Source organism: Eulemur rufifrons, chromosome 7 (assembly GCF_041146395.1).
Source record: "Eulemur rufifrons isolate Redbay chromosome 7, OSU_ERuf_1, whole genome shotgun sequence".
NCBI lineage: Eukaryota > Metazoa > Chordata > Mammalia > Primates > Lemuridae > Eulemur > Eulemur rufifrons.
The window spans coordinates 100,824,769-101,047,500 of record NC_090989.1 but is presented as its reverse complement, the minus strand read 5'-3'; the positions used below and the strand labels follow the sequence as shown (position 1 = coordinate 101,047,500).

General features: G+C 36.6%; 5 protein-coding genes and 1 non-coding gene across 10 annotated transcripts in view; 4 read left to right on the top strand and 2 right to left on the bottom strand.

The window, feature by feature from the left end:
- Positions 1-70,694, top strand: part of RSRC1 (arginine and serine rich coiled-coil 1) — a 401,178-nt gene extending 330,484 nt beyond the window's left edge. Inside the window, exons 8-10 of the mRNA XM_069472003.1 lie at positions 62,971-63,077; positions 69,478-69,630; positions 70,503-70,694. Coding sequence (XP_069328104.1) covers positions 62,971-63,077; positions 69,478-69,630; positions 70,503-70,595 — 353 coding nt within the window. The 3' untranslated portion in view covers positions 70,596-70,694. The remainder of the gene's footprint in view (positions 1-62,970; positions 63,078-69,477; positions 69,631-70,502) is intronic.
- Positions 70,695-91,042: 20,348 nt separating this feature from the next.
- On the top strand, positions 91,043-129,436 carry MLF1 (myeloid leukemia factor 1). 3 transcript variants are annotated; one of them, XM_069473036.1, is made up of 8 exons: positions 91,043-91,158; positions 112,556-112,703; positions 118,067-118,111; positions 122,476-122,559; positions 123,672-123,800; positions 125,435-125,594; positions 127,388-127,526; positions 129,058-129,436. In XM_069473036.1, the coding sequence occupies exons 1-8, from the start codon at positions 91,112-91,114 to the stop codon at positions 129,161-129,163; spliced, it is 858 nt and encodes a 285-aa protein (XP_069329137.1). In that variant the 5' UTR covers positions 91,043-91,111; the 3' UTR covers positions 129,164-129,436. The 3 variants fall into 3 exon arrangements, with proteins under 3 accessions (XP_069329137.1, XP_069329138.1, XP_069329139.1); XM_069473037.1 differs by lacking the exon at positions 118,067-118,111; XM_069473038.1 differs by lacking the exons at positions 91,043-91,158; positions 112,556-112,703; positions 118,067-118,111 and adding an exon at positions 118,410-118,444.
- A 5,158-nt stretch (positions 129,437-134,594) lies between these two features.
- Positions 134,595-134,700, top strand: LOC138388866 (U6 spliceosomal RNA). The gene has a single exon (XR_011234342.1). It is a non-coding gene; the product is annotated as a U6 spliceosomal RNA (small nuclear RNA).
- A 2,913-nt stretch (positions 134,701-137,613) lies between these two features.
- GFM1 (G elongation factor mitochondrial 1) lies at positions 137,614-186,765 on the top strand. Of its 3 annotated transcripts, XM_069473033.1 has the most exons (18): positions 137,614-137,795; positions 138,977-139,129; positions 140,722-140,854; positions 141,647-141,851; positions 143,952-144,068; positions 147,695-147,845; positions 151,851-152,008; positions 152,600-152,681; positions 155,996-156,133; positions 157,657-157,758; positions 159,403-159,459; positions 161,311-161,448; positions 162,626-162,708; positions 177,167-177,329; positions 179,042-179,186; positions 184,508-184,668; positions 185,418-185,471; positions 185,607-186,765. In XM_069473033.1, exons 1-18 carry the CDS (start codon positions 137,706-137,708, stop codon positions 185,736-185,738), a joined length of 2,262 nt encoding a protein of 753 aa, XP_069329134.1. In that variant the 5' UTR covers positions 137,614-137,705; the 3' UTR covers positions 185,739-186,765. The 3 variants fall into 3 exon arrangements, with proteins under 3 accessions (XP_069329134.1, XP_069329135.1, XP_069329136.1); XM_069473034.1 differs by lacking the exon at positions 143,952-144,068; XM_069473035.1 differs by lacking the exons at positions 140,722-140,854; positions 141,647-141,851; positions 143,952-144,068 and having other exon boundaries at positions 147,699-147,845.
- On the bottom strand, positions 162,739-170,224 carry LXN (latexin). The gene is made up of 6 exons (XM_069473032.1): positions 169,870-170,224; positions 168,432-168,494; positions 167,135-167,312; positions 166,701-166,837; positions 163,343-163,405; positions 162,739-163,072 (listed from the first exon to the last, which is right to left on the bottom strand). The coding sequence occupies exons 1-6, from the start codon at positions 169,996-169,998 to the stop codon at positions 162,974-162,976; spliced, it is 669 nt and encodes a 222-aa protein (XP_069329133.1). The 5' UTR covers positions 169,999-170,224; the 3' UTR covers positions 162,739-162,973.
- A 3,271-nt stretch (positions 186,766-190,036) lies between the features above and the next one.
- RARRES1 (retinoic acid receptor responder 1) lies at positions 190,037-221,651 on the bottom strand. The gene is made up of 6 exons (XM_069473031.1): positions 221,227-221,651; positions 205,548-205,610; positions 202,318-202,501; positions 197,198-197,334; positions 190,856-190,918; positions 190,037-190,771 (listed from the first exon to the last, which is right to left on the bottom strand). The coding sequence occupies exons 1-6, from the start codon at positions 221,494-221,496 to the stop codon at positions 190,655-190,657; spliced, it is 834 nt and encodes a 277-aa protein (XP_069329132.1). The 5' UTR covers positions 221,497-221,651; the 3' UTR covers positions 190,037-190,654.
- Positions 221,652-222,732: the final 1,081 nt, after the last annotated feature.

The window sequence follows — 222,732 nt, the reverse complement described above, 5'->3', positions numbered from 1 at the left end:
TGAATGAATAACCAGTTTCCCTTCATTCTTTTAAACCTACTTAAGTAGCTTATCTTGAGCTTACAATGGATTCCAAATAATCTCATTGAAAGTATAACCCAACTTTGTTATGTCCCGAATCACAGCCATGTAAAATGAAACCAAGGAATGTCAAAATACTATCAATATTTGCTAATATGAATTTATCTTACATGAGCTCACTGAATTTTCTGTGTATCCAAAAACATAAAAAGATTATTATTGCAGATGTTGAATGAGAAAGGAAGCAGAATAAAAAAGTTTAATACTATGCATTTTCCTATAATATAATCCAGAACTAGAAAAAAAGTGGGAAATTGTAAACCTTCACTTTAAGTATTCAGTTGATTTTTACTAAAAGATGTAACCTTCCTATAACTCAATTAAAGTGGGAAGAGTTAGCAAATGGCTCAAGAAAGGGGGCCCATCATCAAATACTAGCTGTATTCACTAAGTGGAAAATCATCTGAGCTATATAAGGACCACGAAAAGCACTCTAAATGGGGTACCACTGTTTAAAGGGTAGAAGGTAAAGTAGTTGTCCTGGACAAGTTTTGGTGTGTTGCCTGACTTTTATCTTGGATACAATACTTGCAAACATAATTATGTTGAAGAACAATTCTACTGGTAAAATAACCTATATGACACAAATTTCAAAAGATAAAAGGTGTGTTTTTCATTCAGTAAGTTTGCTTTACTTATTTTTTATAGGTAAAAGTAAATTACTTGCTAGATTCTTTGTTGTTCTTGTTGCTTGCTTTCAAAATTTTTTCTTGTGGGTTGTCTAGATACTTGAATGCTATCAAATTAACCTTTCCCTGAAAATGATTAATGTATAAAATACATTTATTTTATTTCACATAATTAGTCGAGCTCCAAATTGAAACCTGATATACATCAGTATGCATGTGTGTATGTATTTCCATATCTGAAAGAATAATAATCCTTTATTTTCAACCTATAAGACACTAGTAATTCACTCTGTCACATCATTTATACAATTCATCTCTTAATTTTTCAGCATGCTGATATGCAGTACAGGGTTGAAAGCATTGTGAAATGTAGATAAATATTGTCTACCCAGTTCCCTTTGTCTACTCTCTGTTATCTCAAAATAGCTATTGTATTAGCATTACAATCTGTGCCGTGCAAATTCATTCTATTATGTAATCCGTTCCTTTGAGTGTTCTTAAATCAATAACATAATTATGTTTGCAAGTATTGTATCCAAGATAAAAGTCAGGCAACACACCAAAACTTGTCCAGGACAACTACTTTACCTTCCACCCTTTAAACAGTGGTACCCCATTTAGAGTGCTTTTCGTGGTCCTTATATAGCTCAGATGATTTTCCACTTAGTGAATACAGCTAGTATTTGATGATGGGCCCCCTTTCTTGAGCCATTTGCTAACTTTTCCCACTTTAATTGAGTTATAGGAAGGTTACATCTTTTAGTAAAAATCAACTGAATACTTAAAGTGAAGGTTTACAATTTCCCACTTTTTTTCTAGTTCTGGATTATATTATAGGAAAATGCATAGTATTAAACCTTTTTATTCTGCTTTCTTTCTCATTCCTTGACTTAGTAAATACTTGACTTTCTCTTTTTCTCTGTATGTGTTTGAAAATGTCCTAACTATACTTTTAAAATATATAATTAAAAATCATTTCAACTTCTTCCTTTGATTTGTTCTGTTATTGAATGCGTTAGCATAACTATTTAGGTTTTCTGTGTATTTTTATATTTAACTTAGCAGATATTTAAGGGTGCTAATTATGTTATAAATCCATTTGTAAGCATAACAGTCTTTATTTGCATTTGACTCCTCTCTAATATAAAATTCTTATTTGTGGTATAAGTATAGTAGTTCTTGAATTCTTTTTCCCTTGTGTTTATTCAAAACAGCTCTACCCATCTGTTCTTTTACTTCAAATATTTTTGTTTCCAAAAGTGTTAGGCAATCCATTCTAAATTATTCATGGAAGTGGTGGACAGTGGAAATATGAACATAATATGAGGCAGTTCAAGTGAAAACTTAGAGCAATCCTCAAATCTCATTTGTTTAAGTTGAAATTCATCAAATCTTTTGCCACAGCTGATTGACAAGAAGTAAAATAGATTGGCTTTAATTTCATATTTTATATTTATAATCCTTTGGTGAAGGTGAGGTAAAGAGTACTAGTAAATGAAAGGCAAAGTAGGTGCCAGGCAATTTTCTGAGTACTTAACGTATTTTAACTCTCTTAATACTCATGAAGTCTATGAGGTTTGTGCCGTTATTCCTGTACTATAGGAACGATAGGAAACTAAGGCACAGTGCTTAATAGCTTGCTCTATAGCTGATAAGTGGTAAAGCCAGGATACAAACTCAGGCAGTCTGACTCCAATATACATTTCCCCTCTTTAAACAGCCTGCATAAATCACAACTCTTACAATCAGTGTTCAAAAATAATATGATTTCATTCTTTCTTCCTCTATCTCTTACCTTCCTCTCTGGATCCTGCCCTTCAGCTCTTAAGCATTTGTTTACTATAAAATTTTCTGTCCTCACTTAGATCTATACCTGTATTAGGTTGGCTCACTTGGGTTTTGGGACACCCAGCAGGTGAGGTGCACCAGACAGAGGCACATTTTGTCATCATGTCTATGTCCTCTTCCCCTAATCTCTATCTGCTTTTCTCCCTAGAGACTAGCTGGGCTGTGTCAGATACTCATAATGTCCCTGCCACACCTAACCTTCAGAGCCTGGGCCAGACCTAACATCTGGTTTCTCAGGTCCCTTTCATTGAGGTTGTGCCTGTCCCAGAGTTTTGTGGTTCCTAGCATAAAACACACTTAGCACCAGGTCTCTCAGAGAGAGAACTGTTATAATCCCTTTTTCCTCCACTGTGGTTTGTTGCCTAAGACCCAGGGAAGAAGATGAATGTGTGGGGTTCTGAAGCATACCCTTTATAAGAAAGTTGGAGTGAAGTTGAAGGGAGAAGTTAGCAGGTACACAGATATCATTTAGGAGTCACTGTTTATTCAGTTGGCATGTTGATCTAAGTAGGTCAGACAGAAGTAAGAGGATTGTCCTTTCTGGCCCACTTCCTGAATTGGCTGCTCATTGTAACATGCAATGTTATTTCGTTCTTAGATTTAAACATTCACAATTGCTCCCCTCAACTTTGTCTTACTTTATTACATTCTTCCATTATAAGATTTAAAATATTGCTTTAGGAAATTTGTGTTATATATGTGTGAGATTTAATAGTTCTACATCTTTCATAATGTAGTATTTAAAAATATATTAAGTGCTCATATGGTAATAACATTCGTCAGGTGTTGGGCAGATGGGAGCGGGGAGGGGGGATGGGTATATTCACACCTAATGGGTGCAGTGTGCACCGTCTGGGGGATGAACACGCTTCAAGCTCTGACTAGGGTGGGGCAAAGGCAATATATGTAACCTAAACATTTGTACCCCTGTAATATGCAGAAATAAAAAGAAAAAAATAATCAAAAAATATATATGTCTGTATAATCTTTTAACACATTAGCTCTAATGTTAGAATGCTATTTTCTTTAAGAAGAAAATTAATCTGTTTTGCCTGAATGCATTGCTTTATTGTATATTTTTCCTCAAGTTCTTATTTAGTCAAAAAAAAAATTAACTCAAGAACACTCAGTGATTTATCCTAGCCATCTGTCTTATTTCCCTCAGCAATGATTTGTCCTTTATAATCCCCTTGATTCCATGTCTGCAAGAACTTGATTGCTAAATATTTTTAACCTTTCCTTTGTATATCGTTTTATCTATGTCATATTACATAGCATCAACTATTTGTTTCTCAGTTTCAATGCTTCCGGTAAATGTGTGCTAATTCATTTTTAACTTTTTAACAAAGAAGGAATTCTCTCTTGTTTTCCTAATAGCTCAGTAATAACTGTTTTTGTTTCCTATGTATTCAGCTGTATTCTTTATGGATTTAGAAGCCAGTTTATATCCATTTTATTTACTTTCAGTAAAATGTTCATGAAATACAGATGGACTGATACCTATTTAACCATTATTAGGCCTCTGGGGGCCGACTGTCATGTATTTCCTTAATGATTTAAATATATTCTATTCTCTACAAACACAAATTTCAAGACCAACTTGAAGGTACAGGTTTTCTCTTCAATCAGCTATTTCCAGTATAAATTAAACATTGGGAAGCTGACATACATAGTGAATGTCCACAGGTGTGCAGTCCTGGGAGTAGCCGAGGGGAAGCTAGTGCAATCTAAGGAGTGAACTGTGCTCTAGTGGAAATAGCCTTAGCTTCCTCTAGCTAACAATAGTGATGATATACCACTGGCTAGAGAGGGAGAGATAAGGGTAATGAGATCCAGGCAGTTCCTTCCTCTCTCTTCAAGGTAATGGTGTCTCACTCTAATTTCAGAGTAAAGAATTCTGCTTGTGACAGACAACACTAATTGATTTAATACTCTTATAGTTTGTTTTTTGTTGTTGTTGTTGTTGTTGTTGTTTTTAAAGAGACAGGGTCCTGCTCTGTCACCCAGGCTGAAGTGCAATGGCCTAATCATAGGTCACTGTAACCTTGAACTGCAACTCCTGGGCTCAAGCAATCCTCCTACCTCAGCCTCCAGAGTAGCTGGGACTACAGGCATACACCACCATGCGCAGCTAATTTTTTTTATTTTTTGTGGAAGGGGGTGTCTCACTATTGTTGCCCAGGCTGGTCTCAAACTCGTGGCCTCAAGCAATCCTTCTGCCTCAGCCTCCCAAAGTGCTGTGATTACAGACATGAGCCACCACACCCAGCTAATACTTTTATAATTATGAGTAACACACAACTCAGATGCTTGCCATGTCTTTCTTTGTACTGTTAGTGAACTAGCAGAATTTGCTATGAGTTTAGAAGTTAGGATGACTCAGACTTTCCAAGGCTATAAAAGACTACTGCAAAGACATTGGAAATGGTAAGAATTGTTGGAATGAGAGGAAAGGAGAGGATCTCATGGTCTTGTTGAATCCTATTCAACTGAGGTAGCCATTATTGCTGGTGATTTGGATCAAGCCCTGCTGTAGTGCTGCTGACCTCAGCAGAGTAAACACCATAGTAATAATATAGATGCTCACTGGGCTTCAGAGCCAAAATATACTAAGAAATTAGGGTTGTTTATGTAAAAAAACAAAATATTTATATAAACAAAGAGTAAGTCTCTCTGCAATCCATTATTAAATAAGCATAAAAAGAAAAATGAAAAAGAAAAATGTTATGTGACAGCAACATTCTAAGTACCTTAGTAATTTTTATTGTATTTAGTGTATACCCAGTCTTTGTTCCTACCTGCCATATCATAAATGATTTTTTGAGATCAAGTTGGTTTTTAAATCCAGGTTGTTTTATAATTCTGAGCTAAGATTGCTTTCTATTCATTATCTTTTTGGGAACTTTCCAGTCAGAAGTGCCATTGACCAGCACCTACCTTGAGGATTAAAAATAACAAGTCTTCTCTTTATAAAATAGCTTGAAATAGCCTCTTGTTAAAGAAAAAAACAAACTCCTCTCTGTATCCTTTTAACTTCTCTCTAGAGCATCATTTTTTTAAATATACAACATACAAGAGACATATTATAATTTGCAACCCAGTTCACATAAGCATATGTACACATAACACAAAAAAATTTACAAAACAATATTTAAAACATTTGATTTCTTTTCTAATTCTATTGCATCTTAAAACAAAATAAAAACAACCCACTAATGGGCCATCATCCTCAGTGTTTAAGATACTGCTCTAGAATAGATTACTCCTGCATTTTTCTCCCTTACCCAAATCACTCTCATACCTTAAATATAAAAGCCTGAGAAAATGTCCCATTTTCACCTATGATTATAGTTAGAGATAGTAAATTACTACATGTTGTTGGAGTTTTTTAAGGCAAGACTTTAAGATAAGTCAATATATTGTCCTAATAAAGCAATTCAAAATTAGAAGCAACTAAATTTTTTTTAAATTGGCATTCTGTTTGAACTCAATGAATAATTGTTAACTGATTATAGATCATTTCCTTGGAAGTAACTGAACTTACCGAGGACATTAAGTGTTCTTACTTAGGATATAATTATCTGTTAAGTCTCTATTAATGTAAAATTTTCAACTTTTAAGTGGTATTAATATATTATATGTGTAGGTCATATATTCCTTCACATCTTTGGTTGCAGTTTATTAAGCTAGGTCAGAAATATCTTCCCTTTTAGCACTATTTTGCAACACAAATCACTAACCACTAATGGAATTCATATTAATGTGAATTTGATAACTGAGCCAAATCTGGCTTTATGATGATTTAGAATATAGGCATACCTCAGAGATACTGTGGGTCCAGTTACAGACCACTACAGTAAAGTGAATATTGCAATAAAGCCAGTCACACTAATTTTCCAGTCACCCAGTACATATATAAGTTATGTTTGCACTATACTAAAGTCTATTAAGTGTGCAATAGCATTATAACTAAAAAATGCACATATCTTAATTAAAAAATACTTTATTGCTAAAAAATATTAATGATCATCTGAGACTTCAGTTAAGTCATAATCTTTTTGCTGGTAGAGGGCTTTTACCTCAATGTTGATGGCTGCTGACTGATCAGGGTAGTGGTTGCTGAAGGCTGGGGTGTCTGTAGCAATTTCAAATAAGACAACAGTGAAGTTTGCCACATCAATTAACTCCTCCTTTCATGAAAGATTTCTCTGTACATGCAATGCTCTTGGATAGCATTTTATCCACAGCAGAACTTCTTTCAGTATTGGAGCCAATCCTCTCAAACCCTGCCATTGCTTTATCAACTAGGTTTATGAAGTATTCACCACATCTGCAGTTTCGTGGAAATGGCCTGAATTCACCTAATTATGTGCTATAAGACAACCTATACTCAAATATTTATGTGCATACCAATTTAAAGACACAAATTTAAAAATAATATAATCTCAGAAATGAAAATCCAAATTTAGAAAAAGTAGAATTTTTAAAAGAAAAAAATTTTTAAAAATTGATTTTTTTTTTCCTAGTCAGGTTGTTTAAAATCTATGTCCTCTGTGGAAAGGTCATTCCAGTAATATGATAACAACAACAATAATAATAGTTGTTACCCAGCTATTACAGTTGGTAAAGCCAATATTTGAGCATAGTTCCAGAGCCCAAGATCTTTCTGTGTGTTTTTCTATTTTTAATTTTTAAATTTTTTTAATTTCAGCATATTACAGGATCTTGACCATGATTCTATATTCTCTTCCATTGTGCTGTCCTACAGAGATATCTCTATTGAAACTGATTTCATGGCCTCCTCCCTTTAAGAACAGTTTACATCTATCTGTATATTTTTAGAGATGGGAAGTGCAAAGATCATAAGATTTAAATTGCCAGATTTTAATCTAAGTGCTTTTTTTAAACTGGAGAATTGATATACTATTTGGAATCTATTTTGAAAATGTGTTTCTTACGACTGTGTATCCTGCATTTTGTTTTGTCTAAAGGCGTCCTTTTTAAATACAATTACATTTTAAATAAAAATAATATGAAACTATTTTGTAGAAAATGTCAGCAACATAGGAAAAGTATAAAGAAAGAACTATACATAATCCTACCACCGAGAGAGAAAGCTGTTAACATTTTCATGTAGCCTCCTGATGTTTTTTACTTTCTTTCTTTTTTGTGTTACAGTGTTGAGATCATACAGTACATATGTAATGTCAGTTTAACTTATCAACTATTTATTGTAAGAGATGAGAGGAAAGAGATCTCATGATGCAAAGGAAGCCACATTCTCTAGGCCTCCAAAGTTTGGGACAATAAAAAGTTGCAGTGAAGTGTGAACACACCTTACCTCTCTTTCACCCCACAAATTCATCTGACTCTTGTCAATCCTCAAATACATATAATCTTTTATTCTGCATTTTTCACTAGTTATGTAATATATATGCCATGTAGAAGCAACTATATTTCTTTAAGTTGGCATCCTGGATGAACTCAACAAATAATTCTTAACTGATTATAGATCATTTCCATGGTAATACCTGTGAACTAGAGATCATTAATTCTTCTTACTTAATTCTCTCATATTATTAAGAGCTTTCTGAAAACATTTTAATGGTTGTGTAATATCCCTTTTTTCTAGATACATAATGACTTAAGCATTCTCTATTACTGGATATTTAGATTGTCAGCAGCATATTTTGTCAGGGATATATAGTTCAGTAACAGGAAGCAGTTGAGGTGTTGGAGCTGATACACTCATGGTACTACAGTATGTAGTACCAGTACTACATATGTGTAAAGTCATTCCATTTGTTTATAAAGAGGATCCCTGCGTAATCTTACAGAATTTGAATTTCCAAAGCCATAAGCCATGATGGAAAGAGAGACAATTAGGACAGAGAGGAATTCATAGTAGCTCCTGCTTTTATTTGCATAGTATTTTATAAGTTTTATGAACCTTCACCAATATAGGTTATTGAACTTACTCTTGTTAATTCTGCAAGGTAAGGAGTATTAATCCTCCTTTACAATTGAGGAAATTAATGTTTAGTATAAACAGCAAAACATAATTCTTTCTAATGGATGATATTTGCTTTCGTATAAGGTTCAGTAACTGACTCTCTTACAGTGGAGGATTCTTTGGTTGTTGTTTATATCTTTAAAATTTGGTTAGTTAATAAAACAGGGTGAAAATAACACTCTAAAGTAGATTCACTCAAGTCTAGAATTTAATGCTTTCCAGTATTTCATCAACCATCAAATTGCCCAGTTTAACTGTTGATTTTTACTTTTGAAAACCTTTAGAACTATCCTTTAGATATAAGTTACAGAGAAAATAGGTTATTTTTCCAAAGCAGTACTAATTCATTAATTTGGACACAATTTTACTACAAGTAACATTTTTTTCCTTTAATTGGTTCATATTTTTGTCAAGAAAACATTAGGTCTGTGTTTTGAATGATAATTTATTTTCCATACATAGATTTTACTTAGAAATCCTTCACTAGAACATGTATACTGTTTCTTGGCTTCCTTTAGCCTTATTGATATAAAATAAAGTGTGACAAAACTTTCTGAATTGCTCTTAGTTCTTCAAAGTCAATTTATGTACTCCAGGAGTGGTAAAACATTCAAAAAGGCCTCACATATAATCAAATGGTTTGGGCACAGCAAGTATCAAAACTGATGTTGTTCAAGTTGTATTGAAAACACAGACCAGAAAAAAAATAAATTCAATTACATACACACAAACTCCACTTGTAGAAGTCAGTTGGATAATGCTTATTAAAAGAAAGCTTATTTGAGTGGTTTTCTCAGTGTTTATTTTTTCATAAAAAGTAAATTATTTAGTGCTTCATTTTGCAGCCTTAATGCAAATTTAATCTACCACGAGAAACTACTTCACATCCAATAAGATGACTATAATCAAAAAGATTTGTACACAAATGTTCATAGCCATATTATTCACAATAGGCAAAATGTGGAAACAATCAAAATATCTATCAAGTGGTAAATGGATAAACAATATGCAGTAAATCCATCTAATAGAATATTTTTCAGCAATAAAAAGGAATGAACTACTAATACATACGACAACATGAATGTGCCTGAAAAACCTTATTCTAGGTTAAAGCCATGCTATCTATTGTATGATTCCATTCATATGAAATGTCCTGAAAAGGCAAATGTCCAGAAATCATATTATTGATTGGCTGACGGTAGGAACAGGGAATGCTTGTTAAAAGAGATATTTTGCAGGTGATGAAAATGTTCTAAAATTGGACTGTGGTAATGGTGGCTAAAAATCATCAAACTGTACACTTAAAAGGGGTTAATTTTATTTATTTATTTTTTTGGAGACAGAGTCTCGCTCTGTTGCCTGGGCTAGAATGAGTGCCGTGGCGTCAGCCTAGCTCACAGCAACCTCAGACTCCTGGGTTTAAGCAATCCTCCTGCCTCAGCCTCCCGAGTAGCTGGGACTACAGGCATGCGCCACCATGCCCGGCTAATTTTTTTTTTCTATATATATTTTTAGTTGGCCAGATAATTTCTTTCTATTTTTAGTAGAAACAGGGTCTCATTCTTGCTGAGGCTGGTCTTGAACTCCTGACCTCAAACGATCCACCCACCTCGGCCTCCCAGAGTGCTAGGATTACAGGCGTGAGCCACCGTGCCCAGCCAGGGGTTAATTTTATAATATGTAAAGTATACTTCAATAAAGCTACCTTTAAAATAATGATATAAACTAAAAAGAGCTCCTCCAAAAATACCCTTCAGTCTTTCAAATATCAACTTTCTTGAGGTTAAACTTTCTAATTCAAATCCAAGTCTAAAACAAGAGCAGCAGCCTTAACAAGCCATCTTTTTCCTCCATCCTTTCCCCTTGAGCTTCTAGTGTTTCTCATGCCATCACAAGTCACCTGGGAAGTTTTTAAAATGAAGATTCCAATGGGAAGAGAAAGATAATGAATAAATCATTATAAACGGGCATATCTCATTTTATTGTGCTTTACTTTGTTGTGCATTGCAGATACTGTGCTTTTTACATATTTAATATTTGTGGCAACTCTGCGTGGAGCAAGTCAACCAATGCCAGGTGCCATTTTTCCAAAATCATGTGCTCACTTCATGTCTGTGTGTCACGTTTTGGTAATTATTGCAATATTTCAAACATTTTCATTATTATTATATCTGTTATGGTGACCTGTGATCAGAGATCTTGGATGTTACTATTGCAATTGTTTTGAGGCATCACAGACTGTGCCCATATAAGATGTTAAACTTCATTGATAAACTTGTGTGTGTTCTGACTGCTCCACTAACTGGCTGTTCCCCTGTCTCTTTCCCTCTCTTTGGGCCTCCCTATTCCCTGGGACACAACAATATTTAACATAGGCCAATTAATAACCCTACAATGGCCTCTAAGTGTTCATGTGGAAAGGAAGAGGGGCATATCTCTCACTCTAAATCAAAAGCTAGAAATAATTAAGCTGAGTGAGGAAGGCATATCAAAAGCCGAGATGGGCTGAAAGCCAGGCCGCTTGCCCCAAAGAGTTAGCCAAGTTGTGAATGCAAAGAAAAAGTTCTTGAAGGAAATTAAAAGTGCTACTCCAGTGAATATGTGAATAGTAAGAAAATAAAACAGGCTTTTTGCTGATAGGGAGAAATTTTGAGAAATTTTGAGAAGATCAAACAACCTATAACATTCTTTAAGTCAAAGCCTAATCTGGAGCAAGGACCTAACACTCTTCAATTCTCTGAAGGCTAAAAGAAGTGAGAAAGCTACCAAAGAAAAGTTTGAAGCTAGCAGAGATTGGTTTATGAGGTTTAAGGAAAGAAGCTGCCTTTGTAACAAAAGTGCAAGGCAAAGTAGCAAGTGATCCAGACAGTTAAGATAATTGATGAAGGTGGCTACACTAAATGACAGATACTCAATGTAGATGAAATGAAGAAGATAGGACTGTTATAGCTAGAGAGAAGAAATCAACGCCTTGTGTCAAAGCTTCAACGGACAGGCTGACTCTCTTGTTAGGGGATAATGCAGCTGGTGACTTTAAGGTGAAGCCAATGCTCAGTTACCATTCTGAAAATCCTAGGGCCCTTAAGAATTATGCTAAATCTACACTGCCTGTGCTTTATAAATGGAACAACAAAGCCTGGATGACAGCACATCTGTACATCATGGTTTACTGAATATTTTAAGCCCACTGTTGAGACCTACTGCCCAGAAAAAAAGATTCCTTTCAAAATATTACTGCTCATTGATAATACACCTAGTCATCCAAGAGCTCTGATGGAGGTGTACAAAGAGATTAATGTTGTTTTCATTCCTATTAAAACAACATCCATTCTGCAGCACATAGATCAAGGAATAATTTTGACTTTCAAGTCTTATAATTTAAGAAATATATTTTGTAAGGCCATAGCTGCCATAGATAGTGATTCCTCAGATGGATCTGGGCAAAGTCAATTGAAAACTTTCTGGAAAGGACTCACCATTCTAGATGCCACTAAGAACATCTGTGATTCATGGAAGTCAAATAGCAACATTAACAAGAGTTTGGAAGAAGTTGATTTCAACCCTCGTGCATGACTTTGAGGGCCTTAAGACCTCACTGGAGGAAGTAACTGCAGATGTGGTGAAAAGAGCAAGAGAACTAGAGTTAGAAGTAGAGCCTGAAGATGTAACTGAATGGCTGCATCTCATGATCAAACTTGAACAGATGAGGAGTTGCTGCTTATGGATGAGCAAAGAAAGTGGTTTCTTGAGATGGAATCCACTCCTGTTGAAGACACTGTGAACATTGTTGAAATGACAACAAAGGATTTGGAATACTTCATAAACCTAGTTGATAAAGCAATGGCAGAGTTTGAGAGGATTGGCTCCAATACTGAAAGAAGTTCTGCTGTGGATAAAATGCTATCCAAGAGCATTGCATGTACAGAGAAATCTTTCATGAAAGGAGGAGTTAATTGATGTGGCAAACTTCACTGTTGTCTTATTTGAAATTGCTACAGACACCCCAGCCTTCAGCAACCACTACCCTGATCAGTCAGCAGCCATCAACAAGGCAAGACCCTCTACCAGCAAAAAAAAAATTACCACTCACTGAAGGCTCAGATGATTAACATTATTTAGCAACAAACTATTTTTTAATTAAGATATGTACATTTTTTAGACATAATGCTATTGCACACTTTATAGACCACAGTATAGTATAAACATAACCTTTATATACACTGGGAAACCAGAAAATTAGTGTGACTGGCTTTATTGCAATATTTACTTTATTATGATTGTCTGGAACCAAACTCACACTCTCTCCAAGGTATGCCTATAATATATGAAGTGATGATGGGTGACAGGGAAAATAATGGATTATGATGAAGGTGTAAGTTAAGGGATGGATGTTTTTTATATAGGATCTTCAAGAAAGGCCTATAATGGGATGACCTTTGAGTAGTCCTGAAATAAGAATATGGACACCTTTCAAAGTTACACTGTCTTGGTTTCCTCTTTTTCTTTATAATTCGCACTCCTGTAAATCCATATTCTTAAAATTTGAATTATTTAATATTGTATGTGTTTGAGAATTCTTCAAAATAAGAGATCTATAAGATGCAAATGGTATAATTATAATCTCTTACTAGCAGTAGTGAATTTGTGTTACTTAGCACATTATCACTCTAACCACTTTGGCATTTTTACAAAAATTAGGATTTTTTTCTAGAATATCAAAATCATTTTACATTATTACCAAGTTCTATCCCACACCTATAAGCTTATTTTAAAAAGTAGAAATTTCCTTTGGAGAGGTAGCAGTGAATAAGAAAAGAGCCTAATTTACTAAACTAGAAAAATTGAACTCTCAGACATAGTGAATTGAGACTGTCTTAAACATCGTGCAAAAACACGATTTAGACTACTATTCTTCCTCTCTTCCCAAGTTCTTAAGTTATAATCTACTTGTTTTGATGTTCATCTGTACTATCTACAGAGTATGTGTGTATACATACAATTTATGTATATTGTGCATACTATATATACTATATACATAATGCATAGAATATATATAGGTATGTTACCTACTGTAAATTATTTTTTATTGGTAAGACCAGTGTTGTGTATCTACAGAGATAGGATATCATTTGTATAACCTTGCTCTCTCCCTTCCCACCAGTTATTTCTTTTTCAGGAATAACTTAGACTAATAAGGTAAAAACTTGGAAAAATATCTGAAGTAGTCAAGAAAGACTAGTTAATGATTGTGAATTAGGAATTTCATCAGTTTTGTTACAGAAATTCTTTATTTTCTTTTCAAGTTAATATATAAAATTCTCAGTAATAGTTTATCAATCAAGTGTTTACTGAGAGAATCTAGGGAAAGGGGTTGAAAATGGAGAGTGCTATTTGTGTTCATTAATATATACAAGGTTGTTGACTAAAGATAAAAGGGAAGAATTAAGCAGAAGAAACCAGTTAACAAAAAGAACACAGAAATTTGTGGAAGATGTCAACTTCAAATGGTATTTTATCATTATGGATTAATTTTTATATGTGTCTTTAGTTTTGGAATTTACAAATTTTAATAGACTTTTAAAATTGGAATAATGAGATCATATCATATAAAACAAGTAATTGCCTTATGGGCACAGTCTTCAGATGTTCTTGAGTGCTTTTAAATATCGTAGTATATGGATTCCAGGCTTCACCCCAGTCCAAAAGAATCAGGATGAGCCCAGTGATTGTTATTCAATCTGCCAACACCAAGCCATAGATTAGCATTTTCGAACCACTGCTCTGTACCATTCATTTTGTAGCTAATAATATGAGATGGTATATTATATTTTTGGCAAAGGAGATTGGCTTTAACACATTCAAGTTATTGTCATCTCCTTCAATGCAGTCAGTTTTCAAGACATACAATAAACTAAGCCTTGTGGCTTTATAGCATCACCGAATTTTGTTTTTGTTTTTACTTTATTAAAAACCATTTAACCTAACTTGATAGTCCACCTTGTTCACCAGATATGACTCCAAATGTCTAAAAATGCTGACAAATATTACCCACCTTCCAAGAATTGAGTGTTTGAACATATTTAAATTACAGTAGTCCCCTTTTATCTGCAGTTTCTCTTTCCATGGTTTCAGTTATCCATGGTACAGTACAAGAAGATATTTTTGAGAGAGAAAGAAAGAGAGAAGGACTACATTCACATAACTTTTATTATAGCATATAGTTACAATTATTCTATTCTCTTATTAGTTATTGTAATCTCTCTTCCTAGTTTATAAATTGAACTTTGTCATAGGTATGTATATATAGGAAAAAACATACACAGTTTAGTACTATCTGTGGTTTCAGGCATCCACTTGGGGTCTTGGAATGTATCCCCTGCAGATAATGGGGAACTACTATATTCAAAAAATTATGTGGTAGTCTATGAAAATCACATTGTGGGCACGTGGTAGGCTATGAAATCAAAGTGTTAAAGCAGTATCTACATCATTTGAATAAGTTATGTTTGAGGGAAAACACTTAAGTGTTTTGGTTTGTTTATTTAAAATCTATCAGATTAGTTTAAGTCTCATCTCCTTAACTGAATTATTATTATACTTGCATGCAGAAACCATGACTTTCATACTTCTTTGTAATCTCAGTGTTGGCACAGTACCTTACTCAGAATAGTTATTCTTAATATTTGATGATAATATTTTTCCACTAATGATGTCTCTACACTGAACTAACAAGCCTTTTTTTACCTGTTACATTTTTTGATAAACAGCACAGACTCGTTTGGGCAGTGATGTTTGTAATATTGCTCCTAGCTATTAAATGGCTAATTTAACTGATCCATCGTACCCTTAACATTGACCTTATTACTAACAGATTTTTGAGACAATAGATATTAAATACAATTCCAGAAATTTTGATTACCCCTCATTTTCTCTTCATCTTTAAAATTACAGATCTTGCTTCCAAGCTTTCAGTATTTTTATTCAGAAGAATGTTTTCCTTAGCAAAAGTCAAGGGTAACCATTTAGCAGCTTGAAGTCCATCTTTCACATGCATTTGCTGAAGTGTTCACCTTTGGAACTAGGCATATTTCCCATAGCATACAAAACTGCATATGCATAGGCGAGAAAGGATTAGAAATCATACAATAGGAAATGAGAGTCTTTTCCCCTAAAAATTAAAGTTCTCCATCTGTTAATATATCAAGATGTAGTAAAACTCTATAGTTTAAAGAAATCTTTGCTATTTTAGAAGTTTTGGAATCAATTATTTTGGAAGCATAGTGATATATATTAATAAAAATTATTCTGGATTTCTTTCAAAAGAATAAAAAGCCCTAAAGTTCAGAAGCTCAGCCAAATGTGCATTTTAAAAGTTTTATTCTGGGCCAGGCGCGGTGGCTCACGCCTGTAATCCTAGCACTCTGGGAGGCCGAGGTGGGTGGATCGTTCGAGGTCAGGAGTTCGAGACCAGCCTGAGCAAGAGCGAGACCCTGTCTCTACTAAAAATAGAAAGAAATTATCTGGCCAACTAAAAATATATATAGAAAAAATTAACCGGGCATGGTGGCACATGCCTGTAGTCCCAGCTACTCGGGAGGCTGAGGCAGTAGGATCGCTTAAGCCCAGGAGTTTGAGGTTGCTGTGAGCTAGGCTGACGCCACAGCACTCACTCTAGCCCGGGCAATAGAGCGAGACTCTGTCTCAAAAAAAAAAAAAAAAAAAAGTTTTATTCTTTTTCTAGAGTTATTAATTTACTCTTTATCTGGTCATTTAACTAACCTATAATACAATATATTTAAGGTCAAAAAGATAATTTTGAAGACGTTTCATATATTGAAAAGCCTTTGAAGATATTTGAAGGAAAACTTTTTTTTTGGCTTGAAGTGCACTGAATGAGAAAGTTATTTTTTTCTAATTTTTATATTATAGTCTCTCAGATGCAAATTAGGTAAATTATAGACACCATAGCCTGCTTCCCAGTAACTAACATTTGGACATACCTGCAGTATCCTGAAACCATATTCAATTGTGCATTTTATATGATCTTGGCTATGATTTATTTAACCTTGAATGTGACTGTTACACTTGAAGAATACTATTAATACCTTAATTCCACTTCCACTGCAAAATAAACAAAAATTTTGTGCACTTCTCTCTTAGGTTGTATTTAAGGTTTGTGACTGATTATATAGAGTATTATCGGTATGCCTTTAAACATGGTTTAATTTACTATGATGAAGTGACTACCCAGAGGTGTTGTAATCTGCATACTCCAGAGCATACCATCACAGATATAGTCACCTACAACCACATGAATCTCTAGGGAAAGGGAATTGAGACCCTTGAAACTGCTAATCTGAATCTAATTCAACAGAATTAAGATTTTCAAACAAGAATTTAGAAGGAAGGACAGCTCTGATCTCTCAGTAATGGCCTGCAGAAGCAGAAGAACTACCTTGCTATTTTAGGAAAGAGGTGCTTAAGCTTTATTCTGGTGGGCTGATTTGTGGGTTGCTAGGAATTAGTGTCATTTATATTGTCCTCTGCTCAGCCTCAGAGAAACCTTTTTCTAATTTCTTGATCACCATAGATTGTTCTTTGTTTAACATACATCTAAGTCATGTTAGGTATCAGGTAAAACCTTCTTATTGTTTCCCACCACTTCCTAATCCCCATCAAGCTACAGTGGGTCTGCGGTCCCCAACCCGTGGGCCGCAGATCTGCAGATCTGTACCAGTCCATGGCCTGTTAGAAACTAGGCTGCACAGCAGGAAGTGAGTGGCAGTGAGCAAGCAAAGCTTCGTGTATATTTACAGCCGCTCCCCATCACTCACACATCACTGCCTGAGTTCTACCTTGCCCTCCCCCATCCCTGCCCGTCTGTGGAACAATTATCTTCCATGAAACTGGTCTCTGGTGCCAAAAAGTTGGGGCCTATATCATAGATACTCACTGAATAAACTTTAATAATTTTCTAGTATAATCCTCTTATCTCACAAATTGGGAAACTGAGTCACAAATTGGTTATTTATACAAATCACACAAGAGAATAGAAACTATATCACATGATTGGGGATTTCCTGTGAGTTTGGAATTCAATTTGATCAATCGCATTGAATTTTTTGTTTGTTTGTTTTTATTTTTGTTTTTCTATTATATCCGCTGAATTGAAGTTGCCAGTGACTGAAAGAGTTAGAGCAAAGTAGCCCACCGATCTGCTTTGTCACAAACTAAAGAAAGATAAGAATCAAGCAAAAGAAAGTAATAAAATAAAACTAATTGAGATTATTTTAAATGTGAATCTATATACAAACAAATGTTGAAAATCTCTTGAAAGTATGGACAGTGTCCTGCTTTTCTTTCTATACATCTTTGCATTTTATAATTGGATCAACTCCCCTGCTTTTTATCATTTAAATGATGATAATAATATATGCTATACTAGAATGTAAGCTACAAGAGAGCAGAGACCATTCCTGTATGTTGACTTTGGTATGCCCAGCACCCAGCACAGGGCAATTAGTATGATAATTAAAAAATGAAAAATGATAATTCCCTAAGGAATTCTAAAAACCCAGAGAATAAAGAGTTCCTTTTTAAAATGTGGAATTGGATCTTATCAATCTAGAAAGGCAGTTTAATAAAATCACTTAGTCTTATATTTCCTTTTTATAATCTGAATGTACTTTGTTTTTGTCTTCAGTTTTATTTAAATTATTAAACTCTTTTTCAATAGTGAATTCACAAATTAGTTTGATAAAATTTATATTTACAAAGACAAAGCTACCACTCAGCAGAGGAAAAAACAGACAGATTGGTATAGTTGCTGAGGTCTTATCCAAATAGTGAATTAAAACAATACTAAATTGAATATTATAAAATCAAAATTACTTGCATTTAAGTCTAATAATCTGTTTTGCCTTTGTAATATAAGTCTTAATCCAGCAAATATTATTCTTCAGTTTTCGATTGTAATATTTATAATCAAATCTGTGACATTATTAATATAAAGAAGTTGAGTTTTCAGCTCTTAGTTTTCAGCTCTTTCTGTTTAATTATTCTTTTCTTACTTAACCTTAAGAAGCAATCTGTTCTCCTAAAACAGCCCTTGGATTTTTCAACAGATGGAAGTTTATCTTAGATCAAAACAAAGCTTCTGTTTCAATGTAGTCCTGCCTTAAGGCAGGAGAATGGACTAGGAGACTTCTTAAAGTCTGTTCCACATCCCTATGTTTTGTTTGCAAATCTCACTGCTTTTTAGTGAGCTAAAATAGATGGAACCTCCAGTACCATAAAAGAAGATAGAAATTACACACTGTCCTCATCAGCTCTCATGCTTTGTAATTCATTTTCACCTTTATTAATGAAAAGGTAGGTCTTAGAAGAAGATAGTAAACAATGTAATAATTTATTATTTCCCAACCCATGAAAAAAAGTTCTTATTTCTCCACTTTATAGTTATGATGTCCCTACATTATTTTTATTGTAATTGTATTGCCAAATCAGGTGTGAGATTAGATGTTGGATGTTACATGTAATCTGCACAAAAATCAAATTATTTAACCTCTAAGCCCACAATACCCCCTCCTGCTAGTTTGCTGTTAAATATTCAGTATTTTCTTGTCATGAATACAAATAGAGGACAAATTAGAATCTACAGACAGCTGACCTGAGCTTCAGATTAGAGACTGGGGGGCTTGTGCTATTTTAAATGTTTTAATTATCATAGTCCCAGTAGCCAGTTGAAGGACACACATAAAATCATTTTTAACAAAAGAAAAAGAAAAAGAAAAAGCTCATCCTCCTTCCTCCTCTTAATGTGAATGTTTGAGTATGATTACATTTGCACTTCCATTGGAACTATGCTAATTTACTGCATTAAATTAGGCCTATTAGTAGTAGTAATTTTTATAACCACTAAACATTTTCAGTTGGTGTATGTTTGCCTTTTCGGAATTATGATCATTTTATTTCATAGACAATAGATCTTTTGTGTTTACATGTAAAGCCTAATTTAAACAACAGATCTGGTAGTTCACATTGAATATGATGAAAATATATGGGAATAATGGACTAATTTATATATGATAGCATGTATTTGCATTAGCAAAGAAGAGAGAATCCAAATAAAATCAGCTAGAAAGATCATTCCAGGAATTAAAAATATTTAATGTGTGATAGGTTGAGATTTATTTTTAAATATTGATGCTTAATTGAAAACTTGTAATTTAGAGTTGAAGAAAAGGTTATGAAGTAATCAGAATGTTCTATTGGCTGACTAAATAAAAATGTTTATAGGCATTTATAGAGCAAGGAAATACACTTAATTTTTAAAAAGACAGAAATTTAAGTTTTTTATGTTAAAGTAACTTTACATTAGTATTTATTCTCAAGATTATATTATTCTGATGCCTGCAGTCTTGAATTTGCATTTTTTGTTTCTTGTATATGTTAGTGTAATGTTGATTTGATTAGTTATGCCTGACTAGTAAGCAGTGAAACATTTTTGTATACTCTTGGGAAATAAATTTGGCAGAAAATCAGCATGAGTAGATTTAATTATCACTCTGAGACCTTTTCCTTTTCTAGCTTAGTGATCCTGAAACTCCATGTGTCTCACCGAAATCTGTGTGGATGCTAAGCTTCGCTTCCCAATTTGTTCCTCCACGCAATGATAAGCCAAGCAATTACTGGTTTATTGATTTTTCATCATGGCAAATTTAAAGTTGATTTTTTCCTGAAAAGGCAGGGGTGATTAAGTGTTTCCCCTCGGTTTAGTACAAGAGAGCTATGTGGCATAATCTAATATCCTGAGGTCAACCTCTGCAGGCAGATAATACGGTGTCTTGGCCACGTGTTAAAGAGAGAAATCAGGGCTACAAATGTGATAGGATATATGTGGAGACAGTTTAATTTGCTCCATTTATATGAACAAGTCATGTGGCACATGCTTGGAAAACATCATTTTGAATGGGCTTAGAAGTGAAGCCCACGTGGGCAGAAAGAATGAGTGAGTACAAACAAGAAAGATGTTATTGCTTGTTAAGGGAATTTCACTATCATTTTTAAATGAAAATAAGTAAACTATTAGCATATAGGAGTTAAATCCACATATGCCATTGTGAAGATTTGCTGGTCTGTAAAATGCAAAACTAACCTGTCATGTAAGAAAATTATGATTAAGCTGAGCATTACCAGTTTTAAAAATATATACATTCTAATCTCTTCATGCAGTATATTTTTGTGCTTTTCAAAGGTAGAAAATTTTAAATCAAATATTCAATGCTTGATTCCAAGATACCTTTAACAATTTTTGGAAATAATATATTTCATAAAAGTTACTAATTACTAATTATAAACAGGAGTATAAAGAGATAGACATAATTGTGGAGAGCTTTAAACCTACGAATGATGAGAAAGCTCAATAACTTGCTTGAATATTTACCATAATTCTTATATAAAATGGAAGCATTCTAGTTTTAGCTTTTCTGGTTATAGCAAGCAAATATATTTGCTAGAACATAAAATAGAAGATTTCTCTATATGGTAGTTTTTCTTAATCTAGTATTACATGAAAGCTAAATATTTAACAAAATGTTTAACACATTTAACCTGGTCTTAAATCTACAGTCTGTTTTCCAACTAATTTTATTATTTTTCATTATGGTTCCTCAACATTTACTCATTAGCAGTCCACATTATTCTACCTTTATCAATATTATTCAGAAAGATTCTAATTGTTTTCTTCTGGTAACCTAAAACTGGAGATTGTAGGCTATTTCGTGTATCTTACTAAAAAGTTAACCTGGATGTGTCATCAATCGTTATCTGAAGTTAATTGTATGTTGTTCTTTTGGTGAACTATTGATATGATTCCATGTTTTTAATATTCAAATGCTTTTATTTCTAAAAAAAAATTTAAATGCCTTTGAAACAATGTTGCTATAATCAAATATTTTATCATGTACACAAAGCCAAACTTAGTTCTGATTTTGACATAATAAATCTTTTAAAATCTAACACAAAGGATATAAAATGAATACATTAAGATCATTAATGCCATCTATTCTCTCACTAAGCACCAAGGCAGTGTACAAAAACCAGAGTTCTGCCTTCAATCAAGTCTTTTCCTGTGAATTCAAACCCATGTGGCTAGAATTAGATTGCACTTTACATTCAAGAATCTCTCTTCCACTTAGTTCTTCAATGTTTGAGTTCTGAAGTTTTGTGGTTTTAATTTTTCTCACATCTGACAGTAACTATCTGGCTACTTTTTTGAAATTGGTGAATCTACCATCTTTATATTTAGAAAGATTTATGAATTATTTTTAGCTATGTCATAAATTTTTGTGAGCATACCATTTTCCAATACAGATTGACTTTCATAAATTAGATGGTTGTGATTTTTACTGACTTAAATTTTTTTATTTAAAGATATTTTTCTCTAAAGCAATAAAATTTACAGCAAAAATTCTAATTTTAGTTGCAAAGAGTCTTCTGTCTGGGTTCATATGAAGTCCATATGCATATAAAATATTCATATAGTACTTAAAGAATTTATCCAGGACACAATCTTAAAGGCTTATTTATAAGCATCAAAGAAAAAATTAATTTTTTCGTTTCATCAAAAGTGCTTGACTATTTAGCAGCCATACTGATTATCATTTCTCTAGGTATTTAGCAGAACTATACCACATCCTTATCCCTTCCCCACAACCACTACAGATATTTTCAGACTAAGAGAATGCAAATACAGTGTATTACTCTTTTAAATGTCCATTCTTCTACCAGCCTTCAAGTAAGTGTTAGTTGATCTAATGACTAATTGATAAATCACATTCTAATGTCCCTTACCTGACTTCTAGTGTTGACTGAGCAGCAGTGACCTCTTACAGTTAATGGTTGTTCAAAGGGAGAGGTCAATATGGAAACTGGATCACTGCCTTGCCATTTCATTCACCTCCTTCTGTTAGCAGAACCCCATATCTGTTCCAGGCACAGTGTTAAATGCTAGGGCGATGAAGATAAATTAGGCAAGCTTTTTGTTCTAAAAATGTTTGCAGCCTATTAGAAAGGGTATATCATGTGCATAAATAAGTATAAAACAAGGTAGAAATAAGCTCCAATAAAGAAATGCAGGTAGACTGCTTGTGAGAAGGGAGAGATTACTTGCAGCTGAGAGAATTGGGGAATGCCTCGAGGAAATTGCTTACATTTTTCAAATCTGTCAGTGTGAACAAGCCTGGAGTAAACATATAGGTGGTGGGGGTGGTGAGAGAACATTTTTTAAGTTTATACCAAATGCCTTTACTAGTGCTAGTACCTAAAAGTAGGTTACCTAATTTTAGCTCCATAACAACTCTGTGAATTCTTCTTATTTTATAAATAAAGAAACTGGACAAGTTAAGTGACTTACTCAAGGTCCTACAGCTAGTAAACAGTAGAGCTGGCACTTGAAAATCCTTGTCCTAACTTTACATTCAGAGCTCTTTTTCCTATGTTACAACTAACACAGCAGTTGGACCTGGTGCTACACAAACCTGGCAAACATCAAAATCTCCTGAGGGTGGTTTTTAAAATATCTAGATTTCACAACCTTATATTTTTCATAATTTGAGGGAGTCAGCCCAAGAACCTCTACAGGTTCATAAAGTTTCTCAGGGGATTCTAATTTTCAGTCAGCACGGCTGCACAGATAAGCGTTTGGAAACAACTGCTCTCAGCAGTTGAGCTGGCCAATTACAAACGATTTACCACATACTATGAGAATGAATATATAGTCATGCGTTCATATTTAATTATATACTTTTTTAACCAGTGATTGATTATTTAGATATCCCCTTTATAATTCTGAAAGTGCCATGATTTTCAATCAAAATATTTGTGGATTCTTGAAAAATAGAAAATCATATTTCTTTGATACTAAGGCACACTTTTTTTTTTTACATTTTTTAACATCTCTGAAATCAGAATGCATTTTAGAATTAATGCCATCTTAAACTCACTGTCAGCCAGACAGCAAATGTGATTCTTGATGTCATTTTCTGTTCATTGACAAACTTAGTTCTTGTTCCTGGCCACATGAAGGGTCAACTAAGCCCAACTAGCTATCAAGAAAACATTTAATAACCACTTGAGGAAGGAATATGACCCCCCCTCCCCCCCGATTGTGGTCCAGAAACCTTCCACTGACACTTTCTGATGAAATCAAGAAAGTGCCTGCATAAAACTTGCTAAATGGGTGTCAGTAACTTGGAAGAAAACCCCAGAGACAATACTGGAACACCCTTTTAAGGCTGCCTCACAAATACTCTTGATGATAAAAAGAACATTATTCTGAGCAAAAACATGGACACCAACAACACTAAGTTGAAAGATTCGGAAGAGTCATATTCTGAATGTGAAGAAGTTTGAGAAATACACCAGGAAGTTTGTTTCTTTTATCTTTGTCTTTTTATATATGTGCAGGAATGATATATAATTTTTAAAAATCTGTTTTACATCTGAAAGAACTCTTAGAATAAGTATAAAAAATTCTCAATGATAGGAAAGTATGTGCCACAGAAGCTGTGAATTGACAGCTGTTTCTGACTGGTATGTGAAAGAATTGTGTATTACAATTAATGACATCTTAGATTTGACGAAATATGATATTAGTACCTGTATCACGTTATTTTATTGTACTGCTTTATCTTTTAGTTTCTCTGTTGTGACCTGCTATCCATATTCAGGTCAGATAAGCAATTCCTTGTGATTTTGAGTGACAAGAGAATATTTCCATCCAATGTTGAGCATATTGGAAGTTTTAGACATTGAAGAGGAGCTTTTTAGATATTAGGGTATATCAAGATATTATTAGAAACTTTAAAAACTCCAGCAAAATGTCCTGTAAGAAATAAAATTCCCCGATAATTTTTTAAATAAAATTAATTTTCCTTTTGACAGGTGAAAGAGACCATTCCCACTTTAGCCTCTACTGTTAAATGAGTATCTTATTTCTAACCAAGTTAAGCCAGGAGATGAGTCCTTTTGTTTAACACTTCTTAAAGTAAAAGTTAACATCCTGCCTTATCTAATTGCTATCAAAGACATTAGCCTATTTGGCTCTAGCATGATTCAATTGTATGAGGTCATGCAGCCTAGCTGTAATAACTTAAAGTGCTTCACTTGGTGATAAGAAAATATATTAAAATGCTCTCAGGTTTATTAGTTATTGCCTAAGGTCATCCTTTATGGTCAGTCCATTTACTGAAGTTTGTTGTAATAGCACTAACCTGAACTCACATTTTAAAGTCTTTCAATATAAGAAACAAGGTAAGTTTTAAGAAATTATGCTTGCATTTTAATCCACTTAAAGAAAAATTGATTATTTTCATTTTCACTACTTGGTAGAGAGAGGAGTTAGAAATAGATTTATCATCTTGTCACTAAAGCATACATAAAAGATTTTTTCTTCAGCCTTAATTTTGAAGCAAAACCTGCTGTATAAATGGGAAGGCTTTGATTTAATTTTATTTTTACTTTGATTTTAAATCCTTCTCTATACTTTCATAAATAACCAAATGAGAGCAAGTCCCTCCAAGTCCACCCTTTGTATTCCTCATGAGCATGTGTTGCTTCATTAGGCTGGCTCAACCACCTGGTGTGGAATCTTTAGTCTCAGGAGACTCTCTCAACATCTGGCATTAGCTGTGATCTTTGTATATGTATGTTTAATCTTTTTATTGACATTTTATAAGGAAAAAGAATGTGGGACAAACTAAGAAGGTGGATAAAATAATACCAAATAAAGCTATAGTGGGTCTGATATGCCAGAGTATTTTATGTTATATAGAAGAAACAAATCAATAAATAGAAGATTGATGAGTGTTTCAAAGTAATTTATTTTAGAATTTAGTGTGATATATATAATGTAAAAAATATATTTATTTTATGTGAAATATTATTGGTGAGTTATTAACGTAAGGTCAAACTCCAGTTATCCTTAAAGAGAAATTATATATTTAATTCTATTATTAAATGAACTGTTGTAGCTTTTTAGTATCATTTTTAATAGATTAAAATTTAGTATGATTTATAGTAAAACAGGAAAAAAGATTGGTATCTTATTAACCTTCTGAAAGATAATGTAGTTGAGTTTCTGAACTAGCAAATATTGAGATAATGTATAAAAGTGATTTCTTATCACAGAAAAACATTATCCATTATGTCCTGGAGAAAAGTAAAGGGAGTTATTGAGTAACTATAACTGAGCTAGTTACAGTGAAAACAAAAGTACTATGGATTATTTTTATATGAAAATCTCTTTTTTACTACCTTAAAATTTTTTAAATAAGAATTTTTAAAAAGCCAAATTATTTCTATTTTAGTTCTTTAAATTATCCTGTGTGTTTAAAATGAAGCAAAACTGGCACCCTATGCAGAAAATGAAAGTGTGTAGTGATGTGAGATATTATTCCTTTGTTTGTATATTTGCAGATATAGTCATTCCATGTAGTAGTATTTAGTGTTTTTTAAAGCAAATTAAGGATGAATTATCATATAAGGCATAGCTGTCCTTTGTATCTACTTAATTTAGATAAAGTAGTAGACTTCATAATGTATGTATTTACTCAGTTATGGGACAATTTTGAGAACATATGTAATAGATCTATAGGTAAATGGAGAGAAATTTCTGCTTGGAGCCCAAGAGATGGAGACTGACTCTGATCTTAATCTGCTGACCTGCTGAGTGATCTTGATTAGTGTTCACATTATACACGTACAGCTAAGATTGGGAAGAGCGTGCAGCTATTAAATGCATTGCTATTATAACTTAATGGGACAAAGATTAACAGCAGCTTTGAACACTAATGTAATATAACAGGTTCACTAAGTGCAATCTTAGCAGTTGAAGACAAACCTTTCTAATAATTTGTGGGAGGAGTGGAGACATCATTTATTATTCTGATATTTAAGTGAAGTCGTTACACTAAATTATATAAAACTTTTGCTTTTCAATTATCTTTTGATGCCCTATTTTGAGGTCAACTGAAACTGGTAATTTTATCATAGCTTTCCTAGTTATGTGGTTTATATGATAGATACCTCATTTTCTGTTGTCTACTAGGATATAACCCAGAAGAAGGAGGTATAAAAGAACTAAAATAATAGCTATAGCAGCACATTCACTAAAAACTTCTTTGCACATTTAAGACCATTTTTAATGTGGCAGACGTAAAAATGAGAAGTGTTCTTAATATAGGTCCCTACTGACCAGAAATGATTTATAGTGCCCTATTTATGGAATGGTATAAACTTAAACTGACTTTCATAGCCAGATAATTCAGTCCTTTCCAGAATTATCCAGGAGTATTGGAGTGCCAGGGTTTTTTTGCGGGGGGAGGCGGGGTTGGGTCTTTTTTTTTTTTTTTTTTTACCTGAGTAGGTATGGCTCTTCAGATCCCAAATGAAGAATGTTAAGGCTTTCAATATAATTGGCCTTGTTAAAATTGTATGTTTTAACTGATTGGTAATCCTTAATGGGGGACTTTAACTGAAATTGTTAGTTAAATTAAGTTAACCATTTTTGAATGTTTAACAATTTAACATTTTTGGACAAGTATTGTCAAATTATATGCTGAAATAAAGTAAAGATAACTCAGTATAGTTTTTATATATGATCACAGAACATACCAACAGTGAAAACCTTTAGTACTTTTGAAACCTGGTGGTATTGGTTGAAACATTCTGAGTAGAATGTTCTTATGTTCTTTATCCAGAGGTTTGCCTTCTTGCCTAGAATATGAAAAGGAGGATAATATTTTGAAGAGAATTTTTCGGGTCTTGGTAGCACTTTTAATGAAGATTTTTTTAAACCTCTAAGTTGTATATACTTAATATAAACTTCTCCTAAGTGTTAAGTAATAACCTAAGACTGTTTTTAAAGCCATAATATATTTTCAGTCAAATAGTACTTCCATTCTAAGATTGGAAAATTCTGAACAAATCTAGCTAAAGCTAATATTAGCCTGTTTTAATTACATAATGCTCCCTGGATAGCTGCAGATGGTGTAGGAAATTGATCTAAACATGTTCTGCTCCAGGATTCCTCAAAGAGGCTGGAAAAGTGAAGAAGTTCTCCTGTTATGTTCCTCCCCAGCCCTTCCCCAGAAAGGAAGTGCCAGTAGATTCTGGTTAATTCAAGTTTATCCTGTCTTCTGTTCTCAGATACTTTTCAAGTTAACATTTTATTTCTTTTCTCAGTGCCATTTTAGTTTTTCTTTTTCTTATTAAAACTAAGTCAGAAAATGTTAGAGCTATAAGGAATCTTAAAAAATGATATCTAGTTCAATTTTCTGGTTACTGTTTTGACTCTACAACTAAGAATTCATTTTCCCCCATCTGCTTCCTACCCCCATCTTACTCTGACCTCCCTCCCCCAACACACACAACCTTTGCCAGAAGAAATGTGTTGAGTGGAGCAGAAAAAGCAAAACCAGGGGAGAAAAGTGTTTCTAAGATTATGGTGTGGAGAAAGAAACTCTAAATGTCATCTGGCTTGGGAAAGTGGGTATTTCTGTCAGTGAAACTTGTTCTGAAAGGACAAGTAGAAGCCTAACTACAGCAACAGACATAAAAAGGCAGTCTTATTATTTTATGTTAATTTACTCAGTGGTTCCTGACCTGACTCCAAGGGTTTTACAATAGTGTACACCTTCATTTATCTTCAGTAGTATGAGAGAATTTGGGAAAGCAGATTGAAGTTGAGGAATAAAAATAAAATGCTAAGCCCCCCACCTGCTGAACAGACCCCCTTCTTGGCCAAGGGGACCTCGGAAAAACCTTAAAACTGAGTCCTTGGCCATGACAGGATAGGAGGTCAGACACACCTCCTTATACCTCTTCCCTCATTAAGCACCAGCATTCTTTCCTGAGGAATGGCCACCAACCATGGAATGGTTCTAACCAGACTACGTAGCATGAGTAGTAAGGGTTTTTATGTCCTCTGCTTCTCCTTTTGATGTCAGAAGGTTGAAAACCCCACCCTGGGATCATGCTAAGGCTGCCATTTTTTGTACAATATATGCGACCTATGGGCATGAAGCTCAATTGCACATGCGCATGTTTCTTCTTTTATAAATATTCATGATTCCTTCTATAGCTTGTTAAATATGTATATTTGGCCACCCTGCTTAGCATAAATTCCTGTTCCCATTGTCCATTGAAGTACATGCTCTAGGATTCTGCCCTACGGTTTTGCTTCCCAGCCTGTCAGAATGGTCACCCTGCAGGCTGCAACCCTTTATGAGAAATAAAGAGCTTCTTTCCAAATTTATGAACCTCATCATTTTCTTCAATTGGCAAAGTAAAGTGAGATTTGTTAAATCCCTTTTAACAAATACAGCAAGAAGTCCTAATCATCACTTACTGAGTTGAGGGGGTAGGTCATTGTTCACAACCAAGCAATTGTTGAGTACCTTGCATTAGAGGCACAATAAACTTTCATTCTTCTAGTGGAAGCCTTTGAGGTAGCTTTAGTCAAGTCTTCCTATTCATGCTTTGAAGTTTAGCCTTTTAATTTGTTTTCTGTTGGAGAGTGAGAAGGGAATAAAGAGAAGAGAGAATAGGAAATATTTTTTGTCCCCTACCTCCCTTTTAGAGTTGCTTCAAAAACAACTCTTTTTTTTTTTTTTTTAAAGGGATGCTTCGTACATGGACCAAATTCAAGAAAATAGATTTTTTGATGTACTGTTCAAAACCAGGGACAAATTAAATTTAACAGACTGTAGTTGAGCAAAGAACAATTCACCAGTTGGGCAGCTCTCAGAACCAGAAGAGGTTCAGGACAGCTCCATTCCATAAAGTGGGAAGGCAGCATTTATGAACAGAAGATGGAAGTGAGGTACAGAAGCAGCTTGATTGGTTACAGCTCAGTGTTTGCCTCTGTTGAACATGGTCTGATCAGTTGGCCACCTGTGACTGAAGCTCGGCTACTGTGATTGGCTGAGACTAAGCTCTTTGTTAGAAAAGCATTCTCTCCTATGTTAGGCTTTCAGTTAGGTTATATACTAAGTTAGGTTGCAATTAGTTACGTAAGGACTCAACTATGAAGGCATGCTCAGGCCACATTTAGTTTAATTTGATGTATCCAAAGAAGTCAAAAATATTAAGAAAGATTTAAGACTAGGATAAAAATCATACCTGAGACAGATTGCAAAACTAAAAGTGGAAGAGGGTGGCTTAAAAATTTTTAAGCAATGAAATTTGTGAAATTATTTTATCACTTCAACATTATAATATAGTCACAAGTCACTTAATGATGGAGATACATTCTGAGAAACGTGTCCTTAGGTGATTTCATCATTGTGCAAACCTCATAGTGTACTTCCAAAAACCTAGATGGTATAGGCTACGATACTCCTAGGTTACATGGTAGAGCCTATTGCTTCTAGGCTACAAACCTGTATAGCATGTTACCGTATTGAATATTGTAGGCAGCTGTAATGCAATGGCAAGTATTTATGTCTCTAAACATAGAAAAGATATCATAAACTTACAGAATGACAGATAAAAAATGGTCTACCTCTATAGGGCACTTACCATAAATGGGACATGCAGAACCCTAAGTTGCTCTGGATGAGTCAGTAATAAGTGGTGAGTGAATGTGAAGGCCTAGGACATTAGTGTACACTACTGTAGACTTTACAAACTCTATACAGTTAGGCTACACTAAATTAATAAAAAACATTTGTCTTTCTTCAGTAAGAAATTAACCTTAGCTTACTGTAACTTTTTTACTTTATAAATTTTAAATTAAATTAAATTTTTAAAAATATTTGACTTTTGTAATAGCACTTAGCTTAAAACACAAACACATACAACTGTACAGAAATATTTTCTTTTTTTGTATTCTTATTCTATAAGCTTGTTTCTATTTTTAAAAATTTTTATTTTTTAACTTTTTAAAGTTTTTTATTAAAACTAAGATAGAAACACACACGTTAGCCTAGGCCTACACGAGTTCCAGATCATGAATATTACTGGCTTCCACCTCCATACCTTGTCCCACTGAAAGGTCTTCAGGGGCAAAAACATGCCTTTGATAACAATGCCTTCTGAAATATCTCTTAAAAGACCTGCCTAAGTCTGTTTCACAGTTAACTTTGTTTTTTCACAAGTAAAAGGAGTACAGTCTAACATAACAATAAAAAAATATAGTATAGTAAATACATAAACCAGTAACACAGTCGTTTATTATCATTATCAAGTGTCTTGTACTGTACATAATTGTATGTCCTAGACTTTTGTATGACCAGCAGCACAGTTGGTTTGTAACACCAACATCACCACAAACACCTGAGTGATGCATGGCTCTAGAATGTTAGGATGCTATGGTGTCACTAGGAGATAGGAATTTTTCAGCTCCATTATAATCCTATGCGACCACCTTCATATATGTGGTCTGTCATTAACCAAAACATTGTTGTTGTACAGCACATTACTCATGTGTTTTCTTCATATAAAGCAATATCTGTATATAGTGTGAATTATTCATGCAACATTGGTTCCTGATTATGCACACACTGCCCTCAGTCTCTCAGAAAGCTCAGTAATAGAAATGTGTTTTAATGACAGCTAAAGTCAGGGGTCAGTAAACTAAGGTTAACCAACCAAATCCAGCCTACCACCTGATTTTGTGAATAAAGTACCATTGGAACAAAAGCCACACTCATTTGTTTACATATTGTCTTCAGCTTCTCGTGTGCTACAACAGCAGAATCAGGTAGTTGTGACAGAGACTATATGGCCTACAAAGCCTAAAATATTTACTGCCTTGCCCTTGACAGAAAAAGTTTGCTGACCCGTAACTTAAATCAATCATAAGAAAATAATTCTAATACCAATGTTACAAATATAATTACACACACACATCAGCACACAGATATGTTATGTAGATAAAAGTATACATAAAAGAAAAATTATTTTGGGAATTATCTGTTCTTTTGTGGTATCTTTTGTGTGCCCTTATACTCCTGTTGCCTAGCTTTTTTTGCCCTGGATATTAAATATTAGTATAACATTCCTGGTAATATATAACTAGAATTGGAGCTTAAAATTTATTTTATGAATACTCTTCCTCTGAATAAGAATTTAACTTTGATTTTATGTATTTGTCACATTTTTGCATACTTGGGAGTTCGGGTTTCTATTTAAACAGGATAGATGAGTGATTTTCAAACTGTAGTGTGCCTCAGAATCACCTGGAGACTAATCGTGCCATTCCCAGAGTTTCTGACTCAGTGGGTCAGGGATGGGGACTGATGATTGCGTTTCTAACAAGTACCCAGGAGATACTGGTGCTATTAGTCTGGAGACCACACTTTGAGAACCACTAGAATAGACCTTGAAGATAGTAAAAGGGTAGCAGGGACCCATGAAAGTATTCGCTGAAATACCCTGAGTCTTCTGAAATTCTACCAACCTTCCCAGAGAGTGTCTTGTGGCATTATGGACAATAATTCTGCTTTACAAGAAGTGGTAAAAACTGCCCTCATCTACAGTGGCCTAGCTCATGGAATTTACAAAGCTGCCAAAGCCTTAGACAAGTGCCAAGCCCACCTTTATGTGTTTGTATCCAACTATAGTGAGCTTATGTATGTCAAGTTGGTGGAGGCCCTTTGTGCTGGATAACCAAATCAACCTAATTAAGATTGATGACAACAAGAAACTAGGCCTCAGTAAAGTTGACAGAGAGAGAAAACCCCGTAAAAGTGGTTGGTTGCAGAATCTCTGGCCATGTCATTTAACCTCACTGAAATCAGTAAGTTCTTTAAGGAAAAATGAAGAAAGCTATGCTTACCTCACAGGGATTTTATAAGAACTAACCATATGAAAGCACTTCGTAAAGTTTATGTAAATATTAGTTGGAGGCTATTTTGTACAAATATTTTGTATTTAAATACAAAGGTTTGATTGTGGAAGAAAATAGAGTGTTCCTGTTATGAAATGATTTCACCGTTAAGATAAAGGAAACCTTTAAAGTTGTTAGTGGATAGAGGTGATCAACACTGTCTTCACTGAGTTATTAAGTGCATTGGATTCATTTGTTAGGTATTTCATTTAAATTCTGAGGTTTGGACTTTAAATTTCCATTAATTTGGACTTTTAGGCTTTTGAGGTTTTCATTTATCAAAATTGTTAGCTCTTGGGTATTACTAACACAAATATTGATGTGTAGCTTTGGCCTGTTAGCTGTCAATGGAAATCAGAAAATCAATAAACTTAATAGCTGTTCATTACACAGTTGATGCATTTGCAGGACTATGTTGAGTACTGTCAGTGAGTAATCAATTCAGTAAAAAACTATTACCAGATCACTGCCAAAATTTTTTATAATACACTAATTTATGACTTTGTATAGCTACTCCAGCACTTTTTATGAAGCATTCTTTTATCTTGTGGGATACTGCTTATAATTGTGATGTTTCCACCTAGGTGGAAGCACCTATCACCCTGGAGGTATTCCTAGATTAGCCCTCTCTTAACATAAGCAGAGCTCAAGCTCTTAGGCCAGCTTGCACCCTAGAATTAACTCAGCCAGTTTACACTTACTGAGTCCGTACCATGGGCTAAATACTATAGGAGTACATATATCTGTGCCCTTCTTTATTATATTATCTAGTGGATGAGAAAATGTATAAAACTATAGTGTAGGGAGAATAAAATAAATGCTATATTGGGGATTCAAAGAAACAATTCTAATCAATAGAGCTTTGGGAAGCCTTCATAGGGAATGGCATTTGAGCTGAATTTTGTAGGAGTAAAATTCGTCTTGTGAAGACTAGATGATAGGCATTCCAGTCTGAGGGAAGAACTTGAAAGGAAGTATTGTATGCTATAGAATTGCACAGAAAGGTTTCTAATGAGACCTGTAGGTTCAAGAGAGAAGGTAAATTTCAAGCTGTTGGTTAAAGAATAAATAAAAGTTATATAGACAAAAGTGAGAGAGAATAGGAGCGTTCCAGGTAAAGGGAGCAGCATTTGTGAAACCTATAGACAAGAGAATATGGTTCCTCAAATAATCATGAGTTGGATGAAGTTTAGCATGGCTGAAACCAAGTGATCCATGTAGGGAAACAATGTGCATCAAGTATAGGGGCCTTATGAAGCAGAAATGTATAAATCCTCCCTTAAAAAACAAAGAAATTTGTTAGGGCTATTGGGGAAGTGCTATAGGTCAGGAGATCAATTTAGGAATAGACTTTTTAGGAAAGACCTCAAAAGCACTTTTGCTTTTATAAAAGTGAGTAAAAGTAGACAAATGGGATTGAATCAAGCTATAAAAGCTTTTGTACAGCTAAGGAAACAATCAACAAAGTTGAAGAAACAACCTACAGGATGGGAGAAAATATTTGCAAACTATCCATCCAACAAGGGATTATTAACCAGAATGTATAAATAACTCAAACAATTCAATAGCAAAAAAAAGAAAACAATAGTTGGATTTTAAAATGGGCAAAAGACCTGAATAGACATTTCTCAAAAGAAGACAAATGGCCAAAAAGTATATAAAAATATGCTCAACATCACTAATCATCAGAGAAATGCAAATCAAAACCATAATGAGGTATCATTGCACCCAGTTAAATGGCTGTTATCAAAAAGACAAAAAGTAACAGATGCTTCAAGAATGCAGAGAAAGGGGAACAGTGGTACACTGTTGGTAGGAACTAGTAAAGTAGCACAGCCACTATGGAAAACAGTATGACCAATCCTTAAAAACTAAAAATAGAACTGCCATATGATCCAGCAATCCAGTTGCTTGTTATATATCCAGAAGAAATAAAATTAGTGTATCAAAGAGAGACCTGCACTCCATGTTTATTGCAGCACTTCATAACAGCCAAGACACAGGATCAACCTAAGTGTCCACTGACAGATGAATGGATAAAGAAAATGTGGTATGTATACAACAGAATATTATTCAACCACATAAAAAAAGAATGAATCCTCTCACTTGTAGCAACATGTATGGAACTAGAGGTCATTATGTTAAGTGAAATAAGCCAGGCACAGAAAGACAAATGTCGTATGTTCTCACTCGTATCTGGGAGCTAAAAAAAAGTGGATCTCACGGAGGTGGAGAGGGGAATGGAGGCTGGGAAGGGAGGAGTATAAGGGGAATGAAAAGAAGTTGGTTAATGGTTACAAACGTACAGTTAGCTAGAAGGAATAAGTTATAGTATTCAATGGTACATAGGGAAAATGTAGTTAACAGTAATTTACTATATATTAATATTTCAAGATAGCTAGAAGAGAAGAATTATTATGTTCCCAACACAAAGAAAAGATAAGTGTTTGAGGTGTTGAATATCCCAATCACCCTTATTTGATCAATACACATTATATACATGTATAAAAATATCACATGTACCCCCAAAATATGTACAACTAGTATATATCAATAAATTTTTTTTTCATTTGTTAGGGCTACAAATTTTCCCACAGAGCAGGTGATACTATGAATGTTGATCTTTAAAAAAACCACAAGTAGCAGCATCTTGAAAGTCCATAAATGAGAAATGTTGCTTGATGAAAGTAAGATGGCCTTTTTGTGTGTATGAAATGTGACAATTCTTATTTTATAGCATGATTAGGATTGTTCTTTATTGACAGAAAAAAAGAGGAGGGAAAATTTCAAGAGTGCTTGAGTTTCCAAATTTTCACGAAAACGTTTTAATAAGAATTGTTATAATATCTAAGTTTTTAATCCAGAGCATTAAAGACTTTTGTGGATTTGGGGTTTGCTTTTTTAAAAAATATTAGTCTTTCTGTGAGAAGAATTAAATTGGTGTGGACCTTGCTTCTGAGAGCTGTAGCCAACTTCAAGGCTATGATAACGACACTATGCATGGCCCCAGTCATCTGACACCCTGTCACAAGGCCAAAGATCTTTCCTGTCTCTCTCTGTCCTTTTTGTCTTTCTTCTCTGTTTCTCACTTTTATCTTTTTATTTCTTCTTCCTGTGTTTCATGCCTTTTTTGTATATATCTCTTTATGTCACATTTTCCTCTCTCTCTTTCTATATTTATTTTCTAGCCCCTATGTTTTTCTTAGCTATCTACAATATATAACTAAAGTCTGTTTTATATGTATTATAATTAATGAATGTTACCTTGTTTCCATCTTCTTCTTTCAAAATGCACATACAGTATTCCCTTCTTATCCGTGGTTTTGCTCTCTGTGATTTCAGTTACCCACAGTCATCTGTGGTCCAAAAATATTAAATGAAAAATTCCAGAAATAAACAATTTATAAGTTTTAAATTGTGAGCCATTGTGAGTAACGTGATGAAATCTCACACCATCACACCCCGTCTTGCTGTGATGTGAATCATCCCTTTTTCTAGCATATTCATGTTGGGTACCCAACTCGTTCAATCACTTAGTAGCCTTCTCCATTATCAAATTATCACAGTATCTCATCACGTAGGCATTTTATCATCTCACATCATCACAAAAAGAAGTAGTATGAGTATAGTACAATAAATTTTTTTTTTAGAGACAGGGTCTCACTCTGTTGCCCAGGCTGGTCTCAAACTCCTGGGCTCAAGAGATCCTCCTGCCTCAGCCTCCCAAGTAGCTGGGACTACAGACACATGCCACCACACCCACCACAATAAGATATTTTGAGAGAGAGACCACATTCACATAACTTCTATTACAGTATATTATTATAATTGTTCTGTTTTATTATGATTTATTGTTAATCTCTTACTGTACCTAATTTATAAATTAAGCTTTATTATAGGCATATATGTATAGGAAAAAATGTAGTATATAGAGAATTTGGTACCATCCATGGTTTCAGACATCCACTGGGGGTCTTAGAACGTATACCTCGTGGATAAGGGAGGACCATTGTAACTCATGGATAAGAGAGAACTACTGTAAATGGGATATGTACTCTTCTCTCCAGATATGTTCTGTTGTTTATATATAAACATATATGATTTGCTTACTTCTGTGTTCTATTTTTTTGAATTGGAATATTTCCCTAGAGTCTCTATGACATAGATTATTAAAATAATCTGGGAAGGTTTCATGAAGGAGGTAACCATAGTGACAGCCTACTATTGGATTTTCACCTCCGTAACATTTTTTCAGTAGAAGCATCATCTGTGAAATAACATCCACTTCAGGGATGTTTGCCCGGCTGCCCTGTTCTCACCACAGGCATTACTACCTCATTACTCCACACCACACTCGCTCCCTTTTCATAATGCATCAAGAAGACTATTCATTTTGCAAAATTAGAGTGAGAATATAATAATCTGCTATCAATGCACAACACTAAAAACAAAAGAACTATTTATTTGAAATGTTTTTCATTTTGTATGACATCTTTGATACCACCAAATAATTGGCATGCTTTTCAGATTCTTTAAAGTACTCAAGGAAAAATGATTCTCATTATTCTATGACATAAGATTCATTGATTTTTTTTCTTTATTTCAAAATATTAAGGGCATACAAATGTTTTGTTACATGGATACCTTGTATAGTGCTTAAGTCAAGGCTTTTGGTGTGCTGGTCACCGGAACAGTGTTCATTGTACCTAATTTAGGTAAGTCTTTATGCCTCAACCTGCATTGTACCCTCCCCCCTTCTTGGTTTCTGATGTGCCTATGTATGCCCATCTCTTTGTGCCCATGTGTACCCATCATTTAGCTCCCACTTATTAGTAAGAACATATGGTGTTTGGTTTTCCATTGCTGAGATACTTCTCCAGTTCCATCCAAGTTGATGGAAACAACATTATTTCATTCCTTATTATGTCTGAGAAGTACTCCATGGTATATGTAATATACCATAATTATATATACCATATTTTTTTATCCACTTGTGAATTGATGGGCACTTAGGTTGGTTCCACCTCTTTGTGAATATGAATTGTGCTGTTGTAAACATTCGAGTGCAGATGTCTTTTTGATAAAATGACTTCTTTACCTTTGGGTAGATAGCCAGCAATGGGATTGCTGGATTGAATGGTAGGTCTACATTTATTACCTTGAGTAATCTCCATACTGTTTTCCATAGAGATTATACTAATTTGCAGTCCCACCAAGAGTGGATAAGTGTTCCTTTCTCTCTGCATCCATGCCACCATCTATTGTTTTTTGACTATTTAATAATGGCCATTCTGATAGGGGTAAAGTGGTATCTCATTATGGTTTTAATTTGCATTTCCCTGATGATTAATGATTTTGAGGATTTTTTTCATATGTTTCTTGGCCATCTGTCTATCTTCTTTTGAAAACTTCTGTCTTTTGCCCACTTTTTGATGGGGCTGGTTTTTTTTGTTTGTTTGTTTTGTTTTGTTTTGGGTTTTTTTTTGTTTATTTTTTGCTGATTTGTTTGAGTTCTTTGTAGATTCTGATATAAGTCCTTTGTTGGCTGTATAGCTTGGCAATATTTTCTCTCATTCTGTAGGTTGTCTATTTAGTCTGTTAATTATTTCTTTTGCTGTGCAGAAGCTTTTTATTTAATTAAGTCCCATTTATTTCTTTTTGTTGTTGCTTTATTTGCTTTTGGGGTCTGCTTCATAAATTCTTTGCCTAGGCCAATGTGTAGAAGAGTTTTTCCTATATTTTCTTCTAGAATTGTTATGGTTTCATACCTTACATTTAAGTCTTTTGTCCATCTTGAATTAATTTTTGTATATGGCAAGAGGTAGTGGTCCTGTTTCATTCTTCTGCATGTGGCTATTCAGTTTCCCCAGCACCATTTATTGAAAAGGGCTTCCATTCCCCAGTATATGTTTTTATTTGCTTTGTCGAAGATCAGTTGGTCATAGGTATATGGTTTTATTTCTGGATTCTCTACTGTGTTCTATGGGCCTCTGGTCTCTACTTTTATAGCAGTACCATGCTGTTTTGGTTACTATAGCCTTGTAGTATAATTTGAAGTCAGGTAATATGATGCCTCCAGATTTGTTCTTTTTGCTTAGGATTGCTTTGGCTATTCAGGCTCTTTGTTAGTTCCAAATGAAGCCTAGGATTATTTTTTCTAGGCCTATAAAATAAGACATGAGTATTTTGATGAGAATTACATTCAATCTGTAAATCACTTTGGGCAGTGTGGACACTTTAGCAATGTTGAATCTGCCAATCCATGAACAAGGGATGTTTTTCCATTTGTTCGTGTCATCTACAATTTCTTTCATCAGTGTTTTATAGTTCTCCTTGCAGAGATCTTTCACATCCTTGGTTAAGTATATTTCTAGGTACTTTAGTTTCTTTGTAGCTATTGTGAATGGTAGTGAGTCCTTGATTTGACTCTCAGCTTGACTGTTAATTAATATATAGAAATGCTACTGATTTGTGTGCATTGATTTGTAACCTAAAGCTTCGTTGCATTGATCTATCAATTTTAAGAGTCTTTTGGCAGAGTCTTTAGAGACACAAGATTATAGTTTGACCTCCTCTTTCCCAAATTGGATGCCCTTTATTACTTTCTCTTGCCTGATTGCTCTGGCTAGGACCTCCAATAATATTTGAATAGAAGTGGTGACATTGGGTACCCTTGTCTTGTTCTGGTTCTTTTTTTTTTTTTTTTTTTTTTTTTTTTTTGAGGCAGAGTCTCACTCTGTCACCCTAGCTAGAGTGCAGTCTTGTCATCATTGCTCACTGCAACCTCAAACTGCTGGACTCAAGCAATCCTCCTGCCTCAGCTTCCCGAGTAGCTGGGACTACAGACATGTATCACCATGCCTGGCTATTTTTTTCTATTTTTTTGTAGAGATGGGGTCTTGCTCTTGCTCAGGCTGGTCCTAAACTCCTGACCTCAAGCGATCCTCGCACCTTGGCCTCACAGAGTGCTAGGATTACAGGCTTGAGCCACTGGACCCAACCTTGTTCTGGTTCTTAAGGGGAATCTTTCAACTTGTCCCCATTTAGTATGATGTTGGCTGTGGATATCATATATGGCTTCTATAATTTTGAGGTATGTTCTGTCTATGCCTAGTTTGTTAAGATTTTTTATCAGGAAAGGGGGCTAGATTTTATTGAATGCTTTTTCTGCATCATTAAGATGATTGTATGGTCTTTGTTTTTGCTTCTATTTATGTGGTGATTCATGTTTATGGACATGTATATGTTGAACCATTCTTGCATCACTAGGATGAAACCCACTTGATCATGGTGAGTTATCTTTTGGATGTGTTGTTGAATTTGGTTTGCTAGTATTTTGCTGAAGATTTTTTATCTATGTTCATAAGGGATATTGGTCTGTAGTTTTCTTTTTTTTGTTGTGTCCCTTCCTGGTTTTGGTACCAAGGTGATACTGGCTTTATAAAATGAATTAGGGAGCATTCCCTCCTTCTCGATGTTATGGAATAATTTCTATAGGATAAGCACCAGTTTTTCTTTGTAGGTCTGGTAGAATTTAGCTATGAATCCATCTGGTGTGAGACTATTTTTTGTTGGGAAATTTTTTTTTATTACTGCTTCAATCTCATTGCTTGTTATTGGTATTTTCAGGATCTCTGTTTCTACCTGATTCGGGCTTAGGAGGCTGTGTTTTTCCAGAAATTTATCCATTTCCTCTAGGTTTTCTAGTTTGTTTGCATAGAGGTTTTCTTAGTATTCATGGATAATACTTTGTATTTCTGTGGTATCAGTTGTAATGTCTCCTTTTTCATTTCTTTTGTTTCATTTGTTATTTATTTTTTGTTTTGTTTTGTTTTGTTTTTTGAGACAGAGTTTTACTCTGTCTCCCTGGGTAGAGTATGGTGGCATCATCATAGCTCACTGCAACCTCAAACTCTTGTGCTCAAGTGATCCTCCTGCCTCAGCCTCCTGAGTAGCTGGGACTACATGCATGTGTCACAACATCAGCTAATTTTTCTTTTTTCTTTTCTTTTTTTTTTTTTTTTTTTTTTGTAGAGACAGGGTCTCATTCTTATTCAGGCTGGTCTTTAACTCCTGAGCTCAAGCAGTCCTCCCACCTCAACCTCCCAGAATGCTAGGATTATAGGCATGAGCCATCACACCTGGCCACACCTTATTATTTCTGATTGAGCTATTTGAGTTCCTTCTCTTCTATTTCTGATTAATCTGGCTAGTGGTCTATCAATTTTGTTTATCTTTTCAAGGAACTAATTTTTTGTTTCATTGATCCTTTGTATTGTTGTTTGTTTGTTTGTTTCCATTTCATTTAGTTATGCTCTGATCTTTGTTATTTCTTTTCTTCTGCTGGCTTTGGGTTTGGTTTGTTCTTCTTTTTCTAGTTACTTGTGATATGACATTAGGTTTTTAATTTGTAATCTTTTTGGTTGTTTTTTTTTTTTATGTAGGCATTTAAGGCTATGAATTTTCCCCCTTGTACTGCTTTCACTGTGTCCCATAGATTTTGAAAGTTTGAGTCCTCTTTGTCATTCAGTTTGAGGAATCTTTTGATTTCCATCTTAATTTCCTTATTGACCCAATCAGTAGCCGGTTGTTTAAGTTTCATGACTTTGTGTAGATGTGAGTGTTTCTCTTGCAATTGATTTCTCATTTTATTCCACTGTGGTCTGAGAAGATACATGGTATGATTTTGATAGTTTTGAACTTACTGACACTTGTTTGGTGGCCTAAGGTTTGATGAGTCTTAAAAAATGTCCCAGGTGCTGATGAGAAGAATGTATTTTCAGTAGTTTGGGGGAAGAATAATATTCTGTAAATGTCTGTTAGATCCATTTGTTCTAGAGTCCCATTTAAGTGCAGTGTTTCTTTATTCATTTTCTGCTTTGATGATCTGTCCAGTTCTGTCAATGGGGTGTTGAAGTCCCTGGTTATTAAGATGCTACAGTTTATTTATTTGCTTAGATCCTGTAGATTTGCTTTGTGAATCTGGGGGCTCCTGTGTTAGATGCATATATATTTAGAATTATTATACCTTCTTGTTGAATTGTTCCCTTTATCATTATATAATGACTATCTTTGTCTTTTTTACCATTTTTGATTTAAAGTCTTTTTGTCTGATATGAGAATGGCTACACCTGCTAGCTTTTGGTTTCCATTTGCGTGAAACATTTTTTTCATCCCTTTACCTTGAGTCTGTGTGAGTCCTTGTGGTTTAGATATGTTTCTTGGAGACAGCAAATAATTGGGTTGTGTTTTTTAATCCATTCAGCCAGTCTGTGTCTTTTAAGTGGTGCATTCAGACCATTCATGTTACGTGTTAGTATTGATATATGGGTGCTGTTCTGTTCATTTTCTTGAATGATACTTTATTGTTTTGTTTTCTCTCTTGTGCTATTGTTTTGTAAGAGCTTTTAGCTTTAACTTTTGGATACTTTTACACTGGTGGGTATCTATTATGCTGTCCCATGTATAATGCATTTTTGAGCATTTCATGTAGAGCAGGTTTGATAGTGACAAAGTGCTTTAGTGTTTGCTTGTCTTAAAAAGTCTTTATTTCTCCATCATTTGTGAAACTTAGTCTCCATCATTTATGAAACTTAGTTTTGCAGGATACAAATTCTTGGCTGGCAGCTGTACTGTGAAAAATACTAAAAATGGGGCCCCAATCCCCTCTGATTTATAAGGTCTCTCCTGAGAAGTCTGCTGTTAGCCTGATGGATTTTCCTTTGTAGTTTAGTCATTGCTTTCGTCTTACAGCTTGTAGGATTTTTCTCCTTCATTTTGGCTTAGGCCAGGTTGATGATTATGTGTCTCGGAGATGTCCTGTTTGCTATGAATCTTCCCGGTGTTCAATGACAATCTTGTATATGGATATCCAAATCTCTAGCAATACCACAGAAGTAATTCTTCTGTAATTCCCTTGAATAGGTTTTCAGGCTTTTTGCTTTTTCTTCTTCTCTCTCTAGAATACCTATTAATATAATTTGTATATTGGTTCATTTCACATAGTACAATATTTTTTTAAATGATTGTTCATTCTTCTTTCTTCTTTTTCCTGCATCTTTGACTGACTGGGTTAGTTTGAAAGCCTTGTCTTCAAGCTCTGGGATTCTTTCTTATGCTTGGTCTGGCCTGTTGTTGAAACTTTCAGTGGTATTTTGAACTTCCTTAAGTGACTGTTTCATTTAAGTTTTGTTTAATCCTTTCTTATGTTATCTATCTCTTTAGTGAATTTTTCATATTTTTCATTCATGTCCTGTAAAATTTTTTTGGCTTCCTTTGTGTTGGTTTTCAATGTTGTCTTCCAATTGCATTCATCTTGTTTGCCATCCATATTCTGAATTCTATTCCTGAAATTTTGGCAATTTCTTTTTGATATGGTCCATTGCTGTGGATCTGTTGTGATCCTTTGGGGGTGTCAAACTACCTTGTTTTTTTCATATTGCAAGAATTCTTTCGCTGGTTTCTTCTCATCTGAGACCTCTTCTTCCAGCTCAGGGCTGATAGGTTTGTGGAGCACCTGTTCTCCTTTGCTGGGAACTCTCCTACTTAGTGAGAAGGAGTAAAGACCCCTAAATAGCACTCTTGTGTCCTACTCCGGAGAATTAACCTGGCAGGAGAGGGGTGCATGCACTGAGAACTTGTAATTCAGCTGTTCTCCTGCATCATCCCATTCCCCTGTGTTGTCACAGACCAAGCGGTGCTGGAGGATATTCGTTTCTACTGGTAGATTGGTCCCTTGCCACTGTTGGAAGCCCAGGCAGGGTGCTGGGTGAGTCTTTCTCCACAAAGGCAGGCAACATGACCTTGACCAGCACCTGGGCATGTCGCAGGACTTTGGCCAGTGCCTGGCTGAGTAGCAAGACCTTGGCAGGTGCTTGAGCAGTTTGCAGGACCTTCGTGGCACCTGGGTGCATTGCGGGACTGCAGGTAGTGGTGGGGCTGGTTGCAGGACCTTGGCAGGTAACTTGGGAGGCACCTGCACATATTGCAGGACCTTGATGGCACCTGGGCAGGTTTCAGGACCTTGGCAGGTACCCAGATGGGTCAGGGGGTCTTGGCCAGTGTCTGTGCAAGTCATGGGTCCTTGGCAGGTACTTGGTCATGTCACAGAACTGCAGCTGGCAGCAGGTCAGGTTGTGGGACCTTGGTGGGTGCCTGTGTATGGTCCTGGGCCTTTGGGGATGCCTGGACAGGTTGGAGGGCCTTGGCCGGCACCCGGGCAGGTCACGGGTCCACTGGTGGCAGGGTGGCTCCTCCGGTCTCAGTGGCTGAGCCACCCACAGCCACAGCTGAAACCCCATAAGGAGTTTGGGTGGCTAGGACTCTCCCTCCACCCAGTTCCAACTGTGGCAGCTGCTGCAGTGCTACTCAGGTGGCAGTGGCAGCACTGATGGTGAGATGGCGGGGGCAGATGCTGAGGGCTGGTGGGTACCTACTCTGCTCGGATCTATGGGAGGCAACCCGTGAGGAGGTTTGGAGGCTTGCACCCATTCACAGTGCGCATAAGAGCACCTGCCCTCCACACTCCCTCCCTAACCTGACAGGGTAGTAGGGAAGAGGCTGCAGTGGAGCCAACCCCTCTGCAGACTAGGGGCTCTGGGTCTGAGAGTGCAGATGGCATCTGTTGCAGCAACCTAGGACCAGAAGTTGGCGGGACCCCACTATGCCTACTCTCTGGTGCAATGCTGCCATGCAGTCTCCAAGCAGCTCCCTGACCAGTTTGGAGGTCTGTATGATCAGGGAGCCCCCTGGCAACTCAGGTTGCGTTGTCCACTGGGGGAGTGCAGAGCCCTGGGAATCTCTTCCCTGACCCTTCCCCATATGTGGACACTTCCCCCAGGTGCCTTCTGATCTTTCTGAGTGGGTCACCCCACCTCTCTCGCCCCCATTTTGGGTGTCTCCAGTCGCTTCTCTGTTGGTTCACCATGCTGTCACTGAGACTGTCCATCCACGGGTAAACCTCTACCCACAACCTTTGATTCTCTCCTTGAGAACGGTGAGTCCAGGATGCTTCTATTCTGCCACCTTGGCCCTGCTCCCAGAATTGACTCTATTATATGACATTGACACTCTGTCCCAGCAGTATGTTGTAGTAGATAAAACATGGCCTTGGAACCTGAGACATCTGTCTTCAAATCCCAGCTCTGCCACTTACTAGCTGAGTAGACATGTCAAACTACACATCTATACTATTGTTTTTCTCCAAGAGGCTCACTGTCCCAAGCCAGTTATGTCATATCTTCTTTCTCAAAGTTACTAAACCTTTTGTCTGCTTATGCTCAACTGATGACCTACCTCATTCCTTTATTGACAAAATAGAATCCATGAGACAGGAACATTCTCATCTTCACCCCCAGCCACATCTATTAGCCAAGTGGAATTTGCTCCTATCCTTTACTTCCTTACTCTTATATTAAGAGTATTGCAATTTCCTCCAATGCTGTTCTGAGGCCTCTCTTATCAAGCACTTCCCTTCTTTGATGATATCCTTTCTCTCCAGCATCATTTGTTCTTTTTCCCATTTTCTATATCATTCCGTAACAGGAAACAATCATGCCCTGAGATTTCCATCTTAAAATAACTCTCTTGAACCCACAATCACCATCCCATTTTATTTCCTGTGATCTCAGCAATACATTTAATTTGATTTTTAAAAATATTTTATTCAGCATTACTTCTTGTTGTGGAAGTATCATTTAGAAGTATCAGCAGAAATATTTAAACAATCTTATATGTCCTCCATGATCTAGGAAACAGAAGTCTTCATTTAACCACCACCCTCTCCAATGTGACTGACCACATTACTCCATTAAAACTCCTTTTGTCAAAATGGCCATACTTTCTGATTTGCCAGATCTAATGGAATTTTTCTCATCATATGCAAACTCTTCACAGCATACAACTCAACTGATAACACTGGGTTTTGGAAACACTGCCTTACTCGGTTTATGTGACATAATACTTAATCTTGTTTTAGTACCAGCCCTGGCCAGTCCTATCTCCTTTTCTTCTACCCAATCTCCAAGTGTTGTTTGCTGGAACTCAGTTCTTTTCTATGTCTATATTTTTCTTCTCAGGTAATATTATCATTTTTCATTGATGTAAATGCCTTATATATGCTTATTACTTCAAAATTTGTATCTTCAGCACAGACTCTCTCTTCTGAACTCCAGACTTGGAGACTTTTTAACATATATGCATCTCAAAGCCATCATCTTCAAAACTGAACTGTTAATTCCACCCATAAGTCTTCCTCATCTTAATGAGTGAACCATCATTTATCTAGCTGCTTGATCCGTAAACTTGAAAATCAGCCTTTATTCTTATATTTCTCTTGCTCATTGCAAAATGTCCGTTGGTTCTGCATCCAAAATATATCTCTATCTCCTCTGCTAATTCTGGTCTGGGTATTCATCATCTCTTGCCTGGACTCCTTTAATTGCCTCACAGTTAACTGGTTTCTCTACTCTGTAGTGCTAGAGAGTGACCAGTCTCCCTGAAAAGCTGGTTTTTAAACTGAATCTAAATAACAAGACAGAACTTGCCATCCAAAGAGCATTCTAGATGGAGGTAACAGCTTCTGTAAAGATTCTAAGTTAAAAATAAGCTTAGAATGCTAAAGAACCATGAAGAAGGCTGGTGTGGCTGGGGCAAGGGTTAGAGATTTGAGTGAAGGGTTTAGAGGAGCCAGATTACATAGGGCTTTTTCAGTGAGAGTATGGAGTTTGAATTTTATTCTAAATGTGATAAGAAACCAATGAAAAAGCAATAGTTTGAATTTAGGGTGAGAGAGAAAAATTGGGGACGTGGTATATAAGTCTGGAGTTTGGGAAAGATTTTAAGACTAAAGGTAAAGATTTGAGGGTTACCAGCCTATGGAAGGTATTTATAATTATTTTTTTTTTTTTTTTTTTTTTTTTTTTTGAGACAGAGTCTCACTTTGTTGCCCGGGCTAGAGTGAGTGCCGTGGCGTCAGCCTAGCTCACAGCAACCTCAAACTCCTGGGCTTAAGCAATCCTCCTGCCTCAGCCTCCCGAGTAGCTGGGACTACAGACATGCACCACCATGCCCGGCTAATTTTTTCTCTATATATTTTTAGTTGGCCATATAATTTCTTTCTATTTTTAGTAGAGACGGGGTCTCGCTCTTGCTCAGGCTGGTCTCGAACTCCTGACCTTGAGCGATCCACCCGCCTCGGCCTCCCAGAGTGCTAGGATTACAGGCGTGAGCCACCGCGCCCGGCCAGGTATTTATAATTATATGTTACCTAGAGAGAAAATAGATAAAGAAGTAAAAGTGGCCTGAGCCTTGGGGTACTTACTCTAACATTTAGAGGAGCCATTATAGAAAAATGAGGAATTGTAACCAGTGAGGAGAAAGAAAACCAGAAGTGTATGAAGGCATGGATGTCAAACGAAAGGGAGATTCAAGAATGAGGAAGTGGTCACTTCTATTGAATCATGGGTTGGAGAAGAAATGGAAATAGAATGCTTCTCTTATAAAGGCCATCATTGAGTAGTATCAGGGACAATACAAACGTAGCTTTTAAGTACTCTCTAAAAATTCTTGTAAGAGATAAACAAGTATCTTCCATTTTCCGAAAAATTTAAAGGAGAAAGAGAGTCTTCAAGTTTCCTTCCCTAAGAAAGGAATGCCGTATTCTTTAGCCACAGTAGCCTGTGTTCAGCCCGTCATTCAACAATCCTTACTGAATTCCTTATGAATGTTTAGTATGATCCAAACACTGTTCTTTCCAGACTTTCAGACATATTGTTTGGATACCTAATTTATGCTGACTTGTCTCATTTCTATTTTGTAGCAAAATTTCAGGATGGTCCATAACTTTTTGGACAAGATCAGGTTTTCTTAGAACACTTACAGCTTTTGTAGTGTCTCTGACTAGATGGACAGAAAGAAATAAATATGTTCTCCTAGCAGTCAGCACATGGAGGAACAAGTAAACTCATCTTGTTTAGAAGAATTCTGCCTGCAGTCATCACTTTGAACAAAGATTTTTTGCAGTCAAGGATTATTGTTTGAGGTAGTAACTAGCTTTATGAATGTGTTTACTATACAAAATTTTGAGAAAGGGGCAGCAGGGAGACACTGAAACTTATCTTTTAAATCCATTTTCTGAGTATTTTGGTTAAATGGCTTTCTGATGTGTTGGACAGTAATTGCTTCCAGGGAATTGTTTTACTGTCTGACTAATCACTGTCTCATTGCTTCTGGATTATTGACCTCTTATGTCCATCTGGCTGCCAGGATCAAGCCCTGAGTCAGCCTGTAAAAACTCTTCTTGAAATGTTTGAAATTAATTGTGAATTTGCAGTGGTTTCATTTTCAAAGGTTTATTTTTAGTGCTAACATTGTTATATGATAGTTTTGTGAGTATTAAATGAGTTTAAGTAGGCCTAGAAGTGTGTTATGCATGTATATGTATGTGTGTATATATGATTTGTGTTTATAATCAATCTTAGCATTTTGGGGTTGTGATTAAAATGGCATGCTTATCCAACATAACTAGTATTAGTATTCCTTGGTTATTTGGTTGCAGATGCTACAAGCTGGCAAATATACCATGCGTGGTTTATAAATTTCTTCACTTTTACAGACCCATTGTAAATTTTCTGCCCAAATTTCAAACACTACAGAGTGATTGCCAATAGCACTACCATCTCCCCAATCTCAAAGATTACATACCTTTAGTACACCAGTCACCTATTGGTGGTCGATGTGAATCCATAAGAATTACGATGTGCAGAGTATTAATAGATTCCTCAGAAACCATGTTGCATGGTTAGAGGTTATACCCTAGAGCCACTGTCCTCCTGCACTAGTCACTGGCAGATCTCCATATGAAGCTCAAGACTTCACATGTTGTAAGTGTTCTGTTTGCCATCTCCTCACTTTCCTTTCTTGTACCACCCTCTTTGTTCACCTCTTCAGAACCCCTTGTCCTACCTTATTCCCAGGGTTTAGCACCCACACAGTCCTGATCTTCCTGTCCGTTCCTCGTCCTGCATTTTTCCTTTGTCCAAATTCATCAATTCTACTGGGTCCTGCTCTTGTACAGAATAATAAACTCACCTCTGCTAAAGTGCTACTTTTATCCAGAGATTGTATTAGCATTTTAGTACACACTGTATCTTAATTCAGAAGAAAGGACAGAAATTAAATGGGAAGACTTGCCTAAGAAAATATAATTAGTTGTAAAGTTAGAACTTAGAGCACTAATTTTCAGTCACTTTGTCTGTAAAGAGAGGTGGACTTTCCTATTATATTGCAACTTTATGACTTAAGGTATTGTGTTTTTCATGAAAAACACTGTTATTAATAGTAGAATCAAATTAATGATTAATATTATTACTTTGTTCCTATAGCTGATTTCCCTCACAGTTGCTGAGGAGTAAGCTAAAATATGTATCTGATTTCCCATTTGTTCATTCCTCTTTTTCTTTGTTTATTCTCTACCCTGCTTCTTATCATATTTGAATGGCTCTCTATATATATCAGTTTAATCTAGCAAATCTGAGGATTGGTATGATTTACTTTATTGATATCTTAACATATTGGAAATAGGTTAAAATGTGAGAACTTTTCTCCATTTTTTAAAGAGTATGATCATTATTGATGTGAGATTTCCAACAGAAAGATTTTCTACCCTTTTTTCTTAAAGTAGAATTTTTTAAATGAAATTATTGGGCTATCTCAGCAGAATATTTTAATTGAAAATATACATATATATAGCTATGCATACAATTCATAGCTCTGACTTACTCTCATGTAATTTTTATAACATTGTCAAACAGATTTCAGGCCTGTCCAAAGTCAGCAACAATAATAAATTAAACCATACAATAATCATATTCCTTGATATACCTTGACCAACTGTATTTCAATGTACAAAACCCTCACAGGGCCCAGCCTATTTTAATAATAAAGATAATGTGGTATTTAGAGTTTGTTTTGATTAAAAGCCAAGAAACTTATTTCTGTTTCTTTGAGGGAAAAAGTGAAATGAGGAAAAAGTATTGTCAGAATGACTGATCAGGTAGAGAGGAGATTATAATTACAGATTTCAGAGTATAGTTTGGGATGTATATATGTTGCTTCTTAAATGATAGCTTGAGGAATGGAGATTATTCATCCATTTAATTTGGGATCTCCATGGTTGAGTTTTGTTCCCTGGACAGTTAGATTTTCCCCTTGTCATTCAAACTCTTAAATATATGTACTCACCCTTGGTTCTTTAAAGTCGCTGAAAAGTTGCCTTCTGTATTAGTCAATCATCCTTTATTTTCCCTTTTGATTTTTCTGTCATCAGTGACACCTGAGTACTTTTCCAGACTATATTCATTGACCAAAAAAGAAAACAAAAAAAAACTTGGCATCAACATGTTTTAGTCATTTAGACCATTATCTTCTTATGTGGCAATTTTTTGGTAGAGTTCACATTAGTGTGGCTCAATTTTTGGCTCTAAAATCAGAAGAAATAAAGATTTGCAATAGCAGTATCTATTTGTGATAAATAACATTTTTATAACTTGATCAGTTCCCAAAATCTATTTTTTAAGTTGATTTAAGTAATAGGCAATGGTTTTCTTAAGTGTTGTGCCTATCAGACTAATATTTAGAAAGTCTCTAATTTTAGTAATCATTTATATTTCAACTTATTCCCAAAATTGAATTTCATTATATATAATACTTTACATACTAAATTCAACATAAAGTGGTAGGAGCAAAGTTTCTACTAAGAATCAGTTTTATATGAAATGAAAATAACTTTGAATAATCACAGCAATTTTTAAAAAAATCAAAGTTGGATAACTTACACTACCTGGTATCAAGACTTACTATATAAAATTACAGTAATCAAGACAATAGATTACTGTAAGGGTGGACATATAGATAAATGGAACAGGTTAGAGAGACCAGAAATTGACCCTCATATATATGGTCAATTAATTTTCAAGAAAACTATCAAGGTAATTCAGTCAGGAAAGTCTTCTCAACAAATGGTGCTGAAAAACTGGATATCCTTATGTGGGGGGAAAAGAAAACATTGACCCATCACACATAATTAGCTTGAGTCAGCAGAGTTGTACAGCAGAAGCATTCTAAGCCCATAAGAATTAGCTTGAAATGTATTTTATAAACCTAAATAGAAAGGCTAAAACTATAAAACCTCTAGAAGAAAATATAGGAGAAAATTTTTGCAGCCTTGAGTTAGGCAAAAATTTCTTGGATATGACACAAAACCTACAAACTTTTTAAATTAAAAAGTTTTGCCCTTTGTAAGACACCATTAAGAAACAAAAAGGCAAGTCACAGAATGGGAGAAAATATTGGTAATACATATTAACAAAGGATATATATTCAGTATATATAAAAATCTCCTGTGATACAATAAGACAAACAACCAATTAAAAAATGGACAAAAGATTTAAGCACACACCTCAGAAAAGAATGAATAGCCTAATTATATGGAAAAAATATGTCATTAGTCATCAGGGAAGTATAAATTAAAATAGCAATGGGATATTACAATACACCAATTAGAATGGCTACAATTTAAAGTCTGATAATGACAAATGTTAGTAAAGGTGCAGAACAACCAATGGTCTTACACACTGCTGCTGGGAATATAAAATAGAAATACAACCACTTTGGAAAACAGTTTGGCAGTTTCTTATAAAATTAAACATATACCTACCATACAACCCAGCCATTCCAATATTAGGGTGATATTCACTATCCAAGAGAAATGAAAACATATATCCAGACAAAGACTTGTACATGAATGTTACAGCAACCTTATTCTCAGAAGCCAAAACTGGAAACAACCCAAATGTGGATCAACAGGTGAATGGGTTAAAAAATTGCAGATATTCATATAATAGAATTTTACCAGCATTAAAGGAACAAACTACAGATGCACCCAACAACATGAATTTATCTTAAAAACATTGTGCTGAGTGAAAGACATCAGATATGAAAGAATATACTATTTATATGAAATTCTAGAAAATGCAGGCTAAAGTGACAGAAAGCATATCTGTGATTGTCTGGGATCAGGGTAAAGAAAGAGATTGACTGCAGACAAGCAAGAGAAAATTTTTGGTGGCAATGGAAATGTTCTATGTCTTGATTGCTATGGTGGTCACACAGGTTTAACATTTGTCAAAACTTACGAAATTATAAACTTTAATGAGTACAGTTATTATAGATAAATTATACTTCAGTAAAGCTAATTTTAAGTATTTAGTGCTTTCTTTAACCCTTATGATTTTATATGCTGCCTCTCATTAACAGTATAACAAAATACGCTGCTTTTAGGAGAGAGAAATTAATATCTTCTCCCATCTGCTACCATCCTCCCTAGCCCATCTCTGTTTAAAAGATCAAAATTGTATATAAAAGTGTTAAGTACGTAAAATAAGCACATACAATCATGACTATTAATCATGTAAGGTGCTCAGGGATGCAAAGCCTAAGGAGCCACCTAATGCAATGCGAAGCATATAGAATTTGAAGTACAAAGACTTGGTTTCATGTTCCAACTCTAGCTCTTATGGTACGTCTTAAACTTAAAAATGGGGGTATTATTTATTACCAAAAATAATAACTTTTTAGGATCAAATGAAAGATGTGAAGGCACTTTGCAGTCACCACAAATCCCTGTCCTGTCTAGTCATAACTATTTGCAAATAAAAGTTCTAAATAAGGATTAGTTCCATTTTGCCCATGGACTGTGAGAGGGCAAAAACTATGTTACTTTCAGCTAGAAATCTCCAACATCTACGTAGCACCTGGCATAAGTATATGTTGAATTCTTAATAATTAATTTCAATTCCTATTTCTGAACCCCAGTATTTTTGTCAGTATGTTCAGAGAAATTAAGGCACATGGGACCACAGACTATTTTCTCTAAGCTTATGAGCCCAAAAACAATATGCTTATAAGAAGAGGTATCAGAACTCATAACTTTATACAGACTAATATTCAAATACAAATATGTTAGGTATCTATTTGCTTCTGGCATCATAAAGGAACGGATCTCATAAGACTTGGGCCTAGGCTGTTTACTTTTCCTGGCATAACAAGTCCTCTGGTTCAGTGAATCAAGTCCTTGTAGAATTCAGCCTCACTGCTTCTAATCCATGTAGGGCTTTCTATTAAAGATGAAAACTAATAAAGAAGTAGCCATGAGAAGAAATATAAGATTAAATCCAGCCAACCTTCTCTATACCTTGAGAAGTTGATAGTTCAGAACTTTTGTTTTTTGGCAGAAGACTCCTGAATATACTCCACACTTCCTTTTTTTTTTTTTTTTTTTTTTTTATTTCAGCTCATTATGGGGGTACAAAAGTTCAGGTTATATATATTGCCCATGTCCCCCCACCCCCCAAGTCTGAGCTTCAAGTGTGTCCATTCCCTAGACAGTGCACATCGCACTCATCATGTAGGTATGCACCCATCCCCTCCCCCCACCCCATCCCCCCCAGTCAGAACTTCAAGCGTGTCCATTCCCCAGGCAGTGCGCATCGCACTCATCAAGTAGGTATACACCCATCCCTTCCCCCCAGCCCCCACCTCTGTCCGATACCCAATTGGTGTTACCCCAGTCCCATGGTAGCAGGGGGAGGCTGCAGCTGTGTAACACAATGGTGACTGGGCTGGCATCAGCATCAGCACTGGTAGTTTTTTCCCAATAAGTTTTATTTCATTAACCTTAATGCCACACATGGACACCTTCTCTAGATAGTGGGTGGCCAGACATAAAAACTTGCAAACAAAGGCAAGGACATTACTAGGATGGTGCAAGAAGAGAGTTGAAGATTTGTTTTTATCTCTTTTGCACCTAGGAATGAGCATAGCCAGTGCTTTGGGGGGAATATAAGGAGACTACATCTTGTTACCTTCTATGGAGTAGAGAACTAAGTGGATATGTTGACTCTCGATTCAATATTTATTTCTGAAAAATCTGTCTTTTCATTTTACTCTCATCCTCTAATAAACTGATGCATCCACTTTTCAAAATATAAGATTCTGGAGTTATCATATGTACTTATAAGCATATTTTTGGATTAATGGTTCTGTCTTCCTATACTCTTCATTTCCATCTCATTGATTCTCAAGTTTCAACACAATTTTTTTTAAATAAAGATTTAAACATGAGACAATAATCCTAGGTAAAAAAACTAAAGGATTTTGAAATTTCAAAACTATTCATACTATTTTTAGTAGTTCTACTCTTACAAATATTTATAATATTCAGTTCCTATTAATATTCCTATTTTTCTCTCTAATTTGTTATAAGCAGTATAACTTTAATACAATAATGTATTACATATTTATTATGAGAAATCACAGCAGTATCTTTATATTTGAACCTAAACTTCAATATGAATTTGTAGATCTTATTTTTATATTAATGTCTATATTTTGTAATATATGTGGTATATATATGTTTATTATAGATACATTTGACTACATTTATATATTCACTGAGATTTATATAGAGGCATTAAAAAAACAGGCATAGTCAGTCATGGATATTCGTTATATATAAAGGTTATTGGGGATGCAAAGATATAAAAGATAGAAGAAGCTAGTAATTGCCTTTAAGATCAGAGCACAAAGCATTAGTTTGGATTTTACAAGGCCAGCCAGCAACAAAAGAGCAGTAATTTATGAGCTCAGCGTAAAAGAATAGCATAATTGCATTAAAAATTAATGCTAATGAACACTAAAATGGGGAAGGTGGTTATGATGAAAGTTTGTATTCATCTTCTCTGGTTTGAATGATGGCTAGTGGCTTGATTAATGGCTTAATTTCTATCAATTAGCGGGGAAAAATCTCCTGCGAGACAAGGGTAAATTGAGCATTGAATTACATATCTTGCTTTTGTGTGCTAAGAAAAAAGAGCTGCGTATCTCTGATATTAGCCACAGTGACAAATGTGGTGTGCCCGGCGATGTCTGCATTAGCTCTCCTGACAGGCGAGTTGTGTGTGGTTATGGGGTGTTTGGAGATGGCTGGCAGACAGCATTCACCGCGAGTTCCTTAGAAACATCCAACTCTTCCATCTACAGAATTTTAATTAGAGTCAATAAGGATTCTAGAATTAAAATGGACAGCAAACGGCAACTACAGAGTCTATATTCTGACCTATTAATCTGGTATACCTCAAATTATATGCCTTTTCTCTACCCTGTTAAAATAAGAACACTTACAGTACCTTTAGTTTTGCTGGAATTATTATTTCTTGCCACTCCATTAAAGTGGATTTAACTACCCATGTTGACTACATTTGCAATAAGCATAAGGCAATAGTCTGTGTTGTTGGACTACATGGTGGTTGTTGGTTTTCACAGAAACCATTCTAGTTTTTGGTAACAATTGCTGCACAGTAAATAAAAAACAACTCTAAAGTGACAATTTCCTACTTAGATTGTTAGCAAGCTTGAAGGGAAAAATGCTAGGTTTTGTAGAAACTATTTTTTTATTCATTTATAAATGTTTTTAGAATGTGATATATATAATTCTCTAAAAACTATTTTCAAATATGAAAGATTTTGAAAATATGTCTGTAATCTAGCTCAAGATAATACCAGAGGAATAAGATAATATAAATGATATCTCCTCTACAAATTGTCTTTTACTGAATGAATAAACATTAAAATGCAAAATCAGAACAATACCAAGAGCACTTATTATTTCAGTAAATAGATGGGATGGGAGAAAAAATGTGTTGCTTGGTAGGAGTGGGTAGAGAATTTATTTGGGAAATAAGTAAATAAATACAATGGATCACAATTCAGGATCCCAGCTCCACCACCATCTAGCCATGTGACCTTGGCCAGGTTATTTATCAGCCTCAGTTTTTCATCTCTACAATGAAAATAACAGTATTATCTCTCAGAGTAGTTAAATGAGGTAATCCATGTGAAGCACTCAGGGCAGTGCCTTAAATGTAAGTTTCTGTTGTTGCTATTACTACTTCTGCTACCAGAATAGCTCATCTGACCTTTTAAACACTAATTTAAATGAAAAATTAGCCTCTATGACCTTCCCCACTGGAAAGGTATTACAAATATTGACGATCAAAACAAAGATTTCTGCGGATATGCAGACATTAGACTAAAACACGTCTGCTTTAAAACATGGTTTCTATCACATAACTACCATTTTGGGTAGTTCATGTTATAAGACATTCATTTGTTAGGAAGTGACAGAACCTCCCATCTTTTTACTCACTGGAGCCTGGGTAACCAACCATGTGTCAGCAAAATACTGCTTCCCACCCACAGCATTCAGTGAGTCCGAGTGGGCTCTGGTGTCCTGGGTGATAACATTCAGCTGGGCTTTGTGTGTCTTCTCAGAGATATGCACAGGCCTGTCCTCCACTGCTTCCATTCCCTGTCCCCTCTTCTGATCATTTTCACAGTCCTGCCACACCTCAGGTATACCACAAGATGTGTGCACTAAAGCCAGTTACTACCTCTGGCAGGACTCCAAAATGTTGCCAACTTTGAACCATACTGTCAGAAATGTAGAGGTTTACATACAAACTTTTTAGCCAACTTACATGTCTTTAGTACTAGTATTAAATTAACACTTTTGAAGTGTTACTAGTAACAGTTCATTTATTAAGTGCTTTTAAAGCTTCCTTAGCCCTATGCTGAGCACAGGTGTCGTCTCCCAGATTGTCATGGCTTGCTCCTTCACATCTTTCTTGTCGAAGTATCACATGTCAGGGAGTTCTTCCCTGGTTACTCCATCTGAAATAGTTTCCCTTGCTTCTTCCTAGCCCCTTACCCTTCTCTATTTTCTTTGATATTATAGTTTATTTACTTTTTTATTATTCATCTCCCCCATTAAAACTCAAGCCTCATAAGGGAAGAAACTCTTATTTTGTATTCATTGTTCCACACTAATATGGAACAATGCTGGTACATTGAATGTGCTCAAATATTTGAAAAGAGGAGGAGAGGGAGGGAAGAAAGAACGGAGGGTGGTAGTCTCCCAATCATCTTATGATGTTTAGGCTTTTATTATCCCCATGTCACAGATGAGAAAACTTAAGCCAAAACAGCTTGAGCCACTTGTCCAAAGCCATACAGCTAGTAAGTAGCTGAGACAGGGTTTAACCCAGACAGCCTGAACCCAGAGCCCTTAAAACTAACCACTTAAAGACTTTTAATTTTTTAAGTTACAAAAACTGATTATAATTTGACATTTCCCCCATGAATTTTATTTTTTAACAGTTATCTTAATGCCCTTTGATTTTCAGTTATTCAACAAATGTTCATTGACTACTTACTAAATAATAGAGCAGACTCCACTAAGTTCTGGAGGTAACACAAAGAAGTATGTCCCCTGTAGCTGGGGAGATGAAGCTTTTACTCACGAAGAGATTAAAATCAGTGCAAGGCAGCATATGCTAAGAGCCAAATGAATTATGGAAGAGGCCCCTTTTCTCACAGGTGGCAAGGGAAGGCATCGTCAAAAGGTGGGCATTAGGCATGGTCTTACATACAGGAAGGACTCAGAAAAGGTGAGAGCATTCCAGGTGAGAGGAGCTGAATGAAGCAGTCAGTGTGGATTTTGTTTTTAATAAAGCCGAGCCCAATTCACTTGCACTTATTGAAATATTTAAAGGAAATATTTAATAGAAATTCTTCACTGGTACAGTCACATTAAAGTTATTCCTGATATGGTAAGCAGTTTAATATAAGGTGAGTTTGTCTTGGATCCCATCCAAGGGGGTTGTTATTAGAGACACTTTAAGGAGCCTCATTGACATATATAACTTGATACTATGCCATAAGCTTCCAGAAGACTAAATAGGCAAGCCCTATTCCACTTAAGAAGTTTTCTCATTTTAAAAATTATTTCTGGATATCAGTCCTGGAAATTTTTCCCAGGGATTTTGGTCTTATGAACAACCTAAAAACATTGAATTTGGAAAGATTTCTTCTAATGAATGCTTTGCATGCATTTTAAAGGAAACATTTAAAATGTACTGTTTTGAAAGGGAAAAAATACTATGTTTGGTTAAAATTTGTCTTGATGAGAAATTGCCTGAAAAGCTTTAGAATCCCAAGTACAGGATGATTTGTTTGTTTACAAATATTATTGAATAGCCAGCTTTACCATACAAGCTTGTTTGCTTTTTTATTTGCTATTTTCATTCTTGTAAAGCATTACCTTTCAAAGGTTGAGTTTTTTAGTATCTATCTTGCACCATAAAAAGGAATTTCATGGATGTTTCCATTCTTAATTAAAATTTGAGTCAATTTAATATGCAAATAAGATAATTTTTTGTATTCATGTATTTGTAACAATACATTAGTTTATAATTTTTTTCCTGGAAGAGCAATATAAGTAACTTAGTAACTGTGGGGCCAACTGACCCAAATTCTTTGTAACATAAAATGCATTTTAACTTTGGAGAAATTCATAAAACATTAATATTCAAAATCAATCAGTTGAAGTTGCCAGTTATCCTGTGAGCACATCTTGGGCAATAGTGCCATCTGCTGTTCACAGCCTGGCATTGCTATTAGAGAAGATTGGTTTATGTTTGTAATCTATTAAACGTAAATGCAATATAGACTAAAATTATCCTTTATTTTGTTTAGCAAAGCCCATCACTTCAAAATTTGGAGGGTTTTTATTATCTTTTCAAATGAAAGGTTTATATTGGACCATGTCATCTTTATTTACTAATTTTAAATTTGTATACCATTTCATAATATTTTAAAAGAAAACTCTGTAAATGTTATAATATGTGATGTTGGTTCTAATATAACTTGAAGTAGCAGGAGGGCCTAAATTTTATAACATAACACCAACAATAACTAAGAAAATATTTGACTTTAATTTTTCATCACAAAAGGAACAAAACGATTTTCCATACAGTGAGTTAGTATTGATTTTTGTGCTATGTAGTGACTTGGCTTTCTGGTTCCATTATTTTTCATTTTACTATGAAATATATATCCCTTCAACTGACATCTGACTAACAATATATGGAAGTCATTTTATTTACCAGTAATGTGTTTATTTAAAAAAATTGTCAAGTGCTAATGGATTTTTTCATGTTTACCATGTTAATGTTTTAAAATATCCTATTATTTTGATTCTCCCAGTAATTTTATTATTTGTCTTTATTTTTACCTCTTGGCACTGCATATAAACAATAACTAGTTTTAAGTCACATTTTTTCCAATCTTAAAATTAATACAGGATATTTAAATGACAAGTTGATATGAGTAACTTAAATTGAATTGAAAACAATGTGATATATGTTATTCATGTATTTTATTCTGCTTCCTAAAATGACAGGGTTATACACAAAACATACATTTGTGGACACTGATATCAGAATTTTGAATATGATGTAATTTAAAACGTTTTTATGTTTCTTTTCAGACAGCATAGAGCTAAGCTAGTATAAAGCTGAAAATGTAAATCTCCTATGAATCTTTCAAATTTTAATTTAAATATCACTCTCACAACCCATAAAGCTGAAAATGTAAATCTCCTATGAATCTTTCAAATTTTAATTTAAATATCACTCTCACAACCCATAAAATGGTTCTCACATTGAAAGATAAAAGCTGTGTCGCTTTATTTTCCTATTGTAAGTAAAGCAAACTGGCTTTCTCCTATCTGCCTGTCACTTTGTTAGTTCTGAAGATAATGTTCTGTTTTTCTCCAGTCTTTCTCCCTTCTTTCCTTTATAATTTCTCCAATGGTATTTTGTTAAGTATATTGGTCCTTTAGCAGGCTTCTATGTAATACTTTTATTTGTATTAGGAGCTGTTTGTATTTCCAAATTTAAAGCTACAAATACAACAAGCTTTAAACATCAAGTAACTGTGAGTTCACCTCTGACATTTAATACTAATGATGTGCTTTGCAAATCCAAATGAGAGAATATGTTAGAGAAAAAAAAAAAACCAAAGAGTCCAACAATTGATACATATGAGACATCATCCTGAAGTCATAAATAATGTATTTTGGTTGGGAAATAATCCTACTGAAACTAATTAAGACCTGTACAAATAAATGTTGTTTTCATATGTACATTAAAGTTGGATCACCTGGAATGGTACCCATTGTGACTTTTCTCTGCCCTATTAACACTATTATACATGTAATTAATTTAAAAATTATTCACTGGTATGGGATGTGTTAATAATTAGCTATGCAAAGAATCTTCTTTCATTTCACATGTTCAATTAGTAGTACGTTAAAGCTTTTATTCTAAAGCATGTGGAACTATCTGCTCTTCCATGACACTCTGATAGTGCTTGCTTTTATGTAGGAAAATGTATTCTTCCAAAAATGGGAGTGTTGGCTGTGATGGCTGCTACTTCCAAACATTCCATGCATGATTTCTCACATGAGAAAAGACTGGTTACAGCTGTCAGGCGAACATCTTTGGAAGAGCGATCTTTCCTATAAATAAACTGGTGGTCACACAAGACTATGTAATTATAAATTGTGATGAGCCAAAAGTTGAGCCAAAGATTTTGTCAGACAATACCAATTTTATTGAATTTATGAAACCAAATTTCTCTTCATGTTTTTTGTATTTATCTCTACAGCAACATTTAAAGTTTTCAGGTTAGAGCTACTGGGATATAAAAATTATTTTGATACATGTAACTCCACTTTGTTGTCAAACCATTTTTGTAGTTGTTTCTTAGAAAATAAATCTAGCTATTATCTATGAAGTCTCCAAATTTTTAAGTTCCGTAGCTGAGTATAAAATGGCTCCTAATTCAACTATATATTCATATCAGCTTAAAGCAAGAGTTTATACAGCAAGGGTGTGAACCATAATGTTAAATTTTTTCTGCCTAGCTAGCATGTGAAACTGCTAAAATACAAAAATACATAATACAAAAATATGAAATGACACATGCATTAGCTGTTTATTAAAGTACTGTTAAAGCAAAAAACTAGAAATAACTCAATTAACCATTAATAGAGCATTAGTGAAAAAAATTACCATAAAGCTACAAAATAGAGTATGATGCAATTATAAAATAGAATAAAGAACTCTCTAAGCTGCTATGGAGTGATAGTGAAGACATATTAAGTAAAGAAAAGGTACTATACATAGGAATATGTTATGTGCTAAATTTGTGTAAGCAAGAAGAGAATATGCACTCTTATATTTTTGGAAATAAACAATGGAAGGATAAACCCAAACCCAATAAAAATGGTAACCTATGGACTGGGGGAGAACTAGGGGCATAGGATAGGAAAGGAAGCCTCCTTGTTATTAATAGTAATATTTGTCTTGTTATTTTGAAACTAATAGATACTCACATATTAGAAAAACCAAATATGTACTTTGATCATATCATTAAGGCCTAAGATTTTTAGAGTAAAAGAAACAATGTGCAAATATAAAAGACTTTAAAAATCATACAATCTTTAATTTGGTTGGTAGTATCAGCATGAACTCATTAATTTTTTGTTTCTAAAAATATGTATTTAATATCCCACACACTGAAAAGTTTCAGAAACAATGACAATCCAGTAACAGTGAATTCCACTGGTGCCCAAATTGTTGTCTGTAAATATCATTGCCCCACTAAAAGGAGTCTGGGCTGTTTGGAGAAATATCTAATTTCAGTTCTGGGACAAGAGCTGTACAAGATAATGCTGGAACATCTTATCATATCTTAAGTACTAGGGATCATGTCAAAAGGATGCAGGAGCCAACTTGAAGAGACTCCCACTACCCAAAGGTGAAAAAATTTAAGCATCAAAATAGAAAAATTACTACCATGGACTGAAGTACATTAAATATATAAATATTCATGAATTCATAATGGCCATCTTTGGTCACCTTTGAACCAAAATTGATAAAGAGAAAGAATCAAACATTTATTGTAACTTTCCTCTACAGGCTACATTTCACAGTCGCCAAATGGTCAATGAGGAAACATTCTTCATTATAGCAGGATCAGAGCTAATAAATACAGGAATAATTATAGAATTAGAAAATCACCATTTTATAACCTTTAATGGTATAAAGGATCTAAGCAACAAACGATGTTGATAAATTACTTGAATGAAAGATTGATGAAGAACTTTGTAAAGGGGTCAGGCTAACTCACTGTGGACCCACCTAGCAATCTTAACATCACTAAAAGCAGGAGAAGTGCATCCCGATGTGATGTGATAGGAATTGCACAGAACCACCTATGGCATATTCTTGACCAAAAAAAATTAAACCTAACTATAATCAAGCCTCTCGGTCTAATTACTGTTTTACACAAAATATGGGTGATAGAGGAACATGTTAAATGACACCATGAGGATACAATCAGCTGGATCTGGAATGTGGAAATTTTTACAGGATAAATGATTCAAGATCTTCAATTAATAAATGGCAGTGAAAGAGAAGAGTGATGGATTGTAAGTGATAAGAAAGAGACTTAAGATACTTATCAATCACGAGCAATGTGTGGACCTTGTTTGGATCCTTTTTCAAACAAACCAACTATAGGAAGACAGACTTTTTTTAGACAATCAGTAAAAATTAAACATGAACTATGTGAATGAAAGGAGTTATCAATAATATTTTTAGGTGTGAAAATGGTATTGTAGTTAAGTTGTTTTTTTCTAATTGTTATCTGTTGGAGATGCGTACTAAAATACTTAGGGGCAACATAGTATGATCTGAGATTTACTTTTTTTTTTTTTTTTTTTGAGACTGGGTCTCACTGTGTCAAATGGGCTAGAGCGCAGTGGCATTATCGTCATCATAGTTCACAGCAACCTCAAGCTCGTGGGCTCAAGCAGTCCTCCTGCCTCAGCCTTCCGAGTAGCTGGAACTACAGGCATGTGCCACCGCACCCCGCTAATTTTTCTATTTTTTGTAAAGATGATGTCTCACTCTTGCTCAGGCTGGTCTCGAACTCCAGGCCTCAAGTGATCCTATGTATCCACTGCCCAAAGTGCTGGGATTACAGGCATGAGCCACTGCACCCAGCCTGGAATTTATTTTTATATACTCTAAGTCCACCCAGAAAAATTGAGGTGGGGATAGATAGATTGAATATAATAAGAATAATAGAAAGTGAATGATTGTAGAAGCTGAGTGATGAGTACAGGAGGATTCACTGTGATCTTACTCCTTTTATTAATATATGAATTTTCATAATAAAATGTTAAATAAAAGTTTAAAAGAGGCCTCCCACCAGATTAGCACAGATTAGCTAGGATCATTATAGCAGTGCCTTCTCAGCAATGGTTTAGGTTTGGGGTAAGAGTCTTATTTTGTAGGAATGTTACATTTATGGATCTCAAGGGGAAAAAGTTTCTTGCTATAGCTTATCTATAATGTCCTTTAATCCAGTTAAATATCATATTAGTAACATTTCTTCATAGAAAGAAAGAACATTGTTTAGGTATAGTGCTGTTAACAAGCCTACACCAAAATACACTGACATTATACCCTCTTTTTTAGACCAAGCCACCCTGGTAGAACAAGTAAAAAGAGTAAAAGAAATCGAAGCTATTGAAAGTGATTCTTTTGTTCAGCAGTCATTCAGATCAAGTAAAGAAGTCAAAAAGGTAAGTTTTCATCCAGGAATTATGAATAAACTTTTGGTTCCAACTGAAGAGATGCTTTATTAATGGATTTTACTTAAATGTAAGTGCTGCTTCTAATAGATGAAAGAGAGCAAGAAAGTGTCAGACATGTTATTGAGAGAGAGAATTAATCAGTGAGAATTACCTCAAAGTTAACTTGTATATAAAAAATGTACTGTAAAAATGTATCTGATGTCATTTTTTATTTTAAAATTCACCGAGAAGACAAATTAAGATGTCAACATGATGGTTCTTTAACAATAATATGCATTTCATGAACATATACAGTTTTCTTGTCAATTGTATACATCTACTTTTTGAAGTGACTTGCTAGAGAAAAGTTAGAAAAGAGCTTTAATGATAAAACTAATATCTCCATTCTTTACCCAGATGGTTATCACTTATTCAACTCTAGTAAAAGGAGCTTTGATTGACGTTTTAGTTCTGTTGAATATTTCATGTATTCTTTCATTTATTAGTAGGCCTACTTTTAGGAATTATGTCCCTTGGGTAGGAAAAGTTATTCTAGAAAATACAGGTATTTAATAACCTTCATATAACAAAGACTTGGTTATAGTTATCACTTATTCTAAAATACTGTACATCTGTAAATGTATTCATGGCTGTATAATATCCTGCTGATGTAGCCTGCTGAATGTATCATAATTCACTTATTTTCCCACTGATATTAGATATTTAAGTAGTTGTAAGTTCAGAGATGTTACATACATGTTTATTATCTTCTTAAAAAATTTTTTCAAGATGGAGTTATTTGTTAAAGGTTAACATTGTTTATTTTAACAGATTCCCAAAGTCACTCTTCAAAAACATTGTACCAAGTCAAATTCCACCTAAAAGTGCAAGGAGATATCTGCCTCTCCTTCTGTAGTTAACACCAAATCCTATCAGACTTTTTCATGTTTACTGACCTAATAGGTGAAAATGGATCTGTTGTTTCCATTAGCACTTCTTTTCTTATTAGTGAGATAAAAGTCTTTTCAATTACCATGTACTTTAAAAAATAAGTCATTCAGGAAAAATGTATTGAGCCTATGCTACATGCCAGGCACAGGACTAGATATGCCTTGGATAATCCACGGTCCCTGCATTGTCATTTTGTTGATTTCTTTTGACGATTTATAGTTTGCTACCACAAAGCCTAAAAAAGTAAAGCTGTGAAATGGACATTTATAAATACAATTGCCTATTTTATTTAATATCTTACTCCTATATATTGTAAGGCCATTCATATATCCTAATAGAATTACTGTAACTTATTTTAAAATTCAGTTTCCTAATATTTGTTTTCTGAAATTCACCCTGACTTCTCAGTTTTCCTTGGACTCTCTGATGATAAACTAATACTTTCTTTCTGTGGAAATGCTTATTCCTCCATAGTCAATACACTGGGTTTTCTTTTAAACAACTTTTTCCCATTTGGTACTAATTATTAATATTTCTCTTTAAACTTATTTTTAATTAAATGCCTCTCCTCCAAAAAAGAATGCGTTGAAAGGTAGGAAGTGGTGCCAGCAGGAGAATTTGCTAAAAAGCCTCAGGAGATGGCATTTACCCTGGCGAATGTACAATAATCTAAAGTCTTAGCCCTCTATCACTGTACTTTTATTAGTCACTACACTTTGAAATGATCAGAAGAGCAGTGATGGACTAACAATGAATAAATTCACACTCTACTGAAATATCAAACAGAAGGACAGTTTATTACTTTAGAAAGTGATATCCCTTTTTAGATTCTAAAATGTCTGTGTCTGCAATATAAGGTAAGGATTCAGGATGCCCAAGAAGCTGAATTATTTATCAGGAGATTACTTAGCAAAGGGAGGTAAATTATCTTGAGGACGATTTCATCCAGATCATGGAGAAATATGATGGATTATCCCTAATACATAGCAAGGATTGAAGGATAAATTACCCATGACCCTAGTTTCAACATTTTTTTCTCCTGAACAGTTCTTCATACTTTGGTATAAAGTTCGTGTCTCTGAAAAAGACCTTTTTGTGCTAGTCACCCCTTCAGTTGGTACAGTCTTTCTTTAGCTGTGTTAATTCTACTAATTAAGCGAGGGAGCTGTTACCAGAAAAGTGGCTATTACCAATGACATGCTAGGCACTATATCTCCTGCAACACATATTGATTTAGCTAGTTTAATTCTCTGAAATTATATTTCTCTTGTCTGAATAGAGAATCTGATAGCCCCTGATAGATCATTAACTTTAGAAACTAAGATACAGCTTATTTTCAAACTGTTATGCAAACTAAGCTTAGTGTCAGTTATTCAACCCTAATATTATTATGTCTTGCACATACCCACTTGTGTTCAAAAGGAGAGTAAATAACTCTATGCAATATGGTCTTTTGTTCTTACACTTGGAAGTACATTTTAAAAAGTATTTAATAATTTTTCCAAACCTCACCACCAGGTGGCAGTGCTACTCAAAGCCAGATGTTTGATAGTGGCCATGTTGAGATTTTGTTTACCTCTTATAGTTTTCTTCACTTAAATAAAGAAGCAATTAGTGGTTCTTTCCACAAATTTTTAAATTACTCATTATTAAATAATTGCTTCCACGTGCTTATCCTAACCTGAGAGCTTCACCTTATTAAATGAGTGTAAGTACTTCTTAAAGAAAATATTAGTATACTATGTAGTAAAAAACAGAATGAGATTACTTGGTTTATATAATGGAATATTTTCTGTGCTACCTGAAGAAGTGGGATCCACATCTTTGGCAACGAGAATAATAGTACTCCGCATCTTTTCAAGGCAGTTAAACGTGCGCAGCCAATCCCCTACTAAGCCCTATCACAGAATTGCTGCAATACACAGAATAACATGCTCATGCAGTCTCTGTAAGGCAATATAGACTACCAAAAATCCATGTCCTCACCCTCTTGAATTAGCATACTTCCCACTTTCCCCTATGCAGAATATTGGACTTTACTGTTAACTGTCTTCAGTTTTATAAAGGGTCAATAGAATATCACTTAGGGCCGTGAGCCTTCTATGCTCAGTGTGTGGGAGACATACAAATGTTTGAGACCTGAGAGAAAAAATGTTGGCTTCAAAATGTTAATATAAGAAGAAAGCTGCCAAATCGAATTTAATAAATATCTTTAAATGTCTATAAAAATTAGCATTATGATTAACATTAATTGTTAGATTTGATATTCATGAATATCTCCACGCTTGACAATAATTTGTAGAATAGATTTCTCTTACTTTGCAAGAATTCCTGAACACATATGACAACTGCCCAGATATCTAGCCTTCAAGGCCCATTTGTCTGCAAGAGTATAAATCTCTCCTATGGATGCAGACCAGCTTCTGTTAGCATAAAAATTAAAAATTAGAGTATTTTTAGTTTAATAAAATATTTTACATGCCTTAAGAAAAGTGCATCTTCACATCATCACCTCTGAAATAGCTCAGAATTTGTCTCTTCTCAACTCTCCACGGCCACCACCCTCATCAATGTCATCTCACTCTTTAGCTATTGTGGTAGCCGACTCATTGTTCTTCTTGTTTTTCATTTTGCATTTCTGTGGTCTAGGACCCACACAGCTGCCAGAAAAATCTTTTTCAAGAACTAATTAGGGCCGGGCGCGGTGGCTCACGCCTGTAATCCTAGCTCTCTGGGAGGCCGAGGTGGGCGGATCGTTTGAGCTCAGGAGTTCGAGACCAGCCTGAGCAAGAGCGAGACCCCATCTCTACTAAAAATAGAAAGAAATTATATGGACAGCTAAAAATATATATAGAAAAAATTAGCCGGGCATGGTGGTGCATGCCTGTAGTCCCAGCAACTCGGGAGGCTGAGACAGGAGGATCGCTTGAGCTCAGGAGTTTGAGGTTGCTGTGAGCTAGGCTGACGCCACGGCACTCACTCTAGCCTGGGCAACAGAGTGAGACTCTGTCTCAAAAAAAAAAAAAAAAAAAAAAAGAACTAATTAGATTTCTACCACCTAACATCACACAATAGCTGGTACCAAACTTACCTTCCCACCATAGACAACTATAGAATTTGACAAGATATGTGAGGCATTGTGTTCAAGCGTAGAACAATAGGCAGTGCAGGATCCTTGAGAGAAGGGAAACAAAAGGCCAGCGCAGCAATTACCCTGGCTTTCTGCCTGGGAGCACTTTCTGGCTATGGGGCTGGGAGGTAATACCCAAGCAGAGTGGTGGTATGGCTCAGTTAAGGAAGAAATGACTCAAGTTCTGGGCTGCAATGTCCAGCTGCCCCTTTTGCTTACTGTATACCAGCTCCTCTGGCCTTATTTCTGATCTTCAAAATACACCAAGCTCTTCTCTCCTAGGATCTTTGTAACTCATGGTTCCTCTGGCCGAAGTAGTCTTCTTTTTCCTCTTCACATGCCCAGCTCCTTCTCATTCTTCAGGTCATAAATTTCACCTCCTGCGAGATGCTGTCCCTAGCCACCCAATGTAAAGTAGATGTTTCCCCTCCCTGATCTTTTCCCCTCCCTGATCCCCATCATTCTGTATATCAGCACTTTATTCATTCCTTTATGTCACATGCTACTGAGTACCCAGTGCTTAGCAAGTAGTAGTGCTCAATAAATACTGGTTATATAGGTGGATCTCCAATTCTAAAACAAATTAATCTAAGAAACAATTAACCAATTCTTACATATCTTATTCCCTAGACATTTTCCCAATGATATCTGTTTTGTGCTTCATTCAGAGAGGCGGATATTCAGAAGTAGATAAGTCAAAAGAAAATGGAAATTGAAAAACAATAGGTATAGAACGAATATCTGTACAAAAAGACTACATAGTAGAATTCATCTCCCATTCATCTATTTTTTATTGTTTTACCTTTTAATTTCAGCTTCTTATCTAATCCATTTTATATTATCCCTGCAACCCTGCTGCTAATCAGTCACTTCCCTGGCCACCTTCTTTCTCAGGGAAGAAGATATTGAAATTTACCTGAGTAAGCACTAAGTAAATTTTACTGATTAAGGAGCCTTCAAGGCAGGAATAATGAATGATTTATTAGTCTTTGGTCACCAACACTTAGTACGTTGCATGGCACATGGTGAATACTCAGTAAATGTGGGGAAAATTGAGTGTCTTCAGTTTGCAAGATGGTATAAGAAATCCTAGAGTTTTATTTTTTGCCAAAGATATGATGTGCCGGCCGGGCGCGGTGGCTCACGCCTGTAATCCTAGCACTCTGGGAGGCCGAGGTGGGCGGATCGTTTGAGCTCAGGAGTTCGAGACCAGCCTGAGCAAGAGCGAGACCCCATCTCTACTAAAAATAGAAAGAAATTATATGGACAGCTAAAAATATATATAGAAAAAATTAGCCGGGCATGGTGGTGCATGCCTGTAGTCCCAGCTACTCGGGAGGCTGAGACAGGAGGATCACTTGAGCTCAGGAGTTTGAGGTTGCTGTGAGCTAGGCTGACGCCATGGCACTCACTCTAGCCTGGGCAACAGAGTGAGACTCTGTCTCAGAAAAAAAAAAAAAAGATATGACGTGCCTTTTTTTTAAACTTTTATTTTTTAAATGTTTTGAGTAACCTTAAAAGATAACCTTTGAATCCATCAACTGATGAATGGGTAAATAAAATGTGGTAAATATCATACAATTGAACATTATTTGGAAATAAAGAATGTGAAGTACTGATACATACTACAACACGGATGACCCTTAAAAACATTATGCTAAGTAAAAAAAATAGTCATAAAAGACCACATATTGTACAATTCCTTTTGTAGGAAATGTCCAGAATAGGCAAATCCATACAGAAAGTAGATTAGTGGTTGCCTAGGAAGGTTGGGAGAAATGGGAGTGATTGCTAATGGGTATGGAGTTTTGGAGAGGATGATAAAAATGTTCTAAAGCTGGTTCTGGTAATAGTTGCACAACTTTGTGGATATGCTAAAAGCCATTGAATTATATACTTTAAATGGGTAAATTGTATGGTATGTGAATTCTATCTCAATAAGGCTATTATTTTAAAAAAAAAAAATAAGGTAACCTTTGAATTCACTTTTTATACCTAAAGAGGCCAACTAAATCCTAGAGATTTGTTGCAAGCTTATTTTGATTAATAGAATTTTGATATATGAAATACATATATTTCAATAGTATAGACTCATAAGCAGCAATACCTTAAGAAAAATGTGTTGATCATAAGAAATGATAAACATTTCTCCAACTTTTTGTATTTGTTTGTTGTAGAAATAATTATTTCTCATTCAGTATTGAAGGTTCTTTTTGAGATGGGTATCATCTCAAAGGAAACTAACTGAACAATTATTATTCAAAATCAGAAATATTATTAATGCAAAATTCTAATTTTGTTAAAATTAACATGTGTTGTGTCTTTCAGTCAGTGGAACCTAGTGAAGTGAAACATGCAACTTCAGCATCAGGACCAGCAGCAGCAGTTGCTGATTCACCCAGTATTGAGAAAGAAATAGATGCTAGCAGCATCCCCACTGCTATCAAGTACCAAGATGACAATTCTCTGGCCCATCCAAATGTAAGATCCTTAAACCTTAAGAATGTCCATTGTCATCACCTAAGAGCACATTTAGGAATGACATTAATCGGGTGTCGGGCAGATGTGGGTGGGGGGCAAGGGAGGGATGTATACACACATAATGAGTGCGATGCGCACCATCTAGGGATGGACACACTTGAAGCTCTGACTCGGGGTGGGGGAGGGGAAGCAAGGGCAATATACGTAACCTAAACTTTTGTACTTCCATAATGTGCTGACAAAAAAAAAAAAAAGAATGTCCATTGAAGTCTAGTTAACTGAAATTAATTCAAACTTTTGCCCTTTTGTGCTGACACCAAGAAGACCATTGGAGGAAACAGCTTCATGTGTTCCTACTTGCCAAAAAGAGGCAGCTGGCCCTGTTACATATATTTGAATCCAGTATGGTCCAACACATATTGCCTGACTTCTAGAAGTATTTCTGTGGTTAAGAAAAATAGGCAAAGAGAAGAGTTTTTTAAAAAATCTGGGACTAAAAGTTCTAATTCTGGCTTAGCTCTAGCTTGTTCATTGACTCTGAACACATCACTAACATCATATTTTGCTGTCTTCTGTGAAATGGTGTAATTCCACAGTCTCAGAAAAGTTGTAGGAAATTAACTTCACACAAATACAAGGTGCAAAACAATTAACCAATGGTGCTGATGCTAGTTAGCCCTTTTACTCTAAGACTTTTCTGAGCATTATTAATTCCAAATAGAAGGTCTTTAATCAAGAAGACATCAAAAGTTAAACCGTATCCAAATCTTGTACTGAGAGATGCATTCTATAAAGGTAATTTGTATCATATTAGGTCAGATCTAAGTTAACGGCAGACAGTAACATTTTTCCTTTTTCTTTTCTTATTCCAGTTATTTGTTGAGAAAGCTGAGGCTGAAGAAAAGTGGTTCAAGAGGTTAATTGCACTCCGACAAGAAAGACTAATGGGCAGTCCTGTAGCCTAAGAAATATGCATGTGGTTGAGAGTAACATTGGAAATTTAGGTTTTTAAATCCCAATATTAACTTTTTACTCATAAAAAGGATTTAGTTGATTATATTAAAAGGTAATCTCATTTCATTCTTCTCTCATATAGGCTTGAATATTCGTTGATTTGAACTAAATCATACATTGTAAATAAAATTAGTATAAAATTTAAGAATGCATGGAAATGTTATACTGTTAATAAAGCTAATCATTAAAAAGTCAGTATTAAAATAAATGGTACACAGTAGTGTTTCTTAGTGCAATTAAAAAAATGTCATGTAGTCATTTAAAGACACAATTTTGAGTAATCATGCATATATAAGAATCAAATTATATGTTGTAAATATGAAATTTCATCTTCCATGTACTATGAAACCATTTTTAAATCTTTTATTTCACCTTACTGCAAATTTTTAGGCACAGTGAAAAGCACCCTAAACAGTCTAAGCAGAATGTGCATGTTAAACTTAAAGGAATAACATGTTTATTGAAAAAATTTCTTGAAACTTAAGTTGAGATGGACTTCCACTGAGATGGTTGCTCCTTTGAAACATGTTAGCAAATCCCAGCTCATTCGTTTAGAAATCACATGTTCCTGGTAGATCTAACTAGTTGGCCAAATACCCATGATGGGGAAATCATTTCTGAGGAAAGTGGTAAGAGCCCCCACTTGAGTCTTACTTAACCAACTACTATTCCCTGTGGAGAAAGCCCGCTAATTGTTGTTTTGGTAGAGCTATCTACCATTGTAGAATCCCTTGCTCTAGTAGCTAAATGACAACCAACTATGCATTCCATACCAGACATGTCAGAGATAAGGACTTTTAGGCCTTGCTTTATAAAACTAGTTTTTAACAGCTGACATGAATATTTCCCTTTGCTATTTTGTTCTGTTGTCCAGTCTCACTCTAATTTATTATAGTATCTATGAAGACTGTAGCTCAGAACACAAGATAAGCATGAAAAGCCCTCAAGACAGGATTAGCAACATATGGGTCATTTTAATGTCATCTTTTTTATATTTCTACAACAGCTAAAATTCTAACCTCTGTTGAAAATGAAAAATATAAAGAACTTACACTAAATTGCAAATGGTCTGGAAAAAAGACTGATGATGAAATATTGTTTTTATACGTACATGTTTTCCTGTTCCAAATAAATGCTGATGTTCTTTTTTTTTAGCTATAAATAAAAGTGCCCAATATTTACTCAGGTTTGTGTGGTTTTTAATACAGATATACCAAATTTTAGTGACTTAAAGGGATTATAGTTTCTCAAATATTTTATATTTCATTCTTTGCATAACTTATAAACTATAAAAGTACTGTCACCTCTTGGAAAGTATATTTTAGTAGTCTGCGCAAGAATATGTGTTGTCATTTGGGCCACTCGTGACTCTCCAGAGAACCTGGGCTAGGTAGTTTTCTCAATATGCTTGATCTTCCTTATCTATGAAAAGTGAAGGCCGGGCATGGTGGCTCACGCCTGTAATCCTAGCACTCTGGGAGGCCGAGGCAGGAGGATCATTTGAGCTCAGGAGTTTGAGACCAGACTGAGCAAGAGTGAGACCCTGTCTGTACTAAAAAAAAAAAAAAAAAATAGAAAGAAATTAGCTGGACAACTAAAAATATATAGAAAAAATTAGCTGGGCCTGATGGCACATGCCCGTAGTCCCAGCTACTCGGGAGGCTGAGGCAGAAGGATAGCTTGAGCCCAGGAGTTTGCGGTTGCTGTGAGCTAGGCTGACACCACGGCACTCTAGCCCAGGCAACAGAGTGAGACTCTGTCTCAAAAAAAAAAAAAGAAAGAAAAAGTGAAAATATGGGCTACTTTAATTATATTTAAAACTCGTATTCATCTGCTGCAAGTATCCCAAATACAGAAGCTTGAACTGCAATATATTTGTATTTTAAAGCTAAATTTTTCATAGAGAATAGAAAATCAAGTTTTTTTTAAGTGAACTAAACTATGATCTCTGCAGGAACTCAATGACTACTTCCCTCCTTCCTGATTTTCAACATGATTCACTTTGATATATCATTAACTTTGTTTACCTGCATTCCTATCAAAGACCACAATATTACCACACAAGCCAAATCAAATTTAATGAGAAAGACTTCATAGAACACTATCAAACATATTGCCATACTCAAGCTAGGTGATGCATCCTGGCCTTCTTTAATATCCTAATATAATGAATGTATAAAACAGAACAATCCCTTTCATGTCACTTGATTAATGATAATAATTTGGACTTACCTGAGACCTTAAATGTTTTTTGAAACATTGATTTCTTGCAAAATGATGGATACTAATAATGTAAGTTGTATTTTCATTTCTGACTACTGAATGCATTCTCAGGGAAAATGAAATAAAACTATTGTTTCTGGCACTCCCTAGTTATGAGGAGGCAGATACCTAAAGATACGAGGACAGAACACTTTGAGGTATTCACGTACTTTGCTTCAGCATCCCAACATGTGAAATGAGGATACTAATAGCAGACCTGCTTGCTTTGATTTTTCATTAAAATGGCATAAACGAAAGCCCTTCATAGAAAAGTATACTATTTATGCCAAGGGAACATTTTGACACAATAGACAACTTAATGAAATATGGAACCAATAGTTGCATAAGTAATGATTTGAAAAGCTACACTCCAACTTCAGTGTTTTTCTTATGTGTGTTCTTGAACTGCCAAGGTCAGTAGTCCCCATCCCAGCTTTGTCCTCAGCCTTCCCTGATCTGCCAACGCTGTAAGAAACCTTACTTGCTCTGTGGTTAGTGACCTACTATCTGCTAACTTGGGGAGTCTCGGGTCTTCTGCACAGTCAGATTTACCCATTTATTCATTAACATTGTTTTGAGTACCTAGTTCATGCTGGGCACACTTGGGGAATCCACGGGGGAATCTAATGGGGATTCTGCCTTCAAGAGGCTTAGTTAGGAAGCCCAGACATGTAAATGATGTAGGAGATACAGTACTTAGTGACATAGGAGAGGACTTGGTTGCAAAGATTACAGAAATTACTCTGAGTTAGAAAATTAAGGAAGACTTCATGGAAGAAATCACAACTGAACTAAGATTTGAAGAAGGCAGCTGGAGCCACAGGAATTCAAAGTCACCCACTTGCATGTTCTGAAAGCTACTCTAGAAGGCTGGCAACTGCTACAGTTCCAACCTAAGAACAGAGTCCCTCTCATAAAGACCCAAGTGACCCTGCTCACTCAATCTTATCAAAAATCCAGGCAAAGTTTTGGGTTCCTGGTAATCCTCTGACTCTCTCTGACCATTTTTTTTTTTTTTTCATTTGGTGGAAAATCACCTGAATAAGACAAGTCTTCATTTGGCCACAAGCTTTAACAATTTTGCATTAGTGCCACTTGTCAACCAAGATGACATGAGGTTCTGCAGTGATAGCTGAAAAGAGACTTTCTATGCCTCTAAGAAGGAACTACATCTGCCAGTAAGGACTTGCACAGCCAAGTGGACCACTGTGTGTTCCCTGATACTCTGTTTTCCTACCCTGTACGATTATTAGAGGAAGCATTGTTTTGGAGCTAAAAAATGCAATTCATTTGCCTGTGGTTAGGTCCCTTCCCAAATTTTCCTTTGGTTTGGCCATTAAGTGAAAAATCTTTAAGTGAGCAAATAAAATAGTAACAAAAACTAGAAATGAGACAAGACAGGACATTTTTGGCCACTAAACTGTAGATGAGTTAATCTGGAATGTTTGCACCCATGTTAATTCTTCCTTTCCTCCTTTCCATTCCCCAAAATTCCATGTGAATATTACAAGAGATTTTAAACCAGCTCTTGACCATTACTCCACTGCTACAATGCTTGGATTTGATGACTTTTATTTATTTATTTTTTATTGAAGCATATAATGGGGGTGACTTTTATGCCATCCTGTAAGCCTTACTGTTTGGAACTCCATTATAGAATAATAGAAAAGTTAGTCCTCTTGATAAGAAAACATCTAAGTCTTTACAGTAGAGCAGGAATAAAAATGAATGTAAGAAAGAACACTTTGTAAATTCTGTAATCATCATAACCTTTTATCATAGGGATGGACATTGATTAATATATTCAGCTCTATTTGGTGGAGTTTTTTCTAAATCAAAGAAAACGAAGCCATAATATATTTCCAAGTTATTTTTGCTATCCTTGTATCCCCAGAATCTGGCCCATTGCCTGACACAGAGAAGGTCTCAATAAATATTTTCTAATGAAGGAAGAATTGATTTGCTCATCTCTAATGGGAAATCTATTTAGCAGTCTTGTTATTTAAATTGCTCGAGCTATTTGGAGCCAGTGAAAAATAAATAAATTTGGTTTATCTGATTTATATCCCCAAATGTCTCAGCTGACAGAGGCCTTTGGATGTCGTGGGGAAGTACAGAGTGTGTGGTGCCTTCTCTGTTGCATCAGGGACTAACAACAGTGGGGCTAGAGTTTGAGCAGGGATCTTGTTAATGCTACATTGCCCAGACTTTTTTTCTCGTCTAACTTTTTCATTGTATAACTATTTCAAATGCTGTTGATGTGGTCATTCAAGGTCCACCGACCAGCTCCTATGATTGCTCTCCTTCCAAAGCTATAGGTCAGTTTTCAAAAATAAAAGCTACCAATATGGTAAGACAACACTTTAAACTCAACAATGTAACTGTTTTATTTTTAGGTCTGGAGAAGGACTGGCAAAATGATCCTGCTACAGTTCTCAAAGAGTGATGAACTGAACTGACCCTCTCTTCCTAGCATCTTGTAACATGTTACTAAGGCTTACATCTCACAGTATGAAAAACTTAATATAGTAAGGCTTCCTTTATAATCTTTTAAAAAATGAACTGCTAAAATCCCATGTCTTGGGTAAAATCCAAGGCTGCAGTCTATTGCCTATACATGTTCTATAAAAATTATGTTATTAGTATAAACTTAAAATGGAATCGAAAAACAATTGAGAAATAAATGTTTTCCAAATACCAGTGCAATGGATTGAATGACCATATTAAAGATTAGGTAGATTTTTAAAACTAATTCTACAACTAGATCATTTATTTAGCCATATTGTACCTTTTCTCTTTCCTTTTTCTGCTATAGTAAATGTAATTAATGTGGAGAAGATAAGTAATATGATGACTAGTTTATTAGCAATTTGAAAAAAATGGTTTTCCTCAAAATGCTATGTATTTGAATCAGCTGCAGTCTAATTATGTGAGGTAAAATAGGTCATCCAAAATCATAATCTCTGATAAATATATTTTTCTTCATGTTTGAAATGTCTTGTAAAAGAAATTTTGTATATACCTAGCATAGAGCATAAGTTAGCACCCCAAGCCCTCTGTTATTTAATAGCTGCTCCATCAAAAACACTTGAACCTTCAAGGAGAAATTCATTTTCACCTTAATACTTGTTCTCCTGCAACCATACTTGTGTTTTGAAGGTCATGTGACTCATTTTCAGCAAAGGTGCTCAGAGAATTTTAACATACCTTCTTTATAATTAACAATAAGAGAAGGCAACAGTGATTAGTAAATAGGTTATTGTTCACCCCAGCCTAGAAAATGCCAAAGGCTCAATTTCTATTTGGGATTTTTAACTTGAAGTTCCAATTTTTAACTATTTTTATCTTGCTGTAATAACTGTGCATTATGATTTCCAGGAGACATTGTTCAATTAATTTCTAATTCCCTTGGAAAGGTACTTATACAGACCTTGGAAATCTTTGAAAGTAAGAGTTATAAAAATATTCCACTTTTTCTCTTATTTTTTGAAAAACCTATTTTGGAATTACACAATCTATGGCAGCAATATCTGTTTACTAACAATGCCAGCATAGATTTGAAATATATTTTTACATTGGGAGATTAAAAAAAAAAAACAAGCAATCTAAAGTTTAAATGTCATCAATGGGGATTTAAGTATTGGATTCCAGTTTAAATATGGAATTTGTAAATGAAATATGATTGGCCACCATCTTACTAAACTAATTATCTTTCTGCTAAGTACTTCAAAATTATCTCAATATTCATTTATACATTTTTTCTAAAAATTATATAACTTAAGTATTCCAACTAGCAAATGGCCACACATAATTTATTAAATCTGCTCATTTGCTAGCCTTGTATAGAGGAAAAAGCCTGATGAAAGGATACATAAAATGAAATATCCTGAATTAAGCTTTTTCTTAAGTGATATCTTCCACATTTTTGTGATTCGGATTTTAATTGAAAAATACTAAAAAACACAAAAGGAAAGGCAGGTCATCCGTACACAACCAGCTCTGGAATGTAGAGATAGTCTCTCCTGTCCTGCTGCTGCTTGTATCTCTCCTGGCAAGGTGACCATTCCCAACAATTCCTCCCAACTCTGCACTGTGCCTAAATAAATATAGCTGTATAAAGATATTTACACATGGGCTTGCTTTTTACCAATATGAAAACATATTGGGAACCAGGAGAAAATTATTGGTCTGAAGTTACGTTTTTCCTCATTCTTTTTAATGGCTGCCTAGATTCCTAAATAAGGAATGGCTGGGCCATAGGGTATGCATCTTTCACATTTAAACCAGTAAACAATAAATGAACAGTAACAATGAATAAACTTTCAAATTGGATGATTTCATGCAAATGAAGATTCTATCAGTCTCTTCTTCAAATCATTTAAGAACAAAAAAGTCATTTTGTAATTAGGATAAATTGTATGTATGCTAGTACTCTCCATCTTGCCTTCAGAACCACTCTTCACTCTTCTTTTCCCTGCAGTGTCCCAGGAGGCTGACCCTTACACACTGCACCACCCAGTTTCCCTTGCCCTCTGGCTGCTGGTTGCATTCAGCATGTAGGAGGCAGTAACAGGAAATCAAAGGGAAGGAGGAGAGAGAACTGGGTATCTGTACCCCTGCCGGGCATGTTTGTGTGGCTGCTTTCCAAAGGCCTCTTCTTGTAGTGTAGCCCCTCTTGAGGATACAGCTCTCACTGTATCTCACTTACATTAACAGCTCCTGCCTCATGCCTCTTCAGACCCAGGGGCTGAAACAGTTTTCTGTAGCTACTACTCCCTAATTGATCCCTTAACCCTGCCCACATCTTTGTATATAATGACTTCATTAACTTTGAGTGTGTCATCTGTCTCCTGCTGGGACCAAAGCTGATTAAATTATCTTCGAGAGCAGTGAATCATTTAGGATTAATTAAGTACATCGATTAGCTTTGGTTTCATAAACAGTAACACAACAGCAACAACAAACAGTGGTTTAAATAAGAAAAACGTTTATTTCTCCCTCAAGTGAAAAACATTGAAAAGTAGATATCATGGCTCCGTATGTCAGGGACCCAGGCTCTTGTTAAACAGTTCTTGGTAGGTGGCTTTCACCATGTGGTTCAAGATAGCTGCTGAAGCTCCAGCCACTCTGCCCACATTCCAGGCAGCATGAAGGATGCACTCCCTCCCTTTTAAGGAGATTCAGAAGTTAAAATTAAAGGAGACCTGTAAATTTACACTTCATGGACTAGAGAACTTAGTCAACTAACTGCTCTACTATTGTATGAGAGATTTCGAAATGCAGTATTTAAGTTCATCCATAGCAGAAAATATCCTGATAATTATAAATCATAAGAAAATATGTCCTTAAAAAAATAGTAAAATCCTGAAAAAGAACCTAGCTACATAGCACATCTACCCATTCAAATTCCATTAACTCATGGAGTACTACTGGGTGGCATAATCCCTTTCCCAGTTCCAAGGCTACTAAACAAGCACCCTTTTCATGAAGTTATATTAAACAGTAACAGCAACAGTTTTATATACAAACATTTCAAACACGAAGTGAGTGAGTGACATTTAGACCCTGAGAATTCCTAATTACCATTGCTCCTCATCTCTATTCCAGGCCAACACTGGTCAGTTAAGAGTTCTCTGAAGCTAGCTGTATCCCATTTAGAGAGATCTGGCATGGATGTTTCGGCTTGACTTCATGTCATAATGGTATGATCTCTTGAGGTGAGGGTCCGGGGAAAGGAGGCACCAAATCATCAATTTAACCCTGGTGTCTGATCACCTTCTTGCCAATCTGAGTAGTTTCTATGTCTTCATGTAACTGAACATTTATTCCTTTTTTTTTTTTTTTTTTTGTTGAGACAGAGTCTCACTTTGTTGCCCAGGCTAGAGTGAGTGCCGTGGCGTCAGCCTAGCTCACAGCAACCTCAAACTCCTGGGCTTAAGCGATCCTACTGCCTCAGCCTCCCGAGTAGCTGGGACTACAGGCATGCGCCACTATGCCCGGCTAATTTTTTCTATATAGATTTTTAGGTGTCCATATAATGTCTTTCTATTTTTAGTAGAGACGAGGTCTCGCTCAGGCAGGTCTCGAACTCCTGACCTTGAGCAATCCACCCGCCTCGGCCTCCCAGAGTGCTAGGATTACAGGCGTGAGCCACCGCGCCCGGCCTGAACATTTATTCCTTTAAAGAAAAAAAAAAAGACCCTTTCATACATCTTATATTTTAAACACAAGGAAAATGCTTAATTCCATTCTAATTCTACATTTACCAACCAATCTTTGATCTATGATTTCTGTCTCCACCAGCAGAGTCTTCCTGTCAACAAATTTTTTAATTTACTAAGGATTGAATTAAGCAGGTGCATGAACTCATGTAAATGAAGCAATAAATTTGAATTTTTTCAGCCTGCACTTGGTCCTGAAGAGCCAGTGGGGAACCTGCAGCCTCAAGGTCACATGTGGCCCTCCACATCCCCAAGTGTGGCCCCTCGACAGAATCCAAACTTCACAGAGCAAATCCTTTTAATAAAGGGATTTTTTTATTAAAGGGATCCTTTATTAAAATGATTTGTTCTGTAAAATTTGAATAAAGAGATTTGTTCTCTGAAGTTTGGATTCAGTAAAAAGGCCACACTCAAGGATCCAGAAGGCCACATGTGGCCACCAGGCTGCAGGTTCCCCACCGGTGAAGGGAAATGAGAGGCATAGTCTGGCTCTCTCTGTTCTTAGGAGAGAAGGTTGAAAAGGGTCAGCTGATGCTCTACTCTTCCCTGGCCAACTTATCAAACTAGCAGATGAGCTAGAAATTAGGGGCAGAAACCCCAGTTAGTAATAGCTGTACATTTACCTGGAGCATCCTCTTGCTTGTATTTCTGGGAACCAAATGGATCATCAGGAAGCAGGTAGACAGAAAGTGGGTCCAAAAAGGTAGATAGATGAGAATCCCAACTCCAACATTAAGCCACAAGTAAAAATATGTAGTAGAGTATTTGTTACCCTCTGTGATGATTTTAAAACATGTCTTCAAATTCTTTTTCCTTTGAGAGGTGGAGATCTATGTCCCCTTACTTGAATCTGGATCAATCTCAGTGACTTGCTCATACCAACAAAATGTGTTGGAAGTGTCACAACATAACTTCCAAAGCTAGTTCAGGAAAGGACTTATGACTAATTCTCTTGAGATACTCACCCCTGGATCCCTGAACTGCCATATAAGATGACCAACCACCCTGGGGCTGCCACGTTGTAAGAAAACCCAAGCACTGTGCAAAGTCCACATGTTGGAGTTCTGGCTAACAGTTCCAGCTGAATTTCTAGCCAACAACCAGCATAAACCACCAGACGTGTGAGTGAAGACTCCTCTAGCCATACAGTCTTCTCAGCTGAAGCCATAGAGGTAAACCATCTTTACTTCCCTGTCTAGATTTCTTACCCACAGAATCTGTGAGCATAATAAAATGGCTCTTTTATACCACAAAGTTTTGGGGTGGTTTGCTACACAGCAACAGTAAGCAAAACACCAACTCTATTGAGTCATTGAAAATCTAGTTGTACTACGTACTGATAAATATTGATGTTTATTTGAAGGTCTGCTTAAAGCTGAGCAATTTCTACCATTTGTAGGGAAGCTCCATGGCATGGTGCTGTGAAAATGAACTATAGAGTTAAACCACAATTTTGAGGCCGGGTCAGTGGCTCACATCTGTAATCTTAGCACTCCGGGAGGCTGAGGCGGGAGGATCACTTGAGGCCAGAAGTTCAAGATCAACCTGAACAACACAGTGAGATCCCTCCTCTACAAAAAAATAGAAAAATTAGCTGAGTTTGTTTGCGCAAGGCTGTGGTCTTAGCTGCTTGGGAGGCTGGGGCAAGAGAATCGCTTGAGCCCAGGAGTTTGAGGTGCAGTGAGCTCTGATGATGCCACTACACTCTAGCCCAGGCAACAAAGCGAGACACTGTCTCAAGAACAAAAAATCCATCAATTTTGGCAAGTTACCTCCTGAGCCTCCATTTTATGATCTAGTAAACAGGAGCAGTAATTTCTATCATGCAGAGTTCCTGTGTGGATCAGAGCTGATGTGTATAAAACACTTAGTACAATGCCTAGCAAAGAAGCAGGACTAAGAAAAAATAGTTAAAAATAGCAATACTATAATTTTCTTATGTTCCCTCTCATTTTGCTTCTCAGGTAAATTTACTTTATTCTCTTATGAGTGATTTCCTTATGCTATGGACGGATATATTTATAAGAGTATTTGGGTTTAATAATAAATATAATTAGAAAATGAGAGTGCCATGAAAAACAAATAGAGAGTTATTTAGTGCCTTTAGCTGGAAATCGGCATGTCCTACAAAGCTGACTGCCATGAGTAAGATTGAATGAACCATGATCATGAAAATGGCAGAGAATTAAGAAAGAAAATTAATTCCCAAAGGAAATCACTGTAGATCTCATTATTTCAGGAATAACCTACCTTAGGACTTTAATTAAAAATAATATTTATTCAAAATAAATGAGTGCTGGCAGGTTTCTGTAGAATCCATAATCTTGGTTATGCTAAATCTTCTTGTATTAAGGCAGAAATCATTAATCTCATTTGAGATGCCCTCCAGTCTGACAGCCCTTATAGCGCTGGGGCAATTTCTTGCAGAAGCCTTTTTATCTTCACAAAAGAGTTATAACTTATGCAGATACCTAATGTAAAAAGGTCTGGGCAATTAGAGACATCACTCTGAGATCTACACTGGCACTTTATCATGTTAGCAAGCATCTCATAATGAATTTGTTCTCAAAAGGAGGCCCATATCTCAACATTACCATCAAATTAACAATGGTTATTTTACTGTTTTATTTATTTATTCCTACTAGTCCTTGTTCCAGAAAAGCATCAGGTGTTTTATCAAAATTAATAGAATGTGACCAGATAAAATAAAAATTTCAACAAGTCAATGGAGAATATGCAAAAAAAGAAAGAACCAGAGTAGTAAAGGTAAAACGTTAGAAGGAATAAGGTTAATATTCAAAATGCATACTGTAAAGTTTGGTAAAATCGTAGACTTTCAAGTTTTCCAGCTGATTTTTGGGTCATATTTCAAGTCTTATATAATGATTAACCTTGAGAATTTTGTTTTGTGCCTATTCTGATTATTTTTGAATAAGTTACTAATAGATACACACTGGGTTAAATAGTGCCCTCTCCCAAAATGCATGTCCACCTGTAAACTGTTGAATGTGACCTTATTTGGAAGTAGTATCTTTGCAGATGTGATCAGGTTAAAATGAGGTCATACTGGGTCAGAGTGGGTCCTAAATCCAGTGATTGGTGTCTTTATAAGAAGGAGGTTTGGATTCAGGGATACATGGGAGAGAAGGCCATGTGACGATGGAGGCAGAGATTGGAGTGATACAGGGGCAAATTAGGGAACGCTGGAAACTGTCAGCAGCCATGAGAAGCTAGGAAGAGGCAAAGAAAGATTCTTCTCTAGACTCTTCAGAGGAAACATAACTTGATGGCACATTTTCAACCTTCAGAACTGTGAGAGAATAAATTTGTGTTGTTTTAGGTCACCAGGTTATGGTACTTTTTTACCGCAGCCCTAAGAAACTAAAAAACACCTAAACATTCTTTTTCCTAAGAACCTAGAGTACATATTCAGTACAAATATAAAGGTTTGGAGGAGAAAAAATAAGGCAAGAGAAATAATTCCCTAAAAATGTTGCCTAGTAAGCTTTTAACACCTATGACTCCCCTGGCTGGGTGGTAACAAAACAAGTAATATGTAAACAAATGACTAATATTAAGAGAAAAAAAAAATCTTAGAAGCAACCAACCCCATTGAGTTTAACAAATTGTTTTTACACAGATACATGAGGCTTTTGATATTTTATTACATGCATTATTAGAGTCTATTTTTGCCAAACCTATACAGGGAGGATGGTCTTCAATAAATAAAAAATTGAAAGACAAGCATTTTAGAGCAGAGGCCAAGAGGATTTTGATCTACTTTAAGACTGAGACTGAAGAGAATTAAAAAGGTAATATGATACCCAGAACTTGATAAACATGTACTAAACTTTTGCAGCCCAGGTGAAAAATTAGTGTGTAATCTAAATACACTGCAGAAATAAAACTACTGCCTCATGGCCCTGAACTTTTAAAAGATGAACCTTCAGTGATGTTGTTAGTAAGTGGTGTCCACTCACAAAGGCCTCCTGCTAGGAGTCAGGGTGCTTCGCTTCTCAGCTCTCACAACACGAGACCTGCTATCACATAGTTTTGAGTGATATTTGGAAGATAATATATAGATGTTACTGGGCTTCTGTGTCTCTTTCATGCCATGAAAACTCTAAGTAACTAGATCACAGGCTTGCAGCTTGTGGGCTAGTTTCAGCCTAGAGATTTGTTTTGTTTGGCCTGCTCAGGTATTTTGTTTTTAATTAATTGTGAACTCAGAAAAATTGGGAGATTTCATGTAAATTTCCATATTAGCAGTAGGCATGCATTTCCATAGGGCGGGCATCTGGAGCTGAGCAGCAGCACACGCTTTGCTAGAGTTAAGCCCCCTACAGCACCCACTGTGCCCACCACTCCAAGTCCCCGAGGATACCCAGCATGGGGATAAGAGTGGGGCTTCTCTGGCTGGCTGTATGACCTTGCACAAATGGTTCCTCTTCTCTGAACTTTAGCTTCCTCTTGTGTAAAATGGGCATAATCATAGTGTTTATCTCATTAGATTATTTGGGGGATTAAGGCAGTTAAAATTTGTAAAGCACTTAGAGCATTGCATGGCACACAGTACTAACTCAGTAAATGCTAGTTGTTGTTATTTTGATTATTATTAATTCTTATTCTTGTTATCTTACCTAGCCCACCTCCCTCACATTTTTATTTGCTTAGTCCCCACTGGTGCTTGCATTCTTGACTCAGCTCTAGGTAAAGCCCCACCTTCAATTGGAGGTAGAGGAGATAGCCAGTCCCTATGTGTTAGGCAGTGGGTTGTACCCAGTGCACTGATTTAGAGCCAAGATTCTACAGCCAAACAACCAGGGTTCCAATACCAACTCTGCCACTTCCCAGCAATGTGGACTTACGCAAATTACTTAACTCTCCAAAGCCTATGTTCACATCTGTGAAATAGTCATGGAACTGCTGTGAATCAATGTGCCTACTACATAGTAGGTTTAGCTTTTATAGTTAAGAACACATAGCAGACAACAGCATCCTCCTGCCCACCAGCAACCTCAGGCCTCAGCCAGCTTCGTTTCTCCCAACAGGCTGCCAGTGCCATTCAGCAGTATGAGCTTGGCTGGAGGCTCTGTCCCAAGAGATTTCTAGGTCTGATGGAAATAGTAATATGAATTAGGAGGAAATCAGCTTGGAACCGCTCATTCTTAACTCTCCATCTCCTTTTTATCTTGTAACCCCAAAACATATTCCAAAAATAGTGTTAACATCTGCATTGGCCTTGTAATGACTATTGTGTCCTTTCCAGCTTCTGGAAATAAAAACAATTCTTTTAAGATTATTTCAACCATTTCAAATAGTAAAGGTATCTTAGCATATGACAAAGGGATGAAGGCTTTCCAGGTCCTTAATATTTTCCAAAATAATTCCCTTGTCCCTTGGACAGACTTAGATTGCCTTGGCTGTGGGGCCTTTACCCACAGCTTGAACTCTCTCCAAATCTTATCAAGGTTTTAAAAATAACTCTAAAATAACAGTTTAGACAGCCACATTAAACCATTCCTGAGAACAGATGACCTCAACAGTATTTCCTGAGGAATACTTTCTACTATTCAACTTGTTTTAGCCTCTATAACTCTAAGATTTTTCATTTTTAAAAGAAGCAACAAAGTGTTTCTTCTACACACAAAAGACAGTAGCAAATATCAAAGTGTTGACCCAATAGAAAAATCTTCCTTATGAAATTATTGTCTGCAGAAAAAAAATTTCAGAATCTCAATAATGATAAAGATTCAAGAATAGCCGAATGTTAAGTTGATTTTTGTTTTTGTTTTTTTTTTATTTCAGCATATTATGGGAGTACAAATGTTTAGGTTACATATATTGCCTTTGCCCCGCCGGAGTCAGAGCTTCAAGCGTGTCCATGCCCCAGACGGTGCATACCACACCCATTAGGTGTTATATACCCAACCCCCTCCTCCATTCTCCTAGTGCCCATCAATACATGAGTGGATTAATAAAATATAGTATATGTATACCATGGAGTTCTACTCAGCCACAAAAAACAACGGTGCTATAGCACCTCTTGTATTATCCTATATAGAGCTGGAGTCCATTCTACAAAGTGAAGTATCACAAGAATGTTGTTAATTTTTAAAACTAATCAAGAAATGAACAAGCATGGTCACAGCAGCTTTATTTTTAAAAGCAAAACAAAAGAAAGCAAAAGAAAAATTCAAAAATCCATCGGCAGTAGATGGATAAATTACTTGTGGTAAATTCTTACACTAGAATACTACACAGCAACAAAAAAGAATAAACCATGGCACATACAACAACATGGGTGAATTTTGCAGACATAATGTTAAGTGAAAGAAGCAAATCTTATAATACTGGTTATTTTCAAGGGATATTAATGGGGAAGAAGCACAGGGGAATGTTCTGGGGTATTGGAAAGGCTTTATAAACTGGGTGGTGTTTACATAGGTTTACACGTATGTGAAAATTTCTTGTGCTATACACTTAAGAGGAGTGGACTTTACCATGTTTAAATTATACCTCAATAAATAAGTAAAATAAAAAACTAATCAGGCTTTGGACATGAACTGTCATTCCTCAATTACAGAAGGCTTCATTATGGGGTGTGTGATTGTCACCAATAAAACATTAGTATAACATATTTGTATTTAATATTGCCATTGGAGTAATTGCCTATGTTTTATTCTTTGGATAATAGTTTCATTGTTGTTGTTTTTCAGGAAAATTCAAAAACTTCTTTATGTTTTTAAACCAAACAAAGCTTGGTTGTGTTAAAGCTTAGACAGTCCTGACAGCTTCACATTTATTTAATTCCACACCATCAAGTCCTTTTCCATTGTCATGAGAGTTGGCTATGGGTGTAGTGAGAAGAAAATGGCCTTTGAAATGATCATCTCTAGATAAGAATCCCTATTCTACCAATCCCTGCAAGAAGACCACATCTAGACAAACCACACCAGCTAGAAATCACGTCACCTCCCTGAACCTCTGTGTTCTCATCTGCAAAATGGAGATGATGTCTTCATTACAGAGTTATTATGAGAATTAGTTGGGATAAAGTTTATAAAACTCTTGGTAGATACTTTTTAAGTGGGAACTATTACCAAACAGAAGTGAGCATTTATCTAAATCATTATTCTAAGAATATCTTAAGTATCCTCAAAGCCTCAAAGATTTACATCAAAGAAATGCAGGAAAGGTCAAAACTTTTGTCTATATTTATTGTATTAACATCAGTATAATCTTTGACTCAGCCCTGACCCCAACAGTAGGTCTTGACTTCCTCTGCAGCTTATTTTGGCATCCTCACCCACTCTGGGCATCCCTCACTTGAACAGAGCATTTCTCCTCTCCTGCAAACACCTTTAGTACCACATGAACGAATGCTTAGACAGCACTCCAGGGCCTGGAGCTTCAGCTTCTGTCCCCAAGAGCCTGCCTATAGCATCTGTCCACAAAGATCTCTTGCTACCAACCATCCCCCTCCGCGCCCCCCCCCCCACTGAATGTGATATTTACTCAATAGTTTTCAAAATAAAATATGACTTGGCGGGGCGTGGTGGCTCACGCCTGTAATCCTAGCACTCTGGGAGGCCAAGGCAGGAGGATCGCTCAAGGTCAAGAGTTGGAGACCAGCCTGAGCAAGACAAAGACCCAAGTCTCTACTGAAAATAGAAAAGAAATTAGCTGGACAACTAAAAATATATAGAAAATATTAGCCGGGCATGGTGGCACATGCCTGTAGTCCCAGCTACTCAGGAGGCTGAGGCAGGAGGATCGCTTGAGCCCAGGAGTTTAAGGCTACAGTGAGCTATCATGATGCCACGGCACTCTAGCCAGGGCAACAGAGGGAGACTCTGTCTCAAAAAAAAAAAGTAATACACATAAATTGAAAGAAAAAAATTTTATATTATTCTTAAATAATCACACTAACAGATATGTGCCAGTCTAGCACAGCATAACTTTTTAAACTTTGGAAACAGATTGAAAGCTGCTACCAGCATTTCTTGTTCTACATTGAGTTTCAGGAGTTATTTCCTTTTCATCACAGCAACTTTAAAAAAACCCAGCTTTCCAATGATATGACATAATCTAAAGCAATGTTGCAGTCTAATATTTAAATATATAAACTACCCTAGCTAGTATGTTGTACAATGTCCAAGAGATCTTAAGTTTCTCTGTTTCTCTCAAAATTTGTCCCATGACCGCTTGTGAGTTTACTGTGGCATCTCATTCCCAGAGCACCTCTGTGCACTAAGACAAAGGGATTAGGACAATGAACCCCTAGACACATTGAAATTAACTATGGTAAAGGCATTTATAATGGCCTAATACACATAGCTCTGAGAAGCTATAATGAAGTCAAAAGTCCATCACTCAAGAGCCTGTTTATTTCCTCTTGGGCACTTGAGATAATGTCTTCAGAAACATTTTGAAAATTCTGAGGCATTCTGACAACAGTATTTGCAGAATTAGCTGGTGAAAAAGCTGTCCTCTAGAATGTAAGTTTCAAGAGGCCAGGGAGTTTTATATCCTCAATGCCTAGAATACCTTCTCTATATAATTGGTCCTTAGTAAATATTTAATGAATTAACGGATAAAAGAGAAATGGACTAATTTACATTTTGGACTCTTGTTGTTTTTCACAGAGTTGCAGAGTTGGCTTGGGTTTCATGCTTTTCTCTGGATGTCTTTGATTTGCTCGGTATCCTTCCAAATGCAACCTAAGCCATAGTGTGGTTAGAGATTATATATGTAAAAGTGCCTACCACATAGGTGTGCTCAGTAAGTAGTTCATTTAATCTTTTTTTTATAGGGAGCTAAAGTATGATGGTGGTGAGAAAATAGGCTTTCGAGTAGGACAAATCTGGGTTTGAATTTAGTAGACAATTATAAAATTTCTCTGAGTCTCAGTTCTTTTAATATGTAATGCAGGAATAAACATCTTATTATATATGATTGCTGTAAGGGTTAAATAATGCACTAGTACAATGCTTGAAACATAGGAAGTATTAAAGAAAACTATTATCCTAATAGGTAATTTTCACTTTACTTGGCTCATCTCATTCCTCTCTCTGAAGGTGAGTTTCAAGGCATATAAATAAAACTGTACATATGTACCTCAGGCACATGCTACCTTAGGACCTTTGTGCTGGCCTGGAATGCTCTTCCATTACATGCCCACTTCCTTCCTATGAGTCTTTGCTCAAATTTACCTTCTTAGTGAGGCCAAAATGGAACTTCCTATTTATAATTGCACACCTCTATACTCCTAACCATGATCAGTTTTTTTCCTTAACACTTATCATCTTTTAACATACTATTTTCTATGTTGTATATTTCAGTCTGCCCTTACAAGAACATAAACTCCAGGAGGGAAGAGATTTTTGTCTGTTTTGTTCACTGATACCTAAGGATGTAGATCAGTGCCCAACACAGGATAGGCACTCAATAAATATTTGTAAAATTGAATTGACTTGATTTATATTTCCACTGAATTTTATACTTTTTAGTTTGGATCCGTTTAATTTGTCAGCATGATTTTAAAAAATGATTACCTATTTTTGCCCTCTTTTAAGTGTGACCCATCACCCACATTCCATGCAACCAGTGCTCACTGGGGAGAGCTCCAGGCACCCAGCCTGGTTCAATTACTAGCTGTGTGAACCTTGGTAATTTACTTAGCCTCTCTGTGTCTCAGTTGCATCACCTATACATGGGAGTAGAAGCCTGCTCTACTCCATAAAACTGTTGTGCGGATGCAATGAGGTAATATACATGAAGTGCCTACAACAGCACCCAGCACACATCCAATAAATATTAGCTATTATATTATGATTATATTTACAGCTAATTCCAGGACCCTCTCCCCTCAGTTCTGTTATGTATCTTTATTGCTCCCTTGCTGGGGTATTCATTCTCTCCTGATCCACCCCTTCTTGCATTTCCCACCTCTTATCCAACAGTTCTGAAACTGATGTCAAGGTCTTTTCAGCTCCAACTTTCCTCTTTTCTTCACTAACATTTTTTTTTTCCTTTGCATTTTCCATTTGACATTAGGCCCAAACTGCTTTCAGAAGCTTCAAGTAACTCCCTGACTAATCTGTGCCTGGACTAAAGCTTTCATGTTTTAACAATGTGATACTAAGAAAAATTCCCATGGAAACAAGAGAGAAAAATTTCTCACAAGTTTATTTGGCCTTAATCTAGAACTATTTTAATACTACCTTTTATCACATAACTTACTCCATTTCATTCTAAGTTTTATTTTGTTTTGCTTTGTCTCTAAAGTGTGGTTTCTTGTGCTTATACAATTTTAAAAAGAAAGTAATTTCAGGTCTTGTAAAACAATTTGGTTTGCCTTGAAATTGATTTAGAAATTCCTTAATATGTATATGCTTTCTGAGCTTCATTCTGAGGCCAGGGGAAAAGAAAATATCCTATTCCCCGGGTAGGTTGTGCCATCTTATCTTGGGCTGTGAAGTCTGCCCTACCTCATGCCACCAGTCTCAGGGAAAGGAAGCTGCCAGAGAACTTGGCTAAAGGTGGGGAGTAAAAGGTCCAAAGGATTAAATTTCTGGCTCCCAAAATAACCCTGAGTACGCCTGCCACCTCCAAATCAGGCCCTGCACGCTTTTCATGGTGGCAGAGTGCCACCTCTCTGGCCTGATATCAGGGGGCCCTGATGAGCCACGGATGCCTCTCTATCTCCACAGGACAGCCCCCTAGAGAGGCTGGAGAACCCACTGAATTAACTGTGGACATGCAAAATGCATTTTCTCTTTTCTTACTCCCTCATAATTTTTATTCTTTAATCTCCTCTCTTCTGTCTTCTCCACCCGTCTCCAGGCTACTGGAAGGCTCCACAATAGTGTTTTCCAAAATTCAGTAATTTGAGTACCACTGTCATGATATTCCCCTCAGCCCCATCATATCCAAATCCCACCTGTACTATTTCTTTGTTAGGTCACTTTTTCACTTAAAAATTTTAAAGTCTAGCTATTAATGTATAGCACTGCTTCAAGTTTAAAACCAGTTTCCTTACCATAAATAGAAGGCTCCCTTATAAATATAATGAAAACAAAAATATATAGTAATGGAATTTTAGTGGGATATGGCTTCTTGCTGCAGGCCTTTTGCTTGAATCCTGCTGTTAGGTTAAGGAATGCTGGAGAGGTGTTAAAGACTTATCAGCATCAAAGTGAGACTTGATCTTTGAAATACAGACATGGAAAGAGGATCCAAAAGAAAACTTTTTTCATTTATTTTGTAATGCCATGTCTACATACGGCCTAAGCATTTCCCCCTTTGGGAAACATTACTTTGATTTTTAGACTCACAAAGGTAAATAAATTTGCTGGAATCTGATAGGCTTCATCCCATTCCTTCAAGAACTGACTATACTATTTGCTAACTGTACTCAAAAACTTTTTGCACATTTTTTCTCATTATTTGCTCACAGCTTTTGACCAACTACCAGAGAATGTTTTGGATACAGGACTAATTCCTGTGGATCACGGAATGTGACCGACGAATGGGACTTGGTATGTCATCTGGTCCAAATCTTGACCCATCTCCATTTTCCCTGAAAGGTTCGGTGCCGAGGGCGATTTGCCCAAGGTCACAAAGAGAGTGGTCTAATATTTTGGTTCCTGCAGCCCAGAGAATAAGCTATCCCGTTCCTCAGGAGGCTCGGTGAAAGGTTGCCTGGCCGGCAGAAGGCCAAACTTCTCGCCTCCACCGTGTTGATCGCGGTTGCCATGGCAGCGGCTTATTGTTCTCCGCCTCGTCTTGGTGACGTCAGGGGACCAGTGTCCAATGGGAAAGCAGCCCGTCGTCACGCACCGCCTTTCCCGGCGGGCACCGCCTTCGCGGCCGCGAGGAGGCGTCGCCAGTGCGGCTGAGGTAGGCTCGGCTGGCGGCCGGGGCGAGTTACATCGTTTTCCAATCTGTCCGCGTCCGCCGCCGCCCAGGACAGAAACAGAATGTTCAGGATGCTGGGCAGCAGCTTTGAGGATGATCCTTTCTTCTCGTGAGTGTCGAGGGCCAGGGGCCCGCGGTCGCGCGGGAATTCAGGAGTCTTGAAGGGGGGGCCATGGGAAGGGAAAAGAGCGACTTGAAGCGGGCGAGAGGGAATTCAGGGTGACTACAGGGGCCGGTTTGCGGGAGAGAAGAACTTGGGGGCTTGCGAGGGAAAAGAGGGGAGGATTTGAGGACGATGTGGGGGCGTGAGGTGGAAAGAGGTCTGGGCGGCCTCCCTCAGACACACACGGGCAGTGCCGGTTGCTCTCAACTGGCCCAAATGCGGGTCCCCCCCCCCCCCCATGCTGCGAGGGCTTTGCAGGTGAGGGTAACTGCCATCTCAGTGGAAGTTCTAGTGAGAACTGTGCTCAAAGGACCCTTTCCACACCAGTTTAAATTCTGAATCGGGGCGGGAATATATTATAGGGTGGCAATTCCTTGAGAAAGGAAACATTTTTAAAACAGCATTTTTCATGCCCTGTGAGAGCATAACAAAGAAAGAGAGTTGCGCGCTCTCAAAGTGGTTAGAAGTTGCCAAGTGCACTGTTCTCGTTGCTCGCTTTGTTACAAAGCTAGCCTTGTTTGTGAAGGGACTCCTCTTTCTGTCAAAAGTAGAAATAGGGCGGTGAAGCAGATACGGGTGCATTTAATACCTCAGGTAAACAAGTGCCATTACCCTGTGAAAGGTTCCCAGTGAAATAATGTGATACCCTAGGAAGAAGGCATTCAGAAATTAGTTGCACTCTAATCTAGTTTTCTGTTTTGTTTTGTTTTTTTAATTCTTCCTTTGGCCATTATATAAAGATAATAACATACTCTAGTTGGATCCCTAAGACAGGAAGATACTTTTTTGCCCAAGGGTTTTGCCAGTTAGAATTTTGACTTGGTGTCTAGTTCATTTGATCCCTGTGCAACATGGAAACATTTTTAAAAAGGTTTTAAAATGTTCACAGTTTGCTTCATGGATTTTTTTATGTTTTTAAGGAAAAATGGTATATTGGCTTAAATGTGTCAGTACTAATTTAAAACAAAATAACATTAAAGTAATAATTGAAAAGATAAGCAGTAGAAAATGAAATGATTAATATAGAAAATTAAAATTAATTTTTTTCTAAAGGTTATTTATTATAATTAAGGACTATATGGACTCAGGAAAACTTATGCCACTTTTAACTTGTCAATATCATTTTAAGAAGTTTAAAATATTGTATTATTATGATTTTCTCTTTTAAAAGCCTCTGAGAGATATACCCATAGATTTCGTTGAGCTGTTTTAAGTGGTTCTTATGTAAATGTGATGTCAATACAATGGGTAATGATTAAGATTGTGATAGACAATTTTAGAGTTGTATTATATCCTTGATTATACCAAAAGGAGCAATGGCCTTAACTAAACCGTGAATGTGTAATTAGTATCGTCTTTAAAATGTCTAGCAGAAGTGTAATTTAAACTCTTGGGTGACTCTTTCTGAGCAAGGCAATGAACCCAAGAGTCAGGGTCAGAAATAGTAACAGACCACAAATAGTAGGCATACATCAAAGAACACTCTTCCCCTGTGCTCAGGACGAAAAGGACCATCAGTTTCACGTCAATCGGTCTTTCAGTCATCACTAGCTGTAGCCTTCTTCAAATGCAGGCAGCCATATTATAAAAATTTAAGGTAAAGTGATTGCAGTGAACTTCATAATCTGATTCATGCTTATAATTTTTTGACAATTATATTTAAACACACTTTTGGGGGTAAGGGACAAAGAGAATGTGAGTTTATATTTATTTCAGGTAATTTGTTATTTGACCCACTGCTTTTACCACAACCTTCAAACAAAGTGGGTATCCATTTCTTCAGTCAAACATCAGGAATTCATAAAGGTGACAAACTCCTTATTAAATCATCCACTGACCTTAGGAACACAGAAGGGAAGTAGAACACATAGCTCATACCCACCATCTTTTATATAAATATTGTCCCTGTTGATAACACTGTGTCTGATCATTGGGCTATTTTAGCATAGAAAGTAGTCAATAAATATTGTTTAATGATTATCTGGTATCCTTTATTCTCTGTCTTGTCAATCTGATGTTTTTGATTGCTGAAAATAATTATCATTTGCATTCAACAAATGCCATTACTGATATTGGCATTTTCTAATTAGAACATTACTATTTTAAAAATAATCCATTAGTTCACAATCAAGGATAGTCAATATAAGCAAACTCTACTGATTTACTGATTATTCAGAAGTGGACACACAAAAATATATACTTCTTGGATGTAAAATTAGAATTACTAAATAATGTGAGACTGATAATATACTGTGGTTAAACTGTTAAATACTTAAAAGATTTGAGTAAAAAAATTAAAATCTGTAGTTTTGAATTCAAATATATTCAATCTCAATATTTACCTTCTTATAACAGTGCATCTTAAATTTTTCATCATAAAATTAAAGGTAAATGTTAAAAGTGATATTTTAAAATTTGATGTTTTATTTACATACTTGGCATTTTTTAATGTTGGTATCTTACCATGTTTCAGCACTGAAATTATTTCAGTGAAAATTTGCCTTACGGTATATTCTGATACACTTTCTTAAATAATACTTGTAACTTGCTTAAAAACAACTTCCTGGCATGTAGTTTTCTCTCAAGAATACTATTTTTCCCTCACATTTGTATTAGCTTAAGAATAGGTATTAATACACGGTTAAGTAGATAAGTATAGACAGGAAGATCAATTTGATGTTAAAATGGTTTTGGTATCTATCCTATACCCTAACGAACATTGATTATTTAGTATAAAAGTTTATATATATTTAGTATGATAGAGAATTTTCTATTTGGAACAGAAACAAGAACTTTGAATCTTCTGAGCTACAGATGTATATTTCTGATCAAGCAAGTCTCCAAAGAATAATATTAAATATGTTACCACTTACCAGCTATTAGAGATTAAAGGCTCAGAAGCAGACTGACAAATCTGTCAGCCTTATTTTTAATCATAAATTATTGTTATCTTTTCTTTAAACCACCGAACTCTTCACATAAGCATCATATGTTTGATGACCAGTCTTTGGTTAAAGTACCCCCAGCATGCATTCATAGGATATTACTTCTTCCATCTCTTTACTCTCAGCAGGAGCAAAAACTTAAATATTTATAATTTGTTTTTAAAAATTGTTAGAAATATTTGTTTACTTGGTATTTTGGAGGTAGTTGGATTTATTAAAGGATACTTCTTTGACCTATGCACAGACTGAGTTGAAAGTGAATGTATTCCAGGTACAAGACATGCATTGACTATTTTCTTGATTGAGAACATTCTCATAGCAGGAAATAAAATAAAATCACCTTATTATATAAGCTTTTGTAAACAATGTTCAAGGTTACTTACATTTTTGTTTCAGACATGCAGTCTGAGGTAATCTTCACCAAAATGTCATAGTTTGGTTCTAATTAGTATTCTGCCCCATAGACCTCTCACTATTTTCAAGGTCCCACTTTATGTTTTATGTTAGGACCCTGAATAGCAACTGATTTTTAGCACCTACTGTGATTGTTCTCAGAAATATTTAAATATAGAAATTTCTTATAAGTGAATTTTAGAGATTTCAACATTATATTTGATAGAATGAGGCACGATAAACCGTGAGCTGAATTTCTAAGATACATTATTCATTTGGAACATTCTTTGGTTCATTAGATAAAAACCGTTGAATTAGGAACTGAGGAGCACGACATGACTATGGCATAGTTTGTGGGTCAAGGAATGCCATTTGGTAGCATTTACCACATAATAATGCCTAGTTCTATCAATGAATCTTATATAATAAATACTCATGAAAAAGGAGGGAGGTATTTATAGAATGGCAAGGGGGATAGTCATTCCTACAACTCTCTTGATATCAAAGTTTTCTGCCACATCAACATTTTAAATTATGTTTCTAGACAGTGGAAAAATAGAATTGCCTTGTGGAAATGTAATTTATTTTTCAAATATTTCTTAAGTTTCTACTATAGGCCCAACCCTGTGGGCTCTCTTTTAAATTAGTAGAAGTCACGGCCCCTGCCCTTAAGATCCATTTTTAATGTTACATGCATTATTTCTAGTATCAAAACTTGGATCATCTGATCTGTTTTCATATGAACAAGAGAGCCATAACAATCTGTTTTTGCAGCTATTAAGTATAATGGAAAAGGAATCTATAGTCTTATACAGACCAAAGACAATTGTAACTTGGGCAAAGTATGTAAGTACAGAGAGGACACACTTAAAAATAGGAACTTGGCCAGACATGGTGGCTCACGCCTCTAATCCTAGCACTTTGGGAGGCTGAAGCGGGAGGATTGCTTGAGGCCAGGAATTCAAGACCACACTGAGCAAGAGGGAGGCCCCTTCACTACAAAAAAATAGAAAAATTAGCTGGGTGTAGTGGCACGTGCCTATAGTCCCAGCTACTCGGAAGGCTGAGGCAGGAAGATCATTTGAACTCAGGAGTTTGATGTCACTGCACTCTGGCTTGGATGACAGAGTGAGACCCTGTCTCAAAAACAAACAAAACAAAACAAAAACCCAGGAACTTATTCTGAAGGGAAACGTTACCAGCCCTTTAGAAAAACAAACCAAAAAACAAACAAACAAAAAAACCCTTTTGTGTTGAAATCATTCCCAAGAGACCCAGAATCAGTCTAAGAGTTAAGACATAAACACTTTTGTGGGGGAAGTGGGCAACAATTTATTTTTCCTATCTTGTGATATACTCTGAAGGTAAATAATGTGGAGTAGAGAAAGTACATTTGGAACCCCATTTCATTCAGTTTGGTGGTTGTTTGAGTCAACAGTGCTGAAAGATGTATTGTCATTGTAATAGTATAAGTAAATTTTTCCTGATTTAAATGAAAATGCATCCTCTTGGAAAATGTGAAAACTATAGAAAATTTGGTAAAGGACATAATGCAACCCATTATTCTGGTGTATTTTGTTTCTGTTATCCACATATGAATTTTTTTCCAAAATTGGGACTAAACTTTATGGTTTAATATTGTTTTTCCTCAAAATATACCTAAATATTCTGTGTTTTTTCTCATAATATATCATGAGCATTTTCCTAGTCTTTAAGTTATTTTTAAAGTGTGACTTTAGAGTCCACAAAATATTGCATCCTGTGGATGTACAAAAAAACATTTTTCACATAAATCTTTAACCACATTTCAGATTATTACTTTTGACTGTTTTGTGTATATGAAATGGCTAGTTTGTGGGGTATGAACTTTTTAAAGCTGTGATTCTTCAAGTTTGTTTTCCTAGAAGAATGAAACATTTTCAAAAGAGAACAATATGAAAGCTTAAAAAATATAAAAACTATTAAGTTTTTATTTGAGAAAACAAGCCATAGCTTATATTCATTTTAAAAGTATTGAAACAACTCTTGGTTACCACACAGGTTTTTTGAGGGCTTTGATAAGAGTGAATTCAAATTAAACAAGAGAAATCTTAAAGTCTTATCTCTAAGCAGCTGCTGTTCTGGCTAGGCATGAATTAAACTCACTAGAAGGTCCAGCCAGATTTCTTTCTTTTTTTTTTTTTTTTTTTTTTGAGACAGAGTCTCACTCTGTTGCCCAGGCTAGAGTGAGTGCCGTGGCGTTAGCCTAGCTCACAGCAACCTCAAACTCCTGAGCTCAAGCGATCCTCCTGTCTCAGCCTCCCTAGTAGCTGGGACTACAGGCATGCACCACCATGCCCGGCTAATTTTTTTTTTCTATATATATTTTTAGCTGTCCATATAATTTCTTTCTATTTTTAGTAGAGATGGGGTCTTGCTCTTGCTCAGGCTGGTCTCGAACTTCTGAGCTCAAACGATCCGCCCACCTCGGCCTCCCAGAGTGCTAGGATTACAGGCGTGAGCCACCGCGCCCGGCCCAGCCAGATTTCTTACTGAATGGTTCAGACAGGTGCAAATGCTAGAATATAGGTTCACTTTTGTCTTAATGCTTTTTCCAAAAGGTAGTCTTTTGTTCATATCACTCAAAAAATAAAAAAGTTGTTTTTTAGTATTTGCTGTACATATGGATAACCTACCTCTACTTAACTAAAGAAAATTCTAGGCAACATTTTAAATGGCCCACATTTAGTTGATTAATTTTTAGCCTGATTATAATGCAATGAGAAATATAAATCCCACTAAATTTTGTTTCTGTAGGAAAGTAATAGCAGTTTAACACTCACATATTCACAGAACAAAAGCTAGTATTCCCTGAAGTATTTTCTTCATTGCAGTCAAATCTCATCCACATGTCTAAAGGAAAAGTTGACTGGTTTTGTTGGTAACTGTATGTTAATAAGAACAAACATTTTAATTTCCACACTTGTAACTATGCTCTAAGCTCTAAATGTACAATGATATGGAGCTCTAAGCAAAAGGACTGCTTTTGAAACATCAAATGGCATGAAATCTTTTAACCCCATGCAGTTCTATTTATTTTTATTATGAAATATTTCATAAATGCTACAAAGATATAACAATACTCCAGAATAATATGGTTTTTGAGATGAGAATTAGAAAGAAATTGTTACTTAGACAACTCATTTATGTGTCTTAAAACTACTTGAAATTCTTTTTCCTCAAATAAAGAGTGGGGAGATACATACATTAAATATTGATTCCTTAATTTTAAAGTAGCTTTTAGTCTTCAGATCTTGATTTGGGAAAGCATAAAACAACTCCCTTTCTGCCCTCTTGAGCTACTGAGTGTGTGCTATCAATCCATTTAATTTGTAAATTGCCATATAGTGCTAGTTGCCTATATTAATAGTGCAACTATAGAATAGTGATTCTCAAATGTTTAACAGGTAGAAAATCTAGAAACAGTAGTCTGTTAAATTCTCTATGCCCCTCACTCCTATTAATAAGACAAACATGGGGATTTGCTTTTGGAAGTTCCAAGACGGTGGATGATAAAAACTGCCAGCCAGAGTGTCTCTGCAAGAAAGACAGATTTTAGAAGAAAGTGAAAAAAAATAAACAGGCAGACAAACATAGATTGAATGAGGGTTGGAAGGAAGGGTACCTGAAAATGCAGGAGACCCCATGGGAAGAAGTTGTGGAGCTCCACAGGAAGATGAACTGGAAGGAGAAAGGCCCCCAAAAGGCTTGAAGACCAGTGACCAGGGTAGGTGGAGCAGTTCAAGTTCCCCTCCCTTACATCTTGGACTGCTGGTGGGCTCCTGAGTGGTTGGAGAGACCTGCCAATACCATCCCAGAGATGGCTGCCAGCAGTGAGTGATGAGGCTCTTGCAGACAGGGCATCAGGCTTCCAGCTGCCTCAGGGCACCTTCCAGCCCGCAGACCTCAGCTGATTGGCAGGCACCATATTGCTTCATTCTCCCCTTCCCCTTCCCTCCCTGCAGCCACTGAGAGAGGCAATTTAGCCACCACCCGGAGGTATGTGAAGGGAAGGGGACCTTTCCTTTTGGGGCCCTCAGCGGACTGGGGGTTAACTCAGACTGTGAGCTCCCTACCTGGCAGCCCTCCCAGGTGCTGCTTCCTTGGTGACTTCAGGAGAGCAGGGCAAATCCTAAGGCGGAGACACATTGATCCAGCTTGGGTAACCCATGGGTGACTTGAGACCAGCACTCTTCTCCCTGGCAGGTTCAAGGATTGATCTCTGGGGCCCAGGGGACAGGCCTGCTGACCAGATTCCATACACCCTGGTCTCCCCTGGTCTCCAGTGCATTGCCCCAGGGCACAGAAAGGATATTTTTCAATGAGCCTACTGAGATATGTGTGCCTTGGGAGGCAGATCAGCATGCTTGAAGGGCAACCCTCCTCCTACTCCCATGGGAAGGCCCAGCTCAGGCTGGGACCCTGGGCAGGGAACCTCCCAGCCCCCATCACAGACAAGGAGAGATCCACTGGCTTGAGGTCCTGCCTGCTGGCAGAGGCCCGGGAGAAACTCTAGAATAGAGAAGGGTGGAAAAGAGTGAGGCCTGATTGAGATTGCAGGTCTCAGCCCCATCCCCACATGCAGACTTTTCAGCTAAGTGAGGCCATTTCAGCCCCTCCCTGACAGCTTTGCCCAGAAGCAAAGAACAGGCCTTTGACCCCTGCTAATAGCATTTGTGATGCTTGAGGGCAGGCTCTCCCCACCCAGCTCCACCGAGACTCACTTCCCCACCTTCCTCCACTGAGGTGGAGAATAAGACACACCTGGAAGTTCCCAGGGCCCCACCCACTACCTGAGGCAATAGAATGCCTCTCCAGAGGAACAAGAACTAGTTACAGGACCCAAAAGCAACACTGCAGCCTGCTCCTTTCAGCAAGCACCACCTACTGACAGGGAGGTCATTCTGCACACCCTTTAAGTGCATCTCCTGACTCATCATACAGGGTGTGGTCGAAACTCACCTACTGGCTCAGAGACTAAATGGGGTGTGTCATTATTCTAATGAAAATCTAAAGATAAGAAGCCAATCCAGATGGGAAGGAATCAGAGAAAGAATTCTGAAAGTATGAAGAATCAAATGGAAAGTACACCCCCAAAGGGGAGCACCAGCTCTCTAGCAATGGACATCAACCAAATTCAGAACACTAAAATGACAGAAGAATTTCCAACATGGATTGTAAAACAACTCAATAATATGCAAGAGAAAATGAATAACTAACACAAAGAAACCACAAAAAAAAATTCCAGGACTTCGAAGAAAAGTTCACTAAAGAAATTGAAATATCAAAGAAAAATCAAACCGAATTTCTGGAAATGAAGAATTTATTCAAGGAATTATAAAACATATTGGAAAGCCTCAAGAACAGGGTAGATCAAACAGAAGAAAGAATCTCAGGGATTGAAGATAACACTTTTCAATTAAATAAGTCAGTCACAGAGATAGAGCAGAGAAATAAGAGAAAAGAGCAAAGCCTACAAGAAATGTGGGATTATGTGAAGAGGCATAACAGGAGAATCATAGGCATCCCTGAGGGTGAGGAAGAAAATACACAAGGGTTGAATAAACTATTTGAGGATATAATAGAGGAAAATTTCCCAGGCCTTGCTGAAAATCTAGATATCTAGGTACAAGAAGCTCAAAGGACTCCTGGGAGAGTCATGCAAACAGGAAGACACCATGACACACTGTCATCAGACTGACCAAAATAGTCACCAAAGAGGCCCTCCTACAGCTGTAAGGCAAAAGAAGCAGGTAACCTACAAAGGAAAACCCATCAGAATAATAGCAGACTTCTCAACTGAGACCTTACAAGCAAGAAGAGACTGGGGCTGCATTCTCACTCTTCTCAGACAGAAAATGCCCAGCCTAGAATCTTATACCCTGCAAAACTAAGTTTTGTATACGAAGGAGAAATAAAGACCTTCTCAGACAAACAAAGACTGAGGGAATTCATCAAGACAAGACCTGCCCTCCCGGAAGTACTCAAAACAGTGTTACACACGGATCAGCACAATAAACACTCACGAATGTAAAATCATCCAAAAGCTAAAGGTCAAAGGCCAGATACCACAATGGCTCAATAGAGAAAACAAAGCAACAAAGTTCAATTCAACAGGATGAACAGAAATTTGCCCCGCTTATCAATTCTCTCAATAAATGTGAATGGCTTGAAATGCCCACTAAAGAGACATAGGCTGGCCGAATGGATAAATATACACAAGCCAAGTATCTGCTGTCTTCAGGAAACACATCTAACCCACAAGGATGCATTCAGACTCAAGGTGAAGGGATGGAAAACAATATTTAAAGCAAATGGAAGTCAAAAGAAAGTTGGCATGGTGGTTCTGATTTCAGATAACTTAGTCTTCAAATCAACAAAAGCAATGAAAGAGGGTCACTGCATAATATGAAGGGTACAATTCAACAAGAAGACATAACACTTCTAAATATTTATGCACCTAACTCAGGTGCACCCAGATTCATAAAGCAAATCCTACTTGATCTAAACAAAATGATAAACAGCAACACCATAATAGCCGTAGACTTCAGCACCCCTCTGCTAGAACAGGACAGATCCTCCAAACAGAAAATAAACAAAGTAACAATAGACTTAAATAGAACCCTAGAACAAATGGGCCTGACTGACATTTACAGAACATTCTACCCAGAAACCACTGAATATACATTTTTCTCATCAGCTCATGGAACATTCTCTAAGATTGACCATATCCTAGGCCACAGAGCATTTCTCAAAAAATTAAAAATATAGAAATTATATCATGCATTTTCTCAGGCCACAGTGGAATAAAATTAGAAATCAACTCATAGAAACTCTCATCTCTACACAAAGTCATGGAAACTAAACAACCTTCTGCTGAATGATTATTCCATTAAGGAGGAAATCAAGATGGAAGTCAAAAGATTCTTTGAACTAAATGACAAAGGAGACACAAGTTTTCAAAATCTGTGGGACACAGCTAAAGCAGTCCTGAGAGGAATATTTGTATCCATACATGTCTACATCCAAGAGATCACAAATAAACAATCTAATGTATCATCTCAAAGAACTGGTAAAGGATGAGCGAACTGACCCCAAGCCCAGCAGAAGAAAAGAAATAACAAAGATCAGAGCAGAGCTAAATAAAATTGATAATAAAAAAAACTATATGGAAGATTAATAAAATAAAAAGTTTGTTCTTTGAAAAAATAAAATTGACACGCCTCAGGCTAGATTAACGAGAAACAGAAAAGAAAGAACTCTAATAAGCTCCATCAGGAATGAAAAAGGAGATATTACAACTGATGCCACGGAAATACAAAATATCATCTATGAATATTTTAAAAACCTATATGCACATAAACTGAAAAATATGGAGGAAATCGACAAATTCTTAGAAACATACAGCCTCCCTAGGCTCAGTCAAGAAGAAATAGAATTACTAAACAGACCAATATCAAGTACCGAAATTGAAACAGCAATAAAAAACTTTCCTAAAAAGAAAAGTCCCAGACCAGATGGTTTCACACCTGAATTTTACCACAGATACAAACAAGAACTGGTGCCTATCCTGCAGAAATTATTCCACAACATTGAGAAAGATGGAATCCTCCTCAACACATTTTATGAAGCCAACATCACCCTGATACCAAAACCAGGAAAGGATGCAACAAAAATAGAAAACTACAGAACAATATCCCTAATGAATATAAATGCAAAAATTCTCAACAAAATCCTAGCAAAACGAATTCAGGTGCTTATCAAAAAAAATAATCCATCATGACCAAGTGGGCTTCATCCCAGAGATGTAGGGATGGTTCAACATATACAAATCTATAAGTATAATTCACCACATAAATAGAAGCAAACACAAAGACCATATGATCCTCTCAATACATGCAGAGGAAGCATTTGACAAAATTCAACACCGTTTTATGATAAGAATGCTTAAGAAGATAGGCATAGATGGGACGTATGTAAAAATGATACAAGCCATATATTACAAACCCACAGCAAGGATCATACTGAATGAGGAAAAATTGAAAGCATTCCCACTTAGAACTGGAACCAGACAAGGTTGCCCTTTATCACCGCTTCTATACAACATAGTGCTGGCAGTCCTAGCCAGAGCAGTCAGACAAGAAAAGGAAATCAAGGGCATCCAAATGGGGAAAGAAGAGGTCAAGCTATCACTCGTTGTTGACGGTATGATCTTATATCTAGAAAACCTCAAAGATTCTGCCATGAGACTACTGAAATTGATAAACAAATTCAGCAAAGTCTCAGGTAACAAAATCAATGTATAAAATCAGAAGCATTCCTATACGCCAACAACAGTCAAACTGAGAACTAAATGAAAGACTCAATACCCTTCACGATAGCAACAAAGCAAGTAAAATACCTAGGAATACATTTAACTAAGGAGGTAAAAGACCTCTACAGGGAGAACGATGAAACACTGTGAAAGGCAATAGCAGAGGATGTAAACAGGTGGAAAACCATACCATGCTCATGGGTTGGCAGAATCAACATTGTTAAAATGTCTCTGCTACCCAAAGTGATCTATAGAGTCAATGCAACTTTTATTAAAATAACAACATCATTTTTCACAGATACAGAAAAAAATAATTCTGTGCTTTATATGGAACCAAAGAAGACCCTGTATAGCAAAAACAATCTTAAGCAAAATGAACAAATTGGGAGGCATTGATTTACCAGATTTCAAGCTATGCTACAAGGCTATAGTAACTAAAACAGCATGGTGGTACTGACACAAGAACAGAGAAGTAAACCAATGGAACAGAACTGAGAACCCAGATATAAAACCATCCTCATATAGCCATCTGATCTTTGACAAAGCAGACAGAAACATACACTGGGAAAAAGAAACCTTATTCAATAAATGGTGCTGGGAAAACTTGATAGCCACATGTAGAAGACTGAAATAGGATCTGCACCTCTCACAAAAATCAACTCAGTGGATAACAGAGTTAAACCTACAGTGTGAAACTATAAGAATTCTAGAAAAAAATGTTGGAAAAACTCTTATAGACATTGGCTTAGGCAAAGAATTTATGAGGAAGACCTCAAAGGCAATCACAGCAACAGCAAAAATAAATAAATGGGACCTGATCAAATTAAAAAGCTTCTACACAGCCAAGGAAACTATCACGAGAGCAAACAGACAACCTACAGAATGGGAGAAAATATTCTCATGTGAGAAAATACACATCCCATAAAGGGCTGATAACTAGAATCTATATAGAACTCAGGAAAATCAGGAATAAAAAATCAAACAACCCTATCAAAAAGTGGGCAAAGGACACGGACAGAAACTTTTCAAAAGAAGATAGACTAATGGCTAACAAATATATGAAAAAATGCTCAACATCTCTAATGATCAGTGAAATGCAAATCGAAACCAAAATGAGATATCACTTATCCCCAGTGAGAATGGCCTTTATTAAAAAGTCCGGAAACAATAAATGTTGGTGTGGATGCGGAGAGATAGGAACACTCGTATACACTGCTGGTGGGACTGCAAACTAGTACAACCTCTGTGGAAAGCAATATGGAGATACCTGAAAGAGATACAAGTAGAACTACCATTTGATCCAGCAATCCCATTACTGGACATCTACCTAAAAGAATAAAAGACATTCTATAAAAAAGACATCTGCACTAGAATCTTTATAGCAGCACAATTCACAATTACAAAGATGTGGAAACAATCCAAGTGCCCATCAATCCATGAGTGGATCAATAAAATGTGGTATGTGTATACCATGGAGTTCTATTCAGCCACAAAAAACAATGATGATATAACACCTCTTGTATTATCCTGGATAGAGCTGGAGCCCATTCTGCTAAGTGAAGTATCACAAGAATGGGAAAACAAGCACCACATGCACTCACCATCAAATTGGTATTAACTGATCAATACTTAAGTGCACATATAGTAGTAACATTCATCAGGTGTTGGGGAGGTAGGAGGGGGGATGGGTTTGTTCACGTCTAATGGGTGCAGTGTGCACCATCTGGGGGATGGACATGCTTGAAGCTCTGACTTGGGTGGGACGAAGGCAATATATATAACCTACACATTTGTATGTCTATAATATGCTGAAATAAAAGAAAAGTTTGACAAGGAAGGAATAGATAGAAATAAGGTAATAGGAAATACCCAAAGAACAATTTCTAGAACTAATGAAAGGCTGAAATCCTTGGAACCCAGATTAAAATGGCAATTTTTAAAATCTACACTTAGACCCATGATAATGTAATTTTAGTACATTAAAAATAAGAAAAGAATGATAAAGCTTCCAACGAGTTTAGATTTCTTAGAAAGAATGAGAACCAAATTGTCATCAGAACTCTCTTCAGCAACACTAGATGCAGGAAGGTGGTGGAGCAATATCCTCAAAATACTGAGGGTAAATAATGTAGATTTATATGCCCAAGTAAGCCATTTGAGTTTGAGTGTGAAATACAGAAATTTAAGCATAAGATACTAAAGAGTTTACTGTGCTCAAATTACTAAATGTTAGAATCCTGGAAGGAAACGATAAGATGTAAGAGCCAAACCAACCTCAACTTTTCTTGATAGTGAGAGATTGAACTAGAGCACTATCTGCCCTGTTCTTTCAGTAGAATAATTGTTCACCCTTTCCCTCCCTTGGAGTTAGCATGGGACAGATAAAAACCCAACTATACCTGAAGTTTTGAACTTGAATAACTCACAGAATGATTACTATGTCTTTCATAGAAATAGAGACATAAAGAGGAAAAGCAGGTTAATTTTAAAAGACAGTGTTGGAAATAATGAGGTTTAAAGAGTTATTAAAGGATAAATAGACAAATTATTTGATTTTAGCTTTATCATTATTTATAATTTATACTCCCAGTACTTTAGAAAGTATGCCAACTTCCTGGCCAATAGGAAGTTGAAAATTGGCTTTAGACCTCCAAAAGTTGGGGCTCTGTCCCCACTGCTTGGCACCATGCCTTTTACATAGGTATTGACTGAATATTTCTTAAATAAATGAGACTGTTTGCATCAAAATAAGTGGAAATTGAACAAGGGGGCCCTGCTAAATGGTTAGATTAGTATTTATTCATTTTAGGCCCTTGGAATATCTGCATCAGGATTACTTGAAGTGCTTGCTAGAATACAGATTACTGGGGCCATGCTCCAAATATACTCAGTCAAAATTCTGGGTGTATGTCTCAAGAATCTGTCATTTTAGTAAGTGCCTCTGATGATTTTTGAGCATTTTCAAGTTAAATAGTCCTTGGAGGACAGGGAAAAGAATACTGGAAAAAGGATAAAGCCTGGAGAAAGTATGTCTGGGGGACAGTGCTTTTCAATATTTAATGTCATTCACATTTAGAAGATAATTTGCACGTGAACCCTGAAGTACAAGACAGAGAGACTGATGGACTTGGAGTTAACCAGCTCCAGGATCTTTGGCATCCCCAAGGCTGAGAGTATTAACTTTTTGAGACACCAGCAACATATCTGTGATACCGAAAAGCTCTGTAAAGGGTGTGAAGGAAAAGGAACTATCAAACAAGAATTAAGGAGAAGTGTATTAATCAAGTTCATAACAGTGCATTGCTTCAAAGTTAAAGATGTTTCATGCCGCTGAAATTTAAGGAGGAAGAGAAATGACCTTTGGGTTTCAGTATTTGGAAGGTCAGTGGAATCCTTGCAGTTTTAATGCACAGGTGAAGGGAAAGAAAAAGGCATCTTCACCTCTCTCTGACTCTTACATCCTTCTTCCAGATTGAATGGTTCTTGGATTAAATTGAGTTGTCCTGCAAAATCCAGGCTGGTCTCCTTATTTTAAGGATAGCTGAATAACAACCTTAATTTCATTTGTAACCTTAATTCCCCCTTGCCATGTAACATAACATAGTCACAGGTTCTGACGATTAGGATGTGGAGGTTTTCAGGGGCACCATTATTCTGTCTACCAAACGTATGTGCATAAAAAATAACATTATTTAAATCAATTTTGAGAAAAACCATCCAGCTGTTCTTTCCCAGTCTGCATAAAGTAGTTCCAGAAGATTGAAATGCTGTAAAATACAGTTTGTAATTATTAACCTGGCACTAGCATACTGAATATGTCTATGAATGATGATTAAGAGAATAATAAAGAACATAAGCTTGAATTATGACAAGCCACAAAGAGATCCTGAAAGCATCAGCTCCTAATGAAGTATCCACCTCAATGGCAGCATTTTCTCTATACTAATGGCCTGAATTGCAACTACTAATATTATTTCTTGTTATAATTCAAGGGGATTTACAAGGTCCTGAGACTACTAAAAGATTACAAAGTTAAAAATTAAATAAGCAGCATTTATGAAATCTATGCCAACTAAAACTGTTTTAATCTAGCAAAAAAGGCTTCTAATACAATTTCTCTCCCTTTTCCTCAAAACTCTTTCCCTATATTCTTCAAGCTATTATCTTCCTTCCTTTAGCCCTTAAAACTTTTCAAATAGTCATGTATACGTGCCCTTTACTTCCTGTAGCTCATTCACTTATTTTTCCACAAAGTAAAAAAAGAGTAAATTGTGTTGATTATTCTAATGTACCTTCTGAATTTCCTATCTAAAAGTTAAAAGCCTTCCATTTTTATTTTGTATCACCTAACATCTGATATTTATTTGTGGCATGCTGCAAAATGTTCTGATATTATTAAACTTAATTTCAGTTAGGAATATTATAAACTTGATTATATATGGTCTCTAGTAAGCTAATGAATTTACTAATTTATATGTGTTGTAGACAGCTACTAGGGTGGCCTCCAATGATAACTACTCCCTGATATTGATATCCTTACATTATCTCTTCCCCTGAACATGGACAGGACATACTAACGTGTTTCTAATAAATACTAAATGCAACAGAAGTGGTAGGATTTCACTTCTAAAATTATACCTTTTAAATTTTGTTTTTAATTTTTATAGATTTTAGGGGTACACGTGCAGTTTTGTTAAATGAATGTATTGCACAGTGGTGAAGTCTGAGCTTTTAGGTAGCCATCACCTAAATAGTGTACATTATACCCATTAAATAATTTGCCATCCCTCACCCCCCTTCCACTCTTCTACTCTTCTGAGTCTTTAATTTCTATTCCACTTTCTTATATCCATGAGTACACATTTTTTAGTTCCTGCTTAACAGGAGAGAACATAAGGTATTTGACTTTCTGTTTCTGAGTTATGTCACTTAAAGATAATGGCCTCTAATTCCATCCTTTTTGCTTCAAAATACACTATGTCATTCTTTTTTATGGCTGAGTAGTATTCCATGGGGGGGAGGTGTGTGTATACATAGTATGTGTATATATATTTTTATATACATATATACACACACACAAAAAAATATTTCCTTTATCCAGTCATCCATAGATGGACACTTAGGTCAATTCCATTTCTTTGCTATTGTGAATAGTGTTGCAATAAATATATGAGTGCAGGTATCTCTTTGATATAATGATTTCTTTTCCTTTGGGTAGAAATTATATTTTAGAAAGACCTTGGCTTCTGTCTTTGGTGTTCTGTCATGCATGATGGCTCACTCTGGGCAAAACAGCTACCATGATGTGAGGCAACCCTGTGGAGAGGTCCACATGAGTGAGGCTAGAAGCAGATTTTTGAGACCAGCCAAAGGCCACGGGAATGAACTTGGGAAGTGGATTCTCCCATCAGACAAGACTTGAGATGACCCTAGCCTTAACTGACAACTTTATTGTAGCCTACCAAGAGGCTCTGAGTCAGAACTACCCAGCTAAACTACTCCTGATTCTGAATCAACAGAAATTGTGACATAATAAATGTTTGTTGTTTTAACCTGTTACAGCAACAATAGATAACTAATACATGTTACATCCCCAATGTAACACATTTAAAATTGTCCTCATCCTAAGTCATCAATTTTGTTAGTTTCATCTAAAGATAGAGGAAAATGAATACAAATCTACAAAAATAAGTATTTCATAGGTCTAGTTCTGCATCATAAGAAAAAGTTCTATAGATGTTTACAAAATTTGGAGACTGTGTTTGGGATGACCTGATTTATAAGTTTCTATAACATGAATAAACCTCAATTGAGAGTGGAGGTTCTCAAACATACAGGCAGTCTTTATCTAGAGCAGCTGAAACAAAGGTACAAGAAGCCCATAGAACTGTGGATCAGGAGATATATGTCCCATGTATTAAAATACTTGAGTCAGAGAAAACCAACTGTGGTTTAAATATGAGTTCCCTCACCCCCTAAATCAGAATTCACTAAGGAAGAAGTTCAGAACTTCAGGCATTGATGGCAATGGAGATGCTTCTCTATGTAGCAAACACCAAGGTGAGTAGAGCCTTTAATTTAGAATAGTTATCAATTTTCCCAAGAAATGGTGGGGAAATCATCTGATATATAGGATGGTTCCAATTCAGTAAACATTTATAATGTGTACTTGTCAAGCACAGAGGTTGTTAATATGAGTGAATAAAAATTAAATTTCTGGGCCAGGTGCGGTGGCTCACGCCTGTAATCCTAGCACTCTGGGAGGCCGAGGAGGGCAGATCATTTGAGCTCAGGAGTTCGAGACCAGCCTGGGCAACAGCGAGACCCTGTCTCTATTAAAAAAAAAAAAAAAATAGAAAGAAATTAGCTGGACAACTTAAAATATATAGAAAAAATTAGCCGGGCATGGTGGTGCATGCCTGTAGTCCCAGCTACTCAGGAGGCTGCGGCAGTAGGATTGCTTGAGCCCAGGAGTTTGAGGTTGCTGTGAGCTAGGCAGATGCCATAGCACTCTAGCCCAGGCAACAGAGTGAGACTCTGTCTCAAGAAAAATCAAAAAAGGTTAAGTTTCTGGTATAGAAGAATGTATAGTTTAACAGAGAAGTGAGACTTGTATGTTTTAAAATTAAGATTATAAAACTTATATTATTTTCCTATTTTTGGTAAATTACCACAAATTTAGTGACTTAAAACATCACAAATTTATATTACAGTGGCATTCAGAAGTCCAAAATGGGTCTCCCTGAGCTAAAATAAGGTGTTGACAGGGCTTCATTCCTTCTGGAGATTGTAGAAGAGAATGTTTCCTTGTTTTTTCTAGCTTCTAGAGGCTGCTTGTGTTCCTTGGCTTTTGGCCTCTTCCTCCATTTTCAAGGCCAGCAGCATTGCATCTTCTGATTATGACACTACTGTCTTCTTATAAGGACCCATATTATTACACTCAGCCCAGTGGGATAACCCAGGATAATCTTTCCCATATCAAGATCCTTAACTTAACTTAATCACGTTGCCAAAATGTGATAAAAACTGAAAACCTAATGAAGGTTCATGGCTGTGTGGCTGAATCAATTGATATTAAGAAAATGAAAAAGCAAGTTAAGACTGGGAAAAAAGTACAAGACATACATCTGATAAAAGACTTGTGTCCAGAATAGTTAAAGAACTCTAACAACTCAATAACAAGAGACAACTTGATTTTTTAAATGGGAAAAATATTTGAATAGACACTTTATCAGAAGATATATGAATGACAAATAATACAAAAGAAAATCACAGTGAGGTATTATTACACCACTACTCAAATGACTAAAATTAAGAAGACTGACTATTTCACATTTCAGCAAGAATAGAGTACAACTGGAACTCTAAGTTCAGTTTTTATAAAGTTAATACACTCTTACCATACAACCCAGCAGTCCAACCCTTAGGTGTTTACTCAAGAGAAATGAAACTATGTATACACAAAGACTGTTGTACATGAATATTCATAGCAGCTTTATTCTTAATAGCCAAAAAGTAGAAACAGTTTTGTGATTATATTGTGACATAATCATATACATACAATGGACTTAGCAATAAAACAAAATGAACCGATAAATGGGACAACATGGACGGATCACAGAAGCATTATGATAAAGGAAAGAAGTTAGACAAAAAGACAATATATTGTATGATTCCATTATATGAAATTCTGGAAAAGGCAAAACTGTAGTGACGAAAAGCCTTTTAGTGGTAACTAGGGTTAGGAGAAGGTAATTATCTGCAAAGGGGAAGAGGTAACTTTTTGGAATGATGGAGATGTTCTACATCTTAATTGTAGTGGTGGTTATGACTGTATTTTTCAAAATTCATCTATACTATATAATTAAAATGGGTAAATTGCATTGTACATAAATCATACCTAAATAAAACTGAATTAAAACACCTCTACACACACAAGCACAAATCCAGTTTAGTAGTTTGCTAATCTTAAAGCAATGGAACATAAAGCAATTCACTTTGTGTTTTAACTTCGAAGGTAATATATGAATAAATCTGAGCTCTTTAGGAATAGGTTTATATATGCTAGTACTATGAAATTCAAAGGAAAATCTCTTTCTGCCTGGGATTACTGGAAGAAGACAGAATTTTTGAGCTTCCTCTTGATGACATCAGAGAATTGGAATTAGATTAGAAGAGCGAAAGGGTGACTGACCTAAATGCCACAGGAAAGTAAGTCCCAACTCTGGGAATCATTTGAAGTCCAACTGGGGTCCTTGGCTTCAGGCAAGAAAGAATTCAGGAGTGAGCCAACAGTGTAAAGTGAAAGTAAGTTTTATTTAGGAAGTATAGAAAATATACTCCACAGACAGAATAGAGGCTAGTTCTCCCTTCGGAGGAGAACAGCATCCATGGTCCCTTTAGTTCCACTATTTAAGCAATGGCTTAACTATAGGCTGAACAAGGGGAGGAATATTCATATTATTTCTTGGAAAGGGGCAGTGTTTTCCTAGAATTAGTGTAACACCCCCCCTTTTGAATAAATGTGGTCAATCCGGAGCTATCATGGCTATCTACAGTAAGTAAATTAGATTGGAGGACTGGGGCGGTTGGGGGGGGGTGGTTAAACAAGAATCTGCATTGCTAACCAGCTCACTGGTTAGTTGGTAATCTCAAAAAAAATTGAGAAACACTGCTTTAAGATTTAGCAGATATTTTTGCTGTGTGCTGATTCTAGTATTTAGAGATCTTGGAAACCAAAGTTAGCCTCATAGAAGTTATCTGTAGCTTTGTCTTGGTTTATTAAAAAATGTTATATCTTTACTGTGTTTTAATGTAGCTATAATTCTCAATGCTTATATTTCATAAATAAGAGTTTAAAAAAAAAAAAAACAAGCCAGCATTCTTTATTAATTAGTCCTCTCTAGAATTTATATTGTTGACTGCTCAAAGCGGCCTCTATTTGTAGCAATATTTTTCAGGTTCGTTTCTTTGCCATTTCCCTTAGCTTAAGGTACCTAAGACATGTTACCTTGTGTTTACCATTGCTGTACAGTATGGAGTAAATAAAGGTGTATGTTTATTATTAAATGTAAGTGAATTATAGTGGATATCAAATAAAAGAACAGGTTTTCATAAATTGTATTTATAAACAGACTTGTTGACTTAAGATGAGATTACGTCCCAGTAAACCCATTTTAAATTGAAAATATCGTACATCAAAATGCATTTAGTACACCTAACCTGCTGAACATCATAGCTTACCCTAGCCTGTCTTAAATGTGCTCAGAAAACATACATTAGCCTACAGTTGGGAAAAATCATGTAACACAAAGCCTATTTTATAATAAAGTATTGAATATCTCATGGAATTTATTGAATACTGTACTGAAAGTGAAAAACAGAATGGTTTGTATGAGTATTCAAAGTACAGTTTCTACTGAATGCATATTGCTTTCATACTATCATAAAGCAGAAAAATCTTAAGTTGAGCCATCATAAATTGGGGACCATCTGATAATGGGTCTAATGGATAATTGTCTTCTCTGAAACTCTTCTTTAGTCTCTTAACAAGCATGTTAACCCCAAATCATTCTTTGTAGTATTTAGCTGCCTATTTATTATTTAAATTCCAACACTTAATCTTACATGTATTTTTATGTATTTTCAACAGTGATTCTTTTCTTGCACACCGAGAAAGTATACAACAGATGATGAGAAATTTTTCTGAACCTTTTGGAAGAGACTTGCTCAGTATCTCTGATGGTAGAGGGAGAGTTCGTAATCATACAAGACATAATGATGATGAAGATTCCTTGACTGTAAGTTCGTTTTTAGAAAGACAATTAGTGAGAAGGTCCTGTAGGAATTTGAAGAAAATGATTATGGAAGTATATATTTATGATGATAGAATATCACTATACTTGTATTATAGATATAACTATTATATAAAAGGGGGGACCTATTGGAAAGCTGAATCCTTGAACAATGAATTGTTAGCCGTATACAATTCCACTGTATGCTACCAAAACATTCAGAACCATATTATAAGCCAAACTTAAACCATTATTTTTCATATATATGTGTGTGTGTGTGTCTGTGTGTGTGTGTGTGTGTATATATATATCACTTTATAACTTCTTCCTTGTCTAAAATTAGGTTAGGCAAGGAAATAACTGTCCTGTCCCATACATTTTTTTTTAATACTTTAAAATAGTATCAGAAGCTACAGTTTAATGAATTATATTTATTGGACCAGGAAACACTAATCTTTTGCATGGTTATCTTGGATCTTCAAAGCTTAGGTTAACCTTTAATTGTATCTCAAAAGCCTTGCACAACTGTAGTCTATTTACATAAGTCTTGTCTGAGAGCAAAGCTGAGAGGTTACAACTGAAACATACTCAACTTAAAAAAAAAAACCCAGGATATTTATGTATCTTAACCATTTTCTTTTTTGCCTCTTTTATTTATTTCTGTTGCTTTTTCGGCCTCAAGAATGGCAATTCTAAGATAACAAATCTGCAGGGATTTCTATAAAGGTGAATCTCTACAACTGAAACATAGATATTTGGAACTCAGTAAACATTGAATTGGTCAATTGAGGAACTTCCAGAATCTTCAAGAAAAAATTTTTATATTTTCTGTTTGAGTAAGCTTAAATAGAGCAAAATATTTCAGATAGTGCTAAGGAGTTTGATGAATAAAATTACCTTTCCATTTAAAGTAAAAGTAATCTTCACATTCTTTTTCATACATATTATTCCCAAGCAGCATATTGACATCCCAACTATTTTTCTTTTAATTAGTGAATAGTGGTATCATTATATATACTTTTAGTACTTATCAGTTTCCATAAAAGTTTAAAATTAATATCAGAGTAAAAATGTCAAAGAGGGCAAAAAAAAAAATAACTTGTGATATTCCGAAATTATATCTTTTATGTAAGCATTAAAATATTTTGTATATTTGCTGTAACTATAGCAAGGAAAGAGTAGGGCTACATATAGCTCTTTGTATTTATGTGTATAAATGGTCTATTCATAGTTTTTATGGAGGAAGCAAGAAGTGACAATTTTATTCCCTTTCTTGTAAGCATAGAAAGGAGACCTGTTTATAATTCAGCTGAAAATTTTTTATTGAAGATGTCTATACCCATCAGCTATAACTCTGCTGGTCATCCATTGGAAGCAGAAATAAATGTTTCTTGTATTTAAAACACTCGTATTTAAAACACTGAATGTTTAACAAGAGCAGGAATAGGAGATATATAACTAAAAAGGTAAAGTTCTGTGAAACTGTAGTTTGTAAGATTCATAATTTACAACTGTTTGCACTTTAGCATGCTTCATATTATATTTGTCTTGCCAAAGTGCCTTTAAAATAAGTGTTGGGGGAAAAGAAGAAAATTTACAGCTCAAGTAATATGGTTGCATAAATGTGATGATTAAATAAGAAAAGCCTCGTAGGAAAACAATTCCAAATATAAAGGAAAGCCAAGACCAACATTTGAATGAAGAACTAAAATAATTGCAACCTTTTTGTGATAGCCAGGCTGCTATAACAAAATACCTTGAACTGGGTAGCCTATAAACAACAGAAAGTTATTTATCACAGTTCTGGAGGCTAGGAAGTCTAAGATTAATGTGCTGGCAGATTCACTGTCTGGTGAGGTTTTGCTTTCTGCTTCGTAGAGGGTATCCTTACATGATGAAAGGGGCAAATAAGCTCCCTCAGACTTTATTTATAAACCACTAATCTCATGCAAGAGGGCCGAACCCTCATGACCTAATCATCTCCTAAAGGCCCCACCTATTAATACTACAGATACTCCTGAACTTATGATGGGGTTACATCTCGATAAATCCATCATAAGTTAAAAATATCTTCCCTCAAAAATGCATTTAATACACCTAACCTACCAAACATCATAGCTTAGTCTACCCTATCTTAAACATGCTCAGAACACATACATTAGCCTATAGTTGGGCAAAATCATCTAACACAAATCCTATTTTATAATAAAGTGATGAATATCCCATGTAATTCATTGAATACTGTACTGAAAGTGAAAAACAAAATGGTTGTATGAGTACTCAACGTGTATTTTCTATTGAATGTGTATCACTTTCATACTATCATAAAATCAAAAAAAAGTTGGGGACTGTTTATATTACATTTTATTATGTTACTGTTTATATTATATTTGGGATTAGGCTTCAACATATGAATGTGGGGGGATGGATCCTTGTATTTAGACGATAGTGCTTGTCTAATTTATAGTGGCAGAAATTAGCTTTTGTCTATGATTATTAATCATTTATTAGCATCGTCTAAAGTCTATAGGCTAGCATCCAATAAAACTTTCTAGAAAGTGGAAATGTTCTGAATGTGAATTGTCTAGTAGCCACTAGCCACATGTCTACTGAGCCCTTGAAAGGTGCCTATTGCTACTAAAACTAAATTTTAAATTTTATTTAATTTTAATTATTTTAAATTCAATTTTAAATGCCACATGTGGCTAGTGACTACTTTAATGGACAGCACGATGATAGTCATTCAAATAGATTCCAAATCAGTTAGCTTTTTCTTAAACAATGGTAAGTAAAGAGTGCTAATCATCTATGTGGGAACCTATCATCTTATTTCTCATTTTGTAATCTCTCTTTAAACATTTTTTCCAAGAAAAACTGCAGTATTCATCTACCTACTAAAAGTAAATGGTAAAAAAAAAAAAGTAAATGATAATTTAGACCAACACATTTCATAAAACATAAGTCTCATGGCTTTTTAAATGGTACCGTTGCTCGGTAATATTTACTTGCCTCTTGCATCTAAAATCAAGTGATATACATTTTTTTTTATTACATTGTATCAATTATCTTAGAAAGCTAACATCAATATATTTTTTTTCTTGTTCAAACTATGAAAATCTTTTGCTAATCAAGAGCACTGAGCATTGTTGAAGGGCAGTGGTAATTTTTTAAATACAGGAATTTCATCCTATTACACTGGGTTTTCAAGGGAACATTCAGCCTTTTAGCCAAAACTCATTTTTTTACCTGTATATTTGTAATTCATACTGGGGAGATAAGGCTCTCCTTTTCCCTAGGGTGTGGTATATTTGACAAGTTTGTTTCTAAATATGAAGGACTTATGTAATAGCAAAAATAAATTTAAAAAAAAAGCAACAACAACAAAAACCTGTATCCCAGCTTTTCCCACTGACTTTTCTAACAGTCAGTGTTTTATAACAAGAAGTGAATGTGGGAACAGAAATTAGAAATTGATTGCAGAAAATGGAAAAGACTGCTTGCTGCTAATAAGTTTGAAAAGAGCAGAATCAACAAGATAATAGGCTTTTGAGCATGGTAACTCTGAGTTTATCTGAAATTTTAATAAAAATTGATATAAAACTTTATTTTTACAAAGTAAGGTTTTAAAATGAGTGTTTTGATTAAATAGTGAGCTGTGCTTAGGCTTTTAAGCATAGTAGATGAAAATTCGTATTTCATATAGATACCTTGGTAATTTTTTATTTTTGGTCAATTTCTGGATAGTTGTCATCTTTATCAGCCATATTATAAGGGAAAACAAAGACTCATAGTAGAAATAGAAACAAACTGTGCCATTTCCTTGTGTGTATATTATTAGCATTTTAATCCATGATTTCTTTATAGGGATATTTTTAATAGAAGCTAGTTGTTCATTTTGTAAGGATTAGTTTTGTTTAAAATTAGATTATTTAGTCTATAAATTTATTTAACTAGGTACCTTTTAACTCAAGCTTATGACATTTAGACTGAGTGATGGTGCCAGACCAATCTAAAATCTGTTCTTTCTTTAAGTAAAAAGAAATAGAAATAGAAATTCTATTGGTGCATCTAAAACACTTTGGAGACTACTAGGTATACATTATAAGTATATATCATCTGATATCATTTATTATAAAATTTAATAGAGGCACAGTTTTCTCTATTTTCAACATAACTTACACAGGGAGGAAATAATCTATCACTGAATTTTATACTGATAAATTATTATATTATGTATATTGTATATAGTATATTATCATCTATTATGGTAAAACTTTATCATTGAATGGTAAAACTTTATACCTTTTACTCAGAAATTCAAAATTTATCTTCAACATTTAAAACTTCCAAGTAGTGAAAGTTTTTAGTTTGTATATACCTAAAACTTTGTTTTTTTTCATCTGTATCTGTTGAAGAATATGATTTGTGAACTATTAATTTTGATTATTTTGTCTATTATACTTAACATTGTTTTGTCTATCAAAGATACTAAATATTTTTAAATCTATGTGATCATTTCTGAAGTCTACATTAATTTCTTATTCCATAACTGGTCCTTAGGAGGTATTAAATTTTTTTCTCAATATCTCTACTGATCTTTTGGAATTTTATTAATGTATATAAAATTCTTATTTTTAATCATTTACAGGAAAAATTAACTGTTCTTTAAAAAATATTGAATTGATCAGGCTCAGTGGCTCACACTTATAATTCCGGCACTTTGGAAGCCAAGACAGAAGGATCACCTGTGCCCAGGAGTTTGGGACTACCCTCAGCAGCAACATAGTGAAATCCTGTCTCTACAAAAAATAAAAAAATTAACTGGGCATCGTGGCATGCTCCTGTAGTCCGAGCTACTCAGGAGACTGAGACAAGGGGATCACTTGAGCCCTGGAGTTCAAGCCTGTAGTTAGTGAGCTGTCCTTGCACCACTGCACTCCAGCCTGGGCAACAGAGTAACACCTTGTCTCTAAAAAAAATTAAAAAAATAAAAAAGGAATAGTTGAGCAAAGGAAAGATGATTTAATCATTGTAACTTATTTTTTAATTAATTTTGGCATGGGTTTGCATTTCCTTTGAGAAATATTTATCTTAATCCATAGCAAATATTTTTTCTTTCAGCTGCCTTTAATAAATACTAGAGTAGTCATATTTTCAAGTGATACATGGCCTCCCTACTTGCTACCAGGCTCCTATCAGGGCCTACAATAAATAATCATATAACTTAAAATATATATGTTGAATTCTTTTTGATTAAAAGGTTTTGTAATTTTTTAGCTCTCAGCTATGTGGTTATGCAATGCATTTCTTTCTTTTCCAGGCATTAGTATATAATAAATATTAAAATTAATTGAATATTATTTTCCTAGGCAACGAGTTGTTCTCTTGTACCTTTTGGCAGTTTTGGTGGTATGGTTCGTATCATGAGATACAAACAATTTTTGCAATATTTTCTAACAAATATTTATTTTTCATTAACTCCAGCAGACTGAATTGGCATCCAGTCTCACTAACTTTCATAATGGCTTTTTAGTATTTGTACTGAAAACCTCTGTTTTATGTATTAAGTTTATCTCAGAATGTTTTAGCATGTGTTTTCTAAAGTAAGTCATGTCAACATATATAAAATCATTCTTGAAAAATGAAAAGTAGATTTTAATAGATGAATATTTTCTTGATTTACAAAAGGGGTCATCATAGTTGTGTTTGAAAGTTGGAGACTTCCACATTCTTATGATAACTTAAAGGTAAAACAGTACAAAACTATAGGTAGATAAGCACAACATTTGGGAAAGCTCAGCTTGGCTGCTTTCTTTGTTGACAATTTGTCCATGCTGCTTTTCCTTGCTCATACACTTGAATCTCTACTCTGCAACCAGCATTTCTTCCATCCCCATTTCTTTGGGTTTTGGTACTGTGTCCATGATGCTAGTTTCTAACACACCAAAAGCATTCTGAGAAGTAGCAGAGAATAGCATGAATCTGAAACATTTATATTTACATTCTCATGAAAAGATTTTTTTAAATTCTTTTTTGCTACATTTGAACCATTCATTGCCCTGAAGTTTGTCTTACAAGTATAATATTTATCCCTACTGACCAGAGTTTTTACTGGGACAAATGACCAAAAAAAGAAAAAAAGCAATTATAACACAGAGTTGTCAGTAAAATGATCAGGAAGTTCTGCATGCTGTGGGAGCAAAGATAGAAAAAAGCACTTAATCCAGACCTTTTGAGGTGGAGTGGGGCGGGGGTGAATCAGAGAAGACTTCACGAACCTTAAGGATTAGTAGGAGTTAGCCAGAAAAATCAGGAGAAGAAAGGAAGAGTATTCAGCACAGAGAAAACAACATGTGCAACGACCTGGCATCTAGGGAGCTAAAAGATGTTTAGGATGTTTAGAGTATGAGTTGAATGATAGATATAGATGAAGATAAGGTGGTAACCAGAGACTTTTAGGCCTTAGTAAGAGCAGGGGAAGCAGTTGATGGACTTTCATCACAGTGGTAATGAGTCAGATTCTCATTTTTAAAAGATCATTATTGCCTGCAGGGGAGAAAAAGATTAGAAGGGACCACCATGGAGGCAGGGAGGCCAGGAGGCTGTTGAAGCATCCTGAGCCATAGTATTAGTGATGGCCTCTACTTGATAATGGCTGTAGTAATAATGAAATTATTTCATTTGAGAAAGAGTTAAAGAGATGAATGGATAGAACTCGGTGATTGATGTGGTTGAAGGAGCAGTAGAGAGGGAGAAGAGAAGTATTCCACCCATTTTTATGGCATGAGGAATTAGGTAGATGGAAATGCCACTGAACTAAGGCATTGAGTCATCACAGATTCAAGAGTGGGAGTTGTCAAAACTATCATTTTGAGTGTTTTGCATTTGAGGCATCTGTGAGTTGTACAGGTAGATTTGTCTTGTAAACAGTTTGTATATATGAATTTGAGCTGAGCTAGAGATAATTTGTTCATTCATTCAGCAAATAAAGCACTCTTAGGTGCCAGAAATTATTTTCTAAGATTTGAGTATATAGTAGTAAATAAGACAGAGAAGATAGCTCTGCCCCCACAGAGATTATTTTTATAAAGTAAGAAGACAGATAATAAACAACAAAATAATTTCACATATCATAGTACTCTGAAGAAGTTGAAACAGGGTAATGATATAGAGGCAGGTGGGAGGCAGGGATTACACAGATGACCAGCAACAGCTTTTTTCAGGAGGTGATACCTGAATGATGAGAAGGAACTAACTATGCTAAAAGTCAGGAAGAAACATTGAAGGCAGAGAGAGGAGCATGTGTACAAAATTCCTGAAGTCCTTAGAGGCCTAATGGAGTGTCTCAACTCCAGTTTGTACCCCTACTTTTTCTTACTTCAGAGTGTTGGGCCACCCCAGAGCAAGTACAGATATATCTTTTGGTGGTTAATTGGACAGTGAATTGAGAAAAGGGCAGAATATACCCAAATGTCTTATCTTTTCCTCCCTCTCCTTTCCTCCTTCTTTGGGCTAACCTTTCCATCTCTCATGAATTATGTTTGATACAGGCCCTGATTCTCAGCCTAGTGTTGAAACAAAATATTCAGAATATTTTCTGAATTGTCTTTGAATCTCTGAAATGCAGGTTAATTCTACTTCAGTCCTTTTTGTACCCAAAGATATATTGGTATGTCCTAAATGTGCCTTTGTTGTTCCCTACAATATTAAGTACAGATTCTAAGGAGGAATTTGGTTTTCCTTTCTCATCTATTTCCCATTATTACTATCAGTAAAAACCCGCTAGAAGGTAAAGACACAAGCAAGCCTTTGATAATTCCTTATTTAGACCCAGCTTAGCACATGGCAGAGCAATCTCCAGGAGGACTGAAATACCAGCATTGAACCACAGTGCCTTGAGATTCAGAACTCCTCTTGTGAGGAGTTTCCTAAATTAAGCAACTCCCTTTGTTTTATAATAGTAGGCAACTCATTAGGTGCCACACTAGAATATGTGCTTTACTATTATTTTCTGGTGAGTGTTCCAGTGATAAAACCTAAAATACATAGCAGATTTTTCTAGACCAAGGTTTCTCAACCTCAGCACTACTAACATTTTAGGCAGGATAATTCTTTGTTTTGGGGGGCTGTCCTATGCATTGTAGGATGTTTAGTAGTATCCCTGGCCTCCACCCACTACATGTTAGTCATACACCCTCTTCATTTGTAACAACCCAAAATGACATTTTTGCCAAATGTCCCCTGAGGATCAGAAACAATCTTGGTTGAGAAATCATTGTTCTAGAGGAATTCTTAACTGTTCTTCTGAAGAAGCATGCCTCATGTTTAAGGTTACGGCCTACTGATCCTTCAGTAGGCAGCAAATTGAAGGCCTGTTTCTAAAGGGGATTGACCTCTATCACCTGGACCCTACTGATGAGAGGAGGGCTGGCTATCTGAGGGGTAACTTCTGTCAGCCATGTGGTATTGGTGGAGGTGACGCTGGCATCTTTTTCCCAAGTTTTATTTATTTGCATGGTGGGGTATTACGGGGAGTTAGCTACGCTTCCAGCAAAAAATCAGGTCCCTCGGGCAGGGGTCGTCACAAAGGGTGAAAAAATAGTAAGAAATAGAAATAAAAATAATACAGAGGCAAAAATATAGTTTATAAAGAATTGATTTATGAAGATAGATAAAGGAGGGTACTCAGAGAGCTACACAACTTTCCCGTCAATCGTGAAGCCTAGATTGAAGTTTTACATCAGCATTTATAGGCACAGGTACAGTGATTGGTTGCCAGGGGTAACAGATTTACATAATAACAGGTAGTTTGGTTTAGGTCCAAAGTCTCCCAAAAGGCTTCTACAGATCCCTTAATTAACTCTATCTGTGTGAACAAATGGTTACAAAATCTTTTTAGGACAAACTTCTAAGTTTTGAGATAAAGCTATCACTTTAGCAAAAACAGAGACATCGTGGCTCTGTATTGTGTATTAGGATAGAATTTTCAGAAGTCAAGCAAGAGCTGTCCCTTATGCTAATTACTTTAACCACGTGGGTCCGTCTCGGGGCGGCATGTCTTTATTGATCAGCTCCCATCCCATGGCTCCACGTCCCATCCCGTGGCTCCATGCAAAACCTGCTTTGTAATTCAAAGCGGATGAGAACCACAGGCTTGAAACTGCAGCGTCACCTTGGAATGCAGCTGCTACTGACCATTGAGATGCCTTGTGAGGCAAGGCAGCTTTTGATATGCGAACTAACATGTTCACATTTTCCTTCAGGGCAAAGCCTTGCAAAACTCCTGAAATCATTTCTGTCTCTAAAAATATAGGGGGCATTTCCATAAATCAATATTTCTTAGGCTCAACAGGGTATTGAGGTGCAAGAAGGAAAAATTTGAAGACTATCCTATGCTAGAGTTGTTCTAGTCTAGAATACATCACTCAGTATTTAATATTAACCAAATTATGTTTTGAAAAAGCTGATGAATGATATATGTGTAATTATAGGTAGCTGCATGTATATGTGTATATATACACCTGTATATATATGTATTTGTAGTGTTACAATTCCCTAATCATTTCTATGTTGGCTGTTTGGGATTTTGCATATGCTTCAATTTTCTCTTTAACAAATCACTTTCATTGTATGGTCCTTATATTATCTGCCTGGTTGATTACTACATGAGATCTTATTAAATGAATTGAAAAAAAATTTTTCAGCTGTTTTGGGAAGATTTATTTGCTTCTTTTGTGTTGTACTTGTAGTTAATAACATACTTCCTAATATCCTGTAGCGTACAGATGTCAACCCTTTTCAGGCAATGGACCGAATGATGTTAAATATGAGAAACAGTATGCAGGAATTACAAAGAAACTTTGTAAGTACTAAAAATAATGTGTTGAGAACATTGTTTTGAGTTATTGGTATACTCTATCTTATAGTGGCTTTCAAAGCATTCTTTAAAGCACAGTTCACAGTGGTTATAAAATATATCTTACATGATTAACCCAATAAACGATACTTGTCTACTTTTTAAATATACCTGAAACAAAAGTTTTGTTAAAAAAATGATCATACTACTTACAGCGTGTGCTGATATTTTCTATTTTATTTCATATTTTAAAAATCCTGGTTACAACACACTAAATTGATTTTATAACTTGTGAGTTTGAAAAAATAATATTAGTTAACTTTCAAAATTACAAAAAATTCAACCTTAAAAACATTTATTCTACTGAAAGTCACTATTGAAAATGAGCATTTTATATGGATTTGAATATTTTTATTATTTATAACCTGTCTGCTTAAAAGGATTTGTAGTATCTAAGGAATTAAGTTTTTAGTGTTAAAAAAAAACTCTGAAAAACAAATTTCAGAAATGATGTTTAGATAGTGAATTAGATCCATATAGTCCAAATACAAACTAGTACTAATGTAACATTCTTACTTTTCTACTCATAATATTAACATCAAAAATGAATCACTTGATTCTGAGGACAACCTATATCATTCTTATCAACCAATTTGGATTCTATGATAATTTCAGAATGCCCAAATCTATCTGGAGCATTACTGATTTTAGTAATGTAGCAATCTGGTACAGGAGGTATGAAACTTCTTGATGTATGTTTAATTGGCTCTGCATTGTCAATATTGCACACAAGCGTCAACCACTAACTATAGAAGTATCACAGGTTTCATGGTACAGCACCTTTATTGAAATCTAAGCTACAAGGATCCAAAGACTTAAGGATCTCTGACTGAATCATTTATTAGTCTTTACAATGATAGTGGGAATTAGTACCTAGAATAGAATGATCTCAATAGAATGAAGTTAGGACCTTGCTGGAGGTGCCGTTTGGATACACCATATTGGTAGTCTGGTATCCTTAGTAGAACTTACAGCTAGTGTTGTTACTTACTTAAACTCTTTAGCATTAATTCTTTGTATATGACTAGACTCTGAATTTACAATTTGTTTACCTCTAGGGTCACCTTTCAGTGGATCCAAATGGACATTCATTTTGTTCTTCCTCAGTTATGACTTATTCCAAAGTGGGAGATGAACCACCAAAGGTTTTCCAGGCCTCAACTCAAACCCGTAGAGCTCCAGGAGGAGTCAGTATTTTCTAAGCATTCTTAGAGCTTTATAAAGTGGTGGGAAGACAGACTGTATTTATAAAATTTTAATTATTAAAATTTTATCTGGTACAGGGCAGTAGGAGGCAGGGGAGGGAGGCATGGGTTTGGGGCAGATAAGGCAGTGCTCAATGTGAAAACCATTAAAGCTCAACTCTTTTTATTTAGTTTATGGCAATTTTTTTGCCCTCCCACGAGGATGCCTTTTTTCATGTAAATATCTATTGATTTTTATTACCTTTACGTGTTAACAAGGTAAATAAACACTAAAAGAAGCCTTTGTCTATTTTTAAGTTTGAAGTAAATTAGTTTTTTAATTCATGAAATGTTTCAAATGTACAGGAAGGATATACAGAATAATATAAGGAATACCCATATTCCTGCCACCCAGTTTAGTCATATCATAACATTTTTCTCTGTAGGCTCCAGGTTGTCTCTTTTTTTTGTTTTCTTTTTAAGCAAAAATGCTATGGATGCAGTTGAAGCTTCCAGTGCACTCCTCTGAGGTCCCTCTTTTATTTTCTCCCTAGAGATAACCATTTTCCTATATCTAGAGTTTATTACTTTTATGCATGTTTTTATAATTTTTTTACTATTAATAATATGCATCATAAAAATATTATGGATTATTTTGAAGGTTTCTAAACCTTATACAAATGGTATCATATAGCATGTGTCCTTTACAATTTGCCTTTACTCAGTAATATGCTCTGAGATTTATTCAAGTTGGTATGTGTGGCCCTAGTTTATTTAACTTATGTGTAGTATCCAAAATACGTATATACCATGATTTTTTATTCATTTTCTATTGATATGTAGGTGTGTCTAATTTTCTCACTAAAGTCATCCTCATATATGTCTTCTTGTGCAAAGGATCTAGGATGGTATTGCTGGGTTGAAGGATACGTGTGCATTCATTTTTACCTAGAAATTAGCAAGTTACTATACCACAGTGAGTGAAACCGTTGGCTTCCACAAACTGTGGTATGAGAGTTTCCATTTCTCTATTCCTTGTTAGTAAAATTTTTGGTTTACCAGTCTAATGAGTGTGAAGTAGTTCATTCTTTAGTTCTCACGTATAAAGACACACTTTTTAATGAAGCTTTTGCCACAATTCTGTTAATGTCATCTTGGACATTTTAATTTTAACTTGCTAAAAGTGACAAAGTCTTACATGTAAACAGAATATAATTGTAGATTTCCCACAGCAAATCTTTTTTTCTAGTCTTTGGTTATCATAAATCCTAATGATACTTCCATAGAGTTGATAGGTGGGAACCATGAGATTCTAGCCCATCAGCATAACTGATGAATAATTAATTGCCCTTATTTGTAGGCAGGTCATTTTATATAATTTTTATTCTTTGTTTTAATATTTGATTACAATTTGGAAAAAGTTTAGATTGTATTGGTTCTATTTGTCCTAGACATTTTCATTTTAGATAGCTCAGGAAATATCAAAGACTTACTACCATAATTTTACTGCAAGTTGATAGTAGAATTGAGTACACATTATTTTTAGCACAGATCTAAGACTTCACCTCAATAGGTAAATAGGCCCTGAGGAATTTAGAATTATATCCATTCTATGTTTATTTAAAATATTTTTATAGGTAAAGGAAACCAGGAAAGCAATGAGAGATTCTGACAGTGGACTAGAAAAAATGGCTGTTGGTCATCATATCCATGACCGAGCTCATGTCATTAAAAAGTCAAAGAACAACAAGACTGGAGATGAAGAGGTAAATCAAGAGTTCATCAATATGAATGAAAGTAAGTTATCAAAAGAAATAGTGTTCTTTCTTATAAAGTTAAAGCTATACTTATAGAACTTGATTACTATTTTTTATAGAAACATGTCATAAGATGTAGTTTCTGAATAATATGTGTAGGGAATACCTTGTCAAAATAATAAAATTGTGGTTTCATCATTTCATAGATTTGTTTTGGTAGTAATTTTTGGCATTGTGGAATATCATTTATTTTTATTGTTTGATATTTGGAAAATGGAATCTTTTGAATTATTTAGTAATGCTATCAATAGGCAAAATGAGTTTTAAAATATTTTTTCAGATTATGAAGGAAGTATATTTGAAAAGTATGAAGACAAAAATAAAAATCATCTATAATCCAACCCAAAATAACTACTATTAGTGTTTTAGTGTATTTCTTCCTAATAGTTTTATGTATATATTATTAACATACATACTTCTTTAAAATTAGTATTTTACTATCTATGTAGTTTATATTGTGCTTATTTTAATTCACCATTATAATTGTAAACAGTCACCTAATATGTGTTTTTTCAAAAACACTCTAAGCTGTTACCTAAAATTTTTATTGTAAATAGGTCATAATTTATTTACACCTTCTGCATTGTTGGATACTTGGATTTTATATATATAAGATTTTAATTTCTAGTATGTGTTAGATAATATATCATATCAAGTAATTGTTTTCATTTTCTAGATTTTATATTGATTCTTCAATGCATTTAAGCCCTTCTAGTGTCATAACTCTCTTCGAACTCCTGGTCTCAAGCAATCCTCCCACCTTTGCCTCCCAAAGTGCTAGGTTTAAGGTGTGAGCCACCATGCCTGGCCAACTCTTCTCATTATAGTTTTTAATTACCTTAAAATATATTAACAAATTTAATCAATAAACTTAGATTAGTTCACTGATTTTATTTTAATCAATATTGATAACCTTTTATATTTTATTTATTAATTTAATAATGAAAATTATATTAGAACTTAATTATATTCATCTCCTATTTTCAGAAAGGATTTTGAATAATGTTTTGTCATAGTAAAGGGTTTAAATTATTGTAGCATTTTAGAAAAAGAAATTCTATTAAGATTGGAGTTTGATAAAATTATTTATATGCTATGGAAAATTATTTATATGAGATGGAAGCCATGATATCTTGAACTTTAATTGTAATCTTTATAATTTTATTATATTTAAACATATATTGAGTACTTCACAATAATTAACATGTTGAAGAAAAATGTAGCAAAGGAACACACTATTATAAAAGCAATCTGAAACAACAAGTACTATCATCTATTTGTTGTTATTATGGAAGTTAGAGTGCTTGCTTCCTAACAACATGAATTGACAGTCTAGCTGAGTAAACTGTCTTAAGAAATTGACAACAGAAGCTAGTGAGGTCAAGTTAGATAGGAATATGGTGAGATGAATAGAAGTGGTAGCCACAGAAGTGCCCAAGTATATAGGAACAGCATGTTCACTGTGAGATGACCCAAGAAGAAAGACTGTAAGTCATTGGGTCAATTGGTCCATTAGATAGAATAATATGATATCCAGGCAGGTAAAAAACCAGACCATCAATATTCAGGTCATCAATAGAAACAGGAGAAGAACAAACAGGAAAAGAAATATTACCTTATTCAAAGACCTTTATATTTGAAGCAACTTCCTGCCTCTATCTTGAGGTTGGACTGATGAAAACGCCAGGCTTGAATGAAGTGTGTGGGGAGCAAGGCAGTTACTAACCATTGATACCTTAATGCTTATTCCCATTATTTCACTATGTAATGTAGGTGATGCTCATGCTTTTGATGATGAGTGGCAAAATGAGGTTTTGAAGTACAAACCAGGAGGACGATGGCACAATCTAGAAAACCCGAGAATGCGGAGTGTTGGTCATGAGAATTCAGGATCCCGAGAACTTAAAAGAAGGTAAAATTTATTTCTAAAATTATGTATTTTTTTTAAGAAAAATTAGAAGAAAATTTATGTAATTTTACTTTTGTTATCAGGAAGTTTTGATGAACATCAAGGTTGTATCCACAGTATCTTTTGTGAAAGATGTAATAATTTTATATTAAATCTGAGCATTCCACACATTTAAATTTGTGTCTAAAACCAATAATATTTTAGGATTGTATGGTTAGTAATTCACTAGGAAACTATGCTTCAGAAGGTAGAGGCCAAAATCCTCTTAAGGAAAAGTGATACAATATAATGTAGTTATTCTTGTAAAACAGATTCTAATTTGGATATAGATATAGCTTCTATATTTCACACCAGGTAAAGACAGTTGTGTCTACAGATACGATAAGGGGAGATGAGCTACATTTGAAAGGCTTAAAAACTTTCTTAACAAGTCAAAATTCATCATTTAATAGTAAATGAAAATTTAGACATTTGTATAATATGTAACAGTACGTGAAATACCATATTTCATGTGTATTGGATATTTTGGAAACATTATGCAAAAACTTCAGCTTCCCCTAGAATTCCTTTATGGAATAGCTGTGAAATATAAATGTGCTAAAACCACATATGAAAAATTATAGAGATTTTATACATTTAGTACATATTCTTGAGTTACAATTTAATTTGGTTCTCTGGGGAAAAAATTGAAAACAATACCTAATTCCTATTGAAATTACATCAAGAAAGAGGCCTCATGAGGCCTTAAAACAGAAATCTGTTCTAGGCTATAAGAGAGTGGAGGATTGCTGCAGGAGGTGGAAGGCTTCACAGAACCAGCGGTGGACAAGTGGGTATCAAGTAAATCAGAAGCCTTTTGCAGAATTTCATATGCTAGCATCTTCTTCTTTAAAATACTTGTTTAGGAATTTAGAGCCCTAATATATTCTATTGAATGGCTTGGAAACTTGCTCTCATGTTAATTTTAGATATTTGTCTCACTTTGGGAAATGTATTGATAAAAAGCCTAACAGTGCTAAGTTTGAATATGAAGTCCAGGTCCAAGTTAGAGAAAGTATATGTTCTCTATGGATGACCTATAAATCTATGGCCCTAATGGTGGCATTTTCTCTTAACTAGCCGCTGTCCAAGAGCATTTTCTGAAACAATTTTATGCAATGATGAAAATGTTATGTATCTGTGCTGTCCAATATGGTAATCACTAGTCACATGTGACTATTGATTCACACTTGATATGTGGCTGGTACAACTAAGGACTGAATTAGTTTGTTTTAATTAATTTAAATATAAATGTGGCTAGTGGCTACCATATTAGACAGCATGGTTTAAACTAAATAGTTAAATCTATCTCAGATAAAAAGCTGTTGCTCTCTTACACATTCAGTGAAGTAATCTGCCTTGTTTTTCAAAGCTGTTAAGGAACTTTTAGGATAAAATTCTTTTTATATTATAGTGGTCATTAACATGTTTATATTGATTTAGAATCCATTGACCATTTAAAAATGGTATTAATGTTCATATGTATATTTCTCAGGGAGAAACTTCACCAAAGTCCAGCCATTGACAGTGGAAGAAGATCAAAAGTTTTTGTGGACAAACTCAACATCAAAGGCTCACCTGTGAAAATCAACAAAAAATAAATAGCCATGCATTTGATTTGTTTAGTTTTGGTTATTTCAACAGAGAAAGTAATGGTGCTGGGTACTACACATAAGACCAATCTCTTGTTGTTAAATCAATACTGTACTTTGTAACTTTCTTCTGATATTTGAAAGTTCATGGAAGTCTGCTAACTTTATATTATCCCTACTTTAGTAATAAAACTTTGATTTTCAACAATGTGAGCAAATCATTAAATATTCTATAAAAGTCTTCACTTTAAAGCATACTAATTTTTAAAGCTGATATGCTGATTTTGTTTTCCCAATTATTTTTGTATTGGCTGTGTATTCTTTTATACTTAATCAAGATTGATTGTAGAGCTAGTTCTATTATTTATAATTAGTTATAAGAAACTGAAATGTTAAAAAAAGTCTCAATTTTCACTAACATGGAGTAATGTTATTAATAATAAAGGTTTAAATAATTTATCTTAAATTTTATAATGTGTTATATAGCCAGCTAGCTTAAAGCTTTAAAAATAATGAAGAAAACTATATTGGTACTGTTTTATGAGAAATTAGTTATTATTTTGATAAAAGGCAAGAATAATCAAATAGTTCATTTTCAAAGAAAAATATTTTAACCTGCTAATGTATAATACATAAGTTTTCTTGATGTAGTTTCTTTATACAGTGTATTCTTTTTTTGTTCTATATTACATTCTTAACATTCATTGGACTTTATATTGACCTTTCTATTTAACTTCTTGAGGTAGTATATTTCCACTCTCCTTTTCCACAAACAGCTTAATCTATCTTCAAGTTTAAGTTAGCATTCTAAAGTTGGAGAGTCCTTGGAGAAACTCTGCTCAGCCTTTTTGTGACATTTAGAAAAAATACATTTGGTATTCTGCAAAAGATGGATTGTTTCAAAATTTATTAGACAGGTGATGTGTGTTTTTGAGCAAGGTACTTAATAATTCACTTGTTCCCATTTTAATTATACCATTAGAAAATTCAGCTTTACCTTTTTTATTCTAGAATTCAAGCATTAATCTGTTTTTATAAAAGTTAGTATATAAGAATATATAATCTTAACTCTTATATCTGTTGTTTAAGACACTATTTCGATCAAGGAAAAGAACCAGACAATCTATTATCACTCTACAATCTTAAGTATTTTCTTTTTTAAGTTTAGAAGTGAAATTATATGACTATGCTCACTCTTCTCTAATTTTCTACATTATATTCCTGTTAATTTTACTATTTTTGCATTTTGTGCCTTTAATTAGTCACTAAAATAAGATGCAAATGTGTTAATTCATTTTTATTACTGAAGTTAGTTGAGCATGTATCAGTTTAAATTTTCCTTTTACACATACTTCAGTATACTACTCACATACTATAACATTGGAAAATTGTCATAAGTCATAATTTTGAATAATATTTTTGCATAAATTAACTTGGAGACTTTATAATTATTCTACTTTTGCCTAAATCATTACACTGATAACTTGAATCATTATATTTAAATCTGAAAATACATTTTCATAAATTGTTGTGCTTAAAATGGTATAGCTCCTATACATTGTATAGCAGTTAGAGAATTCACACTTTTTTCTTCAGAATTTGTTTACCAGGGAAATCAAATAAAAATTGAAATGTATTTCTCCTTATGCCACAATGCTTCCTTATGGGATACTTATAAAGAATATGACATATAGAGATCAAGTGTCAGATGGTAAACCTGCATGTGGTCTCAGCTATATATGATATTTTCATGGCCCTGCTTGGGCCCAAAAAAGATACTCCTATGGGAAGTTGCTCTTAGAGATAAAGACAACAAAATCAGGTAGTCGAACACATTCACACAAGTTTTCAAGTAAGAGACTTAAGGCTTGCTAATAAGATTTATTATTATGCTATAGGACCATAATTATCTTGTTTTTTTACATAAATCATTTTTAACCTTTGACATTTGAAATTAATATAAACTGATCTTCCTCTCTAATTCATTCCCTTTTTAACATTCACTCATTTTTGTTTAGTGTAAATCATATGCTAAATGTAAAATGTTTCAAAAAAACATAAAAATTACTTCAGTAAAATTTGATTCGAGTTAACATTTGTTTAGAACTTACTTAATTTATATGCATTGAATGCCAGCTTAAATTGCTGAAAGTAACTGAGGTAGATACCTACATGATGAGTGCGATGTGCACTGTCTAGGGAATGAACACACTTGAAGCTCAGACTTGGGGGGATGGGGAGGCATGGGCAATATATATAACCTGAACTTTTGTACCCCCATAATGAGCTGAAATAAAAAAATAAATAAACAAAATAAATTAAAAAATAAATAAAGATAATGCCCTTGCCTCTGTGCTCAGTGAAGAGAGAGAGAGGACCCCAGATGGCATACTTGAGTCTTACTCTGGAAGATTGGCCATGTAGGAGAGGGGCGGATGCACTGTGAGCCTTTAACACTGTTGCTATTCTGTGTCTCCCCATTCTGCTGTGGATATCACAGGTGGTGGGTGTGCATGGCATTTGCGCTTGCTTTGCCCAGGTCTGTTGGTTTTGAGGCCCAGAGAGATGAAGAATGCTCTCAATTCATGTGGATACTTAGCAGTATTCATTCATGCATTAAATAACTGTTTATTGAGTACGCCTATGTAATAGGCACTGTTCTAGATGCTGGGCATATCATGGCAAGTAAAATGGACAAGGACCCTGGCCCTGGATTTTATAGTTCATATTAATAGCAGGAAAAGTGGCAATAACAAGTCAAGTAAACAATATTGTATATAGGAAAAATTTCTATTGTGAAAATAAAATGGTATGTGTTTATGTGGGGGAGGAGCAGTGACATTAGGGTGGATGGTCAGGGAAGGCCTTTATGGGGAGATGGTCATTTAGTGGGACCTAAATAAGAACCAGCCAAATAAAGGGCTTTGCACACAGCAGCTGCAAAGACCAGGTAGAAAGGGGCTTGATGAGTCTGAGGAACAGGAAGGAGGCCATGGTTTGTGAGGGAAAGAGCAATATAAGGTGAAGCCAGAGAGTTCATGTAGAGACAGGTAACTCATGGTAAGGAGTTGGAATCTCATTTTACAAGTCATATGAGGCTGTAGGAGGATTTTAAGCAGAAGAGCTGGGACTAGAAACCAAAAAACTTCTCTAGCAAATTAAGTGAGAAATTCAAAATTTCTCAGATTTGAAAACTGCCCTGACGTTCATCAGGCTGGAATAACAAGCATTGACAAAGCCAGGTGCAAAGTATCAGGAAACTATATTTCTCCTAATACACACTGCAGATGTGTCATAATAATTCCCCTTTTTTGAGTGATTACTACTTTCTTAATCACTGAGAAACTTTGCTCTGAGAAATCATAAACTATCATAAATTTGTTTTTTTGAAATCACCTTAGTAGAACTGGAACATCCCACTTTTTTTTGCCTGGAGAATCTAAGTCACTTTGACATAGAAAAGCAGGCTTGATATATACAACTCAAGTGGGAGCTCTGCTATGCTTTGGATCAAAAACCCCATTTAAATGTCGCCTAAACTCCACTCTTGCCCCAAATCCTAGAATAATGTAAACTTTTCCTTCATTTAAACTCCCACAGTTCCTCTGGTGTATGGTCTCCCTCATTGCACTGGGCCTACACACCTGACTTTGTAGAAGTACAGGTTTATCCTTGGTGGTCTTAGGTTGTTTGGGCTAGGATAATTTCGGGATTCTACCAAGGTTTAGCCAAGATCTTCGCTGCCTGGATTGAGAACTTCAATTTGGTAATAATGCACATATCTGAGACCCCTTGAGTCCCCTTTGTTCCCAGTTATGTGGATTTTGCAGCAAATCTGGATTCTGGACTCTGGCCCCGGTGTTCTGCTTATTATCATCTCCTGGGGTTTGGGGGTTCTGATCAGACTTTGGTGTTCTCTGGCAACTTTGTCATTAATCACTGTCTCCTGTCTTCTATCTGCTTGCCCATCATCTTATATTTGTCAGTGAAAACTTTCCTCAGTCTTGTCTGTGTATGACAAGTTTGCTTCGGGAGATACCTTCTCTCTCTCATGCATGCTGTGGCCGCTCCATGTTCCTTAGGTCAGCATTCAGGTCGTTTAGCCTTAGGGTTAAACCTTGACACACTCATAACAATGTTCTTATATTTGACAGAATGTCAGCCAGGTTTTCCTGGGTGTGTCAGATAATAAACTTGTACTATCTCCTGGCATAACTTTACCAAGGAATGAGTGAACTTTGGGGAACTCTGATATGAGGAAGACAGTTCATCTGAGAGGCACTTTAGAAGAACACCAAAAATCAAAAAACAATCAAAACTTTAGGAGGAGAATGTTCGTCTTATTTGTCTAACAGAGATCACTTTGTTCAATGTAGAAGACTGCCCATCTTTTATTACCATAATTCAGGGCGTTTTAACTGCATGGCTTATGGCTTATGTTTAAACTTTTTTCTTCTCTCCTTGAAGAAGAATTGTAATTAGCCTTTTGCGGTGATAATTTCATATTTGTCTAAAGCTGACTCTAGCTCATCTTTTACCCTGTTTGTCTCCCTATCTTTTCTTCCACTTGAAACATTCTAAAGATGAATTCATCAGAAAAAATTATTCTGCCATATTTGTAATCCAAGAATATATAGTCCACATAAACAGTGAAAAATATCCAAGAGAAAAAAGTCATTAACTACTTGATTCCTTCATTAGCTTTAAACAATGTAGGCAAATTAATTTAAGTAATAGCCTTTGTTATTATGGTTATTGGAAGCAAGTTTTCAAGATAAAAGAGGAGCTTTTAAATATAATTTAATGATTATGAATATAAGGTTTATAAATTATATTTTATAAAAAGATTTATGAAATATATCTGATAAATAAATGAATTTGGGCAAATTGTAATGAATTAATATTTATTTAAAGTCAATATATGTCTTCTTCCAGGTTTTATTATATAAAACTAAGGTTAATAAAATATCCTAGTTTATATATAACTAAGGTTGAACTTTTCATGATTTAAACTTTCTAAATTTCCTATGTTCATCTTATAGGTCAAATAAGTTATTTACTCCACCAAGTGTGTAAGATTACAATATGTAAAATGGTGTTTAATTAAAAAAATTGTAATATGGATGTCTTCTAAAGGGGTTTGGATCTTATAAAATCATTATGCTACTACTAATTATAGGGACCAAATGTGTTAACTAAAATTGTAATTTTTCAGATCCTTAGTTAACATTTCAAGACCTTAGATGATATTAAATTAGTTCTTGCTTACTTGACAATTTCTCAGTAATAAATGATACAAAGTCTTGGTTACTAAAGATAATTTCAGTTTACTTTAATTCTCATACATTACAAAATGACTATGAATTAACAGAATGTGCAAATGCTTTGGATGATATTAATATTATATATGTGTTATTCTGCCACCTTGAAACTTACAGATGTGCTTGCTTTGGTAGCACATATACGAAAATTGGAAAGATACAGAGATTATTAGCCTGGTCTTTGTGCAAAGATGATATACAAATCATGAAGCATTCTATATTTTAATTGTATATTTTCAAACACTGTCACTAAGGCTTATAACAATGTTTTGGTCAGTGACAGGCAGTAGTGGTCCCATAAGATTATAGTACTGTATTTTTACTGTACGTTTTCTATGTTTAGATATGCTTAGATACACAAATATTTACTATTGTGTTACAGTTGCCTACGCTATTCGGCATAGTAACATGCTATTCAGGTTTGGAACCTAGGAACAACAGGCTATATCATACACCCTATGTGTGTAGTAGGCTATACCACCTAGATTTGTGTAAGTACATTCTATGATTGTTTGCATTACAAAATTGCCTAATGACACATTTCTCAGAACATATCCCCATTGTTAAGCAATGCATGATTGTAGTTAGAAGAGAAGATTTTGAATGTTCCTAACACAAAGAAATAATAAATGTTTGAGGTGATGGATATATCAATTACCCTGATTTGATCATTACCCATTGTGTATATATATCAAAATATACACTGTACCCCATAAATATGTACCATTATTTATGTCAACTAAAAAATTTAAAAACTTATAAAAGTAATCTAAAATGTATACTCATAAAAATTTAGCTAGACATTTCTTCGTTTTTGGTCTTACAGTTTTCTGTTTGGCAAAAACAAAAGTTCATTACTTTGGTTAAAAGTGATTAATTAAAATAATTAAGGATATGCTTGGTATAATAATTATAGAAAAACAAATATATACACACACAAGATAATGAATAGAAATCTTTACTTAAGGAAACTATTAGTTTATTAAAATGGTGATTTCAATATAGTAGCTATACTTTTATATTTAATATAGTGACAAGATTATGAGTATATTAAATATAAATTTAAAAATTAAAGTAAAAAATCTTAATTTTATTATCCATTTACATATTTATTTATTCAATTATGTATTTTTAAACAAATACATATAAAGACATATAATAATTTTTTACAAGTCTCTAGGCCACGTGCCATGGCTCATGCTTGTAATCCCAGCACTTTGGGAGGCTGAGGTGAGAGGCTCCCTTGAGGTCAGGAGTTTCAGATCAGCCAGCACAATATAGCAAGACCCCATCTCTACCAAAAAAGCTATTTAAGAAAGTATATTTAATGTTAGTGAATTTCTTCATCAAAGCAGTTTACAAATCCTTTATCACAAATTACTACATGGATGATATATAATAAGTAAATTTGAAATTCATCCTTGAGCTGATTTTTTTCTTGTCCCTTGTAATTTACTGGGATTTCTATTTATTTGATCTCATTCATTCATTCATTTAACAAATATTTATTGAACACCTAGTACATTTAATCACATGCAATAAACAAACAAAAGCACTATCTTTGTGAAACTTATGTTTTCATTGAGAGTTAAATGATAAACAGATACATATTTAAAATGTCTGGATATATCTAAGAAGTGCTCTGAAGTAAAATTAAGCAGGTGAGAAGAAAGGGGGAAGGGCCTTGCTGTTTTAGAAGGGCTGAACAGAAGAAAGTGAGGGAAAGAGCCATGCTGATATCTGGGGAAGAGCAAAGCTCTAGTCCCAGGGTGGGGAAACTCTTCATGTTGGAAGGCGGCATTAATTTAGCTGTAATCAAATAAGGCTGCATTCAAGAAATTTCAATTAGATATACTTAAAAATGTACATTACTTTGTAAAAATCTAACTGCTATGTACTTAATTTCAAAAAATGAAAACTATTTGTTTTAAAGTTAACTGACCCTTTAATGACTTTATTGTTCCTGCTTTTTGTTGGAAAGCATTTGAATATTTGATTGCAGCATGGAGGTCCACAGTTTCAGTTGATCTCTAGACAGGTATCAGTCATTTGTGACCTTAGCGGTGTCTTGATTTGGGGTAGGTAGGAGAATGTAGATTTGCAGCAATAAGTGGTTGAAAAGCAAAAAAGCATTTTTGGGGGCATGTTGCTGAAGGCATGGGTATTCTACTGCATTTTTCCATATTTCAATTGGATCTTTCTTAGCATCAAACAATGACTTTAAAATGTCATCTACTAGAGAGCTCAATCAATTCCATCTCTAGCTCTTTAGGTGCCCTGGTGATATCAACTAGGTGAAGCTGAAATGCTAATTTGAGTGTGATGTCATTGTATTCCCCAATTAATCAGCCTATAATAGCTGCATGTTCTTCCAATGATTCTCATATATCATCCTGCTCATCAATGACCTTTGCTAACTGGGGGAAATGTTCATCCAAAATTTCCTTTTGAAAAAGAAATGTTTTGAAAAAAGATAGCTTTTCTTTGAAATGCTTGGATTTTTTGCCACATATCATATATAAACTTAGTTTTACCTTGCAAAGAAATATTCAAGTCATTTTGATTTGATATAGCACACAGAAATGCTGCATTCCTATAGAAATTTTCTTTCAATAATTCACATCTCTGATTCTCTTCATAAAATTTAACTCTGTTCTCACAGAGATAAAATTTTGGCTAACACCTGTCCCTGCGATAGACCATTCACTATTATTTTTCCATGTTCTTTTTTAGGCAATTCTAAAGATAATTTTTTTCATATTTGTAATATTAACGTAGACAACATTTTGGCATTTTTTTCACTTAAATTCTGTTGTAAACATTTCTCCACATTGCTATATAGGTCAAACAACCATGTTAACAACCATGCATCTTTATATAGCGATAATGTTAAAAAAAGAAAAAAAAAAAACAAAGACCAAAAAAACCCCTTCCCCGCCCATACAGCATTGCCAACTTACTGGGAGCAAACACTTAATTAGCTCCGCAAGGCGATTGCACTTTTTCTTCCACGCCGGCAGATGGCGTACAGGTAGCGGAGGCAGTCAGTGCTCGGCGCTTTGGGACAGAAGTTCCTCTCTTTTTCCTTCCGCACTTCTCTCTTGTGTCCTTTGCCCCGGAAGTGCTCTTCCGGCACTGGCTGCGGCGTGACCTGGAACGCTCCTGGCTGCGGCGCCGGCGGCTGAGAAGACCCGGAGGTGCGGGAGTTTCACGCCTGTTCTGCGCTTGCCATGAGGCTGCTGGGAGCCGCTGCCGCCGCGGCTCTGGGGCGCAGGCCGCTCCCTCAGGTCCCTGCAGCCGTAGGCTGGCAGGGGAAGCAGGTACTGGTGCCGACGAGGCCGAATCAGGGACTGTTCCCGGGACCTTGCAGTCCCTTTAGGGCCATGAAGGCAGTGACTTTCCGTCCTTCCCTGAGACCTCCTGACTGACAGCTCCGAGTTCGAGCGGTCGTGCCTCAGTGCTGAAAAGCCCAGTGGCACCTACAAATAAGCTCGTTATTCTTGAGCATCGTCTCGGTGACCTAGGAAGTTGGACGAGCCCCCGAGTTATGGTTAAGCCTCTCATTGATGGATACCTTAAAGAGGAGATACGACTTGAGTGAATGTCAGACAGCTGAAAAATTAGGGTGGCCGGGACTCAAACCCCAAACACCTGACTCATTTATCCAGTGCTCTTTTCACTACAGCATGTCCTTGGGCCGACTGCCCCCTTTCTCAGACGGCCCTGGGTTAGCTTGATTTGGCGCTCCTCTTCCCGATACTTTTCATGGGTCTTGTTTCTCTTTGGGGGGTATAAAAAATGAAAGTTTGAAAATGCTTTTGGGGCAGGGTGGTGGTGGTGCTCTGAGTGAGGTAGGGTTAGGTAGATGTTAAGCCTTTTCTGACATGCACATCTTGTTTGTTTTTGGACGTGCAGACCTGTAGGCCGGGGTTTATAATGTAATTTAGCTCCATAAAATGCGGATTCAACCCCCAGAGTAAAATTTTTTTAAAAAAAGATACTTGATGAATTGTTTTTGTTTAGAAGGAATTGGAAATCTTTTGGGGCTGTCATGGAGCTTTTGGCATCACCGCATAGAGCATATAAGTTCTCAAACATCTTTGTTAGCTGTGAACTACATACAATAAAGGAGAAGGGAAAGAAAGTAAAATTTAAGCTAGAACATGTATTTTCTATTACAGTAGTTTTGGGAGCTAGCTTTCTGATTTTATCAACCCCAGTGTGTATTTTCAAACCTGTAATATTTGGCAAAAGGGTCTGTGTCATTTGATTTTAATTACATTTAATTGACTAATTTTAAAGAGCATATCCTTTCTGTCTTCTTTTGTAGTCCCTCCTTTGGTTACAGGAGTTGCAGGTTTAAACATTTTCCCTTCTGCCTTTCCAGGCTATCTTTATGTCCACTGAAATTCCTTGAAGGAAAGACGTCCATCATACCCTTTTTTTTCTGTTGTTACCGATTATAAAAAGTGTTTTGAATTGAGCTCTCTTATTTTTTCAGGTTAATTGGAAGTTCTGCCGATGGTGTTCATCAGGGGTAATTCCTAGTGAAAAAATACGAAATATTGGAATCTCAGCTCACATTGATTCTGGGAAAACCACATTAACAGAACGAGTCCTTTACTACACTGGCAGAATTGCAAAGATGCATGAGGTATATGGTTGATGCTTGATTGTAGATTAAATAGAGCTTGATTTTAATTGTTTTGTAGTTAGGATTTAATAAACTTTACAAAACCCGAAAGGTTAGAACAATGGTAACCATGGATGTTTAACCAAAGTCACATGCACAAAGGGGATAGCTCAAGTTGGCTGGAAGTGTTCTGAGTAATATATCTAGAGACCATCACTGTGACTTTCCTGAGCAGAATGTCTTTTAAGAATGTTAAATCAAAATGATGTACCCTTAAGCAGCCATTAAAATGGTTTTTACATAATTTTTAATGATATGCAGAAATGTTTATAATGTTAAGTGGAAAAATGGGTTTAAAATGATATGTAGTATGAGCATCATGATTTAAAAAATATATCAGAAAAAAAAGTGTTTAAAAAAGGCTTGAAACTCCTGAATATATTACGATATCATTGACTAACTTAACTCCAGTTTATAGTATTTCTTCAGAAAAGGTTATCTTGTTAAATCGTATACTTTAAAAGCTGAATCCTTTTTACCTAGGCATCAAATCCACATGCATCAGAGCTGGGAAAGATCCGTTCTCTGAATGTCTGCTTATGGACTAACGCAAGACTGCTGGGCAGGAATAATATAGAAGGTGTGAGGGTGGTTTTAAGACCAGAGTGATTGTTACACCATTTGCTGAGGACAGTGATGTAAAAAGGGTTTGACATTTATTATAGGGCACAACCTCTACAGATGCTTCTGATTTATGATGGGGTTATGTACAATAAATATACAATATACTTAAATACAATATCTGATGTATATATACTTATATACAATAAACTTATTGTAAATCAAAAATAAGCCAGGCGTGGTGGTTCACGCCTGTAATACTAGCACTCTGGGAGGCCTAGTCAGGAGCATAACTTGAGCTCAGAAGTTCAAGATCAGCTTGAGCAAGAGCAAAACCCTGTCTCTACTAAAAATAGAAAAATTAACTGGGTGCAGTGGCACGGGTCTGTAGCCCCAGCTACTCAGGAAGATGAGGCAGGAGGATTGCTTGAGCCTAGGAGTTTGAGGTTGCAGTGAGCTATCATGATGCACTCTAGCTAGGGCAACACAGCAAGACTTTGTCTCAGAAAACTTCCAAAAAACAAACAAAAAAAACCCAGTAAGTTCAAAATCTATTTAATATACCTAACCTACCAAACATCAGCTTAGCCTGCCCTAACTTGAATGTGCTCAGAACATTTACATTAGCCTACAGTTGGGCAAAATCATCTAACAAAAGGCCTATTTTATAATAAAGTGTTGAATAATATCTCATGTAATGTATTGAATACTGCACTGAAAGTGAAAAACAGAATGATTGATGGATACTTGAAGTATGATTTTCCACTGAATGTGTATTGCTTTTGTACCATGGTAAAGTTGAAAAATCATTAAGTTGAACCACTAAGTCAGGGGACCATCTGTTATCAGTTGTCTACTTTATGAGATAATATGGCTTAACAATTAGGCTTATGTGAAAATTGCATAAGTTAACTAGTTGTGTTCTGGTTCCATTTCAGTAAATACTTTTTGGAATCAGGGACAGATATCTGAATTGCTATGCTTGTGTTTAGGTGAAAGGTAAAGATGGAGTTGGTGCTGTTATGGATTCCATGGAACTAGAAAGACAAAGAGGAATCACTATTCAGTCAGCAGCCACTTACACCATGTGGAAAGATGTCAATATCAACATTATAGATACTCCTGGTGAGTTGAGTTCTTGATTTTATTACACCTTTTGGCAAAAGCACCTTTGGTTCTTTCTTTTACTATATGACCCAATTAATTTTTTTTTTTTTTTTTTTTTGAGACAGCGTCTCACTCTGTTGCCCAGGCTAGAGTGCCGTGGCATCAGCCTCGCTCACAGCAACCTCAAACTCCTGGGCTCAAGCGATCCTCCTGCCTCAGCCTCCCAAGTAGCTGGGACTACAGGCATGTGCCACCATGCCCGGCTAACTTTTTCTGTATATATTTTTAGTTGTCCATATAATTTCTTTCTATTTTTAGTAGAGATGGGGTCTCGCTCTTGCTCAGGCTGATCTTGAACTCCTGAGCTCAAACGATCCACCTGCCTCGGCCTCCCAGAGTGCTAGGATTACAGGTGTGAGCCACCACGCCCGGCCTAATTTTTGAGTATCAAATAAATACTTAAAAGTGTAACACTGAATGCCTATCAGAGAAGACTGACTTGGGACTCCATGCACTTTATTCTTACATGGTTTCCTTTAGAAATAGTGCAAATAAGTTGTCAGTAGAAAGGTTTTTGTCTTTTACATATTCCAGATGATTCCAGAGGTGCCTGTGCCTAGCATCTTCTTGAAGTGATCTTATTGTGCCCTGGACCTTATGGTAGGTGAATGGTATTGGTGAGCTCAGGAATCTACATTTTAATTAGAAGACTTATGTAATCAGCAGAGATAACAAAAACTTTTAATAGTGCATATATTAAAAATTCAAACTGCTCTTTAAGACCCTCCCATGCTTCTTTGTCTCATTTAGGGCATGTGGACTTCACAATAGAAGTTGAAAGGGCCCTGAGAGTGTTGGATGGCGCAGTCCTTGTTCTCTGTGCAGTTGGAGGGGTGCAGTGCCAGACCATGACTGTTAATCGTCAGATGAAGCGCTACAATGTTCCATTTCTAACTTTCATTAACAAATTGGACCGAATGGGCTCCAACCCTGCTAGAGCCCTGCAGCAAATGAGGTACAGAGCTTTAGAAAGAACAGAGAAGGTGTGATCTGGACAGCAAACCTTATATCCAGAAGGACGATAATTCAGTGTCATTAAACTTTACCCTAACATTTTTTCTTTTTTAAAATTTCTTTATGTGAATGAAATAAATGGAACACTGAGTTCAGTGGTTTGGTTTGTGGTATGATCTCATCAACTACCTTCTCTGTAAAATGGGGACATACGGCTTAAATTCTAGTGAGGTTGAAGATGAATTCAGAATTTATAGTGTTTTGATATAATTAGAAAAGTTATAATCTAGAGTAGATTCTAAAAATACTTTGCATTTTACTTAGATAAACCTAAAGGTTCCTCTTAGGTTTTAACTTTTATTTGAGGGATTTTAATTAATGTCTTTAGGTAATGTGCCATAGAGATGAAATTCTCTTGCTTTCACATGGTAATATGCTTACTAGGAGAAGAGTAACACTTCCTTTCTGTACCAGATAGAATCCAGTGATATTTATAGTATTTTACATTTTACACAATACTATATATTTCTCATAGCCTTTAAAAAGAGTCAGCATTTCACATTGTACCTTTTGTAGATATGCAAATGTAGCTGTAGAGTTCATACTCAAGTTTCACATGACACAGCTGACGAATATAGGTGGCAAAGTTTGTGGTACTGAATAAGCTAAGAGTGATGTGTCTCATGACAAAATCTGATAGAAGTGATGTATTTGAGGATATGGAAGTGAAATTTTTCATTTTTGAGCATTTAATATTTTCTTGGTAAAACTATTTTCACTTTTTGTCCTTATTACTCAAGCTCGGCAATAGATGGACTCATTTCACCAAGTCTTTTTCTGAATTCCAAGAAAATTTTCTTTTAACAATTCTATTTATTTACTTATTTATTTTAAAAATTTTAATTTTAATTTTTTTTTTTTTAATTGTAGAGACAGGGTCTCGCTTTGTTGCTCAGGCTGGTCTCGAACTCCTGAGCTCAAGTGATCCTCCTGCCTTGGCCTCCCAAAGTTCTGGTATTATAGAAGTGAGCCACTGCGCCTGGCCGCTTTTAGCATTTATTTGGTTACTTTGGTTCTTTATTTTCTCCACTCCCATTTATTTGTTTTCTCATTTTGTAACTCCCATTAAATAGGTTTTGGAACTTCTGGATCTGGCCTTCATATCTCAACTTTCCTATCATAGTTTTCATACTTTATGTCTCCTCATTTTGCACTGGGTTAGGTGAGAATTCTTGAGGTTAAGCTTCCAACTCACTAATTTGATATTCGTTTGTGTCCCTTCTGTTATTTAGTCTGTCCTTTACATAAAGAAATTTGTCAGCAATTATGTAGTTAATTTTCATAAACTTTCTCTTTTATTGCAATATCTATACTAATAGAAGTAATTACTTTTCAAATCTTTACATTTTATTTTCTTTCCTCTAGTAACTCTCTTCTTAAAGTTTAGTATTATTTCTTGTGTTCACACTTCTCTTTCAAGCTATTATTTTTCTTCAAATATTTGGTGATGTGTAGATTTCTATACATAGTTACAGGTAGGGGTCTAGAGTCTAGAATAAACAATGGTAGCTAGAACATGTTTCTTCTCCAGTGAGAATTCCTGCCAGTGAGTGCAGTTTTTATTCAGTGTTTGAGCCTGGCTAGGGAGGCAGGCTAATGGTGAGTGTCTGATGTTAACACCCACTGTAAGAGTTTTGCCATAAGAACTCCCTCTTCAGAAAACTGTACTCAGCTTTGCTATAGTCAGTTGATCTAAGAATGAGAGGTGGGCTTGGCCAGCCCACTATTTTTTAATATCCTGGCCAGGCACCCATTACCTGTTCTTCCCCTTTCTTTTTTTGATCCAATGTATTCTGGAGATCTGATGGGAAAACACTTATGTTTGGAGTTCTTTTTGTTGCCTAAATGGGGTTGTGGCTTCCTGAGCTCCTTGAGTTTGGTTGTATGTTCTCAACTGCTTTATATCTTCTGGTCTGACCCACTGATAACACCCTTCTCAGTTCTACAACATCTGCTACTGATTTATTTTTATGTTTATTTTGTCATTTCAAAGGAGTTGGGGAGACGAAAAGAGGTAAACAAGTGTATTTTTATTTTTCAGATCTAAGCTAAATCATAATGCAGCATTTGCACAGATACCCATTGGGTTGGAGGGTAATTTTAAAGGTGTTATAGATCTCATTGAGGAACGAGCCATCTATTTTGATGGAGACTTTGGGTAAGTGTTAAATATATGCTATTCAAATTTTATATTTTAAAAAGCATCAAAGAGAAGGAAAGGATAGGTTCATTAGACATTCAGTATCTTTTTGAAGTGTGTCTGGAATAATATTTTCTAAGATGATTTTGTTTTAATGCCTTTAATCCCAGTTGTTCCTCATTTTGCTTAGTATTCATTCTAAGAGAGAATATGTTACTTTTTGGGTAATCAATCACATTATGGCATGTACTGTGTGGTAGCAGGAGGCCTTCAGTTTGGGCTGTTAATGTGGTATCTCTTTTTCCTCTTGTTCATTTATTTGTTTATTTCATTCATTCTGCAGACTTTTGTAGAGCAGCTGCTAGGTCCTGGGTATTGTGATAAAAATTGGGAAGAAAATAGGGATCAAAAATATTTGCTCAACTTACTTCACAGTATTACATAGATAAAAAGATTAATATGTGAAAACAGTTAAAATTGTACAAATGTGATTTGGGAAATGCAAGAAGCAAATTGGTAACTTTTTGACATGGTATATGGTCAGTCAACTTTTGAGTGACCTTTGCATACAAAGTACTATAATTGCCCAGTGGCTATTAAACCTTAGATTTCATAAAAATCACCTGGAAAGCTTGTTAAAACACATATTTCTGGGCCTACCTCCAGAGATTCTGATTCAGGCGATCTGGGGCAGGGCCTGTAGTTTTCATTTCTGATAAGTTCCCGGGTGGTGCTGATTTTGCAAAGTCTGCAGACCACACTTTGAGTGACACTGATCTAGACAATGTGGGGAGTCACAGATGACTCTTTCTTCTCAGGAGTAACCCCTGTAACCTGGTAATTTCTCCACAGGCACTTCCTGAAGGGTTTCCTTCCTCAGGGGATTGGGATTGCAAGTCTGGCTGGTGGGTGAATGGCACTGTGATCAGTGAACTGTAGAACTGGTCCTCATCATCTGTCTTGTAGGCAGGAAAAGGATGGAGGCTGTCCAGTGGATAAGGTGTTTCTGTCATTTTTTGTGTGACGACCAAGTAATGACAGCAGAGCTTATCTACCACTCCTTAGAATGTAAGGCCCAGGAGGGCAGAGGTTTTTTTTTTTGCTTTATTCACTGCTATGTCCCAGCCCCTAGAACTGCCTGGTATAGAATAGAGACTCAAAAAATATTTGTATTAGTAACTAAATTCACTTTCCCAGAATTACTGGAGCATATGTTTCTGTTGTTTAAATTAGAGGGTCTTAAACTTTGCAAAACCATGAATGGAGCTTAATGTACATACCTCCTTCCCCAGCTCTAGACCACTGGGCATGTATATTTGGAAAGGACGCCACAGATGATTCTGAAACAAAGGCTAGGAGCTAGAGACCTTGCCAGGAAGGATGAAATCTGAAGGCTGTGAAGAGCATTCTTTAGGATATTAAGAATTTTTTTTTTTTTTTTTTTTTGACTCTTTGGAATTGGCTTCTTTTGCGTTTTTTTAATTTAGGGGTATGTTTTCTGAAAAGCTTATTATTTTTTGACATGAATTTCCGTTTTTAAAGAAATGTTTTGAAAAACTTTCAGACTGATTTCTTAAGATATCAGGTATCTCCATTTCTCTATTGTATATATTTTATTTGTGACTCTTACCTGTTTAGTCCCTGGAGGGGTGGAGAACTGGTGTCAGGGTTGAAGAGTCTGTCATATTTAGTTACCTTTTTTTAAAAATTACAAATTAGTATATTTTGTGTTAAAAATTGTAGGATTGGGTTTGTTGTTAATGGAAGGGAATAAAGTAAGGTATCTAATCATCCTTATTAGAGATTATGATGTTCTGATTAATAAGATTATAGCTAATAGAATTTTCAAGAGCTCAGACGGGTTGGCTTTGAATCTTAGCTCTTTTATTTATTAGTAGTACAACCTTGGGCAGGTTACTTTGCCTGTTTAAGTTAGCTTTGTGATCTGAAAATGTAGGTATTATAATAGAAGCTATTTCATATGATGTAAAGATTAAATAAATAACTTGTCAAATATTTAGTGCTTGCTGCATTATAAGTATTCAATAAATGGGTGCTCTTATTACTTTGTATGCCTGCCAATTTTCAAATAATTAGAATATAGTAAAGATAATCCTTGGCCGGGCGCGGTGGCTCACGCCTGTAATCCTAGCACTCTGGGAGGCCAAGGCGGGTGGATCGCTCGAGGTCAGGAGTTCGAGACCAGCCTGAGCAAGAGTGAGACCCCGTCTCTACTAAAAATAGAAAGAAATTATATGGACAACTAAAATATATATATACAAAAAATGAGCCGGGCATGGTGGCGCATGCCTGTAGTCCCAGCTACTCGGGAGGCTGAGGCAGTAGGATCGCTTAAGCCCAGGAGTTTGAGGTTGCTGTGAGCTAGACTGACGCCACGGCACTCACTCTAGCCCGGGCAAGAGAGTGAGACTCTGTCTCAAAAAAAAAAAAAAGATAATCCTATAACTACACTGAAAAGAATTTTAAACCTTGATTTAGTTGACACTGTGTCACGTTATTGTTTGAACTTATAAATATATTTCAGTGTATACAGAATAAGGATAAACCAGTTTATATTAAATGGGGAAGAATTTTGTATTAGATTTACTGTTTTTTGTTTTTTGTTTTTTTTTTTTTTTTAAGACAGAGTCTCACTCTGTTGCCCAGGCTAGAGTGAGTGCCGTGGCGTCAGCCTAGCTCACAGCAACCTCAAACTCCTGGGGTCAAGTGATCCTCCTGTCTCAGCCTCCCGAGTAGCTGGGACTACAGGCATGCACCACCATGCCCGGCTAATTTTTTCTATATATATATTTTAGCTGTCCATATAGTTTCTTTTATATTTTTAGTAGAGATGGGGTCTCGCTCTTGCTCAGGCTGGTCTCGAACTCCTGAGCTCAAACGATCCGCCCACCTCGGCCTCCCAGAGTGCTAGGATTACAGGCGTGAGCCACCGCGCCCGGCCTAGATTTACTGTTGTCTTCTGTAAACCTTGATATGTAGAAAAATAGAATGTAATGTCTTAAAAAACTGAGGAATTTTTTTCTAATTTTAGTGGACTGTTTTGAATCTTGAACTCTTCCATTTACTAGTAATACAACCTTGAGTAAGCTACTTTGCCTGTTTAAGTATTTTTGCCCACTATTCTGTCCTCATTTCATTTTTATTTTTATTTTTTTTTAGAGATGGGGTCTGGCTCTGTTACCTAGGCTGGAGTGCAATGGCATGATCACAGCTCACTGAACCTTGAGCTCCTGGGCTCCAGTGATCCTCCCACGCCTGCCTGCCATGTAGCTGGGATTACAGGCATGCACCACCATGCCTGGCTATTAATAATCTTTAAAAAAATTTTTTTATTTTTGTAGAGACAAGGTCTCGCCATGTTGGCCAGGCTGGTCTCAAACTCCTGGCTTAAGCTCTACTCTCACCTCAGCTTCCCAGAGTGCCGAGATTACAGGCATGAGCTATGGAGCCTGGCCTGCATTTTAAAGAGATATATTAGTTACTTGCCATTTGAATGCAAATATATCAGAGCTCTTTCTTACCTGAAAGAAAAAAAAAATTCAGCCATTAGTCATATCTTTTTCATTGGTGCTTTTTATGTCTAATTGAATATCCTTATAGTACCAAAATATTTCTTTTCTTAGTCAGATTGTTCGATATGGTGAAATTCCAGCTGAATTGAGGGCAGTGGCAGCTGACCATCGGCAGGAACTAATTGAATGTGTTGCTAATTCAGATGAGCAGCTTGGTGAGATGTTCTTAGAAGAAAAAATCCCCTCAATTTCTGATTTAAAAGTAAGTGCTCCCGAAGTAAGTCTTACATTAACAAGAAAAAAGAGTTGTTTGTATATCTTAAAATGAGAGTACTCGTTTTTTTTCCTAGAAAAAAGATACTTAAACAGTCAACCTCTCAGATATATCCTTATTAAAAAGTAAAAAGATAAATATAGAAAACAATAATAAGACAGGTTAGGAGAAGAGGCTGCTAAATGTTTGCAGACTAAATGTTAGTTCTTACACTGTTGTAATGTTTGGAAACATTACATAAAGCCTTACAAAGTCCGTCACTTGATCCTTCAACTATTTAAAAATAAAGAGAAGATCCTTGCCCAAGACTGATAATCATTTTTTAATAGACATTTCTCAAAGAAGATATAAAAATGGCCGATAAGCATATGAAAAGATGCTCAGCATCGTTAATTATTAGGGAAAGCAAACCAAAACCACAATGAGGTACCACTTCACACTCATTAGGATGGCTATTATTTAAAAGAAAAACCCCCAAAACCAAAAGAAAAAAAACCCTAGAAAATAATAAATGTTGGTGAGGATGTAGAGAAATTAGAACCCTCATGCACTGCTGGTGGGATGTAAAATATCTCAGCCACTGTGGGATACTGTGTTGCAGTTCCTCAAAAAGTTAAATAGCATAATTATATGATTCAGCAATTATCTGGGGATATATCCAAAAAGAAAGAAGGATCTCAAATAGTTGTACACCAGTGTTCATAGTAGCACTATTCACAATGGCCAAAAAGTAGACACACCCAAATGTCCTTCAGTGGATGAATGGATACATAAAATGTATATATGAGAGGACTTCAGAAATTTCGTGGAAAAATGGAATTAAGATAAAAATAAAAAATTTAAACTTTATTGCTCAACATAAGCTCTGTCAAGTTTAAGACACTTTTGTGATCAATGATACCAGCCATTTAGTCCATCCCTAAAGAACTGAAGGTCCTGGGGAAATAACCATGTCAGTGTGGTCTTTTTTACATTATTAAAGAAAAATGAGTACCCTTTAAAGATTTTTTTTAAGATTAGGAAACAAAAAGAAGTCAGCAGTAGGCAAATCAGGACTAAGGTGGATGCCTAATGATTTCCCATTGAAACTCTCACAAAATTGCCCTTGTTTGTTGAGAGGAATGAGCAGGAGCATTGTCATGGTGGAGGGTGACTCTCTGGTGAAGCTTTCCTGGGAGTTTTTCTGTTAAGGCTTTACCTAACTTACTCAAAACACTCTCATGATAAGCCGATGTTATTGTTCTTTGGCCTTCCAGAAAGTCAACAAGCAAAATGCCCTGTGCATCTCAAAAAACTGTTGCCATTACCTTTCCACTTGATAGGTCTGCTTTCTTTTGCTTTAGCTCTACCACTTCCATATCTTGGTAGACATTGCTTTGGTTGTGCTTTGTCTTCAGGATCATACTGGTAAAGCCATGTTTCATCTCACATTTTCAAAGAAATGCTTCAGGATCTCGATCCCACTTGTTTAAAATTTCCATTATACGTTCCGCTCTTGTCTGCAGCTGATCTGAATGCAGTGGTTTTGGCACCCATTGAGTGGAAAGTTTGCCTGACTTTAATTTTTCAATCACAATTGTGTAAGCCGAACCCATTGAGATACCTATGGTGTTGGCTACTGTTTGTGCTGTTAATCATGCCTCTTCAGTTAGGGCATGAACAAAATGAGTTTTTTCCTCAAAATATTGATACAAATAGTCCATTGCTGTGAGCTTCATCTTCAACATCGTCTCATCTTCTTAAAATAAATTATCCATTTGTAAACTGCTGATTTCTTTGGGGCATTGTCCCCAGAAACATTTTATTTGATTTCACTGTTCTTTTACCCAGGCTTCACCATAAACTTGATGTTCATTCTTCAATTTTAGCAGAATTCATATTGCTCTGATAGGGGATCTTAGTGCTTCAGACTAGATCCTGTTCAGCCATGTTATAACGAGTTAATATGAGTTTATTTTGGTGCAATAAATTTTGAGATCCATACATAGATTTTTTTCATAATACTTTTTGAAGACCCCATGTACATATAGTAAACTGGGACCATATCTTGTAACTTGAGTCCTTTAGCATTCACAAAGGCCTTAGCACCTCAGCTCCCTAATGAGTAGGGAACACCATGTAGGAAGAGTTATAGGTCTGGCCCTAAAGTCAAGCATTTATGTATCCTGGGAAGCACATTAGATAGGTCTTTAATCTACTAAAGGCAGTGTGTCAGGGCTGTCCAAGAACACTCCCAGGTTCAATGAAATTCACTAGGAGAACTCCCAGGACTCAGCACATAGTCATACTTATGGCTATGATTTTGTACGGTGACAGGGTGTACAGCAAAAGCAGCAAAGGGAAAAGGTATTTGAGGTGAAGTCCAGAGGAAACCATGTGTAAGCTTCCCAGAGTCCTCTCCCAATGGAGTCATGCAGGACTGCTTAATTCCTCCAGCAAGGAGTTGTGACAGCACCTGTGAAATATCATCTACCAGGGAAGCTCATTAGAGATTCAGTGCCCAAGGGTTTTACTGGGGTCTGGTCACATAGACACCCTCTGCCCAGCCTGTACCCAAATTCCAGACTCCCAGAGGAAAGCAAGTGTTTGGTATACACTGCATTGTTTGTACAAACAGCAGAGGCACAGCAGACTGTTTTTATCAGCTCTGGCAATGATGGGGATCCCTCTGAAGTCCAAATTCCTAGACATCATCCAAGGGCCAACCTTGCAAGCAGACCTTTCTAAGGAAAGTTTCAGTCCTGCTGTATTTACTTTTTTCTGCACAGGGTACATGGGTATACTTTAGTTTCCATATTATGGTTGGATGTATTATTAGGGGCCATGGAAAGGCAATAACTTTCAAGTATGAAAGCGATTCTTACAAAAACCAGGGAAATTTCAGAAAACTGATGTTTTTGTTAGGATGGTATAGTATTAATTTCTCATTTTTTTGTAATTATCCACCTCCCTTGTGTGTTTCTCTGTTCTATGGATGTAAAGTAAGTGCGGTAAGATTACTATGTCTTTACTTGCATATTAGGGAGAAGCGGAAGGTCAAATATGTGACCAAGTGGCTTATGGTAGCCTAAGTGGTTAGTGACCTAGCCATTTCTGGTTCCTAGCAACAGCAAAAAGCAAGTTTTTAAGGTAGTTTCAAACAGTAATTGCTTACTTCCCATGCATATTTTTCCCTTTTTGTACACCCCCTTTTTCATGTTCAGCTGTTATCCTACTTTTCATTGTGGTGATGTTTAGAAGTTGCAACTATAAATGTTTTGCTTTCAGCTTTTTAGGTAACTAGTTTCCTGTTTTTACATGAGGACTGAGAAATAATTGTATGCCTCCTTTTCATATATCTGCAGTGACAGGTTGTGGCCACAGCACCATTGTTGGTCTCTTCCAGCTGCTAGAGCTAAAGCTCCACTATGCATTTTCTGAGGCCTGCTCAGCCAGCATGACACATCGATGGAGCTTGCACTAAGGGTTGGGGCAGAACCTAGAGATTGTTATTTTAGAACCTGTTACTATCATGACCCTTAATTCATGATTGTTATGTATAGTTTGGATTCCTATTGTGTATGTTCTTTAAACAAAAAAGAAAGAAAAAAGTGAATGTTTTTAAATAGAGGATACATTCATATGGCTTAAACATTTAAAAGGCATACAATGGTGCGCAGTAAAAATCCTCCTATCCTTTTTCTGCCTTCTATGTCTTCTATGTGCTTTTTTTTTTTTTTTTTTTTTGCCAAATTGAAAATTAGAATTCACTGATTCTAAGAGTGTTGAAAGCAGTTGTACAGTAAATCACTTCCTAGCCCTCAGAAGGGAAGTGATTTTTTTTTTTCTTTTTTTCGTTGTATTTTGACCTTAACTTATTGGGGACTTGATTTTAGTCTTTACTACAGCCAGCACTCCAAAGGGTATCAGTTCATTTTATTCATTTGTTGGTTTGTAATTGTCCTGAAGCACAGCATGTAATTTTAACTGTCATTAAATTTTTTTCTTTTGTAGCTTGCAATCCGAAGAGCTACTCTCAATAGATCATTTACTCCTGTGTTTTTGGGAAGTGCCCTGAAGAACAAAGGAGTTCAGCCTCTCTTAGATGCTGTTTTAGAGTATCTCCCAAATCCATCTGAAGTCCAGAATTATGCTATTCTCAATCAGGAGGAGTAAGTCTTGGAAATTGAATCTTAGTTATGCAGAAATACTTTAACACTTATGCACTATGAAGGAATTTAAGGATAGTTCTAGTTATGTTAGTGATCTTCTTTTTGTAATTTATACAAGTTAAATCACCATTTTTATATTTGTAATAATGTTGACATACAAAAAATATGTATTATACCAGTTCCCATATCATATTCTGTTTGTGAGTTAGAAGTATGATTTGTTTTACCATCTCAAGGTTTATGTCATTAGAAAATTTTCTCATTTGGGACCAGCTGTTTTCAGTCATACTATTTAAAAAAAGCTTTAAGAAACAAACTTTTTTAAAAGCTCTCCCTGATTATTTTTCTTTCCTTTCCCTGTCGGACCATTGCTACATTTTTTAGTCTACTCTGGTCCTGTCACTGGGCAGTAACTAAGCCCTAACAACTTACTTATTGATCTCTTTCAGTGAGATTTTACTTATGTGTAAGGCCAGAAATGTTTAATCCATATGTTCTTTTTCTCAGATAATACTCTTTGATGAAACAAATTGACATAAAAGAAATATCAAATATTATGTCTTATAGATTTATATTTCTTTTATTTTTAAGTTCAAAAGAGAAAACCAAAATCTTAATGAATTCCAAAAGAGATAATTCCCACCCATTTGTAGGCCTGGCTTTTAAACTGGAGGTAAGTTCTTTCTAATATATTTAACTGCTATCTGTAGAAAATTTTCTTTTAGGCTTTTATTCCTATTATAAAATGACTCTGTGACCCTTATGAAAGACTTGGAAAATAGGAAAAGTAGAAAGAACTGATAAAGAATTTCCAAAGCCCTGACACTCAGATGATAGTTCTTTAAGTGCATTTCTTTCTAGTTTTAAAGTATAAAATTTCTTTGCAGTTTTACAGTATAAATTTTTACATAAATCATCCTACCTGTGTTCTTTTTGTTTAACATTTCAGTAGATATGGTCCATGTTTCTATAAATAGTTCAAACATTGTAAATGATAGCATAATATTCCACCAAGTAGATATACCAAAATTTGCTTAAAATTTTCTAATCGTTAGACATTTATGTTATTTCCAGGTTTTCACTGTTATAAGTAACATTGGGTCCACGTCTAGAAATTTGTCCTAAGGAACTAATGAGGGATATTGAATTAATGTTAGCTTCAGTTCTTATTTTTGCTTATAAAATTGAAATCTTACAAACAATTGAAAATGCCTAGGAATTACAGTTCGATTAAATACAATGAGGTACATTCTTACAGTGGAACATTATTCAGACTTTAAAAATTATGTTGAGATGCCTATTTTTTGACATGGAAATATGTGATTTTTAAAAACTAAACATGTTATTTTAGAATGGTTTACAGAAAATTTATGAAGATAGTACAGAGAATTCCTGTATATCCTGCAGTTTCCTCTATTGTTACTATCCATTGTCACAACTAGTGGACCAATACTGTTTGTTATTATGAACTAAAATTCATACTTTATTTGAATTTCTTTAGTTTTTGCCTGTCCTCTTTCTGTCTTAGTGTCACATTATATTTAGTCATCATGTCTCCTTGGGCTCCTCTAGACTTTTAACAGTTTCTCAGACTTTTCCTTGTTTCTCATGATCTTGACATTTTTGAGAAGTATTGGTCAAGTGTTTTGTAGATTGTCCCTCAATTTGGGTTTATCTGATGTTTTTCTCAAGATTATATTGGGGTCATGTATTTTTAGGATGACTGCAGAGGGAAAACATCATGCTTATCACATCATATCAAGGGTACAGTCTATCAACATGTCTTATCACCGTTAATGTTAACTTTGATCACCTGGCTGAGGTAGTATTTTTCAGATTTCTCTGATGTAAAATTTCTGTACTTTTCATAGTGTGCTTTACAGAAGAAAGTCACTATGCTCAGCCCACACTTAAGGGGTGGGGAATTGTGTTCCACATAATCTACATAAATTATTTGGAATTCTTCTGTATGGGAAATTTGTCTTTTCTCCTCTATTTATTCAGTCAAGCATTTATTTATATCATGATGGACTCATGGATATTTATTTTGTACTTTGAGTTATAATCCAGTAGCACATTATTTATTTGGTTTTTCAGATTTGCCAGGTTTGGCCATTGGGAGCTCTTCCGGTTGGCTTCTGTGACTTTTTGACATTTTCTAATGTTTTGCTTTTTTGAATAATTCCTTATTTTCTGGCACTATAAGATGCTGCAGGCATATCTTCTATATTCTGTGCCCCAGCCCTAGAATCAGCCATTTCTTCAAGTAGTCTTGGTTTCTTTTTATGGAAGATGGTATTAGAAACCAAGATTTGGGCATTGCATATGCTTTTTGTTTGGGTGTTGTTGCTTCTGTCATAACATTTTAAATGGGAAAAATGGTGGATAAATTGGAAGTATTAAGAGTGGTTATTTGGGGGGTAGGATTATATTTTGGGGGCTTTTTCCTACTCAAAGAAAAATTTTACAATACACTTATAACATCTAAAATGAAAAAAACTAATTTTAAATTAAAAAATAGAAATAAGATTGTAGTAAAAATCTTTATGCATAAAGCTTTTAAAAATATGTATTTAAGAATATTTTCTTAGGATTCCCAGAATAGAGATGATTAAGTTACAGGCACAGAATGTTTTAGTATTTGTGATAGCTTATATTGCCAGATTGCTTTCATATTCTTAAAATTAATGTTTTAGATGAGATATTGAATATCAGAATTATTTAAAAATCATTAATTTAATAAATGAAAAATCATATTGTAACATTTCATCATCTTTCCTTAATTTCTAATGACAGAGAACATTTTCCATATATTTATTATGCACTTGTATTTCCTGTTTTGTAATTGTACTTTTAATTTTTTTTGTCTTTTTTTATATTAGGGTCAAAGTGTTTTACTTATTTGGACCAGCTTTTCACTAATAAAGTTGATTTTTAAAATAATCAGCACTTTAAAATTTATATAGTTAAATATATCAGTGTTTTTATTTAGTCATTCTTTAATTTTTAACCTTAGAAGCCTTCTTCATTGTATATATTTTGCCAATACTTTTGTTTCTTCTACCTTTTTATCATTTTTTTCCTTATCATTAATTCAACTGGAATTTGTTTTGGTGTGTGCTGTAAGGTGTGGTCTAAATGTATCTCTTCTGCCACCACATAGAAAATCAGTTGTCCAGTTACTATTAATAGTTTATGAACAATCCTATTCTTATTTTTCCATTGATTTGCCATGTCTCCTTTATCTATTGACAAGTGTATTTTACACTTTAGATATTTATACTATATGGGCTATTCAGTCTAATTTGTGCTGGTTCTGTACTTTTTAAGTTTCAAGCATTTTATATGTTTTTATATAAGTTAGGGTTAGTTTCTTCTCATTACTATAGTTTTTGAAAAATTTCCATTTAACCCATTTATTCCTCTGAATGAATTTTAAAAGTGCTAATCAAATGTTTACAATTTTCTGTTGGGATTTTGATTGCTATTGTATTAAACCTATAAGTTAACATGGTAAGAATTGATAATTTTAAAAATGTTAATATATTAATTGGTCAGTGTTTAGTATGTTCAGTTACTTCACAGAACTCTTATTTGTATAGTATCTAATGGTATTTTTGTTGTCTTTTCAATGATTATACTTTATTTTTGTTTGATATCTTATTGTATTAAATCGAACTTATGAAATAGTATCAGAAGGCAAAAAGATACTTCCTTATTATGTGAATAGTTTAAAAATTTTTTCTAATAACTTTTATTTCAGAGAAAGCAGAAGTATCTTGGATTGTGATAGCAAAGGAATTGATGAACAACCACCATTTAGTTTACCTTACCTATGTTCAAAGCTAGTATTAATATTAGTTTATGACAACAAACTGAAACATGTACATAAGATGGACTACCATAACTGGGAGGGAATATTTGGAGGTAGTTGTGAAGTTTTCCTTTTAATTTATGTTTCTGCCCTTACCCAATCTTGACTTCTAGGCAGGTCGATTTGGACAGTTAACTTATGTCCGCAGTTATCAGGGAGAGCTGAAAAAGGGTGACACCATCTATAACACGAGGTCAAGAAAGAAAGTGCGGCTACAACGGCTGGTTCGCATGCATGCCGACATGATGGAGGCAAGTACAGAATCATTGTGAGATCAGAAAGTCCTCTAAATGTGAGTGAAGTAGATCTACCTTCCAGATACCCTGAGCTGTACTCAAAAATCACTTCTGGTTGAACATATGTGTTTTCGTAGCTTCTTCCTTTTTACTTAGGTTTGTTACAGCTCTGATCTAGCACTTTGCTATAGGCTAAATTAACAAATGTTAAGAACTCATTTTATACCGCTGGTTGAGTGTCGGCTGTATTTCCTCAATGGCCAAGGTTAAGGAAAGAGAACATTAGTCCCGTAAGACTCAGAACACAAGATTCAGCACTTTCCTCAAGAGCTATCATTACAAAGAGTGTAACAGGCATTTAGTACAGTGGAACTATGGTTCTTAAGGGTAAGAGAGTAATAAATTCACACATAATTTCCCACATTTGATGAATGGATTTACTTTATGAAATATGGCAGGCATGAAAGCCCTATTTAACCCTAGAGCTTTTATTCCTATTGTAGAATCCCCTGAAGGGGCATATTGATACCAGAATCCACCTGAAAATTTAAAATCTCTCAAGGTCTAGTCTGGGAGATAAACTTTGACTTATGGCTTGAATTCTTGAATTGGCTCTGTATTTGCCATACCCTTCTGTAGTCCTTAGTTAGGATTAGGCTTTGGCAGGAATACCAAGTACATGAGGTTCTCTCCTACTCCTACCCTTTCTCAGTCCAGCTCTATATTCCTGGAGAAATTTATCAGTCTAAACAAAATCTTATGAATGTTTTGGTAGCCTTAACTTTTGTCTGTCCTAAAAGATGAATTGACAGTCTCAAAATTGGACAGCATTGCTGTTTTGTGAGATAGGCAACAGGGGGCAGGCTAGAGGGCTTAGTGATTTTCACAGCTGTTTCATGGGCCAGCAGGTAGGAGATATGAACAGCTGTGTAACCATTAAAGAAAGAGCTCACTCAAAGCCACAGCTGTTATAAATGAACTGTCAATATAAAAGGACAAAAACTAGGAAGCTTGGAGGCACTAATGCTTTGTTCTTGGATTTCCTGTGTTTTCTTGACTGCTTGCATCTGTGAGAAATTAAAATTATTTTTAGTACACTGGACTCCATTCTTCTTCCTTTGTTTTTAGAACTTACTTTGCAGTTTTTCCTGGTATATCTTTGTCATACACAATCTCATTGTCTAACTGTGGCAGCATATATGGTACACGCTTTTTAATTCCATAGAAATAATTTCAGAACTGTGAAGTACCGTGTTTTGTGAGTACTGTAGATCCTTCAAGTAATGATGTCATAGCTCTGAGCTTTTTATTTAAAGTAAAATCTTATCTATTGAGATTTGGTTTAAATAAAGACTCTGAGATATGTCTTGGCCTAGTTGATTGTTGTTGCATTAGTTCTGGCTAATTCATTCTCTGCAGAATTCATGGTGAGAGATTCTGCCATGTTTGTTTATGTACATTATAATTATTGTGCAATGACTAGTTACCATGCCTTTATTTGTATTACTTGCCAATATCATTTGGTATTATTTATTTAGGATGTTGAGGAAGTACATGCTGGAGACATCTGTGCATTGTTTGGCATTGACTGTGCTAGTGGAGATACATTCACAAACAAAGATAATAGTGGCCTTTCTATGGTAAGCCATTTAATTTCAAAGCTATTTATCACTTGAATTTCAAAAGTCTATGTTTTCATGTAGTACATTTAATACTTTAGAAAAATGACCACAGGAGTTTTCATTGATTACCATAGGCATCAAGTTGGTTTTGGCTCTTTGAATGTTGGTTGTAGCTTTTTGACTATCAAATAGACAAGTGTTTTATGTAAGCTAACTTAATCTGGTTTTTCATAGTAAAATCATTCCATGATCCTCCAAGTTTAGAGTGGAGGAAAATCTCCAGCAGATAATACCTGAACTGTGTAGCTCTGACTCCTCCACCTGAGATCTGCTTCCCCACTGTGGGTTTCTTTCTGTTAATAATTGTTGCCACTACGATCAAGCTAGTTCCATCAGAATGCTACTTTTTTATTAACTCAGTAGCCAGAGAGTGAACCATTCCCTCAATCCCCTAGAGAATTAAAACAGGCTGCAATATTTATACTAGACTTGGCGATGACAGAAGATAACCATTCTCAGAAGCCAAGATGCAACTAGATTGTCTGACTTACTGCATTCAGTCTGCCCTTTGAAACTCAGAGGTCCCTTTTCATCACTGAGGGATCCTGAGGGAAGATTGTGCTCAGATAGTTCCTGCCTGTGAATTCCCTTCACTCACCCCGCTTTTGTGTCTGCTCTCCTATATTATGACCATTTGTTCATGAGGGTAGTCTCTCTCCTGAAGTCAGTAAAAAAGAGGATGAGTACATGGGGGATAGGCAATTTCCAGTGGTTCATTTTCATAAGTACTGTCCCAGCTGTAACAGGTGAGCACTGTAATAGTTCCCTCTATCAAGTGATGAATTCATAATTTTACAATTTAGTTTTTTTGTATAAAATATTCTCTAATGTCTGTGGTTTTACATGTTGATTTAAGGCACTACAAAAAATCATAAAGAAGTATATACAATTTTTGTTTGGGACCTAAATAAGAGGAATGTTCTCTACGTATTATTAATAATGACTTCTCTAAATACTTGTCATTCGCAATGTGAAGTGATTTGTGGTTGTAGGAAGTGCTCATTGAGGCTTTGAAGCAAACAGGCCTTGGTTAGGTTCTCACCTTTGCCCCATACTACCTACTGGCCCTCAGCCAAGTTATTTTATCTTCCTTCCAAGCCTTTAGTGACTTTATTTGTAAAATAGGGATAATAATACCTGCATGTCAGAGTTCTGATTAAGTGAGGTACCATGGGTATAAAGAATTTGGTGCCTTTTCTCTGTTTCCCTTATCAGTGATTGTGGTATATTTTGATTTAAAAAAGTAACTTATCAGAAGATTGCAACAGCAAATGTAGCCATTAGGCAGTAAGAAAGAAACCCACATCTCGATATTTGAATTCATTATAATTATGTTAAACAATAGGTAAATAAATATAAAAATTATTTTATTTTCGGGAGAAGGAGATCATGTAAGTGGAGAGCTTTATTTATTTATTAATATGTTATAGTAAGACACTTATTTAATGCAAAAAAGGCCAAGGTATATATTGTCAAGCCTAAAGACATTGGCTAGTGTTTGTCTTTTGTTTTGTTGTAAAGTAGCACATTAAAATTAACCCATCCCTGACCCATACAGTACTGTTTTTGAATTCTTCTCTGTTCTTTTAAAAAATATTTTAGGAGTCAATTCATGTTCCTGATCCTGTCATTTCAATAGCAATGAAGCCTTCGAACAAGGTAGGAGTTTGATTTAAACCTCAGTGTACCACAATAAAGACTTGAGCTTTTTTTCATCTGTCTCTGCAAAGCATGTGGTATCTTGTGATAACCAGCAGTCTTATGGTTTCTATTTCCTCTTTTGGTATTGAGGGTACCTTTTAAAATTTACCAATCTGTTCCTAATAATAACTCCTCAGTATATTTGAAGAAATTAAAAGTATCAAAATATTCATCAGACTGTACTTTATAATTCTACTATTAATATATATCATTGGCTTCGGAGTGGTAAATGTAACTTCCTGGATTCAGATCATAAATTATTAGAAAAGAGGAAACAAGGGCATTTGCCCTAAGTTATAGGAAAACCCTACTGGAAAGTACTTTAGGAAGTATAGATTAATTAATAATAGGGATAGATTAATTGCCTCATGGATTATGATATAGCTCTAGATTATGTGGTAGTTATGAAGTAAATGTCTGAGTATAAAACATAGAAAGCCCTTAAATAAGACTTTTTCTTACTTTCAAATATAATTTGGTTTTTAAAAATAATTTTATATTTTTATAGTTTTATAATTGGGTTTGATCTCATTTAGCTTTTTACAAAGCCCAAATTGCCTGAATAGGTTTTGCATTTGTATTGTTTGCCATTGGAATTAGTCTGATCTTAAACCATAACTGTTCTTAAGTTGCCTTGGGATTCATAACAATCATGTTAATATGGAATGTTGAAATTCACTTATTCATACATTGAGTGAACATTTTATGATCTCTTATCATCTGGGAACTATCGTTTATAGAACATATTCTGACGAATTGTCATCTGGAGATACATCATTAACAGCTGCTACTACATCTATTCTGAGAACCTTGAGATTTTCCAGACTCAGGTTGTTGGCAGAATTCAGTTCCTGGTGGTTGTACTGGGGTCCTCATTTCCTTGCTGACTGTCACGTGAGAGCTATTCCTAGTTTCTAGAGGTTGCCCACCTTTCTTGGCTTGTGGCCCGCTTCCTCCCATCTTCAATGCCAACAACAGCTAGTTGAGTTCCTCTCATGCTTCACATACCTCCTGCCTCTTTCATCGAATCTCTCCGACCTACCCTTCTGCCTTCCTCTTCCATTTTTAAAGGCCCATGTGATTACATTGGACCCACCCGAACAATTCATGACAATCTCCCCATCTCAAGGTCTGTAACGTTAATTACATTTTCAAAGTCCCCTTTACTATGGAAGGTAACATATTCACAAGTTTGAGGGGATTAGGGTATCTTTGGAGGGTCATTACTCTGCTTACCATGTGGAATTACATTTAAGGAGAATAAAGATACATCATACCATATTCAGGCAGATTGTTTTGAAAGGGAGAAGTCTCAATATGTTGTTTGCCTTATTGATCCTTGAATCTACAATAGAGTCTTGGTAAACATTGCTGATTCCTTTGATTATGTATATGTACAGGATTTTTAAAATGTAACAGATTCCACGTTCTATTTTTGGGCAGTTTTCCACAAAAGGACAGTTTGTCAATGTGATAGGAAAGAGAATTAAGTCTTGGACTCTTTTTTTTTTTTTTTTTTAAATTATTATTATTTATTTTCTTGAAGCATGGTAGATGGCTTAAGGTCTTGGACTCTTGTATTCTATCTTGGTGTGGAAAAAAAATTCTATTTGGTTAGCTATTCCCTGATTCTTGGCTGTGTGTGGTACCCAAGCTCACATTTTTTAAAAAAAGGTTTGGAGTAGAACTAGATGTGGATCATTTTTATTTCTTAACTGCTGATGTATTTGATTTCATTCAGTAAAGTTCTTTCAAAAATCCCATTGCTTATCATGCTTAGTAGAACATAATGACTTTCTTCTTTTAAAGAATGATCTGGAAAAATTTTCAAAAGGTATTGGCAGGTTTACAAGAGAAGATCCCACATTCAAAGTTCACTTTGACACTGAAAGCAAAGAGACAATTGTGTCTGGAATGGGAGAATTACACCTGGAAATCTATGCTCAGGTAATGAATAATAAGGAAGTTGCACTGAATTCAATTTATTACTGTCTACATTTTGTTAAGAGTAAAAGTTAATAATTTTCAATCTAATGGCTGTAAACTAACAGTGGTTCTTCAGGCTTCACTCTAATTTGTATCCAGATAATAGTGTACTGTTCCCTGTATTATGTGTTTTTGGTCTCTAAATCCTTTTTTTTTTTTGAGACAGAGTCTCGCTTTGTTGCCCGGGCTAGAGTGAGTGCCGTGGCATCAGCCTAGCTCACAGCAACTTCAAACTCCTGGGCTTAAGCGATCCTACCGCCTCAGCCTCCCGAGTAGCTGGGACTACAGGCATGCGCCACCATGCCCGGCTAATTTCTTTTTCTATATATATTTTAGTTGGCCAGATAATTTCTTTCTATTTTTAGTAGAGACGGGGGTCTCGCTCTTGCTCAGGCTGGTCTCGAACTCCTGACCTTGAGCGATCCACCTGCCTCGGCCTCCCAAAGTGCTAGGATTACAGGCGTGAGCCACCGCGCCCGGCTCTAAATCTTTTTATTTGTAAAATGTTGTGGATTCCTAGACTCAAGGCTTAGGAGATTTGCCGCAAGACCGTCCATCCATCCATCTCCAGGTCATGGTTAATTGGGTCAAGTAAACCCTGGTTCCAGCCTTAGGGAGACAACCTACAATTGTACCCACTCTTCAGGCCATTTCTTCTCAAGTCAGTACTTGAAGATCATTGTAAAACAGATAAAAGAAAAGATAGGTGGGGCCTGTACTTTCCCAGGAAAGGTCTTGTATATGTATATGAATGAAAACAAAAGATATATGATTAGAAATTGTGGTGTGATCATATCTTTGAAATTGAGATAGAAAATCCTACCAATAGATTTATATATTATTCCAGTGAATATGTAATAATAAGGAACAATGTTGAAGTTTTAGTGGATAGATTAATTGAAGTTAAGTATAAATTAATTAGTGTAAATTAGAATTCATTTATATAAAATCTGTAAAAGAAGTTTGTATTTAAGTATCATAAATCCTTTTAAGAATACCAAAATGATTTAAAATTTATTATCTATTATATTTAAATGAATGCTACTAAGGTGTATAAGATGCTTAAGATTTTTTTCTTTCAGTTTATTTTTTTTTTAAGTTAAATATATGAAAAAATTATCTCCTCTACTCTTTTTAGAGGATGGAAAAAGAATATGGCTGTCCTTGTATCACAGGAAAGCCAAAAGTTGCCTTTCGAGAGACCATTACTGCCGCCGTTCCGTAAGTATGCAACATAATTAAACGTTATGAGCTGAAATTGAAGCTTTTTATTATGGGATATACATAGCATTATTGGTACTATAAAGATGTTTTCATGTAGTGACAATGTATTGTGGAATCTGTATAGTTCTATACTATAATCAAGACATTTACACAAAGTGACACTTTAGGATTTGTTTAGCTCCTTAAGCTAGAAACCAATGAAGACTGGCATACACATCATTAATAGGCATGTTTACACTTCATCCCACTTTTAGGGTTTTGTTTATTTCAGTTGTACTTCCTTTGGCAGACGGCTATTATGTTTTACTTTGGTACCATATTGTGGATGCCAGAGAACTTGCATTTGCCAGGGAATAATCTCCTGCAAATAAAGAAAATTAATGCCATGATAATATTCAGAAAACATTTAAGAAAACATAGTTGGGTTTATATTTTGTTAGAGACAAAACAGTCTTCATAAAGAATGGCATAAAACAAGTTAAATTACCGTAAGTATAATGTACATCAACCTGGTACCTATCTGAATTTACATGAATTCTGATTTAGAGTCACAATTGATAAAGCAGACTGTGGCTATAAAGGGAGTCTCAGTTTACAAAGTGGCATCAAGTAAAGGTAAATGATACTTTACCTGAGATGCTATGTCATGAAGTAAAATGGTGTAGTCTAATTCAATAAAGTCATCATTTCTTTGCTGTGAAAAAAAATAAAAACCTGATGTTTAAAATATAATGTCGTTGGCAAAAATGTCATTTTAGTTTTAAAAATCAGCTTAGATTAGTAGATGATTATATTAACATTTCCATTTAGGTAAAAATAAAAACTGAATATCATAATTTATTTCAATTTAACCTGATAGGAAAACTGTTCTCTTATAAAGTAAGTGTTCTTTCAAGCTACATTTTAAAAATCATGAAGTTATATATATATTTTTTTTGGTGCTTTAAAATTTTTATTTTTCATTTTATTTATATAAAACTTCTGATTTCACAGGAATTATTGGTTAGAACAAAGGTAAATTTATTTAAGTAAAACAGAGATGATTTAAAAATATTAAATAAATGTTGAGTGTAAGTACTATATAGTAGTTTAATGAAGGTTGTACTGAAATGATTGAGATATGATTTTATATTTGTTACTCTAAAACTTGTTCACCCATTTTTAGTTTCCAAGTTGTGATAGCTACTTATGAGCATTACAGTGTGTAGCTTGTTATTTAAGAATCCTTAATGTTTCCATTGTTCAGAAAAGCATCATTTAAGGCAGCGGTCCCCAACCTTTTTGGTACCAGGGACCAGTTTCATGAAAGACAATTTTTCCACAGACAGGGTAGGGGAGCTCAGGCAGTGATGCCAGCGATGGGGACCAGCTGTAAAAACAGATGAAGCTCTGTTTTCTCACCTCTTAAGTTTCATGGAAGACAATTTTTCCACATACAGGGGAGCTGGGGGTGGTGGTGGCAGAGCTCCACAGCCTGGGGGTTGGGGACTGCAGATTTAAGGGATAAACCATAGCAATGTATATTATAAAACCAATTTTGTAATTGAAATTCTCTTTTAGAAAACTGAAAATAGTAAAGTATAATGAATATAGTTATCTGATTTTGTAGTTAAAGTTTTGATCTGTACTGTTTATTGCTTTGGGAATAAAAAGTGTTTATACCATCAGCTACACAGAAATACTGCATCTGCAGTTTAAAACCATCATCATTGGAGCTGTGCTGTGCTTACACAAGGCTTGTTAAGGCTTACAATCAATGTACTGAGATGTGCCCTGCATGCCAAGGGGCAGCACAATCTCCTGTGGTTCCTTTGGTTAACAGTGATTATTGACCCCAGGGTCAAATAAAAGCATACTATTCTCTCTTTATAGTACCTTGAAAAAATCTTTTCTTTGAATATATCAACAAAGAATGTCCTTAAAAGATAACATAAAAATCAGTAAGGGTGCTTACATGTTGTATCTTAATAGGTAAAGATTCATAATATATGTTGCTTGAAGTAGTATTTATATCCTTCTGTTGAGATTTTCATGAATGCTTTAAAGTCATAATTTGGTGAAGAATTACAGGAGTTTCTTTTCATAAAACTTCTAGCACTGTCTTATACATATTTTGCTAAAAACATGACTTGAAAAATAGTAATCATGATTTTTAGGGCCTCTGTACCTGGACTCAATTGTTCGAGACCTTTATAACCTTAAAGGGATGTTGTAACCAAGGTTGATGTCTATGAAAATGCATTAGAAAAAAAGGCTTGCTCTGTTTATTAAAATGTTGTTATATTTATGTAAGGTTTTTGGCATCACCCTCTTGGGTATTGTCATTGAGTATCCTGCCCTCTGGTGCCCATAGGTATCTAATAAGTGGTGACAAAAGCCTGTGGAGAAAAGGTGCTTCAGTTGGCCTTGCATTTTGTTACTTGCAAGCTGAAACAAGTCAGCTAGAAAATCCTTTTTCCTCATGGAGCTAACTAAAACTGTTGTGGTTTCTTTGCACTCTATTTTTCTTGATTTCTGTTAGATACTACGGTAATTTTTTCTTCTTTTTAACTTCTTAATAAAGCTAAAATAAAATATTCTTATCTCTTTAAGGTCTAGAAAAATGCATTTCTAAGTAGTCATCACATCAGATTTAAGAAAGCAAAGCTGGCAACAAGTAAGATACGAGGTTGTAAATTATGATTAAATGGGTTATAAGAGAAAATTATATACAGTAAGCTAAGGAATGAGTAGTAAAACTATTTTAGAGACAATACAGCAAGCTTCACAAAGATGGAGATGCTACTATTTTTCTTCAGGCTGATACCTGGGGAAAAAATGCAAGCATGTCTCTTAAGTAGCTGTGACGCCACCACTTCAGTAGAGGAAAGCAGAGAGAGTTTCAGTATGGCATGTCTATAGTAATTTCAACACAAAAGTTAGGATACTAAAGGAAATAATCTGTATTAAACTGTGCACAAAAACTGAATGCGAAATTATATCTCAAGACTTTACTCTCTTCAAAGTTTAGCTTTGCTTGTGACTGCCATAAAAAGTGGCCCCGATGACCTTCATAATAGCAGATTAAAGATGAGGAGAGTCATTACAAGTATAGCTGTCCCTTGGTATCCATGGGGGAATGGTTCCAGGACCTTCCTTGGATAACAAATCCACGGATGCTCAAGTCCCTTACATGAAATGGTGTAGTATTTGCATATAACCCACTCACATCCTCTCATATACCTTAAATCATCTCTAGATTACTTAAAATACCTAATACAATGTAAATGCTTTGAAAATAGTTATTATGCTTTATTGTTTAGGGAATAATGACAAGAAGAAAAGGTCTGTACATGTGTTCAGTACAAATCCAACAATCCATTTTTTTTTAACCCCAAAATTTTCAGTCCAAGTTTGGTTGAATCCATGGATGTGGATGGGGCACGGAGGGCAGACTATATATAGTATACCTGGGATTCTGTCTTGCCTCAACTAATAAGGGATTCTGTCTTGCGTCAACTAATAAAACTCTTCCAAACCTTTTTGCCCTAGAAGATGGTTTGAGTAAAGCATCATAGTTAAATCTCACTCAGCTAACAACCATGGTGCTTTATGAAAGTGCAATTTACATGCTACTTATCAATAGAAAGTTGAAATCCTTGGCTTTGTCTTGCTATTGTCATATTTTCTTGTCAGTATGTGCCCAGGGAATGCAAACTAAGCCAGCATAGTTCTTAGAAAGGCAAGTTTGAGGCAAAGGAGGCCCATGGTTTGTATCTCTTAGCCAAACCAAGCAACTTTTTGGACCGGTTGCTGTTTTTTTTTGACTCTTCCTTACAACTCTCCACCTTCTCTCATCCTGATTTTAACTGGCCCCTCCTCTGAAATACCAGGTTTGCTATTTTAAATACAAAATGACTGTAGGGGCACTATTAAAAATTATGAATTATATAACACTTTCAATAAATATTAGCCCCATTAATAAAGTGTGTTTTACAGAAATTACTTACCACTTGCTTGACAGTTTGAATTTTTACCATGTTATACCATGTGTTTTCAGTAGAGTTCTGCCATATTATATAACCACAGGCAACCCAGGCTAAATGTCGAACTGGCTTCATTTCTGGAGGTACATTTCCAAAACTGTCTGGTGGGGGAAACATTTATATGATAAATTATTTTATATATACAGTATTAGCCTTTTAAAAAAATCTAAATTCCAAGTCATGTCTTAGTTTCCTTCAGATGTGTGCAGACAATAATTAAGCCATGGATCTATAAAGTTCTGAAGCCTCTTTTTTTGTTGGATTAGATTGGAAATGACTATTTTTGCAAAAGCCAGTATATTTCCACCATATTAATAGTTAGCATCTAACAGTGTTGACCATAAATAATTGGGATTGATTTTAAAGTTGGAAAAAATTTCCATGCCATATTTATGTACCTGGAATATTTTGTGCATCTAGTGGTTCCTTCATGGACTTGAGTCTTTGATAAAATGTGTTATCTTCTTCATCTGGGTTCTTTCCAATATCTCCTTCAAATGTGAAGTTGACTTCTGGTGCAGTTTCTTGTCCCATTGGAGGGTAAAGTACTTCAGCAGTGCAGTTCACTGTAACTTGCTATTGGAAACATTTTGCAAAAAGATCCTTACATATAGAAGGTCATCCATTATTATTATTCTTTGAGATATGATTTAAAGCATTGGCCCCTAATGGTATTGTTTTAGATTTGACATTAGAGCACCTATTTCAGAGGTATCTAATTGGGCCCAGCCTATTAATTTTCTATCAGTAACAATATGAGTACCCTAAAATAGATAACATACCATATAAGGTCTCATAATCCTGTAAATTCTAATCTTTAACTTTGAATATATTTCATTATTAATGGGGTGTCCATTTACAAGGCCAGATTTTAGTCTGACTTTATATACCAACTCAAGATCTGATTACTTTGAAGTTTTTCCATCACTCTTACTGCCTGCCCCTGAAATAACAGACATTTTTTTTTCTAACATATACAGCAATCTGTATTTAGATATAAAATTAGAAGATTCTGGCATTAGGGTATGCTTTGTAAAGGTGACTGTCTAGCATTTCACATGCCTTTTAATGAATCTCCTTATGTTAACCTGTATCTCTTCTGAATTATGCTCAAAACAAAAAGGGCAAGCTTTTTAAAATGCAAGATGGTTATGGTACAGATTGTAGTTCCCTCCTTTTAGGTTTGTCTCATTAATAATTTGAAAGGTGTATAATTGTTTAAAACTTCTCTGCCTCATTACTGAAAGATCCTTATCTGAAAGTTGGTATCAGTTGACCATTCTATTACTCATAAATATCTAAAAGCACTTTCTTTTTTTAAATACTCAATCAAAAACAGAATGAGAAAGGCAGGCATAAGAAAGTGATCATGATAGGAGAGTAAATTACTTCACTTGTTTATATTAGGCATAAGTTCAGAGTGCCTTCTGAGTAACTTTTTAAGGGAATTTATTATTTGAACTGAAGTATATAGTTCAATAGAAATAATTCATGTATTTTGGAATACATAAAGATAGTAAAAACTGACCCCTGTAAGCTTTGCCTACATGTTCAGTATTTTTTAGAAGCAGGGATTTCACAAAAACTCAAAAAAAAAAAAAAAAAGTGAAACTAATCCTATGGATTTAATCAGCAAAGATGATCTGGAATATTTAGTATCAAATTGCATTTAATAATAAAGGACATTTCACTTACTTTGTGGATAATTTCTTCCACAGAAAATTTAAGGTGATACTTATGCCCTCTTCCTGGAATATCCTGAAATTAAGAAAATACGGTAGAGATTAGTAAATATAATAATTCATATATTTGCATTGTTAGAAGAATCCATTGTTGGTTGGGAGGGTTGGCTGGTGGGGGCAAATGAGGAAAGCCTTAGATCTGGAAAAAGGCATGTCACCACGTATGTAACATCTATTTAATAATTTAGCAAGACCTCTATCAAGTTTATTTTGGAAGGCAGCTATGCTCACCACTATACCACCAACGCAGCTTGGCAATCAAGTTTATTTTGGATGAGAACAAAAGGATGGGATAAAAGAATACCAATAAAATGGGCATAACTTACTTTGAATCATCAAAAGATTTCAACTTCTGAATCAGTGATCCTAAATTCTCTACCTAAGAAATTTTGAAACAGCTTTTAATTCTAAAGATGACAAATATGCTACACCTCTGAAAAGATTTTTCATAGTCCAGTGTACCCTCCAGATAGTGTTTAATGAATGTGGATTCCATTTTGAGGCAGATTACTGCAAAGCGGTTAGAGACTTAATGTATTTAAGTACTGTTTTTACTTGTATATTAGTGGACCTACAAAATGATACTTTAACAAATTTTATAAGAGACAAACATTTTCACTTTTAAATCAAGATATAGATTGAAAATTTATGTCTAACTATTAATCTGTTATCTGGTGCAGTTTTAAAATAAGATCTACTCTCTGTCAGCTCTTAAAGACTGTTAGCAGTTAAAATTATGTCAGATAAATATGGGACAATCTCAAATCCAGTAGACCTTACTAAAATGGAAACGAATCTAGTTGGTGATTGCTGAGGCCTTAAACATTAAATTCAAGCCTTCAGCCTAAGGAGCACATCATTTAAAGCAGTCATGTAGCAGTGGTGTTTGGGTGGTTAAAGCCCAGCGTCAGCCCACAATGCTTTTATTCTGTGACTATGTCAGTTTCTCTTGCTATTTGTTTCCCTCTTCTTTTTGGTGAAAGGTTCTAATAAGGATTGGTCTTAAAATATAGGCAATAGAGAGTTGTTTGGAAGACAGAGTTTTTGTTGGTCCAGATTGGAATAGCAGATTGTTTCGAATGGTTCCTACAGGTTTCACTTGAGGAAAGGGAAAGTGCCGCCCTTTATACTTATTTTCCCGTTTCCTTGTAACAGTGCGTAAAACTGTCCTTTTCTCTGCCTTAAGATGAAAACAACAAACAGTCCCAGGCTGTCTCCACAGATACGAGTGGAGACTCTCCCCCCAGAAATGTTAACTTACCTAGACCACACACCAGTAGCCGTCCCAAAACGGGGTGGGGAGGGAGCGCATAGCGGCAACACACCAAGAGAGGCTGAGAACTTGGGCGAGTGGAGGGAGCACGAGCCCCGGGCCCCGCTGCTGGACTCACCTCCATGCTAGCTTGTTTGACCGTCTGCACCAGAAACACCTTGTGGGGCGTCCCTTGCTGGTAGTTGATGCAGTTTGCCGCCACCGCGGCCGCCCTGGACGCTGGGTAGTGGGTTGGCGGGATTTCCATTCTTGGTGAGTAGTGACCGCCGGGTTGCTCAGGCTTAACAGACCAGTACCGGATCGCTGCCCGTCCTGCTTGCTGCGGGTCGCCGGGTCGCCAAAGTGGAAAAGTCTGCACGCCTAGCTTGGGCTGGGCGTTGGCGGAATCCGAGCTCCTTCCCTCCCGGTCTTCCTTCCCACTCCGGAAGCTGTGGCTCCCTTCCTTCCCGCTCTGATCTCTGCCTCCAGGCTCCCAGGGCCTGCTACTCCTGTGGCCCCGCCCCGCTACTTGCTGCCTTACCAGGCGAGTTCCTACTGGTAGAGAGGCCGGCCTCCAGTCAGTCGCCAGAGGGTGGAAGTGTGGGAGGGCTATATTGGCTGAGACTTCATCTTTCCTTTCGTTAACCTTTACCAGTAGTGCAGGAGTTTTCTGGCCATTACCTTTATAGGACTTTTCTGAGGCTTCCAGTTTCCTGTCCATGTTAATACAGTCTGGTGGTTTTGCTTGCAGACTGGAGCACAACCTCCTAGTACACCACACACACTGTCCCTGACAGGGCAAGATGCAGAATGTGCTCCTGGTAGGGTTTCCATTCCTTCTTTCCCTTTCCCACTGGAGAGTACAGGAACAGGATTGCTCATCCCCAGATTTCTGTGGGATTTGAATCAGTTCTGCTCTGCTCAAATCAGAGTATGAGAGACTGAAAACTTATAGTATTAAATTGGGGGATTATGTAATTTGGATCAGAAGAAATAAAAAATGAACCTGCACCCCTTTCCTCCTTTGCCTGATCTTAGAAGGATGAGATTTTGATATAACACCATGCTTCCAACTTGAATCACTTTGAATCTTTAAGGGTTAATACTTAAAAACTGAACTTATGCAAAGCACTACTTCTGCTGTGTGGTCTACAGTAGGCCTTCTTGGTGGTCTTAGGTTGTTGGGGCTAGGATAACTTGGAGATTCTACCAGGGTTTGGCCAAGACCTTTGCTGCCTGGATTGGGACCTTCAATTTGATAATAATGCGCATACCTGAGACCTCTTGAGGCCCCTTTGTTCCCACTTATGTGGATTTTGCAGCAAATCTGGATTCTGGACTTTGGCCCCAGTGTTCTGCTTATTATTATCTCCTGAGGTTTGGGGGTTCTGATCAGACTTTGGTGTTCTCTGGCAACTTTGTTGTTAAACACCGTCTCCTGTCTTCTGTCTGCTTGCCCATCATCTTACATTATTTGTCAGTGAAAACTTTCCTCAGTCTTGTCTGTGTATGACAAGTTTGCTTTGGGAGATACTTTCTGTCTCTCTCATGCATGTCGTGGCCTCTCCATGTTCCTTAGGTCAGCATTCAGGTCGTTTAGCCTTAGGGTTAAACCTTGACACACTCATAACAATGTTCTTATATTTGACAGAACGTCAGCCAACTTTTTCTGGGTTTGTCAGATAATAAACTTGTACTATCTCCTGGCATAACTTTACCAAGGAATGAGTGAACTTTGGGGAACTCTGATATGAGTAAGACAGTTCATTTGAGAGGCACTTTAGAAGAACAACACCAAAAATCAAAAAACAAAACTTCAGGAGGAGAATGTTTGTCTTATTTGTCTAACAGAGATCACTTAGCTCAATGTAGAAGACTGCCCACCTTTTATTCCCATACTTTAGGGCTTTTTAACTGCATGGCTTATGTTTAAACTTTTTCCTCTCTCCTTGAAGAAGAATTATAACTAACCTTTCGCAGTGATAATTCCATATTTGTCTAAAGCTTGCTTCTAGCTCATCTTTTATCCTGTTTCTCTGTCTTTTTCTTCCACTTGAAACATTTTAAAGGTGGATTCATCAGAAAAAGTTATTGTCATTATATGTGCAATCCAAGAATACTTAGTGCAAATAGGCAAAAATATCTAAGAGACAAAAGTCATTAACCATTTGTGCTTCTTTAGCTTTAAACAATGTAGACAAATGAATTTAAATAATAGCCTTTGTTATTATGGTTATTGGAAGCAAGTTTTCAAGATAAAAGAGGAGCTTTTGAATATGATTTAATGATTATCAATATAAGGTTTATAAATTGTATTTCATAAAAAGGTTTATAAAATATTTCAGATATATAGATGAATTTAGGCAAGGTGTAATGAATATTTATTTAAGTCAATTATATGTCTTAAACATGTTTTATTATATAAAATTAATGCTGATAAAAATATCCTAATTTACATAAAACTGAGATTGAACTTTTTATGACTTAAACTTTCTAAATTTCCTATATTTACTTTATGGGTTAAATAAGTTATTGACTCCACTAGTTATGTAAGATTACCAAATATAAAACAGTGTTTAACTAAAAAAAATTATAATACAGATGTTTTTTAAAGGAGTTTGGATCTTATAAAATTATTATGCTACTACTAATTATAAGGACCAAAAGTATCAACTAAAATTGTAATTTTTCACATCCTCAGTTAACTTTTCAAGATCTTACATAATGTTAAATTAGTTCTTGGTTACTTGGCAATTTCTAAGTAATAGATGATACAGAGCTTTGGTTACTAAATGTAGTTTTAATTTACCGTTATTGTTATATATTATAAAATGACTATGAATTAACAGAATGTGTAAATACTTTGTTGATATTATATATGTATTATTTTTTCACCCTAAAATACTGGTAATCTAAAATTTGTGCTCATAAAGCTTTAGCTAGACATTTATTAGTTTTCTGTCTTCTAGTTTTCTCTTTGGAGAAAGCAAAAGTTGATTGCTTTTGTTAAAAGTGATGATTAATAAAAAGAGTTAAGAATATACTTGGTGTAATAACTACAGAAAAACATGAATATATACATACAGGATAATGAATATTAATTTTTAGTTAAGGAAACTGTTAAAATGGTAATTTCAATGTAGTAGATATACTGTTTTATTTAATATACTGAGGCTATCAATATGTTAAATATAAAATTTAAAATTAAAAACTTTATGTAATTATATATTTAATTAATGTATTTTTAAACAAATACAGCATGCCTCATTTTCTTCTGCTTTACTTTATTGCACTGTGCAGATAGTGCATTTTTATAAAGGGTTTGTGGCAACCCTTTGTAGGGCAAATCTGTCTGCTCCATTTTTCCAGCAGCATGTGCTCAGTGTCTGTCACATTTTGGCAATTTTCAAAATACAGTATTTCAAAACTTTATTATCTGTTATGGTGATCTGTGATTTTTTTGGAGACAGATCTTGCTCTGTTGCTCAGGCTCAAGTGCAGTGGCATTATCATAGCTCACTGCAACCTCAAATTTCTGGGCTCAAGTGATCCTCCTGCCTCAATCTCCCCAGTAGCTGGAACTACCTACAGGTGCATGCCACCATGCACAGCTAATTTTTTTTTTTTTTTTACTTTTTGTAGAGATGGGGTCTTGCTCTTGTTGCCCAGGCTGGTTGCAAACTCCTGGCCTCAAGCGATCCTCCTGCCTCAGCCTTCCAAAGTGCTTGGGTTACCAGCATGACCACACCAGGCCAATTAATGATCTTTGATGTTACCAATGTAGTTGTTTTGACACACAAACCCTGTACAGCGGTTCCCAACCTTTCTGACAACAGGGACAGTTTTCGTGGAAGACAGTTCTTCCATGGAGGGGGGAAAGGGTGGCCCTTGCCACCTGGCACCACCTTAGATCATAAATAAGGCATTGGATTCTCACGGGGAATCTCACAAGCTGGATCCCTTGCATGTGCAGTTTGCAGTGGGGGTCACGCTCCTATGAGGGTCTGATGCTTTCACTGATCTGACAGGGGAGGGGTGGGGGTAATGCCAGCGATGGGGAGTGCCTGAGGTGGGGCTTTAATAGCTCATCGCTGTCCTCTTGCTGTGCAGCCTGGTTGCTGGCAGCCTTGGACCGGGTTGTTGGTATTAGGTGGCCAAGTGTTGGGGACTGCAGCTGTATAAGATAATGAACTTCATTTATAAAAATTGTGTGTGTTCTGACTGCTCCAACTACTGGCTGTCCCCAATCTCTTTTCCTCTGCTTGGGCATACTTATTCCCTGAGACACAACAATATTGAAATTAGGCTAAATAATAACCCTACAATGGCCTCTAAGTGTTCAAGGTAAAGGAAGATTCATATGTCTCTCACTTTAAGTCAAAACTTGGAAATTAGTTAACCTTAATGAGGAAAGCATGTCAAAAGCTGAGAAAAGCGGAAGGTTAGGCCTCTTACACCAAACAGGAAGCCAAATTGGGAATGCAAAGAGAAAGTTTTTGAAGGAAATTAAAAATGCTACAATGAATATACAAATGATAAGAGAGCAAAACAGCCTTATTTCGGTTATGGAAAAAATTTGAGGGGTCTGGATAGAAAATCAAACTCGCCCTGAAACCAAAGCCTAATCCAGTGCACTCACTCTCTTCAGTTCTATTAAGGCTGAGAAAGCTGCAGAAGAAAAGACTGAAGCTAGCAGAGGTGGGTTCATGAGATTTAAGAAATCATCTTCATAACATAAAAGTGCAAGGTGAGGCAGCAAGTACTGATGTAGAAGCTGCAGCAAGTTATCTAGAAGATCTAGCTAAGATAATTGATGAAGGTGGTGATGCTAAACAACAGATTTTCAATGTGATTTTCAATCAGCCTTACATGAGAAGATTCCATTTAGGACTTTAATAGCTAGAGAGGAGAACTCAATGCCTGGCTTAAGAGCTTCAAAGAACAAGCTGACTCTCCTGTTAGGTGCTAATGCGGCTGGTGGCTTTAAGTTGAAGCCAGTGTACATTTACCATTCTGAAAATCCTAGGGCCCTTAAGAATTATGCTAAATCTACTCTGCCTATACTCTGTAAATGGAAAAACAAAGCCTGGATGACAAATTATTATGGGTCTCTGGGATTAGGTAAATCATATTATAAGTTTATGTAACTATATGACATAAAATCAAGTAAAAATACTTATGGCTTTCAACTTTGGTATAACTATAAAGCCAAAGCAAATCTACAAATTAAGAGATAAATAGCAATACCAACCCAATTCTAATTAACATTAATTTTAACGTGATAGATGATATTTAGCCAAAACAAAATTGCCTTTCACAACATGGCAGTGGTCTGACCACAGAGGTTCTTTTACCTTCAGCCTATTTAGCTGCCTGCTAAGGTGTCTTAGTTCTTCCTCCTCTTCATCTAAACTACTGCAAAATCTGTCTTGTTGCAGTGCCATCTAACAGCTTTTGAAGTGAATGCATCATTTGTAGATTAAATTATTTTATTTTTTAAAAAATTTTAATTGATGATAAAATAGCACCTACTTTGTGGATTTGTAGTAAAAAAAACAAGTACGAACAATCTATATAAACTACATAGCACAAGCCTGGCATTAAGTGTTCTATTATTTGGCAGCTTCTCCATTATAAATTCAGACATAGTCCCTGAAACTGTATGGAATTACAAGTTTGTGAGGTGGTCTTCCAGAGCAATACTGTCCAGTAGAACCTTGTACAGTGAGGGAAATGTTCTATATCTGTGCTGTCTGGTATGGTAAATACTGTCCACGTTTGGCTCTTTAGTGCTTGGAATGTGCCTAGTACAACTGAGGAACTGAAATTTTAATTTTAATTAATTTATATAGCCATGATTGGTGACTACTGTATGGACGGCACAGATCTAGGGTCTGTTTGTGTAAATATTATATAATTTTCAAGCTGAAAATAAAATTTAAAATGTCTCCTAGAGAACTTTGTGTATGCCTGAGAATATGTCAGTGCACTACAGTTTTGGAAACCCCTTTAGTAATTCTGTGATGATTTGGCAGGTATTTCCCCTCTTCTTTCTTTCTCTTAGTTCTGATAACTGCTTTTTCCCCCTCCCAGGAAAATTAACCTTTCACCATTTTGTTTTTCCCTGCCCATCCTGAAGTTCTTGACCACTGGAAGATTATTTAAAAGCAGTTAATCAGGCACATTCACACTTAGGCTCTTTAGAACATCTGCCTATTCTAAGCTAGCATCTCCTACCAATATTGATATTTACTATTTACTTCTTCCAAACCACTCACAGATCTGTCTGCAGGAACATGCAGTCATTAATGTCTGTTTCCCTGTAGTTATCTGCAAGTAATTTTGAAAACAGTAGGTCTCTTCTAAGTTACGGTCTTGAGGATGATTTCAGTTTAAAGGAAATAGTAGATATTCATGAAATATTATTTCTAATGAAACAGTAGCCTGCGTTTACATGTTTAATATTTATGTAAAGTGCTTATTCAATCCTATTTATGTTGTCATTAGTGGTTTCAAGTAAACACTGGCCTGTGTCTGTATGTGTTTTTGAATGGCTTACTTACGTTAGTCTTAGTCACTAACATTTTGCCATTAATTATTTTTAGGTGTTAATTGTTACACCTGCAACTCCCTTTTCTTGTATTGCCTGAGTCTATAATGCCCAAGTGGGCTGGGCACGTGGCTCTTGCCTGTAATCCTAGCACTCTGGGAGGCCAAGGTAGGAGGATTGCTTGAGGCCAGGAGTTTGAGACCAGCCCGAACAAGAGACCCATGTCTGCAAAAAATAGAACAATTAGCAGGGCATGGTGGCATATGTCTGTAGTCCCAGCTACTTGGGAGGTGTAGGCAGGAGAATTGCTTGAGTCCAGGAGTTTGAGGTTGCAGTAAGCTGTGATGATGCCACTGTACTCTAGCCCAGGCATCAGAGCGAGACCCTGTCTCAAAAATAAATAAATAAGAAATATAATGTCCAAGTGGTAAAATCAAGTAGGAACTGTCTGAATAAATTAACTGTAGCCATCAAAACTCTTATTTTCAACTAAGTGTCCTTGATTACAGAGATTTAAGAAGAAAACACTGTATTCAGGGAAATGGGTAAACTCTTTGGAATGTAGATTATTAGAATAAGAACCTTAGACTGATCTTTTTTTTTTAATTACTTGATTTTCACTTTTTTGTGAAATTCAGAATTGCCATAATTACAAAACATGGATTACTTTGGTGGTGTACCCAGCCTTAGTCCCAAATAAGAACAGAGAGGATTCTTTAAAATAAATTTTGCAATAAAATTTTATAGCAAGATCATCATATTCAAAGGAAAAAATAAAAATGATTAAATATGTGGGTTTTTTTTCTTTTAAATTAATCAGAGTTATTTAATTTTGCTAATTACATGATACTTTGTTGGTTTTTTTTCCCTCCTAAATCACTTTTAGGTTTGAGTTTACACATAAAAGACAATCAGGCGGTGCAGGCCAGTTTGGAAAAGTGATAGGTGTACTGGAGCCTCTGGACCCAGAGAACTACACTAAGTTGGAGTTTTCAGATGAAACATTCGGATCAAATGTTCCAAAGCAGTTTGTGCCTGCTGTAGAAAAGGTAAATTTTAAAAAAGCTTTTTTTTGTATTTTTATTTATTAAAAACAGTTTATTAGATATCAGATCATACCTTATCTTCCATCACATTATCTGTCATCGTTCATTTTAGTTACAGTCCTGCTTCTAGATCTGACTGTTAAGCTTTCCATCTGATTTAGAATCTCCAGTTCGTTAAGCACAAGAGCTATAAATACATGCTATGACAATGATGGGAAATCATTCTATTTCTTTTTTTTTTCCTTAGAGCCTGAGGTTTCCTTTGTGCCCGTTTGATCATTCTATTTCTTAATCATAGTTAGCATATTTCTCTTGATAAATTGAAACTATTGCATTAATTGTGATGAGCAATTAAAATTTTAATAGTCCTTAAGGATTTATGAAAGTTTTATGTGTACTGTTGTAGTAGAATGATCATTAAGATTCCCAACACCTGGGTGTTGCTGTCGTCTCTGCTGTTGATTAATGTGCTCTTTGGTAAATCAATGTTCAAAACCAGTTTCTTTATTTGTAAACTGCGATTAAAATACTTAAACCTGTATGTCTCACAGAGTTGAGGATCAAATAAGACTTACGTGACATTTCCTGAGGAATTTGGAATGCTTTGCACATATAAGGGGTTAGTGTTTTGTTTGCTTCCCAGGTCACTTGCTCTATGGTGTTATAAACCTTTAGTTTATTCTTATAGATTATTGTTTTTTTTTTTTTTAACCTTTTAACTTAGAAATCCCTATTGACAGGTTATAATTTTGGTTTCAGTGCTGATAGCATTTTTTGTTATTAATCTATTCCATTCATTATACTCTTATTTTAAAACAATAATTTTGTCATTTACACACTTTTAAATATCTTATATCCTACAACATTAATGTAGGTCAAGGAGAGTTTAGATATTTTTCAGCATGCATAATTTACAGTTTTGAAATGCCAAGAAATATATTATACTGTCTATACACCCATGTCATTATGTTGCCAGGAAACACTAACTTGAATTGTAGGAGATCTACGAAATATTTGTTAATTTGGCACAATTGTAATGATAAGAAAAGAAAAAAAATATTTTTAAGTGACTGAATTAAAAAGAATTGTAAACTTATCGACTGTAAATATATGTAGTTGATTGTATATCAGTTATACCTCAGTGAAGCTGTTTTTTTAATTGCATTTAGAAAAATGAAAATTACTTTTTAATTTTAATTCTTACTGACAGTGCATAACACCGGAGCTATAATGTAGTGATCTGCCAATGAGGCAGAGCAGTTGTATGTTCATAGTAGGAGCCCAAGACACAGCTATGATGAACACCAGTTTTGATGAGTGTTTTCTTTTAGGGACTTCCTTAGTTTTGCTTTTTCTCTGTCTCCTCATTGTAAAATTAAGATCATCCTGTGTCTTTACTGGGTTATGAGAGTTAAGTAATTCTTGAAGATGAGGTTATGAGAAAATGTTGTTAGCACTATTAGCATTGCTTTCAAACTAGCTCACACCTTTAAGTATTAATAATATGCTTTTCTAAGAGGTTGCTCATCTAGATGCCACAATAATGAAACTTAAATAGTAAAGATGTTAAATTTTTTTTAAAAAATTCTTTTTTGAGGGGTGAAATACAGCATACATAAAAACATTACACTGGTGAACAGAAAAATGTTTGCAGGTTCTTGTTAATGCATCTGTAAATAAAATCCACTCCATAAGTTGTGTTTATTCATTAACAGGGGTTTTTAGATGCCTGTGAGAAGGGCCCTCTCTCTGGTCACAAGCTCTCTGGGCTCCGGTTTGTCCTGCAGGATGGGGCGCACCACATGGTTGATTCCAATGAAATCTCTTTCATCCGAGCAGGAGAAGGTGCACTTAAACAAGGTATGCTGTGTCCTAGTGTTACCGATGCATCCCGAATCCCTCACTTCTTCTCACTATCGAAGAATGAAAGCAAGTGACAAAGAATGTGTTGTAAGCAGAGAGAAGGAGTTTATTGGACCGAAAGTGCACTGGAGGGTTAAGAGCAGACACAAGTCCCAGCGGATTGTGGCTTCAGGGTTTCTGTGTCATCCTTTCTTCTCCCATCTGCTCTCTCCTCCTTTGTGAAGTTGTCTCTTCCCCTTTTTTTCTTGACGAGTGGTCTGGTGGCTGCGGAGTTTTTCACCTTATAATGGTTAGGCCCAGATGTGTCATGGGGCTCAAAGTCCATTGAGGGGTGGGGAGGACAATACGGAATGTCATATAATGTGCCCTGTGTTGTTTTTTGTGACACTTGTGGTTACCTTTATCTTGTTATTGTTACGGTATGTTCTCTTACTCAGCATCCCGTTTTTTTCACACTGCCCGTTCAGCACTTCCTCTGCTCATGTCTTACTTTCCTGCCTACGCTAACACTAGTACCCATCGTTTTGGTGCGTCTGTTTTCGGTGATAGACCATGACAGCCTCAGAAGGCAGTACTATTTTTAGTCTTCACCCAGAGCACTGGACCTCACACCAGACAATATGGCAGGTAGTGAACAAATATTAATAGAATTGAAGTGAGGGTAGATTACTGTGTTCTCTTTCTTGAAAAGTTAAAAGCCTACCCTGTACTCCTAATTTATCTTTTTTTTTTCATATGTTTAAATTCATAGATAATCCGTAAGTTCTATTTTTAATAGAGATGATAGAAATGGTCAGAATTCTGAGAAATATTTTAAAGATATGTTAACTGCAGTCATGCTATTTTTAGTGACTTTTTCAAATGTCAAGACATCCATAAATTTGTAAGTAATTTTTTCATGTATATGGCATTGTAAGTTTTTAGGCATTTTGAGAGTAGCAAAGTATTTTGAAAGAATTCAGTAAACCTTATTCACAATGCAGACTTTTTGCTAAACTGCTAAAATTGTCAACCTTTTCCACATAGAATATGTGTATTTAAACCCAATGAACTAGAACCCTCAGCAGTTGCAAACATATCTGATTCTTTGCTTTTAAGAGAAAAAAAGCCAGTCACAATGTAGCAGTTTGATATCAGGGTTATTCAACAAAGGATCTTCAAAGTTGTGACCTGAAACCAGAAAATTCATTCTCTTTGTCATCTCTTCCATATCCTTTGTGTGGAGGTTCATTAGTAATGTCCATAAATATGTTTACACAAGTTATGATTCACAAAACATTTCAGAAATATTGTCATCAAAGAGGGTTAAAATGGACAATAGAAAATTAAATTAGTCATAATATTTCCTGAGCACTCTGTGAATCAGGGTCTTATTGATTCTCTATTTTGAACTTTGTATTGCCTTTGGTTGCAGTTTGCATCTGTGATCAGTTGTGGGGCAGTGGTTCAATAAGGTTTCCTTAACCAGGTTGCTGATTGCTTATTTTACTTAAACTAATGGGAGCCGTTAGTAATTTATGTTTTAGTTTCTCAGCTGTGAAAGAGAAAGAGAATTCTCCATTTCCTTTATGTCAGTTTTCCATTAAAAATGCAGTTGAAATTTATGATGTAGAAATCTTTTCACAATCTGAAGATTGTGTTAATAGGAAATAAGAAAATAAAATAAAAAAATGAGACTTTATTAGGCATGACTCAGAGTAAAAGACTTTTAAGTGTTTGCCACTTTTTGCAGCTGAGCATTGAAAGACAGAAAGAAAAAAAGTGTTTACCACTTCAATTTTATGCTGACAAATTAGTTATAATCACTTGATATACTTTTTAGAAGTACAATTAAAACAAATTAGAAAGTACCAATTGTTCTGTGCTGGTTCTTGACTGGAAATTGGTAGGTTTCCTGGAGATAGAGGTTACATAAAGCCAGGTAATTGATATGGTTATCAATTGACAAAGATCCTCATTCTTTTTAACTGCCTCTGTATTTAAATGTAAATAAATATAGATGTGTATGCCCATAATACACATACATATCTGTGAAAAATGTCTATATCTATAAAAACTAAACAGTTAAATATGTACCATTTAATTTTTTATTGTTTAGGCATAGTATAAATATTAAGTATGATTAATTGCCTGGTAGACGTGCAAAGGAAAAGCACTAGGTTATAATTGAATAGAGAAGTTTTATTTTTGCAAAATATACATGTGCAGACAAGTAGGGTGCTAGTATGAAAAATAAATTCTTCTGTTTGCTGTTTCTTCTGATTCTTATTTCTCCATGATCGAAAGACAAAAATCTTTGAAACATCACATTGTACCCCATAAACATATACAATTATTATTTATCAATTAAAAATAAAATAAAACTTTAAAAAATCAGATTTGGAGTAAAAACAAAAATTAGCTTTTCCAATCCTAAGGGGGGAAGAAAACACAAAAATGTAAAAGTCACATGAAAGGAAGTTCTTGCCAAACTCAGTAAGAAAATCAACTTTTTATATATATATACCTCCACTGAATGTCGTATGAGAGTTTCATGGCCAAAATGTTGGCAAATGAGCTTAGCATAAAGATAGCTTATATTTATAAGATATAATTATTATAATATTATAGTATGTTATATAGATATATGTTACATATTACCAGAATCAGAAGAAACATAGTTAAAATCTCATGTATTCTTCATTTAAGAAAATGAAAACTGGAACTAATTTGAGCCAAATTTTAAACTTTGTCCATAAGATTAATCAGTGATATAATGTAGAACTGAAATGTGAAACTAAATGTTCTGTTTGGTCATTTTCACCAAACTATGACTGTGACCATTGCTATCCTTTTCTGTGGCCAGTTATTAGTGAGGGCACCATGCTTGGTCTCCCCAGAAATATCGAATGTATAGTTACCCTGCAAGAGAAATAAGAGCCTAGCTAGAGTTACATTTTAAGTTCATTTAACTCAACAGTGCCCTTTTTTTGATGATCTGTCCCATTATGTGCTGGGTTTTTGAGTTTGAATCATGGCTCTCCTCTTTACTTACTTTGTAGAAACATGCAGGTCATCTGAACTTTCCCCAGGCTGTTTGGTGATAATAATTCTACAAATACTATATGAGAATGTGCTTGAAAACACCTGCACATATATATATATTTGGACATAGTGAATGCTAATCCCTTTTCTTGGTATATTAATTTTGACCTGGCACTGTGCCATGCCACCCATTCCTGAGCTATTTTGTCTCATAGTGGTTATATTTAATAACATTTATTGATTGCTTATGTATTATGCTGAGTACATGAATTACCATATTTTCACAGTGACCTTATAGCTGAGAAAGTTGAAGCTCACAGCAATTAATTGAATGACCCAGGGTTACTTGCTGGCTAGTGGTCCAGCTAAAAGTTAAAGCCAGACCAGAGTGATAGCTCACACAGCCTCTTTAGCATCTGGCCTGGTGATGTCTATGTTATTCCTAGTGGGCTGAAATATAAACATTACCATCTCTACCCACTGCCTTGGCTTAAAAGGTCCTATGCCAATGTAAGTATTTTCATTTCTTGCCTTGAGGAGCTACAGACCACACTGATCTGCTTGAGGAAAAATTGCTTTTAGGACTTGGCTGCTATGTGGCTGCTGAAAGATGACACTGAGTTAGCTCTGGAGTCTTGTCACTTGCGATAGGGTTAGAGGAAGGCGTGTGTAAGGGTAAGGTTCATTTGGAAGTGAGTCAGGAGGTGGATTTAAGAAGAAAGGGAGTTAAAAGGAAGGGAGCAGAGTGAGGGAATATGAAACAAGAACTAGACAGGCATCTTCTACAATTGAATGACAGGCCCTGCGTACTTGGCTTTTTCCTTCCCTTTGTAAAATAGGACCCCAGTCTAGCTGTTTTACATTACTCATCTGTTGAGAACACTAGATAATGTGTAACTAAATCTGGATATGTCTGCTCACGTATCTCCTTCAGGGTGCCTTTTTTCATATTAATTACATTTCTTCAGAGCCAAGGAAGCTCTGCTGTTGTGGTAACCCAAGAAATAGAGCTGTTTCTACAGTTTAGGATTGTTAGTCTGATTTAAATGTCCATGTAGGATTCTATAGGGCTTAGCCAATGAATCATAAGTTCAGTTATTTCTCTTTCAGAAAAAAATTAGGACTAATGAGTCAAGGGTTGGTGTGAGCTAGGATATTATTTTAATTAAAAAATATTTCTAAGAAATGCAAGTATATTAAATTGCTGTTTTCATTATTACACTGAAGCTGATAGTATCTTTAGAAGAAGTGCTTTAGTGAATACAAGAATGATTGTTAATTAGTTATAAACATATTGATGCTTCTGCGAAAATTATGACTGTTTAAAAACAAAATATTATCTTTGTCATCTCTTCTGTGTTTTGCTTAAACCAAAATAAAATTAGCCAATCTGAGGCTGAAGTAGTATTCTGCACTATCACAACTTCCAAATTAAGTATGAATGTTTGAAGCTTTATTATATTCTCTCCATATTGTTACATTTAAATATTAGTCAGCATGTGTAATAGTAAGAAGTGTCTGGTTATGTATTAAGTGGGATAAAAAATAAATACAGACATATACATTGAGTTTTAGTACTTAAATGCCCAAATCAAGTCCAATATCTTTATTTTGCATGTGAAGAAACTTGAGACCTAGACAAACTCTGCTTTTCCGAAAGGCATATAACTTCTTAGAGGCAGAGCAGAAACTAGAAACTTGGTCTTCTAATTCGCAATCACATCTGAAATTGTTCAGCCTAGGAACGGCCAGATAGATCTCACGCATGACTTGTCTCTGAGTATATGAAGGGTGCCCTCCCATCTCTTTCCTGTGATAAAAGTTATTTTCTTACATTAATAGTTAAAAATAATTATCTGCCAGGGACCAACCAGAAAGAATAGGTTAACCTTGGTCAAAGACTTAACAATCATTGTCATGGCTCTTGAAGATTTTCAGAGAGAATAAGTAACTAAACTGGATAATTTAGATGGTAAAGGACTTGATCAAATGTTGTGTCAAATTTTAAGACACTTTTTAATATTATTTTCTGCAGTTTAATGAGTTCTAAGGATAAAAATATGGTAATGGAAGTACTAATACTATAATTAAATATCTTACTGGAATTTCCATTTAGAAGAGTGACTGTTACTGCTACTAGAAAAATAAGTCCAGATAAATTATTTGAACCTTATCGTTTGTGTGTGTACCTTTGGAAGAAAACCATATATTTTCCTTTCATGTATCTGGATAGAAAAGAGTTCCAGTTTGTCAGTTTGTTTTAAAGACTAATAAACTTTTTTTTTTTAACCTAGCCTTGGCAAATGCAACATTATGTATTCTTGAACCTGTTATGTCTGTGGAAGTTACAGCCCCAAATGAATTTCAGGGACCAGTAATTGCAGGAATTAACCGGCGCCATGGGGTAATCACGGGGCAAGATGGAGCTGAAGACTATTTTACACTGTATGCAGATGTAAGTACTATTGGTCATTGACAATCTTGCTTTGATTAACCACAGAAGGAAATCAGAATTAGCTTTTGTTTTTGCAGATTGTAGAGCAGATTGACACATTTCTCTGTTGAATTTGTGGCTTGTATATGTGTGGCAATTTCTGTAATTTGCTGTTAGAGTAATGCAAGTGTGAAAGCTAAAAATGAGATTCATTTTATCTTGGCCTTTTGTGAATGTCATTTTCTTAGATGTATAGTTATATTTCTTTCTCATTTTAGCTTTATTCACATAGCTGCTTTTTATTATGTGATCTCTAATTTATTGGGGTAATATTTAATTTCTTTGCCTGTACTTTTCTTGACTTAAATCTCAGGGGAGAAGGTGTTTATCATTATATAAGGCCTCCTGGAAGGTACTACCAAAGCACATCAGTAATGTGTCCAAAGGAAAGTTGTATTAACATTTTCACAGAAGAAACATTTTTGAATGCTTGAGCTGGGGCCAGAGAGCAGAGTGGAGATGAGGAGGGAAGGCCATCTGTAAAATTAAAGATTTTGTTTCTAGTTGCAACTGTCAAATAATTTTTAAATAGGGTTTCTCACTTGGAATAAAACAAAAATGTTTCTCTTTGACTTTTAATCCTTTTAATATTGAATAGAATATTGAGTAGAAACCTAAATCTAGAGGAATTAAATGGCTAAGATGTCTATGTATTTTTCTCAAATTTTTTCAATAAGCAATGCTGAAATATCTATTGTGTTTGTTTTCAGGTCCCTCTAAATGATATGTTTGGTTATTCTACTGAACTTAGGTCATGCACAGAGGTAAGCCAGTGTTTAAATATTACTACAATGCACTTCAAAAGACCACTTACAAAACGATCAAATTTGTGAAATCCTGACTTTGTATGACTTGATAGTTACAAAAAAAAAATTTTTTTTTTTTGTTTTAACTCCTAGGGAAAGGGAGAATACACAATGGAGTATTGCAGATATCAGCCATGTTTACCATCCACACAAGAGGATCTCATTAATAAGTATTTGGAAGCTACAGGTCAACTTCCTGTGAAAAAAGGAAAAGCCAAGAACTAACTTTCCTCACTTTGAGTTGACCTTAACTGAATCTGCAAGGTTTAGATACTTTGATGGATTCCAGTAGAATAAATTCAGCCTGCCCTTCCTGTTCACATTCAGGAGCTTCTATTATATTTGAAGATAATTCTATATATATATAGCTCAGCTCTATTGATTGGTTTTATAGTTCATTGAAGAACCTCAAATAAACTATGATTATTACTGAAATATAGTTAATATTTATTTAAGGGGGAATACAGTAATTTCATTTATAATTCTAATGTATATAAACTTCCTTTTCAAATTTTTTATTGTGAGATTTTTCAACATACAGAAAAGCTGAAAAAACAGTACAAGAATGGCCATATACCTTCCATCTAGATTCAACAACAAACAACTTTGTTAATCATTTATCATATAATTTGTTTTGTCATATTTACTTTACCTGTTTGCCTATTGTCTATGTCTCATACCTCTATATTTAAAAAATTTTTCAAATTATTAGTTTGAAGACTTGAAAATGAATTGTGCACATCATGACACTTCTTGGAGTGTGATTAATGGGCAGGCTTTGCTGTTTAAGAGTGGATTCCATATGATCTTAATTGAGAGCAATTTTCAGATTCTTCATTAGGATATTAAAATATTAGCTAAATTTCCGTCTTTTATATATGGCTGATTGCTTCAATTTGTGGCTTTTGCAAACTTGTAACTGCCTCTGTTTTAGGAATATAAATATCACTTTCTTGCAGTCCTTTATGAAGTAAAAAATGGACACTTGCATATGCTATTCTTGTTTGTGTTCATCTTGATGTTTCTGCAACCCTAAATAATAAAATATAATTTATGGAGTTGTGGCGCAGTTAGTTTCAGTCACCTAGTAAATGCTGGTCAAATTTTAGTCTATTAGAATTTATCGTATATTATACTCATTGAGATTGTGAAAGAACAAAGGTTAAGCTTTTATTTCCAGAGTGATTTGGGCTTTCCCTGACAGTTCTATCAGAATTGCTTTATCCAAAAATCATTTTATGCCATAGATGTATCATAGTCCTTCCCGTTACTAAATAGAAATAAAATAATTGCTATAAAATTTTTTTGGCTTTCTTGATTTATAGATTTGGCTTTATAAGTTTAAGTTTCTGGGGGGAAGAAGATTTTTTAAAAGTATTAAGAACATGTTTTCAAGACATTTGCCAGATCCTTTAAATGTATATTATTTCTCACAACCCTGTGAGAATAAATACTATAATTATGCCCATTTTGTAATAGAGGAAGCAAAGGCACAGAGAAGATAAATTAAACTTAAGCTGTGACATCTTTTCTAAGACCACACAGCTTAAGTTTCAAATTGATACTTTCAGTTATAATTATTCACCAAGTGCATTTCCCTTATGAATGTCTATTGCTACAATAGCATCAAGCCTGAAAAATTGTGGTGGTTGTGATATTTCATCAGCATCTTGTGCCATTCACAATAACTTTGAATATTGTTCCTAATGAGGAAATACATTTATGTACCTTCATTAAATTTATCATCATTCCTCTGGCTATTAAGAATGATCAGAAATACTGGAACTAAGATGGATAAATTTGGACTTGTTTGTAATCTGTTAAACATTCTGGTTATAAAGTTATAGTATCAGAAAAGGTCCTAGATATCTAATCAAACACCAGCATTTCATAGGCAATGATGTGGCCCAGCTGGTGGGACTAACAAGAATAGGATCACATATGGACAAATCCAGGACCAGAACCCACATCTCTTGCTAACTCATTAGTGTAGTTACAGTTGGTAGAGACCACATACCAACTAAAGTCTGTAGCATGGAAAAAATTAATGAGAATATTTATAAGTGAGGACTTTTTAATACTATTGTGAAGGATAATTGTTGACTAATTTACAGAAAGACAGTATTACGTACTTGTGTTAGAGAATAGTAGCAGCACTAGGTAGTATTGCACTGATGTTCAACCATTGCTGCACTTTAAAAATCACTTGGGGAGCTTTAGAAAGAAATAGCTAGGCCCACCCTCAGATATTCAGATTCTTTGAATGGACTAAGGTAAATTTGTCAGGTGATTCTGGTATGTAGTCAAAGTTAAAGACCGCTGAAGTATTGCCTATACTTAGGCCCAAGACATGAAATGAAAGATTTGTGAAATTCAGATGTGTCATATTATTAATATTCTTTTGTGTGATATTAGAGTTTGGGCTATTGTTTCTTCATTTGATAACTTTACCTTTTTTTTAAAGAGATGGAGTCTTGTTATGTGGCTCTGGCTGGTCTTGAGCTCCTAGGCTGAAGCAATCCTCCTGCCTCAGCCTCTGGAATAGCTGGGACTACAGGTGCATGCAACTACCATGCCTGCCTTGGTAACTATCTTAAAAAAAAAAAAAAAATAGTCTATTTTTCTGTTTTCTGTTATTCTTTTCCTCTCTGCTCACTCTCAGATTGTGTGGTTTATAAAAATCACTAAAATTTAATCAAGTCTGAAGTTTAGCATTTTTCATATTCTATACGAGTCTTAAAATTGGCAGCCACCTGGTAGACGTAAATTGTAACATGTTGGATCCCTTTGTAGAAGATAGCTATTTGCATTACTAATTGCAATTATATATTCAACTATAAATTGTTGAATTGGAGCTCTAGTTGCTGCTTTCAAATAAATATCAAGTTAATGCATCATTGAAATAAGTTAATTGTAACTTATTTATCCATTCAGGTAATGCCAGGCAGCATGTTAGGTGATTGTAGTATTTAGAAAGTTAGGAAAAGTCACAGAGCGGTTAGAATTTTCTAAGCTAAGAGAGATTGATATAAAAACTAAGATGTCATGAAGGACTAAAATTCAAGTGCAAATATAGACAATTCCAACTGAGTTTCAAAAGACCTTGTTTAACTTCTAACAATTCATAATTTAGGTAGGAAAAAAATGAAACTGAGTAGAATAAAACAGAATACAGACAAAATCCCTGATATTATTTTGTATGTCTTAAAATTCTGAAAGTTCTAAAGAGGTTATGAAAATGATTATGATGAATATAATTGTCATTGCCTCAGAGTGATTCAGAAGAACTTAGACTCTTAATAAAAAGAAGGCTTAGGGAATTTAGAATTTTTTATTTTATGCTAAGGCACATGAAGTAATTTTTCTGTTGTTAGCTAGTGAAATCAATGTTACTAAAACCAAGTCAGCAATTTTAGAGTTCGTGCTAGAAAGGATGTTCTTGTGATATTGAGAAATTTTTATTTGCTGTAACTTTTATGGGTTTTATAAATTTATAAACTAGGTAATTGTGTTTGTATACAATTTTTTTGTATAGAATTCCCCTTCATAATCTCTTATACTGAAATAGATCTGTTAAAGGATTACTTTAGAATCCTTACCTGGTTTAATTAAGGTCACATTTGTGAGCCTAATCTCACTAATGAAAAATGCCTTTATGAAGATGGAGACTTAAAGCTAAGACTCTAGAAAGCTGAAACACCAAGTAAAGGCTCCTTTTTAGTCCTTAATGTGATATGAAAAGATCGATTAAAGATCACAGGACATTGAATATGCTATTATAATGCTCTTAGGCCCTTTTTTGGAAGATCACTTAGGGAGTCCACTGCTTGATTCTGGCATGATTTAATCATTGCAGGTTGTTTCCTTTAAATGATTATTTGCATTGCTTCAGAATACAGACAACTCTTTAAATCAAGTGGATGTTGGGAAGATAAATGCAAAGGGTAGGGTTTTAAATAGAAAAATATATAACTAGAGCTGCTTATTTTTATTTTGTATGAGTCCATGCCTTTAAAATTTTCCTCTTTAGTATAAACTTTTCCAATTATCTAACAGTACAGACTTAAAAGTAATATTTTTATATATTTTAGGGCTGATGCTTCCTAATCAATTACTGGCCATGAAACCTGGCTAACGGTTTTTAGACACTGATATGAGTGTTCCATTAAATGATACTAATTTTGAGAGGCAGATGATGGCAACATTTCCTGGATCAATTCTTCCTGCCTTGAGGAGGTACTCCACTGAATTTGATTATGGTACATACTGTGTTTGCTTTTATAAATTACTTAGGCCAACACTGGGTCCAAGTTGTCTTTATAAATGAAAATTGTAAATATTTAATATACTTGCAGTTACATCAGTGTTCCTTTTAACGCGTGCTTGCAGACAGCTTTATCTGGTAAGATATACTCTATTATTTGTAAAATTTGAATTAAGCAGTATTAAAATTTCATTTAATTCCAGTTTAGCACCCCAAATTTTTCCTATGTATACAAATCTCTACAAACACATTTAACACATTATTTAGAAATGTAAGCATTTATTTAAAAGATACCAACTTAAAAAGGAATACTTGGAATACTTGCTTGAAATCATAAAATACAGCAAAATTCCTTTTAAATAGTTAATATTTTTCCTACAGTTTACTTTCATTGAAAATATATTATCTTTGTTTACATACTCAGTAGAAGCAATTTAGCAACATAAAATAACCACAATATGTTCAAAATATGAGAAATGTAGATTCAGAGATGAGGCCATTATTTTTTGCTTTGTTTTTTTAAATACTTACTGATCCAGTGGCAGCATTGCTAATTGACTGGATTTTACATTTTAGGGCTGAAACCCTGGGGAAACTGCCGGGGACTGTTTAGCACTGAGTAGAGTTCGGTGTGCGTGTGCTCCCAGGGTTAAAAACTAAAGCAGACTAATTGAAAAACAAACAAACAAACCCAACATGTTTTAATTTTGTAGTATTTACTTGTCATCATAGGCTTTCCCAAGTTATTAGAATGCCTATACCTTAGCTGTTTTACTAATATAATGATTTAGTCTAGTATAGTGATTTTGTTTAGAATTTAGTATAAGCAGATCACTTTTTCTTTTTAGAAGTGATTAAGCTCTGTAGGTGCCACAGCCTATCCTTCTTCAGTTCCAGAGGCTTCTTCTGGTGTCTGTAGCTCTTGACAGTGGTACTTCACTTTAAGTGGTTTGCCAGGGTACCAGACCAAGTGAATACGACAAGGAATTATTTCCTAGGAAATAAGAGTTATAAAGTACTATAATCTGCAAAAACTTATGGTAAAAAAAAATTCTACATACAATTAATTGTATTTTACCTGTGTTGAGAATTCATGAAGTAGAACAGTATAATCAAAATCAATTTCATCATCATCAGTTTTCTGGAGGAAGAAAAAAGTATAATATATACAGTGAATTTATATTAGCTTATTATATTAGAAGGCTTATGTCATGTACATTCTTGTTTCAGATGGGTACTTTGACTCTTGCTGCCTTTTAGATTTCAGCCTCACTTTCTTTGGTAGTATTCTACATCGAGATATAGAAGTAATGGATCCTTATTTTTGTCTTGTCACTGAGTTATATGAAAATCTGGTTGAATGTCTTTGTATCACTTTTTCTCTTTAATATTTATGGTTTTTGAGGGAGGCCGAGGTCTGTGGGGATAGGTAGAATCTTTTAACAGCCTGAGGGATCTAGACACTATACATGTACCTTAAACTGGTATGTTAGCCCTTATATATTAATACCAGGCAGTAAGAAAAGGGGAAGGGCAACCGGTATTTCTACAATACCTCCCACGGGCCAGGTTCTGTTAGGCACTTTATACATGTTCTCACGTAATTCTGACTATCTTAGAATAGTATGTAGTATGATCCTGGTTTTACAGTAGAGGTAACGAGGTTATAGCTTGTAACAAATGGGAGTTCAAACCCAGATCTGCTGACTCCAACACCCACATTCTTCATATATACTACATGAAGCTCTGCCATACTGTTGCTAAAACCAGTGCATTGTATATATTTTGGTAGGCAGTCATCTTCACCTCTTTTATTCATTTTATTTCTATAAATTTTACTAGTGACTAAACCAATTTCCTATTTTTTTGACACTTCCTTTTTTTTTTTTTCTTGCAAGTATGTAGCTGTTTACTAGTAAAAATGGAAGAAGGGAAATTAAAAAAAAAAAACCTCAATTTGGATTATAATTTTAGTTTTCTCCTCTCAGGTTTTTATAAAGACTACTAAGGAATATGAAAAGGCAAAAAAAAAAAAAATATTTGATATAGATGGAGATTTTTACAAGCCATGAAATTTCCGTTAGGTGAGGAGGGTCCTGAAGGGAGAACATACAAGAAAGGGCCTAGATAAGTCAGGAATTGACTGTTTTTTCTATTATGTCTTCTTTGCATTATTGGGTAGGTTTCCCTCCTGCCTCACAGTATACCCATGAATGCTCAAAGCAAATGTCGGAGGTATAAGCTGCAAAGTCAGAGAATTCTTGAGAGCAAATTCTCTTAAAGGACTAGTTACCGAAGGTTCCAGTGGTCAGTCTGGCACTGTTAGTTTTGGGAGTGTAGTTAGCTTTGTTTGACCCTCATTTGGTGACTATCTTGATCTTGGAAGGAAATGGTAATCTATCCCAAGATGTTCCACACCAGCTGGCTGCTTAGTGCTGTGATTATTATCTCAGACTTTTGTACTATCTGCACTATTGCTCAAACTCCTGACCTCAAGGAATCCTCCTGCTTTGGCCTCCCAAAGTGCTAGGATTATAGGAGTGAGCCACCACACCTGGCCATCTGCACTATTTCTCAAAGCCTGACTGTTTACCATGTGTTTTTGTAATTTAAAACTTGGTTTTACTTTTAAACTTAAAGCTTTTTTTTTTTTTTTAGAACAATGCCTTCTTACTCTGCTTTTTTTTTTTTATAGATAGGTAAATATTTATTTAAGAGTTTGAAACCATTGCTTCAAGTGAATTGACTTAAATTATCTAAGTTACGGCTTGCTTTCATCCCAGGCATAAAGTGTTACCTCTTTTGCACTTTTATTCTTTCATGAGTAATACAATGAATACTTATAAACATGTCTTTTTTATTAAATTAGGTATATTTGTAGTAATATTTATTTGTTATGTACAATTATTTTCTAAGGGTTAAAAAATCTAAATGATTTAACCTTATGATTAGGGAATGCAGCCTTCAGTTAGGAAATTTATTGCATTTAATATTTTGTGTCTGATTTGGTGGTAGAGTTACTTAAGACATATGTTCTGCTCAGAATCTATTAGGTGATAAGACATTTAATACTTGAGTAAAATAGTTTATGAAATGTTCAAAAAGTCATGAGTTTAAAAGAATTGCAGTCATTTTTTAAAAGTAATCTTTCTTAAATGTCTAAGATATTGGGAAACATTAATGATACTTTATCTGGCTAAAGTCTGATGACACTACTAGAATTGCTACAGTTACCTGAAACACAAGACTTATCTTGACATATTCCTTAAAATCTGAATTGTTCCTCTTCACTTCAACTATGTAGCCCTGATTTAAGTGATATTTTATGAAGATTTTCTTTTTTTTTTTCATGTTTTAAAATACTTCTTTTTTTTTATCATTAATAACAATTTAATTTTACAGAATCAAAGAGTCTAACAGTATATCTTGTTAGATACAGTATGTCCTCATAATGTATACATTATTTCTTGTACAATGATATGAAATAATATGGGAAATATTCATGATAAAATATTAAGTGAACAATGCAAGTTAAAAACAACAGTTTCATATTTTTTTCCCCACCCCCCCTTTCCCGAGTCAGCACCTTCAAGTGTTACCACTCCCCAAACGGTGCGCAATGCACTCATTGTGTAGGCATACCCCCATCCCCTCCCCCACCCCCACCTCAGTCTGATGTCCAATTGGTGTCGTTCCCAGATTTGTATTTAGGTGATGATCAGGGAAACCAATTTTCTGGTGAGTACATGTGATGCTTGTTTTTCCATTCTTGGGATACTTCACTTAATATAATGGGTTCCAACTCTCTCCAGGAGAACCATAGAGATGTCGTATCTTCATCATTCATTATAGCTGAGTAATATTCCATGGTATACATATACCACAGCCTACTAATCCAATCATGTATTGATGGGCATTTGGGTTGTTTCCACCTTACTCTGCTTTTGAAGACAGCATTTCTTAAGGAAATCATGGCAGTCTCCAGATTTGAGTCAAAAAAGGAGGCAGAACTTAAAACAAATGATGAGATGACTCCAACTCCATTTGACAAACTATTTTTGCTAAAAATACAGTGATACTCATTTTTTAATACAAAAATTTGAATCATGATAACACTTGGAAACTCTATATTTGATTAAGAACTTCCTCATTAAAGTTATTGAAACACACCCTTACATTTCTGATTTTATAGATTCTTTCTCCTCCAGGAGGAAGCATCCTTAAACCAAATCAAAAAGCACAGCTTATTAAAGAACTGCAGAAGAGGGCATTGCACATCCCAACCTGGCAAAATATTCCAGGATTAGACTGCCCCCAACCAAGTCAAGCTCTACCAAGAAGTCATTATTTTTAATATTCAGAAATAATCTTTTTGGCTTCTATTCAAATCATCATGAATGTCAAATCCTTGTAGTCTAAATAGATGATGATATAGTATTATATTTTCTGGTAACTCAGTATTTTAATCTTCCTGGAGACAGACTGGAAGTGTTTTTTTTCGGTTTTTTTTTTTTTTTTTTTTTGAGACAGAATCATCTGGACTAGAATGTCGTGGCATCAGCCTAACTCACAGCAGCCTCAAACTCCTGGGCTCAAGCAATCCTCCTGCCTCAGCCTCCTGGGTAGCTGGGACTATAGGCACACACAACCATGCCTGGCTAATTTTTTCCTATTTTTAGTAGAGATGGGGTCTTGCTCTTGCTCAGGCTGGTCTCAAACTCCTGACCTCAAGTGATCCTCTCACCTCGGCCTCCCAGAGTGCTAGCACTACAGGCGTGAGCCACTGTGCCTGGCCTGGAAGTGTTTTGTTTGTTCCCTTAAACGTGTTCATGACCCGCCTTACCTCACACTACCCAAAAAAGAGAGAATGATCCCTAGCAGAACTGGGGGGTTTTAGTAGAGTAAGTAGGCTCATGTTACTAATATAAGCTATCTGAAACAGATTTCATAGCATAATAAGGGTAGATGAGATGGTTTCTGTAATGCGTTATACCTTTGGCTGATGGAGACCTCTAGTTGGGGTAAAGACTTTAAGAAAACTTCTCAAGTAAGGTAAAAGCCTCTTGTTGAGGATATGGTCATCTTGGTAGATAAGAGGGACAGTCAGAAAAAGAGAAACTTTTATCTAGCAAAAGAACTCTGCTGTATCCTGACTTGTTATATGGCAGCAATCAATTAGATGATGATTTCTATTAAAAAGCATTCCTCAAGGGGAAAGAAATGTGTTCATTTTTATAAGTAAAGAAAAAAAGGTTTCTAGTTGAAGTCTGTTTTACAAGTGGCCTTTGGAAGGCACACCAAACTATTTATTATTGGCATTAAAAATGCTGACTTAATGCTGGGTAAATCCCATACTCAGAAGATATTCACTGATATCCATCCATGGGTGAATCCATGAAGAAAATGATTTTTTAAAATTGGTAGTTTGATTGGTTCAGCTTGCCTCTCAAAGAAGTCGATTTTGTTTACTCTGAGAACGCCCCTTTCTCCTCACATCATACTTGCCTGACAGAAACTCCCACCCTGGCTAAATCCAACTCTGTGTCTACTTCATGCCCACATAGCTGAGAATGACTGCTCTGAATTCATGCCCACAAACCTTCGAGAGGCCTGCGGTGCCCTATGGTGCCCCCTACCCCCACCTATATCCCAGCACCTCCTCTCTCATCCTCACTCTCCGCTGATGGCTGGGCCTTTTTCACTGAGAAGACAGAAGCAGTTAGAATGGATCTCCCACAAGCTCCCACCCTGATATCTACTCCTACCTGCATGTGGGCCACTGTTCTCTGCTTTCCCTCCAGGTGAATTCTCCATGTTCCTAAAATCATCTGCGTTGATCACATCCTCTCTTGCCTACTAAAAGATACTAACTCCAACAAATTTTCCTCTCTTCCTTGCAATTCCTATTTTGGTCCTCTCTGCTAGATTCTCATTAACATATAAATATGCTTCCAACTTAAAAATACAACAGGAAAAAACCCTCTTTGAACCCTACACTAACCCATCCTCTAGCTGCAGTCCCCTTCTTTTCTTTTACTCCCGTTTATAGCTAAGTTTCTTGAAAGAGATGGAATGTCCACTTCCTCTCCTCGCATCCTCTCCTGAAGGCTTTTGCCCTCACTGTGTGAATGAGATAGCTCTTAATAAGCCCTCCATTGACTGCCAACTGCTAAATTGAATGGTCAATTCTCAGTCCTCATCTTACTGGAATTTCCAGCAGCATTTGATACTGTCAGCCAATCCTCATCCTTGAAACACTTTATTTTCCCATATTTCCATCCTTTAAAGTTAGAAGTGTTCCAGGATTCAGTCCTTACATAACTTATTTTCTTTGTCTGCATTCATTACCTGTGATCTCACCCAGTCTTGTGGCTTTAAATACCAGCTATATGGTGATAACTCTAGCCTGGACTTCTCCCCTGAACTTCAGACTCTCATGTCCAGATGACTGTCATGCCTCAAATCCAGATAATTTCCCCTCAAATATGTTCCTCCTGTAGTCTTCTTCAATCAATAAATGAAAACTCTATCCTTCCAGTTACTCAGGCCAAAATCCTAAGAATCATCCTTATGTCTTAGTCTGATATCCATATCCAACCCATGAGCAAACACTGTCAGTCTATCAGAATCCAGACAATTCTTACCATCTCCATTGCTACCACCCAGTCCAAGCCACCACCAGGCCTTGCCTAGATTATAGCAATATTTTACTGATCTTCCTGCTTCCTCCCTTGTCTCTCTATGGTCTGTTCTCAGCATAGCCGCAAGAATGATCCTATTGTAAGTCAGACTGTGTCACTCCTCTAACAGAGAAAGATAAGACCCTTCTCGTGGCCTCCCAGGCCTTAGGTGAACTGATCCTCTCCACTTCATCTCGTCTCCTGGCACACGCCCCTTGCTCACTCTGTTCCAGCCACACTGGCCTCACTGCTGTTTCTCCCACCCGTCAGCCACATTGCTGCCTCAGTTCCCTCTGCCTGATATTCTCCTCCCTTAGGGGAGTAGGGCTCACTCTCACTTGCCTTTGGCCTCTTCCCCAATGTCATCTCTGCTCAAATTAGCCGTACTTCAGACTATGTAAGTAGTAATTCTACCAACACCTTGCATTCTCTTTTCCATACATTTCTTTTTTCATAGCACTTACCATCATTTGATACATGCTTGTTTATTAATTCACTATTATCTTCTCTCACTAGAATTAATCTCAATGAGGGCAGCAACATTGTGCTTTTTGTTCACTGCTATGTCCCCAGTCCCTAAAAATCATACTTGGCCCATTGCAGGCACTCAAATATTTGTTGAATGAATGAAATGTGATTCAAACTCTTGCCATGAAATTAGAAATACAGATTAATTCAGTCTAAGAACACTGCCCTGGTTGTATCTCTTGTGGCGCAAGTTGATTTTCAGTTTTTCTTACCCACTGCTTCACACTAGTGAGCTGCGCCAAGTAGTAGTGTAAAAACTGGGTTGTCTTTTCCCACATTACGTAAGAGCTGCCAAGAAAAGCCAAATCCCAGATGGGTTTCAAAGAGGGATCAATATGTCCATGACTATCTGAAAGGGAGAAAAAAAAAAAAGCACATTTGTTAATACACATAATAGGCATTTTTCAAGACAAAATTTCAGAAGTTTCAGTAATGAAATAGGATTTAAACCTGGTCATATCTGTCATCTCTCTCACAGCAAGACCTTGAACCAGACATGTGATTCGTTTGTATCTATTTCTGTGTTAGTGTGGAGATTTATATGTTCCATTCAATTTGCCGCTCTGAGTAAATCTATTATAAAACAATTTAATGAGTATTTGTTGTACTATATACATGCAAAATAAGAGTTATAATGATATTTAAAGTTAATCTAAAGTCTTATCAGTTGAGAAGTATTTTTAATTAGGTTGAAAAATCTGTCCGTGATCTCCACATTACCTTTTGGTTTGGATCTACAGTCAATGCGATGGTCTTTGCTTCCTAATCTGCCAACATGTCACTGCCCTTCTCTGATCATTGGTTTTAAAGCTAGTCAATGTGTTGGCAGCATCTCTGTTACTTTTTTTGAACACATGAAGAGATCAGGTGGATTTTTCCTGTGGCCTTGTTTTTGGATCTAATATCTTTTTAATTCAGCAAACATTTTTTTAAAAACCTACTTAATATCAGACACTACTAGAGATAGGGATACAATGATTAATAAATTATCTTTTATGATTTTAGGAACTCAAATCTTACTGAGTCATTAATTTATGAGATTATTGTACATGGACCATCATTTTATGCAATTTTACATAGATAGTCTATATTAAGGCCCAATAATAGCACAACACATGAGGAATACTAACACGCTTCTTGGTAAAATGTTTAGCATAAATTCTATTCTGTATTGGTAGAACTTGACTGGTTTATACTAGTAGACAATTCAAAGAGCATCAGTTAATTGCCTTGTGCTGTGGAGGATACAAAGATGGACCCACCCCCCACATGTTCAACAGTGTAGAGATGTAGCTGATAGGTTGCTTAAGAGGGGGGATCAGGGAGCTGGGGGAGAACAGGGGAGGGAGAGGTTTCTTTGGGCTGGAGAGGTTCGGGAAAGCTTCACAGAGATATTTTTGCTGGGCGGTGAATTCCTTTCATGTCTGTGGGGGTGGGAGTGGGGAGCATGAGTGAGAGGTTGAGCACACAAAGATAGGAAGGCACTGGGTAGGTTCAGGCTCGGTGACTGGTCTTGACAGGCTGTAAAATATGTTGGCACCAGACTGCATGGCCTCGTATGCAGTGGCAGGGTGCGTATGGACTTTGATTCAGTATTAAGTGTGGGAAGCTGACTCGAGCTGCTGGTGCAGGACAGATGGAAGGAGGAGACTGAGATCTGAAAGACCGGATGGCAGGCTATTGCAGTGGTCCCAGGGAGGGAGAAGTAGCACAGGCATGAAGGGCGGTGGCAGTGGGATCAGAGAAGATGAGATGGGTCCACCCAAGATACTTCATGGACATAGGCTTGATAGGAAATGGCAAGTTATTAAATATTAGGAGATGAGTTGACAATGACCAAAGTTTCTAACCTGCTTTAGGAGAACAGTGATACTATTAAATAAATGAAGTCCTGAATGTGGAAAACTTTTGGGTGAAAACATGTTGAGTTTGGTATCACATGTATTAAATGCAGTGTCAAGAAAGCCACAAGGGTGGATAATGTAAAGTACTACAGATCAGGAAGGATGAGGAGCAAGAAAGACCATCAGGTTGGGTGATCTGGGTGGTCCCTGGTGACTCGAGATACAGCGGTTTTACTTACATACATAGAGTAGAAGCTAAATAGGAAGAGGTTGAGGATGAGGCAGTGTGTTTAGAATCTACTTTTGAAGAGTAGACAGAATAAGGAAGAAGATGGGATGATGGTTCTGTGGATTGGTCAACAGAACTCTGATCTTGACTATCTTTATAGGCCAAGAGAAGGAACCAGTTGACAGAAGCTTTCAAAGATGGGAAGGATACTGACAGGGCAAAATTATGGAAGAAGTCAGAGAAACTAGAATCAAGGGTATAAATAAAAATGAGTTTAGAATAAAGGAGAGAGTTGGGGAAGATATAGAGACTTCTTGAGGAGGAAAGAAATTGCAGAATCAAATGTCTCAATCTCAGGAAAGCAGGAAGCAAGACTATCCCTGAAAGTGCGTGGCGCCAGGGTGTGATCTGGGCCTTGAAGAAGTGGAATAGCTTTAACACTGGCATCATGTAGAGTACCATAAGATAGTGAGGAAAGAATAATGAGCAGCACCGAGGGCCCAGCACTTGGGGAATTTTTTTAGAAGAAAAAAACCTGTTGAGAATAAAACAAAAATGTATTTGTTTTCCTGTACTGTTATCACGCACTGTTATGTGGTTCATCAAGTTTTTTTTTGGTTCCATAATACTTTTTTTTTTTTTTTTTTTTTTTTTTTTTTTTTTTGAGACAGAGTCTCACTCTGTTGCCCAGGCTAGAGTGAGTGCCGTGGCGTCAGCCTAGCTCACAGCAACCTCAAACTCCTGAGCTCAAGCGATCCTCCTGTCTCAGCCTCCCGAGTAGCTGGGACTACAGGCATGCGCCACCATGCCCGGCTAGTTTTTTTCTATATATATTTTTAGCTGTCCATATAATTTCTTTCTATTTTTAGTAGAGGTGGGGTCTCGCTCTTGCTCAGGCTGGTCTCGAACTCCTGAGCTCAAATGATCCGCCCACCTCGGCCTCCCAGAGTGCTAGGATTACAGGCGTGAGCCACCGCGCCCGGCCCATAATACTTTTCTGTTAATTAATATCCAAGTGCTTTCAAAGGTAGAATTCAGCAATTTGAGTACTCTTCATTGTCTTGTCGATGTCATTTCTTCAACCTGGTAATGTCAGTTTTCTGCCAGGATATGTTAAATAATCAACAGGGAACTGTAACTGTCTCTATAGATGTTACCATAGAAAGCATGCTTCAGACGTCTACTTTCTGACAAGAATATCAGCATTTTATGGATGAATTTGTTGTTCCTCCCTGGTATGAGCAGCTGAACCATAAGGATTTCAGAACATTATGTAATGCAGGACTCTGAATTCAACATCCTGATATAAATTCTTTTCTTGTTACACTGTTGAGAGGTTTCCCATCATTCCTACCTTCGTTGACTGAAAACTTCCTTCCTCCAACTCATTGTCATGTGTTTCATCTTACAGTGCTGCTATGAGTTTAGATTTGTGAGATCAGAACCCATTACCTAGAAGATAAATGAGTTACGCTAAACACTGTGAATAGCGAGGACATTCGAAAGAAGTGCTAGCAGCACTCCTGTAGCATTCCTTGGGCAGACAGGACGTTAGCTGATTATTCATAGGTCCTCAGTCTTTTCCTCTGTATGTAGTATGCTTGAGTTCATCCATAGGAAGTTTATGAATTCATTAGAAGAAGTGAAATTTTTATTCATAATAAAAGCCAGACAGCTTTTTTAGAGGAAAAACAATGTGGAGCAAGGATGTTTTGAAATGGATTAGATCTTTTCACTTATCAGTTATACTACAGTAGTCCAGTACCATGGATTGATGAAGTACTGAATAGAATCTGCTGAGATTTGAAGTGGCTAAAATTCACTTTATTTAAAACCAAATCTTTTCAGTTTTAAGTAGATAATTTTACATACACAGACAGGCAATAAGCACATTAAATGTCTCTGCTGAATTTACTGTGACAGCAAAACTTGTGAGTTTTTTTTTTTTTCCGATGAAAAGGTTTCTTCTATTAAAAAAGATTTTTTTTTTTTGAAGCTTTGTAGTAGCTGCATTAAGTTAGACTGATATAGAATGACCCTTATGGGTATACAAAACTTATTAACTGAACATGATCCAGTTAACCTGCACCATTAAAAAGTGTCCAAAATCTAGTGATCCTGTGGCAAATATTCAAAGAAAAGGTCTTATACAATTTCTGAAATTTGTGTATTAAGGAGAATAGATAAGCCAACTAACAAGAAAAAAAGCTCTATAGATTTCTAAGGATTAGTCATTAGCTCATTTATTTCAAGCAGTACTAAGTATAAACAAATTCTACAACATGAGATTTCAAATTGTTCCACATAATCCTTTGGCACAGGATTCGATTCCAATTGTCAGAGAACTATTACATGAGAATCATCCAAGGCTTGGAATTTTAGAAAGGCAAGGAGCTTTATTCCACTTCCAGGTTTTTAAGAACATTGGTCTCAAATGGACAGAGGACAGAGACACTCAAGACTGGAGAGCACAGGTTCTCCGGTGTTGACAGGGCATTGCCGTGTGCCTGGGCGAGTGAGTGAACTGTGAGAGAGTGTGGGGTGAGCAGTGCCGTGGTGGTCAGATGTCAAGCTTAATATCCAAGTGCAAGTCCAGAGATGACTTTTGTGGTTTTGAAAATTGGATTTTCCAGTAAGTGTGCTGAGTCTCAACGGCTGCCCACACACTCTGATCAGTGCCAGAAAAAAATGAGCTCTGCTTCACTTCAGCTGAGTCACTTCAGAGGGCAGGGCTCAGTTCTTAGAGACGCCACCACTGCCCATTAGCCGTTGACCTGAAATGAGATCAACATGGCTCCACTGCAACCCAGACGTGCTCAAGGCGGTCGGCTACCCCAGCCCCTGTGTATAAGGCTGGGATAGGCAGAGTGGAGGGTGTCTTGTTGTCTAAAGTTTCCAAAGCCACCACCAAAAATAGAAATGTCATCTCAAGCTCTGCACTCAACCCTGAAAACTGCACCCTTATGTGCGTATCCCTTTGCGAAGACTTCTTTACTTCTTATTTGGAGGTTCATCTCTTGTTGTGCTCCTCATTCTGGGGTGGGAAACCGGGAGATTAAAGGGACACAGATAGCTTTTGGTGGCATTACTATATTGTACTAGAAATGAAAAACAAGAAAATGATCCCTCTGAGTTTTGTTTGCATACCACAACCTGTAGTTGAATTAAAGTGCCATTTTAGGGATAAATGATGGTTCTTTTTCAGATTTAGTAATTACATACATTCCTAAAGGTAGACATTCCAGATACTGATTCATACCAGGTATGCTGACTACATCCAAGGGGGGTTTAAGTTGCTTCATTTGCTTGTAAAGCAGGTAATCCTCTTGTTGTCGTTTCTGTTTCTCAAGGAGCCGCGTGCAAGTTACATTAATGGCTGGTCTGGGTTTCTGATTCTTGAAAAACACTCGAGCAGAACAGTTTCCCAAATGTTCCTCACCTTCCTAAAGTAAAGATTTTGGAATTAAACAGGATGGTTTCTTATCACCCCTTACCCACCCCAATGTACACAATCGCAAACAAGATGGAGAAGTGTTCCTTGTTCGATGCTCTGGTATCAACAGAGGTAGTGGTTTTTGCTTTATAGAAAGTGATTTTTGTGCTCACAGATGAAAAAAACAATCCTTCACTTTTTGCTATCATTTTAAACTCTTGCCTTCTGACATACTCTTACATAATAAAATGAGGCTGGGCCTATTCCAAAGAAATATCATTGACATCCTTTGAGTACTTCTTGGCTCAAACCTCTAGGATAGTGGATACTTCACTCTCTAATGTGGACCCACATAATGCTTAGTTGGACCTCCATGTTACTAACTTGAACCAAAAGATGAAACTAGCTCCTAGTAATAAAAATAACAGTCTTCATGCTGCCTTGTGAATTAGATCTTATTTCAATTTTAAAGATTAAGATACTGAAACTTAAAGAGGAACCTACTCCATATCTCACAGCTAGTAAGTGGTAAGCCAGGACTTGAGCTCACGTCTGACACCGACGCCCAGCCTCTCTGTACTAACTCCATCTCTGTACTCCGAGATCTGATCCAGAAGTGGAAGGCATGCCACATGGGACTAGTTCAACTACCTGTGTTTATTTGCATTCATATTTAAATGTAGATATACTGGGTGTGCTGGGTTCACCCTCACTTGTTTTCCAATCCAGAGACATCTGGAGCTTCAAATAGACATCAGCTGTATGACTCATTCCTAGGATGCCCATGACCTTTTGTGTCACAGATTCTTTAATGTGACAATAAAAGCCAGGGAACCTATGCCCAGAAAAATGCACATATACTCATACCTTCAACACTGGGCCTAGAATTTGACGAAGTTAATGGGCCATTCTGGGCCCACAACTAGTGAGTAATGGCCCCACCCAAACCCATCCCTGGGCTCAAGTCAAGAACTCTTGTTGCACTGTGGTCGGTTGAGCAGTTGAGGCAATAAGCCTATTTCTAGAACTAAAAAAAAACTGAAAAGTGATTTCCCACGGGCAACTTTTCCATCTGTAAGTGCTAGCTTTGAGTGAGAGGTAATTTCAGTGGCAAATTTATTAGAGATGCTAATTTTTGATACAACATAGAAAAAAGGTAAGGGGCTAGGGGTGGTGGCTCATGCCTGTAATCCCAGCACTTTGGGAGGCTGAGGCAGGAGGATCACTTCAGGCCAGGGGTTCGAGACCAGCCTGGGCAACAAAGTGAGTCTGCATCGCTACAAAATAATAATAAAAAAAAATTAGCCAGGTTGGTGGTATGTTCCTGTAGTCCCAGCTACTTGGGAGGCTGTGGTGCGAAGATCACTTGAGCCCAAGAGTTTGAGGCTGTAGTGAGCTATGATGATGCCACTGCAGTCTAGCCCAGGAGACAGAGCAAGACGCTGTCTCAAAATAATTAATTAATTAATTAAAATAAAGAAAGAAAAAAGTGAAGGGAGCACCAGGAAGAGGCATATCAAAAGGCAGCAGGTGGCTTGTACAGTCTTCTTTGATGTTGAAGCCATTTCCAGGGAAGAGAAAAAGAACCAGTTTTTCCCTCATTTGTTTTCCTTTCTTTTTCCCCTCCAAACAGCTCCATGGAAGCAAAGCAGTTGCCTGAAGATATAATAAAAGAACTCTTTTCCACCCTCTGAAATGAAACATTTCAGTTAGCTAGCTGGGTTCTTAATGTACCTACAGATCAAATCCAGAGAAGCATATTGTTGGTCAAAATAATCTACTAATTGTTTTCTCTTTAGCTCTAATCTAACACTTTGTTTGCAACACTAGAAATCAAAGGCATCTTCCTTATGCTTTAAGAAAAATTTAATTCTTTTTTTTTTTTTTTTTTTTTTTGAGACAGAGTGTCGCTTTGTTGCCCTGGCTAGAGTGAGTGCCATGGCATCAGCCTAGCTCACAGCAACCTCAAACTCCTGGGCTTAAGCGAGCCTACTGCCTCAGCCTCCTGAGTAGCAGGGACTACAGGCATGCGCCACCATGCCTGGCTAATTTTTTCTATATATATATTTTAGTTGGCCAGATAATTTCTTTCTATTTTTAGTAGAGACGGGGTCTCACTCTTGCTCTGGTTTCGAACTGCTGACCTCAAGCGATCCACCCGCCTCAGCCTCCCAGAGTGCTAGGATTACAGGCGTGAGCCACCACGCCCGGCCCAGAAAAATTTAATTCTTAAAGAGTATATTGTTGTCACGTTAGAACTTGTTTCTGAATACCAGTAAGTATTCTTCTGGAAGCCTGGAATTAGGGGAGTCATGTCTGCACCTCCCCAGCTCTGCCACCCTGAAACACTTTAATCCTGGACACTGTCTGCCCATCTCACTGCTTCTCAGCACAACACAAAGAGGACTTGGGTTGGTCTCCTCTCTGCCCATGCTCTGGTTGCTGGCCCAGCACATGGAAGTTCATCCGGCTCTAATTTCTGTATAAGTTTTCTCTTTACTCTCCTCTTGAAAACAGGGAAAAGGGAAGTTGGCAAGACATGGTCTGCTTGGTCAGGACTGTGATGAGGCTAATAAGGCCTGTGGCACATATTGGTAGTGCTCTGTGTTTTACAGAATGCCTTTATGTCCGTAAACTCACGGAGCTGGTCTCCTGCTATGCTGGCCTGCCAACCAGAAATGTCACCAGCTGACAAGAAAAGGGATAGGTCGGCATTTGAAAGTGAGTCATCCTCAGGACTCTGAGGTGCTAGGAGGGATACTAGAGGGAGCTGTGAAATTCTCTCTCCAGGGCCTGTGGAAGGGGCAGATGATGGCTACGTGGGTTGTTTCAAATGCAACCCTGCAAAAGACCAGGAAGTTGAAGTAGTTAAATCTTGAGCTCCTACCTAGTTCTGATCTTCAATTCTTGAGAACAAATAGAAAACAAAGCAAGAAAAAAAAACAAAACAAAACCTCCAGGTCACTATATATTAAGATTCTCCCTTTGTTTTTAAAAACATATTTAAAAAACATAGGAATTGCTAATAGGATACTTCACTAACTGTGGCAGCTTACCTCTGAATTGTAGCGCTCTGTGTTAAACACCAGGTCAACTTTGCATCCCTCTTTTGGATTAACCTGAAATATAGAAACCGAATCTTAGCACAGTGGATGCTCCATTAACATCTTCAAATCCAAGAATCGCCCTTTTGGGTAACATGGCATGAAAATGGTAGCTGTTGCATTTATACCTGAATAGAACTGGTGATTTTTTTATAAGGAGAAGAGATCGAAAATTTTGGTCTGATCATGCCATTCTGCTTGCTGGTTTGACACCTACTCATACGGAGGGAGGTTGGGAAAGGGAACCGGTTGTATTCCGGCTGGAAGCCACTTTGTAAGAACCCTGAAGGAGAAATGGACAGGCATGCGCAGGGCACTGGTGTGAATTCCTTCATCCCCAGCTCTTCAGCACCTTCCCCACACCCTGTCCCGGGTGCTCAGCTACATCAGGGAGCAAGACAGGTGTGGGCTCACCATCGTGCCGACCCATGGCCCAAAGGAGGATGTGGGCAGCAAATGCCTAACAAGCAAATACTGTGCTTTCTGGGGCTGGGGGTGGGGGGCACAGAGGGGTGATGAGTAAAGAGGCAGAGCAGTAGCCAAGCAGGCACCTGGGACAAGGCGCTCTCTAAGCTGAGATCTAAAGGACAGGGAGGAAGCAGCCAGGCCCAGACCTGGCCAGGGACATACCCTACAGGCAGAGGGGACCCACGAGTGCAGGCATGAAGGGAACTTCAGTCTGTGACAGGATGAATAATCAGCACTGAGGAAGTCCTCAGATGGTATGTGTTTCTTTCCTTTGCAGTTTTCACAGGCAGGCATACTTCTAAACTTTTGAAATGCATGTTTAGCCTTTTTAAACTGTTGAATTGATTCCAGTGTATAGTTTTAGAATATACATATCCACATCATTGAAATAAGTTAAACTGTTTAGAAGAACTTCATATTATTTGCCATCATTTTTTTTAAAGACAGCAAAAGGATTATTCAGTAAAAGAAATATTTTCTTGAGAAGAAAGGGAACTTTCTGTTGTATGGAATTGAAGTTATTTCATATAGTCTCAATTAAATTAGACTCTGAAAACATCAATTTCCTTTGAATCTTAGTTCAGGAACATAATAACTTGGTTAAAATAACAGGGTTATTTTATTTTAAATAGACCAGACATCATCAATTCCTATTACAGGTTCTTCAAAATTGCTGGGAAATTGGAGAAGGAAGAGGGATAGGACTCCTTGCAGTTATTTATGCAGAGAGTGTTTAACATGTAAATGAGCAGATGTTGCTGGGGAGGGCACAGGGGGCACCCAGGAGCACTGCGTGCAGAGCAGTTTGCTCAGCGCTCATCTTCAACCCTCAGTCAAGTTCTGATTCCACTTTACAAAATGCACACACCCAAGGCTGTCTGTTCACGTGTTCACTGTTCATCGGCTACTATGCCAGGCACTGGGGAGATACAAAAAAATATAACATCCAGTCCTGCCTTTCCAGAAACCTGCTCTAGTGTGGAAAGAGGCTTGTAGTGCAGCTGGTCAGCATGGCTGAGGGCTGCTGTGTGCAGGGTGCTGAGTATAGGGCTGCTGTGTGCAGGGTGCTTTCTAGAGCGGGGAAGCCATGAACTCGCTCGTTGAGGAGCGGGGCTAGCCAGGCAAAGTGTGGGAATGGGGCATAAGGCTGGCTTGCAGGGGGACAGTGAGGCAGGAGCAAAGGTGTGCTGGGGAGGCTGGTGCAAAAGCATGGAAAGCCTCATTTTTCTGTGAAGAGGACTTGGAACTTGATCCCAAAGGCTGTGGGAGCCACATTAAACACCACAGAACGTAGGGTGTTGTGAAGGGAAGTAGGATAAGGCATAAAAAGGGCTTAGCACAGTGCCTGGGTCAGGGTAAAAGTAAAATGTTCACTATTTTTATTATTATTAAAATCTATACATATAAGGGATAGGAAGAACTGTGTCAGAAACTAGAGTCTGGCCCAGGTTCAAGGACAGGGAAGAAGATGACATGGACTCCCATGAAGGTTGTTCCTGAAACACTGAATAATCAGTGAAATGAGAACTGCTCCACAGTGGCTGGACGAGGCTCCCACGGCTGCTGTCTCAGACCCCTGAGGTTCAGTGTCTTCACCACCTGCCCATGTTGGAGGAACACAGAACTGTGCCTTGCTGCCTTTGACACCCCTAGCCACGCCCACAAACAGCTAATGCTCACGGAAGGCATCACTTCTGCTTGCCAGCAGGTTCTAAGCCTTCAAGGGCTTCCTGCGGCAGCCCTGGGGTCCGCCCCCACCTGCATGTGTCCTGCAGGACTGGGGAGTCTGCCCTGCACGTCCCTTAGGGCTTCCTGAGTGCAGCCTCCTACCCAGTAGTCAGCAACGCCCTCAGCTTTCTGGCTGGGAGGTGGCGAGGGGGCGCGGGGGAGACCATTCGTGAGAAGAAAGGAGGAAGCAGAGTTAGATGAGTTCGACGGGGCACATTAGAGATGTGCTGGAGGATGCTGAATGTTAAATAGTGGGGTTCAGCAGAGGTAATGGTTGAAGCCATGGGATTTGATGCGAGCCCCCAGGGAAGACATGTAGAATGAGAAAAATCCTGAGGAACATCAATGTTCACATCAGTATTAAATTGGGGCATGCTTATATGCTATGCAAATGGATTCATAAAAGTCTTCCTTAGTCTTGATATAAAAAGAGGACTTAAGGTGTTATTTGACTCCATAGTTTTTTTGAAACACATGGAGGCTAAGTTAGGCAGCAGTAACTACTCTTTGCAGGAAGAGAAACAGAACTCATTAACAAAAACTATGAACTGAGTCAGTATGGAGTCTATCCTTTTGAAGAGTTATTTTCTTTGCTAGTTTGATTTCCTTATTTTGTTTCAACTAGGCACTTTTTAAAGTGTCCACATTCCATCCAAAATAAGATTTTTATATTGTTGGTTGTACTGTATCACGCATCAGGACACAGTCCTTTTATCTCCCATAAAGGCCTCTCCCTTCACCCTTCCTGTGAGTCACAAGTTCCTCCAGTGCCCTTTGCTGGTTCTGGTGAGATAAGCGGCGACAGCCTCAGGGGGCCTGCAGGCGAGTGAGCACGAGGTGAAGTGTCACCTTCCTCTGGAAGTGTCTTGCACTCTGAGGTTTTAGGATGGTGTTGCACTTTGGCTGTCCTTGATAAAACATTCTGTGCTAAAGAGGTCTTTGTTGTCAACAACCTCCACTCCAGGATTTATTCAGCATCTACCATATTCCAAGCACTGTGCTAGGTGCAGGAAATATGAACAAAACAACCGTAGCATCTGTCAGGGTGGCCTAGCGAGGGAGAGGACTTTAAGTTGAGCATTGTAGAGCTGATTACTTGACTATGGCTGACTTAAAAGCAGTGAGAGGATAACTGGAGAACTGATCTAGTCTAGGCAGCGGGGAAGTGACATTTGAGCTGAACTCTGAAGATGAAGAAGGAATTTACTTTGGGGCTGGGGAAGGGAGCTGGCAGATCACCCCACACAGAGCAACTGGCCTGAGGCCCTGAGAAGCAGGCAGTGGGGTGCAGAGCAGAAATACTGGAGCCAGGATGCAGGAAGAGGCAGACCCTGTGGGAGGCCCCCCCCCTCCCCTTGCAGGCTCTCGTGAGCGTTTGATCCTGAGAGGAATGGAAAGCCATGGACTGGAAAGAGGGACTGTGAACCGCTCCTTCCAGCTGGAGTGTGGAGAGCTGATGCTGGAATGGGGGGCTGTTGGGAGGGAACACAGAGAGGGTAGGAGCCTGGTTGAGGGAGCAGGGCCTGAGCCGGCTAGGCACAGTGGAAATGCAGAAAAGTGAATGGCGGACTTACAAGGTAGAAAATGAACAGTTATGCATTAACAATTCAGGATCAGAAATCATCACAGGAATACACATTTTATATTAAGGCAACATTTTAAACATAAAATAGCATTTAAAAGATGCTTGTATGTACAAAATAACAACGGACATCCAATTGGCCAATGCCTAGTACAGTTCTAAGCACTTTACATGTGTTACATATGCTAGCAAAGCTCTGAAGTTCTGATCAAACTCATTGGTAATTAGAGAAACGCCAATTAAAAGAGCAATGAGCTACCATAGTACAACTAGTAGACTGGCAATCAATTGGAAAGTGGATACGGCCCATTGTTGGTCGGGGTTTGGGGTACTCTTGCACGGCTGGTGGGAGGGTGGCCTGGTGCGGTGTGGCTGGGGGCGATCCAGCACACGTGGTCAAATCTAGCTTGTGTATGTATGTCCTATGATCGAGAAATCCCACTCTGCGTACGTATCCCCGAGGAACTGTGACACAGGTCTATGAGAGGACCGGCTCATATGAATGGGGACGTTCACCGAGGCACCGTGTGTACCAGTGGGGCTCTGGGAAACAGTCTGATGCCCATCCCTGGTGGGTGGCTGTTAAATGAGTACTATGCAGCAGTTAGAGGTACCAAACTAGCCCAACTTACAGCAACATGGATGGATTGTAAAAATGCTGTGAGTGAAAATAGAAACAACAAAATTTGTGGACAAACCATTTACAAAAAATTTTTAAATAACAATTTGCACACAAACCAATAATCCTTTATAAGAACAACTGACAAATGGGAGAATACTCATCGTGCATTTTACAGGTGTTGAGGCGGGGAGGGACCGAGCCTGAAAGAGAATAAACAAACGCACCCAAGAGAGGAGCCTTGCAGGGACCAAAGGCAGAAATGGGCCCCGAAGTGAGCAGGGCTACCCCTCAGCCCTTGCAGCGGAGGCCAACAAGAACACAGACAGGCTTTTAAACACAGACAAAGTCATTGTAAAATGTTAATTCAGCCCACAGTAAATCAGTGTGGAGGCCCCCACCCCATATCTTAAACTTATGTTTTCCTTTGTTTTTCATATTGTTGGCATGATTGGTTTTGAAAAATGTGGAAAACTGCTCACTCTATATGGCTTTGAATCTAGAAGCTCGTCCTGCAGATCCCGGAGCCAACCTCCCAAGGTCGACTGGTCCTCCCTCTGTGACTTGCACAATAGGCTGCTACAGCCACGTGGTACAAAGATAATCCATTAAATTTAAAGCCATTAAAATTTTTAAAAAAATTTTTTTTTGAGATATAGGGTCTCACTCTGTCACGCAGACTGGAGTGCAGTGGCACAATCATAGCTCATTGTAACCTTGAACTCCTGGGCTCAAGCGATCCTCCTGCCTCAGCCTCCTGAGTAGCCAGGACTACAGGGGTGTGCCACCACAGCTGGCTAATTTTTCTTATTTATTTATTTTTTTTGGTAGAGACGAGGTCTCACTATGTTGCCCAGTCTGGTCTTGAACTCCTGGCCTCAAGCAATCCTCCCACCTTGGCCTCTCAAAGTGCTGGGATCACAGGTGTGCCTGAGTAGACACTTTTGAAAGAGCCAAATCTGACACTAGGCAAGGGTGACCAAAGTTCTTGCCCTCCTGAGCTAGGGAGTGTCCCTGTAAGGTGGATCTCAGTGCTTTAATTCCTTGGAACCCCACACTACCAAAATTGTCCATCTTCCAGACAGATCAGAAAACTTTATGTCTCTTTCTTAACACACAGCCAGAGGCAAACCACAGTGTTCTAACATTTTTCAGAAAAAGCCTGCAATGAAAAAGTCAGCAAACAAAGCAAATGACTGTGTGACTACATAAACTGAAGGAATGAATGAGTAGCTCTTTGGTGCAGATTTCTTTCTAATTATGTATAAAAGAGAACTTTATGGCACCTACAGCCTAGAACTAAATGCTTTATAATTATAGACCACTAAGGACATAGTTTATGTTGTAATCTTGTTTTTTGTGTTTTATTTTATAAGTTTTTTGATTTTTGGCCCCACTGGTTAATGAGAAGAGGCAGCGCTGTCCCTCCTCCCTGCATTCCCTCCACATCCCCGCCTCCTACCCCGTCCCATCACGAGCTCTTTAGGGGACTGATCAGCACTTTGACTTTTGGCTTGACTTGCAATCAGCTGCGAGGGAAACAGGCCATTTTCAAAGTCCTGTTTGAGGAAGTGCCTAATGGAAAAATGAGTGCCCGGAACTCATCACACTAGATTTTTTTTTTTTTTTTTTGTAAGAGAAATGCTCTTACCAAATCCTTATAAAGTCAATATCAAGCATTTATTCAGTGCTTACATATAAAGCATCCTGCTACCATTGGGAGGGAATCATGATAAAAGCTGTCTCTCACACACACACACACACACACACACACACTGTACTCTATGTGCCTCACTTGACTCGACACAGTGCCCATGTGTTAACTTATTATATCACAAAAGCCCTTGGAGGTAGGTATTACTTATCCCCATTTTAAGAATGAAGAAACTGAGGCACTTGCCCCAAGTTAAGGAATTGGCTAAAGTCACAGAGCTAGTAAGCAGTGAAGCTGGCCTCTAGAACCACTGCTCTTCCCTAATACCGCAGAGGATGCAGAAACAGAGCCCAGCAACCTCTCTAAACAAAGGCAAGAAGAAAGTTGGCTACTGGTGTGTGTGTGTGTGTGTGTGTGTGTGTGAGAGAGAGAGAGAGAGAGAGAGAGAGAGAATTGTTAGCCAGGATGTTCTTGCACTGTGCTCGTAACCAAGGTCCCGGCAGAGAAGAACCACCCCAAACCTTTTGGAAGGGAAACTGCCAGGCGCCAGGAAGAGCATGTATGTTAGTTTGCTAGGGCTGCTAAACAAAGCACCACAGATTGTGCTTAAATGTCTGTGCTTTAAAACAACAGATATTTATTCTTTCACAGTTCTGGAGCCTAGGAGTCCGATATCAAGGTGTCAGCAGGGCCCTGCTTCCTCTGAGACTCTGGGTAGTGTCCTTCCTTGCCTCTTCCTAGTTTCGGGTGGCAGCTGTCAATCCTTGGCATTCCCTGGCTTACAACTGCCCCACTTCCATCTCTGCCTCTGTCTTTAAATGGTGTTCTTCCCTCCACGACTGTCTGTATCTTCACACAGCCTTCTTATAAGCACAGCGGTCATTGGATTTCAGGCCCATGCTCATCCAGTATGACCTCATCTTGACTTGATTACATCTGCAAAAACTCAAATAAGGTCACATTCACAGGCACTGAGGGTTAGGACTTCAAAATCTTTGTGGAGAACACAACTCCACCCCTAACAACAGGGGAGTAAAGACGATCCGAGTCTTGAGAAGGAGCCCTGGATGCCAACCCTTTCAGGCGAGGCTTCAATGGAAGCATGACCCAGTGCGGGTGGGGAACTCTCCAGGGGGGGGCCAGGACTGAGATACCCTGAGGAAAAGGGAGAGGGCGCTCGGGAAAAGGCAGGTTGTGGGCCAGGGCATGGTGTTAGCATCCCAGCTTGGGGAGATTAGCAAATTAATACTGGAGTACACTGGAGTTAAGGTTACAGTGGTGGACGGGGGCCAGATTAGAGAAAGTCTCTTATATGGACCTTTATTCTAGAGCGGTGAGTCTCGTACTTGAAGGTACTGCAGAATCCCCTAGAGGGCTCGCTAAGACACAGTGTGCTGGGCCACACCAGAGTTTTTATTCAGGAGGTCTGGGCGGAGGCTTGAGAACTCGCATTTTAACAAGTTCCAGGTGATGCTGATCCTGCTGGTGCAGGGACCACACTTTGAGAACGTCTCTCTGGCTGCTGAGTGGAACCAGTGATGTTCTCAGGGAGGGGCAGAAGGTGACAAAAGGCTCAGGTGACAGTCACTGGAATACAGCAGAACTACTAAATAGGACATTGATGATAAGACCACAATTCCTCCAAAGTATTTTTTTTTTTTTTTGAGACAGTCTCCTTCTGTCACCCCGGCTAGAGTGCAGTGGCATCATAGCTCACAGCAACCTCAAACTCCTGGGCTCAGGCAATCCTCCTGCTTCAGCCTCCTGAGGAGCTGGGACTACAGGCATGCGCCACCATGCCCGGCTAATATTTTTTTTCCTATTTTTGGTACAGATGGGGGTCTCACTCTTGCTCAGGCTGGTCTTGAATTCCTGACCTCAAGTGATCCTCCCACCTCAGCCTCCCAAATTGCTTAGGATTACAGGTGTGAGCCACAGCACCTGGATCTCTCCAAAGTCTTGAGGGTGTCATCAGGACCAAATGAAATAGAGGAGTGTTTTCCCAAAGTGTGGCCGACTCAGGAGTCTTTGGCGAACCAGGTTATGAAGCCTTAGAAAGTCAAGGTGGCAGGCCTATCCTCCGCTTCCGCAATTGACACACTCCATGGCCACATAGCATGTCCCATTTTCCAAGAAGGAGCATTTAGAGAAGGAAGTCTGGACTAAAATAATTTTTAAAGAAAATTCACTGCTTGCCTCCTGTTACATCGATAGCTACTTTGCTTTATAATGTTTATACATGCATCAAGAAGTTAAAACTGTTCCCAGTGTGGCCTCTGATAAAAAATAAAATAAAAAAAGAAGTTAAAGTTGCACATTCTATTTTTTTTTTTTTTTTTTTTTTTTGAGACAAAGTCTCACTCTGCTGCCCGGGCTAGAGTGCCGTGGCGTCAGCCTAGCTCAAAGCAACCTCAAACTCCTGGGCTCAAGCAATTCTTCTGCCTCAGCCTCCCAAGTAGCTGGGACTACAGGCATGTGTCACCATGCCCGGCTAATTTTTTGTATATATTTTAGTTGTCCAGCTAATTTCTTTCTATTTTCAGTAGAGATGGGGGTCTCGCTCTTGCTCAGGCTGGTCTGAAACTCCTGAACTCAAAGGATCCACCCGCCTCAGCCTCCCAGAGTGCTAGGATTACAGGTGTGAGCCACCGCACCAGACCTTAAAGCTGCACATTCTCATAGCAACTCTACAAAGTCAGTAAAAGCTGTTTGCCAGAAAACACAAAGCTTTGTTTTCATGTTAGTGGATCAAAGGTGTTTCCTCTACTACGTATCTGTACTAATCTTTGTATTAGGTACTATTCAATTTTTATTTTTTTTAAATATTGGGTGAAGTCAATTTGAAATATTGAAATATTTGAATATTTTCCACGATTTAAAAGATGGAGTAAAGTCATTGAAATATTGAGTGCACTAGAAATAAACCTGAGGAACTTGATCAGGGATAGAGAATACGTATTTATCTATTCTAAGAGCACATTTAAAAAACCTAACACCCCCTTTAAACTCATGCAAAACACAACAAAAATTTGGAGCAAATAAAAGAGCAGGTGGGTGTCCTTGAGAATCCTTGCTGTGGCTGCCACAAGGACGAGTCTCCAAAGACGATTCTGGTGGAAGCTAATCTATAGAAAGGGAACCGTGTACTTCGGGGAGGACTCTGTTTTCCCCTCCTCTGCCACTGTTGCTGGTTGCTAAGTGCTGGGTCCCTTCCTATTGCCTCAGATCAAGTTGTGACAGATTTAACTCCATGTTTCAGCCTGAGGGGAGGGTGGGCAAGGGCAAGTCGACTTTGTCCAGAGCTTACAGGTGATTCTAATCTTCCCTCCCACTCACCCTGTGACTCTCTGGTCTGATGGACTCGGTTTCTAAATGTCCCCTCCAGCCTTCAAATTTGGTAAGAAAACATAAATGTCATGCTATTCCAGTAAAAGTGAACTTCATTTTATAAGGTCACTTTTATGAGTCAGGCTTAGTGGGAGACAAATAAACAACTCATTTGTGAATAAAAATTGCCGTGTTGTTCTCATGTTCTAGACAGAGATAGCATCAGTATATTACATTATACCCTGGAATCATCTTATTGCATTTTCCTTCTCCCAGGCAAGGCCCGACAGAGTGAATACAGTTTATGGAATGAAAGTCAGTTACCTTCGGATCAGGCTCCAGCTGATGAAGCTACTTGCTTCCTCAGGCTAAGGAGCAGTGGAGAGAAAGAGATGGAAAACTGCGTAATCGCTGCTCAGCTGACTCTGGGTACCGAGTTCCTGGCCTGGAGTGAGGAGTCAGAGTGGAAATGGCCAGAGGCAGGCGCCCTCTCCGGTTCACCTGCAGGCTCAGGTGGGGTCATCAGGAAAAGCTGATCGTGAGAAAGACATGGGAATGGGTGGGGCCTGGCCTCCTGTTCCAGATGCCCCAGTGGTACCAGCACCCTTCTGGCCACCTCCATTTCATTCAACAAATATTTAAAATTTGTCCCTAGCAAGCCCTGTGCTAGTGCGATGGAGGAGACAGAGAAGTGACACCTGACACCCCGCAGAAGCTTCCATCTAACTTGGGAGAAGCAGACACACGTGCAGAGTGGAAACAAAGTTGGTTGTTCAAGAACCAGGATGAAGCAGCCTACAGTGAAGTACCAAGATGGGGCGTGGACGGCAGGCGGGTTTACATGTGAGCTCACCAAGGCTGTGGGCATCAGCGAGGCAAGAGGTGGGAGCAGGAGCCGACGTTTCCTGGGTGCTGTTACCTGTCGGGCAGTGTGGTAGGTACTTGCAGGAGCTCACAGCTGCCCTGGGAGCTGGGGGTGGCGGGCTGAATAAGACCCCCACCCCCAAAGACATCCACTGCTTAATCCTCTTGGACTTATGAATACTATTTTACATGGCAAAAGGGATCGTGCCAATGTGATTAAGTTAAAGGTCCTGAGATGGGGAGATTATCCCAGGTTATCCTGGTGAGCCCAATGTCATCACAGGGTCCTTATAAGAAGGAGACAGTAGTGTCACAACCAGAAGGTGTACACTGCTGCCTTTGGAGATGGAGGATGGAGCCATGAGCAGGGAGCACAGGCAGCCTCTAGAGGCTGGAAAAGACAAGGCAAAGAATTCGCCCCTGGAGCCTCCAGAAGGAACAAAGCCCTGCCTGCTGACACCTTCATTTTAGCCCAGTGAGACCCATTTTGGGCTTCTGACCTCCAGCACTGGAAGTGAATAAATGTGTGTTATTTTAACCCACTAAGTGTGTGGTGATTTGTTACAGCAGTGATAGGATGCAATGCAGATACAGAATTCCTTGTGATCCTTAATGTCATGTTCTGTGTAGGCATGCGCCCTGGGGATGATCACGATTCACATACCCCTCGTACACAGCTATGGTACAAGACTCCCTTTCAGAATTCAACTTTACTGGCCAGAGACATGCTGAACAACCCTAACAAGCGGCCCAGAGACTTGTTATGGCTGCTATCCCTAGCCACTGGGGGACTGTCTCTGTAAAACACTCTTCAATCAAGGCACCATCACAAAGGCAAATAAACGCCAAGGCTGTAAAGTATTGATACATCCTGGGGTGACTCATTGCTTAACAGAAAGTGAGATCAAGGGTCAGGTTGGATATGGGGGCGGGAGAGAGAGAGAGTATTTAACATTCCATGCCTCATAGTACATTCATTTTAGGGTTGACTATTCATATTCAATTTCCAGAAGAACAACCCAGGTCCTTAAAGGAAGAGTTTGCAGCCAAGCCAGACTTCTCATGGGCAATAATCACGACACAGCACCGGTGGTCTTGATTTGGGGCATTACTAATGCTCTGTGATTACATGCATCCTTGCCTATGACTTTACATGTGGAAAACCAAGTGGAAAATGTTGTGGGCTGGTAAAAAAAAAAAAAAGTTTGTGGTTTAAAAACGATTTATTACAAGTTGGTAAAATACATTCCAACTTGCCAGCTCTTCTGGGTGCAGTAAGCTTGGGTGATTAGGATAAAGTTCCAAGGAGGCCAAAGTCAAAGTTTTACCCGCAAGGCCTGGTGGCCTTTCCTGCCCCATGCTAGACCCAGACTATGCAATCAGAGCCTGCAGACCCAGGGGTGCTGAGGTGGGCGGCAGGGCAGAGATCATGGTACACTGTGCTATTTCAGCATGAGCAGTGCCTGGGAAGGAGGGTTTGTGCCTTTCTGTTCCGTGCTTTCAGGAGTGTTACGTTTCATCCTCAGGGCAGTGTGAGGGTGCGAAAGAAGGCCTAGTTCTTGCAAATATCCCCTTCCCTGCCATTCTTTCATGATGGCTATAAAAGCACTTAGGAGCTTTCCTTACATGAAAATGAATATTATTTCACTTTAGTATTTTATTCCTTATCTTCTCCCTCCATACTCATTGCGGCCTTTTTAATTCTCCAGATTTTGTTTCTATGACCTACTTAATGTTTTGCTTTCCTATTCTCCTGAGTGATCACCTCTGAATTATTGATATTAATGGAGAGAAGACTTCAAGAAGAGCAGTAATTAGATGGATTATATTGTATTAAAGTGCTTTATAGATTGAAGAGTGATAAAGGAACAAAGCTTTTCTTAGTAGAGTAAGTGCTCTCCTAACCGCTCTGTGGCCCAGTGGAGGCTCTGTTTGTGCTGTCAGCCTCGCGGTGGCCTGACCCTGGAAGTGCACAGGCTTCTGCCTGGTGGCCTGCACTAGGGCTGGCCTGGTACTTACCCGAAGTCAGCTGATTTGCTCCCAGACTTGCTTACGCTGGGTGTACTTAGTACCTAATTACATAAATAAATGTTACGTAAAGTGGTGAAGAGTGGGTACAAATGAAGAGGTCATGTCCATGAGATCTAAGTTAAATGCTTTATAAAGCATTTACAAAGCATTATAAGAATTGATGAAGTCAAGTCTCTAAAACTTTTGCTGGTGAATTGGGTGTGGATGAGTTAAGATTGGGCAAGAAAAAGAAAAAAATAAATAAAAGCAGAGGATTGTGCACTGTATTCTTTGCAAGTGTTCACTCCACTGTGAGGAAACCAAAATGGAAATCACAAATGATCCCCTATGGGCGTGTTGTTTTTTTTTGCTAGAAAGACTGTAAGAAGCTCCAATTAAACAGTCTTGGCCCTATATCAAAATATAGGTGATAAATTTATACTTATGCATTTTAATTCAAGTTGAAGCAATTAAGGTATGGGCATAACTCCTGCCCCCACCCCGCACCCTGCACTTTGGTCAACTGTTTCAAGTATGTTTCTAACCGCTGGTCCTGGCCTGGTCAGAGGGCATTCACCTTAAGTGACCAATCCTCAACCAACAGCTGATTCCCAAATAAGTTGACTTTCCCATGAAGTAAGTGCATGTGAAGACTTCAGCCAGTCTCTCTAAATGTTAGTAAAGGGCTGGCCCCTCACTGACAGCTCCTGGTAGGGGCCAGTGGTCCCCAGAACTTGCTGAGTGACAAGAGGAGACTTGTCTCAGCGTAAGGGGCAGCCTCGAATAGTCGGGACTAGGGAAACATTGCAAGACTGATTCAGGATACCCCGGGGTAGCATAAGACCCCTCAACACCATCCAGAATCTCCCATCACTGCAACTGTGCCATGTATAGCGGAAAAGTAAAAGCCTCATTGGTTGTGGAATGGTAATGTAAGGCCAGGAAAGAGATGGCATCAGGCGGGGGCAGCGAGGGAACACAAGCCATGGTCTGTGATCTCTCCATACAATTAGGAACAAAACAAAACAGAACCCTCCCTCCCTCCACTCCACTCCACTTTCTTAATTCTTCACTGCATTTACCACCACAGCTATTGCGGCCTTCTACCACCAGAGGGCAATAGTGTTTCTAAAATGAGGAGTTCTTGCAGAGGCAAGAAATCACAGAATCAAGGAAACCAAGGAATGTCAGAGCTGGACGAGGTTTTAAACATCATTTGGTCCACTGGCTTTCAAAACTTTCTAAGTTGCAACTCATAGTAAGAATTGATTTCCTAATTATGACTTAGTTCATGCATATATATTTGAAACATTTTTAGACACCACTTATCTTTGCTTTTGCAACGCACTGTAGTAGTTTATATTCTAAACTACTTCACATAAAAAAGTAAAACAATTGGACCCTACTAAATTGATCTCATAATCACTAGTGGGCCCTTAGTTTGAAAAACCCTGACTTAGCCCCAGCCTCTCATTTTATAAAGGCATGTGCCTTGACCCCTGGCATGGGGAGCAATCCCCAGGAGCTATACTTCTCCTACCTAGATGAATGACAGACACTGCGCAGCAACTAAGCACTCAGCCTGACAACGACCAGATTGCATCAACAGTCAGACTCGAGTTTTGGGGATCTACCATTTTTCACTTCTTGCCAATGCTACGACAGCTCTCGTAATCGAAGCAGAAATTCCTTGTCACCACACTGAAAGCTCCATGCAGGCTGCGTCTGTGCTCCCATTCAGGTAGCTGAGTGCTTCAAAACTGAATGAATATCTAAGAGGCCTTCCCTAATGACTCTACTCCAAATATGAAGGCCACAAAATCTAGCCCAGTGCCTGGTATACAGTAAGTGCTCAAAACTGCCCCTCAGATGTTATAATGGTAAAGGAGGATCTCTTTAAAATTCGGGGACATTATACTATTTCAGATAAAAAACAGTAGCGGAAGAGCAAGAGAATTTTTACTCACTCGAGTTTTGAGAGCTACTTTGATCATTTTGTGAAAGATGCCAAGTATTTTATTTTTCTTCCAAGTAGGTGACTAAATGTATGAAAATTCAGAGCATTTGATTATTATTTTTTTATTTTTACAGTCTTGGAAGGAAGGAAAAAAAATTCCTGGAATTGAAAACTGGTGTACTTTAGAAATCTGAGCTTGGTTTTCTGGAGGGATTCCTCTCCATAACAGGGAGCAAACCTCCAGGGATGCCTTCTTTGGACACTGGGAGGTGGCTGCTCTCTGACCTTGACAGAAAGTTCTCAAACTCTATTACCTCACTTCTCTGTTGGACTAGTAAAACTGAACTTTTTTGTCCCCGAACACAGCAAGCATTGGTAAAAAGGTGACAAGAATAGGTCGATTTTCTCTAGGAACAATCTGATTCAATCATTAAATAAATTTAGCCATGTTGGCTGCAGGAATAAATCTTTCAAGAACCAAGGCTGAGCTTCCAAAAGGCCTTTCCTGCAGTGTCTGATACCAGGCCTACGACACTCAAATGAAAATCCTACTGCCACACTTTCAAACTCCACCTATTTACATGCTATACTGAATTCTAGATTCTTTGAAGCTTACGTGTCTGCAGGCCTTGTAGAGTATTTGGTGGCTGCCAGAAGGAGCAACTTTGGGGACAGCCAACGTAGTTCTGCAATGTTTGTAATCTATTTGATGAAAGAAATGTAGTGACACACACAAGAGGATACCTACAGCCAGTGCCTTGAAATCAGCAACCAAATAACAGGTTGTAAATTTCTCATCCACTCAGTTCACAAATAAAACTGAGCCCCGGGTTCACTCACTAGATTAAAGCAGACGCCAGCATCAGAAGGTTCCCACCCAGGCCTACGTGTAAATTCCAACCATCTTATCCTGAAGCCAGGTGGTGGCCAGCAATTAACAAGAGACTCTCCTCTGCAGTACGGAATGGGAACTTGTTTAGATTTTGGAAACCCTGCCCAAGATTTCGGCTGGAGCCACTGGTGGGTCGCTCTCACAGTTAGCAACCCCATAGCAGCAAACTCTGCGTACTCTCACACAAGATTGAGTGTTGCTCTTTGGGCCTGTTCCTCAATTTCCCCATATATCTCGCTCTCAGGTATGGGAGCCGTCAAGAGCGCTGCCCTGTGAAAAATCTACAGCTTCGTAACTGCCGGAAGGAACGAGCCAACTTTCCGTAGATTCTGCGCACCGATGGGTCCCTCCCACGCCCTGGACACCTGGGGGACGCTGAGGCACCAGCCGGGGTCTTCCCTGAGTGGTGCGCTTCAGTCTCCCCGGTGGATCCGCCACGGGGCGGGCAGGCGCGCGCACCCAGGAGTCACCGTCCAGCGAAGTGCGCGGCCGCCCCGGCGCGTGCCCCGGCGCGTGGCTCCCGCACTCACCGACGCGCGGCCCTCCTGCACGGCGGCCAGCACTCGCAGGGCGCTGGGCGAGCCGGCGCGGAAGTTGAGGAAGTGCAGCGCCGCGCGCGCCGCTTGCTGCAGGAGCCCGCGCGAGAGCCCCGCGTCCTGCGGCCGCCTGGGGTCCTCGGGTCCCGCGGGCGCCGCCGCCGCCCCCTGGAGGGCGAGCAACAGCAGCAGCGCGAGCAGCGGGGCGCCGGGGCAATTGCCCCGGGGCTGGGCCGCGGGCGGCGGTTGCCGGCGGGGCTGCATGGACGCGGGCGGGCTGGCGCGGCTCTCGACCGGCCCGGGCTCGGAGCGGGTGGCGCCCGAGCTCGCGGAAATAAGGCCGTGGTGGGCCCCTCCCCTCCGCCCCCGGGACGGCCGGCTGGAGGGAGCCGGTGTCCCTGCTCGGCCGCGCCCTCTCCGCGCTCCCCGCAGCCCTTGGGCCCCCTCCACACCTCCCCGCTGTCCCGGCTCGGTGCCGGGACGCGGCGGCGCCTCTGTGGCGCGGGGCCGAGGCTGTCTGGCCCGGGCGGGGGGTGAGGGACGCGTGTGTGGGGAGGAGGAGGGCAGTGGGGCCGTCTACCCGAGGGAGCGCGGCCCGGCGGCTGCCACCCGCGCAGCACCCCCAGCCCTGCTCCAGGACTTGGCTTTTCCCCTGCGATTGCTGCGATTTCGCAACCCTGGGGTTTTAGAGAAAAACCACTTGGATTCTCCAAGAATTAGGGCTATGATTTCCCAGCAGTTGAAAGAGGGGACGGGTGGAGAAAGGGGCGAGCCGCAGGGGGCGTTGATGGCGGTCACTGTGGCACAAAGCCCGTGGAAGTGGGACAGGTCGCCCGAGGGCGGGTGCTGGCGAGGAGGCTGAAGGTGGCCGCGGGCAAGGAGCCGGGGATGCGGAACGCGGGGGCTGAGGCGGGAGTGAGCGACCACCCGCTGGCGCAGCCGGGACGTTAAGGGGGACGAGTGGCCAGTAGGGCGGGGCGCGATAAGGCCCAAGAGGCCCATTGGACTTAGACTAAGCAGGTCATTGATAACCCTGGCTCCAGGCAGAGTTAAGGGCAGGAGTGGGGGGATGGAAGCCAGATTCCAGCAGGGTGAGGTGTGGATGGGCCTTAGGGAAGGGCGGAGATAGCCATTGTTTTTAAGCCACAGACAGGAGAGAAAGCCCAGGAGAACCAGGGGTCAGAAAGGAGAATGCTAGGCGCTCCCAGCACCCATTTCTCCACCTTGGCTTTGTCCAGGGGTGCACCCCTGCCCAGCACCCGTGGATCCCAGCCCCATGTGGGGCTACAGGAACTCCCTTCTTGTGGGTGGCTGGTTGAGGCCAGTCATGCGCCGCCGATTATGGATGAGGTATGAGCAGAGCCCAGGGGGTGATGCATGGGGTGCCCTCTCTGGAAACGTCCTCCCTCCCCACACCACTTCTGGATGTTGTCTGTGCCTTGTCTTGTCTCCTATCTTCCGCAGATACTCAAGGAACACCTACTCTGCCTTGGGGGCCTT

Bases quoted from the DNA above. Each gene is read 5' to 3' on its own strand.
- MLF1 (XM_069473036.1), top strand. From the start codon at position 91,112: ATGTTCAGGATGCTGGGCAGCAGCTTTGAGGATGATCCTTTCTTCTC. The intron at 112,704-118,066 runs GTAAGTTCGTTT...TTATTTTCCTAG, and splicing joins ATGATGAAGATTCCTTGACT to GCAACGAGTTGTTCTCTTGT. The intron at 123,801-125,434 runs GTCAGTATTTTC...ATATTTTTATAG, and splicing joins CCCGTAGAGCTCCAGGAGGA to GTAAAGGAAACCAGGAAAGC.
- GFM1 (XM_069473033.1), top strand. From the start codon at position 137,706: ATGAGGCTGCTGGGAGCCGCTGCCGCCGCGGCTCTGGGGCGCAGGCCG. The intron at 157,759-159,402 runs GTAAGCCATTTA...AAAATATTTTAG, and splicing joins ATAATAGTGGCCTTTCTATG to GAGTCAATTCATGTTCCTGA. The intron at 162,709-177,166 runs GTAAGTATGCAA...AATCACTTTTAG, and splicing joins ACCATTACTGCCGCCGTTCC to GTTTGAGTTTACACATAAAA.
- LXN (XM_069473032.1), bottom strand. From the start codon at position 169,998: ATGGAAATCCCGCCAACCCACTACCCAGCGTCCAGGGCGGCCGCGGTG. The intron at 166,838-167,134 runs GTACATAAATAT...TTCCCCCACCAG, and splicing joins AGATGCACAAAATATTCCAG to ACAGTTTTGGAAATGTACCT. The intron at 163,073-163,342 runs GTAAAGTATCAT...CTTTATTTGCAG, and splicing joins TTCATGACATAGCATCTCAG to GAGATTATTCCCTGGCAAAT.
- RARRES1 (XM_069473031.1), bottom strand. From the start codon at position 221,496: ATGCAGCCCCGCCGGCAACCGCCGCCCGCGGCCCAGCCCCGGGGCAAT. The intron at 190,919-197,197 runs GTAAGAAAAACT...TTCTTCCTCCAG, and splicing joins TCACTAGTGTGAAGCAGTGG to AAAACTGATGATGATGAAAT. The intron at 190,772-190,855 runs GTAAAATACAAT...CTTATTTCCTAG, and splicing joins TTCATGAATTCTCAACACAG to GAAATAATTCCTTGTCGTAT.